This window comes from Mytilus californianus, unplaced genomic scaffold, assembly GCF_021869535.1.
Source record: "Mytilus californianus isolate M0D057914Y unplaced genomic scaffold, xbMytCali1.0.p SCAF_2, whole genome shotgun sequence".
Taxonomy (NCBI): domain Eukaryota; kingdom Metazoa; phylum Mollusca; class Bivalvia; order Mytilida; family Mytilidae; genus Mytilus; species Mytilus californianus.
Genome location: NW_026262668.1, coordinates 78,686,255 through 78,974,612, shown reverse-complemented (window position 1 = coordinate 78,974,612; position 288,358 = coordinate 78,686,255). Strand labels below are relative to the sequence as shown.

General features: G+C 32.2%; 3 protein-coding genes and 1 long non-coding RNA gene across 7 annotated transcripts; all 4 read left to right on the top strand.

Annotated features, from left to right (window-relative positions):
- Nucleotides 1–19,366: 19,366 nt before the first annotated feature.
- LOC127728261 (saxiphilin-like) lies at nucleotides 19,367–35,723 on the top strand. The gene is made up of 7 exons (XM_052235547.1): nucleotides 19,367–19,674; nucleotides 26,328–26,432; nucleotides 27,074–27,100; nucleotides 30,155–30,284; nucleotides 30,954–31,033; nucleotides 32,631–32,834; nucleotides 33,657–35,723. Exons 1-6 carry the CDS (start codon nucleotides 19,449–19,451, stop codon nucleotides 32,816–32,818), a joined length of 756 nt encoding a protein of 251 aa, XP_052091507.1. The 5' UTR covers nucleotides 19,367–19,448; the 3' UTR covers nucleotides 32,819–32,834; nucleotides 33,657–35,723.
- Nucleotides 35,724–63,287: 27,564 nt separating this feature from the next.
- LOC127728247 (uncharacterized) lies at nucleotides 63,288–188,834 on the top strand. 3 transcript variants are annotated; one of them, XM_052235517.1, is made up of 8 exons: nucleotides 63,288–63,386; nucleotides 87,169–87,332; nucleotides 90,829–90,986; nucleotides 92,286–92,416; nucleotides 105,885–105,956; nucleotides 106,459–106,512; nucleotides 107,895–108,209; nucleotides 187,797–188,834. In XM_052235517.1, exons 1-8 carry the CDS (start codon nucleotides 63,332–63,334, stop codon nucleotides 188,153–188,155), a joined length of 1,308 nt encoding a protein of 435 aa, XP_052091477.1. In that variant the 5' UTR covers nucleotides 63,288–63,331; the 3' UTR covers nucleotides 188,156–188,834. The 3 variants fall into 3 exon arrangements, with proteins under 3 accessions (XP_052091477.1, XP_052091479.1, XP_052091478.1); XM_052235519.1 differs by lacking the exon at nucleotides 187,797–188,834 and adding an exon at nucleotides 111,068–111,615; XM_052235518.1 differs by lacking the exons at nucleotides 63,288–63,386; nucleotides 87,169–87,332; nucleotides 90,829–90,986; ... (2 more) ...; nucleotides 106,459–106,512; nucleotides 107,895–108,209 and adding exons at nucleotides 136,154–136,265; nucleotides 156,420–156,574; nucleotides 161,823–161,992; ... (2 more) ...; nucleotides 179,854–179,901; nucleotides 181,482–181,796.
- Nucleotides 188,835–208,832: 19,998 nt separating this feature from the next.
- On the top strand, nucleotides 208,833–216,179 carry LOC127728265 (uncharacterized). Its single transcript, XM_052235551.1, has 4 exons — nucleotides 208,833–208,960; nucleotides 210,974–211,045; nucleotides 211,740–211,787; nucleotides 215,307–216,179. The coding sequence occupies exons 1-4, from the start codon at nucleotides 208,858–208,860 to the stop codon at nucleotides 215,615–215,617; spliced, it is 534 nt and encodes a 177-aa protein (XP_052091511.1). The 5' UTR covers nucleotides 208,833–208,857; the 3' UTR covers nucleotides 215,618–216,179.
- A 3,108-nt stretch (nucleotides 216,180–219,287) lies between these two features.
- On the top strand, nucleotides 219,288–222,688 carry LOC127728269 (uncharacterized). Of its 2 annotated transcripts, none has more exons than XR_007994063.1 (4): nucleotides 219,288–219,675; nucleotides 220,815–221,081; nucleotides 221,655–221,769; nucleotides 222,527–222,688. It is a non-coding gene; the product is annotated as an uncharacterized LOC127728269 (long non-coding RNA). The 2 variants fall into 2 exon arrangements; XR_007994064.1 differs by lacking the exon at nucleotides 219,288–219,675 and adding an exon at nucleotides 219,965–220,057.
- The last annotated feature ends 65,670 nt before the right edge of the window (nucleotides 222,689–288,358 follow it).

The following is a 288,358-nucleotide window of genomic DNA, read 5'->3' as shown; positions in this document are numbered from 1 at the left end:
AACTAAGTCATTAAGATTAGTAAAGTCTAAAGATACATGATAACAATTAGTTTCTTTAAGCAGCTTTACACAAAGAAAAAACGATGCAGATAATATAAAAAGAGATCCAACTCAGAATAAATGATTGAATTATAAATATTATATGTCTCTGATATTGGACATCGATAAGAGGAGACTCGGATCGATCGGACGTCGTTTCGATAATGCATGACGACACATTAGACGTCGATATTGGACACTGATTTGAGAACGTGACTTTGCATTGGACGTCAATTTGAGGAACGAGCGTCGATTGGAGACTGGGCGTCGATTTGAGTCTAACATATATAAAATTGAAAACAGCAGAGCATTACAAATTATATTAATGTATTAATCTATTTAAATAATGCAAATTCTGTGTTTCAATCTTCTTTTAATAAGATAAAAAAAAGTGGCAAGTTGGTACTTCCAACAGATGCTCCCCGAAATGCACATTTATTTAGCGAACAAATTCTTGAAGGATTCACAGGAATCCTGTTTCTCGCCTGCTATTGCTGCTGTCAGTGTAAAAGTGTAATGTTGACTGTAAAAAGTGAGTCGAGTCCATTATCAGTAAAATACAGCATTAAAAAAAAACTCAATCAGGATACTGTCTTTTGGTAATAAACAAGCTTATGTCCAAACATATAATTCCATGAAGGTGTTAGACAAATTCATTGCTGTAAAAAAAAACACTTTAAACCCAGACAATACAAAAACAATTAGCGCCATCTATGGTCTGTTTTGTACGTATTTAAAGGATAAAAAATGTACGTTTGGATCACCAAAGAAAACAAGTTCTTTTATCGGTATTTTTCACGTACATAAATGTGTTAAAAATCAATAAAAGGATACTTGAGTTATCATCAAAAAACAAAGTGACCAAGCCAGGACTTTATACTTCTGGGAGTATAAAGAGAAAGTTATATAGAAACCAAAGGTTGGACATGCTTTCAACAGAGCCCAACTATACGGGTTAAGGTATCCGCTTAAGAAATTAATTGGACAGGTGTTTCCCTGACTCTCGGTACTGAGGAAGTAAAAGGTAAGATGTTTTTGGTAATTAACTTGTTCATATTACTATGCATGCCCAATACTATTGCCATAACTAAAAATTTACATTTCATGAGATTTAATCCGTCCCTTAAGTCATTAGGGAAGGCCTTCTCTGACACTGTCTTATCTGCAAGGTCTGGACGTACGTGCAAATGCACATGCCAAACAATTTAACAGTAATTTCTTTTGAAAAAAATATATTTTAAAAGATTTTCATCTAGAAATGCTTATTTCAATTACTGCTGTTTGAATTATTAGAATCCAGACGGTTTATATTTGACTTGGAGTATACTTCATTAAGACAGCAACTTTTCAACAAATAACTGATAGACATACAAAGGCAAACACAAATGTATAATAAATATATATATAATATATATATATAGTAGTGCCTATAAATAGCAACACATAACATACAAATATATTTCAGTGTGGATTAATCAGTACAAAGATTGATACAATTACACAAATGAAAATAAAAATTGCCTAACAATGTAATTTAAACACACTATTTAGTATGTAAATAATATAATGTTAATAATATTTACAATGCAATAAAAAATAAACGCAATATTTCGATAGACAAACTAGCTTCATCGAGCGTGCAACTATCCAGGTGAAATCGGATGCAGATAAGGTATATATTTAATGTCTATCCTAAATCGAGGTAAATTATATGGCCTTCCAAATACCGTTTCGATTCCTAACATCACTGAAGAGACATTAATTGTCGAAATCCGGATATGGTGTACAAATTTTTGCACCTCATGTTTGCGGTATACCAACTTTTCCGCAAGTTTATTGTTTTCTGTTTGGTATTAAATTAATAATAACGATTCATTTTGTTACATCTGGTGATCCGTTTATTTGTCATGATTACTCTAAATATCAGCACAACAATGTTAAATCTGCACATTTTTGTTCTTCCCTCGCCGGGATTCGAACTCATGCTGTTGGGATATCGAGACAACACCACCTGCACTGTGTCCAACGCTCTAGACCACACGGCCAACTAGACTGAAATGATTCAGCTTTCGGTGGCCTAGTGTTACCTTTCTTCGTCAGTAGAATCTAGAGTTGTAGCACAGTACATGATATATTAGGCATGAAGATGGAATTGATTGCAGATTAGCTAAATATCAATCGTAAAGGATCGTAAGATACAGTCACAGAAATAATTATTTTGATAAGTACGTCTAAACAAGTGACAACTCTACTACAGATCCATCCATTGGATCACCAGTGAAGGTGATACACGGCTGAAAACACATATTATATTCATAATTACTCTAAATATCAGCACAATAATGTTAAATCTGCAAATTTGTGGAAGCTAATTTTTGTTCTTCCCTCGCCGGGATTCGAACTCATTCTGTTGTCCAGCGCTCTAGACCACACGGCCACATAGACTGAAATGATTCAGATTTAACATTGTTGTGCTGATATTTAGAGTAATTATGAATATAATATGTGTTTTCAGCCGTAAATCACCTTCACTGGTGATCCAATGGATAGCTCTGTCCTAGAGTTGTCACTTGTTTAGACGTACTTATATATATAGTATATATATATATATATATAAATTTAAAATTATTACTTACCTTTTTCAGTCATAACCATTTCAAAAAAGTCATTCCAGCTCATCTTTGCCATTGCCTTATTTTGTTTCGTGCGAAAATGGTACGAGGAAAGTATGATCTTTTGGGTTTCGTATGACATGAACAGTTTTGCCATCATTGCAAAGGTGTTTCTTTGGCAACCACCGAAACCGAATATGGGTATTCAGCAGACTCGGTGACTTTAATTCGTTCATCGGATTTAAATCAGGAATTAATTCTAGAAATGCAGTTTCTTTTCCTGCTGTTGTATATTCAGCTTTTCCTTTCAGTAACATATATATTACATCCCACAACCAATGTATTCCTTAATAAACAAGTAAATATTTACAACAATAAACACTCATTGATTAATAACCCTACTTTCTCACCTGCATGGATATTGTTGTATTTTTAATTGCGGAACATTGTAAGACCAATTCCCCATTTTGGCAGGTTTTTCTTACGCTCCTTCTATGTAAATTTTCTCGTTTTATTTTATCAACTGGTTAGGTTATTTATGTTATGTGACAAAATGCTGAAATCGTTCAACATTTTTATAGCGTGTTACATACTTTTATTAATGTTTTTACGTTTTTGTACAATACACCACGTCTAATCTACAATAAATGCAAATTATAAGAATTTAAAGATAAAAAAGGATAAAATTTTAAACAGAGTGCACAAGCTACTTAACGGAATATGAATTGTTTTTTTTAATAAAGGTCTTATGAAATGTACATCATTCCGATCTATGATCATCTCCGAAAATAAGAGCATGATTAGATGAAATTTGGCTGATAAATATGTACATCTTACGTTGACCATAGACATCAAAAATGGTTGAAATATAACTAACACTAAAGTTCTAAGAATCTGATGATACTTTACGTTGATTAATAAGCCCATGACACCCATATGATCACTCTGTGACCATACATAGTTGACCTATAGCTTATAGTAATTGAAAAAAACTATGCTTAAAGTTGTTTGATAAATGAACACTGTTATTAGGAGCAAGGTCAAATGAACCTATACTACATACCAAATGTATATGAAAACCTAACGTTGAATAATTTTCATAAATCAATCAGGGTCATATTCATATGAAATCTATCAGATGGACGAGTTCATTCTATATGCCAATAACTTATTACTTTTTACCAGCTCAATGTAGTATTTTGTGAAACTGAAGTATTCACGAAACATGACGACGGGTGGCTGTGTATGGTCTTGTGGCAAATTAAAATCGTAAAAAATACCAGGCTTATAGTTTTGGTTAGGAGCGCGTTTCGTATACAAAAAAAAATCTTCAGAGACGCTTGAATAAAAAACGTTAAAAGACCAATTGAAGTACGAAGTTGAAGATCAGGGAGGACCTACAATTCCGACAGGTTTTGCCAAATACACCTAAGGTAAAACCCTTCTTCATACTAGACCAACACGCTGAGCCGGATTTTTAGCGTGCTTGTTCATTAGGTAATAGTCCGTAAAAGGACATGTTACACTACCCGGAAACATGGTTTTGGCTCCGAGCCGACCAATTTTTTGTTTCTCTAACTCCTGAAAGCCGCGTGCTTTGCGGAGAAACAGTAAATACCAAATTGAATGTGTAATTCTTTGACCCGCCCGGGTTTCGAACCCACGACCTCCCGCACTCGAGGGGAGCACACTCCCACCGAGGCGGTCAATATATATATGATCTTTACTTATCCTATCATGGAAACTTGATTACTTGAAACATCAAATCAAATCAAATTATTTATTGGTGTAAAATCCAAATATTAGATTGTTACCAAGGCAAACATGACAATCTTTACAAACCTACAAAATTTAAAGTTAACAAACATTCATATAATATAATTTAGATGTTTTGGAGGAGGTGATACTTTTGCAAAGGAATAGGGACTCTAAGGACTCATATTGGCCTCAATTTCCTGAAATTTTCAAAATCTACAAATTCTGATGTGAATAACTTATTTTCTAAGTTGAACATATTTACTTTTAGGAACGAAAATATATTTGAGGTATATCACGTCATAATGCAGTGTTTTGACGTCACTTCACATGCAGAATTATGAATTTTCTCAATTTTTAATTAATTTTCACTTGGTTTATTTAGGAAAAAGTACAAGCGCAGTCTTGCCCCAATAACATATTTTAGTGTACCAATATCAACAAAATGCATCTTGTGTTTAAATATTCTCGTGGGGCAAAGCTGCGCTCATACTGAATTTTGATGAAAACCTTGCAAAAAAGACATCAAATTCTTGCTATTTTTCACTGATCATCGTCAGATTGATTAACTGGCCATCATGAGTTTATGTTTACCGTGTAATTTCCCGTGCTTTATTTATAATTGATTATTAAAAACTATCAGACTTACATTTACTGATGTTAAGAAATTTTAGATATACAAGTAATACATATTAGGTACCGGTATTGGAACTGAAATACGGATTTTTACTGGTGCTTATTGTAACAGAGTTTTATAGTGGAATGCGACTACCGAAGATTCGTTTAAGACATGTAATATATTAAAAGTTTACTTTGGAAATAACCGAAGAACATCAGATGTTACCTCAAACAAAAGTACCAAAAGAACTTGAATAAATAAAAGAAGTGACGTATCGGAAACTCGGCTTTGGAATTGTCGGATTCCATACTCCGCAAAGGGAAGTTATGGATACATAATATTGTTCTTCTCGTCATTTACTTGTCATCACAGCGACGTTAAACGTTTTATTCTGGTTTGTTTGTCGATTTGTTGCATCCAATGAATTAAATTATAAAATAAATAAGCAGAGGCGGATTAAAAAGGGGGTAAGCAGTGCCCCCCCCCCATATGGAGCTAAATATAGTCTATGATAAATGCATAGACTTTTTACAAGGATTACTTTAAGCGTTGGCTTACTATGGGCTCCCCTTTTTCAAAATCCTGGATCCGCTCCTGATATGAAAACAGGATTCCTGGTACCAGTGGGATATCCAGTGAGCGAAAACAAAAGAAAATTCACTCTTCCTATGATAGTGTCGAAAAAGCCAATAATAAAACAATGCCGGTGACGATACTGATCAAAAGTTATTTCTAAATAATAATTGTACATTTTGAAGAAATTATTTATTAAGCTGTGTTATTAGAAATATACTTGCAAATACTCGATGTTTTATGTTCAGTATTTATCGAGATAATTGCATTAAAAGCTTGTGAAACTGAAATTTAAAAAATGCCAATCTTTGCTGCATATTGATAAAAAAAAAATGAAAAAAATCATGTACATACAAGATCTTTCGGGTCACCAATTTTTGGAGTGTTCCACAAAGTCCTTAACATGTTACAATTTCCCAAAATATACTTATTTTTCACATTCTAAGTTTTCGAGTACACCGGTCTCTTCATGTCACGTGAAAATTCCATATAGAAATATTGTCTTTTAATGAATATAACAATATACAAGTCTGTCTGTGTAGGTTAAAAAAATTTTAGATAAATATTCTTATAAAGTAGGCGTCTTTTACTATTTTTTATACAATTTTAAGAAAAGGTCGTCTCGATTTTTGTGCAAGTATTTGTGGTCTTCTCGATCTGTTCACATTCGATGTTTACATTGGGATAAGGTCCGTTTGAATTTGCTTAGTAATTTAATTTCAAAAGTGCCAATCTTTGCTGCATATCAATCGATTCCTTTGAAATTTTTTCCCTGACTCTCTCTGATCTATCTGCATATATATACGGATAATTAGCAAGTTCCAGACAGGTTTGCAGCCAGTAAAAAAAAAATTGAAATTTGAACTCCAGAAATTCATTCGCATAGCAACATTTTAAACCAATTTTACACCAAGCTCCTTTAGTTTGCTGTATTCGTCGTTTTCTATCTAAAGAGGGATAACATTAAATGGAAGTTTTGTTTTTATTTCAACTTATTTCTATTTTCGTTTTTTGCCAGGAAGTTTTCCCTTGAATTTATAATTGATAGCATCCTTGTTAAAATGGGACAAACATTTAAAAGATCAAGTTTTCAGTGTTTGTCACTAGATTTTCCACTGGTTCAGGTGACGAAAACTTCATTTTCATGTTTACGTTCTCTACGATTAAGAAAAAGTGTTTTGACCATGAATCAACTTACGGAAATTCTTCTTCATTTAAGGTCGTGCGCTGCATGGAGAGAAAAAAATAGAAGAAATTTATATCAAATAACAACTCAGCTTAAGGCCTCATTTGCACATTTGAAGGTCTCTACTACAAACTTATGAAAACATAAAAAAGACGTCAAATATTATAAATTCATCTACATTCAAGGTCATGCGCTCAATGGGATACAAATAGTAGAAATTTATATAAGAAAAACATCTCAGCTTAAGGCCTCATTTGCGCATTTGAATTATGTATATACACGTCAAATGTCATTACTAGATGGGAATTTCTTGAGAATAAAATACATTCAAGGTTGTTCACTCCTCGGAAAGACAAACGGTAGAAATTTATATCATGATAACAACATCTTAGTTTAATGCCTTGTCTGCACATTTTAAGGTCTCTTCAAACTATTGGCAACCTAAGATTGACAAAATCATCAAATATCGTTTCATCGGCTTCTGGTAAGTGTTGTACAGCTAATGGCCTGTCCTTTTACACTCAATAAAGTACATTACCTTTTGATGTTGATGTAACTATGTCCTAAAACTATTACAGAGTCATTAAATAAATTACATTGTTTCAAATGCAATAGCACGCCAATCTTTGTCAAAAAGGACAGTTGATTGGATAAAAGTGATGGATTGCCGCGCCTACATAAAACTGAGGTCCTATGAACTGTGTCAATATGGGAAAAAATATTCCAAACGGATGTATTAAGGGATTTATTTGGGAACTAGTATTCGATATTTGAAAAAAAGTTTACATAGTCATTATTGATATCTGTAATTGTTTCCGTAATAAAAGTGTTTAGTAACGTTGAATATGAAATTCTAAAATAATTGTGGGACGTCGTGTACCCTCCTTGTTATTTTAGACATTCAAACCTAAAGAAATACAAAAAACTGCAAGTATTGTGTTTTTATAAGAATTGCAAATATCTAACAAATTCGAATTTTCATACAAAATGATTTTTTTTCTCAACATTGTGTGTTGAAGAGAGAAAGGGGGAGAGGTGTCATCCCAAACTTTCGGAAAAACAAAAGCTGAATAACGAAATTCCGAAAAAATTAGGCATTCTTTCCCCAATTACCGAAAAGTTATTCATTGATTCCCGAGTCCCAATAAGGATAAATCACGAATTTTCGCAAAAATAAAGGCCCAACCAGACGTCCCGAAAAGGTCTGTTCTAGAGTTCAGTTTATTTAGATTTTCAGTTATTAAAATCAAACAATATCCCATATTTTATTATTATTGATAGAACGTCTAGTGCCCTTGCTTGAAGCAACAATGTATCTTCATGTATCAGAAGTTTTGTTTGTGGACAGATGTTGCTGGTGGATAAAGTTGCACCGACATCGACTTTAAGCAATGAAGGGTCTACAGAGAAATGACGATTTAAGAGTTTTAGTTACTGCTGGAAAAGAGTCAACGTTTATAAATCGACATGTCCAACACTTGCAAGAGTAATTTCGGCAGTGTCTGTGAAACTAATTTCATTTTTTTGTGAAAAATCATAGTTCGCTGTTGTTCAACCTTACAGTGATTTACAGTTCAGTTGTTTGTCATACAACTATTGTCAGCAAAATTAATGCACAGAGAGGAAGCATATCCCGTATTTCGGAACAGAAACGGAGCTTAAAATATTTCATGAAAAGTGATAATTGTTAAAGCCCATGAAATACATGTGTACATCAAATTAATTTTATTATAAAAATAGAAAACTGTGCACCCAGAATTGTGCATAGCAAACAGTGATGTTATCAGAACTTTTCATTGTTTAAAGACAAATTTTCTAATGGTCTGAAATCGGAAAGCGGCATTGGCGATAACTTGAAATATTAATTTAGATTTTGTATTTTCTTTTTTAAGAGCAATTTTAATGTATATTTATTATGATATCAACAACAAATTTATGTAGAAAATACACAAATGAAAGAATTTCGCTAATGTAATAATTCTGATTAAAAAGTTGTTTTGTATTGCAAATTGTTTTACCGTGAAAAAAAATAGTTTTGGAAAGGCGTAAATCTTCAAAAGTCTACTGCATGATACTAAGAATACTGAACTGGAAATATTTCATCACTATGAAGGTACACACTATTTTATCATGCATAGTCAAATGAAAATATTCATCCTAATTTTGTTTGATTGTTAACTTTCCTTGTTATATTTGTCATTGTCGATATTGCATACTAGTACTTGGTCTGCACATTAATGGGATTGCATAATTAAATAGCTGTTTCTTTCATCTATTTTTTTTTGTACTCAAAGGTTTATTTTAATTCCTTCAAAATGAGACCACATCATTCTACATTTGGACGCCCACTAACATGTTTAACCCCGTCTCATTATTTATGTGCCTGTCCCAAGTCGGGAGATTGTCAGTGGTTGTCGTTTGTTGCTGTGTATCATATTTGTTATTCGTTTGTTGTTTTGTACATAATTCAGGCTTTTGTTTTTTTACATTTTGTTATGTTTGAGCCTTTCCTTGCTTGGTATGCGGTATGGGTTTTGCTTATTGGTGAAGGCCGTACGGTGACTTATATAGATGCTATTATAACATCTACGTAATTTGGTCCCTGGTGGAAAGTTGTCTCATTGGCAATCATCCAACATATCCTTATTTTATATTATACTAATATACCAAATCATAAAATGATTGATTAAAATTCCATAAGCTTTCTGAAAAGCTTTTAACTTGTAAAAAGCAAACAGTTATGCTGCGTTCACACGTAATTCGAATTCGATTCGCATTAACTAATGCTGCGTTCACACGTAATTCGAATTCGATTCGTATTAACTAATTCGAATTAGTTTAATTCGCATTCGAAACGTTTAACGTCCAAACGTAAAATCTAATTCGAATTGCAATGCGCGTCAAATTCGCTTTACTGTCCTAACGACGTTAACTTTCAATTCGTATTAACAAAAACGCATTTCTAATGCGAATTGGATAATGCGATTTAGCCAATTCGAATCAATTCGAATTAAAAAAGAAGAGTGTGTGAACGCGATAAGCGAATTCGATTCGCATTCGATTCGAATTCAATTCGAATTAAATGTACGTGTGAACGAGGCATTAAATAAAATGATTAGACCATGTGCAGCTAACTATTTGAAATCGAATCCTCTCCCTCTAGGGATTGGCCGATGCGTGTCAAATAAGTTTTTGTGCATTATAAATTGCACCAAAGACTTTCTTTATTCCAATTTACTATGATAAAGTTGATTAATTGGTTGATTGGTGTTTAACGCCACTTAAAATTTTCAACACTAGTGTGCTATTACGTGGCGGTCAGTTTTTATTGGTGGAGGAAGCCGGAGCCATGATAAAGAAGGTTTATAATGTAATATCTTTCGGATTCAAATTAATTAAATTTGGTTAGAGATGCAAAATTAAACAAAACATGTAAAATTTGCAGTTTTTTTTATCAAAATATGCCTTTATCAGCAACAGGTAACGCTGAATAACATTTTGATTTTATGGAACTTTAATAATTTAGATTGGGAAACAATATTTAAGAAAATGATAAAGACTGTGTAATAATTAGTTTCCAGTTGGATTTTGCAACTTTTAGATATTGACCGTGCAAGTTTAACAAATACAGGGGAAATTGGCCGTATCTTTTTGCACAGAAGAACATCCGGCGAAAACAATATTGTTTTTTATCTATCACATCTTTGTTCATAACAGACATCGTGAGTTTTTAGTAAAGATTGACTTTTATGACTTAAGTGTTAAATGAATTGCCCCTTTTGAAATATTATATTCACGCACGTGGCGAAAATGTATAAATTTAATTGACAAAGAGAAGCACGATTTTTAAAATACTGACTTTTATGCAAAAGAGAACTTTCTTTTTATACACCGGCAATATTTTCAAGCAAGTACAATGCTATCTTACATGCATACAGCTCCTCTGTTTTCATATTTAAATTGATCTCGTAAAATGTATGACTCCAGAGTATTTTTCATAGTTGATTAGTATTTGAAACATCGGTACTATAAACTATATTATGCTGGAATTTTCTTTCTTATGCACCGATCTTTTTTCCTTTTTTGGAAGATGGAAGAGGGAAAGCTGCTCGAAAATACCATCTCCCATCTTTCTGCACACGACATCAATTTGATAAAAATCAAATGTGTTCTCTTTATTTAATACAGCACACAGCTAATAGGGTGTCAATCAATTTAAGAAGGCGGAGCAAACGGTCATTGGTATCCAATGAATGGTCCACTGTACAAAGTTTTGAAGAGCAGTGATGCTCAAACACATCGAATGACATTGTCATAAATCAATGACAATGTTATATAAACAAAAAAAGGGGCTACTGCATAATCACGATTGTGTCTTCCTAAATCTAAAGTTGAAATTGACAATGTTCCATACTATGAAAGTAGCTTTGCAACCACGGTCATGATGATTGGTGTAACTAGCAACTAGTAGTTCTTTTACTACTACTAAAAATCTTATCTTTTTTTTAATAAAGCATATGAAAAAAATGAAATTAATTATTTTCAAAGGGTAAAATCTCTTTTGATGTTTTAGATAAATTACTAAGGTTTTTCTACCTCAGGAATTGATTACCTTAGCTGTATTTGACAAAACTTTTAGAAATTTTGGTCCTCAATGCTCTTCAACTTCGTACTTTATTTGGCCTTTTTAACTTTTTTGGATTCGAGCGTCACTGATGAGTCTTTTGTAGACGAAACGCGCGTCTGGCGTAAACACAAAATTTAATCCTGGTATCTATGATGAGTTTATTTTCGTTCTAATAATGGTCCTTTCAATTCGGTTAGCAGTTAAGACGTTTCGACTTTCTATATAAAATAAGAATGAGGATAATGATGGATGGCTGTTAAACGTCCAGCGGCAAATTAAATACATTTTAAGGATTTTAAACGCGCTAGTTCATAAGGTAACCCTACCCAGACACATTATTTTGACTCCGAGTCGACCAGTCTTTGCTTTTACTCCTTCATGCCGCGTGCTTAGCGGAGAAGCAGCCTATAACAATTCTAAATCTATATTTGATCCAGCCGGGGTTCGAACCCACGACCTTCCGCACTCGAGGCGAACACGCCACCACGAGACTACCGAGGAGATTTAAATAAGAAGATGTACACTTCATTTCCACCCTAATTAACTTATCAAACAAAAATATTCTTTATCTATAATCAAATGGTCCTTAGAAAAATCCGATTGCAATTGTTTCTTTTCTTCTTCTTCTTCCTGGATTGACAGGTAATTACATATATTTATCTATAGTGGCACATAATTAAGCAAGCGAGATAAATAAGCATAATCAAGCAAATGAAAGGAAACTAAATTAATAATACGATATAACAGAATAAAATATATGGACGAAGTATAACATTTTCATTAATATAATGATATTAATTGTAATTACAGTACAAGCACATTTATACATCAATAATTCATCATTCAAATCTATCGGTGACCTATTGCAATTGTATGTCTTTCTTTTATTTTGGAGGGATGGAATTCGCGTTTCTTTCGAGGAAACAGATTTAAAAAGTGGCGTTTTAAAAGGCACTGCGTTAAGGTATTTCTCTAACTAAAGGTTTATTTTCTTAAAAATGCAGGACAGGTGAATCAAAAGTATGTAATTACCTGATCTTGGGAACGCTGTTAATATTATATCATCTGGTCTGGTCTCCAAATCCCTGATGGCAGTTAGTCTTTCTTCAGCATTTTCCATCATGTAATGGCGGAAAGTTTGGCAGTTTCATACCATCAAATATACAGAACGCAGGTAATGCTGCATCGGAATCCCTTTTATCCTCCATGATGACAAACAACTGGATATATGTGGCTGTATAAATAAGTATAGTATGTGTGCAATACGAAAATGGAGTTTGACTAATGTTAAATAAATATAAAGTCTTGTTTTGGGGTGTTGGGTTTGAAAATCTCTACACATCTTAAACAAAAAAACAGCATGACGCATTTCAGAACGTTTGCACGTTTGTTGTGGTATCAAGTTATTGAAAAGTGGAAAGTAGTTCATCAGTTTATTATTTGTTTTCCATTAATGAATTAAGTCGGTTGATGACAATATGAGCATATTGAAAAAATGTGGTATTCTACAACATCAGTTACAGTGTATCACTAATGTATGACGATGTTAAATGTGTATACGGGTATTACGGAGAGATGAAAATATACAGTTATTATTTCTGCTTCAAAATGTGAATAACAGGAGATCTGTAAAAGGTTTTCACCGTCAACGTGTATGTGTTAACTTAGAGTAATTCATTAACCAGTATATGTTATTATATCATGCACAAGTATGTGCCTTACTGTAACATGTTATAATACATCAAATTTGAAAAGATCCATCTTCAAAATCCTAGTGTCTGTCTACAGTATCCAATAAAATGTGTTTAAACTGCATGCTTGTGTGTAACATCAAGCTATTACATAGAGTGAAAGAATCAAGAATTGGGTTGGAAAATTTAGTAAAATGTTCCACTTAAATTCGAACTTTAGGAAACAGTGATAAGAATTGCAAATGAAAATAAGATGCACCAGAAAAATGACAAATCGATCCCATCGTTTTATACTTACAAGGAAGTGTATAACCTATACATTTAATTAAAGAATATTACAAGATTTTGGAAGAATATACATTTATTATAATAGATTTTTAAAACTACCAGTGGTAGTTTTAATAATACTTGTAATCGTACATGTAATAGGCTAGACATTTTTTTAATCTGAAATTATCTTTCCACCATCAATAGTAAAAATTGTGGTTACCGTTCCGGATTTTTTAGGTCACAAAATGTATTTCCTAAAAAAAGTGCTACATAAAATATATTGTAGAAAACAGCGACTTGATTTAAGAATGTTGATATGAAACAGCCCCATAAAAGTTTATACTGTATTAACATTTTAGCCCAAAACAATATCGTCGCCAAACTTTGTGTGACATTGGCCCTTTGAATGAAGACGACCCCAAATAATTCTAAATTAACTGCAGCAATTTGTAAACGGTTGGTTTATTTTTAAACCACATGTCACCCAACTTGGCTTGAAATGCCACTTTGAAAGAGCTGAAAAAGTAATCAGACCGGCTGTCTAGTCGAACCATTTAAATACATTAATGGATCTCACAATAAACAGGACTTATATTAATATACTCCATATTTAGAATTCAGGTTCTTTTATTTTAGGAAGGAAAACAATGTTACCGAGAGAATAATGGAATTAAAAACGAATGTTTTACATAACTATTCCTATTGATATTCGTTGTAATTAAACAGATATGTCATGTTCATGAGGGACTTTTGCGAAAAATACCTATCTTGAATATTTACATATGTTGGGGTCAAGTACATCCTTGGCTTTCAAATCTTTGGGTTTAATCTTCCTGGTGAAGGTGGATCTAGACAGGTGCTTCGGACGCACGGAAGATGAGTGGGCTCCTCTTGGTCCCACACAAAACATACACAAAATTCAGGTGCTTTAATTTTCAATATGAAATGTTAGAAATGTTCAGTAGTTAAGTCGTTACAAAAAATTTAAGAAGGGTATTTCAAAGGAGACAACATATTTTCTTCTTGGTATATTTAGCAATGGAAGAAACAGTACTGTTACGAAAAGGCACAATGAACAGTACAGTATAAAAAATGTCATAAACTGATGACTTTTTTAAAGAAAATCATAATAATTACAATGAACTAGGTATGTGGGGTATATTCTGGAGGAAGATACGCTCACTAACCTGCACATATATCAGTTGTTAGTTAAAGTTATTTAATTTTTGCATTTTTGAAGCATTTTAAGCGAATTTTTGTGACCAATGTTAGTAACAAAATTGAAAATGGAAATGGGGAATGTGTCAAAGAGACAACAACCCGACCAAAGAGCAGAAAACAGCCCAAGGCCTGAAATTGGTCTTCAACACAGCGAGAAAATCCCGCGACCGCAGGCGGGCTTCAGCTGGACCCTAAACAAAAATGTGTACTACTATACTTAAATTTACCTGTGTACGTTACTTTTTTTAACGGCATTTTGTCCTAGGTTAAAGTTGTCTTTTTGACATTGAAACATCTTTTTTATTTACACATGTATATTGTGTCATAGATCAAACTTATTCGTTTAGTGTATATTTACTTGTTTTTGTGTATTATCTTTTTGATCAAGTTAAGCCATTTCAATTGATACTTTATTGTGTGTCTTTTTATGTTGTAATGTTACACCACTGTTTCAGGGTAGGGTGAAGGTTGGCGCCTGATAAAACGTTTAAACCCGCTGCATTGTTATGCACCTGTCCTAAGTCAGGAGCCTGTTGTTCAGTGGTTGTTGTTTGTTGGTGTGGTTCATAAGTGTTTCTCGTTTCTCGTTTTTTTATATAGATTAGACCGTTGGTTTTCCTGTTTGAATTGTGTTACACTAGTCTTTTTGAGGCCCTTTATAGCTTGCTGTTCGGTGTGAGCCAAGGCTTTGTGTTGAAGGCCGTTCTTTGACCTATAATTGTTTACTTTTTACACATAGTGACTTGGATGGATAGTTGTCGCATTGGCACTCATACCACGTCGTCTTATTTATAGTTAAGTGAAAATGGACGTCACACTAAACTCCGAAACATATAAATGAACTAAAATTAAAAAAAAACATACAAGACTAACAAAGGCCAGATGCTCCTGACTTGGGACAGGCGCTAAAATGCGGCGGGGTTAAACATGTTTTGTGAGATCTCAACCCTCCCCTATACATCTAGCCAATGTAGAATAAACAAACACACAGCAATACGCACAGTAAAATTCAGTTTAAAAGAAGTCCGAGTCCGATGTTAGAATAGGTAACAGAAGAAACTAAGCAAAATGACAATGATACATAAATTAACAAAGGACTACTGGCAGTTACTGACATGCCAGCTCCAGACCTCAATTAAACTGATTGTAAGATCATATCTTCATCATATGAAAATCAAGCACTATCCCTTCCATTTGGGGTTTAGTAACATACCATCATAAAATATATGAGAAGAACATAACCCGTATCATGCCAACTGGTTTTAGAATAAATGTGTTTATTTCCGATGCAAAGACCCAATGGTGGTTTAGCATGTAAGATAAGTTTGGATTTTTAAATTGTAAATATCATCAATATTTAATTAATTAAATGAATACTGTCAATTTTAGCATGTCCAATTATCACATAAAACAACAATGAAAATCCATCGCACCTTAAAAAATTCCTCATCAGAAATGATCGCACTTCCAGTGATAATGCATCGCACCAAATGTCAAAATGAATCGCCTTCAATAACTTTATTCTATATTCTGTTGCTTTAATAATATATTTTTGGACTTTACTCATATTATTGTACATTGCAAAGTCATATTCTTATGAAATTGTGTTAAAAAATTCATTCAAATCAATTATTTTGTATTTTCTAAACGTAAACAAACACAGCTTCTCCCATCGTCCTTTATTCTACAGTAGTAATATTCGCATAGAAATTCATCAACGATCTTTCTTACGAGGGCGCTGCATCGTCGCAAGTAAAGATACCTGTATCTGAGACCTGTACACAATAAATAAATTGTATAAACGCATAAAAAAGTGTACAAAACAACACTAATATCAAAAACAGGAAACATTAAAGGGGCATTAGCTGTAAAATTCATGTTCACCGACTTGTCAATGACTCAAATTCTCATATTTGATTTATAACATAGTAAAACGTATATCCAAATTACAATAAGTTTGAAATAAACAATTAACAGATTTACATTCTTTATTAACGATAACTTATATGACATTAGTGGACGCGCATTTAGGGATTAGTGTGCGATGGATTTAATTTCTGTATCGACAGAACACATAAGTCAGGGGATATTTCACGGCGATGCATTGTAAATAACTGAAAAGATATTTCACCAGATTCCCTATTTCCTCCAAGTCTTTGGGCGTCACTATCGTCAGCAGAATCCAGGCGTACCACAACCATCCCGGAATCATTCCATGCTTACAACAATGAGCAATTTTATTCAGGACATCCAAGTATTTTTGTATTTTGTGTTTTCATAAAGCAATTGGCTTCACATATTCAGCACGTTACAACATTTACATTCAGAACTTCTAATCTCTATTTTTACATTTTTATCTGTATATATTTCCAGGACTAAGTGCTTGTGCATAATAAAACGGACTGATTGTTCTACATTACAAATCATATGATAATATACAAAACAGCATTTCAAAGTTTTACATGTAGTATATAATAATACAATTGTACACATAATTTTAAGAATTGTTTCTTATTTCTAATGCATCTCTAATAAATTTGTATAAACAATTACATTCATTAATATTTTGTGGATTTAAAAGTTTAGAAACTGAAAAATAATCATTATGTGAATCTTTTAAAACTAAACCATAAGATTGGAAAAAAGATTGCCTTCTATCTTTATATTTATGACAAGATATCAAAAAATGTTCTTCTGTCTCTACGTCAGTGCAGAATTTGCAAAAACGTTCATCTCTTGGAATTTTGGGTTAATTATATCTACCCCGCTCTATATTTAAACAATGAGTACTGATACGTATTTGTGTATTTTACTTTTTTTGATTTTTGGTATGATTGGTTTCAAGATAGAAGGGAACAAAATTTGGAAAATATTACTGAAAAGCATAAATTACTGTCCACAGCTCCAGATTTTTTGTAAAGGAATTACAACAGAGACTGCGTAGTAATACAATCCAAATGAAAAGCATTGCGCGATTAGAACTACACCTTTTCATTGACCTCATTTGGTACCAAAGAGTTTAATTTTCTTATCCAAAATCTTTGCTGCGTGAGTCTGTCATCTCTAGACCAATCAGTGTTGTAGTCTATGATGGTAATAGTCAGTCGATTGAGATCTGCCTTAGTGTGGCCTGGGGATCTCAAATGTCGACTGAGAGGAAGGTTGGCTTGCATTCATAGTCACTACGATGCCCGTTCATACGTTTGTGAAAAAGCTGTTCTAACTCACCAACATACTGTTTACCACATTTACCCTGTAGAAGATACAGCATTTGTAGTCTTGCAATAAACATTGCAAAATATGGTGTATTCCGTTCGCAGCTTATGTGGTCATAGTTGACCCGAACAACGTTAAAAGTTATGGTCAACGAGTCCCGAGCTGTGCAGTATAAATAATATATTTATACTGATTAAATTGGTCAGTAAACGTCATCAATATATGAAACTTTTGGACGTTGTAAGAATTCAAAGGTTGGTAAATTTATTAACCTCTCTTATGATCAATATTTTTGATTGCTTTATGCCCTGTGGCAAATATTCCATGCATGTTCAAAACGAGAACAAATTAACGATGAATACAATAGGAAGGTCCTGCAGCGTAGGGGTTGACCGAGATAAAGACGGCAAATTTGGAATGCCACAAGAAAATGAGAATATATTGGATAGGGACAGAAATTAAGCTTTGCAACATACCACCTATCGACCCCAAAGAGTTATTGCAAATTCTTTTTGTAACGTGCAGAAATCCTAGCACTCTCTCTACACGAGGCATTTCTGTTAAATGTATTCACTCTTTTTATATCGATTCGAGACGATTTAGAGCTCGACATATTGTGCAGATAACTGCCTGTTGTTGACAACAGTATGTTGCCCTAGAGATATCCTTTTGTGATTTATTGTCGTTGGATTGTTGTCTCATTGACGTATACCCCACATCTCCATTTGTTCATACAATTTTTCGTTCCGCTTGATGAACTTTAAAATCATCGGTTCATGAAGGTTTATAGAATATACATTAATTTCTTTTCTTTCTTAAAAGAATATGAGCAGAGGAAGATTTAGATGATTAGAGGTGTGCATATAATTTATTGGACAAAGTAAAGGAAAGAAACGTGACTTTTTTGTCATAATTTACCAACCCCAATCCCAATTTTTCAACTGTATTTGGCGACTAATTTGAAGACATGCCGCATTCGAGCAAAGTCTATTGACAATCATCTTATTATTTGTCATGTTTAGGTACATACTTAAAATATAGTCTTTGTTAAATTCTGTCCGGAAATAGTCACAAATCACGACATAATATTAAAAAAGTCGTTATAAATTACATTGAGCACAATTTTTTTTTTAAATCAAACTTTAACTATTTGGATTTTCTGAAACTTATATTTATTTTAATGACTAGCTGTGTAGTGTCTTGCAATACCTATGGAAGTCAACGAAAAAAGAATCGATATAGCGATGTCACTGATGTCATTTTGCAGCAGTATTGCTTCTGTAACAAGCAGAAGGTGCATTCTTTCTTTTCGTTGGTCTGATCAGAAAACAATTGCAGGAATTCTTAATTTTGTCTTTATAAAAGCCACAATAAACCTGTTTGAAGCACATTACGGAACGTAAAATTATAAAAAAAAACGACTTCAATCTATTAATAAGTCATTTAAAACGATTCGTTGCGGAACATTTTACATATGTTTATTCAATTTGTCTTATTTCCAATTTTTCACTTGTTTAACAACAGAACTTTTAGTTATAAATAAAACACGTCCCTTTACAACATGGAATTCCAAAATGACTGCAAAATCTGTTGTATCCCACGTAACAATTGACAGACAGTATAAGATATCTATGAGTCAATGATATGCGTCATTTTATCTAAACAAATAGAACAGTCGACACGGAAAATGAAAACCTTAATAGTTATTTTATTGTTAGTGGTGTCCTCGCAGGCTTTGATACAGTGTCCACCAGATGCATGTATGACTGTAAGATGTGCCGCTGTAACAGAAACAAATTGTCTTGGAAGAATTTCAAAGAATGGAGGGTATTGCGGATGTTGTGATGCCTGTATACAGCATATAGGTACTTATTATGCTTTTATATCACACACATAGATTGAGAAACCATTCTTTTAGTCAAATATTTTAAAGGTTGTATATAAAGTATGTAATTCGACTTAAAAATGCGTCATTAGCAAGTTATCGAAATTTAATTTTTTAAAAAGGTGGAAAAAACTGATATGTTTATTAAATTCAGACACCGTGAGAATTTTTTGAATTGTTTTCGTTCAAACCACAATCATTTCATTAATTTATGCTTTGAACAAAAGTGTAATTGAACGGCTTGTGTGAGCTACAAATTATTAATTCTCTTTAAACGTTAAGCCAATACAAAAAAATTAAAATGTAGGCCGATAGTCCTCGCTGTTTGCTGGCAAGTATAAGCAATTACTATCCCAATAGCATACACAGAAAATGTAATACAATGATCCTCGTGTTAGCACATTATCTCATTTGAAACCACTTGACTAACTTCGTTCAAACTGGACCACAATAATGTTTACAGTGTCTTTCTGTGAATTTCTCATTCTGTGCCGAATGAAAACAACAGATTCCATTTTGTATTCTTATTTTTCTGAAACACGAGGAAAACCATTCTAAACCTAGTTCTTGACGAGTAGTTGACGCTTTGTAAATGTAATTAAGAGATTCCACATTTCGTGTAAGTTTGGTGCCAATGCAAACCGGACGATTAGTATGCCATAAAGCTCTACTGAAATCCACCAGCAAATTATTGTTTACATCCTCTCTGATACTGCATGGCGAGTTGGAATCTTAAAGAATAATCCGTTAGTTATTCGTTTGAATTGTTTCATATTGTGTCATGTCGAGGTCTTTAATAGCTAACTATACGGTATGGGTTTTGATCAATGTTGAAGGATATACGATGTGCAATAAATTTAAACATAAACCCACACCATTTGGACTATGATGGATAGTTGTCTTATTGACAATCATACTATATATTCTTATTTATATTCAAATTGGCAGCTGGAAAGGTATATATAGAGGGCCATTATAAAACAAAATTACGTATCTGCTAAAAACAAAGACGATGAAGAAATTTTAAATCCTGAACGGCCCAGTATTTTAAATTTCAAGACGATAAACCTAGGAAATCTAAAAACACTTAAATTAAATGGTAATTTAGTCATACAATTGCGGAGTAATCTGTTAGAGTGGTCACAGATAGCAGTTAAGCGAAATAGGCCCTTATCAATTGTTATCTTTAAATGAAAATATCCACAAGATGTCCTTGTAAACAAGGAAGAATTTTTTTTTTTTTAAAGGAAATAATAGAATTTAATGTTTTTAAAGGAAATAATGTTAAAGTGTGTTGTTTCACTGACATATATATATATATTAGGGAAATAGAAAGCTTGATTATTGAATCAGTCTGCGTTAAAAAGGCTTGTCCTTCCTCAATTAGTCACGTGATTCTGTAGGCGATTGTTATGTTATATTCATTAATTAACATTGCCAATTGCCTGCTTTATCCCTTTCTTTGTGTGGAAAAGGAGTGTTCACGTTGAAATCGGAGAGAAAGAGTTATATATCTCTATATATCAAAAGTAAAGATAAAGATGACTGCGGTTCACGCTAGTTTAGGACTTATAACCAACTGACAGATTTATTATAAAAACGAATTGTATCAATTTGACAAAGAAATTTTTTACTACAGTCTTGTTATTCCAACTGTATATATTGATGAATATTAGTAGTGTAATGTCGATAAGTATACGATCATGTTAATTACAATAAAACTTACATAATGTATCTAATCACCTTGTGAGAATACATTGTCAACATGAATTTTTTTTATCTTTAAGTCTGAACTGAGTATTTTTTGTGGTAAATGGTTAAATCATGCGCCGAATTTTCACAGCCTCCACTTTGTTTCTCAACAAACAAACCCAATTTTGATATATACGAAGTATATTATGGTGTTAGCCCTGTATAATCATACTTAGGTTATCCGATAGGGAACGTCTGTCGTAAGTAAGGTTGTCGCATATCACTTAGACGTACATAATAAAACTAATATTTATGTGACTGCATCGTAAGTAAAATTATCATACTTTACGACAAACAAAAAATAACTGATCTGCAAGGTATACCATCTACTTGCCACTATATACAATGTACTGTGTTACAACTCTAGTTAAAACAGACGAGGAAAGGCATTTCTCGACTAACGAAGGCTATATTTTATATAGACTAGTTGGTTGAGTAGTCTCAGTGCAGGTGGGGTTGCCACGAGGTTCCACGCCCATTTTAGGAAGAACAAAAGTTATCGTTTGTTAGCAGATCTGTTGTTGTGCTAAATGTCCTCTTTTATACAAAAAATAAATATTGCGAATAACAGATATTCTTCATCAGTATGGAGTCTTATCTATCTATGTTGATGAAAATCTTGCACGTTATTGTTACTTATACAAATTAAAAACATAACAACACTTGTACAAATCTAAAATGTGGAAGTTTAATTAAGTATTTACAATAGACGAGGCTGTGTATGTATACATCCTAAATGAAACAGCACATCCAGCTGCTGTGGATGGCACTGCATGGTTTAAACTACACATTTTCCTTGATCTCGTTTGGTGCCAACGTATTTGATTTTCTTATCCAAAATCTTTTCCGAGTGAATCTTTCTCCTAGACCAAACAGTGTTATGGTCAATTATGGTAATATTCAGTCGATTGGGATATGCCTTGGTGTGGTCTGAGGTTCTCAAATGTTGATTGAGGAGACGCTAGGTTCGTCGTACATTTATAGACACTACGATGACAATTTATACGTTTGTGAAATGGCTGTTCTGACTCACCAACATACTGTTTACCACATTTACACTATAGTAGATACACAGTATTTGTAGTCCTAGTAACACTGCAAATTATGGTGTATTTTGTACAAATGGAGTGGCAGTTGAAAGTCAGGGTATATATTATTTGCTTGCAAGTAAGACATCGTTGTTCCCACAACCCTTGCAAGAGCCTGCTGACAAAGAGCCTGGTTTAGATAAATCAGTTCTCCTCAGCAAATCGCTACGGCATTTTGGCCTGCAGAAAGCCAGTACGGGTGGCTCCAATTTTCGCGGAAAAGGTATGACAATCTGTCAAATTAAAGATGGTAATTCAACACAAATGGGACTCTTTTGTTAACCTTTTTCTCTTTATGCCGCAAAAGTTTATCTCGACTGATGTTGTTAGCACGAGAGAAACCTCTATCCATTATATTTTCTTCTGTAGTCCCGGTTTTCATGCGAAGTTCTTTTAATCGCTTTGTCAAAGTATCATTGGTTGAGTAAATCTGCTTAGTTCTGATTGCCTGGCTGTAAGGAATGCTTTTGGTGCAGTGTTTTGGATGACAATTCAGGGGAAGAAATTAATAAATGTTTGTCTGTGGGCTTGCAATACAGATCTTTCAATATGATTTCATCCTTCACTTGTGTAGCAGTGTCAAGAAATGTGTGATCTTAGATATTTCATAAGTGAATGTCATTGAGAATTGGCGTTGTTGGCATGCTGAATGAACACATTAAATTCTTGGTCAGTACTAATCCATTGCATGCCAATGTCGTCAATGAATCGGAACTAAGAGATATTGATAAAAACAAGTGTTGGAATTTGCTATTCTAATTTGACTGTAAAAATTTACTATAAGTGTTCACCATTGAATATGAAATTATCACATTCCGTTCCAAAGTTAGAAGCTGGTGGCGTATTGAAAGTGCTGCGCGAATTACAGTTAATATATAGTATTAGGAATATTTTCACGAGACTATAAAGTGTTTGATGCGGACGTTTTTCTTTCACATTTGCGCATCATTAGTGGACTCCTTTTTTAGCTCACCTGTCCCACAGGGCCAAGTGAGCTTTTCTCATCACTTAGGTGTCCGTCTTCGTCTGTCGTCGTCCGTCGTTAACTTTTACAAAAAATCTTCTCTGAAACTACTTAGCCAAATTTAACCAAACTTGGCCACAATCATCATTGGGGTATCTAGTTTGAAAAAAGTGTCCGATGACCCGGCCTGCCAACTAAGATGGCCGACTAGGCTAAAAATAGAACATAGGGGTAAAATGCAAGTTTTGTCTATTATTTTGAAAACTGTTACAAATAGAGCAAAAATGTTCAGAATGTTGAGCTCTACCAATTGTTAAAAGACGTCAAAACTGTCAGACGACTTCTTATGGGAGTTATTGCCCTTAAATGACAAATTTTATCATTTTGTTTTTATTTTGCCTATTATCTTGAAAACTATAACAGATAAAGAGAAACTTCAAATTGCAAAAATGATCAGCAAAACAAGTTCTACAAATAAGTATCATGGTTGAAACTGTCAGTCGACTCCTTATTAGAGTGCTTGCCCTTTGATGACGATTTTTACTAAATGTTTGCGTTTTTTGCCTTATATCTTATAAATTATAATAGATAGAAACTTAAATAAGCAAAAATGATCAGCAAGACAAGTTTTACAGTTTAGAAAATATGTAGGAAATCGTTAGACAATATGTAGGAAATCGTCCGAAGACTCCTTATTGGAGGTATTGCCCTTTAATGACGATGTTCACCATTTTTTTGCGTTTTGCCTTATATGATAAAAATTATTATAGATAAATAGACACTTGAAATCACAAAAATAATAAACAAGGCATGATCTACTAACAAGTCAAATTTTGCTGATATAGTAAGTAGACTGTCTGTCACTCTACATAGGAGTGATTGCCCTTAAATGTGGATTTTTCACCCTCATTTGTGTTTTGAGCAAAAACTAATGAAGATAGAGAGAACCTAAACGGACTTACTGATCAGCAATACAAGATCAACAAAACAGAGATTTTTCTAATGAATTATATTCTTGTATACAATGTCGAAGAGTGTCCTTCATTGACTATGCACATAGACCAAGGTGAGAGACACAGGCTCTTTAGAGCCTCTAGTTTATAATTGTAATTAGTATGTTGATACCCAAAACAATGTTATTCTGAAGCATAACTATAGGAATAATTATAATTCCAACAGGTTTTCTTTATCTTAAGATAGATTCAAAAGTACTCTTGAAGATAAAATTTCGTTTATATCTACCACATGTCGTGTTCGTATTCATTTGCAAAGTTCAAGGGATAAATTAATCTAAAGGAAAATTTGATATATCTACTATTGATTAATGTCACAGAATACGTATTACATGTACACATGAATAAAGCATCCTTGTGAGAAAGAAACCTCTTACATTGTGATCATTTTCAAGGCGTTTCATATTTATTCAGATATGTGATGGCTTTTTTATAAAATGCATTATAGTAACATGATCTTTTACATGTATGATTAGATGGTTGTCGTTTCCGTGTATTTTATAAGTATACCTTTAAAGTGAGATAGGCGGACCATTGCGAATTCAATGCGAATGAAGATCTCAAATATCGACATTTGTTTGATACAAGGTTTTTTTTAAATATTGAAAACAGTTTAGAAATATGAAGCCTTAAAATGGAATGTTCACTTGCCTATATGTTTCTTTATTTTTTCTTCTAATGTCATAAGAGTGATAAGAGCGTTAATGCAGATTGAAGTTTTTGCTGAGTTGCACGACGGAATCAACAAAAGTGATCAACAATAAAATACCTACTATAATGCCAAATAACTGAACCATAAAAAGAACTCCGCATTCGAGTAACTGCTATCAAAGAACGGTTCTTAAAATCTATTTTAGAGGTTGGGAAATTGTTGATATCAGAAATGATCATCAGGCAAGATATGCAAATAAATATCATGCATACATGTCAGATAAACTGTCACCTGACTGTTCATTGGAGTTATTGGCCTTAAATAACTGTTTTATCCATTATTGGCCGTTTTGTTCCAGATTTCTTCTCATCTATAACATATGACAGCCCCTAAAGGCAACTGAATTATAGGTTCCTGTTTAGGGACCGGCAAATATAAAATAAAGCGGAGCCTGTTTGTGAGCGTTCAACATCCCCCTAACCTGGGACAGTGGTGTAATTACACAACAAAAGAACAATAAGTTGGAAAATGCTTGCCTCATCAGATCAGTACAACGCACAAAAACAAATATCAAATAAACAAAAGACACAAATAACCGATTTAAAAGTACTCGCAGTTATAAAGCTAATACAAACCTCCGTTTCAACTAATAAATAAAACCTGCTATTCCATGCCAGATTAAAACGTGAATCAATGCACCTCAAATGAATTTAGTGTAAAGACGTCATAAGCAGTCATTGCAGCGATCTTGTGTAATGTCAAGATATAAGAATCTTCAAGATATTTTTTTAGCATTAATACAAGGATAGCAAAATATATTTTGTTATGTATTAAAATATTAGAATAAATCGATGTGAGTACCGATAAAACACTATTTGAAAATATCAAAACAATTTTTATTTTTATAGTGATAACCTTTATGAATGAATTTATTCAAAGGAACAATAATTTTACATGAGTCGTATTTTAATTAAAGAGCCGATATATAGACATCATCCATTTAAAATTTACAATGTGATGTCCATTTGTTATAAAAAAAAAATTATTTTAAAGATTTCTATTTAAGCTTGCTATTAATGAGGACAACTAGTTTGTACTTAAATAAGTGTGCTACTGTTTTGAAAAGTTCTTAATTTCAGAAGAGTGTAAATTTTGTATTTGCAGCTGAAGGAAAAAGCTGTTTTAATTTTCTCCTGCTTGGAGCACCTTCTACTGCCGAGTGTGAACCTGGGACTCATTGTGATTCCAAATCATTTACCTGCGTCCATGGTAAGTCAATACTTTAATCTGCTTAAATATTTTATTTCACGTTCTTCAATTTGTGTTACCATTACACTTGTATGTAACTGGAAATATAGTGCGAATCTATAATGTTTAATGCATCTGTCACAGATTTAGTTGACAAACATACATTTTTTAAGTCATTCTTCATATTACGTACAGAAAAAATAAGACTCGTTTGTAGTATATGTCTCGGCCGGTCAAATCATTCAGAACTCGAGCAATTAATGAATAAATACAATATGTGTTGAGTGTCCTTGTATATCAGCTGTAACTGTATTTTGCTCAAAACAGGATGTATGACACTAAAACATATCGTCTATATGCTTACAATTATAAAAACGTGATAAAATAATGTATAGCTTCATGTACATGTATAACTGTGTACGTGTAATTATGTAATTCTCCGACAGGTGACTACTTGATTAAGTCCAAAGTCATTTGCAGATGTCTGATAAGGCAATGTCGTTGTCGATACCAAAATGTCACATGTCTTGTATATCTATATACATGTATAACCTCCATTCTATATCATTAACATTCACGTTAAAGCACGACTGACGTATACGTAAACATGGTGCGAATCTTTGGAATCTCTGTTTATTTTCTTTGTTTATTTTGTTTCTTAGGTAAATCTCTTGCTGCTCCTGAACCATGTAAGTAAAACAATTAAATCATGCCGAGTTTTACGGAAGCGTTTTAGCGCCACACAACTTTTTTTTATATTTCTTCCTACGTTTGCGTTATAACGCAACCTTTGCGAAATAACAAAAAATGCTTTACTATTTAACTAATAATGAGCAGGATAATAGATATAAGAACATGTGGTTTGAGTGCCGATGAGAAAACTCTCCATCTAAGTTATAATTGGTAAAAGTAAACCATTATAGGTCAAAGTACGGTCTTCAACACGGAGCATAGGCTCACACCGAACATCAAGCTATAAAGTGCACCCCCCCCCCCCCCCCCCCCCCCCCCCCAAAATGATATACATGATAATACATGTACATATATTACAATGAAAATTGAGTAAATTAAAGTTATACCGAAGAAAAAAAACAACCCTGCTAATATAGCTATAGCCGAATATAAATATACTTCCAAAGTAAGCTCTCGTTTGAGGATTGTGTAAGGTTGGTTAACTACCCTTTTGCAATAAATGAATAAAATGAAGATGTTTTATTAATAAAATTATGTTCTCTTCATTTAAATTGCTATCAAGTTACCACACTAGATTGAAAATTTCATGACTTTTTATCAAAGAATCTTTATCATATTCTGAGATTTAAAAAAACGATTTCTTACATCAAAATTAGAAAAGAAAAAAATCTTTCTTAATAATTCATTTTACAGCAGAAAGATCATTTTGTCTATTTGACTTGACAGTTTTACAATTGAATGACATTATTTTTGCTTGTACTTATCTACTTAGTCAAAATTTTAAAAATGTTGGCCTTTCAAATAAAATATGCCTATAAAATTTCTATTTTCTTTATTAATTATATACTTTTCTGATTCCTATGCATATTTATTATAATGACTTTGTCTTGTATTTATGGTTCTTTTCCTAACTAAATCACAACAGAAATTTAATGACAGACGGACATATATACAAAACTTAATGAATAATTGAAATCGAGATGTTTGCGTTATAACGCAAAGGTTTGCGTTATTTCGCAAAGGTTTGCGTTATATCGCAAATGTTTGCGTTATTACGCAAAGGTTTGCGTTATAACGCAAAAGGTTTGCGTTATAACGCAAATGTTTGCGTTATTTCGCAAAAGTTTGCGTTATATCGCAAAGGTTTGCGTTATATCGCAAAGATAGGAAGAAAATTATAAAAAATAAAATTGTGTGGCGCTAATACGCTTCCGTAGAGTTTACTTTGTTTAAGTATGTTTTCATGTTATTTGGCGAAAAATTCTATCTCTGCTTTTTATTATTTATTGTGTAACATAACTTTCATAAGTGTTTTCAACTGCATTCTATAACACTGTTGTTGTGAACAGGGGCCTGTTTATCGAAGCGGTCTTAATACTAGGACATTGTCTGAGGTGGATTTATCAAACATGTCATAACTTAGACAATGTTATAGGAATATGACACCAATTAATTGTAAGATGGTCCCAACTTTTGAATATATTTTATAATGGTAAATTTGAAAACGCATACGTCAACTGCGTAATATATACGTTTATTTAAGGAGAAGGGCAAATATTTTTAGTAGAAATAGACTGCTTATGAACTATGATAGTCCACTGGACTATGTGGACGACATTGACATTATATGCAAGTATGGATTATCACGTCCCTAAAAAAATATAAAATATGCACGAGATTTGCATTTGAACTGTCAACTATGAAACCGCGACACTTCGAATTCAACTCTCTCAAAAATATATTATCTTTTTACCCATAATATTGAGGCGTCGCTATTTACAAACAATTTGTTCAATACTTGTATGAAAAAAAATTATATTTTTTTTTTCTAAGTTTAAGGGCATACGATACAGTTTTGATCCCATGATGAAATTTTAATGAAAATTTGCATATAGGCTATTTTTTTACCTGATTTAATCAAATATATAATAAAAATCATGTGCTACTTTTTGAGTAAATGGAGGTCGAAATTTCAGATATTTGCTCAAAATTCGGATTTGTGGACGTGTTTTTCCTTTCGACAGAAATTCATAACTTTTTTGTTTTAAAAGATAAACGCAAGCTGTTTTTTGTTAAATTATTTGTAAATTCTGTTTTATATAAATGTCCTATACATTTGTGCATTTTATTTTTACAAATAACTCATATTTATCAAATGTTTATACATGTAATTTGATTAAACTGCATGAAAGGAAAAGGGGTAACCATGATTTGATTTTGACATGCTTAAGATAAAACCCTGAACACTTGCTTTACTTCAGTGGCTGTTAAAGACCACCAAGTATCAAAACAGTTTAAGAATGAATAAGTTAGGGATTTATTGCCTTTCAGAAGATTTGCTTCCTTAAAACAAACGATGTTACCTATACGCTCTTATCGTTAATATTATTCCTCTAACATGTATCTAATTCTTGACAATATTCCTAATTTTATTCATTTGCAAATAAATAATGTTGATTATACGTCTGCGCGACACTTTCCCACCCAGGGAAAGAATTAAAAGGCATCTATAGATCAACATTAAGTCTTTAGCAGTACACAAGTGTTCATACATTGGATGGAGAGTTGTCACATTGGCACTCATACCACATCTTCTTATTTCTAATTATGTATAGCTTTAGTCTAAATGAGCAATGAATTAATTTAACTTTACGCAGCAAACTATCAAAGATCTTAACGCCTAATTCCGTAACAAACAAGTACATTAAGATATAGTACAAGACAGCCATTAACGAAGCTTCTGACTTCGGACAGGAATGTGAACAATTTTATTTTAAACATTTGATTTTAACAGAGACCAAATGACGTAGACGTTCATTATTTCAAGCATTCGGTGAACAAAAACATGTCAGAATGAAATTAACTCTTACAATTTATAGACCAAATAGTACCCTTAACGAAGATGTGTTACAATGATTCTTTTTAGATATTTTGATCTGGTTTGGCATCTAACACAACTGAACCTGTTTTAAGATGGATCATTAACCCAGGTACACATGTACATGTATGTATTTGCAATATACACTTATGTTTCGTCTATCTTATTTCAGTATCTTCATGTCAAAGCGAGCTTCAAACATACCTTGGAAACCAGCAAAATGGCGTTCCCTTGCTAGGAGCTAGAAAACCAGTATGTGATACCAACGGAAACTTTTCACCAAAACAATGTTCTGGTTCACAGTGAGTTATTTGAAGAAAAAAAAATAAACATGTTTCTGGCGAAGAATCCCGAGTGTTAATCAATTCATAAACTTGTTGTTAAGCATCTTGATGATATCAATTTAAGAGAACTTACTGTAAGAACAGTAGAGTTATTTTAATTAAGTATACTAGTAATATGTCCTTTTTTAACACAGTCAAGCTATTTGCTTCTTTGATTGCCATTCTTTTTTAATGATAGCTGCGATATAGCCTTTTTGTACTGATGCGGCGTAAAGCAATCACAAATCGACCAATCAATCTGTTTTAATGTGACACTGTCTGATTCTTTTTTTTTAATTTGTCTTCACGTTTCAATAAAGGAATTCCTGTGTAAAAGGGGAATACATTAACTGATTTTTATATTCTTGCGCAAGGAGAGGAACTGAGATTTAATGTACTCTTAACATATCTTTAAAATATTTAATCATCCATAACTGATTCACACCGTGTAACCAAGTGACTAACATTCATATTTACGAAATACATTTCTTCTGATGCTCAAAACTAATGATTAGTACAATGTAATGATATCATGAATCACAATGTTTTATTTTCGGTGAATAAACTCTCTTCTGTCCAAATTTACAGTATCATTATGCGGTTTATTATATACATTTTGAATTTTCATAAAATGTACTCAATTATCAGGTGTTATTGTGTAAAGAAAGATGGAAGCAAAATTGATAGTTACACAGCCAATGTTTGGGAGTCCAGTGGACAAACCTGTCGTAAGTATAACTAACCATTCAGTTTTGTTATTTTCACACTAAACCATTATTATGATACTTTAAGGGCTAACGGAACTCCTAAATCAATGTATAGTTCGTGTAAAATTTATATTGTTTTCAAATTCAGTCAGAGACAATTATCATTCATTGACATAAGTGTTGAGGAAATTCAAAATGAGATTTTATCTATTATTACTAACAATTTTTCCCTACCCAAAACTCTGTCTCTTCAAACTGTGTTACATACTTCAAGATATTAAAAAAAAATCATACATTTATTGTGTGGTAGTAGTTATCGCACCCGGAAGAGAGACAAAAGTAATAGCATGTTTTTAGTACATGTACCATCAGGTCCGAAACACGAGGCTTATTTGTTATAAATGCCATTTACGTATTATAAAGAAAAAAATTGTTTTTCTCTCTTGTTGTTGTTTTTTAGTGCCTATTTGGTATCCTTTCTCATTTTTTTTAACATACCCATTTGTTCTCTTCTTTTGAAAATTTGCCATCACGATTAGGAAAAAAATATACATAGGTTTTTAAACTGAAGAACTAGTCTTTCATGGTCAAAAGATTATGGAACATAGGTCAATTGAACGAACTTTACTGTTTTATTTCTTTATTTTTCAATATAAAGAGGAAAATTTTGCAGTCTTCTGTCATATAAAAATATAGAAGATGTGGTATGATTGCCAATGAGACAACTCTCCACAAGAGATCAAAATGACATAGAAATTAACAACTATAGGTCACCGTACGCCCTTCAACAATGAGCAAAACCAATATAGCTTAATCAGCTATAATAAGCCCCGAAATGACAAATCTACTAAAACAATTCAAATGAGAAAACTAACGGCCTGATTTATGAACAAAATAATGAACGAATAACAAATATGATATATAGCAACAAACAACAACCACTGAGTTACGGTCTCCTGACTTGGGACAGGCAGGGACACGCACATACAGAATGTGGCGGGGTTAAACTAGTTTGAAGGCGCCTACCCTCATCTAACCTGGGACAGTGGTGTAACAGTACAACATAAGAACAAACTATAAAATTCCGTTGAAAAGGGCTTAACTCATCAGATCGATACAAAGCAGAAATACATCTAACAAAAACACAAACCGGACATTGCAGGGTACATCCCCACAACAAAAAAGACGCTAAGTACAGATTTGAGAGTACTCGCAGTTACTGACAGCTAGTTCAAAGCCAATAACAACTGATAAAAAAATATGCATTTAAGACTAAAATATCAATCAGTACGCATCCAACATCCAATGGATTAAGTGTAAAGACGTCATTAACAGTCAAAGAAAAACATGACCTTGTGCAATGCCAAGATACAGGTATCGACAGATTGTAGAGCCATGAATGTGCATATGTATATAAAAATAATATTTAGTTTGATTTTAATTTACTTATAACCAAATCAATATTAACACCAATAAAAACAATATGTCTGTTCATGTCATATAAAACATATAACAATTCTTAGAATCATTCATTCTGATTCGTTCATATATTTAGTTTCTGCAGTGTTGACTAGAGTTCCCATTTTATTAAGAATGGTTTTAACAAATACAATTTCAGAATGTGCCCGTGATCAAGCAGAGTATATGGCTACCGGATTAATCGGAAAACTCTTCTATTGTACCGATGACGGCAGCTACCAAAAGTACAAGTGTGTTGGTTCAGTATGTTTTTGTTCCGACTCCAATGGAAATCAGCTTGGATTACAAACTGCACCAATTGGACAAGTTCAAAGTTTAAAATGTTAAACTTCGTAAAGAACAGGTAAATGTATTTGGTAGCGAAAATATATATCAATCTAGAAACCAGTGATTTAATTTTCTTATTAGTAATTTTTTTTTTTAAACAATTGCATTATCAGGGGAGTGGGGAGAGAACGAGTATTCTCAAAACTAATCTCATTTACAGTCTTAAGAGACAAAATTAAGTGATCTGTATGAACATTTTTACAATTTTGGATGTTAACATTTTGAAACAATACAAACTTGCTTCCTAAATTTACCCAAAGTTCGTGCACTGTTATGAAGCCTAAGAGATTATAAGACAGTTCGTTTTATATTTGCACGGGTTACATTGTCCAGAATTAATATAGTATTCTTAAACTAACGTCAGTCCAAAATTCAGAACGGGCAAAAACTGAAAAGACAAAACTGTCAGGTTTTCTTGAACATGGCGAACATCAACACAAGTTATTAAGTTGAGTTGACAGGGTAAACATCTCCTGCTATACAGCCCTCACCAGCCACGTAATCGCAAAAGTAATTGTCATAGTCAGTAGCACGACAAAAAGAAGAATTTCCGATGGACATTGTTGTGTCATAACAGAACTAACAATATCCATATGAAGTTGATACTCTGGCATATTGTAATAGTTAACCTTTTTGTGTACGCAGTCTATAGTTTTCTATGTTGTGTTTTGTGAATTGTTGTTTGTCTTTTGGTCGTTTTTCGTTTTTTTTCTAATGACGTTGTCATTATATCTTCGACTTATATCCATATGGTATCGGCCGCCTCTCTTTTCCTAAACTGTTTTTAGATTAATGTTTTATTGGAAAAAAAGCGTTCACCACTACATTTATTTTACAGGAAACATCAAAGAAAGAATACAGAGTACTAAAAAGAATCGATTTCTCAAATGTCGTTGATAAACAGGACTGCATTGAATTTTAATTAAGCTTCAAATATATTAATAATTTTTAAAATCAATAAGATATCTCATACATATTGTGATTATGATTATAAAGATACTTTAATTATCAAAAATATCAAGCTTATAATTGTGAACGCCATACAAGCGGTTCGTCTATAAAAGACTCATCCGTGGTGCTGGAATCAAATAGTTTTAAGAGCCAAGTAAAGTACGAAGTCAAAGAGGATTGAGGACCCAAAATTTAAAAATAAATTGCCAAATAGAGCTAGGTTATTTATTCCTTGGGTAGAAAATCCTTAGTATTTCGAACTATACATATTGTTTTATATTAAACACTTCACTATTTCAAACTTTATTTTAGGAAAACACATCCGTGACATGAAAAATAACAGTCTTGGCATTTAAATAAGTTAAACTGATATTTGATTCCAAGATTGCTCTGACGTCTGGCGAGCCCTTTGAGGAATTGCTGGGTCTATTCATTGTACGTCAAAATATATATATCAACCCATAAATGTTTGGTTACGTCCCTTTCACTTGGAAAAGTTTTCAGTGTCTCCGTCATTTCATTTTGTGCAAATATAATTTTGGAGCACATTTATGCACATGACTCTTCTGATCCGCATGTATATACAAGATATTATCTTCATCTAATCTTTTGTATACTAACGTCCATTTTGCGAGCCTATTGCATTTATTAGCTCCCATGATTTAAAGTACTTGAGATCGCTATGACGTTGCGCACGGTATTGGTACCACTGAGCGTTACACGACGTCCCAATAAAACAAGGATGCTGACGTTGTTTCAAAGAACGTTTCAAGCATACAAGCTTTTTACTTATGTGAAAATGCCACTTAAAGTAACCATAGAATTTACATTCTTTTAAGAAGTCTTTATTTTGCAGAGATTTTCGTAGTCGCTTCGATTCATTATGTATTTTCATTTTTCCATGTTGGGGTTGGCATTAATAAATGCAAACATTGATATCCAAATTTCCATAGAATTAAAAAAATATTTTAAACATTCATGAAAAATTGCCCCTAACAGCAATGTTTAGCACTGAATAACAATTTGACGTTTTGAATCATTTGTATGTGAGAAGATTTAACATCTTTTTTGTATATTATTTAGCGTCTTTCATTTTCAAAATCCAGAATGTTTTGAAACTTCAAAACTGATTTTGATACAATAAGCGAAACAAATGCAGGGAAAAACTGACACTACCGTTTTTCTCTTATGAAGAGTGTGCTTCCAAAATATTATGTGCATATATATCTGTATTATCAGTTTCTTCTTTTCTAAAAATTAAGTAATGATCTTTGTGCCGCAAAACTTCTTCAATCTTGGCTAGTAAAATTGTTAATACTTTGTTTCTTGTTTCTGTTTCTTCCCTTCTATTATTAGTTTCTTTTTGTCACGTTGTTGATGTTGGTATTTTCTCTCCCACAATTTGTCTTTTTTAAATTTAGCTAATATTCAAATGCTTCTTAATTTGATTATTTGAAAGATGTTGATAGACGATAGCCTGATATTTTTCTTTTCATAATCTCATTTTATCTCCACTTTATTCATAAGAGGTCCGTTGTATTCATTTTTTTTTCTAAAAATAAAAGTCGCTTATACTAGTGTTATAATTCATATTTCATATATTATCGGTTTAACTCGATGAATCATCATCATATGCGTATTAGTTCACGATTTTGACATCAATAACAACTTTGTGGAAATTGTTTAAAATTGGCAATATCTTTTGATAAATCCCTTAGGAAAAACTTTATGGAATATGCATCACGTATGAAATAGAAATACGTGTACTTGTGCTGCCATTGTTGATTTTCAATATTTGAAGGTAGAACGGGGTTTAGATTATTATTTTTTTATTGCAGAAAACTACAAATAATCGATTTAAAATTTTTACCATTATTGTTAGCAAGATTGAATGATGAATAAATGAAATTAATTTGTGAAATTTTCATTAAAAAAGAATAAATAATGAGCTTATCTTATGGTTACATCTTTTTCATTTAAAAAAAAAGGTTTCATTGATTGAAATTTTTAAATCATGGTTGTTTTATCAGGTAAATAATCCAGAATGTTTATAATTTATTTTATAAAGGAATTTACAAAACATTTACCTATTTTGTGATGAAATAAGAAAACAAATATGGGATTCCGTTTTTTTTTTTTTTTTTTGCTTTCGGAGAGCACATTATAAGAGCTGTCTTCTCATATATATATATTATTTAATACCCTATCTTTTAGTTTTCTTTATATTCGCACAAATTTACATTTCCCATGTATAATCCTTACAAAATCTGAACATTTTTCACAAACTTTTAAAAGCTCTAAAAAAAGGTCGGCGATCCATACTTTTTACTATGTTTTTGAAATTATAGCATTTTGGCAAAGTATGAAAAACTCTACCCCTTTTTATATAGACCCAAATAAAGCTACATCAACTGATATTTGACCAACAGCAGAGTGAAACCGATTTTAAAAAATATACTCAATTTGTTGTGACAAGATATATACTATTTAAGTAGCTGCTTTCGTAAATATACATGGATCAGTGTTTTCTGAAAGGAAGGACCAGGAGTGCATTTCATGTACGTTTTATACTATGAATTGGGTTTTTTAGCGCTTCCAATTTAAAAATATAACTTGGTATTGGTTAACACTAAATTTTCTTTGACATTTTTAGACCGTTTTCAAACGGGTTATCAAGTTACGGGTTTCGGTTTTCGGTTTTGAGTGTTTTTGATTTTTTTAACAAATATAAAAAGCAATATTCCAGCCATTTTTGTGACGTTTTGCGAAGAGAAAAAATAAATCTACTATACACAAAAATGAACTTTTCCACACAGTAGATTGGTTGATTGATTTATTTGTGTTTAACGCCAAATTCAGCACGATTGGCTATTTCGTGGCGGTCAATTTTTATTGTTGAAGGAAGCCGAAGTAATCAGAGAGAACCGCCGATACACACAGCAGACATTTTGTAGTTGATTTAGTGGTAAAAAAGGCACTATGGTGTCAATTTGTTACACATACAGCGTGTTCAATGCAGTATATTTATTGTATTTAATATTCTTTCTTTAGTATTTCTATAAATTGGTTATGCATGCAAACAATGATGTACTTCCCACAAAATATACGCTTTCAAGAAATATGGATAGGTTGTTTTTTTTTGGAAGATATGGGGTAGAGTGCATGGTGACTTTTTTCTAAAGGGAGCTTAAACTAGGTTAAAATGTACTTGGGAGTGTCTTTAAATTATTACACTGCACCTGCTACATACATAGTTGCGTGCAATCCATCATATTTATCGGACAACTATTACCCTAACACTCAAATTAATGTAAAAGACAAGTTTCAATTAACATTTTAATACTCGTCCATCGCATGCCTATGTAGCAGTAAATTCTGTTGGAGATTCGAGACAACAAACTCCATTATTCCACACATTACTTCTAGAAGTAACACTGTGACCTTCCTTTTCATACATATGTTGCTAGGTAGATGATAAGAGATTGTTCTACTCACAGTAAACATTTCTATATTTATACTACTACATGGAGCTAAGAATACAAGTACGAAAACAAAATCCCGGCTCTGCAAACTGGCTAGAAAAATTGATTCACATATATAGTTCCGATTCTTTAATTGCAACGCTAGGAATTAAGGTCAGGGTGTAAAGCTTGGGTTTGAGTCGTTTATAATCTGGCTAAGGGAAAACAATAAGGTGAGCCCATTTTTGGATGCATTTTCATTTTTACTGTATGTTCTTTTTCTAAAAGTGAGACTGTGATCGTATGTGAACTTGTCTCACATTTTTGGCCTCGGAGCCTGGTCTTTGTCAAGCATCCGAGTTAAATATTTCGTCATATTTGAATTATTTATACAATGTAGATCTACTTTGATGCATATTTAAACAAGAACTTTATTTAATATAGATCAGATCATTTCATAACATTAATTGTATGCCAAATATGCAAAAAATTAAGCGTTATCATGACGTGAACGTCAAATTACAGTTATGGGGACATGTTATTGGACATCTAAGTTCGTTTCGTATTTTATACCTGCAGCTCAAACAAAAATATATATCACATCATTTTAGAAGAAATGAAATGTATTTTCCGTTCATATCGGTTAAAGAGTGTTCAAAATTGGGGATTAAATAAAATTTCGTTTAATAAACAGCCTCTGGGTTACTCTATGCGTCATTTTATCCATCGGGACATTTTATTGGACACGGGAAAACTGACGATGTTTTTAAAGTAAGACTTTTACTCCGAGTAACTTATTATTTTCTGTGCGATGCAACATTTTATAAAGATAATAAAATATTACAAATATCTCCAAACAAACACGAATCTAGCTATTATACACTAAATCAATACAATATAATGTAAATACTATACTGTGCAAAACGTGTTGTATTTAGAAGTTACGGTGAGCACCTCGATACATACTATAGGACAAGTATCGGACTTATATATATGACTAAAGAACCCTACCCGTAATAGCGACTGGGAAGTCTCCGTGCAGTACTAACACAACGATTTATAATTATATACTATAAAACTAGTTCTACAAAGTAGTTCTACAAACTAGTTCCACAGTTTCTAAAGATAGAAATAGCTAGAAAATGGAAAATCCGAATATAGCGGAATAAAAAATAAATTGTACATTATTGTATCTGATAAAGTGGCATAAGCAGGAAAACTTAACATCATCGATGACCAATGAAAATGAGGTCAAAACGTACAATTATTTTAGGGAAAAACTATTGCATACACATTGTAGAACACGAGTTACGTAAAAGATCATATATTAATAGTCACACTAAAACCTGCAGCTGATTTTACAACCTTATTGAATCAAGAAAGCAAAAACAAATGATATAGGGCAGATGGAAATATCAGACCATCTGGCATTCACGTACACAAAATGATTATATATATAGCACCTCTGTTTCTTTCTTTAATATCAATATTATTACACATAGTTCAAACTGTTGTCCTATATAACAATCACTAATAAAAACCTATATCGAGCTCTCAGAAACATATGTTTAAGTAACTCACCATACAATAAATCATTCTATATGATTTTTAAATGATTTTACAAATTTCTCAAAAGATCAAAATCATGGATTCCGGCAGGAATTCTAAATTTCATTATCTTAGTCATTGTCAGTTTTTTTTTTCGGGGAGTGGAGGGGGAATAAATAGTAAGTCATTGACACTTTCAAGAGGAAATCTCCATTTGACCTTTAAACAAATGGCTCTTTCATAGCACTATCTCTGAATATAGAATGATCTTCGGCCACTGTAATAACATAAACGGTACCAATTTTTCTGCACCAGATGCGCATTTCGACAATCAATGTCTCTTCAGTGATGCTCGAGGCCAAATGTTAACGATTATGTATAAAAATCACATTCTAACTGTATTCAGAAAAATTACGCAGATTCTCTCGCAAATTACAAGCAGAATTTAAGCAAAAACAAATTCAAAACATGCAAGGGGACGATCATCTTTGGTTTGGTTTCTTTTTTGTAGAGGAGGAGGAGGATTTTGGAAATGAACATCCAATATAAATAAGAAGATGTGGTATGAGTGTCAATGAGACAACTCTCCATCCAAGTCACAATGTATAAAAAGTTAAGAATTATAGGTCAAAGTACGGCCTTCAACACGGAGCCATGGCTCACACAGAACAGCAAGCTATAAAGAGCCCAAAACTTACTAGTGTAAAACAATTCAAACAGGAAAACCAAAGGTCTAATCTAGATAAAAAACGAGAAACGAGAAACACCTGGAAAAAAAAAAGATCTTGCCCAAAAATGAATATTTTGCCCAACGAAATGCAATACAGTGATAGTGTGGCCTAGCAAATGCTAATTATCAACATTTTGATCCCACCCTGAGACAATTAAATGGTCATCCCTTTTCATAAAATTTCATATCATCTGAAGCCACTTTAGTCCCATAATTCAATACATATATATGTATTTATAATGTGCCTCGTTTTTTTCTAAATTATTCGGAGCTTCGGTGGACACATAGTCTAAGTACTTTATCTACGGTGACCATTAGCCTGTGAACACTGGGGCTTTGAGTTCGAACCCGGCTCGTTGCAAGGTGCGTTTGTCGCTGATCTTAATTAACTAGGATTGCCCGTTTACCTGCCGGAGGTTAGTGATTCTCTCCGGTCACTCCAGCTCCCCCCCCCCCCCCCCACAATAAAAACTAGCCGTAATTATGGTCGCAAAGATTTCTAAAAGTGGCGTTTAACACCATCACCTAATTAATGAATCTAAATTATGCTATCTAAAGGACCCCCCTTTTTGCATTTTACACAATCTAGAGCATACTTTTTTTGCTAATAATATGTACACAAGCTAAAAATTTCATCTCATCAATTAAACTATTTTGTATAATTATTGGTTATGGAAGATTCTGTCTCAATGCTGAATCAAGAAAATCAGGTCAACGACATATGATATAAGCCAGATGCAAACTAATGGCCATTTATCCATTCATATTTTACCTCTACTTTCTAACGTTTCAAGATTAGTCATAATATAGTTCAACTTATCGTTTTTTCAACCATTAAATTAGGTTCATATCTTTTACTTTCAGACTTTCAGAGACATATCTGACACACCAGAAATTGAATCAGTTTTTTTTCATATGATTTAATTATTACTAACCAAACCATTGAATTTTTTTTTCATTTGATAATTTCAAATTTTACAAATAACACCAAGGTTTACGGAAAAATTCTGCATGTCAACATCTTAACAATTATTTTAAACCTACCGATCAACACTTTCAAAAAACAACCTTCATTTTTCTTTTATTATTTCATTTATTGTATGAACCTGTTTACATACCCATGTCCTTGAAATATTCATAAATTTGCATATGTGTTAATAATATAGTACATTTATTTTACAACCTTCTACAAATATCACATAATTTGTAAACTTTAAAGATCTATTTTTGAAGTAGTCAAAAGACTCTTAAAATAGTACAAAATACTAATAAGGACATATTATATATGTTGTCGAACAACCAATAAAATGTAAAAATAACAAAAATACCGAACTCCAAGGAAAATTCAAAACGGATAGTAGCTTATCAAATGGCAAAAGCTCAAACACATCAAATCAATGTAAAACAGCTGTCATATTCCTGACTTGGTACAGGCATTTTCTTATGTAAAAATTATGGATAAAACCTGGTTTAAAACTAAAAGTTCCGAGTACTCCATTTAGCTATGATATATGGCATATTTGTATAAAATTCATAAATATGTCGAAGATAGTATAAGGATTTTGCAGTTTTAAACTGCCCTCCTTTTGAATAACTAGGACTGCGGAAACTGAATTAACAAAAAAAAATGAGCAGGGCGTCTCCACTTACAGCCGTGATTGTCTTTGTCAGGAATGTAGTTACGCAATGGAAATACGGTACACACTTAGCAACATAATTATATTCCATTTGAAACCATTTGAGACCAAAATGGAAGTTAAGACTTTTCAAAATTCTTTATTCAAAAAACTTAGACATGGTTCCCATCTGATCGGAATGGATTCTCACAGAAACAGTCCCCAAACAATCAGAAAAATCATGTTATATAAATGAAATTTGATATTTGCAACAATTTGGTAGTCAAAAATGCTAATTTTTCAACTTTATTTGAAAAAAATATTGCAGAAGAATTCTCCTGTATTAAATTATGAGTTGTCGCCCATGACCGAAATGGCGACTCTTTTAAAACAGAAAAGAATAAAATGGAAAAAGACCATCATTTAGGCTGGAAAATATCACGAGACATTGTCCCTTTGACTAAGAATGAACTAGTGTAAACAGGGAAATTTTCGCGGCAGTTTTATTTTCGCTATTTTCGCGGGAAGAGTTGAAACGCGAACATAAAACGACCGCGAATATTCCAAGGAAATCCAAACACAAACAGCAAGACCATACATGACCGTATGTCAATAGAATATGTAGATGACTATTTAAAACATCGGTTTTACAGACGAAAGATCTATACCGCAAAATATAACTGTATTTCTAAAGGAAAGTCAATGTTAGAAATCGAAACGTTATCTCATGATAGTCTTACATGTACTAACATGGAAGACATCTCCAGCAAGTGGATATGACGGGTATTGCTAAATAAACAACTATCGTTACAGCTTTGTAAATGACACCTGTCAATCAGTTTTTAAAATGATTACCCATTATTTTTCAGTGTAGTGTCTTGTGGACTTGTTTGTCTTTACTTTTCTCTCTTGACCATTTTTTCTGCCCTTCCTGTATGGTGTTTGATAGACCCATTTGTATCGTCTCGCATCATTGTATAACGATCCACCATTTTGTCTTAAAAATTGTTAGCTTTGAATAAATCGGGATAATCCACATATTTCTTAAAATATATGTGATATTCAAAACTTCGAAACTTATACAACACATTTATGCAAAAATTCCTTGTTGTTAAGGAAATAGCTAACATAGCAACACTACAACACTTCTAACAGAAAACGATTGCAAGGATATTACATTTATACAGTTGTAAATATTTATTTTGTTTTGAATTGTGACCTCATAAATTGAGACTACCGACTTTGTACTATCCATGAGCAATAAGACGTGTGTCCCATGTGGGGAAGATAATGCTTACCCCTCCGGAACACCAGATATCAACCCCGGTTTTTAGTGAGGTGCGTGTAGCTCCGTTTTTCGTATTAAGGGAGCTACCATTTGATTTTTATGGGGGGCTAGGATGAAAAATTTTGTCCTGCATTTTTTTTAGTTATAATCTCTGTCCTCCCTTTTTATTTTTCACTCTATTCGGTCCTGTCTTTTTTTATTAGTTTATCCTGACTTTTTTTACATAAATTGTCATCCTGCCTTTTATTTGCCAAGTTGTTCATCCTGCCTTTTTAGCTCACCGTTCCGAAGGAACTGTGAGCTTTTGCCATCACTTGGCGTCCGTCGTCTTCTGTCGTCCATCGTGGTCCGTCTGGTGTAAACTATTTCAAACATCTTCTCCTCTGAAACTACTGAACCAATTCCAACCAAACTTAAGCTGAATGATGCTTAGGGTATCTAAAGTTCGTGTTTTATTTACAGTTTCGTCAAATAACATGGCCGCCATGGCTAAAAATAGAACATAGGGGGTAAAATGCAGTTTTTGGCTTATATCTCAAAAACCAAAGCATTTAGAGCAAATCTGACATGGTGTTAAAGTGTTCATTAGGTATAGTTCTATCAGCCCTGAAATTTTCAGTTGAATCTGATAACCTATTGTTGAGTTGCTGCGACTAAATTGGTAATTTTAAGGAAATTTTGCAGTTTTTGGTTATTATCTTGAATATTATTTATGATAAAGATAAACTGTGAACAGCAAAAATGTTCAACAAGGTAAGATCTACAAATAAGTTCATATGATCAAAATTGTCAATTGACCCCTTAAGGAGTTATTGCCCTTTAAGGTCAATTTTACACAATTTGTTTATCATGTTTTCTAACTTTAAAAAATCTTCTTCTCTGAAACTACTGAACCAATTCCAACCAAACTTAAGCTGAATGATTCTAAGGGTATCTAGAATAAAGTTTGTGTTTTATTTTCTGTTTCGTAAAAAAACATGGCCGCCAAGGCTAAAAATAGAACGTAGGGGTAAAATGTAATTTTTGGCTTATATCTCAAAAACCAAAGCATTTAGAGCTAATCTGATGTGATGTAAAAATGTTTATTAGGCCAAGCTCTGTCAGCCCTGAAATTTTCAGATGAATCTAACAACCCATTGTTGGATTGCTGCCACTCAATTGGTAATTTTAAGGAAATTTTGCAGATTTTGGTTATTATCTTGATTATTATTATTGATAAAGATAAACTGTAAACAGCAAAAATGTTCAGCAAAGTAAGATCTACAAATAAGTTCGTATGACCAAAATAGTCAATTGTCTCCTAAGGAGTTATTGCCCTTTAAAATCAATTTCTCACAATTTGTTCATTTAGTTTGCTTACTTTAAAAAATCTTCTCCTTTGAAACTGCTAAATCAATTTTAGCCAAACTTGAGCTGAATGAGTTTCAGAGTATCTAGTATTAATTTTGAATTTTATTTTCTTGTACGTCAAGAAACATAACCACTATGGCTAAAATGAAACATAGGGGTAAAATGCATTTCTTTGATTTTGAAGAAAATATGACAGATACAAAGAACATTTCAATGAAAGTTTTAAGCCATTCAATAATATATATTGAAAAGCAAAAATAATCATAGATAAAAGATTTAAGCAAAAAATTACAGGTGAGCGATTCAGGCTCTTGAGAGCCTCTTGTTTTTTTTACTCAAAACTCCTGTCCTGCCTTTTTTTCAAATTTCATCCTAACCTATCACTTTTTTATTTTTAAAAAGGTCTACCAGTAACAAAATGCAATTCAAAACAGTAACAGTTAAGTTTAAGTTATGCCACTTTGTACGACAAACATCACACCTCTTTTTTTCATACTTTAATGATGTTGCCATTTGGGATAATTTTGTATTGATGGCGGATCTTTCAAAATATCCTCATGTAAATTTATTTCCTTGTCCGGTTTTGTCTATATTTGATTTTGTCAGATCTTCTACATTTATATAACGTTTTGGATTTACAAGTTTTTAACCTCGAAAATCACTGAAGAGACCCCAATTGTCGAAATGCTCATCTGGTGCAGAACAAAAAGCTGGTATCATTAATGTTGTAAGCCTGAATAAATATAAACATGCTATTGTATTGTTTCTACTATTACTTGAATATATTATATCGTTATTCTATGATGAAGTGCTTTTTCTGAACTGATTTTTATTGTTGGTTCTTGTACTTACATTTTGGTATCCCTCTGATCGTGTTTGGAAAAGAAGGAAACTTAGGAGCCTAATTTTTGACAGGCCATGCTTCCAGATGCATCTCCTGAATTGGGAGTCACGTTGTTGGTTGCCTTTAGTTGTACCTTTATGTGTCACTTTTGAGAGTTTGCAGTAAATAGCAGATCTTCGATGGTCTCTTTTGGGTTTTATTCTGCTTTCCTGGACCTGAGCCTTTTTTAGAAAAGGTGTGCTGTGTTGACGATTGTCCTTTGAGACCGTGCATGGACCTCTGGGTCTCTTGTTTTGTTGTGTTGCCATCTCAATAACATATATCCAACATCGTCTTATATTCGTAAATTGATTATTTCGAACCAAACAGAGACGTTAAACAAACAACAATCCTTCAAACCGAGTCGTTTTATAAAAATGAATAATGTTTGAAGTTCATATATACTTCATGCAAATTTAATTGTTTCCGTATTTTAAGCCATTTCTAGCATATAAATAGTCCATGATAATCACAATAAAGGTAAGCTGACTGTTGAAAATCACTACTGGCCTATGCAATTGTTGACAATGCTTTGAAAGCACTTTACGATGAAACGTTTTGGGTATGCGAGCGTATAAGACGAGCTGAGAATGTTTGTTCATGTCGAGACATGATATTTCATGCCACCCTCACGCATACGCTGACACACTGATCATCTTTTAATTTCATGGCCTATGTCTGATTATTTTTCAGTGTTTCTATTATCTAAATTATAGACCTTCTTCTATACTAGTCAAAACATTTACTAAATTTTATCATCGGTACAAGGACATCATTCGTAAATATAACTCAACATGCAGACATCTTATACGTTCGGGTATTTCACATCCAATCTTTTATGGTAATATTCTTTACAAAGCACAAAAATGGCAGTATTCACCTCAAAAGCTAACAAAACCTTTGAACAGACTTATTAAGAAAGGATATAGTTACGATACTGTTGTCAGGTCATTAAAGATTGCATATTTTGGCTTTAATATTGATTCACTTATAGGGTCTTTGCATCGGAATTAAACACATTTATTCCAAAAAACCAGTTGTTGGAATGATACGGGTTATGTTCTTCTCATATATTTTATGATGGTATGATACTAAACCCCTAACGGGAGGGATTGTACTTGATTTTCATATGATGAAGACATAATCTTTCAATCAGTTTAATTGAGTTCTGGAGCTGGCATGTCAGTAACTGCTAGTAGTCCTTTGTTCATTTATGTATTATTGTCATTTTGTTTATTTTCTTTTGTTTCCTATTCTGACATCGGACTCGGACTTCTCTTAAACTGAGTTTTACTGTGCGTACTGTTGTACGTTTGTTTTTCTACATTGGCTAGAGGTATAGGGGGGGGGGGGTTGAGATATCAAAAAACATGTTTAACCCCGCCGCATTTTTGCGCCTGTCCCAAGTCAGGAGCCTCTGGCCTTTGTAAGTCTTGTATCAATTTTAATTTTAGTTTTTTGTGTATAATTTGGAGTTTAGTATGACGTCCATTATCACTGAACTAGTATACATATTTGTTTAGGGGCCAGCTGAAGGACGCCTCCGGGTGCGGGAGTTTCTCGCTGCATTGAAGACCCATTGGTAGCCTTCGGCTGTTGTCTGCTCTATGGTCGGGTTGTTGTCTCTTTGACACATTCCCCATTTCCATTCTCAATTTTAGTTTAAAGTTGAAATTTTCGAATCTATGAATAATATAGTGAGTAGATATTAATCTTGAAGATAACAGTACTGCCTTTCCAAGCCGATCGTCATACCACATGACAGACCCCGACGAATTGAAACAGACGAAGAAATCACAAAAACTTTTATTTTGTAGCACGTGGTAGAACTGTCGGTATCGTTACTTCATGACGATGTTGTGATTAAAGTATAAATGAATTTAATGACCAACTATTCAAAAGATTTATAGATATAGACAGTGCAATACACTATTTGTCCCTAATGCTTACATGCAAAACTGTACCAATATATGCCATTCAAGGCAACTTAAATACTGTCAAAGACTATAATCACACCTGTCAGACTCATGCATGTATAAATCAGGTTGATGAAAACGACCAACACATCTTGGACACTGAAATGCAAACTGAAGCAGAGACCCACACTGAAAAAGAATGTCAGAACACTGGAGATGAGTCGTCAGAGGATAAACAATTAGATTGTGACACAACCAAATCTGAACATACAAATGTAAAAGATTGTGATGATGAAGACATTGATGAGACCTTGATAAAACAATTATAAAACCTATTGTATGTGCCATAAAATGTGACATAGAGGAAAATGATCAGATTTTTCAATGTAGTACATACACAAATTGGATGCATTTTAAGTGTTCAAACTTGCCTAAGTTCATGCTTTACCCTTTATAACTTTTTTCAAAAGAAAATTCACATGTCCAGCATGTGTTCAGGTACCAAAATTTTTGTCAGTGATTCACCCATGTATGAAGGGAATGAAACTTCTATCGACTCAAATGCATATTAACAAGAGAAAACTCGTCCTATAGATATGGCTAGGTGTATAATTGCAGTAGCAAATAAAATTTCAAGAAGCCATAACTATCATTTTATACCTTCTACGAAGAGAAACAGGACTGAAAGTGTAAGTGTCAAACAGTTATAACTGAAATTAACAATGTAAGTGAGTATATGTCAACACTTAGATACAAACAAGACGAATTAAAAACAAGCAACCCTACACAATTAATTCAGAGGGATTCAGAACAACGAAACGAAAATATGTCCTCATTCCGTGATGATTAACAATCTTTATCCAAGATAGTGCAGGAGACAACTATGAAAGCAAAAATGGCGAAGAAGAAATTAGAAGAATTTAACCTATCTTCAGTTGAAACAGTAACAAAATGTTTAAACCAAGTTAATCAAATTCACGACCAATTGAGCAGGACAAATGACAAAATTACATACATGAACATCTGTAGTTTCAAGCCGTTTTAATGGGCTTTCCTAAGATTCATTTGTACTGTACCAACAGGAACCAGAGTTTATCATAAACAGTACCAAAAACACCAAGAGCCCGCCAAAAAGATGAACATTCTTCTAATCTTATTAAACAAAATGTCCACCTAGTTGGTAACTCTCATTTGAACAATATTATTTATCAAGTTTTGTCACAAGGTTGTTTTGTATATAACGTATGAATTCAACACAAAATTGCATGAGTGTAACATAAGGTTATCACACAAGTATCTAAACCATGACTATGTTGCAGTTTGTAACAACAGCACACTTGGCATCAATGGTATTTGCAAGTAACTTAAAGTGAAGCATTAGAACATCCCTAAACATTTCAGATGCAAAATTTCTGAAAGATGAACATGGTAAGAATACACATAGAGAAAATTGGAGTTAGAATTATGATTATTATGGTAAGAAAACAAAATAGGTATGAGCAGGGTGGTGATGGCCAAAGAGATAATCTAGACAGTTGGAATAATGAGTAAGATTTTTGGTAGAAACAGGCCAAATAGATATGATTATGAGCATGGCCATCATGGCCACAGAAGAGACAATTGGAAGACTAACAGTTTTCGTAAAAACCAAAAACATTATGAAAATAGGTATGATTCTGGTCAAAAGTACAAATAGTAATCAGTCTGAGTATGATAGATATATGACCAATCTTGATTCAGGTACAATATGTATAATCATTTATATTTAAAATTATTATTTACATGGAATTGATATTTATTATGATTATCATCTCAGTGTAAGTCTTAACTGCATTTTATTAACAACCGAAAAATAGAACTAATTAAAGCAAATGGAATAAACCCAATGTAAAAATAAGTGGTTTATTGTTGACTATATTACATTTTTACATTCAAAATTAATAAAGAAGAGGTGTATTGGTCAAGTAAGGTTCAGACTTTTGATCGAGTGTCGAATTGAGTGTTTCCAATTATTCTTATTCACAGTCAACAAGATTTATCGTTTGTTGACACATTTGTCGGTAAATATCAACCAAAGTCGAAACATTTATTGTTCTAAATACTTATCAATAATTATCGTTCATAATGCCGTCCTTCCTACACAACAAGTTATATGTTCACCTGTCTTCCGCATTTGAACTATAGATACTGTTGTAGAGTATCAAGGAAAACAACTAATCTTTAGGCATCTACACGTATTGATGAAAATAAAGAACTTCGTAGGGTCATTAGGAAACTTTCAATAATCACTAAACATCATTATTAAAATGAGCTGTATAATACCATGACCTTTTTCCAGAAAGAGAAGTCATATTTATTGAAACAAAAACTGATCATCAAAGATACTAGGCTTACAATTTGGTACATCAGATGCGCGCGTTTGGTCTGCTCAAGCTACTTCAGTGCGCTCGAAACAAAACAGTTGGAGAGCCAAATCCAATACAAAGTTGAAGAGCATTTATAATCGAAAATTCCTAAAAGTTCTGCCAAATACGCGTATGGCTGAGGCCATACCTTAGTGTTTTGAATATTTCAACATTTTATAATCAGATGCATTTCCTTATCTGTTGGGTGATCCTTTATGCGTATGAAGCAGCTTTCAGGTAAGGGATAAGATAGAATGAGGAAAAGGTAGTCTTTTTATTTTAACTCTTCCAACAGCGTTATAAGGAAGAACGACTGAAATCAACACTACATAAGTTTTACGGTCTCCATCAGAAATTGGTTGACCGGTACGATATGCTTGTGTCTCAACGCAGTAATGACATGTTTTAAGTCATAGATCATAAGAGAGAGACATATCAAGCTCACATTACTACCTTGTTTGAAAATTAGTTAATGGTAAGTAATTCAGTCTGTAATTGCTGAAAAGTATAAAAGAAATGATATATTTTAAAATAAAATATAAAGGCAGTACATTGAATTGATTACCTTCGTAAGTGGAGAAAAACACATGCAAGAAGTTAGAAATTAATTTGTTTGTCATGTCTTCCAGTGGCAAGTATCAAAGGCATATCAAGCATATATTAGAGTGATGTTAAAATAAACACTATTTTGCCTTAAATCGACCTGCTGATCTAGCAGAATATAAACATGTTAGTTCACGTGGTAAACGTCCACCGGAAGACATGTCAGCCTACCCGGGCATTTTATTCTGACTCAAACTATGGAAACAAGACAAATATTAACATTGTAGATGTTTTCATGTTTGATCAATTAAAAAGGAAAATTAAATAATTAAATAAGTTTTGTCTTATTAATATGCTACACAAAAAAGGGATTTTATCCACAAAAAATAGAAAAGACGACAAGTAGTATGTAAAAATATATCTCGTATATGACCTGCATTTCAATTGATGGGTAACCAGCCTGGCAAAAGTAGGTCACCTTGACCATTTTTCATGCTTCATTTGCTTTGGCTATATCTAAGATACATCCATGTTATCATATAGGAATAAATAATATTCTATGTTTTCCACTCTTTGAATCAAATTTTAATACAAAGTAAATTTTCTTTAAATACTATTCAGAAGGTATAAGAAGTTCTACATTGTGGAGATGTCTTTAAATCTGTACATATGTCTTTTTTTCAAAGACACTTTGAAATAATGTAAACTAGGAAAGTCTAGTCAATAGATGTATCAAAATAATTAATGGTCTATCTATATTAAGAAAATACATTTTTGATATTAAGTTTAAACTTGTAATTAGGGATTCTACAAAATCCTTAGCAATATTTTCAGTGATTTTATAAAATCCCTAACAATATCAGGGATTTTACAAAAGCACTGAAACTATTTTTGATTTTACAAAATCACCTATATATTCGTCCCTGATTTAACAAAGTAACATGTACATAGCAGGAGACGCTTACCCGGTCTCGCTCCTTTCTCTTTTCGTGTGATACCCTTGTTTCTAACCTTAATATATCACACTATTAAATTAAGATGTGATATGATTGCAAATGAGACAACTCTCCAACAGAGACAAAATGACGTAGAAGCATCTATAGGTCACAGAACGGCCTTCAAAGCTCAAACAAATCAAACGAGAAAACTGACGGCCTGATTTATACAAAAAACAAGTATGATACACAAACAAACGACAACCACAATTACAGGCTCTCGACCCGGGCACACGCAGAATGCCGCGGGGTTAAAAATGTCTGCGGGCAACAACCCTCCCCTAATTAGGAACCATGGGGAACAGCACAACAGAAGAACAAACTAAAAAATAACAGTTGAAAAGGGTTTAACTTATCAGATCGATAAACAGCACAACATCAACTAAATGAAACACGAAAGACACTCAGTACAGATCCGAGAGTACTCGCTGTTTCTAAAAGCTAGTTTAAAGTAATTAAAAAATTAATAAAAATCATGTATCTAAGACTAAAATTTCCGTTAGTACACTTTCAACATCAAATAGATTTAAAGACGTCATTGACAGTCATCAATCTGATATGTGCAATGCCAAATTATAGGTATCGCCAAATTATATATCGACAGAATGTAGGATAGATGTTTTTTTTTATAATGAATTTGCTTTATTGTAACAAATAAACTAGCAACACATGTATGAACAAAGGTATACAGAATGGCATATTCACAGCAAGGAAGATTTAAAACAAAAACAACAATTGAATATATAATGGTGCAACATTAGGTTGAACATCAATAATTATCTAATAACAATGGAATCTAATTCGTTCTTGGAATATCTATTTGTGATATTTAAATCAAAATTGGTGAACCAAAATTCAACATGTATTAATTATTCTATAATAGGGACACAGTGTCTCCAGTATTTGTTATATTCCTCTACAGAAAGGTTTTTAAATGAAATGTATTTCTCTAAGTTCATGTGTTCCTTTAAATAATTTTTTAAAACATTTAAATTTGGCAATACTTCTTATAATTTGTGAGGTAAATATAGTATTTTGTAAGCAAAATATTCTTATTTTTAACAAAATTCAATTTAATATTTTCGTAGTTACCGAATAAAATAATTTTAAAATTCAAAGGCAGTTCAATATTTGTCATTTCAAAAATCCAGTTGTTAAGTGCATGCCAGAGACTGGAGACTATAGTACAGCTCCAAAAATAGATGTTCTATGGTCTCTGGTTCTTCTTTGCAAAATTTACATATGTCGCTACTATTTATTTTTATCTTGTAAAGTAGTGAATTAGTTCCTAGAATTCTATGAATAATTCTATATTGGAACCAACAAAGCTTAGTGCTTCTAGTATATTTTGTACACGAAGTGTGTATTTTTTTTCAGTTTATACCAGTCATATTAAGATGGTTTTCCCATTTTTCCTTTGCTGCAAAAGTAATATATTTCTCATTCAATACTTTGTACATGTCCTTTGAACCTGTTTTTGATTCAAAGAAAATACTTACATTGAAAGGTAGCATTGCTTGAATTTTTCTCTCCTTTACTTCAACATTGATCGTGTATAACCACTTTTTAAGCGAGTGTGCTATTCCGTAATAATGTAAAAAATTTGGCCTAAATTGATATAATTGTTGGAAATTTTGAAATGACATAATTTTGCCCTGATTATCTGACAAGTCATGCACTGTCCAAATTCCAGCTTTAGCCCAGTTTTTATAGTAGACACTTGAACCACCAATTTTAATGTTTTCTCCCTCCCATAAAGGATAAGATAGAATTTAATCAATACATCTTGGTTTTCTAATTTGATTAAGGGTTTTCAAAGCATCAAAAACCTCTTGCCAAAATTTATTTGATGACCTTTTCATGGGCCCAATGTAATTTTCATGGGCCCAATGTAACTTAGTTAAATAAAATGTATTTGCTCCACAATAGAGACTAATCTCACCCACTTAGAATTTGAGTTATACAGCCGTCTTATCCATGTAAGTTTCAGTCCCTGTATAAATGTTTTTAAATTTAGCATTTTTAAACCACCAATATAATAATCTTGACATAAAAGATCTCGCTTGACCTTATCTGGTTTATTATCCCAGATAAAAGCATACATTTTATTTGTTAAATTACGTAACATAGTCTCATCTGGACTAGGGATAGCTAGAAACAGATGATTTAATTTAGATATGACCAAAGTTTTTAAAATGGTAATCTTTCCAAAGGGGTGAGATACTGTTTTGACAATTTTTTCAAAGTGTTGTCTATATTATCTAACACTGGCCTATAATTTAAATTAATCATTCTATCTAGGTCAACTGAAAAAGTAATTCCAAGGAGCTTAAATGTACTGGAGCCCCATTTCAATCCCCACTTAACAGAAATTTGATCTTGGCTATGTTTTTTGCTACTTATCCAAAAAACATTTGTTTTTTCTATATTTATCTTAAGTCTAGAGATTTCAGCATAAAATTGGAGAACACGAAGAGATGCATCAAGTGATTTTGGCGAGCCATCTTATATCAATAATGTATCATCTGCATATTGAGAAAGTACAAATTCTGTATCATCTATAGTAATACCCTTTATCTCCTTACTATTTCTTACTAAAATGCCTAATATTTCTGCACATAGCAAGAAAATATAAGGGGATAAAGGATCTCCTTGTCTACAGCCTCTCTCTACAGTGGAGAATTCTGACAGAAAACAGTTTTGTGTAACTGCAGCTGTTATATTAATATAGAAAGTTTCAACCCAGGATATATCTGAATCGCCAAAATTAAAATATCGTAATGTATCATAAAAAATGGACCAAGATATTGAATCAAATGCCTTCTCAAAATCAATCAACAAGAGAATTCGTGGAATATTATTTTCTTCAGTAAAATGTAGAATATCATATATCAATCGACACATTTCCCCTATATATTTACCTGGAATAAAACCAGTTTGATCAGAACTTATTAGTTTTGACAAAACAGATTTTGTTCTCTCTGCTATACAGCTTGATACCAATATGTAGAATTTAGGAGAGTAATAGGTCTTCAATTTTTAAGAAATTGTTTTGGATAGATGTTAATCAATAATATTTAGTTGGATTTAATTCATAACAAAATCAACATTAATTTATACCGATAAAAATAATATTCAAAGAACTTATCACAGTTAAATTGGTAATCTCTTAGAATAAGTTTATTTAAAAGATTGTTAAGTTTACCAGAATTTTATCTAAATTTACGAGCTCGATAAACAACATATACGTAGAAATAAAGACCCGTTTGTAAACAGATTTTTACAGCAAAACTTCCAAACCAAATAATTATTTGTATCTATGAAAGAATTTAGTAACGGTTTTAAGTGGTTTGTGGTAACGATATCCTTGACTAAATTACCATATATAGATTTTAATTTTCACTTAAAATACGGGAATAGAAAACGAGTTGGGATTTATAAACACCATGAGATGGAGCCAAAGGAACATCAGCGTCCAAAAAAGGAAATTTAACAAAAGTGAACGAAAAATCGTCCTTTTTGTCGTAGATTTTTGTGGAAAGTAAAACTTAGATATCTAAATCTAGGAAAGGACATTTATTGGTGTTATGTGTATATTTGATTTATTTGAAGTAAGTTCCTTTGGGTTAATTTCGACAGTATACCAATACAGGAACAAGTCTGCTATTCAAGGGGCTCAATTGATGTCCAGATGAATACCTACTACCTGTAGACAGATAAAATTTATTTCTGAAACGAGAACATTTACAGCTTTTATAATCTCATATCAAATAGACATATGCGAATTGTGTACCATTTTATTGATTTCTAAATTATTTTCAAAATGTGATATTCGGATGTCCATTATATAAATCATTTTTTTTTATCAAATTTTATATAGAAGTAATATTTTGCTATCAGCAGTCAGTTTGGTTCAATTTCGTCAAAATAAGCTTAAACATTGCAGATGTATAATTGGCTATATTCTGGATATTATAGTGCTCCTCCGTTGATAAATGAAGAAATAATTAAGAAACTAAGATTACAATTTCGTCAGGTGCAGCTGACCTTTGGTGAATTTGGCTATTCTATTTAGAAATCTTTTGGTCATACAGCTTTCAAATATGACGATTTGAGCATTTCCCATAACTGGGAAATCCAGAAAAGATGAAAAACTTTTGCGAGTTACCGCATTTAATTTATTTTGGATATTAAGGTCAAACAAGGAAATTATTACAAATGCTTCATTAATTCCTCGATCTTGAAAACAAGTTAAAGTTTTTACATGAAAACACAGTGATAATAGTATTTTCGGTGCTTTGCATTTGCGCTAATTTCATCTGCACCAAAAATAAATTTATTTAGCGCCACACACCATAAATTATTTGCGCCAATAATACAAAGCCGACGTTTTAAAAGGCATCTTAGGACTAAGACATGCCTAAAAGTGGCATTTGCTATCAAATTCATGTTCACCGAATCGATTCATGTTTGATTTATAACATACTGGACGTCTATCCAAATTACGAAAATTTCCAAAGAAACAATTTACAATACATCAGCTCGTTATAATGTATCAACATTTCGTGTGTATTTTAGAATAGACGCCATCTAGTTAACTTTCGAGATGATATCCGAACAATTCAGTAGGTCTTTTGACCTGATGTAGTCATAAATATAAATACACAGAACAGCACGTGCAATCGTATAATGAGGATTTTACTAGGGCTATTTGATTTCATGTTAAAGATCTTTAAAAATATGCAAATTATCGTTTTACCTTTATTTAAATGGTTTTTTTTTTTGTGGACAGAATTCTGCAACGAAGGGGATTTTTCTGGTGGCTGCCTTGTTTCGCTTTTCAATGTTGACATTCTTTTCTTTTAATAACTTAATATGATAAGCCCATATGTAGCCAATCCCAATTAAGGGTTAGATTGAAGTTCGCATGAATACGGATTCAAATTTTGAAATATTGACTTGCAAGCCAATGATACATCATCGATGTTTTGATCTTATTTTGACAAAATTGAACCAGAATTAAATGTTAATAGTAAAATATTATTTCACAAATGTTTAAAACAAAAAAGCTTTTTGTCATTTTGTAGCTTATGCCCCTTTAAATGGTGTTTTTTAAATTTGTTTAATAAAGTGTTGTTAGTATTGATTGTCACGAAAAAAGCACATGAACAAATTCATAACGCTGCATAACCTATTGTATTTGCTAATTGAAAATTAAGCTGAATGAAATTATTTAAGACAGCAGAGAAGATAGTTCTGTATTACTCAGACTTAAATAAAGAGTGAGCTATTTATACTGTACATTAATGATGTCTCTGTACTGGTCAATGGGTCAGATTTGTCATACTTGATTAAAAAATTGAAAACAACACGTTTAATTACTTCTTGCGTCCGAAGCGCTTTTCTGCATCAGGAACGCTCAAAGCCAAACATTTGAAATCTGAGGGATTTATAAGTACCGAAACAGTTGAGCTATATGACAAAAATACCTAAAACAAATAGCCAAATGCATCTAAGGTCAACTTTGCCTGAGGGAGTTGAAACCTAAGTTTCTTTATAATTTCAAAATTTATAAACGGACAATTTTAGAAAAGTTTGTTATAAATCATGTCAGTATCGAAGTTTTGACTACTGAGCTGATGGTACCCTCGAGGACTGATAGTCCACCAGCAGATTAAACGATAAATTGTTGAAATTAGAAAACATGTTTTCACGTGTAGAGAAATTTCACTAATGACCAGTGCATGATTGGATTACATCTTCCTTATTGGTCCCCCAAGGGTGACTGGGGATTAGAAGTATGGTCACCATTGGTCTTCCTCCGACCGGCAGTAAAACCCTTGCTAAAGTGGGGCGTCCGTTTGGCTGTGCGGGATGTACAAATTTGCAGCCACGTCCGGTCAGAATGGGGACGTTAAATCCGATGCCTCATGTAAAGAGAGTGCCACGCAAATCACGAAAAGAACCCTTGCAACAACTCTTTGAGGGGTCCGTAGGTGACCTGTTGCAAGGCTAAATTTCTGTCCCTATCCAATACACCCTCATTTCCCGTGGCAGTCTAAATTTCTCCGACCTTAATCCCGGACGCCCCTATTACAGAACCTACCTATTGTATCTATTGTTAATTTGTTCTCGTCCTGAATATGCATGAAATATTTGCCACTGGACGTTAAGCAACCAACAATCAATCAATCAATCCTTATTGGTCAATGATCTTGCGGGGTCCGCACGAGTTCACGTGTAAGTGCGTTGTGGTCACTTCCTTTTATCATTAGCTTTTGACGTGTTGACTCGTAATTCTTATCAAACAATTTGTGAAAAATGTAAATTTTATGGATTATTTTGAACTGGAGTGATTTCTTTTTTGCAATTTGAGGTAAAATCGAACTATACTTTTATGTTTTATTTATTTTATGCTTACATTCTGGAAAAACGTACAGTTACCTTTTGACCATTCTTTCATTCGTATAGATTACACGACTTTGTTTTATGCAGTACACGTAGCAGTTGGTCAAATTTATTTCTTTGTGAAAGAGATATTTTGGTAAAATTAATTTTGGTGTTGGTGGTGACACTGTGCGTTTGTGATCAAAATGTACTTATTTACCATACTATGGCCAATGATAGCTGATGATAAACCCGATGTTGTATTGTTACAAGTTACTGAATCGTTACATACTTATATATGATATTATTAACTATTCCATACATTTAATAGCTCTTATATGAAAGATACAGACAGTTTAAGTAATGAGGCTATACGCTGTTGTTTATTGGGTTACAAACCAATTTGCCTTACTTGTTTTGGGTAAGGTGGACGATATTTTAATTGGTGCAGAGGTCGTGGTTGCTTGTACTTATGACCTCTGTGTATTTGCTTTTGCAAATATGTTTTTGTGTAGTGTTTATTGTTTTATGCTATGTCATGAAACTCATGCTACTTTCGTAAATCTCGTCACGGTGCTTGGTTTGGAGCAAATAAGTTAGCCTATTCGCTATAATTGTCAGTATTTTATTGTTTGCACGTGTATCTTGTTTGCTTTATGTTAACGGTTAAAAAAGGATATGTCTCTTACCTGTATCGCAACCCAATGCTTATTTATTACAAAACAATTTGCCTGTCTTTGCCTGTTTGGGTAATGTCGACGATATTTTATTTGTTGCAGAGGGCGTGGTTGCTTGTACTTATGTCCTCTCTGTATTTGTTTTTGCAGAGGTTGTGTTAGCTTGGACTTATGACCTTTGTGTATTTGCTTTTGCAAATATATTATTATGTAGTGGGTATTGTTTTATGCTTCATCATGAAACTCATGCTACTTTTTTTGCTGAGGTCGTGGTAGCTTGGACTTATGTCCTTTGTGTATTTGCTTTTGCAAATATGTTATTATGTAGTGGGTATTGTTTTATGCTTCGTCATGAAACTCATGCTACTTTCTTTGCAGAGGTCGTTGTAGCTTGGACTTATGACCTTTGTGTATTTGCTTTTGCAATTATGTTATTATGTAGTGGGTATTGTTTTATGCTTCGTTATGCATCTATGCTTCTGTTTAGGGCCAGTATTGCCTGCAAAAACGTTTAGGATCTTTATTTCATACAATTACAACTATATTGTTTTGGGTCAGCATTGCCTGCCTAAACGTTTATATGATCTTTAGTAATAAAATGCTATACTTCTGTTTTGGGCTAGTATTGCCTGCCAAAACGTTTATGATCTTTATTTCATACAATTACAACTATCCTGTATTGGGTCAGCATTGCCTGCTAAAACGTTTATGATCTTAATTTCATACGGATGGGGTCATTATTGCTTGCCCTCCTGATGTCTTTACACATTATTAAGACTGTCAATGTTAAAATTTGATAGGCTACTATTGAATTGATTTTGTTTAATTTTATGGCTCAGTTTAACTTCCTGTGTGTATACATGAATTGTTTGTAGATCATGTTATGGTTGTCAGCGTTGCCTATTTAATTTAAATTTGCAATTGCTAAATTATATACATAAAACCACTTGATGGTTTATCCCAATTTTGTACTAAATGCTATGGTCTTGAAAGGTCAATCTATCAAAAACCTAAGTAATTATATTTACCTTACCTGGTAAATATTTAAAAGAACATTTCTCTTTCGAGAAAGATATGAGAGTGTGTGTCATTAGTTACAAATATTTACTAGGTTTAAAATTTACATCTCATGGACTTTTAACGCAAGGTAAAGAAAAATTATACAAAAAATCACTAAATGCTGTATTTAGAAATCAAAAATATTTTTCATTTTTCAACTTAATTACGACCATACAATATAAACCTTTTTAAATGTATGCCAGGAAGAAAATGAATATTTATTTCAATAATTTATAGCAATGATATTTATTATTATTTTTCTTTACTTTTTTATTTGTTTTAGAAAAAACAAAATCCTGATATAAATGAAGTGTATTTTAAGTGTAAGTTAAAAGTCCTCTCGCTTAGCAGTGCTAAGTAAATTTGGTAGATTCCCGTTATATTCTATAGTGGTATTATCAATATGAAATATTACTATTAATATCGAATGCTGGTATTCACCCATTCATTAAATTTCTAAAAAGCTGAATATTCAAAATTATGATGTAAAGCTTAACTTTTTTATCAAGTCATCAGTTAGGCAAACACTTTCTAAAGTCTCATATCAATTGGGAACACAACAAAAATTAACTGAGAGTAAAAAAGTTCTAAATTAGATACTTATTTACTTATTTCAATTTAAAACCTTGTTTTCCTTAAGAAATTTATCTATCTTTATACAATTTCGATTGAAAATTGCGAATTGTAAAATGAGAATCAGTGCCCATGATCCCATGATAGAAAGAGTGAGATATAAAACTTCCTATTTAGAAAAAAAGTCCGGGCTTTGTAAAAATGTACTTTTATTTTGTTTGAAGATTAAAGATGAACAACATTGTATTATTAGTTGTCCAGTATACAATGATTATGGAGAGATATTTCAGATCTCTCAAGTGAGGCAAAAATGTTTTCGGTTAATTACTGTACTAAAACAAATTGTCTGTACTAAAATATTTAGGGGATTATGTTCTTATGTGTCTAGATGTAAGACGAAATGTGAATACATATACTTAATAACGATGATTATTGTAACTTTTTTGTTGTGGTCCTCTTCGGAATAAGATTTACACCTTTAATCATGTTTATCAGCAAGAGATAATTTAAAAGTAATATATGAAGGTTTATGATTATATGAACTTTTAATATTTCACCTCAGTGTGGAAACGTTTTTTCAAAAATATAGTGTTGATTTTTTGTGTACGTGATTGTCATGCTTCCAAATTCTAACAAGTTATATATAAATTGTATTCACGTCGCCAGAGTCCTCGGGTGGGGGATCCACTCTTTCCACCTAAGAGTAGATTTGTGGCAGATTTTTCTCCCCACCTTTGCTATTCTTTGTCATTTATTCAATTGATATGATTTTAGTTGATGTTTTATTTGCAAAATATATTTTTTGCATTTTATAATTTTGAATAAATGACCTTTTTTCGTAAATTCAGTTTTTATATCATATAGCAAAACAAGCTCAGACTCTAGCATGTGTATACATTAGTATGTTTATGGTATCTAAATTGCTGTCTTAAATAAATGTATGGAGTAATAAGTGTTTTTCCTTTATTTTTAATAAATCCCTAGATCCTCGATATCTTTACAAACATATATAACCTGTACCTTAGTATTTCATAAAAACGTAACAAAAGACTTCAAACATCATATTACCATTGTATTATAAATATCCTACTACACAACTTTTGTTTATTATATATTCATTTATCGTTATAATCATTATAAACATTTTTATAATCAATTATATTACAATATCAGTATTAATAGTAAAGTAAATTTAATGCATTATTTTATTGAAGAAGAAAAAGGACAATTTTAAATAGAGCGTAAATATAACTTTTTGTATAGTTCCGATTTTTAAGACTATCTTAGTACAGCTTTGGGTTACAGTCCACAAAGTAATAATAATAATTGGAAAAGGATTTTTAAAATAAAAAAAAGAAAAAGACAGTGAATAAAATAGATCAAACAAACAATCAATTAAATAATTAAAATAGATAGATTAAACTAAAGATTAGTAAAATTAATCAAATCAGTAGCTATAGATAAAGAAAGGCAACAGTAGTATACCTCTGTTCAATAGTCATTAATCGATTTAACTGAAACAAATCCGGTTCACAAACCGGAACCGGGGGAAACACATATAGAAATACTTCTTTTTATAGCTGTTCAAGGTAACTGTCCGAATCAGTTATGGGTTAAAACTGTCATAATCAGTTCTAGATTAGAACTGTCAAGAAATGTTTTAGGTTAACAATTGTCAAATGATATTCTAGGGTAAAACCGCCTCTGTTAGAATCTGCTATACAGACTTTTCGGTAGAACAGTTACCCTGACAGATTTTAAGAGGGTGTATAACTGATACCAGCTGTATGTTATTGTAAATATAATTTTTTCAAATAACTTGTACAGCTAAAAAGGACAATAAATATCCGTCTTCTCCAGAAACACGAATTGTTTTAAGATTTTTTGCTTGTTGATCATTTCAGCATTTATATATATATATATGAGTCAATAGTTTCTAAAACAATAATCTAAAACAATCAAATTAATATTACATGCATAAGCAGTCCCGTTTCTTTGTGATCTGTTTTGCATTTCTTATCACGACATTTTCTTTATTTATTATTTTCTCATTCAATCCTGGGATTATTTCTTGTTCCTTGAAGATACAGTAGGGGAAATACTTTTAAAATATGCTTTTTCCCTTTCGTATAATTCCTCAAACAAGCAACCGTACCTGATATGCCCAAATTTGGCATTCGTTGAACATTTTAATTTGTTAAGTATCTTTAAATTCTGATCATAAAATTTTGCATGTTTAGTAACTTAATGTGACTTAATATATCAAAGAGGTTATTACAAGAAAAAAAGTTCCGATAACGTTTGTATTTACGATTTCCTTGGTTAAGTGCAAACTTAGGTAATATAATGCAAACGACTTAAGACTAACACTTTATTGAGGAAATTGTAAAATTAAAGAACACTGAACTTAAGTACCAATGCTGTGCATGCAGATAGTTTTATTGCTTATTTTATGTTGATTTTGTAAGGCCACATTGCGTGATATGCCGATCTTCTTACTGTATTAAGTTTTGAGAGGTTTAATTTTGTGAGAGCATATATTCTTATATGCTGCTTGTATTATTGTGCTATTTCTTTATTTGTTTAATTTTCAACTTTGTTCTTTCAGAGTTTATGTTATTTTCAAATTATGCACATGAGTCCTGACGGTTTAGAATGGGAACTTTTGTGTTCAGTTTTAAACGATTTCTTTGCAAGATGTACATGTTAATATTTGCAAAAATATATTCAAACGTATTTTGAAAAATGGTCAGATCTTGACATCTTTAAAAACTCAAATTGTATAGGACAAGGTTTACTTTAAGTTGTAGCGATGGAAAAGTTTGGACTCTTGAAGCATATTTTTCGGCATCGTAGAAAAGGAATGTGAGAAAATGATAATTAAAGAAAAATAGAATGAAAAGAATCTCAATATTCTGGGTACTTGGGAAAATTTTAACTATAACATTGATTGTATCCATTTCCACGTTACAGAAATATATTTGACCTAAATAGAAAACATTTGTTTTCAACTCATTTGAACGATTGATTTTAAAAGAATCGTGAGTACATTGTCTCATTAAAATGATTGAATTTAAAAGAATCGTGAGTACATTGTCTAGTATTGCATCGGGTTGTGTAAGAAACAGGAAACTCGAAAATCATTAATACATCAGAAAAAGAGAGGCTTAAGATACGAAAGGGACATTTAACTCATAAGCAGGTTCGGTTTAATCTAATTTGGAGATAGTCCTGCTGATATTTCATAATAAAACAATTAATGCAAATAACCAATGAAATAAAGGAACATTTTTCAAATAAACAAAGCAGGCAATATTTGAAGAGAAAAATAATATTGATTTGTTTCTGCGATAAAACCATAGAACAAATGAAATAAAATAAGATTGATTTGCATAATTGATAAGATTTCAAATGATTAAATACCACCCATTCTGTTTTATGATATAAGAAACTGTTGTCGTAGAAACAAGCTAATTTGTGTTTTCCTCTTCAAAAGTTTCACTCTCTTTCATACAGATTCAATAACCCTTGAAATTATTCTTTGAGGGGACCATGGCAGTCTAGTGCTATGAAAAATTGTTGCCCTATCAAACATACACTCTCTTTCCATTGGCTGTCTATGATTCTCGCCTTTTATCACCTTCAATCCACTTTGGAGAACATACTAATAGGAATAATTGTTCATTTGTTCTCTTTTTATAAATACATTAATTATTTACCACTTGAGATTTATCTAATCAAACAACATCAGTCAATCATCAATCATGATGAAAGGTTTGAAATAAACATTCAGCCTGAACAACTGTAACAACTTTCACAAGTACGACTCTTGCTTCATTTTTTTATTGACATTACATGATATTATAAAATAAATTGTAAAAAGAAGTGGACCATATTGATAAAGAAAAAACTAAAGGTATATATTTTGCTTTACATTATTAGCTATGCGTCATTTAAAGTATTAACGTGCTATAGCATACTCTCAACTATTAATCGATGGTAAAAACGATCTTTCAATTAAAATAGTCAAATGGGATGGCAAGTTTATCAAATATTTATTGAACAAATGTTTTAAGTGTTTAAATAAACTAATAGACTTCAGACATATTGTCTTGCCTTGACAGAGCAAAAATGTATCATCTAATGAAAGTCTGCTTCATCTTTATGTCTATTTGCGGATTAAATGGTAAGAAAATCTTTATTTTCTCTTACATTAATAGTTTTTATAATATTTGTGAATATTATTCTTATGAACTAAAATTGTCGTAGTTTGTCAATGTCAAAGTTTCATTTTTCGACTAATGATAGTCAGCACGTTTATTGCTGTATAGCATATGTTTTTCGTTTATTGTTTTGTACATAAATCAGAACGTTAATTTTCTCGTTTGAATTGTTTTTCTCTTGTCTTCTCGAAGCATTTTATAGATTATTATGCGGTTTGGGTTTTGTTCATTGTTTTTAACTTCTACGTCATTTGGTATTTGGCAATCCTAACACATCTTCATATTTTTATGTTTTTAATATGTAGAAAAATATCTCATTATTTGGTTTTTGTAAAACCATACTTCTATCTCTCGGTTTTCGTCGGTTGATTAAGCACATGATAAATGCATACTCACTTTCACAAACGTGTGTCACATATATTTGAAGAGCATAACAAAAGTTCGATCTAGAAACAAATCATATTTTGTCATGTAAACTTTTACTTAAAAAATAAAATAAATATATGTCAAAATATTCATTATTAAACACTCATACACAAATGAATTTTGATATGATTTTTTTTCTTTAATTATTAAGTGCTAAGTAATCGCAAATTGCAATCTAGACAAGGTAAAGTACGAATACTACAATTATAAAATGGAATAACGGAGTAAATCGGAATTAATGAAATAGAATGGGTTATGAAAGCAAAATATTAATAAATCTTTAAAAAAAATTGTGTTTTAGAAAACAAGAAATATGTACCAATGAATTTGTTGGCAAGAGATAAATGATTAGTGGGAGAAATGTAAAGATCAACCAGTTATGAAACATTTCACCATAAATATCACCAAAGAATACGTCCACATCACGTTCAAAATAGAAATTTAAAAAATCCATCTTAAGAGCAAAACACATAAATAAATCAATGTTATCACAAAGAACAGTGGATGTTTTTCTTATTCGACATAGCTGTTCTTTCATAGTCATTGCAAATATAAACAATTGTAAAACGAAAAGGTGAAATTTTGAAAAGGAGTTGTATATCCTTTTGACTTTGATATTTAAGATATGAATTTGGTGAGAAGCTTTCGATCATCTATTGTATACGTAGAGTGCAGTTCTCCTTGCTTGGAAAATAGTTATAATACAATTTGCAATGGATAAATATCATACTAGGTATCAAAGAAAATAAATCTTATGAGAAACTTAAAGTTTAATTTATCGCGTAATCATCTGCAAGTTATTTACATCAGTTTCATCAGGCCTATTCTCGAATATGCGGATACTGTGTGGGATAATATACCAACTTATTTGAAGGACAAACTAGAAAGCATCCAAATAGAAGCAGCTCGTATTGTCACAGGAGCCACCAAATTTTATCTAAAACCAAACTTTATTATGATACCGGCTTGGTACCTCTTAGTGAAAGAAGATCAAGACATAAAATTATCAAATTTCACGAAATGTTTCATGATCAAGCTCCTGATTATCTTTGTAGTCTCGTATCTCAACAACTTTGCCAAGTTTATAACTATAATACTAGAAGGGCATTTAATGTTCAAAACATGAACTGTAAAACTTCTTTTTATCAAAATTCCTTCTTACCATCTGTTATTCGTGAATGGAATAGCCTTCCACAAGATGTAAGATGTAACCCATCAAAAATCACACTGAAAAATTATTTAAATCGTGATATTAAGAAAGTCCCTTCATATTATAATACTAGTTGAAGAAAGGCCAAATACTTCACGCCAGACTCATGTTGAACTGCAGTGGCTTAAATGAACACCTTTTCCAGAACAATATTGTTCATTCCAGCCTCTCTATATGTGGACAAGTTGAGCACAAACCATTTCCACTCTACCAAGAAATGTTAATATACAAATATTATTATCAGGTAGTGAACTCATCAGTGATGAGGAAAACGAAAATATTTTTAAAGTTGTACAAAGTTTTAGTATGGAAACAGGGAGATTTGGTTTATAAAATCTTTTGATTTTTATGTCGATTTAGATTTTCAATCTTTGTGATTCAACTTTATCTTGTGAAGCATTTACATGTATTCACAGTTACATGTAAGACCACAATAAGAAATGAGTTGATCACAACTTTCGCTCAAACTGACTTCTGAGTAACGAGCAAACCACATAATAAACATGTAATGTAAATTGAAAATTATATTATAAGGGGTTTCTTTACACTATGCTCCCAATGTTGTCATTTTGTTAAGTTCTTCTTTTTCCAAATCCCTGTATTTCTATTGTATAATTGTAATTTGTGCACTTTTGAAAAATAAAATATTGTTTAAACTAAAGAAACTATACAAACAGAATCGAAACAAGCTCTGTTCCTATTATGTGATGCCAAATAACTGTTCCGAAAAACAAGTAGCATTGTATACGTTTACTTCGTGTGCAATCCCAACTGATTCACAATTTACTTGAGTTATTTCGCGAAAAAAAATGAATTACTTTCACCATGGAATTATTACACTAAGAACATCATGCTTTCACAGGCACAAACATCTGCAATCCATTCCAGGATTTTTTTAATTTTTCTGTATTTACTTTATAATTTAAAAGCTAAGATTGATTTAATACATTTGTGATACTAAACGAATACTAATGATCATTATTCGTCAAACAATTTACAATGAAATACAATATCATAATTATATGACAAACAATTTAACTGTTAATCGTTATTTCGTTCTCATCTCTAATTGATTTTAGAAAATGCAAATGTTACAATGGAAAAAGGTATAGAAATAAAATCCCTGAACTGACATTATATGGAGGATATTATAACAGATTCTTTACGGACAGTTATGAACACTTCTTTTAAAATATTTTTACTTTTTTATACATTTCAAGATAATGGTAAGTAAATTCAAAATATAGGGTTGTTGCATAAATAATAGTGAATATTGTCCCGAATAGATGTTTTTATTGCACGAGCTTCTGAATTAGATATATATTATACGAGGGATAATTTACACCATAATCCATACAGTAACCCTTTTATTGTAAAGGAAAGATTGTTAAGATTTAAAACATATGTTTGTCACTGAAATGTCACTAATTTGAAGCTTTGTTTGATCTAGTGCAATATGATATATTATTGCACACTGACTTTTCATTGAGTTCAGTAAGAAATATCTTGATGTTATACAATGAACAATTTAATCATTTTAATGTTGTGCGTACGTCTATAATAGTCTAGCAGCTAAGTCGTATAAATTGGCATAATTGATCACTTTATGGAAAAAGAATGAAATTTGGCACAAAGTTATTTATGATGCTAATAAACATTTTTGGATATGGAGCCACGACTTTGTGATGTCTACCTTTATGCAAGAGTTCAGTACATATTCATGTAATTTATCAAATGAAAGTCAAGGGAATTAGCTTTCTAAATATTATCAGGTTTTCAACTTTCTTGTTCAAGATAATTCTCACAATTGGAATATATAAACATACTCCACGAAAATCGACAAAAATGATAAAACAAAAATATATTCGTTTTTCCCAAATTCATGAATTATAAATATTAATTGAAAATTTGATGTATTCTAATAGTTATTGTAATAAGTTAATATATTTGGCTGCATTTGACCTGTTTGGATCAATTTAGTAGTCAGAATACGAGGAAGATGAGAAGATTTTCCAATTTTATTTATAATACCCAAATAATTTAATCATTAATTTGTTGGCTTTTATTTTATATAACATTGTTTAAGATTTCAAATGAACAACAAAACTGGTACTTTTTACAGGAAAAAACCTGAAAATATTGAAATTATAAACCATACCCATACATATTTCAACTGAAAACTATGGATTTCATACAGTGAACACCTGTTATCATTAAACTAAACAATAATTTGGTATAAATGAGTAATATTGACACACAACAGATGTACATTAATCCGTCTGGCTCGACTTATGCTATGCCATTTCTGTACCTGCAGTTTTGAAAAAGTAGAAAATTTCGGATTTCTAGATTTTAAAGAACGTCTCAAGTTTATCATTTAAACTTTTGAAATAAAAAATAGTATGTTGAAACAAACAAAAATGGCCTTCTTGCATGCAAAAATGTATTGGACAACTTGTGAACCCCAGAAATCTATCATTGTATTGTTCAAAATAGTATTGCAATGGAAAATATTACTCTTATCCCTTGCAAATTTGAACAAAAACACAAATATATTACAAATGAATGGTAAAAATTACATATCTAGACTATGTTTTGGTTCAAATTACTTGCATCCATATCAAACACATGCATTATTATTGCTACAATAATCTGATTGTTCAAATCTATTATTGCTACCACAAATTTTGAAAAACAGACCATTACTGTTTTTCAAACTTTTCAGATTTTTTTCAAATTTTGTCATTTGTATACGTCTGAACTCAAAATATCGGTGGAAAATATAGCAAAAATGTAAAAACATTTGATTGTAAATGGCTTGAAATCATAAATCTTTGTATCATTTTTTATTAGATATCTTTCATTTATTTCATATATATATACATTGTACTAATATTCAAAACATGCGAGATTGTTCAAAGCCATTTCCGTAATGAACCATTTCAGATGTTTAAAATATTCAGATTATCCGAATTTTTTCTGAGAACTAAATACATTTAATAACATAGAATTTGATGGTCTCAAGGAATCAGTAATGGGTAATGAGTTCTATAAAACACAAATCTTTGATTAATTTTGCAGCGTTATTCACAACAAATTTCAAAATAATATCCCTCTCTGAACAGGTCGTTGATTTATACAAACATGATATATACCAGGATTAACATTATGTACGTTGGACACGCCTTTTGTTTCAAAAGAATCATCAGTGACTGTCGAATACAAAAAGATAAAAAACAAGAAATGAATGTAACAGGATGCTGTTACGAAGTCTCCCAAACGAAGCTCCCATAATTCGTAATTCCCAGGGTCGCCTGACATTGGGCAACTTCCAGTGAAAATTGGTTTGGTCCAGTAAAGTTATATGCATTAGTGATGCCTGGGGACTAATCTTGTATATCATTCAAATCATCTTGGCATGACAAACCAGAATATATATGGTTTAGGGGTGGGGATCTCGACCATTTACAAGATACTAGAACATTGGGGGTGGGGAGGAACCCCTGGGGACTGGCCCTATACGTCATTCAAATGTTCATTACATGACGAACAGGAATATATATGGTTTAGGGGTGGGGATCTCAACCATTTACAAGATATTAGAACATTGGGGGTGCGGGGGACCCCTGGGGACTGACCGTATATGTCATTCAAATGTTCGAGACATGACAAATAGGAATATATATGGTTTAGGGGTGGGGATCTCAACCATTTACAAGATATTAGAACATTGGGGGTGGGGGGGGGGACCCCTGGGGACTGACCGTATATGTCATTCAAATGTTCGAGACATGACAAATAGGAATATATATGGTTTAGGGGTGGGGATCTCAACCATTTACAAGATATTAGAACTTTCTCAAATGGCAGGGGGTGGGGGTGACCCCTGGGGACTAACCCTGTATTTCATTTGATGTGCTTTATCATGACAAACCAGAATATATATGGTTTAGGGGTGGGGATCTCGACCATTTACAAGATATTAGAACTTTCTCAAATGGCAGGGGGTCGGGATGACCCCTGGGGACTAACCCTGTATATCATTCAAACCATCTTAGCATGACAAACTAGAATATATATGGTTTAGGGGTGGGGATCTTGACCACTTAGAAGATATTAGAACTTTCTTAAATGGCAGGGGGTGGGGGTGAACCCTGGGGACTAACCCTGTATTTCATTTGAAGTGCTTTATCATGACAAACCAGAATATATATGGTTTAGGGGTGGGGATCTCGACCATTTACGAGATATTAGAACTTTCTCAAATGGCAGGGGGTCAAGATGACCCCTGGGGACTAACCCTGTTTATCATTCAAACCATTTTAGCATGACAAACCAGAATATATATGGTTTAGGGGTGGGGATCTTGACCATTTACAAGATATTAGAACTTTCTTAAATGGCAGGGGGTGGGGGTGACCCCTGGGGACTAACCCTGTATTTCATATGATGTGTTTTATCATGACAAACCAGAATATATATGGTTTAGGGGTTGGGATCTCGACCATTTACAAGATATTAGAACTTTCTCAAATGGCAGGGGGTCGGGATGACCCCTGGGGACTAACCCTGTATATCATTCAAACCATCTTAGCATGACAAACCAGAATATATATGGTTTAGGGGTGGGGATCTTGACCACTTACAAGATATTAGAACTTTCTTAATGGCAGGGGGTGGGGGTGACCCCTGGGGACTAACCCTGTATTTCATATGATGTGCTTTATCATGACAAACCAGAATATATATGGTTTAGGGGTAGGGATCTCGACCATTTACAAGATATTAGAACTTTCTCAAATGGCAGGGGGTCGGGATAACCCCTGGGGACTAACCCTGTATATCATTCAAACCATCTTAGCATGACAAACCAGAATATATATGGTTTAGGGGTGGGGATCTTGACCACTTAGAAGATATTAGAACTTTCTTAAATGGCAGGGGGTGGGGGTGACCCCTGGGGACTAACCCTGTATTTCATTTAATGTGCTTTGTCATGACAAACCAGAATATATATGGTTTAGGGGTGGGGATCTCGACCATTTACAAGCTATTAGCACTTTCTCAAATGGCAGGGGGTCGGGGTGACCCCTGGGGACTAACCCTGTATATCATTCAAACCATCTTAGCATAACAAACCAAAATATATATGGTTTAGGGGTGGGGATCTTGACCACTTACAAGGTATTAGAACTTTCTTAAATGGCAGGGTGTGGGGGGTGACCCCTGGGGACTAACCCTGTATTTCATTTAATGGGCTTCATCATTTAGAACATTTTCAATTAAAAAGATTGTGTCTATCACAAACGGTTTTCAATTTATAATCATTTGAAAATTTAAAAAAATAAAATCCCATAGGGTTCTATAGTAAAACCCTCTTTTCTTTTTGCCCCTCAAAGTACCCCTTTATAAACCCCACTGCACAAACAAAACCCTGATTGCACCACTAGACATGTTAGTCTAACATATTGTGAAACCCTAAGTTAATCTGACGAGCGGTTTTGGAGAACGGGTGCGGACAAGTTCAAATTTAAAAGCGGCGGAAGAAGAAGAAGAAGAAGAAGAAGAAGAAGAAGAAGAAGAAGAAGAAGAAGAAGAAGAAGAATAATAATAATAATAAGAACTGAGCAAAAACAATAAGTCTTCCCAAACTTCGTTTGGGAGACTTAAAAAGGCCAAATAAAGTACGAAATTGAAGAGGATTGAGGACCCAAAATTCTGAAAGGTTTTGCCAAATACAGCTTAAGAAATATATGTGCCTGAGTTTAAATTCTTTAGTATTTCGAAAAATTCAAAGTTTTGTAAACAGTCAATTTATAAATATGTCCATATCAACGATAATTCATGTCAACACAGAACTGTGGACTACTGGGCTGGTGATACCCTCGCGGAGAAAACCGCCACCATCAGTGGCATCGACCCAGTGGTTGTAAATAAACTCATCATAGCTACCGGGATTAAAATTGCGTTTCGTCTACTTAATTTATTATTATGACCATGTCAATGATAATTCATTATAGTCTATTAATCTACGTTTGCATCAATAGAATTGATTAAAGTTTTGTATACATTTGAAAGCAAGTGCATTACTGTCTTCATTGATGACATCAAATATTATGTTAACGTAATTATTCACTTCCAATATATATATAATAATGAGATAAAAAAAAATGGGAGATTATCGGGGAAAATGAAATGTCCATTTTCTCAAGCCTCTGACTACAAAAAGGGTTTTTGACAATCTGAGTTTATTAATTTTTGCTAACATTTTGCATGGGTAGGGGTGATATTTACCATTATAATAAGATTTTATATTGTCAGACAATAGATCGCTTGGGTTTCTTAAGTTTATTTTCTATTCCTCCACATGGGAAAGTCAATAGCTTTGGATATTACATACGTGTTTTGAGTTTTAAAGGATAAATATAAGAAAATTTTAGAAAATCTGAAGTCTGATAATCCAACATTGTCCCTTTTCCCCAAACTTGGACTAAAAAATAATATTAATGTAGCCAAATGGTTTCCAAATATATCTGTTGTACATAGTTATTGATAACTTTTGCTAGATTATACTTCGGTTGAAGTATTGAAATTTTTCATTTGTGAATATTTACAGTTTGTAGTTGAAAATTTATCAAAGATAGGGGTAATATTTTCTATTAAAACTACCAATGTCTCATGTTAATATGAAAGCTTAAACATTTTTTTTTTTCAATTGAGATTAACCAAACTGTTTTAGAAAAAGCAGATTGGTCATCGGGGGCAAAAGAAGGTGAAATTTGACAGATCTTGAAATTAAAAGATGTAGTTACAATTTCCTCATATTCTGACTACAAATCGTGCTTCTAACCTAAAAATACCCCTAAATATGTCCACGGCCTCAATTATTATTCGAATACAGCAATAATCAACTGTTTGTTATATTATTGGTGTTTGTTATCAATTGAAAGAACTTTTTAGTCATTTTGCCAATTTTTTATGGGGTAGGGGTATATATTTTAATGGTAAGAATATTTGTTAACAAAGAAACTTAACAACCTGATTATATTCAGAAAGCTTATACCGTGGGCTTTCATTTGATACCATACTTGAATATGAACTGACTCTGGCATAGTTGTAGACCTTATTTAATGTATTGTATTGTATTTACAACACCTCATGTCAGCCATCTTTAATGTGGCGGCCATATTGAATTTTTTTTCCTGACTCCATATCGAAAAATGTTCATTAGCATCAAATCGTTTTTCCGTTTAATATTTGGGAGATTCATATTGATAAACGTATTTTTAGTTTGAAATGCTACTAAAAAAATTATTTTAAATATTTTCATTATTGGAATTAATTAAAATCTCAAATTTAATTCGGTCATTACTCAAAATATTGACTGTCTTCCTGTTCTTTTCGTGATGTTGCTGTGTAAAGTCTTGGCCATTATCAGAGAATAAGATGGCGTTATTTCTCTAAACTTTGACGGAGGGTGGAGTACACGGAAATTAGTATAATATTGACACATGTAAATGTCCATGACCCAAGTCTGGAACCATATCAGTGGTTGTCATAAAATATTTTTTACGAAATTGATTTAACATTTATTGGGTAGTCTCAAGTTGTTTAGATCCATATTGATTGAGAGATTGTCGTACGATAAATACACCTATTCATTGATGAATACCGCACGTTAATCACAGTTCAATAATTCAAATTCACTATCAACTACAAACACTTTTTTGTTGGCGTCCTTGTTTGATTCATCTGTTGTTTGTTTGATTTTTTTAGTGAGTTGTGTTGTATGTCTGTGACATGTGTTTACACAGTTTTGGCTGCTGGATCCAATTTTTGTCATATTAACCTATTATGTCTGTTGGGTTTGCTTACCCTATTTTGTTAATATAACGGAACTATACACATCTGTTATACAAGTGGGAGGTTTTGCTAGCTATAAAACCAGGTTTAACCAACCATTTTCTTCGGAAAATGCCTGTACCAAGTAAGGAATATGATACTTGTACTACTGTTGTTTAATAAAGTCCGACGTTCGATTTTGTTAGTTTTTATGGACTCCCCCTTTTAAATCAACTTTGTAGTTCGATATTTTTGTCGTACTTTTTTTCTAACTTAACGTTTGAGAATATTTTTTAACCATAATCTTCTCAAGTATGTACCCTTTAGTTGCTTACATCCACGTCTTCCTTAGGTCTCTGGTGGATATTTCTCTTATTGTAAATCATACCTCATCTCCTAATTTTTATAGAATAAAAGAACAGAGTTTCAATGTCCCTCGCGTTGCACATATTTTATCTGTCCAAGGGATATAACTAAAAAACTTTTTTAAAATATCTTAGATAGTTGAAGAGTTGAGAGCAATTTCAGATATATTTCTTAATATTTCCTAGAAGCATAACTCATTAAAATATTTAATCGGCAGTTATTTTCGAAATTGTCCAAGACATTGCTATTATAAACCTTTGATATGAATTTGATAAAAAATAAAAAATCTGGCAAAAATTTTATATGTGAGAGCGCTTACAATGCACATTTCCATATAATTTATATTTCTAAGGGCATAACTCTTTTAAAAATAATTGATCGGCACTGATTTTCAAACTCGTCCGAGACATTGCTGATATAAACCTATTATATAAGTTTCATAAAAATCTAGCAAGAATTGTACACATGAGAGCGCTGACAATGCAATTTTCCATATAATTATTATTTCTAAGGAGCATAACTCTTTTAACAATGATTGATCGGCACTAATATTCAAACTTGTCCGAGACATTACTGATATAAACCTATTATATAAGTTTCATAAAAATCCGGCAAGAATTGTACACATGAGAGCGCTAACAATGCAATTTTTGCATATAATTATTATTTCTAAGGGGCATAACTCTTTTAAAATAATTGATCGGCACTGATTTTCAAACTCATCCGAGACATTGCTGGTATAAACCTACAATAAAAGTTTCATAAAAATCTGGCAAGAAGTGTACACATGGTTCTGATATATAGTGCTCCACAGGGTTCAGTGCTGGAACCAAGACTTTATTCCATGTTTTCCAAATCGGGTAGTGACATCTATGGCATATCACTGCTATGCGGATGATACACAAAATTTACCAAGTCATCACACCATTAGATAACTGGGATGACATCTCCGAGCGTTAAGAGGCTTGTTTGGAAGATATCAAAACTTGGATGTGTACGAACATGTTAAAGTTAAACCATGACACAAGACCGAACAATACTTAGTGAATCGTTCTGTGTTCGAAATCTTACGACCAAAACTTCAGTATGCAGCAACAGACCTCTGCAATTACCAAATCCTGTTTTCATCAGTTTGGTAACATAGGACGGATTCGATCTAATATAACAGAGGAAGCTTGCAAAACTCTAGTATGCTCTCTTGTTATGTCACGACTGGATTATGGTAATGCTTTAATGTATGGTGTGAATGCCTCTATTCTATCCAAACTTAAGCTAGTTCAGAGCACGCTGCCAGGCTAGTAACCCGCCAAAAACATACCAACACTTGTGACTCTTCACTGGTTACCATTTAAATTCCGATGCCAGTATAAATTATTGCTATACGCATTCAAAGCCTTGCGTGGACTTGCTCCTTCGTATCTTAGAGAACTCATACATTTTTTACAAACCGGCCCGATCTTTGCGATCTGAAAATGCTGCATTAAACGAGATGCAAAAAAACGCACGGACCAAAATGCATGGTGAGCGGAGGTTCGATGTGGCGGCCGGGACTCTTTGGAATAGCCTTCCAGCAAGTCTTCGTAATGCACAATCACTTGAACTGTTTAAAAAAGGACTTAAGACGCATTTATTCAAAGTTGCTTTTGTGACTCGCTTATAGTATAGACCTGGATCAGTGATTGATTGTGTTTGACTGGTGTTGATATGCTAGAATAATATTTGATACCTTTTTTTAATTTGATTTGTTGTGTTTCTGTATATTTGGATATAACTGTTTACTATGAGTCGTTGTGTTTCGGTAGCATATTTTATAAATACAAAGTAGAACATGTAGCATTCATCCATTTCGAAAGATAAGTCTATGACTATTCAAAGCCTATTTATATTATTTAGTTTAAATAATATTTTTTTAGATTTTTACTTATTCATTGATAATCTTTTTTAATCCCTTTTTTTATTATCTTATTTTTTTCTGTTGTATTCGTGTGTTATGGTAAAGATAATTAATCGCCCAGTTCATTAATTAGATTTTAGTTTGGGTCAACTAAATTTATACGATATATTTGGTTTACAGTTTGATTCAGAAGAAACACCGACATAGCTAGATAATACTATTAATTATCTAATTACTACCACATTTTATATTAATTAATATTGTAATTTTCATTGTAATAAATAAATGTTATATGAGTATTATAAACCAAATCTTGAATTCTATCCTAATTCTATAATATTTTGGGAAAATTTCAGAAATTCAAATCTGACGTCACCCTTTTTTTGCGTTGATCTCTTTGGCTAACTCGGCTGTGAATTTTTATGTGCTGGTTTATGTTGTTTTATGTATCCGTTTTTATTCTGTAGTTAGTCACCACTTCGGTGTTATCATGTATATCTATTATATAGTCATTTTTATAAATTGACTGTTTGCAAAAGTATGAATTATTCTAAATACTAAGGATTTTCTTATCCAAGACATATAACCTTAGTCGTATTTGGCACAACTTTTTGGAACTTTTGGTCCTCAATGCTCTTTAACTTTGTACTTGTTTTGGCTTTCGAACTTTTTTTATCTAAGCGTCACTGGTTAGTCTTGTGTGGACGAAACGCGCGTCTTGCGTATTAAATTTTAAACCTGGTACCTTTTGTTAGCTATTATTCGTATGTTTCTCTGTCCTATATGTTCTCCCATTTATTTGTATTGTAGTCCTGTCATTTAATGTTGTCATTTTAATGTTATATTTAACATTGCCATAAGAGCGGGAGGTTTGGCTAGCCACAAAACCAGGTTCAACCCACCATATTTTTTCTTAAAATGTCCTATACCAAGTCAGGAACATAGCCATTTTTATATTATAGTTCTTTTCTATGTGTGTTACACTTTAATGTTGCGTTTCTGTTGTGTCGTAGTTCTCCTCTTATATTTGATGTGTTTCCCTCAGTTTTAGTTTGTAACCCGGATTTGTTTTTTTCTCAATCGATTTATGAATTTCGAACAGCGGTATACTACTGTTGTTTTTTTTTTTATCCGATTTGGTGAAGTTTTTTTATTTTATGCTTTTCAGTGTATTTTTTGCTTTGCAGTTTCCTGTATGTACGGATTTGTGTATATATTTTTTAACATGTAAAGCGCTTAGAGTAATTGTATTGTTACATGTATATAATGCGCTTTAAAAATGCCTTGTAATGAGAATAACAATGATACACATGAGAGCGCTAACAATGCAATTTTCAATATAATTAATGTATCCAAGGAGAATAACTCTTTTTAAAATAGTTGATCGGCACTGTTTTAAGAACTCGTCCGAGACATTGCTGATATAAATCTATGATATACTTTTACATAAATATCTGGCAAGAATTTTACATGTAAGAGCGCTAACAAGACCAGACGCACGCATTGACAAACGGACGAACGGACAGACAGATGGATGGACGCCCGGTATTTCCATGTCCTCTGCAACGCGTCGCGCCGGGACAATAATTACGTCTGGTTTTACACAGATTTAGCATTTGATATTGATACTCTCATGGACATATCATTTCAAAGAAACATTTTATAAGCATTCATTTGTGTAACAGGCAAGAATGAAATCCAATAAATATTGTCCCGATCAAATACGGAATTTTAATAGACATAAGAAGATGTGGTATGAGTGCCAATGAGAAGAATATTAATGTACACTAAATAAGTTATTTATCTATTAGAAACAAACAAAAATATCATTCTAAAATATGATTTAAGGTGTATACACAGTGTTTTATTATAAATGCAATATAAAATGGTTGAAATTATTTTTTTCTAAAATAGAATTTAGTCAATGTTGATAATGTTCCATACAGAGTCTTAAATATACTTTGTTGTTTTGGATTTATCCTTTGTTGTATCATGAAACGTTGTGGTGCGATGTTAAGATTTCTTTTGATTGGGGTCAGGGTACTTCGTCGTTAAATCGGTAGCTGTTAAGAATATTTTGTACGGTTCCAGGTTCCTAGTAATGATGCTGCAAAAAAAGACATATCTATCCAATATGTAAGAGGCTAAATCAACAAGGAATTAAAAAAAAGGGATAGTCAAAATTCACATAACACAAATGTGGCATAGCCGATTAAACAACATTAACTGAAAGTAATGTTTAAATTCTCAGTATTCGCACTTTTTTATTTTGTGAAATTAGATAAAAGCATGTTCAGCGTTTTTTAAAACACTCCTTACAGTTAGTCGATTTTGTTTTGAATTATAAACAAATAGAGTGTTAGCAAGACCATACAATTAGTATTATAATCAATGGTGAAAATATAATATTTAACGCATTGTATTGTTCTTTAAATTACAGTTCCTGTTTTTTAACAAATTGAGTTGAGCATATTAACCTTTTTAGTTTGCTTATTCAGTTGAAGCATAACTTTGAATTTTTAATAAAGATTCACTTGGTATGAATACACATTTTGAAACTTATTTAACAGTTCTATTTTTTGGATTGATTTTCATCGAACTTTATCTTTTGACATTGCAGTTAAAATCGATTATCGATGTTGGTCGTATGTTATGTCTACATTGTTCATTCTTAATCAAAAATATGATTTGATAAAAACAAAATTATAGTGAAGATACGTCATTTATGTATAAATAAGGGCCAGTTAGATTAAAAACAAAACGTAAACGCCAAAACAACCATTCCCAACCTTTTGAACGTCAACAATCGGAATCATAAAAGATTAAATTGAACTTTTTTTCCTTAAGATATTGTGTTCCGAACGGTCATTCAAGCTTACCTACTTACATTCGTCCGTTAGATTCTATAATGCCAAACAATGATGTATATTTTTCTTAATATCTGAAGTTTTTTTCTGAGCATGGTTTAATAAATTGAGTTTCAGGCAAACATTAACTGTGAATATTTATCACAGAGAACTGCGACATTATCATTGAGACGGGATACATGATTTGTGTATAACTGTATCTTAACCTCTCAGTCGCAAGTTTTTAAAGGAGAAAGGGGGAAAAGGTCACCAGTGTCTTAGCAAAATGTTGATGAACCAGGGTTATGTCAAAAAACGTCTCGTCCTTTTTCTAAAAACGTTCATCGGAAGATACCAAGACCTTGTTGATAAATATTCTGTATCAACTTCACAAATAATACATGATGGTCTTGATGTATATGTTTAAGGTACTGACGTTGTTTATCATCTTTATAACGTGTTATAGTGTTCTTTTATTTGTCTTTGTACATTATCAACGTTTACTTTTTGGTCCATTTTTGGTGATATCCTTTAAACGTGGCTCGGTACTTGTACATCCGCTATTGTGTTGATGTGCTGTTGTCATTTTTTTGTATTCTTGTGTTTCAATGTTGCGTTTGTGCTTTGTCTATATGACATTTTGTTTTTCTTTGTTGACATATTTGTTTGTTTTATAGTGATTGAGATCATAACACAATGTTGACTGCTGTGCCCCTATTTTTGACATTTTACCTATTATGTCTGTCTGTTTTGTTCACACATTGTTGTCAGTATAAAGGAATTTAATGCCACTGTCATAAAAGTGAGAGGTTTAGCTAGCTTTAAAACCAAGTTTAATCCACCATTTTCTACATAAGAAAGTGCCTGTACCAAGTCAGGAATATGACAGTTGTTTTCCATTCGTTTGATGTGTTTGGGCTTTTAATTTTGCCAATTGTTAAGGGACTTTCCGTTTTGAATTTTCCTTGGAGTTCGGTATTTTTCTTGTTTTACTTTTTATTATCAATTTCAAAATTATTTGTAACAAAAAGGAAGAAACTGCAAAGATGTTACATAAACTAAAGGAACAGGTTTTCGCTCTTAAGGTACCTTAAAACCGCACTTCCTAAATGTATCCACTCTCATATAATTATAATGTACTTTATACTGCAAGCGGTTTTAATTCATCGGTTAGTTTAGCGGCTGAAAGACCGTCATTATGCCTATATGTAATCGAAACGACAAGACGTGTGTTCTATTTTATGTAAATAAATGTATTTTGCCGTTTCCTACGCAACATTATAGCAATTTTCTCAATGTTGGGCTTCCATACCACCCACTAGCTTTCTAGATTTTTAAATGGCTAAAAACTTTGTTGGTTCAGGGCTTGATGTTTTGCAAATACAGGTAAATATTGTGACATGCAAAACACATTTTTCCTAAGGGGTTATTGTTTTGGCCACCCTTCCCTGTCCCTCCCCCCCCCCCCCCCCCAAAAAAATAACCAACAAAATTTAGTATTTGAGAATGTCCTATAAGTTTCCAACGAAGAAAAATTAAAATAACTAGTATGGTTCGAAAACTATAATTAAGAAAAGTAATAAGCCATCAATTACAATATACCATAACGTATTAAATAGGTCCCGTTGTAAGATTGTAAAACTCAAACTGTATTGGGTAACAACTGTATACAATTATTTATATTGCTGAAATTCAGTAGATCACAAAGAAAACTAGAAAAAAGTAAAATAATATAATACCGAACTCCAAGGAAATTTCATAACGGAAAGTCCCTTATTAAATGGCAAAAAGCTCAAACACATCAAACGAATAGAAAACAACTGTCATATTCCTGACTTGGTACAGGAATATCCTTATGTAGAAAAAGGTGGATTAAACCGTGTTTTATATATTTTAAAATTCACCTTTTAAGAAAATAAATTGTTCAAGTTGTTTGTAGATATATATCCTAAACCCTTTCTATTAAGCTAGGTCAAAAGAAAAGATATTGTTTTAATTTTCTATACAAGTATGTGCAAGAATTTTAAAGTTAATTACGGGTTTTTTTAAACAACAGTTCATTAAAAATTATAATTATAAACTATACTTTTTTTACTTCACAATGAAATGGGGAAAAATTGAGAAATTATTTAATGTATTCCCCGATTTCTATTTCTTTTGAATTGTATGGTTTAATTTAATAAATGTAACATACACATATCTAGAATTTCTTAAATGAATAGTCTTCTTTCAAATGTCAATAATACTGAATTAATGAGAACTGGTTTTAAAAAGCCAGCTAATCATCAAAATGATGCCATCATTATTAATTCATCCTTTCCTCGTTTAATTATTTATCCTCAATTTCGACTGATCCCCTGATTTAATTCTCATGAGCAACACATCAGCTGCCACTATTAGATTAGAAGCTGACTCGTTTGGGCATCTGATGTCACCCTGAGTTTTGACGTGGTTAATGATTGTCAATCTTAGTTTTTTAGTGGAGTGTTGAATTGGTTGATGTATCGTTTCTTAGCTTTATTTTTATCTTCTATGACTTATGAGATTTTTCTTAGCCTCTGGAATATCTTAAACAAAATGAATATCGGCAAAAAACTTATACCAAACATTTTCAGGTTGTTGGGTATTTTTTTATATAGTTGGATCCATTGCAAATTTGCAACAATAACAATAATTCAATGGTATCAAAATTGACCTGAAATGTACATTTTTATGTTAAATATGAAACATTATAAGTACAAGTACAAGGCAACAGTAAAAAAAATAAAACTCATTTACATTTCCCTCAATTGCATTATGAACAATACAATTCTTAAATACATTCCAAATAGATGTGGTTGTCTCATTGTAAGTAGCTTTTCAAGCCAATCCATTCACGTGTAGAATAACAGTTAGCTCCATATTGTCTATGTTTATATATTTCACATTAACACATCTGTATAGTTTGACATGCATAGTCTTACTTTTACTTGTCAACAATGTGGAAAATATAGCAAAATCTTATAGCCATTAGTTAAACAACGAAATTAATCAAAGCAACTAATAAAGCAAAAACATAACACAAACTATGCTTATCTCATATGAGGTAAAAAGATCCTCAATGCTAGTAAATAAATGGTGACATCAGATTCAGAAAATCTCGGTTAAACCTGAATGATAACAAACATCGAGTATTTTGAAATATATTTTATTCTGTTATTTACTCTGACATGCTTATGAAAAATATCTAACAATCACCTGTGCATTCGTTCAAATTAATTATATAAAAACTTTAGAAACATGACTGTTATCACAATAAGTAGCGAAAATATATAGAATAGACCTTTTACAGAGTTTACAAATGCCCAGAATCAAGTGATTACTTGAAAGTTTGGAAATTACATTGGTTTTCCTCATGAAAATTTCCGGTTGTCTTCAAGAACAAACGAAAATCCCTCCAAAAAATACATATGATTGTTTTGACAAATACGATATGAAAATGAATTTATAATTCAAAACCTTTAGTTGGTCACATCAACCATTAACAGTTCATTTTAATACACCCAGCAAACATAAAACTAATTCAGATTAGGTTTAAGAAACACAATTTTTTAAAAAGTGTATACGATTCACGAGGAATTCATACTTCTAGTGAGCGAAACTGTTTTATTTCAATATGTATCATAACTTTTCGAATAAAAAAAGGTATAAAGTTAACCAAACAAATAAATAAATAAATGACAAATTGATTAATAAAAGTAGAATTTCAAAGAATTGTATTGTGCAAATTAAAAACTATGCATTGAAGCCTGAAAAGGCACATCTTCGCTAGCCAAGGGTTACGATCCACTTCCCTCCTCTCCACCCTTGGCAGATTAAGCCAACATTTGTGATATCGGTAGATTAAAGTCACGCCCATTCCGAATACATTATTCTTGACCAATGGTAGCACTTGAACTCTTTAATTTGGAGGTAAAAACACGGTAGCGTCTAGATTCTACACACTTGGTAAAGCAGGAAACGATAATATACGTTGACATTCATGCATTTGTGCAAGAAACATACACAGGAACTTCTATAAGTTGATTAAAAACATTCAAATTGTCACTAAATATAGTCGTATGTTAAGGGATGTAAAGACTTGTTGCACAATAAGCACGTGGCAATTGTTTACATACACTTTCTACATTTACACGTGATCATGTTATATGCGCTTTTTGATTGGATGCAGCGAGTTTCGACTGCAACCAATGAAAATCATTACCTTTTGTCTCCGAAATTCTATCCCAAACTGCCAAGTGTGGAGAGGAGGGAAGTGGATCGTAACCCTTGGCTAGCGAAGATGGAAAAGGCAGTGAAAACTATTATACACTAGACACTGTAATGTTTATGTGTCTGTCTAATGTATGACACCATATAAAAATAAGTAATTCATTGACATGTTGCAGTTGCATTAACATTCACTTTTAATTATTTCATAATTTTATTCTTTAAACTTTAAGCAATTCGCAATAATTCTAGTTATAAAAAGAAATCCCAAATAGTTAAAATATTAGCATTTAAGGAAAACAATTACAGAGTACATAGGTCGTTGTCAAAAAGCAATGGTTCAAGGTACGAATGAATACGAAATACCCTTTAGTTATACAATTGTACACAAAATTTATTTTTGTGTACAATTGTATAACTAAAGGGTATTTACAAAAGTTTATATATGTAATTGAAAAAAGAACTATCTCCTCTGTAAACAGTGTAAATTTAATATGTACAAAAATTACAAAAATCCAATATGCTGGAATGTAAGTCAATAAAATGGATAATTATGAAAATTAAGACATATTGGGGCCCCTTATAGCTTGCTGTTCGGTGTGAGCCAAGGCTCCGTGTTGAAGGCCGTACCTTCACCTATAATTGTTTGCTTTTTATACATTGTGACTTGGATGGAGAGTTGTCTCTTTGGCACTCATACCACATCTTCTTATTTCTATATATTAATAACTATAAAAAAAAATAATAACCTTGAGTCGTAAAGTATATTAAGAAAGAGTTTTAAAGCATGTGTAAATCATTCTGAAATGAAAGACATATATTATAGAGCAATAATAGAATCTACAAAGTCATGTTTAGTGAAAACAAAAGCAAACATAAACAATCAGATAAAAAAGAAGCGGAGGATTCCAAAGGAAGAATCAAAGATCATAAGGCGAAGAAAACCATGGCAAAAAACGAAAAGCTACGGAAACACAAACAACAGTCTACAAAGCACAGATAAAAAACACAAAAAATATAAAGTGTCAGAAATTAATGAACTATATTATAAGGGAAAGTATTTAAAAAGTTAAATCACAAAAATACTGAATTCCAAGGAAAATTCAAAACGGAAAGTCCCTAATCAAATGGCAAAATCAAAAGCACAAACACACCAAACGAATGGACAACAACTGTCATATTCCTGACTTGGTACAGGCATTTTCTTATGTAGAAAATGGTGGATTGAACCTGGTTTTATAGCGCTAAACCTCTCACTTGTATGACAGTCCCATCAAATTCCATTATATTGACAACGATTCGTGAATAAAACAAACAAACATAATAGGTAAAAATGTGAAAACTAATCTTTTATGTAGTGCCCCGTTCACATGCACATATTTTGTACATCTTATTTTTTGGTTGCTGTCTGTCATCGATGTTTTTTTTTTTTCGTTTGAATTTTTTCACATTTTATCATGTCGGGGCCTTTTATAGCGAACTGTGCGGTATGGGTTTTGCGCATAGTTGAAGGTCGTACGGAGACCAATAGTTGCTTAAATCTGCTTCATTTGGATTCTGTAGGATTGTTGTCTCATAAGAAATCATTCCACATCTCATTATTTTATATTATATACTTATATATGCAGAAATACATGAAGATGTTAACGCTGCATGTGAACCCAAATGCACACGTATGCAAATTCCCAACGAGTACAAATTTGCATGACCGTATCCCTTGATGCAAACGTTTGATGCATATGAATGCAAAAAATAACAATACTGCATCCTTTTTATTCCCCTAACTATAAGTAGCGGGATATTTAGTGTTTGACCCGTCCATCTGTCATTTTGTAAGTCAGCATGGTTTCAGGTAAATAAATTTATAAAAAATAAAATTGTACCTATTCCTATTATTACTATATATGAGGTCGTCCATAGTCACATATATTCTCTTTTTTTTTCGACTGATTTTTGTAATTGTTTATATTGTTGTACTGTTACATCACTGAGAGGTGAAATGTTTAGCACTCCAAACACATATTAAACCTCGCTACATTCTTCATGTGCCTGTCTCATGCCAGGAACCTGTAATTCTGTAGTTGTAATATGCTGCTCTCTGTCATAATTGTTTTCGTTTATTGTTTTAGTATCAATCGGGTCATAAGTTTTCTCTTTGAATTGTTCCACATTTTGTCATATTGACTCCTTTGGGTCTAACTTAACGAAATCATTGAAACATTTCCCAATGGCAGTTCACCAAACGGAAGGACTCAACGACAAAGGGAGTAAAGCTCCTTCCAGCGATAGAACCATATATGCTAAAATGCTCAACCTTAAATATATACGTACTGCACGCAATCTCTTTTAAAACTATATCGTCGTCAGACCTATTGCTGGTTCCGAGTCTTAAACTTCATTATATTCTTGTAAATGATTACATGCGCAGATCCAGGATTTGTGGGGACACAATCCTTACACTATGTAAAAGTTTTGGCATGTTTTATAATAATATATCTCCTCAATCGTATTTTATTTACATATTTCAGTTAAAAGGTTAAGAAAGTGCAAATTCACACTACTCGGACTTCATAATCAAGGGTGTGTTACTTACACAAAAACTTTTCCAACAGAGTTATGAGGACGAACGACTGAAATCGACACAAAATAAGTTTTACGATCACTATCATAAATTAGTTGATCGATACGATGTGTCGGTGTCTCAACACACAAGCGAAGTGCTAGCGCGGTCATAGATCTTTAGATACCAGTATATGCTCTGCAGGAGACGCTAACCTTGTCGATGCACGCAGTCTACCTCCTTTTGGGGTTCATGCGATTTCCACGTTTTTTGTGCTTTTTTTACCTTAAGTTTTTTGTCTCTTCTTAATCGATTTACGAGATTTGAATATCGGTAAACTACTGTCGCCTTAATTCTAACACACAAAAAAAGACCGTTTTATCGCTTAAACCAGAATCTGTCCCTGGAATATTTGCATTTACTGAAAAAGTCAAAAACATGTTTATATCAATTATGATTAAATGAAAAAGCATTTCACCTGTTTTCCATAACTATGCGCTATTGCAAGATTGAAGAGCGCTCCCTTGTCCTAAACTTACTTCTGCGAGAAAAAACCCATAATAGCTATGCTTGAGGATATATAAAAGGATCTTTAATGCATTTTATATTGAACATATCTCTCCATTTTGATAATTAGATATCACTTGAATCGATTATCAAGTTCAATCTTAAAAAAATATTAATTCTATGTATGTCCAAAGTGTATATTACGCAAATACACATGGTATAAACATCATATGAACGTATTGGTAAATCGCATTTACTTGCATAGGTAAATTTACGCCTATTCATATGTACATGCATGTGTAAATGTTCATCATGTAAAGGCGTCTGAAGATAAAGGGTATTAATTATTGCAACTACAACGGGAGATAAACATAAAACAACTTCCACCAAATTACACTTAAAAACTCAAACTCTAAGTTAATTGGTTTTTTTTAAGTTGATTGAAATAGACATTGCTGTTCTTGTCAGCCCTGTTTGTGGGTATAGCTCCTCACTTATCTAAGTAATATATTTTTGGCTTTCAAAAGTTGAGCGTTCCTGTTGGAAGTAAGTCCAGAAAAGTGGTTTTCTAGCAGTGGATCGATACTGCTGTTGGTGAACCTCTAGTCATCAAGGGTATCATCAGCTCAGTAGTCAGTGCTTCGGTACAGACAATCTTTAACATATTTTTCTTCGACTCTCCGTTGTTTAGTTTCGAAATAGATATGACACTAAGGTTCAAACTCCCAGAGACAAAGTTGACCTTAGATCAATTTGACTATTCTCTTTAAGTTCCTTTTTGTGTTCTCACATATTCGAGTACTAATAAATTCTTATATTTCAACATTTTGAGTATGAGCGTTAATCCTGAAAGCGGTGCGGACGCACCAAAAATATTAGTGTTATTTTCATTTTAAGGGTTTTGCATGTTAACTAGGTTAAAATGAATGCTCACATCCATGTCATTTGAACTCTATCAGAAAGTTGTCTTATTAGTAATCATACCACATCTTTTTTATTTTTTATCAAAATACAAGTAAAATATAAACAATACAACGTAAATGCGAACACAAACTCAAACACTTCAAATACAGTGATAATCATTTTAACATTTAACAGAAGAGTCCAAAACGATTCAAAACACAATGTGCATGTATTCTTTGGTGTACTAATATTACATTTGCTATTGGTTTTCATCCCTTAGTAAAACTGATGACTATCACAAAGATCAGAATCAACAATTTTTCTTCACTTACTCATCTCAATTTAACCAAAGTATTGGAATTATTGCTATATGAACAGTTAGTAAAGTGAATATATATATATTTTATATAAAACGGACATTTTAGAGAATATATGCATGTCCAAAATCAATTAGATAAATAAAATGATCAATAAGATGGAAGGTTTTAAACCTTTGGTACCCTCCGAAATAAATGTAGCATGTAAAATGTAGGTAAAAGAAAAAGACTTTAGGCAATATGTTAAGCAAGCGTACTAAAATAAAATAACTATATATAACAATATCATTGCTGACATACAGGCATATGTAAGAAAATAAATCTAAAATGAATTAAAAGTTTCTTATATAACAAAGATGTATACTAATTTCCACTTTGTCCCATATCTACTTTATTATTATCATTTTTCATTATCATTTTTCTCCATGGAAAACCTTGTACTTTCGCCAATTTGTTTTTTTTTTTGTTTTTTTTTGACAATGCAGAAAAATACATTTTATTGATCAAATTGCATATATTCTACTTTTTTACAATATTGCCATTGGAATATTGTATTTGACTTTTTAAATTACCTTATACTAGTAGTTATGGCTTTTATTTTCACTATTCACTCTTTTTCCTTGTAGTATCATCGCTTTTCTGGAAAGAAATTTTCAGAGCTAAAAATCAGACTGGTATGAAAGTTTTTGATTTTTGGAGAATGACAGATGTACATTGTGGATACAATGACACCAATAACTTCTACAGACATGATTATATTGACAGAATAAACAAGACTTGTATTAATGAAGTAGGTATATATATATATCAAAGCATCATCTTGTTTTAAATGCAAGGACACAGTAATGGAATGATGAAGTTTCGTTAATTAACAAATAAAGAATGCTTCATAAATGAACATAATAGATATGTTCAATAATGTTATCTACAAATTTCAAATGTATGGAATATATTGATACATTTTGCAAGTCTGATTGATTTTAGCTGTAAATTTCATTGTATCTAGGCGTTCTCATTTGCGTACAAAAATCAAAACCTTTACGACACACACAATTCAAATACAACAGCCTTCCATGACAGCGCATTCGATACAACATTACACGGATAATGTAATAATAATACAAATAATAACTTTATACATATCAGACCCTATAGAGAAAAAACAACCAGCACAGTCAATACATATTGGATCGTCTGAAGACGATACTGCTCAAACAGAAAAATTATAAAAGCCTTATTTGTTTAGCAACGATACGAACAAAACATAAAACTATACAAACAAGATGAAATGAAATCGTATTGACAGATATTTCGACATAACAAATGGGTTTATCTTTGTCTTTCGTCGTCTACAAATATAGTCCCCAGTATGGACTGTACATAACTTGTTTATTTTCCCCAAAACACCTTCCCAATATATCTCATCATGCTCCTATACAAAACAGAAGCAAAAAGAACGAGGGAGATCACACTGTAAAAACTGCGTTTAGAATCGCATGGCGGGTGATGCATGCATAGCAAAAGACGTTTAACTTGTTGCTACACCCGGGGGTGTTGCTCCTTTTGGATATAAAGCATATAAAGAACGAGGCGTATGTTAAACATTGTTATTAGCGCTCAGTCGTCTACCTAGCATAGGAAGCGTTTTAAAAGCAAAATATAAGGCTAAAATGAAGATCAATTGGAAAAAGTTGTATTTATTATAGAGGCACAAAGCAAAAATAAACAACCAAAATAGACAAAAGACACAAATTACCGATATGAGAGTACTCGAAGTTATTGAAAACTACCCCAAAGTCAATTTCAACTAATATATATAAAATCATGGGCTTACATTCTTTTCCGAGTGAACTACATTTGTATTTGTAGTTCCTATTACACCACGTGGCAGATTTATAATTTGAGGTTTGATTTCATTTCTGTCTATTTTGTCTGTTATAAGAATGAAATGTGTAATCATTGTCGATTAATGAGTGCATTCGTATACGTATGAAAGAGTGATGACATTAACTGAATAACCACATTCTCTATATCAAACTTCAGAAAACGATAATTTTTTTAGGGAAAGTCTCTGATTTTACTTCAAAGCAGATGCGATATCAAGTTTTCAAGCTCCATTAAACTATTTAAACATGGTATAATGAGGCCTAGGATTCCAAATACACTTCACTGATCTTATTTGTCATTATAGCATTGTCTGATTTGTCGTTCGTCTGTCGGGAAGTAACCCTGATAAAGATAATAGCATATTTTAATTGTAATATTTAGTACGCATGTCATATAACTTAGCGAAAAATCGTGACATAAAGTTACTACAGAATGCGTGATTAATAACATTTTAAATCATCTTGTGAACAACAATATTTAAGGCTTCAAGTGTGATCACGAAAGCTTCTTAAAAGACGACTGTATTTGTGAAATCTAACACTTTGCTGATGACTTCAATAACAAAGGCAATAACTATCATTGGGTAAAGCACTTCGCACAACCATTGTCATGTGATGCAGTTGTAATGTAGAGAAAATTAAGATTACTTTCCGTGTAGTGTGTATTTTGGTCGCCATTATTGTGTGTACGAAACCTTAAAACTGCCAAAGCCTTCATTCTTGCCGTGGAACCGTAGCTCTTATGGTCGCTTTTTGACCATTTGCAGCTCATAGAGCTACGGATTATTCATATGTTAAACGTTCGGAATTGCAACCTAGGTTCCGGTCGAACTGATTTCCAAGTTTCATTGTTTATCGCCCGTGCGTAGCTTTTCTATTTATATAAAATTGAGAATGGAAATGGGGAATGTGTCAAAGAGACAACAACCCGACCAAAGAGCAGAAAACAACCCAAGGCCACCAATGGGTCTTCAATACAGCGAGAAAAACCCGGAGGCGTGCTTCAGCTGGCCCCTAAACAAAAATATGTACTAGTTCAGTAATAATGGACGTCATACTAAACTCCGAAATATATAAAAGAAACTAAAATTAAAAATTATACATGACTAACAAAGGCCATAGGCTCCTGACTTGGGACAGGCGCAAAAATGCGGCGAGGTTAAACATGTTTTTGAGATCTCAACCCTCCCCTATACCTCTAGTCAATGTAGAAAAAACAAACACACAGCAATACGCACAGTAAAACTCAGTTTAAAAGAAGCCCGAGTCCGATGTCAGAATAGTTAACAAAAGAAACTAAACAAAATGACAATGATACATAAATTAATAAAGGACTACTAGCAGTTACTGACATGCCAACTCCAGAACTCAATTATATAGTTCGTTTCGTTAGATATTTTTCAATGATGTTAAGTACCTAATTATGATTGAATATTCATTCCCTTGACACTTTCATCTAATTATATCCTTTTGTATGTTTCTCCGCCTAACCGTTATCTATTTTTGGTAACATTACCCGTAATTTAAAAAAAAAAATAATAGTCAGATTGACGATACACGTAGAAGATAAGTGAAATCTATTATTAACATGCCAGAATAATGCTGAAATATTTTAAAAAATCAAACAATTCGTGATTGCAAGCAATCGACATTATGATAACATGGTAAGGCATGACGAATTTTACTTGATAATGCTATGTCTTGTGGAGGGATGAAATATTTATAAAATTCGGCTCTTTTATAATGACTAATCAGCAAAAATATCAAGCGATCTCACTAAGGCGAGCTGATATTAGAGTTGAAGCCTAAAATGTAATTATTATTTGTAATGGAAATTTGTGATTACAATATGTTTCTTTAAATTACATTAAGTAGTAAGAAGAATCCTTTACGCGTACAAAACCTTGAGATAGTTGTTTGAATGTATGAATCATGTCGCGTCCATTTCATTGAGCATAAATTGACACGGGTCAACATAAAATTATGACGTTGCTGCATTGTTACATTATGTCATTGTCTAACATTTTTAAGCATCACGTCCTGTCCGTGATTAAAAAAGTTATATTAGGCATTATAGGATCAAAGGGAAAATAAACAAATTGCGATCAATACCGATAAGGACGATGACAAACAAATAATATGAATTGTACAATATAATAATAGTACAGTGATGCAGATATTCCTAATTGAAGCCCAAGTCGTACTGAAAAAAGAAAATAATGTTTTATGTTTGAACAGCGATATACTACTATTGCCTTTATTAATATACCAGGCATGTTATTTAAAGTTAGATTATTGCCAATTTTTTTCAATAAATAAAACTCAGATACTGCTTTCAAATATTGACAACAATCAATCCTTTCGGTAGAATGTAAGGTATTTCTTTTTTTTTCTTTTTAGTGGTATAATTCATTTAATCCAGGATATTACATAAAATACACACAAAGTAGTCAAGATGAAATGTCAGGTAATCTTGAACTGCTTCTACAGAAAACTCCAGATTATGTGAATCCCTCTATGTCGATAAGGACGGAAGAATTTGAACAATTTCTAACAAAGTGGGTATATTCAAGTGTTTTAATTGCATTCTGGTAGATATTTTAAATTAAATATGTATTTTGTGTGTAAATATATGTCCGCTTATATTACCATATTCATATAGTGATATTGCAATATTCAACAACAGCGTTGTACGAGAAGTAAAATACATTGACCAAACTTAGTTTTTTTCGTAAAACTTTAACAATTTGTATATAAATATTATAGATAAAAGAATATAAGAATAATACATACATACATACACCATATAACTGTCCAGAGGTATGAATTCAAAACAAAACCTTTGAAGCCAAAAGCATAATGTACGTTAGTGCAGACCTTTAAATAGAACATTTCTACGTTCTAAAACAAGAACTTGTACATGAGCTATGCCGAAGTTATTACTTTGACATTTATTTAATACTTTTTGCATTGGAAAGTTATATATGTGTTTAGTTATTTTTCAAAGTTTTTCAGCTTCTTCAGAGAATAAAAAAAAATTTTCATGATTTTATTGGTTGCTAGATTTAAATCTTTTTGTAATGTTGTCATGAGGTATTGAAAATAAATTACAGAATCTTTCTTACCAAAATATGCAATAATGTACCAAAGCCTTTGTCAGCAGGTTTATTTTGCGGAATGATGCAATAATTTACCTAATCAACTTGTACATTATTTACTAATTTTAGAATAATGAATAGTTTTAGTGAATATATCCGTTTTTCATGTTTTCACCGATAGCCGTATTTGAACTATTATAATAGGTATATCTTAAAAGCTTTTACCAATCTATAATATGAGTAATTCAAATTCCATGTATCAGCTATTTTGTCCTGCAAAAATGACCATATCTTATTACTGCTATTTTATAAGTTGACTTCATCAATAAATTTTAACATCAGTGATCAAATATTACAGCCTACAAAAACGTTTCTGAGCTCTGAGTTCTTAATTCTAAAGCTCATTTATGCGATATAGCCAAAGTGTTCTGACGCGTCGTTAAATAACAATGAATCAATAATGGTAGAGTTGAAGTTTTCACATCGAACGGTATAAGTGTAATTATGTCACAGATATATAGCGATATGTTCTATATAGAGTAGCCATAATTCAATACCAATTCCTTTCTTATATTTGACTTACAACAAGTATCTTCGAATATGTCTTATCACATAATTGTTACTCGCCTTTTTTCTTTCAGTTATGCTGTTGTCTGACCTCCTTTGTCTTATGATTTTGATTGCTCCCTTGTATCAAATTGCATATTTTATTTGATATTCAAATATACCATCATAAATTACTGTCCTTTCTATTTCCAGTCAAGGTAACTATGAATACCTTAACCTGAAACAAGACAGTAGCAAAATATATGCTGGGATATATTTTGACCCAGATGATCCAGCAAATAGTCCAAAATTTGTATATAGCCCATCTGGTTCACCATACACAGGTAATCATTATTACACTATGTTATTCTGCAAAATAACGAACCCTGATATTGAACCTTTTCTGTTATCCACATTACTTTAACTCCTCAACTATCAAGAAATTCCCTGTGTCCTTTTTCCTTTTCAATATTGGAAAAATTTCTTGGCGAATTTATTTCTATTCTTGTTATTTTAGCATGCCATCATTACCTATTCTATTATTTTGTTATGGCCTGATTATCTCTAGTGTTTTTTATCCATTATTACCTATTCTCTTAAGCCCACCAAGGGAACACTTACTGATTATTTGTCTGTAAGAAGTTTATTTAAAATTGACTAACTATAATACAGGTTCATTAATATTCACCATTTGTTTACTCTAAAGAGCATATGCTTATATATACTGTTCATTAGTTAATCGTGAAATATAGTATCCTATAGATTTTCAATGCACAAAATGTAAGCAAAAATAGCTCTCGAGTGAAACAACAGTTTAATACAATATTTGTAAGTCTGTTCAATATTCAACATTTTCTATCAACGCATTTACCTTTAAGCTAAATTAAACTTGATAAAATAAACAATGGAAATCTTAAGAAATTAACATTATTTAACTACATGTTATCCCCATCTCACTTTTGATATAAATAAGGCATAACACAGTTGCAAATTTGCTAATACTACTGAATAGTCTTCTTCCTTGATACATGTCTTTTCTTCAATCATAATTTTGCAATCATCTCAAATCAAATTAAGAGTAAGATAAAATTAATAATACATATATGATCTTTATAATGGCTTTGATGTTTGGACAAGTGCTAATACAAACTCTAAAATTGAAGTTGAGTACGTGCATATATATTGTAGTGAATACAATCAGTTCGATGAAATAATACTAGTGTATAAGTCTTGCATTAAAATCTGTCCGATTTGGTTTATACGAACTGGTGGTTCAAAACTAGGAACATGAAAATTGCAATTTCATCTCTTGAAATAAATCTTGATTCAGCAATACCAATAACGTCAGCATCTAAGAATTTAGGTTTGATTTAAAGTCATTTAAATGAAAATGCAATGACCATTAGTCAGACCTGGGGTCAATTACATGCCAAAATAATTAATTACATTTCAATTACATTAATTTTTATATGTAATTAATTACATCACAATTACATTGATTTTCAAATGTAATTAATTACATTATAATTACATTGTCAATGTAATTAATTACATTTCAGTTATTTTTGTCCCAAGACATGTAATAGCTATATTAGAGGATAAAATCATAAAAATGACAACATGGTAGAATGAAACCTTTATGCATAAACTATTTAACAGTGAAAACATTTGTACAAGCTTTGTTTAATTTTCAAATTTCAAACGTCATTTTTACGTTTAAAAGTCATTAGATTTTCAATCCTGATTATATGATTGCATTTCTAATTTTTTATAGGGATTTTTTTTTTTGTAAAGATATATATATAGATACAAATGAATATATTTTTTATTCTTAAAAATCTTTTTCTTAAAATTTAAAGTTTCTACTCAAAATTTTTAAATGTAATTAATTACATCAAAATTACATTGATTTTCAAATGTAATTAATTACATTACAATTATATTGCCAATGTAATTAATTACATTTCAATTACTTTTGTCCCAAGACATGTAATAGCTATATTATAGGATAAAATCATAAAAATGACAACATGGTAGAATGAAACCTTTATGCATACACTATTTAACAGTGAAAACATTTGTACAAGCTTTGTTTAATTTTCAAATTTCAAACGTCATTGTTACGTTTAAAAATCATTAGATTTTCAATCCTGATTATATGATTGCATTTCTAATTTTTTATGGGGATTTTTTTTTTTTGTAAAGATATATATATATAGATACAAATAAATATATTTTTTATTCTTAAAAATCTTTTTCTTAAAATTTAAAGTTTCTACTAAAATTTTTAATTTAGATTATTCAAAAAGGTTTTCTTATTTACCTCATGTGATACCAAAATTTTAAGTAACTTTCAAACTTCCATTTTTTTTAACAGAAGAGCAATGATAGAATTTTGCTTTTATTAAGTATATTAGACTCCATTCTTGTATGTTTTGACTGCTATATTTGAATTTTGGTGAAAGTGTTTAAATAATATCCATCTGAACAGATTTTAACATATAAATATGATGGTTCAAAATAAAAATTGCATTTGGCTTTTTAATCCGGAACATTTTTGTACTTCAAAATTAGTTAAGTGAAAGGAAATATGCGACAAGAAGGAGATACCCTATGTAAATTAAGGAAGGACAATCCTAAGAAATTTTATTCTGTATTCAAAAGAAGGAGAAAGGTCAACAGTGATCTAACAGTAACTGATTTTTTTAAATATTTCAAAACTCTAGTATCTAATACTGAAGAGCACAACAGAATACCAGAAATGCCAGATAATGAATGTGTTTTTGAAGAACTAGATATGGATGTAACCATTGATGAACTTATTAAAGCTATTCACGACTTAAAACGCGGGAAAAGTCATGGTCCAGATGGTTTGTTACACGAATTTTTCATTCAGTTTAAGGACCTTGTACTGCACTATATATGTACTATTTTCAATGCTGTTCTGAGCTCTGGATATTTTCCGTCCACTTGGTCTGATGCTATTTTAGTGCCAGTATTTAAGTCCGGGGAAGTGAACGACCCAGCAAATTACCGTGGTATAAGTCTTGTCAGCAATCTAGATAAACTATTCACTACTATATTGAATAGTAGATTATTGAAGTGGGCATCAATGAACGATATTTTATCTGATGCACAATTTGGTTTCCGTAATGGTTACAGTACAGTAGATGCTGTGTTTTGTATTTATTCTGTCATACAAAATTCTTTTTGTAAAGGTAATAGATTAAATTGTTGCTTTGTTGACTATTTAAAAGCGTTTGATACAGTTGATCGTCTATGTGGTACAAGATTTCTAAATTAGGAATCAAGAGGAAAATTGCTTAATATTTTAAAATCAATGTATAGCAATGTAAGATCTTGTATTAGATTTGATGGATTTAATTCTAAATATTTTTCAAATAATCTTGGCTTAATGCAAGGAGAAGTTCTTTCGCCTATATTATTTTCATTTTATGTTAATGACTTTGAGAATGAATTCATCATTAATGAAAACTGTGGACTTGAATTTCAGGACATAACACTTTTTTTACTAATGTATGCTGATGATATGATATTGATGTCAGAATCAATCCAAGGCTTGCAAAATATGTTAGATACTTTATCTGGTTATACTCAGAAATGGGGTCTTTCAGTTAACACTAACAAAACCAAGATAGTAGTTTTTCGTAAAGGTGGGAAAATTAGACCTACTGAGACATGGATTTATAATGGTAAACCATTAGATATTGTAGATCATTTTTGTTATCTGGGTGTGTTATTTCAATATAATTGTAAATTTTATATTACTCAAAAACACTGTGCTGAACAAGGCAGGAAAGCTATGTTTAGTATGAGGAAAAAGGCTTCATCCTTATTCCTGAACAATGTTACTTCTATTAGTTTATTTGACACTTATGTATATAGTATTTAAATGTATGGTTGTGAAGTATGGGGTGTTCATAGAGCACCAAATGTAGAAATAGTTCATTTGGACTATTGTAAAACATTACTAGGTGTCAAGAGGTCGACTTCTAATGTAATGGTATATTATGAATTAGGAAAATTTCCATTGTTACATGAGCAAAATTTTAGGATGCTCAAATTATGGTCTAAAATTCACGGTAGTGAAAATTATATAATAAAGTCATGCTACAAAGAATTAGTAGCAAATAGTAATAAATGCAAAAACTGGGCAACTTGTATTAAAACACTGTTATATGATCTTGGTATGAGTAATTATTGGGACAACCAATCGTTACTTTGTTTGAATAGTTCATTTTTACAATTAACCAGACAACGGCTATATGATCAAGCAAAACAAGAGTTACATTTTACGCTTGAAACATCACCCAAGTGTAGAATATATAAGTATATTGTGTCAAATGTAGAATTACAATTTTATTTACGAAAATGTATTCCTATAATGTCTCGAAAATGGATAACGAAAATTCGTCTGTCCTCACACAATCTATGTATTGAAACCGGTCGTTTTTATGGAATAAGTAAAAATAGTAGAATGTGTATTATGTGTGATATAAACGTCGTAGAGGATGAATTTCATTTTATTTTACAATGTACAAATTATAGTTTTATACGTAAGAAGTTTATCAAGAAATATTATTGGACTAGACCTTCAACTTATAAATTAGTACAATTACTCTCTGTTGAAAACACTAAGGAACTTTGTAATTTTGGAAAGTACTTACTCTACGCATTTAAGTGCAGAAACAATATTTAACACATATTTATATTATATGTAGTCTGAAACTCACTAACAGTATAATATGTGACTGATATTTCTGACGTTTATTATTTATGTGTTTGTTAACGCTATACAACTTGTAAATTGTATATTTATGCATACTATACTGATGAACTGCATTGTTCAAAGTAATAAAGAATTTAATTGAAATTACATGTAATTGAAATTATGCTTAATTACACATTACATTGAATTACTTTCAAATTTGTAATTAATTACAGCTAATTAAAATTAAATTTTTAATTACCCCAGGTCTGCATTTAGTTGTTGCAAACTATTTTGTAAAAAGTTACTTCAGATGTTGTACGGTGGCTTAAAGCACGACTGTAGACAAGCATTTGTCCTTAACCTGTTTAATTCCCCTCTAACGCAATTTTCTACAGCTATTGCTTTTGAATTGAGTTCTAATATCTGTTTAAGTTGTAACGCTGCTAAAAGTAACATAGTGGAGATTTTGGACATAGTGGAGTTTTGTCTTTATGTTTAGATTGCATAATACCAACAGCTTCATGTAATGTATCCTCTTACGATTTAGGAAAATTGTCTTTGCAGCTGCAGGACGAAGTGGAAACAGGATTTTTTAAACAGTTTTATATTAAATGACCTTTAAATGTCAAAACCAGGAGTCAAAGTGTTACCAACATCTTTTCCATACACGTGTCAATATTTTTTCTATTGTTTATACCAACTCTATAGTCCCCAAATTTAACTCAAACGAAACCTTGTCAGTCGATTTAATGCACATGTTAAGCCATTTGTAAGACCATCAGTGACTTTAAGTAAGTTGCTAATACGAGATTGGCTGTATAAAGAGATATGTGGTATGAGTGCCAATGAGACATCTCTCTATCCAAGTCAAAATTTATAAAAGTAAACCATTATAGGTCACAGTACGGTCTTCAACACGGAGCCTTGGTTCAAACCGAACAGTAAGCTATAACGGGCCCCAAAAATTACTAGTATAAAACCATTCAAACGGGAAAACCAACGATCTAATCTATATAAAAAACGAGAAACGAGAAACACTTATGAACCACATCAACAAACGACAACTACTGAACATCAGATTTCTGACTTAGGACAGGTGCAAACAAATGCAGCGGGTTTAAACGTTTTACTGTGACTTAACTGTTACTCTCCACCTATTGCAACGTATTCAAAATTCTGACCAAATTGCAATTTGTTTTATAAAACCAAACTGTTCAACTGGTCAGAAATTTGAACAAACTGCTGTAGAAAACCACAGTCAAGTCGTGAAAGTGCAAGGTGGTAAAATAAAGCATACTTACAATCCTATAAGACTTTAATTCCACTTCAATGTTATTATGAAAAATCAGTCTAACAGTTTGTATAGAAATTTTATTGTTATTGTCATGCTGAAGGTGATAGCTAGTAATTTGAATTGCTATAAAAATGTTCAAACTAAGTTTTCATACAATTTTTTTTCAAAAAGTCTTCTATATTCAAAAGAATCAGACATCATTTGAATTAAAACATTTTATATTCAGTGAAATATGTGTGAAATTACAATACGTTGTTAGGAAGTTTCCATGGGAGATGATCAATTTTTCTTTCGAAAAGTCTTCTACATTCAAAAGAATAATGTTTTAGGTTATCTCCCATGGAAACTTATTAACAATGTATTGTAATTTCGATGTAATAAGGCAATTATTTTGAGATTTCTAATATGCAGTTTTCTCAGAAAATCAGTTCAACGTTGACAATTTATATATTACTAGAAGATGCCCGCGAAATCGCAGTACAATTGGGCAAGTATTGAAACAAAGAGTGTGGACACAGTAATAAGGTGGACATAGTAATAAGGTGGACACGTCGGGTACCTGTGTTTACACATAAAAAGGGGGAGGATCATTTCGACACGTTCAACGCCCATTTCATTTTTGGACAGTTCTGCACCTGAGTAAAAAGGGTGGATGTCGTTTAATTAAGCAAAATGATGCACTTACAATACAATACAGGATCCGTATAGATCTAACTGTCCTATTTTCTACCCTTTCTTTGTACTTTCACTTAGATTTCGCGGGCAGTACGTCGACAGAGCATGCGCGAAAGCGTATAAGACACGGATCGATAACGGTCTCCGAATTTGGATATTTTCTCAAAAATAGGCGTTTTCTGTGGAAAAAAGATTGTTTCAAAGACAAATTTAGGAAGTACTAAACACTACATTTATACGTCATATCACAAATATTTCCGACTTTCTATGGTTTCACAGGAGTTGCGGCTCAAAGAAATCGGTCTCGTCCTTTAGTAGTATAGATTTATCAAACAAGTTTATGTCATTCTCATTTATGTTTTGTGTATTTCCATTTATTTCGTTCTGTTTGCTAAATATTATATATGTATTGTGTAATTCAATGCTCATGTTGCATTGTTAGGATGCATAAAGTTATGAATATCCTTAGAAAATATGTTATAGAGAAAGTCCGTAGGGCCGACGCCCATTATTTCCCAGGAATGGACAGTTATTTGGACTTTCCCTAACTTAAAATACGCCTTAAAAATATTAAGAACGAATCTTCAGATTATAACATTTTAAAGAATTTTATTTCATTTTGTAAAGGTTTTCTTTTCATTTTCCCCGTGTTGTTCCCAATAATCCACAGGCAAAATTAAGATCAAGCTGACCATCTATTCACTTAACAAAGTATTTATGAACAGTAGAATAATTATAATAAACAGATCTTGAATAAAGTTCGTTCAGATTTATGATTTAAGTCATTGGATACGCACGTCTTCCTTGTAGTGGGATTGAAAGGATATTTATTTGTGTCTTTGAGTGGTATTTTGGGAGAGAGAAAACTAGTATTTATGCATTTATGTTAATGGATAATGTGTGTTTTTCGTTTGATAAATCTTGGATGTAGAATCGTCTGAGAAAAATGAAATGGTACAACTAGAATAAATGTTCAGGTATGTAACACTCTAGTCTATGTCATTTAACTATTAAGGGTGTGCTTGATTATAAGTCATATCTGAAACACAATATGATTCTATATTTCAAACCATTCTATTAGATCAAATAAAATTAAACAAGAAAACAGTGTTTCGTGCATAACTCAACATTTTTTCTTTCCCTTTGCTCATAACAACGAAAAAAATGTTATGCATATTTTAGATGAGTCTTAAATAGCAATACAAGCAAACTGAAAATATTTTTCATTCTTCCCTAAATTCCCCAATTCAAAAAAAAAACACGCGTGATTAAAAACATTTCTAAATTCCGTTTCGTATGTCTTTAACGTGGAAAACTACTTTCTCATTTCATTTAAACAATTCAAGATTAACACCGTCATTTGCACTGCCGCTATAACTTGCCACTGGACAAATAACAACAGTAAATGAATTCGATTATATCACTCGTTCTGTTGAAAAGTGAATAAATACCCCACCCAATATCAACACAAGCCTTATTCAAATGTTATTCATAACCCTTCAAAATTTATTCATTAGTTTCCATATTATAACAACGAACAATCAAATAATATACAGGATACGCCGTTTTGGCCATTTCAGTTTCTCGATTTATCTACTCTACTAAACCACAAAATAATTGTTGAAACTATCCAAGTAATTTTAAAATGGAACAAACGAAATTTTGCTGTACAAAATCAAACTACACTTTAAATTTCAAGGAAATAATATCTTAAACGGTAATCTTAAAAGCAAATCTTTAAGTGAAATATATTTTTCTCTAATTTTCCTTATTGAATAATGTAAATGTGTTCAATATTACAAAAGAATTCAATTGAGTTAACACATTTGATTTTTTGTAGATGCACAGAAGAGGAATGGCACTCACTGGAAAATATTCGTTTTTACCAGCTTGGATACTATTCGTGACAGAAATTCAGCCAAGATTTCCATCGGATTGTGGATAATGATGTGGAAGTTTAGTGAATACGATAATATATATTATACGATGGAGTTGAATCGCAAATAAAATCTGTTTATTAATAATGAGATATTTGGTGTTCATTATATTACTACGATCCCAATTTTTTTTAAATTAAGTATCAGTCGTTGGGTAAGTTTTCATCTTTATTCAATTTCGCTTTCGTCCTTTAGAATTATTTCCATGGGTGAACACTTTTTCAGAAAGTGCTCATGGAAATATCCAAAGGGCAAAACGTCCGGATGAATGAAGATGAACAAATGAAAATAACTTTTTATTCCTGAAAAATAATGGAGAGTTTGAAAAAAAGATTTACGTCACTGGTGTATTTTAACACAGATTAAAGCACCTTTATACATTTTATAAATTTTTTAACTCGGTACATTGTCACATAAAAAGGATGGAATATTTGCAACTGTGCATATTCAAAAGTTTTGTCCTTTAATAATATCAATTGCTGAACTATTAAGTGAAAGGTCGTTAGTATGAAGCAAGTGCAGTATAATACAAAGTATTCTTAACAACCAATTCTAGTGCCGTTTAATTGAAAAGAAAATCACACTTTTTTTTTAATATATGGAACACTGGTATGAAAAAGTTTTCCTTGGATATGAAAACTTAATTCTATCAAAATGAGATTATATAAGTAATTAGTTCTAAACTTTCTGATTTTAAAGGGAAATAATTTACATCAGTCATTGACCTGCATATATGTTTTAGTGAAATTTTTATTCAATATACGTTTACTATAATATCAGGTTATCAAAATTGTTTTACAATCTTCACTCATTTCAGATAAATTTAAAAAGGTTTATCATAAACACATTATGATAGTTTAACAACCATGAAAACAATGTTTCGGACAAATTACGCATGATTTAAAAAAACAATTGTTCAGAGAACAATCGAAAGTCTTTCCATCTTACATGCGGATAATTAGGGTTATAATAAACTTTTGTAAAGAAATGCCCCCCAAAAATTACAAAAAAGTATTCTTCGTTTAAAAGAACGGAGTCATCAGATAACTTATCCTGCACAGATTCCAAAAAATATGTAGTTTCAAGTTCTTTATTTGAAATGAAGGAGATGATATTAAGCTCATTCTGGTGTCAAAAAGTTCCTTTCATTATCAACTGATAGCTTACTTTCTCTTATTGCAAATAAATATTGTTTCTATTAAATTCCGTTTGAAATAAGGGACAAAATTTACTACTTTCAGTCTACAAAATGCCACTTCCGGTGACATATGATAGCTTATATTTCACTGTTTCGATAAAAAGTGTTTCTATATACTTTTGCTTACTACAAAAAAAGAGATAGTTTGACTTCTTTGGTTTATAAAATGTCACTTCCGGTTCATAAGATAGCTAAATTCCACTGATTCAACAAGATATAGTTTCTATGAAACAAGGGAGATTATTGGCTACTTCCGGTCTGCAAAAAGCCACTCCCGATGTCATATGATAGCTAATATTACACTGATCGAAAATATATGGTTTCTATATAATTTTTCTTGAAGTGAGGGTTATAATTTGCTACTTCCGGCTTACAAAATATCGCTTCCGGATAATATGATCTAAAAAATATTTATGGTTTCTATGTACTTCAATATATAATAAGTGAAAAAAGGCTAATTCTAGTTTACACAAAGTCACTCCCGGTTAATTGCTTTATCATATACAAGTATGACGTTATAGCAAAGGCAAATTATCTAAATCGCAAGGTCAAAGATTAATGACATCAAGTCACTAGTATAAAAATAAGGAGATATTGTATGATTGCCAAAGAGACAAATATCCACCAGAGCTCAAATGAAGTGGATGTGAGCAATTATCGGCAATACGGCTTTCAACAATGAGAAAATCCCATACCGTATAGTCGGCTGTAAAAGGTCCCGACATGAAAAATGAGAAACAGTTCAAACGACAAGACGAACTGTCTTATTTATAACAAAACAATTTACAAAAACAAATATAACAGAAATGAACCAACGACAACCACCGAACTACAGGCTCCTGACTTGGGACAGGCACATAAAAAAAGTGGCGGGGTTAAACAATTTTGTGAGCGCTTAGTATATTTGATTTTTAAGTTATCCCATCAAACAACTTTTTTGAATATTTAAGGGGAGAAAACTCCTTAAAAAAGCCACAGAAATGTTACCCTCATGTATTTGCGTTGCAACAAGTCGTAACTTACAATTTGTCAAAAAAAGCGTATGTCGATAACAAAGTTCCAAATTTTGGATCATGACTTTGACCATTGAAAATAAACTCAATTTCCTGCCGATGGCACAAGGACCTCATATCAAAAGACTCTATATCAAAGCAAAGCAAAGTACTTTAGCATTCGGTGTTTCGAATATGAACAATAAAAGACTTTATTTGTGGAAAACGGGGTGATTCATTTTAACTTTTCCAGGACTAAACATCATTCTTCATTGTATCTATTTTGCATATCAAAACATAAAGATAATATGGTGGAACAACGGAACATATCTAAAACGCCCTATATTGATATCATGAATATTTTTGATAAAAGAGTAAGACAACGTAATAATAGGTTTCTAGGCAAACGTATTAATCGAAATCAAAGAATTAAACATTTGCATAATTGTATAAATTACACATTTGATGATATCTTATCTATATTTAACAAACAATAGACATCAATTATAATGCAAACTACTTAGCGTTACACGACGTTCCTCATAATGAAGCAATTTCGACGATTTCAAAGAACGTTTCACTAAAGCGTTCAAACTTATAATTGATGAGGTCAATTTACTGTTGTGAATTTGGTAACCGATTTTGGTTTGTATGAAACTGCATAGTTTTAAACTCAAAGTGGTCGTACACATATTTTTTTTTAATGAATATTCATTTATAGGAGTTGTCAGTCTTTCCAGGCCATAATTGATCATTTTACTTTTGGCAGCAGTTCGCATTAATGAATCATACATTAATTTCCAAATTTATACAGATTTCTTTTTAATATAAATTAGATTTTGAACTTATTTTCCCTTTTTATTGCATGTTTATACATACTCCTTTTGTTGCATTTATTTCCGTTTCCGTTTCCTTTCTATATTTTATCATTTCCCGATGCTTTCTTTGTCGCAACATTTCTAGGTAGTTAAACACTTTTGATTCATGTTTTTCTCATTTCCGTATTTTTGTGGCATTATGCATATCCTTTGTTTTGTTATAATTGCCAGCAATGGTTTTTCTCTATTTTATTTTATTAACAAAAAAATTATGCACGTTGCTTTTGATGATATAAAACTTGCAGATAGACAACGTTCCTTGAAAAAAACAAATGCCATGTATGTGCTGAAAAAAAAACTAAGATCCCGATATTTTTTATATCAATCTCATTTGGTCAACATTTGAATTTAAACTTAAACTTTTCCTTTATCATACACCGGTTATATTATAACTTATATTTTTATTTTCATTCGAATTAAACTGGATACAAATAATCATGATATAAAATTGAAAACCCGAGCATGACATCAATTACGTTTTGCGAACGTTGAGACAAAACGGCTATACTTTTTGAAACGATCTAAAAAATCGTGTTCCTATCGAGAAAAATGTTAAACACTATATTGTTTAAAAAGAAAAAGAAAAAAACTTTTACCGTCTAGTTTTATTTTCTATGATCTAACTATGCTTATTTAATATACAGCCGGTAAAAACCCCAATTTGAAAGAAAATACAGCGTTTTTTTTCGTTGGGACAAGATGGCTATACTTTTTGAAGTCATTACAATAGAAACTATACGCATGGTTTCGGCAAAAAAATATCATGAACCAGGAGAAAAATAAAAAAATTTCAAAATATCATAAATATTTTTCCTCTCAGCTTTTCCAATTACACGGTATAAATGCGCAAACCCGATATATGCTTCCCTTGCATATGCCTGGACATTTTTCAGACCGTTTTCAAAAATAACATTTTCCGGTTTACGAATTACGGTTTCAGTGATATTGATTTTGCTTTAACAAGCAATTAACAATAACAATAGCAATACTCTTGTGAAGTTTTACGATGATCAGAAAAAAAATACCGTAGGAAAGAAACGGAACTCCGATCTTTTGCACACAAAATGTAACGTTGGACATTACGTTTTTGCGTAAAAATGGGATAATTAAGTGTTATAATTCTTGATATTTTAAATTTCGGTTCCTTTTTTTCTTAATTTTCAAGTCTAATGTAATAAATTCAACCAGAAATCACTATATTTTTATCGAACTGACCAGTCTACGTATTTATGTTCATGCTAATCTATAGCAAAATGGAATTCGTACCAACATCGTGCTCAACGTCATTACAATTTCGTTTTTCGGCCAACTACATGTACGCGTATATTTACAGCTTTTTGTCTGCATTTTCTTACAATAATATATACAGAGGTAGTAATTTAATCAACTTGTCTTTTTATGGCCCCGCCACAAAGTGGTAAGGGCCATGTAGTTTTACCCTTATCCGTCATTCCGCAACGAACAGTTATACGGACTGTTTTCTAAACTCCTTCACATATTGAGCACATTTTTAGTACGTGAGTCTACTATGATGATGTACAGATTGAGTTTAAGTTAAGTTCCGCTCCGCTCCGCTGATTTTTGCAGAAATTACGGGGTTTTGACTTTGAATATTACGTGAAAATAACAGTTATAAGGACTTTTTTTTAAATTTACTTCAATGCTGAGCTGATTTTTTAGTACGTCAGTCTACTATGATGAGTTATTGATCGAGTTTACGTTTGGTTCCGCTCTGCTGATTTTTGCCGAAATAATGGGCTTTAGACTTCGACAATTTCGTGAAAATTACAGTTATATGGACTTTTTCTCTAAACGCCTTCACATAGTGAGCTCGTATCTGGGTCTTCTATGATGAGTTACAGATCGAGTTTACGTTTGGTTCCGTTCCGCTGATTTTTGCCGAAATTACGGGCTTTTGACTTTGAAAATTTCGTACAGCTATACGGACTTGTATTCTCAAATTTCCACTCATAAAAATGGCTTCAAGCTTTTTTTTTTGCAAGTGGGGTCTTTCGTGTCGTTCTGACACATCTAGTTATATATATAGTTAACGTTATCTGAAACTATGTAATTGGTTCATGATCAATGATATTTTTGTGTTTACAGCAAATACAGATCCAATGACATTCAGTAACATTGAAATAGCTGATCAGTTCTTTATCACTTTACAAATGTTCGGTAGGTATCATTCTCGATGAGAGGTTATAATATAAAAGGCAATATTTATGATGGTCTATATTGTTGAAAGTTGGGAACGTGTCGATATTAGTTATAAACATTACAATTGATATTATAGGTCAAACATTGAATTAGATAAATTGTTCAATATCTTTTTTCAGTTTAACTTTATGGTTTTTTATGTTTATAATAACGTTTATCCCCATGATCATTTCTTATCAAACGGACGCTTATTACATGTATATGACCTGCAGATCATGTTGTGTAATACTCGATTGTTATCACAAACAAACCTATCTGACCCTAAAATTATAATTTTTTTTAAGATAAATTAAGTAAATGTAAATATATATGTTACGTTCAAATCAACACCAAGAAAGAAAAAATGTACTGCCATGATATAATATGTACATTACCTTTGTATTAACGAACGTATTTTTTTTCAATAATGTGCAGGTCGCGTACATGTCTAACCTTTTTATTTTTTCCTTTATATTTGTAGACGACTGCGAATTCGAAGCAAGAAGCCAAATACAAAATTCAGGACCATGCCCAGGTAAGATTTACAAATTTACAAGCTATTTTGGTGATGCCTTCATTATCATGAATCTCACAAATAGCGCTTCTTTAATTTATGTTACTAAGGAAGGTAAACAAGTATACCTGTAAGTCTTTCAGACGTGGCCTATTAGAGGTAATCCCGGTACAGTGTGGGCAACCATAAATAATACTGAATCATTTAACTTCCACTTTTTGTTTGTCATCGGCTATCGATAACAATTATTTTACGCTCACTCAGTCTGTCAGAGGCCTCAAGTGGGGATTTTAATAATCACTTGTTGCATATTTCGATACATAGAATGAAACTTTTTTCACAAAACTTTAAAGGATATTCAAGTACTGCACAACTCAATTGCCTCTATTTATGTATATATTTATATGAATATCTAATGAATTAAAAGACATTTCTGTTTGTATAATGCTTTTATGTAAAAAGGAAAACGTTACACGTGTGTGTGTGTGTGATCCTGTTTGTCTCTTTGTCTCTTTGACCCAAAGATAGTTATAGTCAGAAACTAAATTGCAGGACTCGTCGATATATCATTCTTGTATCTCACGAACTTGGGTCTTTTACCTACAAAACTTATTTTCTAGTAACATATCTTATTCATGAAGAATGAATGTTGCCCGTTTTTTGTTTTTTTTTTTTTGTTTTTTTTTTTTTGTCGTTTGTGTCTCATTGATGTACAAGTCACAGCATGATCCCCTTTTCTTCATATTTAAAAACATACGAGATGACATCAATACCAATTCATGACACAAAATAACTGAGTTAAACTAACAACAGAAGAAAGGAAATGAAAAGCGCTTTCATGGTTGTACTTAATCTCGAAATCACAATGCAGACTTTGAAAAAAGTGTTGTGAATCAAAATAAAATGTTTGGATGTTTATATTGGAAAACGTAACGTTAGGTCTGAAATAACGTAACGTAAGGTCAGAAATTCGGCACGCTTAAAACCAAAAGATAGGAAGGTAGGCATACAAGATTAAAAAAAACAATAACCAATTTTTCTTTAAAAAATCCGGTTAAAAAACATTTAGAACGTGACATACAAAAAATCACGAAATAGAATCCTCAAAATCGTCAACGGTCAAATTTGCATTATGGAGGTGCAACCTGTGGTTTAGTTGATTTAAAAGTCTAAGAATTTTACATGTGAAATGTAAATGTAATTGCATCAATTTTAAACCATTAAATACGGACTTCAATGAAAATAAAAATTCATCAAAAATTTGTTATACCAGACACGTCTACATAAGACTCACCAGTGACGCTCTTATAAAGTGTACTATATGAAACACTTATGATTTGTTTACTCTAATACTCATAATGTATATAGAATAAACACTATGTTATCATCATATTTCTTTTTAGTTCCAACCATTCCAATTGTTAACACTTCTATGACATATGTGACCACACACCCAGGAGCAACTCTTAATCTCGATTGTTCGTATGACTCAATAGTCGATGTTAGTGGAGTAAAATGGGCATTTACGGACACAAATAATGTTTACAGGGAAGTAAATGAAACTACAAACTCGTCTAAATACGGAGGCTCTACTAATAGCATACCATCTCTAACAGTGAACAGTTTTTCACAGTCTGACGAAGGCTTATACAGATGTATTGTTGAGAATTTTATGGGACCTGGAATAAGCAGTGTAATTAATGCCAGCTTAGCACCTTGTAAGATTTTCATTTATTATTACAGTCTTTTCCATAACGTGATAAGTTATTACTTTTGAATGTTGTTTGTTATACATCTTATCCGTTAACTCTAATAACATGATAACAGTTTTCTGTACAATTTGATTTTTTTCTAAGGTTACTGTAAAATAAACAGTTTTATCCTGAAAATTTTCCAGCTCTCTATAAAATCCAAAACAGTATTTTTTATACACTTTTAATAAAACATTTGAAATTTATTTCATAAATGATATGAGGCAGATGGTATCTGGAAAAGAGGACAAAGTCAGTATACTGTTATATAAGTTTTTACATACTGATTTTTGCCAAGTAAAAGCTACAGTAAAAGGGTTTTGAATCTTATTAATAATGACATCAATAACTTTTTACATTTTTCAAATAAGTTACTAAAAATTAATTACTGTTTAATTTTTGACATTTTTACCTATTTTGTCAGTTTTTATTGCTCACACATTGTAGTCAATATAGTGGACTTTATGCGATTGTCATACAAGTGAATGGTTAAGCTAGCTATAAAACCAGGTTTAATCCACCATTTTCTACGTAAGGAAATGCCTGTACCAAGTCAGGAATATGACATTTGTTTTCCGTTTGTTTGATGTGTGTGAGTTTTTGATTTTGCCATTTGTTAAGGGACTTTCCGTTTTGAATTTTCCTTCGAGTTCGGTATTTTTGTTATTTTTTTACTCTTAACAAATTGCAAAATAAAATAACTTCAATATTTTCCAGCATAATTTATGTTATCGTAAATATGGAAAAGTATCCGATGTAAGTCCAGTTGTTAGAAATTTAATGTAAGGCATCATTTTCAATGTAGACAAAAAAAGCCATATTGAGAGAACGATTTTGTCGTATTTAAGAATTATTTAATTAAAGCATTATACGTTACACCTTATACTACGAAGATACCCAGTTGTCTTTTAGTAATCTTTATGAATCCTTCATAGAAAAAAAAACTGCTTGATAGGTCGGGTAAGCTTCCCCAAGATAATTCATTTTGTTTGCTATAAAATCGTATGTGGAATAAGAATTAGGCTCATTTTATAACGTACACAAACAAAATGAATTATAAATATTGGTCTTCATATTATTGTCAGTTGAATATTTTGGTAATCAGATATAAATTTACGGGCAATCATATGATTAACAACATGGCAGTCGCTAACACCAGAACAGGAACGGGGTAATGCGCAATTGCAACTGTTGCCAAAAGAAGTTGACGATTTTGGATTCATTATTATATTGATTTTAATATTGATTATTTTTTTTATTGATTTTCGTCCACACATTATTCATGAATTTCCCTTTGAAGTATTTGAACAGCCCATGAAAACATTTGGAGAGACCAGTATGTTAATTTTTTATACCGATATTTGGCATACATTTGCAAAAAATAGCACGCTTGCTTCTCCTGATTAATTTTATATAGACAAAAACTCTTTTTTTTCTATGAAAGCTATTAAATTTTGACCTTTACCCTCAAATTTTTAATATCAAACATACTTTACTTAGAAAATTAAATTAATTGAAGGAGAAATAATGGAAAGGTTATTACAATAATACACTTTTTTCCAGTTAACAATAAAAAAAAAAATGATTTGTATCCTTAGATATAACCCAGAGTAGGTGGTATATTGAATATTACTTGGCGGACATAAACATGTAAGGCTCATGAGGACCACTGTCTGGTCAAACGTAAGCCCAACACTGGATATAAATGTCTGCCGGACAGGACCACCATTTGGTAAAAACGTAAGACAGGCACTAGTTTTAAGTGTCACTAGGACAGGACGACCGAATTGTCGTTATCAAACTTTTCTCTTAGTTTGTCTTTTTTTTAATATATTATTATAAGTTTGTCATCTCAAATGACGTTGCTTCAACACTTTAGAGGTTCAAGAATGTTCTATTAAGGTTATTTTAAGAAAGAGCCTACGCCAATTTCTACTGACTAATGAAAATAAATGACATTAATGATTTCCGAGGGCACAATACGTGCTTCTGGAATGTTACACATGTAATTTAGTACCAAACCAAACATTCTTCATAGGACTTAGCTGTGAATTGTTGTTTACTTTTTAAAAAGGGGGAAAGGTGATTTGTCTGTGTACTTTTTCTTAAGGGTGAAAGATGCCAAGTGGGGGATAAAATCATAAGTCAAGAAGAATAGAATTCCACAACCTAAAACAAGGATAGATAGACAAAAGGAATAAACAACATTTCAGAAAACATTATCGAGAAGGCTCAAATTGGATTTTGGTTAAACTTTGACCTAAAAATAATTCAGCCGAAATGTTCGTGAAGTTAGCCTATTTTTACTTAAATTGGGTTACAAGCCATTATGTCTTCATTTCAATAACGTCGCAATGCAAATGCGACATTAACAATAGCATTTATTTTACATTCATGTGTGGGCCAATATCTAGCAGGTTGAAAATGTAACCAATAATTGTATCACCCGTATTTTCCATGTTTCATTAATCCGCAATTAAAGTGTTGGATGTAGGGCGAAATTAAGGTTGTACAATTCTCATAACTTTAGCATCATATGCCTATAACATCTAAATTAATTTAAATAAAATGAATGTTTATATATTAAGAAATTTCCTGTAAGCCAAGTGACCACTAATTTAAATGATACTTTCATATAGTTTTTATACCATATTTTTAAATATTGTAGTTATGGTATATTGGGTTAGGGTGCTATGAAACTAGTCTTCTATTTATTCGATTCTTTTTCGATCAATTTTTATATAAGCAAGGTCTAAGAAAATACATTATTATTGATTTTATCGAAAATTATAATGCAAAATTATTTTTTTTTCAATCATTTGCAGATGTTGAACCGATGTGTCCATGTAATTGTGAGTATAAAGATAAACTCGATTTTTGGGCAGCTCAGAATCAAACCAACCACACTATGGAGGAATTGCGAGAGATTTTAGCACCAGTTCTTCAGAAACTCGAAAAGGAACTCAAAGTCGATACAAGAAACTTATCATCTACAGTCAATAAAAGGATAAGCGCAAAAGATTCTAGACCATCCGCGCAGAAATTGGGAATGCTAGGAATTGTTTTTTTAAGTTTGATCGTTGGTGGCATTATTCTTGCTGATATAACATCGCTCCCAAGACATTGTGAAACAGCTAAGAACATTTGCACAGGTGGTAGTTAAGATTTGACTCTAACCGACATATTTTAAAGCGAATAAGAAGAGATTTTGAGGGAAAAGATCAAAATGAGACCATATATCAACACAATAAAACAAAACAATGTCCATGACATCTCCTGGTCAACATACTGTTTTCGCTGATATCTAACTTTCATGTTATTTTTAATTATCATCATTATGTTATCCAAATTGAATAAAAATTCAGTGGGGTAACGAGTATTTAATATGAGATTTGAACCAATGAAAACCGCCATCAAGTCGCAGATTCTCTTTGCCTTGACATGTATCAGGAATATTTTTATTCATAATTTTTCCATAAAAATTGCATATGGGGTATGAAGAGAGCAAAGTTCAATATTGAATTTCAGATTGTCAAATCAAAGGTCAAGGTCAAAGGTCAAGGTTGTAAAATACTAACAAATTTTACAAAACTAGTATATTTCCACTTGAAATCTATAATGCTTTTGATTGTAAATATATGTTTAAGATACTGCTGAAAAGTGAAAATAAATCCAAATTAGAATTGAGTCAATTACCATATTTTCTCTGTTTCGTCAAAAAACATGGCCGCCATGGTTAAAAATAGAACTCAGGGGTAAAATGCAGTTTTGGGCTTTTATCTCAAAAACTAAAGCATTTAGAGCAATCTGACATGGGGTAAAAGTGTTCATAAGGTGAAGTTATATTAGCCCTGAAAATTTCAGATGAATCTAATAACCCATTGTTGGGTTGCTGCCACTAAATTGGTAATTTTAATGAAATTTTGCAGTTTTGGTTATTATCTTGAATATTATTATAGATAAAGATAAACTGTAAATATCAAAAATGTTCAGCAAAGTAAGATCTACAAATAAGTTTAATGACCAAAAATTGTCAATTGACCCCTTAGGGAGTTATTTGCCCTTTAAGGACAATTTTACACAATTTGTGTATCATGTTTTGTAACTTTATAAAATCTTCTCCTCTGAAACTACTGAACAAATTCCAACAAAACTTAAGCTGAATGTTCCTTAGGGTATCTAGAATAAAGTTTGTGTTTTATTTTCTGTTTCGTCAAAAAACATGGCCGCCATGGCTAAAAATAGATCATAGGGGTAAAATGCAGTTTTTGGCTTATATCTCAAAAACTAAAGCATTTAGAGCAACTCTGAAGTATTCATTAGGTCAAGGTATACCTGCTCTGAAATTATCAGCCAAATCGGGTATCTGATTTTTAGGTTATTGCCTCTGAATTGATGATTTTTAGGAAATTTTGCAGTTTTCGGTTATTATCTTGAATATTATTATAGATAAAGATAAACTGTAAACAGCAAAAATGTTCAACAAAGTAAGATCTACAAATATGGTTTATACGACCAAAATTGTCAATTGACCCCTGAAGGAGTTATTGCCCTTTTTTGCCAATTTTTCACAATTTGTTCATCTTGATTGCTTACTTAAAAAATCTTCTCCTTTGAAACTGCTGAATCAATTTCAGTCAAACTTGGGCTGAATGAGTTTCAGAGTATCTAGTATAAATTTTGAATTTTATTTCCTTGTACGTCAAAAACATAGCCACTATGGCTAAAATGGAACATTGTGGTAAAATGCATTTTTATGCTTTTGAAGAAAATATGACAGATACAAAGAACATTTAAATGGCATTTTTAAGCCACTAAAAATAATAAAAATAACGTAAATATATATTAAAAAGCAAAAATAATCATTGATGAAAGATTTAAGCAAAAAAATACAGGTAAGCGATTCAGGCTCTTGAGAGCCTCTTGTTGATTTTTCTTTTTTCCACGGCATGGTCAGTTAGTTTAAGACTTCTGAGTTTGAATATCACTTTGGTCTTTTACCTCACTGGAGCCCATGTAAAAAATCCAAGGTCAAAGACAAGATCAAATGAATTGATCAAAAGTTTTAAAAAAATTGAGAGTATTTGATTTATATAACTGGTCCTCCTGAGGTTTTCAGGTTTTTTTTATCTGGTTAGTCAATCATATATGGTCTCATTAGTTTAGTTCCAACTGACATATTAGGTAAATACTTCAAAGGTCAAGGTCAATGTTATGAAGAAGTTTTAATCTTGACAAAATAAGATTAAGGGTCAAATATTACTGCTAAAAATAGGCAAAAATTTGACTTAGGGGTATAAAACCTGATTATGTATATATTTTTTTAGTTTATAGCAACTAAGTGATACAATATGTAATTTTTTTTTAAATCAAAGTTAGGGCCAACATGTTTTAAGGTCTTGATGGATCATAAGCTAGCGTGATACACTGCCCAGGATTTCCTGTTTGAGGCATCTTTTATCGTTTTCCTCTTCAGCAGATCTGTAATCTTCAGGGCTAGTCTGTTAATCTTTCAATGCCAACCTTAAAATATGCTGCCTCAGAGTACTGACTACCACATGTATCTATGCACCTGCTTTTTGTTTGAATATTGTTGGACTGCCTCTCAACCTCTGTCACTGTATCTTAGGAGATAAAATGCATATGACATATAGCATAAGATGTAACAAAATTGTCTAAATGTCCATTTGATGATGTTTTATGTAGCCATATTTGCTTCAACTGTTTGCGCTAAATAGCAAAACAATGTCATTCCCATGTTGTTGTTAGTAGGTCTTATAATAAAACAATCAGCAATATTTGATAACTTTAAAGTAATGTCCAGTCAATATGCAAAATATCACATTTTAGTATATATCAGATATTTTGTAATAATATTATTTTCAACTTTTTCACATGTGGCCATTGAGAGCTTGACAATGAAGGTACACAGTATTAAGGAAGACAGAATGTTGTGCTACCTCTTTCTCTCCTTTTTGAATTGGTTTAAGATTTGATGTCTCACACAATGACATTTACCCCATATTATTATAATTAAACTAACCTGCAATAAAAAGAGGTAATTGAAAGTTAGTGTTTTTTATTCTAATTTAATTGAATATGAAAACTGCATGTAGAAATTTTTAAACTTTCAGAACCTCAATTTCTCAGACAAGTTTAAAAATCAGTGCCAATCAAATATTTTTTAAGGAGTTATGCCCCTTGGAAATATTAATTATATTGGAAATTGCATTGTATTTGCTCACAAGCCTTCGTTGCTCTAAGATATTTGTAAAAAAAATGTAATGAACAAACAAAAAAGTTTGTTTTAGTTATTGCCCTTGGATAAATAAAAAATGTGCAGCACGGGGGACATTGGAACTCTGTTCTTTTATTTATTTTCATTAATTCTACACGAGATTTTATTTCCATTGTAGAAAAAACTAATATTGTTCATTACAAATAATAAAAAAAATGTTCAAACATTGACACAGTATTACTAATTTGTTGATACATCTCTCTACTTTAATACTTTAAATAAATGGGCAGGATGACAATTTATGTAAAAAAAAGTCAGGATAAACTAATAAACAAAAAGGCAGGACCGAATAGAGTGAAAATATACCATCTTTTCCGCAAGTTTATTGTTTTCTGTTAAGTATCAAATTTATAATTAAGATCCATTTATTACATCGGTGATCCGTTTATTTGGCAATCGCCAATGACAGTCAGCAGGGTTTTAGAACATTTGTTGTTCGACCTGTTTGTCAAATGCGTTTTGTTAAAATATACTTTTTCACTTTTTTGGTCTTTTTGGAAAATGTTGTTTGTGCTGTATTTAGACCCCTCTAACAAGAAATTTGTTTTGCATGCACACGTATAAAAATTGCGGTTTTTATCCAACGCAATCATAGGTTTGAACGTTGTTTTCAATTTAGATTTGTTTATATTTTTTCGTTTGGGCTTGTATTATTTTTGCCTTCGGGTTTATATGATCCGTTCATCCTATTTTGACTCCTCAACATTCAAGAGTTTATCCAAAATTGAGATTAATTGTATGGCTTTCCAAATACCGTTTCCATTTCTATCATCACTGAAGAGACATTAATTGTCGAAATCCGGATATGGTGTACAAAAACCTTTGCACCTTTTGTTTGCGGTATCATTTTTCCCCAAGTTTATTGTTTTCTGTTAAGTATTAAATTTATAATTAAGATCCATTTATTACATCGGTGATCCGTTTATTTGGAAATCGCCAATGGCAGTCAGCAGGGTTTAAGAGCATTTGTTGTTCGACCTGTTAGTCAAATGCGTTTTGTTAAAATATACTTTTTCACTTTTTTGGTCTTTTGGAAAATGTTGTTTGTGTTGTATTTCGACCCCTCTAACAAGAAATTTGTTTTGCATGCACACGTATAAAAATTGCGGTTTTTATCCAACGCAATCATAGGTTTGAACGTTGTTTTCAATTTAGACTTGTTTATATTTTTCGTTTGGGCTTGTATTATATTTGCCTTCGGGTTTATATGATCCGTTTATCCTATTTTGACTCCTCAAAATTCAAGAGTCTATCTAAATTGAGGTTAATTGTATGGCTTTCCAAATACTGTTTCCATTCCTAACATCACTGAAAAGACATTAATTGTCGAAATCTGGATATGGTGTACAAAAACCTTTGCACCTTTTGTTTGCGGTATATCATTTTTTCCGCAAGTTTATTGTTTTCTGTTAAGTATCTGTTGTAATAAATGGATCTTAATTAAAGATTTGATACTAAACAGAAATTTCGACAATTAATGTCTCTTCAGTGATGTTAGGAATCGAAACGGTATTTGGAAAGCCATACAATTTACCTTAATATATATATACCATACGATGAAGAATGTAGAAGTAGCGAATTCGACGAGATGCTTTTTATTTTATGTATTTGAGAAGGTTCTGAATAAATTCAGTGTCACACGAGTACAGAAAGCAGTCGGCTAGTAGTGGAGCATAATAAGTATCCATTAGTTGTTGTCGATCTTTCAAACAAGAAAGGGATGTAGTAGTGAAAATAGTAGATAAATCAAAGGGATGGCACATATTGGTTTTACGATGTACGATTATCTTTCTCAGACTCAGAAACAAACCAAACAAAATACTGGATTTGGTGTTTTGAGCACATTTTTTGTACGCCGAGCACTGAGTATATTTTATGACGGAAACACCGGATCTGGAAAACAAACAAAAGTTACAAAACATACCCTTCTACTACAATATCATATAACTTTTTCATTTTTAAGCTTTAATTTATACCGCAATTACCCAAATATTTTACATATTTTCAATATTTTGAAATTTACTACTTTGCGTATGAAATAATTTGTGTGTGTCATCCTAACAAGGTCCAAATTTGTGGTTCTATACCTTGTACATTGTATCTGAGAAAATGACATAATCACGAAAATTTAAGCTCATCGATGACCAATGAAAATAAAGTCAATGTCACTTTGTAAGTTAGTAAAACTTTATTTTTATTATGCTTATTAATAAACATTTGAATATAAGCTCTAATTAGCTTTTCTTCTTGTTCAACGGACAATAATTCTAGAGTGAAATTATTACATGAACTATGTGACATAATGGCGGGTAGTAGTGTTTTTGAACAGAGAGAGAAAATTTTATAAAAATGTGTGATAATGCCTGGAAAAGGCGTTAAACGGACTAATACTAGAGTAAAAAGAAGAGTAAAAGTAAATCTACTAAAGACAACTCAGGTGTCAACACAGGTGACTGTACAGGTGACATTGCAAATGTAAACAAACCATCCAATACACCTTTCACTCCTAATGTTTTAGATACAACGAACAACAGTGTTAACATGAGCCAACAAAATTTTTCACAAGATCCAAACTTTATATATCCTTACAACCCTGGCCCGAACGCTGGGTTCATGACACAAAACCAGCACTTGTGCTCCAGTCCGACTCCCGGAATGTACCCACCACCTATACATCATATGCAACATATATCACCTCCTGTCCAGTCAGCATCTACGCAACAGCGTCCTACATGGGTTGACGAGTTATTCCGACGAATGGACAAGTTTGAAAACAAACTGAATAAACTACATCAAATTGACTTGTTTGTTACTCCTTTGAATGCAAAGGTTATACGATTGGAACAGGGTACCAAATCCTTAGATGACCGTTTAGACCAAGTCGAAAAGAGCACACAGTTGATAAGTGATGAATATGACACCCACAAAAAAAATTTCACCGATATTAAAGCGGAATTAAATAAAATTTCAAGCCAATTAAAAAACAATAACTCTAGCGTGAATACCGTTGATAAAAAACTAAGTCATCGCTTGATGATATGAAAAGGGAGATTGATTGCAAAATGAATTACTTGAAGTCCAAATGAAAGCAATGAGTAACAATATACCGGTAGTTAATGATGAAAATACCATTGGCAAATTCTGTGAGGAAAAGCTGAAAATTGAAAATCTATCTAATATTGTAGTTACTGATGCTTATCGGTAAGGTAAAAAGGGAACCAATAATCGGCCAATCCTTGTTAAATTTTCATCTTTTGAGAATAGGGACAACGTGCAAAAACGTGCATTAAAACTCAAAGGGTCAAATTTCGGAATATCGGAACAACTTCCTCTAGAGATCCAAAAACGCAGGAAAGAGAAACTACCTATCGTGAAACAGTTGCGTGACCAAGATGTTAAAGCCTACTTTGTGAAGAATAAGATTTTCGTTGGTGAGAAAGAATATACTCCATAGGATTTACACAGAGAACAGTTTGAAAATTTAAAATGTTTATGTTAGAATGTGCATGGACTCATATCAATTTATGATGATAACGATTTTCTGAATTTAGTTAATAAATACGATATTTTATGTGTTTGTGAAACTTGGTTAAATGAAAATAACTTAATTAATATTAATGGTTTTGTTAACATTACTTGTATTAATCGTAGTATGAATCTAGGTACTAGAAATGAAGAGGGTATAGCTGTTTATTGCAAACATTACTAGTGTGATGGTATTTCTATTGATAAAGAGTTAAACTATTGAATTGTAATTAAACTAAAAAGAGATTTTTTTGCTATTAACAATGATATTTATATATGTTTTTCGTATATTCCTCATGAAAAGTCTAATTTTTATCAAATATGTGAACATGATTTTCATGAAGTTATTGAAAGTATTGTTGTAGATCTAAAAGAAAAGGGGACTGTATTTGTCGTATTGGGGAAACAAACGATTTTTTGTATAATGATGATTTAGACAAATATATTGAGAGTGTTGAGCAGGTGCTAAACCCCATTATTTCAAATAGGTGTTCTATGGACAAATTCGTCAATTCTTTTGGTCGTAAACTTTTACAAATGTGTGATGACACTGGTCTTACGGCAGCCAATGGAAGACTCGGAAACGACAAATACGGTAATTTCACTTTCTGTACAGCTAACGGATGAAGTGTTAATGAATATTTACTTGTTTCTCCTTGTGATTACGAGTTAATTAGTAATTTCGAAGTGTTACAGTTTTAGAGTTTTCAGACCACTCGCCACTTTATTTTGAACTAGATTTTACAAACAATCATCCGTCACACAATATATCAAAATTTCACACGTATATTAAATGAGATAACAATAAAAACATTGATTATATCCAATTACTACATAATCAACAAGACAGATTGCTTTCACTAGTGAATGATATTTCTACCTAGGACGATGTCAATGATTCGGTAAGGGAGATATCTCAAATACTTTATGACAATGCTTTTGAAGTTTTCGGAAGATCTGTTTTGATAAATGAAAATGAGATTAAGATTCGTAAAAATAATGAATGGTTTGATGAAAAGTGCGCTAAAGAACAAGAGCACTTTCATAAGTTTCGGAACACTTTTCTGCGTCATCCGACAGATATTAACAGACAATTCTATATTTCTGCCAGAAATTCATTTAACAAAGCAAAACGACAAGCCAGAGCAAGGTTTAAGCGTCGAAAAGGAATTGAACTATGTACTATTGCTAAAACAGACCCTAGAAAATTTTGGTCAACTATAAAACCTAAGAATAAATCGCACTGTAGTGTAGACAATGATGTACTATTTAATCATTTTGAAACCATTCTTGGGGACAACCCGCCAGATATATGTAACGATGTATTAGATTTACTAAATAATATACAAATGAATGAATTCCATGTTGACTTTTTAGATTCTGAAATTACTGATGACGAAGTAATCAAAGCAATACACAAATTGAAATCCGAAAAAAGCGCGGGTAATGACAAAATTATTGGTGAAATGCTCTCAGCAGGTCCATTATGTTTTGCACCGATCTTAAAAACACTGTTTAATAATGTATTTGAAAATGGGATTTTTCCTGAACTCTGCACAGAAGGACTAGTTATTGCTGTTCCGAAAAGTGGTAATTTAACGGACCCAAACAACTATAGATAGATATAAGAAGATGTGGTATGAGTGCCAATGAGACAACTCTCCATCCAAGTCAAAATTTATAAAAGTAAACCATTATAGGTCAAAGTACGGTCTTCAACATGGAGCCTTGGCTCACACCGAACAGTAAGCTATAAAAGGCCCCAAAAAATTACTAGTGTAAAACCATTCAAACGGGAAAACCAACGGTCTAATCTATATAAAAAACGAGAAACGAGAAACACTTATGAACCACATCAACAAACGACAACTACTGAACATCAGATTCCTGACTTAGGACAGGTGCAAACAAATGCAGCGGGTTTAAACGTTTTAATGGTACCAAACCTTCACCCTTTTTCTGAAATAATAGTGTAACATCACAGCATAGAAAGACACACTATAAAATATCAACTGAAATAGCTTAACTCAATCAAAGGACATATTAACACCATTGAACATACACTGAACAAATAAATTTGACCTATGACACAATGTAAATACAAAATAAATAAACTAAGGGAAGAATAATAAAAGTAACATGTTATATCGGTAAGAAATGTTAAACAATTAAAGAAAAGCAATATGCTCGAACAAAAATATCAGCCATTTGCAATAACTTTAAACACAGGTAAATGAAAATAATTTTGTTGTTAGGTATACGTGTACAGTACCAATAGAGAAAGGAAATATTTTTACAAAATAAATAATTTTTATGTTCATAGTACGAAATGAAAATTTATAGTTATACCAAACACTTATCAAAGCTGGTATATAGACCAGATATAACCCTGAATAACATTAAATAACAAAAAAGCAATACAATTAGTATCAACAGGTCAAATAAAAAAGAAAGTACGATTTGAGAGTACTCGCAGTTACTGACAGCTAGTAAAAAGCCAAAACAATTAATAATAAAAAATCATGCATCAGAGACTAAAATCAACTAAAACACATCCCAGGGATTTAGTATTTTAACGTCATGGACAGTCAAAGAAGACATGACTAGTGCAATGCCAAAAATAAATGTATCGACAGACAGTAGGATAGTTAGGAGTTTAACCTCTTTATAGATCTAAACGAACGTGGGTGTGTCTTTATACATCCCACTTGAAAAAATACAAATTTAGTTATGTTTTAATTTGCTGATGACAAAATCGATATTAGTGCCAATGTAAACTATATTCAAAGATCTAATTACAACATTGGTAAGATAACCTTTACTAATAAGTTTGTTTAAAGGTTCGATGAGTTTACACGGATCACATAGTGATTTCCGCGCTTTAAGTACAATATTACCGTAAAATTTAGGATGTCAAATACCGTTTTTAATCAGTTTTCTACAAGTACAGCCAAATTTACTAATCAAATCTTTGTATCTATGAAAGAACTTAGCAAAAGTTTTACGTAATTTATGGTAACGAAATCCTTGATTTAATAATTTACTTGTGATGCATTGATTACGTTCGTTAAAATCTATGACATCACTACACGAACGGGCATAACGAACGAGTTGGGATATATATACACCGTATGATGGAGCCAAAGGAACATCGCCGTCTAAAAAAGGAAAATTAACATATAGACCTATTATATTAGTAAGTGTTTTATCTAAACTATTTACGTCTATATTAACAAGCCGTTTACTGGCGTGGTCTGAGGATGAGGAAAAAATTAACGGATAACCAATTTGGATTCCGACCAGGTCGTTCAACTATAGATGCAGTTTTTGTTATTCGTGGGATTATTACACATATTCTACAACATAAAATGAAACTGTTTTGTACCTTTGTAGATTTCCATAAAGCATTTGATAAACTCAGCAGAAGGATCTTAATATACAAACTTCTACAAAATGGTGTCAGTAGCAAAGGAGTAGGTTCGGTAAGGCCCTAAAATGGCCCCCTTTTTTAGCTTAAATTTCAAATAAGGATTTATTGACCAATATGACAATAAATCATAGCTAATACAGTGACTAGATAGGAAATAAGCCTTTTTGTTGAAAATTACGTTCCTGAGTTTTATTTATGACGTCACAAATAGTACTCATTTTGATTTTCCAAGAAAAAGTCAATGAAAATGGGTAAATTTCCATCGATTATTGTTCAAGAAACATAGAGCGCATACGTCGACAACAAAGATCTGTTAAAGTTATGTTTGTAAAGACATTTTACATGTCTTACTTGAATATTTAGTTTGTCGACGCCTGCGCTCTATGTTTCCTGGTCCTAAATTTGGGTAAAATCCGGCCGATTTTGTCAAATTTTGCCAAAATCTCTTGTCTTGACCAATTTGGGATGTAAAAATCAACGCTTTAGAATAAAACTTTGACACAAATAGTTCTATTCAACTTTCTTAAATGTCTTTAAGTCAACTTAAAACATTTTTTATCTTGTAACATTGAACTTTATAATTGGGGCCAAATATGGCCCATACCAAACTTACTCCTTTGTTAATATGATAAAATCTATTTATTCGTCTGTCCGTCTACGAGTAAGATCTGGTGGTTTACTTTCGGACGCAATTAACAACTTACTTGGTGTGAAACAAGGGGACCGTTGTACAACTAAATGGTTTTCTAATATACCTAATTCTTTTTGCGGATGACATTGTTTTGTTTAGTAAGTCTCCCGAAATGTTACAAAAGTTATTAGATAATCTATCAATCTATTGTAAAAAATGGAACATCGAGGTAAATACAGACAAAACCAAAATTGTTGTTTTTAGAAATGGATGGCAGCCAGTTAACTACAGTTTCATTTATGACGGTAAAGAACTGCAAATAGTGGACTCTTACGTGTATTTGGGTATACTACTTCATTATAATGGAAAATTCTTACATACCCAAAAACGATTACCTCAACAGGGATCGAGAGCGCTTTCATCACTTCTGAACTCTTTAAAACATGTGTTCTTATCCGCAAATCAACAATGTCTACTTTTTGATAGTATGGTTGGTTCCGTATTAAACTATGCATCTGAGATATGGGGTTTTCACCGTGCAAATGACGTAGAGCAAATACACAACCGTTTCTGTAGATTTGTTTTAAAACTAGGTAAAAATGTTCATTTAAGTTTTTTATGTGGTGAACTAGGTCATTTGCCTATAGATATAAGAAGATGTGGTATGAGTGCCAATGAGACAACTCTCCATCCAAGTCAAAATTTATAAAAGTAAACCATTAAAGGTCAAAGTACGGTCTTCAACATGGAGCCTTGGCTCACACCGAACAGTAAGCTATAAAGGACCCCAAAAAATTCTAGTGTAAAACCATTCAAACGGGAAAACCAACGGTCTAATCTATATAAAAAACGAGAAACGAGAAACACTTATGAACCACATCAACAAACGACAACTACTGAACATCAGATTCCTGACTTAGGACAGGTGCAAACAAATGCAGCGGGTTTAAACGTTTTAATGGTACCAAACCTTCACCCTTTTTCTGAAACAATAGTATAACATCACAACATAGAAAGACACACTATAAAATATCAACTGAAATAGCTTAACTCAATCAAAGGACATATAAACACCAGTGAACATACACTGAACAAATAAATTTGACCTATGATACAATGTAAATACAAAATAAATAAACTAAGGGAGGAATAATAAAAGGAACATGTTATATCAGTATGAAATTTTAAACAATTTAAGAAAAACAATATGCTCGAACAAATATATCAGCCATTTGCAATAACTTTAAACACAGGTAAATGAAAATAATTTTGTTGTTAGGTATACGTGTACAGTACCAATAGAGAAAGGAAATATTTTTACAAAATAAATAATTTTCATGTTCATAGTACGAAGTGAAAATTTATAGTAATACCAAACACTTATCAAAGCTGGTATATAGACCAGATATAACCCTGAATAACATTAAATAACAAAAAAGCATTACAATTAGTATCAACAGGTCAAATAAACAAGAAAGTACGATTTGAGAGTACTCGCAGTTATTGACAGCTAGTTAAAAGCCAAAACAATTAATAATAAAATATCTCAAGAAAACAAATTATTTTGAAATATTGGCTTCATATTATTGTAAATAAGCCACCTATTGTTTATGATGTTATCAACTTTTATTAGAAGATGCAAACAATGGTAAAACAACTGGGCGTTTAATGTTCGTGATTTATTGTTTAATCTTGGTATAAACTATGTTTGGACTGCACAGAATTGTATAAATATACAGCTAGATGTTATAAATACTCGTATAAAGAACCAGTATTTACAAACATGGTATGCATCATTAAATGATTGTGAAAAACTGTATATTTATAAACACCTCAAAACAGACTTTGTAATTGAGAATTATTTGGATTTTTTTATTAATAGTAATTTACTTACAAAATTGCGAAGTGGTACTTTGAAATTGAACTTCGAACTAGGTAGATATAAAAATATCCATAGACATATGCGTCTATGTGAATGCTGCAATATGGGTTGTGTTGAAAATGAGTACCACTTCGTACTTGTATGTCCAGCCTACAGACCTGTGAGACTAGACTATTTGCCAAAATATTATTGTTCTTGGCCAAATACTTTTAAACTTTTTCATTTGCTTCAAGCAAAATCGAAATTAATTACATTTAAACTGTGTAACTATCTGAAACATGCATGGAAAATTAGATCATGTATTGTGAATTAATTGTACCTTTATTACATTATGTAGTGTTTTCTGCTATATGTCATTTTGTCACATTGTATATACTTGTCTATTTATTGCTATAGCATGTTATTTATGCTTTTGCAAATAAAATATTCATTCATTCATTCATTCAAATGTTACGTAAAAGATCATTTAATTACAATAAATTCTGAAGCTGAAATCCTAACCTAATTGAACGAAGATTGTTATGATAAGATGGAAATTTCAGGTCATCGAGCATTTACGTTAATTTACATAAAAATGATTGTATAGCACCTCTGTTTTACTTTGATATAAATGTTATTACATATAGTTCAAACTGTTGTCCTAACAGTTCCAAACAGAAATATATATTTATGTAACTCAACATTCAATAAAACATTTGTAAGATGATTTTACAAATTTCTCAAAAGTTCAACAGCATGGATTCCTGCAGAAATTCAAAATTCCAATATCTTAGCTATTGTGAGTTATTTGCAAGGACATGTCATTGACCATCGACCAAATGCCTTTTCATAGCATTATCCCTGAATATAGATTGAGTTACAGTTCACAAGTTATTTTCGGGCAACTTTTAAAACTGTCCATAATTATGTAAAAAAAAATTCAAACCGAATTAAAAAAATTAAACAGATGCTCACACGAATTACAGGCATGATTTAAACAAAATAAATGTCAAAAATGTATGCGGACAACAATTTGGTTTATTTTTCAAGGGGAAGGAGAATTTTGGAAATGAATATCCTAGTCTGGTAAAAATTGAAAAAAAAATCTTGCCCAAGACAGGATAAAAATAAATATTCTGCCCGACGAAATGCCGGGAGTGATGGTTTGGCCTAGCAAAAGCTGAAAGTTCATATTCGAACCATCACACCAGACTATTTAATGGTCATCCATTTTCATGAAATTTCATATCATTTGAGCCACTTTAGTCCCATAATTGAATACATATCATCCATTATTCCATTCAGAATGAAAGTGAATTGCTCATGTTCGTGCATATGGTTTTTCTCTAAACCTTCGGAGCATCGGTAGACGACTGGTCTCTAAGTAGTTCATCTACGGTGACCACTTACCTGTGAACACTGAGGTTATTAGATCGAACCCTGCTCGTGTCGTCCTAAGGTGCGTTTTTCGCTCTTCTTAAGTAACTAGGATTGCTAATTTTCTGTCAAAGGTAAGTGGTTCTCTCCTGGCAATCCAGCTTCCCCTACCACTAAAAACTTGGCTCCATTATAATTGATAGGATTTCTGAGAGTGGCGTTAAAACATCAACCAATTTATTAATCTAAATGATGCTTCGAAAAATGATTACCGTTTTGAAATTACAATCTACAGAGGATACTTTTTTTCTAATAATGTATATACGCACTGGAAATTTCATTTCATCAATCAAACTTTTTTAATTCTCATTAGTTAGGGGACATTTTGTTTAATTACTTAGTGAAGCAAATTAGGTCAACGACATATGATATAAGCCAAATGCATACTTATGACCATCAAGACATTCATATACTATTATGGCTTTATTAATACCCTCTACTTTCTAACACATCAATATTAGTCAAAATAGTTCAGCTTATCGTTTTTTGAACCATTAGATTAGGTTCATATCTTTTATTTTCAGACCTCCAATGACATATCCTAAACACCAGAAATTAAATCAGTTTTTTGTATATGATTTAATTGTTACTTACCAAGTCATTGACATTTTTTTATTTCAGAATTTCAAATTTACAAATAACATCAAAGTTTTCGAAAAAAAATCTGTATGTCAACATCTAAACAATTATCATTTTTTTTCAAATACCTACTTTCAAATTTTCTTTCATTTATGTTATGAACTTGTTTGCATTTCCATGTCCTTGAAATCTAAATATAGTTGTTTATTTGACTTATGTAAAGCCAGAAGGTAATTATAACTTTAAAAATTCAGGTACTTTTCAAAAATTAAAACCATGTACTGTTAATATTTTCGACTGTTTAAAGACACCTGCTACAAGCGAAACAACTCCTATCATTTCTACTTGTAAACATATAAAAGGAAAGAGGAGTACGTGTACGACATGTAACATGTTAATCACGACTCCAGATTTCACTAGTAACTTAACAGGAAAAACCTTTTTTACAAAATCTTTTGAGCCTCTGGACTGTTCCACGGACAATGTCGTTTACAGAATTGAATATACTTTGTGTGGACTACTTTATGTTGCTAAAACTCGACAAACTTTGCGTAAAAGGATGAATCAACGCCGGTCTGATAATAAAGATCCGCAATTTAGGGTTCTTTATAACCATTTTAATCAACCGGACCATGATCCTTCTTTATCTATGAAAGTACGCATCATCGAGAAAATTTATCAACACTCCAATAGCCCTATACTAAGTACTCCTTTCCGAAAAGATAGAGTAAATTTCTGGATACGGGAACTAGGTACTGCAATGCCATATGCTTGCAATGATAACATCAAAGGAATAGGAAATTTGTCAAGTCCAGCCTGCAGTGATGTTAATGTAGCGAGCTTATTTAATACTACTTTAAGACACCAGCGTAGTCATTGGCAAAAACATTACCATCGGCCCAATGTAAAAGAAGTCTTTCACATCTAGATCGCCCTCTGGGAGCTTTGATGACTTTCTTTCACATCTTCATCGTCCGCTAGGGTTACATTACATTAGAACTATTCTGCTTTCGTCGCCTGTTAATTTTCTAAAATGTTTGAGAGATTATGCACTTGACAAGGGATGCATAAATACATTTTCTCCAATATACAGACTGGTCAGTATAATTTGTGATGTAGCTCTTTTCCGTCTTTTCAAACCAGTAAGATCGGAACCTTTACATGATGAAAAGAGGAAATTCCTTCCTGTTTAGTTTTCTAATAAAGGAATTGATGCAATCAACATCAGCAACGTTTTTCATCATAAGGAGGTAACATCTAAAATTCCACTTTTTTTCAAAATCAGTCTGTTCCTAATGTATCCTACAGTTACACCAAAACCATTGCACCTAAAGTATTTAACTATTAGCAAGCATTGCAGGACCTTGATTTAGAAGAATACTTAAAAAAACATGTGACTGTTTCCACTCGCCTTATATTTACAGTCCCTCTGGCCATGTTATTACTGGGGAATTAAACATAATTCCACATGAACATCTCCGAATGGAGTTCAGAGAACCCAAACACATCAATTGGAACCATAACTTTAAAATAACTATGGATTCCATTGAGGACTTCTTCGCCAGAGCATGGGCTAAACGAGAAAAAGTTGAACTGGACACTTTGTCAGAATGGGTCAAAACAATTAGGTCTCTGATAAAACGTCGAATTTATAAGTTGAAAAACTGTGTGAATGATCGACCAAAGTCCGTTTTCAGAAACAAAGAAGCTGTGTGTTGTCTATCATCTCCTCACGATAAATGTGTTGTTGCTCCTGTGGACAAAGCTTCAAATAATATTATTTTGTATGTAAATCGTACTACTACGAGTGTCTTGTAAAAGAATTAGGAATGAATGAGAACCCAGGTAATCCCACATATAAAAACATACCATTTGACAAGGATGATATTTTGCCTAATCATAAGTCTTTCGTGGCTTCAATGAACATAACATAGGACAGCAAATCTGAGGACTTACCTTATTTGTATTGGATACCTAAGCTTCACAAAATTCCATACAAACAACAGTACATTGTCGGCTCATCTGCATGTTCTACAAAGGAATTGTCCAATAGATTGATAACAATTCTGTCCGCAGTGAAACAGGATCTTCAGAAATACTGTGACACTGTTTACTCGCGTAGTGGTATTAACCATCTGTGGATTCTAAAAAAAACCTAAAGAATTTCTGGATAATTTTAAATCTCGATCTTTCTCTGAAATTAATTTTATCAAAACTTTTGATTTTTTAACCCTGTATACCACCATTCCCAATGTGATATTCAAAAATCGTCTAAATTAAATAATCCACAACGCTTTTCAAATGGTTGCATACGCTATAAATTTATTACTTTGGGATACCATACGGCATATTTTGTTAATAGTGAATAAAAAGGTAAAACAGGATACACAAAGGAAATAGTGATTAGTATACTGGAGTTTCTTATTGACATAAAATTGAGAATGGAAATGGGGAATGTGTCAAAGAGACAACAACCCGACCAAAGAGCATAAAACAACACCAATGGATCTTCAACACAGCGAGAGAATCCCACATCCGGAGGCGGGCTTCAGCTGGCCCCTAAACAAAAATGTGTACTAGTTCAGTGAAAATGGACGTCACACTAAATTCCAAAACATATAAATGAACTAAAATTAAAAAAGCATACACGACTAACAAAGGCCAGAGGCTCCTGACTTGGGACAGGCGCAAAAATGCGGCGGGGTTAAGCATCTTTTGTGAGATCTCAACCCTCCCCCTATACCTCTAGCCAATGTAGAATAAACAAACACACAGCAATACGCACAGTAAAACTCAATTTAAAAGAAGTTCGAGTCCGATGTCAGAATAGGTAACAGAAGAAACTAAGCAAAATGACAATGATACATAAATTAACAAAGGACTACTAGCAGTTACTGACATGCCAGCTCCAGACATCAATTAAACTGATTGAAAGATAATGTCTTCATCATATGAAAATCAAGCACAATCCATCCCGTTAGGGGTTTAGTATCATACCATCATAAAATATATGAGGAGAACATAACCCGCATCATGCCAACAACTGGTTTTAGAATAAATGTGTTTATTTCCGATGCAAAGATCATATGAGTGAATCAATATTAATTGGTTAGCTTTTAAGGTGACGACATTTTTGTGCTATCTATAGAATATTACTATAAAAGATTGGATGTGAAATACCGGAACATACCTGAACGTATAAGATGTTTGCATGTTCATTTATATTTACGAATGATGACCTTGTACCGATGATAAAATTTAGTAAATGTTTTGACTTGTTTGTGATATCGAAAAACCCTGGTAGAATAATCTTTCAGTAATAGAGAGATTTCTTTCGTTATAATACGTCGTTACATACACGAGCGAATCGAACAAGTTGAGATATATAAACACCATACCCTTGTCACCATCTAGAATTGGATAAATAACATTAGGAAATATAAAATCATCTCTTTTATCGTAAGTTTTGGTATTAAGCTTCCCGTTTAAGATATAGATATCAAGATCAAGGAAAGGGCAGTGTTCTTTGTTAGTATTATCTTTATTTAAAGTCAGTTCAGCAGGATAAACCTCTTTAGTGAACATACTGAAGTCGTCATTATTGAGAGCCAATATATCATCATAACATATTTGTTGCATTTGGAGGTAGACTTTTTCAACAAATTGTCGGCATTCCTATGGGAACGAACTGTGTGCCTCTCATTGCCGACCTCTTCTTATTTTCATATGAGTCAGAGTGCCTTCAGACACTAGTCAAAAACAAGAAGAAGCCGGAGCATTTAATTTCACATTCAGATATATTGATGATGTTCTTTCCATTAACAATCCAAACTTTTCTGATTGGGTTCCATTAATATATCCTCCAGAACTAGAGATAAAAGAAACAAAAGACACGGCTTCCTCCGCCTCATTTTTAGACTTATACTTCGAATTTGACGTAAGCGGTCATCTCAGTACCAGAATCTATGACAAGCGAGACGATTTTGATTTTAAAATTATCAATTTCCCCCACCTTAGAAGCAATATACCAACTTCACCTGCATATGGGATGTACATTTCCCAACTCATTCGGTATTCAAGAGATTGCAGCTGCTAATCAGAATTTATAAAAACGTCCCCAGTGTGCGAGCAGAGGGTTGATGAACCAGGGTTATGTCTCTTCCTTTTTCTAAAAAAGTTCATCGGAAGATACCAAGACCTTGTTGATAAATATTCCGAATCAACTTCAAACATAATACATGGTCTTGAAGTATAGATTCTAGGTACTGACGTTGTTTATCATCTTAATCACGTTTTATAGTGTTCTTTTATTTGTCTTTGTAAATTACTTTACTGTTTAGTCCATTTTGGTAATATCCTTTTGGCGTGGCTCGGTACTTATGCATCCCGCCATTGTGTTGTTGTGCTGTGGTCATTTTTTTTTATTCTTGTCTTTCATTTTTGCTTATGTGCTTTCTTTATATGCCATTTTGTTTTTCTTTGTTGACATATTTGTTTGTTTTTTATAGTGATTAAGATTATAACACAATGTTGACTGCTGTACCCTTAATTTTGACATGTTAACCTATTTTGTCTGTTTGTTTTGTTCACACATTATTGTCAATAAAATGGAATTTTATGCAAATTTCATACAAGTGAGAGGTCTAGCTAGCTATAAAACCAGGTTTTAAATCCACCATTTTCTACATAAGGAAATGCCTGTACCAAGCCAGGAATATGACAGTTGTTTTCCATTCGTTTGATGTGTTTAAGCTTTTGATTTTGCCGTTTGATAAGGGATTTTCCGATTTGAATTTTCCTTGGAGTTCGATATTTTTGTTATTTTACTTTTTATGTGCTAATCATTAAGCATCTTTATTTTTCACCAATCTACAGTAATCACATGATTTTTTGAAACCTTAGAATATCTATTTCTGGAGTAATCAAAAGACTTTTAAAATGTTACAAAATACGAATACGGACATATTGTATATGTTGTCGAACAGCTAATCAATTTAAGGTTCCAAGGAGTATGTATATCAATGATATATCTGGCATATTTGCATAAAATAATTGATAAATATTTTGAATATAGTATAAGGATTTTTCAGTTTCAATCTACTCTCCTTGCGATGATAAAGGATGGTAGAAACTGTACTTGAAGTGTGTTTCTTATTCTAGAAATAGGCGTATTGTTTACCCCTTTTTTATTTCTAAATTATTTTCAATACTGTGGATTCATTAATTGTCGTGGGTACCAATTTTCATGGAATGAAGAAACTTTGTGTTTTCGTGGATATTTGATTTCATGGTTTTACTGTTGTCTGTATTTAAACCTATACAATATTTGTACTTCGTTGTAAATTTGAATTCGTGGTTCACCTGTAACCACGAAATCAACGAAAATTGGTATCTAACGAATAATAATGAATCCACAGTATGCGATATTCGAATATCAACAATATTCATACATTTATTTACACAAAAATCAAGGGATTTTTTTATCTAATTTTTTTCTGTTTTCACGAACTTAAACAAAAAAATGAAAAAGCGTATCGATTTATGAGATGTGAACATTGGTTAACTACTGTTGACTCTACTAATTATTTGAATGTACGTTCTACCTAAAGAGTATGTCCTATCATTGTATAATTTGAAATCAAATTTACTATAATGATCGCAAGTATCCCTTTAAACTCAGTCAGATAAGAAAAAGCATTTGCTGATGGCCATAAAGTGCATCTGTATTTATACATAATTAGCTTCCAAATATGTGCGTTTGGGTGTTCTTGGAGTAAGTGTATCAAAAATGCGCTTCAGATGCACGAACTTTATAAAGTTGTTTTTCTTTACTAGCACTAGGTCGATACAACTGCCGGTGGACTGTTAGCTCCCTGGGTGGTATAATCAGCCAAGTGATGTTGTACTACTTTCTAAAATTCTCCGTTGATAAAAAAAGAAATAACTAAGAATCAAAGATTCCTACTCACACATGCACAGTTGACCTTGCCTGAATTTGGTTATTTTTTTGTGCGAGTTAACGGAGTAATTCATGATGGGATATGAAGGTAAAACAAGGAAACTAGAACAATTGTTTTTTGAATTGCTCGATCTTCAAACTAAGTTTAAGTTTTCACATAAAAACACGGTGATAATATTATTTTCGGTCGTTTCCATTTGTGCCAATTGCCATTTAGTTGCACCAAAACAATTCATTTGCACAACATGCCATATGTTATTTGAGCCAATAATAAAGGATCGTGGTTGCCGAATGTATCTTAAGACTTATACAGGCTATTATATGGTCTAAATGCATATCTTACCTTTTCATCAAATTGTTTTCTGAATAAAAATATTGTTTATACTGATCTTCAAGGATGGAAGTTTTGATTGTTTTAATTTTTTTGTTTGTAGATAATTTCGATTTTTTATTTTTGTTAATCAATGTTTTCTAAAACAATGGTCTAGAACAGTCAAATCAATATTAAAACAATAATAGAAAACCAAAAGATATTGGGTATCTATCCATGACACAAAATCAGCACATGTACAGCTAAAAACATACAAAAAGCAAAGGAAAAGCGCTTTTATTGCTGTTCTTCATCTCAAAGTCACAGTGAGGCCTTCAATACGGAGCAAAAAAACTCTCACCTCACTGCAAGTTTAAGGCGACCCTTAGCACCGGCATGAGCGGAATTATCTCAAGAATAAATACACAATAACTTTTAAAACACAGAGAGTTTACCAGCTTCTTAAGGGTCTGTTCAATATCTCTTATCACGGCCTTTTCTTTATATACTATTTTCTTATTTGCTCCTGGTACCTTGTTTTATTCTCTAAAGTTACAGTAGGACAAAGTTTGCCTTTAAAACATGCTTTTTCTTTTTATATAATTTTCACAGAAACAACCGTGCAAATCCTGTGCATGCAGATTCTTTTATTTCTCATGTTAAGATTTTATTTTCTAAAGCCACGTTGATTAATATGCTGATCTTCGTACTGCATTTAGTTAAAAGTGATTTTTATGCTTTTATTTTGAGATAGCATATATATACATCACTGCCTGGGATGTGTTTTAATTGATTTTAGTCTCTGATGCATGATTGTTTATTTTTAATTGTTTTTGGCTTTTAACTATCTTTCAGTAACTGCGAGTACTCGCAAATCGTACATTCGTGTTAATTTTACCTGTTGACACAAATTGTAATACATTTCTTATTCAATGTTTACTAATTTTGTATTATATCTCGTCTTACTATTTTTGTTTTTGTACCACCTTTGATAATTATTTAGTATGACGAGAAATTCTCACCTCTGTACTCGTACTATGAAAAACAAATTTATTTTGTAAAAAATGTTTCTGTACTCCTAACAACAAAATTATTATATTTAAATTTACCTGTGTACATTACTTTATTTAACGCTATTTTGTCCTAGGTTAAAGTTGTCTTTTTGACATTGATACATATCTTTTATTTATATTGTGTCATATATCAAACTTATTCGTTCAGTGTATATTTACTTGTTTTTGTGTATGTCTTTTTGATCGAGTTAAGCCATTTTAATTGATATTTTGATATATGTCTTTTTATGTTGTACTGATACACCACTGTTTCAGGTTAAGGTGAAGGTTGGCGCCTGTTAAAACGTTTAAACCCGCTGCATTTTTATGCACCTTTCCTAAGTCAGGAGCCTGTTGTTCAGTGGTTGTCGTTTGTTGATGTGGTTCATAAGTGTTTCTCGTTTTTTATATAGATAAGATCGTTGGTTTCCTGTTTGAATTGTTTTACACTAGTCATTTTGGGGTCCTTTATAGCTTGCTGTTCGGTGTGAGCCAAGGCTCCGTGAAGAAGGCCGAACTTTTACCTATAATTGTTTACTTTTTACACATTGTGACTTGGATGGATAGTTGTCTCATTGGCACTCATACCACATCTTCTTATTTATGTGTACTATTCTGCTTCCTGTGTTATTGTATTATTTGTAAATTTTGCATATTGACTTTAAAAAAACTTTTGAAAAACTTGGAGATCTATTATACATATGGGCCCTGACTCTTTAGAATGGAACTTTTTCAGTTTTGAATGTTTCTTTTATAAGAAAAGTGAAAATTTGTGTTAGATCTTGACAACTTTAAAATCTCAAACTGTATATGCCAAGGTTGAGCGTCACTGATGAGTCTTATGTAGACGAAACGCGCGTCTGGCGTATTAAATTATAATCCTTGTACCTTTGATAATTATTTACACCACTGGTTCGATGCCGCTGCTGGTGGACGTTTCGTCCCCGAGGGTATCACCAGCCCAGTAGTCAGCACTTCGGTGTTGACATGAATATCAATTATATGGTCATTTTTATAAATTTCCTGTTACAAAACTTTGAATTTTTTGGAAAACTAAGGATTTTCTTATCCCAGGAATAGATTACCTTAGCCGTATTTGGCACAACTTTTTGGTTTTTGGGTCCTCAAGGCTCTTCAACTTTGAACTTGTTTGGCTTTATAACTATTTTGATCTGAGCGTCACTGATGAGTCTTATGTAGACGAAACGCGCGTCTGGCGTATTAAATTATAATCCTGGTACCTTTGATAACTATTGACATTTATCGTTTGTGATTTTTGCTATATCCATAAAATCATGGCGTCACGGTAATAAAAAGTAAAATAACAAAAATACCGAACTCCAAGGAAAATTCAAATCAGAAAGTCCTTATCAAATGGCAAAATCAAAAGCTCAAACACATCAAACGAATGGAAAACAACTGTCATATTCCTGATTTGGTACCAAAAAAATGATATTGAAGCGATCAATATCGAATTTCATGGCAAAGAATACATTACAAAGCATGACACTTCGCAACTGACAAAGTGTAAATACTTTATTTTGTAGCTCGATATAATTTAGTGTAATTATTCCTTAACGAAATAATGATCTTTGGATTCGCTCATTTTCTCGTAGATTGAATGGAAATACGAAAAGAGAATACGGATAGTAAAGCCGAAATCTTGTAAAGACAAAATTGTAAGAATCAGCTGTAGCGATAGTAAAGTTCAAAGTCTCTGGGTATAGTTTGGTATTGTAAAAAGAAATGCAAGAAAAATGAAAAGAAAAAAATAAATGAAATCAACATTTTACAAATTCCATGCGTCCGAAGCGCTTTTTTGGATTCAACTTCACCAGGAATGCTCCAAGCCGAAAATGTTAAATACAAGAATTATAAGAACAAAAACAGTTGAAGAGCTTTATGACCAAAGAAGATCAAAACTAATCAATAATGTTTTAGGTCCTGGTAAAAAAAAATCAATATTCTGGAGAAAATAATAACTTCAACATTTATTACATACATCTTCACGTTCAGAGGCTCAATCTAGTTTTTATTACAGATGAACAATTGAGATAGTTCTGTTGATATTTTATAATAAAACAATGTAAAGAACAAAAGAAATAAAGGTAGATTTTGAATATTTCAAATTAAATGCGGATGCAATATTTGAAGAGAAAAATAAAATTGATTTGTTTTTGCTACAAAAACATGCAAGAAATAAAAATAATAAGATTGATGTTGCATAATTGATTAGATTTCAAATTATCAAATATCGTTAATTCTGTTTCGTGATCAAAGAAACTGTGGTCGTAGGAGCAAATCAATTTGTATTTTCATTTCAAACATTTCCACTCTATGCATGTTAAATAACCCTTGTAATTACTTTTTGAGGGGTCCATGGCAGCCTGGTGCTAGGAAACATTTCTGCCCTTTTCAAGTAGCTGTCTATAATTCTCGCCTAATTTGTTCTCATCCGATAGATACGTTAAAGATTTGCCATTTGCCATTTATTTTTCCACACAACAATCAGTCATACATCAGTTATGATCAAAGGTTTGACCCTGAAAGATTAAACCTGAAAACTGTAACAACTTCTGCTTCTTTTTATTGACATTACATGATACAAACATTATCAAAAGAAGGGAAATAAACTCATCATTGATAACATATCAATAAAGCAATACAGAAAGTATATACTTTGCTTTAGGTTGCTAACTATAAGTCATTTAAAGTATTAACGTGTTTAATCATACACTCAACGATTAATCTACAGTCGAGCGATCTTTCAATTATTATAGTCAAATGCGATGGTTAGTTTATTAACTATTCATTGACAAACTTATTGAAGTGTGCACATTAACTAATAGACTTCAGATATTTTTTCTTGCCTTTGACAGAGCAAAAATGTACCATCTGATGAAAGTCTTCTTCATCTTTATATCTATTTGCAGATTAAATGGTAAGAAACACTTTAAATTATCATACATAACATTTTATTTTTAACAAATACTAATGAATTTTTTAAATGTTATTTACATTTACTAAAATTGTCGTAATTTGTCTATCTCATACTTTTTGTTAAATAATCATAGTTATGGCATGCATAAAGTATCTTATTTCGTTGATTTTATTAATAACATTCCGCCATAACTCGGTTTCCTTCGTTTAATTAAACACAGGTCAGTTCACACTCACTTTGACAAACGTCGTGTATATTTGATGAGAGTAGAAAAAAGTACAAACCGGCAAAAAAGAATTTGTGGAAACTTTTACTCATAGAATAAAATGAATGTCAAAATTATCATTATAAAACACCAAATCAAATTAATTAGGATCTGAATTTTTTTTAATTAATTCTTAGGAGCCTAAAGCGATAGCAACTTGCAACTCTATTATTCTGAAATGCGATTACGGATATATATCCGAGTAAATCATTGAAAGTAATAAAATAGAATCGGTTCTGAAAACAAATACTAATAAATATTTGAATAAGTTGTGTTTGAGAAAACAAGAATTATGCGTTTGGTGAATTTGTAGGCAAGAGACTAATGATTAGTGGGAGAAATGTAAATTTCAAACTGTTACGAAACATTTAACCATAAATACCATCAAAGAATTCGTATCAGTATCAAGTTTATACAAGAAATTAAGAAAAAAAACCTGTTTTAGTTCAAAAACAAAACAAAGACCAATGTTATCAAAACAAATAGTTGATTTTTTTTTCTCATTCGACATGACAGTTTTTCATGTTTATTGAATATATGAATAATTGTAAAACAAAAAGGGTGAATTTCGAAAAGGAACGAAATATCAAAATGACTTGTTAAATATGAATTTGTGGAGGAGCTTTTAATCATCTATTATAGACATAGAGAGCAGTTTTCTGTTCTTGAAAAGAACTAATAACAAAATATCAATACTAAAAGAAAATATTCAAACAGAATCGAAACATACTCTGTCCATATTAGGTAATGTCTGTCAACTGCTCCAAAAAACCAGGCATTGTGTATATTTACTTCTTGTGTAATCTAAAATGATTCACATTTTATTTGTGTGATACCTGATTACTTGATATAAATTAACGTATATTATCAAAGAGACGCGACGGTGTCATACATGGAGTAGGGTCTGTTAACCCTTCCAATTTTGTGTTATTATAAGTTCGTCTTGCACAGTCTCTAGTATTTTATGTTGTGTTTTGTATACTGTTGATTGTCTTTTTTGTTCGTTTTTCATTTTTTGCAATGGCGTTGTCAGTTTTTCATCGACTTATGGGACATAATTACCTTTACCATGGAATTATTACAATAAGTCATTCATGCTTTTACAAAGAGTAAACATCTGCAATCCATTCCAGGATTTTTTTGTATTTACTTTATAAATCAAAAGCTAAAATTGATTAGATACATCAGTAATACTAAACCAATACTAATGAAAATTATTCTTTAACAATTTACAGCGAAATACAATATCATTACTATATGACGAACAATCTGTTAATCGTTAATTCCGTTTCAACTCTAATTAATTTTAGAAAACGCAAAATTTAATGTTAAAATGGAAAAGTTATAGAAATAAAATTCCCGAACTGACAATATGGAAAGGATATAACAGAATCCTTTGCCAACATTAATGCATACTTCTTTTAAAATGTTAATACGTTTTTACAGATAATAGTAAGTAAATTGAAACAAAAGGGTTATTGCGTGATATTGGTGAATATTGTCCCGAATTGATTTTTTTATATTGAATGGTTACGTTCTGTATAAAATATGTAATTGCTACACAAAACTCATTTTAAATGCAATAAATGTGGTGCGAACGTCTATAATAGACGAAAACTGATGTAAAACATATATATCATGATATATCATTGGACTCTTACTTTGGTTACATTCTGTATGAAATATTATGTTGCTATACAAAAACATTTTAATTGCAATTAATGTGGTGCGAATGTCTATATTAGACGAATGCTGTGTAAAACATAGTACGGTAGAGTCCACCATCAATTCCTTTAGATGTTTTTTGTTATCTGTCAACCATGTTATAAGTCAAATGTTATTATTATACTTAAACTCTTAGCAGTGCATCAATTTCAAAATGGAAAGATATGAGAAACGAATATAAAGTAATTGATGATTGACTCCTTAGTTTTATAGCAAATTCACGTGTAAAAAGCAAAATAACAAAAATACCGAACTACAAGGAAAATTTAAAACGGGAAGTCCCTTATCAACTTATTTGCCGCACATATATTGTGTGATTAAGAGGAAAAAAACCAAGGAAAATTTAAAACGGAAAGTCCCTTATCAACTTACTTGCCGCACATATATTGTGTGATTAAGAGAAAAAAAACTTTATATTTAAATATTATGAAACAACCTCTCAATCTCTTTCTCACCCAAGAGCCCTTTCACATCATGAGATGTCTTGCTCGGTTTTTTTTTTTGTGTCATGTAGATTGAATATACATTTCCACCAGAGACAACACGCTTTCAAAAATGAAAAAAAGAACATACCACATAGCATGCTATACGTCCGACGTGACCAAAGTTAAACAATCGAAACAAGAAAACTAACGGCCTGATTTATGAACAAAAAAATAAACGATAGTATACACATATATTTAGGTATAACTGTGATGGCAGACAGTTGGCACTATGCAATAATCAACACCTGTTATCCTTCAAATTGAACATCTGAGTTCAACTCCTTATTTTTCAAAGTGTGTTTTGCCTTTGCTTTCGTTTTCTGTGATGTGTTTATGGTATTTCGTTTGTCAATTTCTGTTTTGTTCTTATCGGTAGCAGTCTTGTCTGTCCTTTGTTCAGAAAGATTAGGTTCAAAATCAAACCTCCATTTTGGGGATTTAAGTTGCTTAGTCTACGGTTTTTAGTGGGGTTTTTTTAACTGTTGTTAGTATGTTAGTTTTTCTTTTTTATTTGAATACGGTATTGTCTGTGTTTTTTTGGCAAATGGTTTTTGACTCCCTCATTGGTGTATTCGTCCCTTTTGTTAGGGAAAAAATTAGATCATTGAAATGATTCATAGGAAAGATTTGGGCACAATTCTTTTAGATGCTTTCCTTATATTTATAATACATTTATTATAAATAATTATTTTCATTTTCTTAGTGGCAACATTCCATTGGCTTTATCAGTGATTTTACATTTCTTAGTTGGATCGGTTTGCTTGTATTTGTGATATGTCGCTTAGTTGTTGTTTGTCGTTTTGTTCTTGAATGAAGTCCAAATCGCCTACATCGATTAAAGCAACTTTAGGTCACCGTAACAACAAAAAATGATACTTCAAATTAAATTTCAAAGAAGGAAATATGGTAAGAAACATCGCTTAGCCCCTCAAATTGTGGAAATAATAATGTTTTTTTTCAAGTCTTTCAAATTATGTTATTATATTGATACATCAACAGTTTATTATAATTTGAAAATTTTAAATCAGAAAGATCCCTTGTGATGTCTCTTTGACGTCTTAGATATGTACGAAATTTATAGATTTGATCTTAAATGGCCATTTCACGCATATTTTTGGCTCAAATTATATATATATATGAAACAGCTTTATTTTACACACATTAGCATCCTTGCAAAATACATTTTATTTACAGTTTTTTTCTGTTTTGCAATGAATGTAAGAAGTTTGAGGCCCAAATGTCAAAATGTAATACAAAATTCAAAAATATATGATACTGTTGTTTTATCAAAATCTGATGGATGTTATTTGCATTTGGTAGATTTAATATTACTTAATGATTTTCGAATCCAAAGGGACAAAAAGTGGCCTTATCATACCTTCTCCTTTAATTCGAGCATTATACAAAATAGTGAAAGTCTTTCTGTTCTTTTCATGACATTACTATGTAAATTCTACCCGAAAGTACAACGAGCAATATCATAGTGTAAGATGGCGTTATTTCTATATAAGAAGATTAAGACTTTCGAGTTTAACTGATATTCTTTGATATCCCGAATATTCTTTAGATTTTGCTTGGTATTAGATTGTTTTACTGGAAACAGTGTTTTTGTTGTCTTAGCTTTCGATATGATAATGTTAAAAAGTAAAATAACAAAAATACCGAACTCCAAGGAAAATTCAAAACGGAAAGTCCCTAATCAAATGGCAAAATCAAAAGCTCAAACACATCAAACGAATTGAAAACAAATGTCATATTCCTGACTTGGCACAGGCATTTCCTTATGTAGAAAATGGTGGATTTAACCTGGTTTAATAGCTAGCTTAACCTCTCACTTGTATGACAGTCGCATAGAATTCCATTATATTGACAACAATGTACGTGTGAACAAAACAAACAGACATAGCAGGTAAAAAAAGTCTAAAATAGGGGTACAGCAGTCAACATTGTGTTATAATCTTAATCACTATAAAACAAACAAATATTTTAACAAAGTGCTTTTTCTCAGTTGGTTTTAATCCAATTTTCTTAAATGCACCTTTCCTGTTCTATTAAAAAGTCCATATAAATTAGTATAATCTTCCCACATGTAAATGTACATGATCCAAGTCAGGAACCTTATCAGTGGAATTCTGAAAATACTTTTTAAAAAGTTTGGTGAACTAGATTTTTTAAAGTAGGATCTACTTACCCTTCCGAAGCAACAGAGATCACCTCTGGTTTTTTTGGTAGGGTTCGTGTTGCTCAGGTTTTAATTTTCAATGTTGTGTTTTGAATACTGTTGTTTGTCTTTTGGTTGTTTTTCGTTTTTTGCCATATCATTATTAATTTATTTTTGATTTTTTGAGTTTGTATATCCATTTGGTATCTTTCGCCTCTCTTGTATAAATCCAGAGTGATTTAGGTTTTGTAGTGCAGTATGGACACTTATCCAGAATACCGTACGTTCATCACATTTCAATAGTGTGGTTTTCCTAATAATACTTCAGAAATTAAAAAAAGAAATTATTTCGTCTTTAAACCATGATCACGTACGATACCATTTAGTTGTTTACATCCACGTGCTTTGATCTCTGGTGGAAACTTGTTTCATTGGCAATCATACCACTTCTCCTTATTTTAGTATCTTTATGTTAAAATTACATCAACATTTTTTCAACATTCATTTGTGCAACAGGCTCGGATGAAATAGAATAATACTCTTCAGATCAAATACGAAAGTCTAAGAAAATGAATTTACAGTTCACATTTCCTTAGAATAGCTGTTCAATTACAATAAAAAGTATCTATGTTGTTCTAAAAAGTTATTTAATGTGAAAACATAGTGTACTATTATAAATGCGATATAAAACGGTTGAAAAAGAGACGCGAAGGATACCAAAGGGACAATCAAACTCATAAGTTGAAAATAAACTGTACCATAATACCACTGTCCCAGGTTAGGGGGAGGGTTGGGATCTCGCTAACATGTTTATCCCCGCCACATTCTGTTTGTATGTGCCTGTCCCAAGTCAGGAGCCTGTAACGCAGTGATTGGTGATTGTCGTTTGTTGATTTGTTACATATTTGTTTTGCGTTTATTTTTTTTTTTTTTGTACATAAATTAGGCCGTTAGTTTTCTCGTTTGGATTGTCTTACATTTGTCATTTCGGGCCTTTTATAGCTGACTATGCGGTATTGGCTTTGCTCATTGTTGAAGGCCGTACGGTGACCAATAGTTATTAATTTCTGTGTCATTTGGTCTCTTGTGAAGAGTTGTCTCATTGGCAATCATACCACATCTTCTTTTTTATATTGACAACGCCATGGCTAAAAAGAAAAAGGCAAACAAACAACAGTACATAAAACACAACATTGAAAATATTTTTTTCTAAAATAGAATTTTGTAAAGATTTGTCAAGGTTAATAATGTTCATAAATAGTTTAATCACATTTACCTCTGGTTGGTTTTTTTATTATTATTTATTTATTTATTCTTTGTTGTGTAAAGAAACGTTGTGGTGTGATGTTTAGAATTTCTGTTGATTTGGGTCAAGGTGTTCGTATTTTAATCAATAGCTGTTCAGAAGATTTTATGTGGTGGTCGAGGTACCGAGTAACGATGCTGATGTAGGTGGCTTAAACAATAGAGAATTTAAAAGAAGGAAAAGATGTGGCATAACAGATTCAGCAACATTAACTGAAAGTAATTTATTAAATTTCTCAGTATTTATATTTTTTAAAGCACTGCTTCGAGTTAGTCGATTTTGTTTTGAATTACTGAACAGCTAGAGTGTAAGCAATATAGCACGACTAGTATTTCAATCAATGATGAAAATATATTATTTAAAGCGTCGTATTGCTTTTCAAATTACAGTCATAAATTGAGTATGGCATTTTAACTAACCTTTTTAGTTTCTTTATTCAGTTGAAAAATAACATTTGAATTTTTTATATAGATTCACATTGTATGAACACACATTTTTTAAAACTTGTTTAATAATTTAGTTTTTTGATATGTCGATTTTCATTGAAAGTTATTTGATTTTTTAAGTTCAAAACAATCTCTGATCTTAGCCGTATACAGTGGGATATCCAGTGAACGAAAACAAAAGAAAATTCACTCTTCTTATGATAGAGTCGAGAAGTCAATAATTAAACAATACCGATGACGATACTGATCAAAAGTTATTTCTAAATAATAATTGTACATTTTAAAGAAATTATTTGTTAAACTGTGTTATTAGAAATATACATGCAAATACACGATGTTTTATGTACAGTATTTATCGAGATAATTGCTATAGAAGCTTGTAAAACTGAAATTTAAAAACTGCCAATCTTTGCTGCATATTGATAAAAAAAAAGTGGAAAAAATCATGTACATACAAAATCGAAAGATCTTTCGGGTCACCAATTGTCTGAGCATTCCAAAAAGTCCTTAGCATGTTACAATTTCCCAAAGTATGCTTATTTTTTCACACCTAAGTTTTCGAGCACACCGGTCTGCTCTTGTCACATGTACATTCAATAGAGAACTGTTGTCCTTTCGTGAATATAAAAATTTGAAAGTATGTCTGTGCAGGTTAAAAACAAGTTTTATAAAGTATGTATCTTTCTACTATTCTGTATACAATTTTAAGAAAAGGTCGTCTCGAGTTTTATACAAGTATTTGCAGTCTCCTCGATTTATTCACATTCAATGTTTACATCGAGATAAGGTCTGTTTGATTTTGCTTAGTGCTTTCAAACATTTTGTAGCCCATCAAACTACATCAATCAATTTGTGCTCTAGCGTCTTTAGGATTTTATTCCTTTCATAATTAGAATACCAGATGATATATAAAAAAATACATTAATTATTAAAAAGTTCAAAATATATGTTGAAAGAGTAATGTTTTTGCGATCTTTGATTACTAAAATAATTGCTACAATTTCACAAAGAAATAACATGGAAAATTATTTACAAGCAAGATCAATTTTTAAGAACGGTTATCCTATATAGTTGTTTAAAAAAAAAATTAAAAGTAAAAGATTGTTATAAGAAAACTGTTACAAAAGAATAGGAGTCAAAAATTAGAATACTATAATGGGAGAAAATGTTTTACAATTTGATAAGTAGTATTATGAGGAATTTTGATATAGATGAAAAAGAAGTGTACATGCATAATGTAAGAGCAAATATGAATGTTTTATAAATATGATTGTAGAACACTGCATGCTAACTGGTAGAGTGAGAGACCCATATTCGCCGCATAATTCGTTCATTTCCACTTACATCCGACCTACATTCGAATATTTGGAACTTTTTATGAAGGTTTCAGAAATTTAACTATATGAAAAAAATGTTTGATTAAGAAATTATCTTCAAAACATTGGTTAATTGTTCTAAAAACGAACGCAAACTAAAGAGGAAATCAAGTTGTTCGTGTACTATGGGGGACACATTTTCGCCGCAATGTATGATATGACAATCCTCATTATCCTGGTATATTATAAAAACGAATGTTTGCAATTACATGAATAAGCTTCAGAGATCATTCCTATACGATTTTTCTCACAAATATTTACTTTAAGACTGCGCATGATTGCCATATAAATCTTACATAATTGCCAAAATCATTTAAAAACACCTGCGTATTTCTCAATATGTGCGAATAACCTTGGAAATGGGGTAAAGAGGAATATCAACAGATGTAACATAACAAACAGCCTTTACCATCTATTTAGGCAAGTATTTGGTAAAGGCACACAAATTTTACAGAAAAAATAGCAAAACGGCGAAAATGTGTCCAAGGCGAATACGCGCCACCCACTCTAACTTAATTTCAAAAGAGCCAATCTTTACTGCATATCAATCGATCCCTTTGGAATTTTTTTCCCTGACTTTTTCTGATCTAGCTGTATATATATACGAAAAATTAGCATGTTCCAGAATGATACTCCTGGAATTTATTCGCATAGCATCATTTTAAACCAATTTAAAACCAAGCTTCTATAGCCTGCTGTACTCGTCGTTTGCTACTTAAGGAGGAAAATGATAACATTGAGTTGAAGTTTTGTTTTTATTTCAATTTATTTCTAATTTTACTATTTACCAGAACGTTTTTCCGTGGATCCATAATTGATTGCTAAAATGGGACAAACATTGAGAAGATCTAGTTTTCAGTGTTTACAGGGGAGGTAATATTTTGTCACTAGATTTCACACTGTATATATGTTACAGTACATGTATATAATTAGTGAATATGTATAATCCCTGAAATTTTCAGGGATTATGTATAATCACTGGTAACTTTAGTGATTGTATTTAATTACTAAAATTTTCAGGAATTATGCATAATCACTAGAAAAAATGTCAGAAATTATACTTAATAACTGGAATGAAGAGACAGTGAATAAAACTTAAATAATGTATTCTATAAAATCATATCTAACATCTTTAAAAACATAAATATTAAAATTTTAAGCACACTATTCTTATACAAATTATTCAATTTTACAAACTACCGATAACAGATTCGGCAACATTAACTGAAAGTAATTTATTTAATTTCTCTATATTTGTATTTTTTAAAGCACTACTTCGAGTTAGTCGATTTTGTTTTGAATTACTTAACAGCTAGAGTGTAAGCAATATAGCACTATTAGTATTTCAATCAATGATGAAAATATATTATTTAAAGCGTCATATTTTACATCGCGATGACCGTAAGGGCATTCCGATGTATTTCTATCGCCTAGATTTCTATTACGTAACTTTCGTTTTGGGTTTGTGACCGATCTATAAACATAATAAATACGCGGATATTAACGAGTGCAAACTAACATTCCTTATCGTTTGTTAGAAATACATCTCTTCAATGAATACTGATAAAAATATTTTTGTTTAGAACATAAATTAATAATATGAAAATGTTTTGTCGTTAGAAATCTATATATATATATATATATATATATATATAAGTCTAGAGATTTGCACAACGATACTAATATAAGATGGTATTATACGAAGATGTTGTTAATAAATCGTGTTGACAAATATTTCGGCTTAACAAATAGCCTTCTTCGGTGTCAATTATTTTAACAATACTGATAATATGTATAAAAATAGCTCAATAATACAAGTAAGTTTTGGTCTATTGATTTAATCCGAAATCCTGAACATCATAATATAAAACAAAACTCAATACTCAAATATACGTGACTGTGTATATTCACAACCCAAAATGAGTGAAAAATAAAACTTAGTATTTTTTATTGATGCCGTTTGGATGATGTACATTTAGTTCCTTTATCCAAAAGCTTTCCCGAACCTGTCGCTGGGCATCACTCCAGTGAATGTTCTGTTCAATCACTAGGATCTTCATGCGGTTAAAGTCATCAAGTGTGTGACCAGACTGTCTGAAATGCTGAGAAACTGGGAGAAGTGGCTTCTTAGAGATATCACTCCTATGGCCATTGAGGCGTTTGTGGAAAGGCTGCTTTGACTCACCAACATATTGGAGGCCACAAACCGAACATTCTAGAATGTAAATAACATTCATACTTTTGCAGTTAACATTGCAAAATATCTTATAGTTATTTTCGGTTGCCTTACTGTGAAAAGTTGATGAGTGATGCATCTGTAGGCAGCATTTGCAGCGTTTTTCATCACACGAACGACATTCTCCAGAAGTACTTCTATTATCAGACACTTCAGCCCGCACCAGCAGGTTACGCAGACTATTGGGTTGCCTAAAAGCTATCATGGGAGGCTCTGGAAAAATCTTGGATAGTTTGGAATTCTTTTCAACTGTTTTCCAATGCTCACGAATGACACCGAAGCTGTTTTTGAGAGATGGGTGGTAAGTAAGAACACATGGAGTCCTTTTATTTTTATTTTTATTTTTGTATTCTAACAGTTTACTCCTTGGAATAGTTTCCGCTTTCTGAAAGCCTTTTTGGATAGTTTTGTGTTTGTAGCCCCTTCTCTTGAAGCGGGTTTCGAGTTGACGTAGTTGTTTTTTAGTTGTTTCTGAGTTGGAACATATTCGCTTGACTCTGAGTGCCTGACTGTACGGGATGCTCTTAGTACAATGAGCAGGATGGCAACTTTTAGGGGACAGATATTGGTGAGTGTCAGTAGGCTTAGAATATAGATCAGTGGATATGATGCCATCTGTGAGCGAGCTGGAGGTATCGAGGAAGGTGATTTTGGATTTAGATTTCTCATGAGTAAATTTGATACTTGGATGTATGTTGTTAGCATGAGTGATGAATGTATCTAAATCCTCGTCACTTTTATTCCATTTCATATCCACATCATCTATAAATCTAAACCAGGAAAGCGGTTTTTCGATGGAAGATTCAAGGAGTTGTTTTTCTAATTTGCCCATAAATATGTTGGCATATGATGGAGCCATTTTGGTGCCCATAGCAGTTCCATTAACTTGCAGATAATGGTCTCCATCAAAAGTGAAGTTGTTGTTTTTGAGTACCAGCGTGAGCATTTTGACCAGGCATTCAGTAGGTGGATATTTCACTGGTCGGGAATTCCAAACTTCTTTACATGCATCAATGCCATCTGCATGTGGAATATTCGTGTAGAGGGAGGTGACGTCCATAGAGACAAGTGTCGTGGAGTGGATTTAAGGCCTGCAATTTTCTAAGATAATCGGTAGTATCTTTGATGTGAGATGGTAAGTCCTCAACATGTTGACGAAGATGGAAGTCAACGAATTCCGATATTTTTTCCGTCGGATGACCGTTCGCTGAAACTATAGGTCTTCCTGGGTTGTTGGCCTTATGAATTTTAGGTAAAAGATAAAATCTGCCCGGTTTTGGATTTTCTGGTTTCAAATATTCTAGAATCTTTTCATCGATGAAACCATCGTTGTGCATTTCTACCAAACTATCAGTTATTTCTCTGCTAAAAGATGTTGTAGGATCAGAGTCTAGTTTTTGGTAGAACCTTGCATCGCCAAGTTGTCGTTCAGCCTCTTGAATATAGGCAGATTTATCCATGACAACCACTGCACTGCCTTTGTCTGCAGGTTTAATGACGATATTGTCGTTAGATCGTAAGTTTTTCAGTGCAGTTCGTTCTTCATTGGTAAGATTGTCAAAAGGTTTATTGTTATTTCTAGTATTTCTAATAATGTCCGACTTAAAATTGTCAATAAATGATTCCAAGGTGGCATTTTTGCTCGGTTTAGGGATCCAAGTACTCTTTTTTATAAATTTGTAGTTGTTTTCAGTTGCTTTCAGAAAGCGGAAACTATTCCAAGGAGTAAACTGTTAGAATACAAAAATAAAAATAAAAATAAAAGGACTCCATGTGTTCTTACTTACCACCCATCTCTCAAAAACAGCTTCGGTGTCATTCGTGAGCATTGGAAAACAGTTGAAAAGAATTCCAAACTATCCAAGATTTTTCCAGAGCCTCCCATGATAGCTTTTAGGCAACCCAATAGTCTGCGTAACCTGCTGGTGCGGGCTGAAGTGTCTGATAATAGAAGTACTTCTGGAGAATGTCGTTCGTGTGATGAAAAACGCTGCAAATGCTGCCTACAGATGCATCACTCATCAACTTTTCACAGTAAGGCAACCGAAAATAACTATAAGATATTTTGCAATGTTAACTGCAAAAGTATGAATGTTATTTACATTCTAGAATGTTCGGTTTGTGGCCTCCAATATGTTGGTGAGTCAAAGCAGCCTTTCCACAAACGCCTCAATGGCCATAGGAGTGATATCTCTAAGAAGCCACTTCTCCCAGTTTCTCAGCATTTCAGACAGTCTGGTCACACACTTGATGACTTTAACCGCATGAAGATCCTAGTGATTGAACAGAACATTCACTGGAGTGATGCCCAGCGACAGGTTCGGGAAAGCTTTTGGATAAAGGAACTAAATGTACATCATCCAAACGGCATCAATAAAAAATACTAAGTTTTATTTTTCACTCATTTTGGGTTGTGAATATACACAGTCACGTAGATTTGAGTATTGAGTTTTGTTTTATATTATGATGTTCAGGATTTTGGATTAAATCAATAGACCAAAACTTACTTGTATTATTGAGCTATTTTTATACATATTATCAGTATTGTTAAAATAATTGACACCGAAGAAGGCTATTTGTTAAGCCGAAATATTTGTCAACACGATTTATTAACAACATCTTCGTATAATACCATCTTATATTAGTATCGTTGTGCAAATCTCTAGACTTATATAATTTTTTCCTTATCTGCACAGTATCGTCTATTCTAGACGATCCGGTACATAGTAAATTTGCTGGTTGGTCCTTTTTATAGACTTCTATATATATATATATATATATATATATATATAAGTGCCTAAGAATGTAACTTTAACACACTATTGAGTGTTATAAAATTAGTTGTTATATTTTATATCATTCACATATAGATCTGTACATTAACCTCAGTTTCAGGTATAGAGATGTGATTTTTTTTCTGTGACAAGTGCTTTTGACCATCCACAAGAACTTGCGGTCATCCGATGTTCAGTACTTCAGTACTTTGATTCAAATTACAGTCATAAATTGAGTATGGCATTTTAACTAACCTTTTTAGTTTGCTTATTCAGTTGAAACATAACATTTGAAATTTTGATATATATTCACATTGTTTGAAAACACATTTTTTTAAACCTGTTTAACAATTTAGTTTTTTGAGATGGTGATTTTCATCGAAGATTATTTTATTCTTTAAGTTCAAATCAATCTCTGATCTTAGCCGTATATATGTTACAGTACATGTATATTATTAGGGAATATGTATAATCACTGGTAACTTTAGTGGTTGTATATAATTACAAAATTTTCAGGAATTATGCATAATCACTAGAAAAATGTCAGGAATTATCCATAATAACTGAAATGAAGAGACAATGAATAAAACTTAAATAATTTATTCTATAAAATCGTATTTAACATCTTTAAAAATATAAATATTAAAATTTTAAGCACACTATTCTTATACAAATTATTTAATTTTACAAACTACATTGATCTACTATGGGTTTACAAACTACATTGATCTACTATGAGGTTCTTTTCTTTATTCTTTAAATTTTTATATCATTTTTCTCTATTCTTTATTTATTTTGCCCATTATCCTCTTTTCTTATATTCTAACATCCCATTATTCTGTATTCTTCATCTTTTTTGTATATTTTTCTTTTTTCTTTATTTTTTTTGTCCATTTTACTTTTAACCCCATCCAGACCCTCTACTATTGAACATTTGCACGACTGTTTGTTTTTGTTTTTTAATCAACAACAAAAAACAAAAACAAAAAACTTAGCCTTCACATTCTAGTTTTGAATCTGATTTTACTGCACGTTGAAGAGCACTTAAGTATTCCTCAGAAACATCTGAAGGTGTTAAGAAGGTTAAGCAGACACCTCAAATTGATTCCTTTTGTATTATCTGAGAAAGATTTCATTCATGGTTCGTAGCCAGGCATTATCATTTTCAGTCCTTTTATGAACAATGGCCATTATATTTTTTTGGTCTCCTTTTCCACGATCAACATGCGGAATCGGTATCATAACATTACAGCCAATTATGGCCTCCTCAAAAATTTTGTTCAATCTGTCAAGCATGTGTTCTGTTTAAGTTTCTGTACCTTTAGTTGCATTTCTTAATTTGTTTTAATTCCTTGTTCTATGGAACAAAGAAAACATAAAATAGATGTTCAATAACGTTCATCCCCTTTCTTTTACACCAAATTACATGATATGTGCATTTATGTTGGAATTATTAATTTCAATTGTAAATTGTTTTTTTTTATGAGTTAATGTGGTTCAACGTATAGAATATCCCCGGAAATTTTTTGACTTTAATGAGATTCGATAAATGGACAGGCAATGAAAACTGTCCACGTATAACATAAAGGGGTAATACGTATGATTTATTTGTCTATATTTGATTTATTTTTATCAAATATAAGATCTTTGTATTATTTATATTCCCTGAAATTATTTCAGGGAATTTGTAAAATGATTCTTAAAATTTGCATATGTAAAATCACTGGTCATTTTCAGGGATTATATATAATCACTAATGATTTTAGTGATTATGGAAAATCCCAGAAAAATCAGGGTTTCTACATAATCCCTGATTATACAAATTCACTTTAACATAAATTCATCTTAGCTATTCACACATGCGAATTAAGCAAATTGTATATTTGATTAAATAGATTCCCACTTAAGAAATTCTACCACACTCTTCTAGTTTGATACCTGCATACCTTTTGGTGACATCACCCATAAATGGATGTTTTCATGCCGTCGACGTTGTATTGATTTCAACACTGCATGGATTTTTGACATTTTCATGTGACTTTTGTGTGTAAAGTGAACTGAAGCATTATCAAACGTCATATTTTATCTCTTAAAAAGAAAATTTGAATATGTTTCCAAAAAGTTCTCTAAGAACGAAGAACACTAATACCAGTTACCGACATTTTTGACAAGAGCACTTTAGGGAAATATTCTTTAAACATAAAATGGGTTACCAAAAGTTAAGATTAGCACCATAGACTCAAACTTTAATTCCTCTTATAAACAACGAAAAGAGGGTTACAAGTGTGCAGATTTTTGCGCGAAATGTTAAAGGTACGATGACCAGTTACTGTGAATACTGAATCTTGTATTTAAATGATACAATTTACATTTAGGCGGGACATTGATGATGTATTTGTACTTTTGTGAAGCAAGGTTAGAAGAAGTTGCGTCACATGATCCAATTACATGGCCTTTCTGACAATTAGTTTGGAAGGTCTTCTTTCTGTTCTGTCACTTGAAATCAACCTCTTACGTTATATTGAAAAGACGTATAGACTCATAAATCTTTATACAATAAATTTGAAAGAAATTGAAAATGCTTTCAACTGTCTTAAAACGGTAAGTGTTCCTAAAATTGAGGACGTCATGACATGTTTCTTGTTCCTGTAGGACGCGTTAAATTAATTTTACAGAACATTTGCCATGTCCCTATCTTGATCGGATCAAACAAAAAGGAGTTTTTACAAAGGAAGTAAAACTATTTGTCTGAAGTTATCAGCAGTTTGTCGTTTTTAGTAACGCTATTGTGTAATTGATTGAAATGGCAGGTGAAGGTAACTGGTTCTCAACCAGTATGGTCTGAAAAATATAGATAAAAAGTAATAAATCATCAATGAATATACAGTGCAACCTGTCTAATCCGACTCTCTAAGGGGACAAAGAATTGTGTCGGATCGTACAGGGTGTCGGAATACTTAGGTTTCGCATAATTTGTTATATTGCATAGATTGTAACTTTCAAACCTAAACTTGATCCAAAGTTCTCTTATTCATTATATCTATTTTGGAATTGAGTATTATTTTCACTTTAAATGAATGCAAAAAGTTAAGATATTTTTCTTAACAGTTACGTGCATTAAATGACACCATATAAATTGAGTAAATTGCGTAAAATGAGAACACATGGAATAGAAAGTTTATTACAATGATTATTTCAGTCGAGTGTTCAGACTAGCATCTATTATTAAACCTTTAATACAAAGAAAAACATTATTATGTCTCAAATTGAAAGATCCTACATCCAGTATAAGTATACATGTTATAGGCGTGTCTATTCAGTTTTGTCTTTCTAAACTCTACCTTGTATTTTTTAATAAACTTAAAACTTCAAAGTAGTATTCAGAGCAGAAAAAATATCTTTGCAAAGAACAAGGAGACAACTCTCCATCAGAGACCAAATGACATAGAAGTTAACAATAATAGGTCAGCGTACGGCGTTCAACAATGAGCATATATTCTGGTTTTATCCGTGCATATAAACACTATGGAGAGACCTTTACTCTTGGATTTTGAAAGATATAAAGTAGAATTTCTGTTTAATGTTGATTTTGAAACAAATCATCACATAAAAGACATAAATATGACAGTCCACAACCATTATTGATAGAAAACATGATAATAGAAAAATATATATTTTATGTATATATATATTTTTCTATTAGCATGTTATATTTTATGTATATATATATATTAAAGGTTCATTACCATAGACAACTGCTGGAACCTATGGAACGCCATGACTGCCTTATGTTGATGATCATCATTATATGCAGTGATCACAGCATTATATGAAGTGATCACAGCATTATATGCAGTGGTCACAGCATTATATGCAGTCGTGACAACAGTATATGCAGTTGTCGGAACATTATATGCAGTGGTTAAAACATTATATGCAGTAGTCACAACATTAAATGCAGTCGTGATAGCATTATATGACAATGTAAGTTGTTCCCACGAACAGTAAAGTGCAAATACTTTGAAGTTACTGTTATATTTTGTGAGAAAGAAAAACATCAAAAATGCTGAAAACTTGCCAAATAGAGATGGACGTTCGCTTTATGCTGTTAATCAAAGATACAGTGTGCGAAAAATATTAAATATTTTTTAAAAACTGTATACAATAGAAAAACAAAGGATATGGGGTATTCATCCACATGCACAGCAAAAAAACACAAAAAAAGTAAAGGAACGGCGCTTTTATTGCTGTTCTTCATCTCTAAGTCACAGTGAGGCCTTCAACACGGACCAAAAATAAAAAAAAAACAAAAGCAAAACGGCTGTTCTGTCCATGTTCTTGGTTTAAGGTACAGGGATTTTCTGTGCATAGACAACGTCAAATTAAGGCGACAGTTGTTTACCGATGTCAAATCTCGTTAATCGGTAAGGAAGAGACAAATCATGGTAACCAATAGAAACTAAGGGAATCGCTTTAACTTCAAGAAAGAGCTTTTTACACAGATTAGTTGTTCGTAATTTCGCGTGAAAAGTTGCTTTAATGTTAGAAATATTGCCAGGTTACCATCAAAGCATTGACAATTTCTAAAGAATAAGACGATATTGAAATAAAACTCTCGGAATGAACAACAAATTTTATTGTAAACCGATGTTTATTTGATTAACCAAACGAAAGCGAAATTAAAAAAATCTTTAAGACATTCTTTTCTGTGTGTCTCATAGAAGTTTTTGTATGAATCCTGATTTATATGAGTAAATACAAAAGTTGGTCAGCGAGGATGCAGATTTAGTACCTATTTTGAATACCGACTGTCTGTTGAAATTTCAGTTCACCAACTAAAGAAGTTTGTTGTCAATAAAAAAAACACAGCATTTTGATTATATCATCTTCGATGTATTTTTTTTTAATCTGTGTGGTTCTTCACAACGTAAGATTTTTCATGACCAAAAACAAGAAATTTGTTTTCTACGATTTCCACATTTTGTAGAAAAAAAAATCTATTTAATGGGACGATGTATTCGATCTTTCAATTGCGCACGTAGAATATTAGTGTAAGATTAAAAAAGAATGCGATTACAGGTTGGGCAATAGATTTTAAAGAATCTACATCTTGTAGAATCTACCTCATTACAATATTTTACTGTAGACAAAAATGTTGTAAGAACTTTAAAACGATATTCAGTTGAACTTCGCTACGACCTGGCTATATCTTAAAAGAATTTTTTATGTATGAAGTATTAAGACAAGAGATTTTGGTCGTCCTTTTGATATCACTAATAATACAAAAAAAGAAAGACATATTTGTATTTTCTAGAATCATCTCTTTCGTGAAAATGTAGGGGTGTATGTGTGATTTCCAGTTCTGCTGTCAATATCGAGTTTTTAAGTCAGACATTCCTAATAATGACGTTTGAATATACAAGCAATATTTTTAGAGGCTTTGTCTGCTTGAACAACAACATATTTGTAGTGAAGAGAGGAAAAAGCAGATTCAACATCTGGCTTCATTGAGAGATTAAAAGCCCATGTGATCGTTGTATATCGTGAATGCCCTTCTGAATGCATGACCGAATGGCTTTGATCCATTCAGTTTTGATTCATCTGGCCCGCGTTTTACACATTTTCTGGCTTGGGATACCAGAATAGTCGTCGAATAATCAATTTTACCGATTGTTTACTATTTCCGATTTTGTGTATTGATTCGCATAGCGGGTGAAACATGCATAGCAGAAGATAATTACCCTTTTTGCACACACAGTCTCGATCCTTTTGGAGTCCAATCGATTCCCTCAGTCTTTGTTTGTTACCGCAATTTGTCTTGTGAATCTATTTATCAGATTTGAACATCGTTAAACTACTATTGTGTATTTCCCTCAAGAATAACTATCTCCCCAAACGCTGTTTTCCTTGTGGTTGCATCTCCTCCGTAACCTTAAAAGAAATTTACAAATTTATTTTACCAAATTGCTCGTTATATCCTCAGAATGTTTTGTCCAATTTTGACTGAAGCGATACAAAGACTCCATATGAGAGTTATTTCCCATTCTGTATTTGACACAAGTGAAATAATAATGTATCACATGAATGAAAAGTGATAGAGACCTAAGGTATTTTGATTTGAGGTCCTTGGTTCACAAAAATGAATTCGAGGTCAAGTTCATGTTCTTAATTTTGTTTTTTTCTTCTTTTATGATCTTCTCCGACACTATTGAAGATATATATAAAAGAATTAGTGCAAAATGTTTGGTTTATTGTGATGAATATATAATACATTTAGTCTGAAACAATCCAATGACGTCTTATTGGAGTTATTGCCCCTGAAATGTTTTAATTTAAGGTTAATTTATTATTACTTCAACTTGGTACATTAGAAAGCCATAGGGTATTTTGCAAAACGTTTGGTAACGTATGACCTTGAAAAATGTCAACCGGAAGTGACCTGGAGTAAACCGAAAGTAACCTTTTGCACTTATTTCATTGAAAAGTACCTAGAAACTATATATATGCCAAAAGTAGCTTCGAGTAAACCGGAAGTAGCTTCTAATCAATAATTTATAAAATTGATGTGGAAATACCTTCAATTGTTCTCTGAACAATTGGTTTTTAGTTTGTCCTAGTTTGGCTTCACATTCAGTCCATTTTGGTTTTATCAGCTCTTCAACGTTTGTATAAGGATACGATTTTCAAATATTTTGGCCTCGGGCATCACGAAAGAGACATTAGTTGTCTGTTGCAGAAAGTTTGATACCCTAAATGTTATCACTACTATTGTTACAAAATACAGATTATTATTTTAGAATAAAGAATGTATCTCCCTCATCCATGGGATTGACTTCACTTAAACGCTTGTATTATAATTGGATTTTCAAATACTAGTAGTGTGGCCTCGAGCTTCATTGAAGAGATACTAATTTTTGAAATGCACATCTAGTGCAGGAAAATAATAACCGTAAATCTGTTTTTTACCTCTGGGCCCATACCCCGACTATGGGACTGAGTGTATCACCAGCCCAGTAGCCAGCACTTCCTTACCGGTTGGAAAATTCAGATATTTTTTTATTAAAATTTGCTGTTATGAAATACATGAAATAATGTTGAAATAAGAAATGTTTCTCCCTCATGCATAGCTCTGATTCCTTGTCCGGATTTTGCTTCACGTTCGATCCTTTTTAGTTTTATCAGTTCTTCAACGTATTTATAAGATTGAATTTTCAAATAGTTTGGCCTCAATCATCATTGAAGTGACACTTAATTGTCGAAATGTGCATCTGGTGCAGAAAATATAATATTTAACATGTATTGCCATAAATCACTGGATTCGCTTTTATACTTCTCTAAGACTTTAATGTATTCGTTTTATTTTCTTTCTTTACATTACAGCGTTAACTTTAGAAATATTAAGAGTTAAAAAGCAGAGTAGTATGAAAGTTTTTGATTTGTGGAATTTGACAAATTTACACTGTGGAGCTAATACGGGAGGAGACCTCTACAGGCATGATTATATTGACAGAATAGACATATCTTGTATTGATTATGTAAGTAAAGATAAACCGATGCATGACCATAGAATATTAAATAACGAGCATAAAGGAGGACGTTGAATAATGTAATATGTATCCATTGTACATGTTGTAATAATATGATATAGTTTACCAATCTGTAATCATTCATCTATGTACATGTATGTTTTTCTCGAAAATTTTATTGGCGTATGATCATGTAACTTAAACGTAACATTCTTTATAACCCATATAAACAAAAAATCCAAACCAGCTTTTATTTAACGGCAATATGATAGATGCGTATTCTGTGTATTTCACACTTCTGTATATTGATGGGTACGTCACAGATTCCTTTCGGCTGCTGTGTGACGGGGTATTAATAAAAAAAAAAATTACATTGTGTAGGATAAAAAAAACAATCGAAAATGATCTCCTGGTTTCACAGGGAAATTAAACATTTTTTTTTTAACCGACACAAGTTTTACAAATAATTACCGTCAGTTCCAACTCTTTTACTTAATCCCCGATTCCATTCTCTTTTCTATGAATATACACATATCATATCTTTGAATATTAGTATTAAATCCAATGGGTTGACAGGAAATGTTAATAACATAATTTTTATTTTTGATCTTATCTTGAATCAATTTTGACATATTTGAAGAACGTGTCTTTGCAAAAACGATTTACCTTTTAGAAAGTCAGGTCCTCATCAGACATACAGCCTATACAAATCAAAATATTACAGACATACAGCCTAAACAAATCAAAATATCGTAATAGTACAATTGTATATGGGAAGAGGTTCACAAAATTGAGCTGTATATTAATCAAAGAAATAAAGTGACGTACTAAAAAAAAACATGTGAGAAAAATTGAAACCTTTTTAACTATAATCATCCGAACAATATTTCTTTTGGTATTGTCCCCCTTTCAATAGAATATAAATTCAAGAATAACTTCTTGCATTTATTTTGCATTATGTCAACAGGAAGATAATAAAGAACTTTATCCTGCAATCTTTCTACTATACAAATACAGTTTGACAGATAACAACAAGCTATACACGTTTAGTAGATGTTAATAGTCGTGTTGATTTCATTCTAAATCAAATTCAGCTGTTTGAACTATACTTTTAAGGGTACATATTAAACTGCAGGATAACAGTAATATTCGTACATCGCAGGAAAATATAAAATGTATTTTTACTCGCTACGAAAGGAGAAAAACTCGTACAAATAAATTGTATATTTTCCTACAATGTGCGGATATTGTCTGTGTCAGAGCCATTTAGCAAAAGCGGACGTTATTTTTTGTTACATAGTCTTGCCAATAATTTATTATTATTAATATATCTTTGTATAGTGCAAATTGACATTTCCATTATTTGAAAACATTTAAGTGAATTTTTTATTTGATTTGCATATCTATAAATATTTGAATGTGATTGCCCATTAAAATTTGTTCTTTGGTTTAAACTTCAAAAGACCTGGCCATCGTTGTCAAGGCTTTTTTTCCTAATCTATCTTAATACTTTGCCGATTTCACTGTGATATATTCACGCTAGATACACATGAATGATATTATGGAATTCCAAGAAAGTGAAAATTAAAAGAAAAAAAAATGTCAGGGTTGAGAAATATTAGGATAAACCAGTTTTTAGATAACTAGATATTATTGATATGTTAACTGGGCCTCTGACTCGCAGACTTTAGAAAAAAAGTCTTTCGGACTTATATTCAGTTAATGAGTATATTGACTTAATTTGCACATCAATAACCTCTACATAAAATATGGTTAATCCTATAAAAGTATTTACATTTCTACTAGCCTTCAAATCCTAACCATGCATTCAGTTGTCATTGTTGTTGTATATCATATTTGTTTTTCGTTTTTTGCTTACTGCATAAATTAGTCCTTTTGGTTTTCTCGTTTGAATTGTTTTAAATTTTGTCATTGCATTGTTGAAGGCCGCATGGTGGCCTAAAGTTGCTACCATCTACCTCATTTGGTGTCTGTAGGATAGTTGTTTCATTGACGATCATACTTCATCTCCTGGTATGGAGTAATGGAACTCTCAATACTTTGCACTGCACGTTATACAGAGAAGGACTCTACTGATTATATTTAGTTTACATGAAAACGTTCTGATAAAGTATATCAACAATGATGAAAATAATGAAACGAAACAGAATTAGCATATAAAAATATTCATTTGCATGTTTATTTCATACCCTAAGAATAACGTTTTCTGTTTTAGTTTAGGATTGTGGCTATATTTTACCATACTGATTAAAAGTTACACCCACTTCTATTGTTATACTTCATAGTTTCTATTTCTGAAACAAGTGTAAATTGAATAGATCTATTGTTACGAATAACAATGGATTTTGACCACAGGGTGTGACGAGCGGGGTTTCTAGAAACCCCTGCTTCTACATCCCGAAAATAAAGTCCATTGTTATTCATTACAATAGAAATTGATTATTTTTTAAATAGCATGAACATAAGAAATTACTAATAGTGTTCACTACAAGTTGTTTCAAGATATTAAAAAAACATATTTTAGGAAATTCCAATAGCGAAAAAAAATATTAAGCATCTATTTTGAATAAAAAAATCCTTTAAGGGAAAAATAATTTGATTGATAGCGTTGAAAAACTAAATAAAATTGTTCGCAATTTGCGAGAATTTATTCTTCAAAAAACCATAACCCCCCTCCCCGTCCCCTTTTGAAGTTAAAATGGTTGCTCCCTAAATACTCCTTTGCTTGAAGGTAAAATTTTTGATCCCAGTCATATGTCTCTATTTTGAAGCCTCTTCTACCAAATCCAACGCTTGACTCAAAATGTCGTCCGTCTTATACCGGACACGCTCAACATACATATTAAAGATATATATAAGTGTTGTGAATCTTCAGTTAAAATAGATAATAAACAATCTGAAGTTTTTGAAATAAATAAAGGGGTCAAACAAGGGGACAGTTTGAGCCCCACATTGTTTAATTGTTTTATTAATGATCTCCATTCAATTTTTGATGGAACATGTGATCCTGTGTCCTTAGATAAAGCATCAATAAGTAGTCTTAGTTTTACTGATGATCTTTTAATATTATCAGAATCACAAAACGGTTTACAATCTGCTTTGAATAAACTGGAAAAATATTGCTACAAATGGCAACTGACTGTAAATACAAATAAAACAAAAATTATGATTTTTCATTCTAGAAATTCTTTTGAGTCAAAATTTTTTTATAAACAAAATCAGTTAACTGAAGTTAAAGAGTATAATTTTCTTGGGAACAGTATTGATAATAAAGGAAAATTTAAGAAATCTACACATGAACTATCCAAGAAAACGCTTAAAGCGTTATTTTCATTAAAAAAATATATGTCTAATTTTCATCATGTCCCTGTTGATTTATCATGTAAATTATTTGATTCACTAATTAAACCCATTATTTTATATAATAGCGAGATCTGGTTTATGGAAGATTATGTCTCAATTTTTAGAGCCATAAATAGAGCCACTTTGCATGGAACTAACTGTGATATTTTATCATTGACAGATAGATTCAGCTTTGAGAAAGTGCATCATAAATTTTGTAAAACTGTTCTTGGAATTAAAAAACTTCATGTAATATAGCTGCAAAGTCTGAGTTAGGACGATTTCCGCTTGACTCCTTTATTAAAACTCAAGTTTTGTTATATTTTTGTAGAATAAACTGCCATGAAATAAACCCTCTTGTTAAAGAAGCTTTTGCAGTAAATAAGTCTATGTCTGAAGATGGAATATATACTTGGTATACTTTTGCCAAGCATATTTTTAAAGAATTTAATATTGATGAAGAAGAATATGTTGATTTTGATAAACCTTTTAAACTTATAAAAAATTCACTCAAAAAAACTTTTAAACATATTGTGAAGGAAAAGTATAATAACATCACTCTTGAAAAACTTTCAAATATTGATAACAGTTCAAAACTTTATCTTTATAGTAAACTTAAAAATGAAATTAAATTGGAGGACTACTTGCACAATCTAAACAATTTTAATAGTCGTCAACTTTTAACAAAATTACGTGTAAGTGATCATAATTTGGAAATTGAATTAGGACGTTATAAAAAAATTCAAAGAGAACACAGACTGTGCAAAGTTTGTAAAATTTTAGATGATGAGGAACACTTTTTCCTTCATTGCCAAATTAACAGTAATGTAAGACATTCCCTTATAAATGCAATTAAAACCCATTATCCTATTTTTAACCAGCTTGACTCAAAGTCTAAACTTAAAACTATTCTAGATCCCAATAAAGATATTTTGTCTAGTGTTGTAGACTATATAAAGCAATCTATGGAATTGCGAAAATAATGTCCACATTGGTCAATTATTATATATATATATATATATATATATATATATATTATTAATATCAACTTGACTTGTTTAAAACATTTATCATGTATTATGTTTCTTGTCACTTGTGTATACAATGTACTATGTTTGCATTTTAACCCGCCAGGGTTTCATGTTTTGCAATAAAGTTATTATATTATACCCGTCCATATTGAAAACTGCATTCAAGGAGCATGATGTATTTTTTTTTTTTTTTTTGTAATGAGAATGCACGAAACGGTCAATCTTGAACTGCTTATCCATATTAGCACCAGGATTTAACGGGAATATGCAAAACAGCAACTTTGACATTTGTAAAATCTACTCACTTGTCAAAGTTTGAACGAACATAGCCAAAGTAAGGTTACTAGTGGGGTTTCATGTGAAAAAAAATGTTTTTCTTATAAATCATGGTTTGATTTTGTCAATAAATATGCTATCCGTTCTTTTTCATTTAATAATCAATGTTAACAAATATAGGGTTTAGCATTGGGTGTAAGTTAGTTATACACCTCGGGATACGGCGTGTCTGGATAAGAAACCCATCCGACCTCCGGCCGTCGGGGTTTCTAATCCAGACACACCTATCCCTCGGTGTATAACTATTACTTATTTAATCAGTATGATAACCGACGTAAATAATTTACTGATTTTGTCATCTTTATCATATGATGTTCTTTAGACTGATCCGGTAGTAAGTTTTGAAATGAAATATAGAACGTCAACCGACAAATAGATACATGCGTCATATATTCCTGTGTGTTGCCTTACAAAAATAAAATAGACATGTTCATGTTATTGATAGATTTTAATAAATACTAATGAGTCACAACAAATCAATCATTTCGGTCAAATGTATGGTATTATTTGTTTTTCTCTCTTTTCAGTGGTATAACTTCTTCTTTGAAGCCGGTCAATTTAAATATGAAATAAAATACACTAAATCTAATCGGCATAAAATGTCTGGTAATCTTGAGCAGGTTCTCCAGGAAATTCCAGATTATACTACTGAGAGCGATTTTTATACTAATGGCCAATTCGACCAGTATCTTACAAAGTGAGTATATTAATATTTTATAACTTATTTTATCTACTGACGTTTAACATGTACTTTTTATATAAATATATGTCATGTTATATGAAAATCCAAAATGCAACAACATTAATACTTGTATCATTATGGCAAATCAAACTAGTCAACAAACGAAAGATACAAGACAATGCATTTTCCATTGGTTATGGAATTGGAAACACGATACCACGCTACAGAATTGTTTACTTGGTCCAATGTTTACTTGTGGCCGAGTGGTCTTAGTTAGTATAAATATAAGGAGATGTAGTTTGATTGCCAATAAGATAACTATCCACCAAAGTTGATTTGACGTGGATGTAAGCAGCACTGAAGGTCACTGAACGGCCTTCAACAATGAGAAAATTAATACTGTTAAGTCAGGTGTAGCTACAGTGATCACTAGCCTGTCAACTGAGGTTGTGAGTTCGAACCCCTGTCGAACCGAGGTGTGTTTAACCCGATCTTACTTGACAAGGATTACCAGATTTCTTTCCTAAGTCAGGCGGGTCTCTGCGGGTACTCCTGGCTTCTTCCAATAATTACAAAAACTGCCCCATGATATAACTAAGGTTGCTGAAAACGGCTTTCAACACGGAAGAAAAAAAAGCAAAAAAAGGTATTAGATGTTTTCTACATTCTAATTCATACGATGATGAAGTTACCACAGCGAGTAAATTAAGATACAATCCATATACACTTATTGTGTTTTGAATAAACTCGTTTAATGCATATATTTATTTGATTCTCTGCTGCTTAATTCGAAAACCTTTAAGAAACCTTGGTTCCAACTACGTCGTTAGAAACCTGTTATCTATGTTGTTAATTGCTATCTGCTATATTTGTATTTCGTTCATTGTAGTTGTATAAATAAATGTTTTGATGTTCTTTTTTGAATTGTTTCACATTTTGTCATACCGGATTTATGTATAGCTTACTATACGGTACGTTTTTGCTCATTGTTGAAGGCCGTATGGTGACCTTTTTGTGTTCACATCTTTGTTCTTTTGGTCTGTGTATCATTAGCAATAATTCCAAATTTCCTCATTTTTATATTGATTGCATTGTTTGTCACTCGTGCTGTGTGGATGTAGAAGATTTATTCTCTGTACTTGAGATATTTATGCCATTATAATAGTTATGGATTGTTGCTCGGTTTAAAGCTGTCCCCTTTAAGTTTTCACTATCATATTTGATCTTTTTCATTCATGTGTCATTTTGATTTATTTTTTTACCAACTTTATTGGTATTTCTGAAAGCGAGCTTCCATAATTTTTGTGCATTTAATCTGTTTTGTTCTGTTTTATTCAAGTCAACGTCCAGCACTTTATGATTAGTAAACTAGAAGCAGAAAAAAAACTACTAAATAATTATCAACTTCACGAAAATCTGCGTGCTTTGGAAACTGCATTTCAAACTTAATTTTAACTGCCGTTCATCGAAATTCATCGCCGAAATTAAGAACATTGAACAACTGTTGCAGGTAGCCACGCCTCTGTAGCAAGATTATTCATTCAAAATGCACATGGTTATTCAACAACTTTCCGTAAAATGCCAGAAAATTACAGGCCTGCTTCAGACAATAATCAAATTTTCAAAGTTTTCCTATGATATTTTATAAAAAAAACCCCAAACCTTGAATATTGAGTTAGATGAACAAACCCTGAATTTGGTATTCAACCTGTAGGAAAAACAGGGCTTGCTTTATACAATCGAACACATGAAAACCTGTACCCTTTCCAGAGACCAAAAAAATTCAATTTAACCACTTTATCAAATTCCAGCCTCACAAACATGACAATCACAAAAACAATTTGCTTAAGTCATTGTATACTAATAATGGTGTCAGTTATATTTTAGAATCTATCCTGCGTTACCAAACTTACTGATTTATGAATCAGCGTTAATTGTCGAAATGCGCATATTCTGCAAAAATATTGAAATGTTATTATGACATGTATAATTCCAGCATATGATTTTCAATATAAAGTACAAAATATATGAATATGGACAATGTTGATTGATACAGAAAAACATTTTGTTATATAAACCATCCTAAAATATCAATACTACTGATTTTTTGTTTTGGTCAGGAATTTTGAATTTAGTGTTATCAATCTAAAAGAGTGGTGAAAGATACCAATGGGACATTCAAACTCATAAGTCGAAAATAAACTGACAACACCATGGCAAAAAAAGAAAAAGACAAAAACACAACATACAAAACTAAAGACTGAGCAACACGAATCCCACCAAAAACTGGGGTCATATCAGGTGCTCCGGAAGGGTAAGCAGATCCTGCTCCACCTGTCTACCGTCGTGTTGCTTATGTAAATGTAAGTACATACCCGGTGATAAGTCTAATTCGGTAGGTCACATTCGGGGAAAAGAGTTACGACAATTGGAATATATCCGTCCTCATCTGTGGAACAGATATTCCATAACGATCAACCAGCTTGTTATGGCGTCCGTAAAATTTAAAAGGGATGGTTTCAACTTCACCACTTGGATCTCCTGGTTTAATAGTTTCCTTGTGAGCATCAATCCTCTATCAAGGAAATAATGATAGGAAATACAAGCCCGGGAATATCGTATCAACTGGGGAATTTATACTCCATATGCAGGCGCAGGTGGAATTGAATATTGCTACATAGAAATGGAAAGTTCACTCCTGTATGAATGCAGCCTCATGTGAATATAGGAACAAGTCGGCAAGAAGAGGAGCACAGTTGGTTTCCATTGGAATGCTGATTGTTTGTTGAAAAACACGTCCTCCAGACATAACAAATATGTTGTCAATCAAGAAATCAAACGTCTTGATAATGTCAATTTCAGAGATATTTTGTTAGAATCAGAGTAATTTTATACAAAGTGCGATCTATCTCTCCCTAAGACAAGATACTTTTATGAACGTTGGCCCATCTGTTTTTAGGAAACAAAGAAGGACCAACTCTTTTAGTTTGGAATGGGGAATACTTGTGTAAAGTGTAGAAAAGTCAAATGTTTTAATACTATTGCAAAACGAAAGAGTCCGAGTTTGTAAGTACTCTTAAAGATCTCTGGAATTGTTTAGTATCAGATCTGTTTCACGCCACCTCTGGAATAGGTAGTTTCAAAATAACTTTGAAGTCCACCTTTGATTGCTGATCAAATTGATGTTAATAATTTAGAAAGAGGTTTCATTTTTAAGACCCAGCAATATAAAGTTTTTTGTAAAGACAGTTATGTAATTGAGGTATCCAATACAGTGAAGGGACATCAAGTTCTTCATCTTTGGCTGAAATTCCAAAGGAACATAGAACATACCTATGATTATTCAGGATATTCTCCTTGGTAACTGTCGTGGGGGTATCTGTTGAGTTTCCAAGTGAATTGTTAATACCCAATTAATTTTTCAAGCAGTTTATTTAACGTGATTTACACACAAAAACGATGTTGTTTGGGGCTTTATCTGCGGGGACAATAACATATTTGCTATGGAGGAAGGTTTTGCAACATTTGGGTCTTTAAAGATTGATGTAGCATGTGTATTCATAGACCCATTCAGTTTTTTTAATTCTGATTTTCAACGACATCAAAGCCTTGATCCATTCGGAAAGAGTATCTACGTCTTCTGTCTTGCGTATAACCCATTGCCTGGCATAATCCTGGACTGAATCCATCAGTATTTTGAAGTTGTGTTTCCAATTGATGAATTAGGGCTCACGATAAATTGGACCTTTGGGAAACACATATCGCAGAGAAGTGTTATTGACAGTTATAAGGTCACCAGTAATAACGTGGCCAGTCGGATTATATATGAATGGGGAATTAGCACATGTGCAATCAGGAGGTTTAGACTTGAAGTTGTCAATTTTGAGATCCTGCAAAACGTGTTTGTAATTGAAAATTTTAGTAGCAATTGGTTTGGTATAGGTATAAGAAATGATAGGTAAAGACTGCTCTTTAAAATAAGGAGGTATTTCGGGTGAACTGATTTATGATGAAGGATATTGCCAAAGCTGATGGCATCGAGACCTTTCTTTGAAAAGGAAAGTTTAAGAAAGAACTTTTCTTCTTTTCATCTTTTCCAATGCAAACTGGTTTGAAAAGATGTGCCTGGCAATATCCGAGATGATAGCTGTAAGTTTGTATTGGTTTGAATGGGGGTTTGTTACAGTGGTTTCCAAACATAAGTGGTACAGAGAATGGAGATTGAAAGGGGTAGTGAATAAAGCTTCGTGCGAATGTGATGAATACACAACGGCTTTTTTAAATGGCAGCAGGTCATTAATACAGACATCATGGAGAGTAGGTGATGTATAATGAGGATGACCATGACTGCGTCTACGTCGAGGAGTAGAGTTTAAAATGTTCATCACATTCACCGATCTACAGGAAGTACTAGATAGAATATTTATACCATCAATTTTGTTATTGCAACCATATGGTGTTTCAGTTTCCAATTATTTAATCCAGTAGTATTCCTTTCGTCTACGGAGAAGTGTTGCAAGATGAGGATTGTTAGTCCTGTGGTATATTTTTTCGATGATGCGAACTTGCATAGAAATGATTGAATGATCAGGCTGACTAAAACTGTTAATTAAAGTTAACAGGAGTTTATAGAAATTTTTATACCAATAAATGGTGTCATTTATATTTTACAATCTATTTGAAGTTATCAAAGTAACGCATTTATGATGCAAGCATACAGTTTTCATTATAAAGCACAAATATGACCAGTGATTATCCTGACGGGTATAAATGTCAGTTATACAAACCATCTTGATATATTAAGATTATTGATATAAATGCCGGTTCAGAGTTTTTTTTATTAATAAAAATAAGAAATAAAGGCACACTAAACTACTGCCGAAAAAGTTGTATATTCATTGTATACCAATATTGCTGTTATATATATAAGATAATCCATTCGGAGTAAAGTAATTTTCTGATTAATGATACCGGGAATATAACTTTCCAATAAAGTTCAAATATTGCTGTGTGTTGATTGATGTGGACAATACATTTTGATATGCATACCATCCTGAGATATTAAAATTTTGAGTGTCGGTTTAGTATTTTGAATAACAAGTGGAAATGTAAGCACTCTTAATTATGTCGAAATTTTGTAGTCATTATGTGCCATTATGTCTGTCATTTAAACAATACAATCCATCCTGAGTTACCAAATTTACCGGCATATAATTTTCATTAATAAGTATAAATACCAGTGTTGATTTTTGTAGGTTTTTTTTTATTCCAGTTCAGTATTTTTTTTATAAATTAGGAAATAAAGTCACACTTAATTAAAGTCGACAAAATTTTGTAGTGATTGTGTTCCAATATTGCTGCCATTTATATGATACAATCCATCCTGAGTTAACTTATTTACTGATTTATGTTATCGATCTATTATTTTCATAATAGAGTACAAATATGACCAGCGTTAAAGGATACGGGCAAACATTTATGTAGGTTTTTTAATAAAAGGTGGAAATGTTGTCACTCTAAATTCTTGCTGTCAATATTTTGAAGTTGTTGTGTAACAACAGTGGTGTCATTTAATATATACAATCCATACTGTTTTACTAAATTTACTGATTTGTTTTTGATTTTTATAGAAAGTACAGGTATGGCTGTTTGGATTAACGTGGGGAGTCATTTTTTATATCGGCATATAATTTTACTGTCACCTATATTAAACAACCCATCCTAATTAATGATTTTTTTATTTTTTCCGGTGCTTATTATGTAGTTTGAAAATTATTTTACGGGATTGAAAATGATTTAATGGGATTGATAAACTGATATTTAGTGGTCATCTTGATAATAAAAAAAATGTCCATAAGCTTGTGAAAGATTATATAACAAAATGTCAACAAGCTTGTGAAATATTATATAACAAAATGTCCACAAACTTGTGAAATATTATATAACAAAATGTCCACAAGCTTGTGAAAGATTATATAACAAAATGTCCACAAGCTTGTGAAAGATTATATAACAAAATGTCCACAAGCTTGTGAAAGATTATATAACAAAATGTCCACAAGCTTGTGAAAGATTATATAACAAAATGTCCACAAGCTTGTGAAAGATTATATAACAAAATGTCCACAAGCTTGTGAAATATTATATAACAAAATGTCCACAAGCTTGTGAAATATTATATAACAAAATGTCCACAAGCTTGTGAAAGAGTATGGACTTTGATTACTCCTTGGTGTTTTTTTTTTCTTATTTAGTTTGGTATTCCAATGATTCATTCATGAAAATGTATTATTCTTTCTTTTTTCCAGTCAAGGTAACTATGAATACCTTTACAAAAGACCAAGTAGTAGCACAATATTTGCTGGAATATATTTTGACCCTGCTAATCCAGGTAGTAGTCCACAGTTCGTGTATAGCACACAAGGTTCACCATACACAGGTAATTTGCACGAATTAAATTATTTTGAAAAGTCATGAATACGTAATAACTGTTACCTTATTTACTTCAACTCTTAAACCCTTTAGAATATTGCCTGTTTTACAAATAATCTACAAATAAGTCAACATGATCGAAATTTGCAGTCTACTCCTAATTGCAGTTATTGCACTTTAATGACGATTTTCCCATTATTTTGCTTTTTTGCCTGTTATCTTGAATCCTGTAATATATATATATATATATATATAAACAAGTCTAAATTGAAAACAACGTTCAAACCTATGATTGCGTTGGATAAAAACCGCAATTTTTATACGTGTGCATGCAAAACAAATTTCTTGGTAGAGGGGTCTAAATACAGCACAACAACATTTTCCAAAAGACCAAAAAGTGAAAAAGTATATTTTAACAAAACGCATTTGACTAGCAGGTCGAACAACGGATGTTCTTAAACCCTGCTGACTGCCATGGCGATTGCCAAATAAACGGATCACAGATGTAACAAAATAGATCTTAATTTTAATCTAATACCAAATACAAAACAAAAAACTTGCGGAAAAGATGGTATACCGCAAACATGAGGTGCAAAAATTTGTACACCATATCCGGATTTCGACAATTAATGTCTCTTCAGTGATGTTAGGAATCGAAACGGTATTTGGAAGGCCATATAATTAATTTACCTCAATTTGGGATTGACTCTTGAATTTTAAAGAGTCGAAATAGGATGAACGGATCATATAAACCCGAAGGCAAATATAATACAAGCCCAAACGAAAAAATATAAACAAGTCTAAATTGAAAACAACGTTCAAACCTATGATTGCGTTGGATAAAAACCGCAATTTTTATACGTGTGCATGCAAAACAAATTTCTTGGTAGAGGGGTCTAAATACAGCACAAACGACATTTTCCAAAAGACCAAAAAGTGAAAAAGTATATTTTAACAAAACGCATTTGACTAGCAGGTCGAACAACGGATGTTCTTAAACCCTGCTGACTGCCATGGAGATTGCCAAATAAACGGATCACAGATGTAACAAAATAGATCTTAATTTTAATCTAATACCAAATACAAAACAAAAAACTTGCGGAAAAGATGGTATACCGCAAACATGAGGTGCAAAAATTTGTACACCATATCCGGATTTCGACAATTAATGTCTCTTCAGTGATGTTAGGAATCGAAACGGTATTTGGAAGGCCATATAATTAATTTACCTCAATTTGGGATTGACTCTTGAATTTTGAAGAGTCGAAATAGGATGAACGGATCATATAAACCCGAAGGCAAATATAATACAAGCCCAAACGAAAAAATATAAACAAGTCTTAATTGAAAACAACGTTCAAACCTATGATTGCGTTGGATAAAAACCGCAATTTTTATAAGTGTGCATGCAAAACAAATTTCTTGGTAGAGGGGTCTAAATACAGCACAACAACATTTTCCAAAAGACCAAAAAGTGAAAAAGTATATTTTAACAAAACGCATTTGACTAGCAGGTCGAACAACGGATGTTCTTAAACCCTGCTGACTGCCATGGCGATTGCCAAATAAACGGATCACAGATGTAACAAAATAGATCTTAATTTTAATCTAATACCAAATACAAAACAAAAAACTTGCGGAAAAGATGGTATACCGCAAACATGAGGTGCAAAAATTTGTACACCATATCCGGATTTCGACAATTAATGTCTCTTCAGTGATGTTAGGAATCGAAACGGTATTTGGAAGGCCATATAATTAATTTACCTCAATTTGGGATTGACTCTTGAATTTTGAAGAGTCGAAATAGGATGAACGGATCATATAAACCCGAAGGCAAATATAATACAAGCCCAAACGAAAAAATATAAACAAGTCTAAATTGAAAACAACGTTCAAACCTATGATTGCGTTGGATAAAAACCGCAATTTTTATACGTGTGCATGCAAAACAAATTTCTTGGTAGAGGGGTCTAAATACAGCACAACAACATTTTCCAAAAGACCAAAAAGTGAAAAAGTATATTTTAACAAAACGCATTTGACTAGCAGGTCGAACAACGGATGTTCTTAAACCCTGCTGACTGCCATGGCTATTGCCAAATAAACGGATCACAGATGTAACAAAATAGATCTTAATTTTAATCTAATACCAAATACAAAACAAAAAACTTGCGGAAAAGATGGTATACCGCAAACATGAGGTGCAAAAATTTGTACACCATATCCGGATTTCGACAATTAATGTCTCTTCAGTGATGTTAGGAATCGAAACGGTATTTGGAAGGCCAAATAATTAATTTACCTCAATTTGGGATTGACTCTTGAATTTTGAAGAGTCGAAATAGGATGAACGGATCATATAAACCCGAAGGCAAATATAATACAAGCCCAAACGAAAAAATATAAACAAGTCTTAATTGAAAACAACGTTCAAACCTATGATTGCGTTGGATAAAAACCGCAATTTTTATACGTGTGCATGCAAAACAAATTTCTTGGTAGAGGGGTCTAAATACAGCACAACAACATTTTCCAAAAGACCAAAAAGTGAAAAAGTATATTTTAACAAAACGCATTTGACTAGCAGGTCGAACAACGGATGTTCTTAAACCCTGCTGACTGCCATGGAGATTGCCAAATAAACGGATCACAGATGTAACAAAATAGATCTTAATTTTAATCTAATACCAAATACAAAACAAAAAACTTGCGGAAAAGATGGTATACCGCAAACATGAGGTGCAAAAATTTGTACACCATATCCGGATTTCGACAATTAATGTCTCTTCAGTGATCTTAGGAATCGAAACGGTATTTGGAAGGCCATATAATTAATTTACCTCAATTTGGGATTGACTCTTGAATTTTGAAGAGTCGAAATAGGATGAACGGATCATATAAACCCGAAGGCAAATATAATACAAGCCCAAACGAAAAAATATAAACAAGTCTAAATTGAAAACAACGTTCAAACCTATGATTGCGTTGGATAAAAACCGCAATTTTTATACGTGTGCATGCAAAACAAATTTCTTGGTAGAGGGGTCTAAATACAGCACAACAACATTCTCCAAAAGACCAAAAAGTGAAAAAGTATATTTTAACAAAACGCATTTGACTAGCAGGTCGAACAACGGATGTTCTTAAACCCTGCTGACTGCCATGGCGATTGCCAAATAAACGGATCACAGATGTAACAAAATAGATCTTAATTTTAATCTAATACCAAATACAAAACAAAAAACTTGCGGAAAAGATGGTATACCGCAAACATGAGGTGCAAAAATTTGTTCCCATATCCGGATTTCGACAATTAATGTCTCTTCAGTGATGTTAGGAATCGAAACGGTATTTGGAAGGCCATATAATTAATTTACCTCAATTTGGGATTGACTCTTGAATTTTGAAGAGTCAAAATAGGATGAACGGATCATATAAACCCGAAGGCAAATATAATACAAGCCCAAACGAAAAAATATAAACAAATCTTAATTGAGAACAACGTTCAAACCTATGATTGCGTTGGATAAAAACCGCAATTTTTATACGTGTGCATGCAAAACAAATTTCTTGGTAGAGGGGTCTAAATACAGCACAACAACATTTTCCAAAAGACCAAAAAGTGAAAAAGTATATTTTAACAAAACGCATTTGACTAGCAGGTCGAACAACGGATGTTCTTAAACCCTGCTGACTGCCATGGCTATTGCCAAATAAACGGATCACAGATGTAACAAAATAGATCTTAATTTTAATCTAATACCAAATACAAAACAAAAAACTTGCGGAAAAGATGGTAAGTCTAAATTGTAACAACGTTCAAACCTATGATTGCGTTGGATAAAAACCGCAATTTTTATACGTGTGCATGCAAAACAAATTTCTTGGTAGAGGGATCTTAATACAGCACAAACGACATTTTCCAAAAGACCAAAAAAGTGAAAAAGTATATTTTAACAAAACGCATTTGACTAGCAGGTCGAACAACTGATGTTCTTAAACCCTGCTGACTACCATTGGCGATTGCCAAATAAACGGATCACCAGATGTAAAAATGGATCTTATTATTAATTTATTACCAAACAGAAAACAATAAACTTGCGGAAAAGATGGTATACCGCAAACATGAGGTGCAAAAGTTTGTACACCATATCCGGATTTCGACAATCAATGTCTCTTCAGTGATGTTAGGAATCGAAACGGTATTTGGAAGGCCATATAATTTACCTCAATTTAGGATAGACTCTTGAATTTTGAAAAGAGTCGAAATAGGATGAACGGATCATATAAACCCGAAGGCAAATATAATACAAGCCCAAACGAAAAAATATAAACAAGTCTAAATTGAAAACAACGTTCAAACCTGTGATTGCGTTGGATAAAAACCGCAATTTTTATACGTGTGGATGCAAAACAAATTTCTTCGTAGAGGGGTCTAAATACAGCACAAACAACATTTTCCAAAAGACCAAAAAAGAGAAAAAGTATATTTTAACAAAACGCATTTGACTAGCAGGTCGAACAACTGATGTTCTTAAACCCTGCTGACTATATATATAAACCATATATATATATATATATATATCTATATCAACTTTAAATTCCCTAAACTTTATCAGTTAATATAAATCGACACAAAAACACCTAGCTACCGTCAAAATAAAAGATTTATTTCAGTTTTAAATGCATTAGTCTTAGACGTCTTTTTTTAGGATGAAATAATTGATTGCAATCTGCTAATCGTCTAAGGGAAAATATGGCATGCATACTCAGGACGAGGGCAAAGTATCAATTGATACAATTGGTACTTAATTTCAAACTTTTTCTTCACAAGGCAACACAAATAATGGCCCCCGACCGGACGTTTTAATATAAACCGCACAGTCAAAAGGACACCACTGTTTAGCCTGGGCTCCACGGCGTATGGGAGAAGACTTTTTTTCTCTACCCCAGTCTACTATTTAGTTGACCGTGACCTAATGTCTTTGTCAAGGATGACATGTTTCATAAGTCGTATTTACATTCTCACCATCTGTTCCTCGATTGTAACATCCCGAATATTGAGTTATTACTTTTCATAAACATGACAATGGGTGCCGATAGTAGAGACGGAATCGTTTTCCACTTAGTTCACCCAGGTTTTTGTTTGGGTTTTGTTTGCTCAGTCTTCAGTTTTCTGTGTAATGTTTTCTACAATGTTCTTCGTCTTTTAGTTGTTTTTTATAATTATTATTATTCAAGGCCATCGTCTGGTATGTTTAATCTTTGTCTCAATTGTTTTGATTCACACTAATCCTACTGGGAGTTGTCTTGTTGAATATTTAAATCAAACAGAAGCTTTTGAACCCGCTATCCAAATAGGTAGGGGAATATCGGGGTCATAAAAGAATTAATATAGTTAAAGTTAAGGTAATAAACATTTATAAAGGGTATTGATATGTAACTATAGGACTTTTTATGAAAAGTTTGTGAGTCAGTGGGCCAGTTTACACACCAATAGATGACATTGTGTTTACATAGTCTTTGAACGTAGTTTCGACAACATAGTTTCCCAAGTTTAAACCACGGAAAACGTGTAAAATTTCAAGCGGGTGTTCTTTTCACTTATTTTGCGATCACATGCAATTCCCGAAAATAGTTTGTAGATAGCAATCATATTGATGTGAAAGGCGAAGTTATTGTTTGAAACACGAATTTAACACCGAAAGGTTTGTGCATTCCAATCGCGAAAATGATAACCCGCAAAAAAATCTACGTTTACGTTTACAAAACGATGATCAATAATTTTCATATTTGAGTCCTTTTGTTTGCGCTATATGTAAAAATTTACCAGTCGAACATTTCAACATATTCCTAGCAAGTTATGAATTATAAGAATAACTTTAACGCCTCAGAAGGGTATTCGATTACTCTAGAACTCCATCTTTTCTTAAAAGAGAGGTGAAAAACGTAAAACGACGAAAAGACAAAAGTCTACAAAACACAACACAGAAAACTAAATACTGAGCAATACAAACCCCACCAAAAACCGAGGGTAATCCATTAAGGTCACGTAACAGTAAATAGGCTATGTCACAGATTTTAGTAAAATTTGGCATATAACTTTGACTCGTTAAACTATATAACTATCAATCATAAAATAATGCATTTATCTCTTTTATTATTTGAAATATCACTGATTAAATTTTCTCAAAATAGGTGAGCATTTGTATAGAAAGCACATAAAATTGGCACAAAAAGTTCTAATATTTGCCTTAAAATCTTCAAATCTCCAATTTTAAATACATAGATTTTTCTTAAAAAACTATATGTTGTTGAAACAGAAATTTCCGTTTTAATGACGTAAAATAATAATGGGGTCACCGACTTCTTGTATCAACAACATATATTTTTGTAAGAAAAATCTATGTATTTAAAATTGGAAAAGAATAATATGAACATCAAATATTTTTACTGACAAAAATTGTAATTGAGTTGGCGAGTTTTAAAGCATGATTTTAATTGTTTCACATTTTTCATTTCGGGGTCTTTTATAGCTTGCTTTGCGGTATATTTTATTTTAGGTAAAAACGTTTTTGTTTCTTTATTGAATAAATCACATACGAAAACATTCCGGAAACTAAATAGCGGCTTACCTTAGATACAGACTAGTAGATTGTGGGATTTATCCCCTTAAAAAATATGTGTTGATGACTACTCAAAATCGTCTTTACAAACCAGTTGCATAATAATGGGTTTTTACACAGCCGAGAAGAGTGAGTACACGATGATTTCATAAGCCTAATTGGCTATGAAAATAGTGATAAACAAATTGTTTACTGCAACTGTACTATTTACACAGTCAAAATGCATTAAATGTATAAACATGTAATATATAATCATTGGACGTATACCGCCTTGTTTGTGACGTAATAATGCACTTTCGTAGAATTTAAGCTGGGACGTCATAAAAAGAATGCAGGTTTGGGACATTTTTACGTCATTTTCCAAATTTAAAATTGTTGATCGTGTCCAAAATATACTATTTAGAACAGTTTTAAGATTCATTTTAAGAACCAACTGTTTTGATTCGAGTGCCATTGATTAGTAATGTAGACGAAATTATAAACCTGGTATCTTTAAAGAGTTTTAACAACTTTTGGGACGATGCCACTGCTGATGAACGTTTCGTTCCGGGGGTATCACCATCCTCTTTTCAGAACTTATATGTTGGCATGAAATATCATTGCTATTATTTTTTATTTTGTGAATTTACTGTTTCATCACCAATTCGATGAATGTTTTAATGCCATTCGATAAGATTGTTCTAGAGAAACTCCCTCTTATTTTCAAAATCATAGATAATATTAAATAATGTTGTTTTTATCGGTTTCCGACGAAATTGGGTAGTAAAACATTACTTGTTTTGGCATATAACATAAGGAGATGTGGTATGATTGCCAATGAGACAACTATCCACCAAAGTTCAAATGAAGTGGATGTAAGCAATTATAGTTTACTTGAAAGAAAACTCTGGAAATTGTTCATAACCCATGTTCTTTTTGTATTTATAGCGAATGTGGACCCATCGACGTTTAGCAGCATTGAAACGGCTGATTACTTCCGTGTATATCTACTGTTAAATGGTATGGTTTATATTCGATGACAAGATAAATATAAAAGATAGATTTATTCTGGTCTATATTTTTGAAAGTTGGACGTGTGTCGATAATAATCAAAAATATTGCAACTTTTATTATAAGTCAATCATTGATTTTGAGTAAATATTTTAGATTTCTTTTAATCAGTTTTATCTTCTTTAATATTTTTTTAGTATCCTTTATTCCCTTAAACATTTCTTCTCAAACAAATTAACTTACATGACTTGCATGGTGTATGATACTACAATCGTTCCTTAAATATATCATCTACCGAAATCGGCCAGCATTTGCACTCACGCATTGACTTCATTTAGAACTGCTAATTTCTGAGTGCGGAAACAGAATGCTAACTTTCAATATGCTTGACGATAATAAGAAACGAAATTCTAGCAGACCAGACTAAATTCTTGTAAATGATGTGTAAAATGGCGTTTTTTTTAGTGAGAACCTATTTAACTAACTTCTGATAGCCAAATATTTCATCAAAACACTGCAGATAACTTTTCGTAGTTCGCTTGTTTTAACATTTCTTAACACAACATCAGTTGGTTTTCGAAAAATATGGTTTATTGTATATCAAGCTATTTCAAAAATATAATAAAAATACCGGTGACGGAGCTTTTTTACAAGCTGCAGTTTGTACATAAGTATCAGATTATGTGTAAAGATTAAACATAAAAAAATACTTTTGTGTGATAAAAAATATAACTTAACGATATGATTTTAAAATGAGATATTAAAAAATAGCTCTTATACTTCGCCCTCATAAAATTTAGATATACAAATTGAAGTCACCGTACTCATTTTCTTGCTGCAAAACAAAATAGTTAGATTAACTGTACATTCCTTAATAGCCGAGCTATCTCCCTTGATATGTCTATTAATAATTATTCAGCAGAAAAATATTCTGTATTCGTAATAAAAGTCCTAATAATACGACATATCGTATTTAAATAAAAAGTCTGTAAAAATTAATTGCATTTCTGACGTTAATCTGGACCTATTGCTGTCTGTTTTTTTACAATCCAAGACGGCGGGAGACCCCTGACCTTAAACTAGATTGAAAAAGAAACATGAGCTTGGTCTGCTAGTGCGTTCCACGATTCTATTTTTGCCATTTTCTGGCTGACCGATTTTAAGCTATGTGGATCTGTCACAGAAGTGAAAAGAAATGATCTACGTGTAGATAGTTCATTGGGAAAATTGTTGGCTTTTCTTTATGAATGACTCGTTTTAAGCACAATAATTGGAAAAAGGCCTCATGTGGACGATTTATGGAAACAGGCGGATAAATGAATTCATATGCATTATCTGAGCAGCAAATGTGCAGGATTGTTAAGGAGGCAGTTTCTACGATTTTCACATAAAAATAAGTTGTTAATTTTTTTCAAGAATAAAATGCCGAACTGGGATCAAAAAAGAAATCGTATAGAAGTTTTATTGAGATATGTCAAGATCCAACACATACATATAGGGATCTAAACAGTGTTTCAGGTAGATTGACAGTTTTGATGCCTATTGAACTTAAATTGGTAACAATTTTGCAAAGGCCTATCAAGTAAGTGGAAAACGGTAGATTTTACCTAAAAACAAATGTGGTCAGCCGAGAGGCCCAATAAAAAGTACGCAACTGAATAAAACGTACAAATGACAACAACAAAAAACAGAAGAAACTGCCACAGCAGACATAAAAAAAATATATAGCTTACATTTAACCAATTTTTTTTAGATTATTGAACTTTTATTTCTTCATCTATCAATGGGTATTTAGTCGACAACATTAAAAATTTGCGAAAAATTTCAAATAATTCTATAATAACAATTACCTCATGCCTCATGTGTGTCTCGTCATCTCTAAATAGAAATCCTTGCCGATTTACATACGACACTTTTAAAAGTGTAACATTTCTACTAATTGATTATGCTTCCCTTTTTGACTATGGTTAGTGTTGTATTTGAACAAGTGAATTCATCTTCAAAACTGCAAAATACACTTGGTCTCTGGTGGAGAGTTGACTTATTGGCAACTATACCACATCTTCTTATTTTAATATTAAAAGCTTTTACAATATATATTATTAAAGTGTAGGAAAAATATACTAAAATGAATTGTAGAATATCAGCTGTAACTCATTTATGAAGCGTTTTAAGGAGATAATTGAATGAGCACACAAAGAAGAAATGCATGATAATCAATTAAGAACATTGATAATCATTTCCCTTTGCATATAAGATTTTTGTTATTCAGAAGATTTACCGTTATCATGTTACAGATATATCATCCAATTTTATTAAAAATTGGGATTGCTGCTTAATCTTAATAACATTTGTGTAGAAGATCAACTTTCGATAACCTAAATAGGTCCATTTTCATTGGTATTTCAAAAAATGGTTTTATGTCATCGCTTGTGACGTGGTACACTTCTATACTTAATCCTTGGGCTAACCGATGAAGAAAATAGGGGTTTTGCTCATAATAGTGATGATAAGAGCCATTAAACGACACGAAATATATGTTCCATTTATATCTATAATATACAGCATTTATGCGGTTTTTCAGTTTTCACCCCAAAACATGACTTTCGTTGCTACAGCCTCAATATTAAACAAATCTTACTTTCTTAACATGGCATTGACATATCCATTACAATCGGGGGGAGGGGTGGGGGGAATCGTATTTTTAATATAAATTTCAAAATAAATATCAATAATAAACATTCAACACAAAGAAAGAATTACAAGACCTTTTGTATAAACCAGTCTGTATTTATGTAGGATTAAATATTGTCCGCCATGAAATTATGTCCAACGGACACATTTTCTCAGTGAATTGTGTCTACGGACATAATGTTTTTATGAAATATCGCCCGGACGATATTTACCTATGAAATCGTGTCCACAGATGTGAAAAAGTGTCCTTCAAAGAAAGGACAGTATTTCAATTAAAAAATGTCCTTCATAGAATTGACAGTATTTCGCGTGAAAAAAATGTCCACTCTCAATACCTACAAAATGTATACATAGCTTCAGTTCTTTGTCTAAATTGAAGTTTTAATTAGCTTAAGGATTTTGTCTCTATTAAAACATGGCATGTAACTGGAGTATAGAATTCATACAAAATGTGATCATCACCATGTGTAATTAAACATAGATTATACAATAAAACATGTACTTATACACACAAAAAAAGTAATACATTTAATAGAACTTAATATGAACTATGTGAATAACAATACATGTAATTCATTTCAATTTACAAAATCATGTAATATTCAAGAATAGTACTCAAAAATACTGTTCTTCATACATTTGGCCTCTCTTGTTCTTTTAACAAAAGGTTGTGACAGGAATATCTGCCTGTAGAACCTGAATTTCAGAATCGGAGTTTGATTCACTAGATGGAAGAAACATTTCTTTCAATAAAGTGTCAAACAAATCAGTGGAGTAAGATCAGTTAAATTAGATTGGTTTTTGTTTATATAAAATTATAACTGGTTCTTCATTGGTTTGTTTTAGTGATATAAAAGTGTCCTCTTATTGAAAATCAACCTTTACAGGACAGAATTTAATAGTGTTTTATCATGAAATTATATCCGATTGAATGGACACTTTTTCACAGCATCGGACACATTTATATATACCTTTTTTCACAGGACACTTTTATGGCTCACATTTACTAATGTACTACATGTATTATGCCATGTATAGTTCTAATAAAAGAGTGTGTTTAACGACCTTGACTTCTATATCCTACATTGGATTTCGTATTATCTTCTCATTTTTCTCTTCTTTTTTTTTCAGATAGCTGCGATTCAGCAAGCAAAGTGCAAAATTCAGGACCATGTCCAGGTAATTTTAACAATTAAGAATCGGCTTTTATAACGCAATGACAATACTGACGATTGTTCTTTAAAACTGTATTCATGATTTCCCCAGTGGTCAACTTAGTGGATGGAAGTTTTCTTGATTATGCTCAAATTTAAAAAATTATATTTCGAGGTATCGATATTCTGCAGGAAAGATTTTTCGTGTAAATCACGTTTGTTGTAGGACATTTTTATGAATGTACTATATATGTCATGTATGATTTTACTACTACGTGGATGTTTTACGAACTTGGCTACTCATGTTTAGTTTTTTATTCTATATCGGATTTTCTATTATTAATGAAAACTTTACGGTAACGTAAACAAATAAAATATGAAAATGAGTTTAAGGTCAAATGTAGGTCTTACAAGCATTCTATACATCGGTTAACATTTCACTATTTGGGAAACGAACCAAGAATTCTTAATGTTGGCCAATGAATCATCAAATTTTGGCCAAAGGCATACAATCTCTGTCATATGGACATGTTCATCAAATAATATTTTTTGAATAGTTTTATACACAGCAAACAGTTTATTCAATACTTATTATTATAGTGTATCTCACAAAGGGGCATAATCACCAATGAGCAACGTTGACCTAGCCATAAAAATAGAACCAAGGACTGTCTTTGTCAAAGTGATCACGGGTATAGTCCATTTATTTTGACAATAATCCCGTACTTGTCTGTCGTTATAATGACTCCTCACAAATAAAAACTTACAACCGGATTTTGCTAGTGAACAACATGAAAGGTAATACTTATTTGATTATCTATTTATTTTAGGGGGAGAGGTGGGGTCGTTTTGCTCAATCTTTAGTTTTGTGTGTTGTGTTTAGAGTACTTAATGTCTTTTCGTCCTTTTTTTCTATGATATTGAATGTATAATTGCTCACTGCCCCCTTTGTATCTTCTCTGTTTTGCATTAAAGTGTCAGTGACTATTGTGTGTCTTATTCTTAACTGGTGACAATATATATGATATTAATAGTTTTTTCTAGGTGCATAATCAGATATAAATAAAAAGACACTGTTCCAGTTTAATGCATAAAACGCATCACGAAATTCAATCATATTTTCATTATTTTGATTCATATATACTTAACGGTACCTGCAAGCTAGTGTGTGTTGAATAGATTTATGTAAACTATTCCTATCAATAGTAATTTTACTAATTTTAGTTTTAATTTTACTTCCACCTGACAACGGTATCAAGGGATAAACCAATATTTTGGTTGAAATGTTTCATCTGGTTATATATATTTTGATTATAATTAGTTAGTGTATGGTAGAGGTTGGTGGTTAAACCCTGATTTATCTCAGAAACAACTCCATTACATATAAAAATTTACTTGGAATGTTAGGTTTCTGTTTTAAAGGTTCTCATCCTCTGTACTTACTATCCCTATTATAAGAAAAGTATTAATCTGATGTTATCATTATCATTTTGTTTTGTATTAATCTGATGTTATCATTATCATTTTGTTTTGTATTAATCTGATGTTATCATTATCATTGATGTTATCATTATCATTGATGTTATCATTATCATTTTGTTTTAGTCCCAACCGTTCCAACTGTAAACACTTCTATGACATATGTGACACCACAGCCAGGAGCAACTCTTAATCTTGATTGTTGGTATGACTCGCCAGTCGTTGTGAGTGGAGTAAAATGGGCATTTACGGACAAAAATAATATAAACAGAGAAATCAATGAAACAACAAAACCGTCTAAATACAGTGGCTCTACTTATAGCACACCAACTCTTACAGTAAACAGCTTTTCCCAGTCTGATGAAGGCCTGTACATATGTATTGTGGAGAATTTCATGGGACCTGGAATGAGCAATGTCATTAATGCCAGCTTAGCACCTTGTAAGATATCATTTGGTATTACATTCTCGCCATAATTATTACTTTAAATGTTGTATGTTAGGGAGTTACCATTTGATTTTGATGAGGGGGGAGAGGGGGGGGGCTAGGATGAAAAATGTTGTCCTGCATTTTTTTTTAGTTGTAATCTCTGTCTTGCCTTTTAATTTTTCACTTTATTCGGTCCTGCCTTTTTTATTAGCTCACTGTTCGTGAACTTTTGCCATCACTTGCCGTCCGTCGTCGTCGTCCGTCCGGTGTAAACTATTTCAAACATCTTCTCCTCTAAAACAACTGAACCAATTCCAACCAAACTTAAGCTGAATGGTCCTTAGGGTATCTGGAATAAAGTTTGTGTTTTATTTTCTGTTTCGTCAAAAAACATGGCTGCCATGGCTAAAAATAGAACATAGGGGTAAAATGCAGTTATTGGTTTATATCTCAAAAACCAAAGTATTTAGAGCAAATCTGACATAGGTAAAAATGTTCATTAGGTCAAGTTCTATCAGCCCTGAAATTTTCAGATGAATCTAACAACCCATTGATAGGTTGCTGCCACTAAATTGGTAAGCATAAGGAAATTTTGCCATTTTTGGTTATTATCTTGAATATTATTATAGATAAAGATAAACTGTAAACAGCAAAAATGTTCAGCAAAGTAAGATCTACAAATAAGTTTAATGACCAAAATTGTCAATTGACCCCTCAAGGAGTTATTGCCCTTTAAGGACAATTTTACACAATTTGTTTATCAAGTTTTCTAACTTTAAAAAATCTTCTCCTCTGAAACTACTGAACCAAATTAAACCAAACTTAAGCTGAAAGATTCTTAGGTTATCTAGAATAAAGTTTGTGTTTTATTTTCTGTTTTCCTCATAAAACATGGCCGACATGGCTAAAAATAGAACATAGGGTAAAAGCAGTTTTTGACTTATATCTCAAAAACTAAACTAAGCATTTAGAGCAAATCAGACAGACGTTAAAGTATTCATTAGGTCAAGGTCTACCTGCCCTGAAATTATCAGTCAAATCGTGTATCTGATTTTTAGGTTATTGCCCCTGAATTGATGATTTTAAGGAAATGTTGCAGTTTTCGGTTATTATCTTGAATATTATTATAGATAAAGATAAACTGTAAACAGCAAAAATGTTCAGCAAAGTAAGATCTACAAATAAGATTTTATATTAGCAAAATTGTCAATTGACCCCTTAAGGAGTTATTGTCCTTTAAAGACAATTTTTCACAATTTGTTCATCTAATCTAGTTTGCTTACTTTAAAAAATCTTCTCCTTTGCAACTGCTGAATCAATTTCAGCCAAACTTGGGCTGAATGACTTTCAGAGTATCTTATATAAATTTTGTGTTTTATTTCCTTGTACATGTACTTCAAGAAACATAGCCACTATGGCTAACATGTAACATAGGGGTAAAATTCATTTTTTTTTGCTTTTGAAGAAAATATGACAGATACAAACAACATTTAAATGGCATTTTTAAGCCACACATTAATATATATTGAAAAGCAAAAATAATCATTGATGAAAGATTTAAGCAAAAAATTACAGGTTTTTTTGCCAAGTTGCTCATCCTTCCTTTTTTTTACTCAGAACTCCTGTTTTGCCTTTTTTTCAAATTTCATCCTAACCCCCCCCCCCCCCTAAAAATCAAATGGTAGCTCCCTAACACATATTATCCTCTACCATTGTCTGTAGAATCCTATTTGAATGTTCAAAGATTACTGTGAAATAGAGAAAAAACTCCTGTAAATTTTTTAGCTCTATATAAAAACAAACTCAAACATCTTTGATGAATTATCTTTCAAATAAAACGTATGAAGTTTGTTTCATTGATAATATAAAGTAGGTGTTAACTGAGCAAGAGGACAAAGTTCCTGCTGATTTTCACCAAATTAAAACTATTGTAACAGTTAAATGGTTTTGAATCTTATTACTACATTTACGGCCATCAATAATATTTACAATTTACAAATAATGACGTCTGATAAACAAATAACGATATTCATGACTGAGTGCTGAACAGGAAATAACTCTTTATCAAATTGAAAAAAAATAATTCCATAATTTCCCAGCAGAATTTTATCATATAGTGTGTGAAGTACGGAAACGTATCCGGGGTTGTACTATTGTAGGAATTTTATTGAGGGCTTTATTTTCGAAGTAAACAATAAACGCCATCTATAGAGAAAGTTTCTATCGTATTAAAGTATTATCAAATTGAAAATATTTTAAAAAAAATATATACCCTAAAACTACGAAGATACTTAGTCGGCTTATATTATCCGTGTATCCTTGATACAAAAATCTACCTGATTGATCAGGTGAGTTTCCCCATAGTACTCATTTTGTTTCCTATACAATCGTAAGTTAAATAATTTATAAACAGAATAAATTCATAACATCAGTCCTTATTTATTGTCCTTATTCTATTTGGTAATGAGATAATCAAATTTGCGGTAATCGAATGACTTACATCATGACAGCCGCCTTCACCAGAACAGGAAGTGGGTAATGCGAAAGTGCAACTTTTTCGAGAAAAAAAATTACGATTTTGGATTCATTATTGCTTCTTTTACTGTTATTGAGGATTTAGTAATTTTTACCGAACTTTTGCCTACATTTAAAAAAGCACTCTTACTTATTCTGATCATTTTTAATTTTCTGTATCTCGGAACATCATTTTTTCTATGAAAACTATTATTTTTGGTTTTGTATGTCAAACATTTTAAATGAGTTAAATGAGAAAACCGAATTTTAAGTATACTATAGTGAACGAGATAATTTCCATTTAATTCTAGTGTGAAAATATAGAAACTTTTAGATTCATTTATTTCATTTAATTAATCTTTCAGACAATTCTTCTGTTTTCTTTCATGTCAGTCATTTTAATCTTAAAAAATAGTAACTACATATATGTGCTAATTACGCCTTTTTCTTGACATTACGTACTGTATAGTCCGTTTGTCATTGCCCATTGTCTAAATACTTTAACGATTAGTTTATTATCTGAATACTAAGGGTGCTTTTGTATTTTGTTGGTTTATAGCTAATGATGTAATGTTACATGTAGTAGCTAATTCAAATAAGATCTAGTGTGAGTTTTATTTAGAAACACGACTGGCTCAGGCACGGACGTCGAATTTATATGTATACGGAAACCCGTAGTGAACAAAACATTTATACTGGACTTTGCCGTGTATTTACCATCTTCGCTAGCCAAGGGTTACGATCCAGTCCCCTCCTCTCCACCCTTGGCGGATTAAGATAGAATTTTGGATCCACGAAGTAATGATTTCCATTGGTTGCAGTTGTAACTGGCTGAATCCAATCAAAAAGCGCCGTCAAGATGCTCACGTGTAAATGTAGAAAATGTAATTAAACAATTGCCACGTGCTGAATGTGCAACAAGTCTTTATCCCCAAACACAGAAATATATGAAGTGACAATTTCAAAGTTTTTAATGAACTAATTGAAGTTTCTGGGTATGTTTCTTGCGCAAATGTTGGAATGTCACTGTATATTTTCGGTTCCTGCTTTACGAAATTTGTAAACACTGGACACATCCATTTTACACATCCAAAATGAAGAGAGTGCAAGCGCTGCCGTTGGTCAAGATTGATGTAGTCGGAATGGGCGTGACTTTTACCTACCGGTATATGGCGCAGCATTGTGATCACAAATGTTGGCTTAATCTGCCAAGGGTGGAGAGGAGGGGACTGGATCGTATCCCTTGGCTAGCGAAGATGTGTATTTACATGTATGATGTAAACTGTGATTAACCTTAATTGTGGTTGTATTTGAAATTAAATTAATATAACATTTCGTATCCAAATTGATGTTTTACTTACTTATATTGTGAGCTACCCCCCCCCCCCCCCCCCCCCCCCCAAAACATTTGTTATAGCAGGGTCGTCCAAAACCTATGTTATACTATAATGAAAATATTATGATACATTTTTTCCAGTTAATTTTAAAAAGTGAATCATGATTTATATCCTTAGATATGACCCAGCATAGGTAAATATTATAAAGTTTACATAAAAATGTTAGGCTTCAGCCTTACTGTATTACATTTGTTTAGTTGTTTGAAAGTTAAAAGTACTATAGGCACTAATGATATGTAAATAAGTCCTGACACATTTTTATTCGATTTTCCTAAGTCATGTGTTAATTGTAAAATTAGGCAAATGTTTGAAAAAATAATTGCCCTCGATTTCGACTGCTCAAAGCGGACATTGGTACTAATGTCAATACTAGTTATAAATAGCAATATCACAAAACCACCTACTTGTGTGCACATTTTTAGGAACTGTCTTTTAAAGATAGTGCTTAATGAAATCTGGTCGAACATAATCCAGACACTGATTATAATATCAGCAGCTGGTCGAATATAATCCAGACACTGGTTATAATGTCAGCAGCTGGTCTAACATAATCCAGACACTGGTTATAATGTCAGCAGCTGTTCGTACATAATCCAGACACTGGTTATAATGACAGCAGCTGGTAAAAGATATTCCAGACACTGGTTATAATGTCAGCAGCTGGTAAAACATAATCCAGACACTGATTATAATGTCAGCAGCTGGTCGAACATAATCCAGACACTGGTTATAATGTCAGCAGCTGGTAAAACATATTCCAGACACTGGTTAAACTTATAATGTCAGCAGCTGGTCAAACATAATCCAGAAACTGGTTATAATGTCAGCAGCTGGTCAAACATAATCCAGACACTGGTTATAAATGTCACCAAGATAGGACAACCATATGGTCGTACGTAAGACAGACACTGGTTATTAATGTTATTAGGTCAGGACTACGGACTTTGCCGTGTAAAGGACATTTTTTTATCCAACTATTTCTTTTATTTGTCTGTTTTTGATCTACGTGTGTCACCTCATATGGCGTTGCTAAACACTTTAGAGATTCAAAAATGTTCTATTCGGTTATTTTTAAAAAGTGTGAACGCTAATTTCTAATAAAAAATTATTTTTTTAAATGACATAAATGCGTGTGCTCTACATTAATTCAACCGAAACATTCCTGGAGATATCTTGTTTATGCTAAAATTGAGTTGCAAGCCAGTGTGACTTCAATGCAAGTAATAACGTCATAGTCCAATTGCGGCATGTCTAACACTATTGTTATTTTCTCGTAAAGGCCTATATTTACTTAGTTGAACATGTAATCAGCAATGGTATTATCAATGTTTTTCATCTTTCATTGATCCGCAGTCAAAGTGTTGGATGCATGAACGAAATCAAATCAAGGTTGGGCAATTCTGATAACGTTAGAATTATGCGCTTATAATGTCTAAACTAATTCAAATAAAATGAATGTCTTCATATAAACAAATCAGCAAGAATTGGTTTTGACGAAATAACAATGAAAGTTCTGTAAAGTGCTGTGATGCTAATGTAAAACTCATAATTTAACTGTTTTATTATGTAATGCTTGCATGAATTTTGAATTAAAAATAGATAAGATATTGTTAGGAATGTGAAACTTAATTCAAAATAAAGGTAATGTTGGTTTTTAACTATGAAGCACACCTAAAGGCATTGGGTGCAGAAATGCACAAATGTACAAAGTAAAATATCAAAAAGTACAATAAATGGTCACCTGGTCACCTGGACTTCTCCTGTTATATATATAAATGTCAAGCCACGTCCGGTCATAATGGAGATGTTACGTCATGTTCAATCCATGAAATTCCGTATTATGGGCTTTAAAAAATAGTGGTAGATTCACATTCGTGTACTCAACCCTATGGAAATTACGTTGCTGCAACATTTACTGGTGAAGTATTGTAATGATTGTATATGTGTTTAGAGTGGTGCTATAATACTAGTCTACCTATAATTCGAATTTTATTTATTTTTATATAGACAAAGTCTTCAAAATAATTATGCATTATTCAGGCCTTTATTGTTAGAGTTAATTATAATTATAATCGAAAATATTTTTTTCCTTAATTTGCAGATGTTGAACCGATGTGCCCATGTAATTGTGAGTATAAGGATAAACTAAATTTTTGGGCAGCTCAGAACCAAACCAACCATACAATGGAGGAATTGCGAGAGATTTTAGCACCAGTTCTTCAGAAACTCGAAAAGGAACTTAAAGTTGATACAAGTAACTTATCATCTACAGTCAATAAAAGGATAAGCGCAAAAGATTCCAGACCATCCTCGCAGAAATTGGGAATGTTAGGGATTGTTTTTTTAAGTTTGATCGTTGGTGGCATTATTCTTGTTGATATCACATCGCTCCAAAGACACCGTGATACAGTTAAGAAAATTGGCACACGTGGTAGTCAAGATTTGACCCTAACGGAATAGTTTAAAGCGAATTAGAGGAATTTTTTTTTTTTTTTTGTGTTGTTTTTTCATTAAAGTAAACTCCCTTATCTTTTATTCAAATAGAATTCTAATGCAACATTATCACAGATTTTGAATGTAATAATTGACGTTGTTTTCTGTCAGTTTCATTACAATATTGTATTTTAAGCTTCGATGGCATCAATTGGTGATTTGATGCCGTCGGAGCTTACAATACAATACAGTTATCTCCTAATTCTACATTATATTTGAGAGTAATTGAAATTGTTTATTAATAAGTACTAGTCATGAAATTAATGTCTGTTACAAAAAATATAGGCAAATTTTTATGTGTAAACACATGTATATATATTATGATTAAATCATACCGACATCTTTTATATTCTTTTTTTTTCTGTTATTAGAATCGTTTGAAATATGAATGTTCTTGTTATCAAGTTTATAAATAAAAAAAATTTCGATGTGTTTAAACCGATTCAAGGTATAATTTAACTGCACAAATTGTAATGCTAATTCCTATTAAAACCACATGAAAATCCACAAAATCAAGAATTCCTTCAACAGCATTTTACTCGAATTTTGGGGTAGAGGATGTTAATTTGTGTGTATGTTTTTAAAGTTAGTGTTTTGAAGTTTCTTCACTGATTATCCACTTTGAATAAAATTTTGAGTTTGAAAATGTCGTTGTTCATTTTTGCTCTACACAGTTAGCAATGAACATATTTTTCTATATACAATTCAGTAAGAATTCAAACATTGTTATTGATATATAGAAATCACGTTACATACAGAATCAGTGTAATTTCTGACAAAATCGTAGTCCTCGATATAATAATAGCGACAAATCTAAATAAAACTATGTTTAAAAAACAACGTTTTCCATCGTATAGCAGTAAGAACCTTGAATGAAAAAGTATTCCACTTTAAAACTCTGCTGACGTCAACATATACTCTTCATTTGGTTCTTGTATGAAGACAATTTTACTGCAACGGGTATTTCAAATATAGTGTATGATTGTTTGAAAGATTGAATTTTTACAAATAACGTTTTATGTAAAACAAAGATTAGTAAACATGAAATTTACTACAAATATTAAAGTTAGGAAATTAATTTGTCATACCTACACGTAAGTACGTCTGTCCGGTTTTGTTTGTTTTTATCAACTATGTAGATACATCGACCTTCTCTAAAGATCACAGCTTTTATCAAAATGACAAATTGCCATAAACACAATAGGTTAATGAAAAATAAAATTTCTGAAACAATAAAAAAACTTTCAAATAGATGGGGTATTAGTATGAGAACCGTTTCAAGTTTGATAATCAGTCTATCATGTCAAACAATTTTATTTCCTATTTTAAAACAAAATACGGGAAAAGTTTGTTTAATTTTCACAAATATTTAAAGGACATTACATCAATCAAAGTGTGATGTTAACTTTTTCTTAAACTTTAATTCAATGAACTTCTCAGTTTATCATATTTTTCCAGTTGAAATGAAACATTAAATTTTGGTACAGATTTCAATGTGCATAATACATGTTTCTGGAATAAATTTAAGTCTTAGAATATTAAAAACATTCCTATAATACTTTTACTCTGTGTTTTGGAAGGAACATTTATAGTCAAACTTAAAATTTTACACATGCCAACACGGAAACATGTGTTCAAAGTTGATTGCATTTTTCAGAACTGATATAATAGTATAACAAACTCATCAAAGATACCAGGATTAAATTTTGTACGCCAGACGTGCGTTTCGTCTACAAAAGACTCATCAGTGATGCACGATTCAAGTAAATTAAAAAGTCCAAAAAAAGTTGAAGAGCATTAAGGTCCCAAAATTCCAAAAGGTTTTACCAAATACAGCTAAGGCAATCTATTCCTGGGGTAGAATATATATATAATACCGTTTCGATTCTTAACATCACTGAAGAGACATTAATTGTCGAAATCCGGATATGGTGTACAAATTTTTGCACCTCATGTTTGCGGTATACCATCTTTTCCGCAAGTTTATTGTTTTCTGTTATATATTAAATTAATTATTAAGATCCATTTTGTTAAATCTGGTGATCCGTTTATTTGTCAATCAGTCAGCAGGGTTTAGGAACATCCGTTGTTCGACCTGCTAGTCAAATGCGTTTTGTTAAAATATACTTTTTCACTTTTTTGGTCTTTTGGAAAGTGTTGTTTGTGCTGTATATAGACCCCTCTACCAAGAAATTTGTTTTGCATTCACACGTATAAAAATTGCGGTTTTTATCAAACACAATCATAGGTTTGAACGTTGTTTTCAATTTAGACTTGTATATATATATATACCAATATATAAACGATACTGACATACTGGTCGTTGTTTCTGGAAAAAAAAATTTCATGTATTTCAGACCAAAAGTTTGAGTTTCATAAATTGCATAATCATTGTAAGCACCTGAACCGTCCTAGGTCAACTGACGAATATCTGCATGTGCATGTAAAGAGGATAACTGTATGCCTAAATCAGTTTTTGCCATTTTATCATTATGCCAATACGAAATCACTGTCTATTGGTCTTTTAAAAGTCTTTTGAAAAAGCTGTCCGCCAACAGTAGCATTGATCTTGTAGAATTATTACAAAATAAAAACTCGTTAAGCAACCAACAATCAATCAATCAAAATAAAAACTTTAACTTGATGTATAATATGCAAAAGTTTAATGCTTATGAACACAATGAGATGTGGGGTATTCATCAATGAGATCGCAACCCAAAGACAAAAGTAACCATAACATACAGAGGGCAACATGCAGTCTTCAACAATAAACATGTTTCTAAACAATATGTCAAACTCGTAATCGTCAAGAAACTATGCAAGTTGTGTATAGATTTAAGGAAAGCAATCGAAGATCTGCAATTAAACCCTTTTATTCTCCACATAATCAAAACTATTAAGATTCTGCATATATCTGTAATTTTTTGGTTTTCTTCATGCAATGCAACTACTTTAAAGTCGTTATTTTGCCCGACCTTCTCCAAAGTTTTAATCTTTAATTTAGGAAGACAACATGCACATAAACACCATTTTCACATTAAGTTGAAGAAAAACAACAAAAATTGTAACATATTTCCAATCAGAAAAAAATGTGCTACTGAAAAAATAAGGTGCAGCAAAATTTATTTTAAGTATTTTGACTTGCTTCCTTAATAAATATAAAAAAAAGTACACAAAATTGATAAATGATTTTCAATTGACCTAGAGTTACCTCTTAACATATAGAGCTAGAGATCAGCATACCATCAGTAAAAATAAACAAATTTCTACACAATATGTCAACTCTAAATCGATCACAGTCTAGAGAAAACTGAGACTATCAAATGTCTACACAATATGTTAACTCTAAATCCATCACAGTCTAGAGAAAACTGAGACTATCAAATGTCTACACAATATGTCAACTCTAAATCGATCACAGTCTAGAGAAAACTGAGACTATCAAAGAGATGCCACTCACAAAATATTCCCTTTATAACAAAAGATATCAGAATTTAACTAAGCACAACAGTTGCATGAACATGTGGTTGGCTAAACTGGTGTTTTAGGTCTCAAGTCTTCATCTTTTAATCTCGAACAATTTGTTAACAATAGTTACAAAAGAACACTACAATAAAACACCAGTACTTAACTCTATAAGACCCTTTTTATGCAATGTTAGAGAAAAGTTATAGAATAAACTCATTTGTTTATTTATATCTATTTACGATTTACATGTTCAATAGTGAATTATGATTCTTAAGCATTCGTCTGTATCAAAATAGTTAATGTCTTCATAAGGTTGAATAACAAAAAAAAAGCGAAAACAAACAACATTAAAATACACAGAAATTTGATTTTTGGCAACAGTTTATACATGTCTTAAATACAGCATTTAATACACTTGGAAAGGCTGGATTTCTTTTGTAAAAATGCATACAAGGTTAAAAAAAATATCTAAACATACATAAGGATATACATTTGTAAGCATAAACAAGAACAAAATAATACACAAAAAACATATAACAATATAATATGCAATGTATATAACATAAAAAATAACTTTTCAATATTGCTAACGCCATAAACCATTTAGTATCGATGTCGTTTTGAATTATAATTTGTCTAATTTTATATATTTCGTTCTTGAGCTGTGTCCGTGGATAATGTCAAAAATATCTCTACTGATGGATTCTTGCATCGTAGCTTAAAAAAATGGGTGCTGCGCATATTTTATGCATTCTTGCCAAAGCCCAGGTTAAAGATTTTTTTTTTTTTTTTAAACACAGACAAAATCAAGTCCTATTTTTTTGGAAATAACTGATACTACTCATGCTAACATGGCTGGGCATCTGCATCCCATGGACATATTCTGTACTTATATTATTAAATAAAGAATATACAAATTTCACTGCATGATTAACGAACTTGATATAAAATTCACAATAGTTTACCTGTAATTAAAAGTGCAATGTAGCAAACAGTCGTTAGTTCAGTATCAAGTATATTAATCAAATGCAAAATGTAAAATTTAGAAACATAGAATAATAATTATTTGCGCTGGACTACTAATCACTTTCTCTCGTGATTTCGATACAAGAACTAACTTCATTTTTAACATCGTTTTGATTTTTGGATAATTATTTTTCTATGTAAAGAGATAATTTCTTGGCTGTATTCAGACTAGAAGGATGTACATAGACGTGTTTACATACATACTCTCAACTTTTTCGTTGACGTTTGGTAAGTATTACAAAAATCGGTATTAATATAATTTTAATAAATCGTATAGTAAATGTTGTCTTTATCTTAAGGTATTGCCAGAGCTTGACTTTTTACATGTTATATATTGAATATAAATCTTTGAAGGAGTTAACATTGCAAGGAGGTTCTTTGTGCATTGTAAGGGAGATGATTGAATTTTGTTAAAAAAAAAAGTAAAATTTGTTATAAAACTTTTTTCGTTAACGGCTATTACATGAGAATAAATGCACAAAATGGAGAAATAATACAAATTCTTGTTAACGAGTCACAAATAAGATGAGAAATAATATATAGCATAAAATTTTTCAAAAACACAAAAAGTGTTCACTAATTTTGTTATCATTAACTACATTACTTGTTAGCAAAGTCAATTCGGGACACGGTTGTTTCACATTGTAAATGGAAAAAAATGAGGATATGTAATCTGATTGATAATGAGACAACTAGCCACAAGAATCAAAATGACGTTGATGTAAGCAACTATATGTCAACATACGGCCTTCAACATTAAGCATACCCATACTGTATAGTCAACTATAAATGCCCCGACATGACAAAACGTGAAATGATTCAAACAGAATAGAGAATTGAAACGGGGAATGTGTCAAAGAGACAACAACCCGAACAAAGAGCTGAAACAGCATCCGGCTACCAATGGGTCTTCAACGCAGCGAGAAAATCTCGCGCCGCATAGTTCAACGAAATGGAAAGGTAGAAAAACCGACGGTCTGATTTTTGACAAAACAATCGACGAACAACAAATATCCCAGTCAACAACCAACGATTTGTGAGCGCTGAAACTTGCGCACACCTGTGACAGTGGTGTAACAGTCAACATAAAATTAACTAAAAATCAGCTGGAATTGCATCAGATTGGCACGAAACACAAAAAAAAACTAAAATTAAAATAAAGACGAAAGACACAAACAACCTATATTAGAGAAATCGCAGTTACCAAAAGCTAGTTCAAAGGAAATTACAACAAATGAACCAATCATATTCTTCCCTGCAGACTGAAGTATACTTACTTTAGTAAACGTACAATTATGAAAATACCCATTATATTGATCTGTTTTCTCTTTCCTTGTGTTTTTAAAAACAAAAATATTGTCGACCATGCATAATTATTAGCGTATGTATTGCAAAGTGAGTGTTTTATTTCATTTGTTTATGGTCTTTTCGTCATATGCACTAAGATATGTGACATGTTTTTAGATTTTGTAGATTGTTTGTAGACGATATCAAACGTGTTTTAGGCAAAATCGATTAAGATAAAATTCCGAAGACAAAACACGCACATGACCAATAAAAAAGCCGGTGTAACTTACTAATAGAAGTTGGTATGTTAAAACTTCAGTAAAAGGATGGCATGGACTAATTTACTGAAACATGTCTTCTGTGATTTGTAAATCAATCACAAATTTATCGCAATAAATGAAAATATCCTAAAAATCTAGCCTTCATTTAAAAATTCTAGACTCGGAACTATTTAATCCATAGTTTCACATTCTGCAGAGACACTCGTATTTTGCAAAAATTGTATGCGAACCTCCTTGTGTAGTTTGGCGCTTTAAAGTATACATTGATAAATAAGCAGTTGTGTGTGAATTGTTTTAAAATTGATTAAAAACACGACTCAATTCAAAAACTTACTGTTGCCAATGAAAGTTACATTTTGACACATTGAACGATTGCATGCTTTTCTTACGTGATACAATGGCATATTTTCAACAAAAGTAATATTGAATCATATAAATATTTCCTTTTGTCTATTGTTTTAAATCCTATTTTTTTTCATTTCAAAATCCCATTGATGTGTGTGTTTTCATGAATTACACCAATTCATGAAAAAAGTCACTTTTCTTTTTCGGGAAAGTTCGGTGTTGGAGGTTGGTGTGGGTTGTTGTCTCGTTTAATTTCATAGTAATGTTATGTCTGATTACAATTAAATTAGTGGTGGCTGCCTTAGCAAATTTCCTAGTTCACGTTATTAGTCCTCCTGTTGGTGGCTGTTCTGTACAGGGTTTATATTTTTTGTGTGCTTTACTTTTATGATCTATATATGCAAAGGGAAGGTTTTCGCTTGTAAAACTGATTTAACTTAACCCCAGTTTGTACTATTACCAAATTCTGCTATCTTTAAGAGGAATTACCTACGAGATATAAAAAAATAAAATGATTTTTTTTTGTTCCATCATTAATGAAAGTGAAATAGTGAAATGATAATTCGCTTTTAGCAGCCAGTTTAGTTCAATTTTGTCAAAATAAGTTAAAAAAAAACATCGCTGATGAATAATAGTGAAATGATAATTCGACCTCATTGAATCAGTATTCATGACACCTTTAATTTCACCCATTAGTTAGTCTAAGAGATTGGTTGCGCATGTATTATTCGTATTCAGCCATTAAAAGGAAAAGAATGTCAACATGGAAAGTGAAACTTAGGTACACCATTTCGTTGACTGATTCGATCCACAAAAAATCATTCTTATCAGGTAAAACGATGATTAACTTATTTTCTAACCTATATCATGAAATCATACAGACCTAGAAAAGTCCAATTGCACGAGGTCCTATCTATTTATATTTATGTTTATGTTTGTATCGGGTTATGTGACCGTCGGCAGTCTTTGGAGGTCATCTCGATGGTTAATTAGATGGCGTCTAGACTAAAATACACACGAAATGCGGATATATATTATCGAGTCCATGCATTATTAGATACATAGTGTGCTTGTGACCTAATGCGATATATATGGGGTCAGTAAATTCCATATGGGATGAGAGCGAAGTTCGAATACCCATATGGAATTTATTGACCCTATAGCCCTCACCCCATATGGATTTACTGACCCTATATATATCGAATTAGGTCACTAGCACACTATGTAACGAATTTATCTTACCGACTATCTTAACATGTGGTTTTTATACTAGTGGCATATCAAAGTGATCGTCTTCAATACCTTTAGTATTAAGAACCTACTTCCATTGGTCTATACAAAAACAGATGCCAACAATTACAACTTGTTAGCTTTAAATGTGTTTTATGAATTTATTTTAATCGTTCATCATCAATTTCTTCGTCTGTTGAAACATTTAAGATTTTTCCTTAATACCGTGTTGTTTTTATAAAGGGACATAACACCAATACTAACCGTGAATTGAAATAAGCCCCGCCTACTAACCTAATATGAAACCCTACTAACCTAATATGGAATATACACGGTCTCCACGCGGTTGCTTTTAGCCAATCATATTCCTAGAAATGTAAAGGAGGTAAGATTATGTTAATTGCAAACTTATTGAAATTTGGATATACGTATTAGTATGTTATAAATCAAATATGAGAATTTGAGTCAAATCGGTGAACATGAATTTGACAGGTAATGCCCTTTTAATCATCATGCGTTGTTGTTTGTCTCCGCTTGTGTTTTTCCCGGTCGGGGTTGTGTGGTCTGTTATACTGGCAATCATTTTTGTAATTCATGTTATTCTCGTAATGTATTATATGCATTAACTGTTAAGTCAGATAGTAAATTAATTCTTTATTCAAACTTTTTTTTAATTGCTCTTATGAAAAAAGTAAAATTACAAAAAAAAAACCAACTCCGAGGAAAATTCTAAACAGAAAGTCCCTAAGTAAATGGAAAATTCAAAAGCTCAAACACATCAAACGAATGGATAACAACTTTCATATTCCTGACTTGGTACAGGCATTTTCTTGGGTGGATTAAACCTGGTTTTATAGCTAGCTAATCCTCTCACTTGTATGACAGTCGCATAGAATTCCATTATATTGACAACGATGTATGAACAAAACAAACCGACATAATAGGTAAAAATGTCAAAAATACGGGTACAGCAGTCAAAACTGCGTTATAAACTTAATCACTACAATAAACAAGCAAATATGTCAACAAAGACAAACAAAAAGGCTTATTATAGACAAAAAAAAATTAGCAAAAACGAAAGACAAGAATACAAAAAATTACCATAGCACAACACAATGACGGGATTTACAAGTACCGAGCCACGTCAAATAAATCACTACAAAATCAAGCAAATATGCCAACAAAGAAAAACAAAATGGCATATTGACAAAGCACATTAGCAAAAACGAAAGAGAAGAATACAAAAATTTACCATAGCGCAATAACACAATGACGGGATGTACAAGTACCGAGCCACGTCAAATGGATATTACCAAAAATAGACTAAATAGTAAAAGTAATAATTTACAAAGACAAATAGAAGAATAATATAACACGTTATTAAGGTGATAAACAACGTCAGTACCTATAATCTATACTTCAAGACCATCGTGTATTATTTGTGAAGTTGATACGGAATATTTATCAACAAGATCTTGGTATCTTCCGATGAACTTTTTTTAGAAAAAGGACGAGACGTTCTTTGTCATACCCCTGGTTCATCAACTTTCTGCTTAGAAACTGGTGACGTTGAACAAAGTCTGAGTAGCAGCTGCAAGCTCTTGAATATCGAATGAGTTGGGAAATGTATACAGGTGCAATATGCAGGTGAAGTTGGTATATTGCTACTAAGGTGGGGGAAATTGATAATTTCAAAATTAAAATCGTTCGTTTGTCATAGATTCTTGTACTGAGATGACCGCTTATGTCAAATTCGAGGTATAAGTCAAAAAATGAGACAGAGGAAGCCGTGTCTGTTGTTTCTTAAATTTCTAGTTCTGGAGGATATATTAATGGAACCCAATCAGAAAAGTTTTGATTGTTAATGGAAAGAACATCATCAATATATCTGAATGTGAAATTAAATGATCTGGCTTCTTTGATCTTCTTGTTTTTGACAGGTGTCTGAAGAAACTCTGACTCATATGAAAATAAGAAGAGGTCGGCAAAGAGAGGCGCGCAGTTCGTTCCTATAGGAATGCCGACAATTTGTTGAAAAAGTCTACCTCCAAATTCAACAAATATGTTGTCAATAAGAAACTCCAACATACTAATCACTTGTTCTTCTGTGTATCATATTTTTTTTTTTTCACTATTAACAAAATATGCCGTATGGTATCCCAAAGTAATAAATTTATAGCGTAAGGTACCATTTTTATGTTGAAAAGTATTGTGGATTATTTCTTTTAGACGATTTTTCAATTTCACATGGGGAATAGTGGTAAACAGGGTTGAAAAATCATAAGTTTTGATAGAACTAATTTCAAAGAAAGATCGAGATTAAAATTTTCCAGGAGTTCTTTAGAGTTTTTTAGAATCCACATGTGGCTAATACCACTACGCGAGTAAACAGTTCCACAGTATTTCTGAAGACCCTCTTTTACTGCGGACAGAACCTTTGTCCTTAAATCAAATATTGGTCAACCTACATGTAAAGTGTGTAAAAAAATATTTCTTGCAATTGGTGCAAAACAAAAGTAGAAAATTATATAATTTCGTTCCTGTTAAAAGAATTTAAATAAAAAGTCATATCGACTTAATGAATGTTTTTCCTCTGGCTCCATCGTTTTTTTTTTATCAACGTTCTAAACTGCTGCAGCAGAACAATTGTTTCCAATATCTAAACTGAATTTGTCTGACGTCTACCTATTCTATATATTAATAAGGTAAAGTATTTTGTACAGTTTTATTCTCTTAAGAAATCAACACGATATTCACGTAACGGATCTGTTGAATGCATTAAGATTAAGACTTAAATATTTTTCACAACATTACGCAATAAGAACTGAATGAAATATATTTTAATACAAATTGAATTCAATCTATATATTCAAGGAATGTCGGATAAGATCATGAAATTGTTATACACTATTGATTATTTTAGAAACACTACAACGGGCTGTTGTTCGGTTTGATTAATATAGGATTGTAAAATCGATTTTGGAGTCGTTAATTTCTAAAATTCCATTTTCAGTAATGGATTCATATTTGATTATTATGTAATGAGAATCTTAACGTAGCAACAAACATGATTGGAATGACGACGAAACACACATTAAAGGACTATCTATGCAGAGAACAAGTAGAAAGTATTTAACGTTTTTAGAATAAACATTGGAAAAGCGTTTACCATTACGGTAGTGACCTTTAAATTTTTTGGTTATTAGGTACTTTGATAGCTCACACACTGATAATTCAAAACATGTAATAATAAGGAGATGTGGTATGATTGTCAATGAGACAACTATCCACCAGAGTTAAAATGGCAATACAAGCAATTATAGGCAACCGTGCGGCCTTCAACATTACGAAAACCCCTTACCGTACAGTCGGCTATAAAAGAACCCGACAGGACAATGTGAAATAATTCAAACGAGAAGACTATCAAAACAATTTACAAAAAACAAATATGAAAGACATGAACCAACGACAACATCTGAACTACAGGCTCCTAGCTTGGGACGGGCACATAACGAATGTGGCGGAGTTAAACATGTTTGTGAACAATCAAAGCTCCCCTTATCTCATAAATTTGTGTAACAGCATAAGAACAAACTGTAAAATATAGTCGTAATTGGCTTAACTCAAAAGATCGGTACGAGGCACAAAAACAATAAACATAAAAAAATAGACACAAAGCACCGATATAAGAGTACTCGCTGCTACTGAAAGCTAGTTCAAAGCTAATTTTAAAGTAACAAATAAAAAATGTACTCTCAGACTAAAGTATCAATCAGTACACTTCCAACGGCTTTAGTGTAAAGACGTCATAAACAGTCTGAGAAACGCATTACCGTGTGCAATGCCAAAATCTAAGTAAACATTATCGACAGGATGCAAGATCATGAGTTCTCATAACTGTACAAATACAGCAATAGCAATATATATTTAGTTATGCTTTAACTTTTCAAAAATCAAAATCAATGTTAGTACCAAATACAGGAATGACTTCATACAGGAACTTCTTCGGAAGAAAAAAAAGAAGTTAGCAGTATCCTTTAACTTCACTTTCCGTTATATAGATGATGTTCTCTCACTAAATAATTCAACATTTGGTGACTTTGCTGAACGCATTTATCTCATCGAACTTGAGATAAAGGATACAACAGATACAGTTGAGTCTTCCTCATATCTTGACTTACATCTAGAACCTGACAATGATGATTGGTTGAAAACAAAACTTTACGACAAAAGAGATGATTTCAGCTTCTCAATTGTGAACTTTCCATTTCTATGTAGCAACATTCCAGCAGCTCCTGCATACGGAGTATATATCTCCTAGTCGATACGATATTCCAGGGCTTGTATTTCATTTCATGATTTCCTTGATATAGGGTTGCTGCTCACAAGGAAGCTATTAAACCAAGAGTTCCAAGTGGTGAAGTTGAAATCAACCCTTCGTAAATTTTACGGACGCCATCACGAGTTGGTTGACCGTTATGGAATATCTGTTTCACAGATGACAACGGATATGTTCCAATTATCGTAACTACAATCATGTCCCCTTTATCCCGAATGTGACCTACGCAATTAGGCTTATCACCGAGTTTGTACTAAACATGATCAACATGACGGGTGCCACATGTGGAACAGGATCTGCTTACCCATCTGGAGGACCTAAGATCACCCCCAGTTTATGGCGGGTTCTTGTTGATCAGTCTTTAATTTTTTATGTTGTGTTTTGTGTACTGTTGTTTGTCTGTTTGTATTTTTCTTTTTTAACCATGGCGTTGTCAGTTTATTTCCGACTTATGCATTTTAATGTCCCTTTGGTATCTTTTGCCTCTATTCTAAAGACATCACAACTGTGTAAATCTGATAACCTTTAAGAATAAGTTTATTCCAAGGATCAATTGGTTTACATAGATCGTACCTTAATGTACGGGCCCTATAAACACCATTACCGTAAAAATAAGTTTGTACAGCCATACTTCCTTACGAAATCTTTGTATTAATGAAAGAATTTTAATTAGTTTATTGTAACGAATTCCATGACTTGATAATTCACCAGTTATACATAAATTACGTTCATTAAAACCTAAAACGCGACTATAGACAAAGACATATCGAGCAAGTTGATGGTTGATACGCGGTTGATAGGTCCTTTAGTAAACTGGAATGGCTGGAATGGGATTTTTCTACACAAGAAGTGTCCTATTTGGTTGAAATTGTATCATGAGACTACTCGATAGGTATATGTTTGTTATGTATTTTTGTCACCCGATAAAAACCTTTTTTTGGTTGAAAACTGTACTTAATTACATTATACGTCTCCATGTACTAGTAAATGGTAGCTGGGAACTTTCCAAAACATAAAAGTACATCAAGTTTTACAGAGGTGACCTTTACCTTTGATCTTTTTACCTGTATTTAGGTCACATGACAAGGACTCATATTGTGAAGTCACTTGATCCTTTAGAATTATAGTTTCCGAGTTTCGATCACTTACGAAAGCGATGGGGATTATCACTGTCGTAATATTCTGTCAAACTTTCATGAAGTTACCGATTGATGTCTCTATCAATTTTCCATTTATCTTTTCTTTATCACTAATTACGGATACGGTTTGCGACATATTTACCTAAAAAAGTCAAATCTGGAATGTCACTGTGACCCTAACTTCTGAACTTGGCCTTACCAGGGTCACCTATTAAGGGGTCTAATGACGAAAACTTTAGTTCGCGAGGACTAGCAGTTGTCGAGTTATGGCCATTCACGATATCTCTGGAATTTTTGATTGGGGTTATATCCCTGGCAGAGGGGTCGTACCTCCTCGGTTCCAACATAATAAACTTGCAATTTTTTCGCCATTCATTAATTTCTAACTATTATGGTTTCCGAGGTCCTCGCATAACATGATCTAATGTGAAAAGTCACTATATGTCGAATAGTAAAGATCATAGATACCGTTAAAATAGAATTTCCGAATAACTGATACTTACGACATTAGTGGAACCATCGACGGGGATAATCACCCTAACGGAGTGGTAGTAGCTTTTCAAACAACGAAACTGTTGCTTGATGTCCCAAAAACTTTCCACAATTAGCTTTTTCTCTTACTAAAGCGGTTTCATAGTTCATCTCATAACAAGGTCTATAGTAGAACGATTACGGGGACTTTGACCATTGACTATTGACCTTTGTCATTGACTGGTATCAATAAAACCAATGGTGAAGATCTTAGATCGTCAGGTATTACAATTTTGGAGTTTTGGTGTTTGACTGAGCTTGTTAAGATTTCTAGTAGAGTTAACTTCTATTAGGATTCATTAAATTGTTTCGGTAAAATGAAATGCAGTAAAATAGATCGGTCTGCTAGGGTCGATGTTAACGTGACTGTGCTCGATACTTGATACAGAATATCATTTTGAAATGTCACGATTTTTCGAAAAGAGGGCGGAAAATAATACAAGAGACTCTTATAAGCCTGAATCGCACACCGGTCAAAAAAATTTCTTGTATTGCTGTTCATTTTTTATGTTTACAATTTCTCCATATCTATCGAAATTTTCGAGATAATGGCAAAAAACTTGAAAGTAAGTCAAAAATCGTCAATTAAGAACAATTACTCCCTTAAGAAGTCGAATAGTTTTGGTTATTGTGTATCTTCGTATATCTTGTATGGCTGATCCTTTTTTGCTTGTACAGTTTCTATCTATCTACAATAGTTTTCTAGATGATTTGCAAACACTCGAAAATAAGCAAAACAAGAATGTGTTCATAGTACACGGATGTCCTACTCGCACTAAAATTTTCTATGTTCAGTGGACCTTGAAATTGGAGTCAAAACTCTAATTTGGCATTAAAATTATAAAAAATCATATCATAGGGAACATGTTTACTAAGTTTCAAGTTGATTGGACTTCAACTTCATCAAAAACTACCTTGACCAAAAACTTTAACCAGAAGCGGGACAGACAGACGTACGGACGAACGAACGGACGCACAGACCAGAAAACATAATGCCCCTACTACTATCGTAGGTGGGGCATAAAAAACGGTAGATCTTGACATTCTGATCATTTTTGTAGCTGTATGTTTTTAAGATATCAGACAATATATGAATTTTACCCGTATGTCCCATTTTCAGCCATGGTGGCTATGTTATTTGTTGGCGGAAATAAAAACTTTATGCTCAATCAAGGAAAACAACTAGGCTTCCTGTTAGTAAATAGATTGACCTCAATAGAAAATATTCAAGTTCAGGAAGTATTCTATATCTATGTTTAACAAATGATATTTTCTGTATCTGCAGGTAATTTGTTCCCTGTCCTTAAAATGGACAATGGAAGTGGTATACGTGTAATGGACTTTTGGAATATGGAACAAGTTCATTGTGGTACTTACAGTACAAGTGGACTTTACCGGCATGATTATATAGATTACGCAGACCTTAGCTGTATCTCGGCTGTAAGACCAAACTAGCATACCTTGTGATTTTTTCAATCCTTTTTTTATTTAGTATGCTTTTGTGCGCAAAATCCTTAACTGAGGACAATATCAAGTTTTCTCAAATTGTCAATTTAGAATTGATACTGTATTGAGTTAGTTAATATCCAGACTGCCTTTTAAGTTTATTTTCTTGCAAATGGTTTGGAAATATTTGCTTATTTTCCAGCAGTTTTAATACTTAATGATTATATTTAAAATTTTTATCATTCTATTTCTGCTTTTACTTTTTCAGATATATGTACTTTTTGACGATATAAAGTTCAATCTAAAGTATGCCAATCCTACCACATTGAAAATTGGGGAATGGTTGTCGAGGAATGCGGACTATACCTGGCGGTATATACCCCCATCAACTGATAATTTCATCATCAAGTATACTTAACAAATTATACATATTACTATGTTACCATCATACTATGATAAACTTAAATCACACAGTTCATACAAAGACCAAAATATATGTAAGCCTCAAATCTATGTCCAGTCTCAAATCTATGTCCTTTTTTATATTGCGTCATAGACGTTCCAAATTTATGTCCTTTAAATATGCCAATAATATAAATAACATCAAAAATGTGGTGCACACTGAATAACCCGAGTACACAATGGATTTAAAAAAAAACATAGATTCGAAACAGGAATAGTTTCACCAGAAAAAAAATCTTTTTTAATAAGATAGTTGCACAAAATGTCGTTGCTAAACACAATAAATTATACCCTAAACATTTTTAATTGGTACCTATACATTTAAACATTGAACAAAACGTTTGTAAATAGGTGTATGTGTTTATAGCGTACGATACAGAATATGTTTAATTCATTGCTGAAGGCCGTACATGTATCTTTAGTTGCTTGTATACAGATGTCATTTTGTCTCAGTTTGTTTATTAACTTATATTTCGTATTTGTTATCAAGACGTAATGAGTAAAGGGAAGTAACGTTAATTACTGCAGAACAATTAAACACGGGATCAAGAAAGGAAACAATTTAAAAATGTTGTAGTTTTACAATAAAATGTAAATCATACAATAATTACAAACGCATGTAAAATTTTTAAGCACATACATGGAGAACACATCCCAACTTAATTAACATTGAATTATGGGAAATTACTTAATAAAACAAAAATCCTATAAGGCCATACTTATTAGACGGCCATATATTTGCGCATGGCGAAACAAACTGGAAAAAGATTTAAGAAAAGGACACAGATTTGAGGCCGTATCTTTTTTCAACGGACATAGATTAGCGATTGACGTAACGATGGGGCACAGATTTGAGAAACGGACACAGTTTTGAAGCCATACACAGATCTGAGGCTTACATATATACATAGAATTCCATTGAAAATGACTGCATGTGACAATTAAAAAACATTGTCATACGAAAGTTAGATATATTTTATACAGTTATTATAAGTGATTATGAATGCCATTGAAGTACAATGAAGCACATTTTGCCTAAAAGACGATTGTGCTTCTTGCATAAATATGGGCATCTTCGTGTGCTTTCATGTCGCCTTTAAAACTTATAACATATGCAAATAAAAATGTATGAAATTGAGTGAATTATACAATCTATGGATTCATTTTGACAGATGTTACTGTTGTTCAAAGGAGTAGACATCTTTTATTCATAAATTCGTTGATAAGTTGCTATAATTTCACTCGAGTTTGGTTCTTTGTTCTGTATGAACGGATATGCTAACTTTGATGTATGTAATAAAACACTCATTAAAGATAGCAAATGAATAAATCCTGTAAAATCAATGTAATCTCATATATTAGTACTAGCATGTTAACTTAAAAAATATAAATGACTTATAGTTGTTTACATCCTTGACATTTGGTCTATTGTCGAAAATTGTCTCCAGTGGAATACCACATCTCATTTGGTCTATTGTGGAAAGTTGTCTCCAGTGGAATACCACATCTCATTTGGTCTATTGTGGAAAATTGTCTCCAGTGGAATACCACATCTCATTTGGTCTATTGTGGAAAATTGTCTCCAGTGGAATACCACATCTCATTTGGTCTATTGTGGAAAATTGTCTCCATTGGAATACCACATCTCATTTGGTCTATTGTGGAAAGTTGTCTCCAGTGGAATACCACATCTCATTTGGTCTATTGTGGAAAGTTGTCTCCAGTGGAATACCACATCTCATTTGGTCTATTGTGGAAAGTTGTCTCCAGTGGAATACCACATCTCATTTGGTCTATTGTGGAAAGTTGTCTCCAGGGGACTACCACATCTCATTTGGTCTATTGTGGAAAGTTGTCTCCAGTGGACTACCACATCTCATTTGGTCTATTGTGGAAAGTTGTCTCCAGTGGAATACCACATCTCATTTGGTCTATTGTGGAAAGTTGTCTCCAGTGGAATACCACATCTCATTATTTGTATATATAAAGCAATAACCAGATTGTCTATATGATGACTGTATCGAAATTTTTATTAAATTCAAAGTTTGTATAAGCTAGTTCTATATGGTAAGGAAATTCAGGATGTGACAAAAAATGAGACAACTCTATCATTATTATTGGGGTTTTAATTCAACTACCAATTTTTAAATAATTTTCTACATTACCGAAATTTATCAACTGATAAGTTTATTTAAATTTCCTATATCTCCTTAAAGTTTCTGCCAACTTAATTAAGTAAAATTGTATTTTATCATTTCTTTTAGTTCAATAACTCCTAGTATCTATTATGGCACTAAATAAAAGCATTATCTCCCATTTCTTGAAACTATTCAATAACTTCCAAGTTTGTAAACAAGTACATGTTTTTAGTTTAATCCACTGTTTCATTATAGGAATTCGTGAATATTCATACCTCACACCTCCTTCTATTTATAATCAAAGAGTAATGGCAATCTTCTAAGCGTTTAGTTGATAACCGATAAAATTATTGCTACCAACATAAGGCAAAACCGTGCAATATTTTAAAATAAAGCAGATTCATCTTTTATAAAGTAATGGCTATCGCCGTTTAGCAAAGTTGGTTGTAGAAGTAATTTTGATCAATATTATCTTATTTATATGAACTTACGTACGAATGGATTATCCTGAAAAATTAATCGCCTCAATGTACAATATTTGTTTCCAGTCTTATAAATTTGTATAGTAAAACGGGTTCATACATGTGACCGATTTGTAAGTGACCGATGAAAAACTTTGATAAATCGTAAATGGAGATATGCAATGTAATTTCGAGGACACTTATTTTAACTGTGAACATTAAAAGTCGAGTTTGACTCGCTTCTTCTGATCACTTTCGATTTACCTACCTTGCACAAGTGCACAAATTCGATTTTTTCAGCTGTCGCTTTCCATACGAAACAAGACAAATTAAGATTATGCTTAAATTACTAAACGAAATGACTTATGTAGTTTGTTTTGCGAATCGTGTCTAGGCACAGTCTCACGGGTGTTCATAGTACTACGGATACTGTGTCATATATGTAACGGATTTGTACGAGTGTATGCTTTTTTATTTTATTATTGGATATATTTAAACAACAGAGGTTTACTGATGTTTAAATCTCATAAATCAAGACGTCAAAATGTTATATACAAAAAGTTGCGGGAATTGCATGAACTCCAAAAGGGGTGAAACCGTGTGCGTTGATATTGTAAGCATATCGTGCTATGAATGCACCATCCGCAATGCGAATCCACACTCAGTCAAAATGTTATAATCCGGAATAGAACAAAATCGTTAAAATTACGTTACGTACGTTAATTGGGACATAAATTGACAATTGAACTTTTTGAGTTAACTTTTAGTGCTGTATTTTTATGGATATAATATTTTTTCTTATCATATACTTGTATAAAATATTACTAAAATTTTACAGTTCAATAACATTTAAAAATATTAAAAGGCTATGAAAGGATTACCAGGTTTATTGATCAGATTCCTAAGAATTTCCTCAGCGGGCTGATAAAGGAACCTTTATTGACTGCTTCCGGAATGTTATCACATACCTTTCCGTTAATTTCCGTGACGTTTATCACATGCAACTTCGTGCATTTCCGGAAATTTGTTCGAAAACGGCAACACAGTGCGGAAAACCGCAAGTGATTTAAGACTTTTCACAAAATGGTTGAGGAGCAAATTTCAACCTAAGAACATGATAATTGTTGTGACAAGATGAATAAAATGCTTGTAATATCAATAAAAACAAATAAAGTTAAGAAATTTGTATTTGGTTGTCTGTAAATTATTACCTAAAAATTCATGGAAAGACAAAATTTTAATTAATAGTTCTTGTCTGTATTTCTTCTGTTGAAGTATATGATAAAAAGATAATTACATGTCATTTATCATATCAGACCCTTTATCGGCCCTCGTTCATGATATCAGCCCTCGAGCCTGCGGCTCTTGGGCTGATATCATGACCTAGGGCCGATAAAGGGTCTGATATGAAAAATGCCATGTAATAATCTATACATATTGTGCTGTCTTGAAACTATTAGAATTTTTTTTCTACAATAAATAAATTTCCGTCGCTACAATTGGCTTTGATAATTTCACTTTTCGCTAAAATGGTTAAAAAATATGTCACTAAAAAGGGCTTTACTTTGGCGCTATAATGTCCTATCAATGCGCTAAAATGTCCTCCCCCGGATAGTCAGCAATTTAACATTAAAAGAAGGATTTAACGTTACAGAAAGACACATTGACGTTAGAAAAACACAAATTGACGTTAGAAAAAGACAAATTGACGTTAGAAAAAGACAAATTGACGTTAGAAAAAGACGGATTGATGTTAGAAAAAAATCGCGTGCTATTGTTGCAATTAATTAGTTCTTTTATCTAATCGCATTTACTTTCTTTTGACCTCTAAATCCTTTATATAAGTTTAACTATTTTCCTGCTATTTTGAAAACCGCCCTTACGATAACAAACCATAAAAAGTATAAAGTAATTAAGAATAGAGATATTTCCTTTCTTGTAGCCAAACAAAGTTGGCAGAAGCCTGTATTTTTCTCTTTTTCGTATTTTTTGTATAAACAAACCATATCATGATTGCCTTAAAGAATAAGCACCAGAAAACTTTTCTGTTTGGTCAAGTAGCGGAGACTGATATTAAAATATTTTGTTTGATACGAGAAAAGTGTATTGTTTTGGGATTAAAATAAAAATGAGCATGCACACTAAACAGAGACTGCTTTGGCTCTGCATTATACCAAACGGGAATCGGGTTAGTTCGATAGATTTCAGCTTCACTGAATTTGGATTATCATATGAAAGCATTTGTACTTTAGCGCATGGAAGGGAGTAATCTGTAAATGTTGCTACAGGTATCCAGTTTACCAATATCAATATACAGCTCTTCATGAATTTGATTGATCTATATAAAAAAAAATGAAAACAACACTTTATAAATTATATGCGTACGAACCCCTTTTCGGATGTACCTTCACCAGGAACTCACAAAGCCGAATATTTGAAAGCCAAGGATGTATAAGAATATAATGTATACACAATAATTTATTTCCAGGACTTTTTATAACTACGAGTTTATTTGGATGAATGAAAGAAATGACACAATTTATGCTGGCATATACTATACAGAAGGCAACGGAAATTCTCCACAGTTTGTGTACTCATTTGAAGGCGTTAGTTTTACAGGTAACTTTTTTACATTGAAGTAATCAATTTAACTACAATGTTTCATTTCATTGCTTTAATAATCCCTTTTGGGCTTTGTTCGATTTTTCTTTTCTTTTTTTTTTTCTTTTTTTTATCTGGAGGAGGATTTTTTAGGATTTTTCTCCCTCTTTAACATGTTTTGGGGGTTTTTTTTGGCGCTTGATCTTGTGTTACTAAATTTTATCATTTTAAAGCATGTTTTCTTTCCATGATTTTAAAACACTACTAAAAAAACTAGAAAGTTCCATGTATCAAAATGGGTGAGACGATACCAAGGGGGTAATAAAAAAATCAGTTAATTAGAAAAAGGGCAGACAAACAATATTTCAACTTGACACTAGCAAGTGAATTTTAGTCAATTCAGTACTGTTCAGGAGCTTTTCAGACAATTCAGTATGATGTTGATGTGTACAGGAAAATAACATCTACTGAACAGTCTGAACTTAGACTGAACAGATCTTAATTGACTGCAAGCGAATTGTCTGAACAGTACTGAATTTACTGCAGTGAATCTGTACGAAAATTTACTGAAAGACTCAATGACATAATAATTAAATGTTTAGTCTTTTCAGGGTTGTTCGAATCAAAATGACCGTTTCAGATCAAAATTTGTTTACTAGTGTGATGAACTCGTGTGAACGAAAAGAAGCAGTTCCTGCACCATAAGTAGCATCCGGATGCTGCTCATGGCCAGTAAATCAATCGTATATAGACGCGTTCGGATAGATTTTAGATCATGCAATAACCCTATATCAAGAAGGAAATAATGATAGTAACTTCAAACCCTAAAATATAGTATCGTCTATGTATCCTTTATTTCAAATTCAACGAGAAAGATGCGATAAACATAGCCACCAATCTTTGAATTTTCACTGAGAGGACATCCTCTTTATAAAGGAACGTGAAGTTTGGGGAAAACTAGCTCCTTTTAATTTTTAAAAGACTGCATCATACAAATAAATAAAGAAAGAAAGAAATTCGGCATGAAGAGGGGTTGATTCCAATAGTAAAACTGTCTGTTGATAAACCACGTTAGTCTAATGTAACAAATATGTTGTCAATAAAATAAAATTAAGCATTATGATGATGCCAGTTTCAGAGAATTTTCATGATTTTTTTTTACAAAGTATGATTTGTCCAAGGCATATCAATTACCAAACAGTGTCATACATCAAGAATTACAAAAAAGTCTAAGATACCAAAGAAACAAAATAAATCATAAGTCGAAAAATAACGACAATACCGGGGCAAAAAAAAAACAACAATCCATAAAATACTACATTGAAAACTAGAGACTGAGCACGAGAACTCCATCATTTCATTGATTTTATATGCTCCGGAAGGGTAGGCAGATCTTGCTCTACATGTGACACCCGTCAGATTACAAAAATGTAACATTCGGTGATGTCCCTATCGATGAAATGAGGTCTGGTTTGTGGCTACGACAATTCGACAACTTCATATATTTCTAAATGGAAAAACATATATTTAGGTACAATCATTATTTTGGTTAATTAATTGTTACTTCCAATTTGGAAATAATGTGTTGTCTTAAAGTGAGTCTGAATATAAACTAAATTCGTTACGAAAGTCATGATTTCAAGCATTTTTATTGATCAACGTATCTTAACAGGAGTAATAAGACTGATGTCATTGGGAGCAAAATCAGTTGAATCTCCCAGTGTACCTGAGTTCATGTCCGGTAATTGATTTGGTTATCAAAGAGCTCAATCTTTAGTTTTTTTGTGCAGTTACATGTATTTACAGAGTTTTGCTTGTCTTTTCATCTTTTCATTTAATTTTGGTCATGATATGTTGTCCGCTTTTCTTCGGCATGGTTTTTGGTCGCGAATGAAGTGTCACTCAGCATGAATGATAGAATTTTAATGTAAACGATTTGTTAGCTAGTTAATGTATGATATACAAATACATAGACTTAAAAAAAGGTTTGAACTGAAAAAAAAATGAATATTGTAAAATTGTCTGTTTCAGGAAGCCAAAGTCCAACAAACGTTTCAAATCTAACTTTTTCGAAATATTTTGAAGTTGACTTTCTTATGGCAGGTGTGTATTCACAGATAAACAAATATTAAAAATATAGCATTGGTTAATACTGACTCGACTCTGTGTTACTAATTTCATCTACTGTACCGATGTAGGGTGTGATTAAACGGTATCAACTTTAATCCATCAGATGTGCCTATCGATAAAAGGAGATCTCAAGTGAATATGGAGGCCAATTTATTTGCAAATTCCAGACCAAAAACAAAAAATTTATATATAAGATAAAAATATGATAACAGTGGCCTTTATTTCTTCAGTTTTCTACTACAAATTTTTATTTCTTTTAAACAATAAATATTTTGACATGCCGACACCAAAATACTGTATAATTGGACTATGAATATCCTTTGAATAAACTGTATAAAAGAATATTTTCTTTGAATATTAAAATAATTACAAACAGAGTATGGCTGGGTCGAAAGAGGGAAAGCGTCTGGTGCTGTACATGTATAGCCCGCCATGTGAATGTAGTCTAATTCAAACTATAACGATACGGAATAGGACACCACCAGTACAACTAACAGATCAGACGAATGCTTCAGCATCTCGTGTTCCGACTGATAGTCGGTAAACTTGTGTAAATATAAATGTCGAGTTTAGTTGTTGTTCTTCATAACTATACAGGGTTTTTTTTATTTGTAAGCACACACTGACACTCAATTTATTTCAACAAATATTGTTCCATCTATTATAGGTAACTGTAATACTTCAAGTGTAAACCAACATTTACATGAATGTCCAGGTAAGATCTACAGAAGAGTTTGTATAGAAAATGCAGTGGGTTTTTCTTCTTCATACAATTGCATTGCAATCCCAACTTATGTCTTTATAGAAAACATATCCTTTATTCAATCATGTCTTTCGTGTACCTTCAAAACATGCTATTTTTATTATAAATGATACTCGCGATTCTGATTGAATTATTTAACTTTTGTATCCACATCTGCTCATCTCAACATATAGAAGTCGACGTAGCAAGATAAATCACATTGTTTAAACGGAAATTTTAAATCAAGTAGCATCCCTATTCATCGAAGTTATTTCAACTATCTATACATTCAACAAATTATAACCTAAGAGGAAGAACTGGGTCTATATTTACGTCCTCGTACACAAGTACCCACATTGCATAAGTATTCATACATAAAACGTTATATCGCTAGACATAAAAATATCAAAGATACCTATTTCGAAATTAATACAACCTACTCTACTTGAAAATTAGACCAAGATTTTATAAAATTACCTACTCCAGAAGTAGAGTGGCTAGCAATGCTAAGTCCAAAAGAAATCTAAGGTACTTTAGACGTTTTGGCAATCAATGAATCTCTCCCTTCCGGAGCATCTGAGATCACCTCCAGTTTTTGGTGGGGTTCGTGTTGCTCAGTCTTTAGTTTTCTATGTTGTGTGTTGTGTACTATTGTTTGTTGTTTTTTTTTTCTTTTTAAGCCATGGCGTTGTCAGTTTATTTTCGACTTATGAGTTTGAATGTCCCTTTGGTATCTTTCGCCTCTCTTTTTAATACATAGTATTAGAACAATCAACTTCTCCGCCCGTTACAAGTTCGTATTCTACACTTACATACGAATAAAACGAACGAGTTCATTTTTGTTTCTTGAAAAAAGAAAGACCCAGGTAAATTGTTACACATTTTTTGTGGGAAATGACAAATGTTAATTTGGTAAAACACCACTTTTGATTCAAACAGAAAGTTTATCATTAACTTATTTATTGACAATAAGTCAAAATATCATATTCTACTATTTGCACTTCGATCTCTTATTCGATTTTATGGGAAAATGCAAAGTTTACAATCAATTCGAAGATAGAGCTACCACTTAGCTGTATACCAGCTACCAGACAGGTTTGTGAGTTTGGCATATATGTAGTGTAAGTGTATGCGTTGATGAGTTTGAACAATTTAAACCGAAAATAAACACAAAGAAAAACATTGTTCAATCCTATTTTACGATATTTTTACTCATTGACTTAAATCGCTCTTAATGTTGGAATACTTGTTTGTTATTGAAAATATTTTACTAAAAAAAAACTTTCATATGAAATTGATATATTTTTCATATGAAAGTTTTTTTTTAGTAAAATAATCTCATTCACTTGTACCCTCCATATTTGGATGGGCAGAGGGAAGTGTAATTCAGATCAAAATGTTAACAGGTATGAAATCAGTTTGAAAAAAAAATGTAGGGTACAAGTGAATGAGATAGCAACCCATCATTGCAAAAGACCCTTAGTTAACATTCCCTCTCAATTAAAGACAAGTATTTACGCAACATGTTAACACACTTTAAAACAAGGAGTAACAAAAATATGCAATAAATACCAAAAACTTCAAATAACAAAAGCATGTATATATAACTAACAACAACCTTGTGTTCATCAATTCGTAATCTTACCTCAACGCCATCTCTTACCCGGTATATCATATGTTGATTTATCAGTTAAGTACATGTATGTTCTGTTCATAAATCATATTTATCATTTCAATATTTCTTATGCAAAAATTAAACTCGTATTAAATTGAGATTAATCGATGTCTCTTTTTTATTATTTCTTTTCACGTTCCGTTTTCCGGCCCCCTCTATAGCATTCACAGCTTAGCTTAAGATATTGTACAGAAATTAGATAATGTCACAGCATCAGCAACTACGAAATCCTTCTTGCATCAGAATTTTATTATTAACCATCTTCTTTCATTTATATACCAATAAAAGACACAAAAATTACCAGAAAGTGAAGGAACAAAATGAAAAATATACTCAAATAAGTAGAACCATATTCGTTGACAACGAAGGTTGAATAGCATCAACACACGACTTTAAACCTTTTATGATTGAATTATTCCAGCGAAAGTATGTTCTGGATACGTTACACTCATGCAGTTATTCACTTTACGGACTTCATTTACATGAGTATGCCTCTGACACACAAACTTTTACAACAGAGTTATGAAGAAAAACGAATACAATTGACTCTTGATAAGTTTAACGGTCATCATCACGAATTGTTTGACCGATACGACGTATCTGTGTCTTAACTCACTTCCGACACGTTTTCGCTTTCTTATATCATAGATAACAGGACAGTCGTATTTGTCCTATTTCTGATTTTGACTGAGTGTGGTTTCGCATGGCCAGCAGATCTCGATCCTTTTGGAGTGTATGCGAATCCTTTTTTTGTTTTTAATCTTGATTGTTTTTTTATTCAAGGATTTATGAGATTTGTACTTTGTAAACTGCTGTCGTCTCTTAGACTGGTTCAATTATGCCATTTATCTCCCTTAAACTACAGAACGATGTTTGTGGTCGCGGTTCATGTAAAACAGTGCTAAATGGCAGAAGATTTAGGAAATAATTTAATATAAACATGATTTCGATTAAACAATTGGGCAAATTTTTAGAGTAATAAAAATCAGTGAATATGACATTAAACAGCTACTTACGAGTTGACTCGGGACCGGAAGATGCATTTCATAACTCCGCAATGTCATATCAGAAATTTATGAAAAACAAAAAACAAAGGGGAGCGTATTTCAATAGATATAAACAAGTTACCAAAGTTTTATAATAACTGCTCAAACTGTTTATGAGTTATTGTCCGAAAATTGGAAAAAAAAACCTTTTTTATGAATTAAGTCCGGATATTCTAAAACGTAAAATCAGAAAAATTTTGTAAGTCGAAAGGGAACTTATGTCAATATATGTAAACAATTATCAAAAGTTCCATTAAAATTCCTCAAAGCATTTTTTAGTAATAGTCAGAAAACTGGAAAATCTCCCATGTTTTATGAATAAAATCCCATAACTCGGAAACGTAAAATCTAAAACTTATAAAAATCGAAAGAGAGCTTAGTAAACGTCAATACATATAAACAATTCACCAAAGTTTCATGAAAACTGGTGAAAGCGTTTTTGAGTTATTGTCCGAAGTGTTGACGACGGACGGCCGGACGACCGGACGGACAATGGTATACCATAATACGTCCCGTCAAAATGATCTTTAAAGACGGGCGTATAAAATCCTGCATACGTAATCAGCTATGTGTCAGACAGAGTTGAAAAGCTATATGAATAAAAGGGACCTAAAATAATAGACAAATCCATCTAAGGTTAACTTTGCCTGAGGGAGAGGAAACCTTAGTTTTTCAGTAATTTCTAATTCATAATGCATTTAATAACTGATTTCCTAATATATCACAATTGTAGTGTATTTTAATTAATTATTGAAAGACATACTTTTTTAGAAACCAGGCTTTGTCAGTGTCCATGTTCTCCAGTTAAGAATGGATCAAATTACACAGTAGACGAATTGCATGATCTTCTTTTATCATCTCTTAAGAAATTAGAAAAGGAACTAAAAGTCGACAAAAAACTGTTATCCTCCTATGTCAGGAAACATGTGTCTGCATCGGATGAAAGACTATCGTCGCGGTCACTGGGAATCGGAGGTATCGTCTGCCTTTGTTTGATGGCTGCAGCTATTCTTGGAATGGATTTGATGTCAATAAAACGTCATACTGCTACTGCCAAAGGAATATGCATAGGCAGACCTTGAAAACCGGTTATCGAATGACAAACATTTACCATAATGCTACAAAGATGGGAAAGAAGAATCATACTATTGTAACACAACATAATGTAACACAATGCGGGTTAGAACATTATTTAATAACATAACGACAAATGTGTAATGCATTAACAGACTATACAAGTGGTGTTACAATTATTTTGACAATCGTATTAAAATAAGATTTGGACAATTTGTAACAGTATTTCATTACATACAGACAAATGTGTGTTTCATTAATAGACTCTACACATTATTATACAATCCGTTTTGACTTCAATTACGCTGATACAAGTATCCTGCAGCAAATTAATACCACTACACAGACTGACCAGTAAGACTGACCGTATATAAATACTAGGAAAGAAAAATAAACAAAAGATTCCATCAGGTCTCCCCCTCGTGGGTAGGCTGGAATTAATTCACTTACCATCCGAATTCATTCTAGTCAGGATCGAAATTATAACTCTATACGATCACGTGTCCGTGTGACCATTTGTAAACTTTCGAACATTTGAACTTGAGAGACGATTTATGAACATTCTAACATTTGAACTTTAGAAACATTCTTAACTTTGTAATTACATAATAAATTTTATTTATTAACTTACTTTGTTATACTATTCCATGAAAATCTGTTAAATGAAATAGAATGTTTATTGATAGAAAGAAGCGACACTCTTATATATTTTGTAATTTAATACTATTTTGCCTCCTAATTGTAAAAAAAATCAAGTTATCATGCACAGTCAATTATGTTATAGAGTGGTAATGTATATACATGTTCATCAAAACGAAATATGATTGCTTGCTGCTTACGTAACACCCAGTGGATAATATTTCATTCAAATTTAGAGTAAACCAAATGAACAATATTTCTAGTACGTATTTTCTACAAACTGTATATGATCGGGTTTCACGTCCCTATTTCGAATTCAATCAAAGTACTGAAGTACTGAACATCGGATGACTGCAAGTTCTTGTGGATGGTCACAAGCACTTGTCTCAGAAAAAAAATCACATCTCTATACTTGAAAGTGAGGTTAATGTACAGATATAATTGTTTTTCTTAGACAAGTTCGTGCGTGGAGGATAAATAAATGACAGGGAATTCAACCTCACCGTAATAAATATGATATTGAAGTGATACAAATCAGTATACTCTGGTTTGTTGTTATATATTATATTAATATTTGTATATTACAGTTACATGTATATATAATTTTCATCCATTTGTATATCATTCTATTCTACTATATTAATAATAGTGCAGTGCAAGTGCATGGTGGACACTCTTCTGTAATAATTCGATTTTTCTAATAGATTGGATTTGAGTAGGCATTAATATTTTCCCGCCAAACTTTCAATCTCCCATGCAGAGTTATCGGTCCTTGAGAGAGAGCGAGGACTGATAACTCTGCATGGGAGATTGCAAACGTCCTTGAGATATTCTTCCGCATGCGTTAACACACATTTTCTGTACGTTTGCATAGATATTAAATATTTTTTACTTATATATATATTTCTAACGACAAAACATTTTCATATTATTAATTTATGTTCTAAAAAAATATTTTTAGGAGTATCCATTGAAAAAATGAATTTACAACAAGCGATAAGGAATGTTATTTTGCACTCGATAATGTCCGCGTATTTATCATGTTTATAGATCGGTTAAAATCCCAACACGAAAGTTACGTAATGGAAATCTAGGCGACAGCAATACACCGGAATGCCCTCACGGTCAACCGATGTAAAAATGCTACATCAAAGACGAAGATGTTCCAACTTATTCTAATCCTTGCTGATTTTTGGTGATTGGATACCATTTATATGTTTTTGGATGTCTAATATTGGTACTTGTGTTGCGGCCTTGTTTAATTATATCGCATCACATTTTATTCAAAGAACAACTAATATATTTTTAAACCAAACATTCCATATTTTATGCAAATTTACAAGAAGAAGGGCAGTGTTTGGATTATTCTGCAAGATATTTGATGATGACAATCGTTTACATATGGTACCATGTGTATCAGATAACTTAATGAATTAAATGTTGAGTTTTGTTGTGCTTCAGATAAAATCTACATTAACGTACCTGAAACATTTGGCATAGATTATTGTATAAGGGTAACATGTATGTGAGTGGCCGATCCCACATTTTTTTCCATAAACTAGGCCATAAGTAACTATATGTGAATACTCGAAAAAATGGACTTCTTTCAGAGAATTTGTAAATACATTTAACTGGAAAATAGAAGTTTAAAAGTATAGAATACACGAAACTATCTCGAAAACTTTCAGCAATTTTATCTTTTAATAAGCATTTACGAAACCCTTGTCCTATGATTTTTTTTTAAATATGTTATTGCCACTACAATAACTTATTGATACAATATTTGTAAGTGGTCATCGAATTCGTTTTGTGAGTATACGCAGTTGAATCTTTTGAACAGCTAGGGGAAAAACACTGCGCGCGACGTCGTGATTGCATTGAAATCTTACATTTAGCTGGGGCGTGTTTTATTGGTCTCTTCTGTACATCTCCAGAATGTCTTCTGGTGAAGAGTCCAAAGAAATGAATCTGGACCTCTTCTGGAGATATTCCGTAGAAGAAGCAATAGAGCAAAAATTCAATTTGCAGTCGAATATTGCAGATTTTATGTTTTTTTTTTATGTTGGGTGACATAAATAAAGTTTACGATGATTTATTAGAAAATTAACATACGTCAATTCAGTCGGTAGACATGGCTGTAATAATGTGCTCTGTTTTGGTATTGATGTAATTATACAATAAGTGTAAAAACAAAGAAAATTAGTTGGAAGAAATCGATGTGTTCATCACATTTTTTCTTTATGCTTTCCTGACTCAATTTTGGTAAACAAATCTGGCTTAAAGCTCCGACCATTTGATTTTCAGGAATAATTTTAAACTGCACAAAAATTTGACCTGACCCATTCTAGCGAACAATTGTAGCGAACAATTAGCTAGCGAACAATTAGGAGGTATAACTAAAAACCACAATATCACATAAGGTTATCACGTTTTTTCGAGCTAGCGAACAATTATGAGAATACATACAATCTTAAACAAAAACGAAAAAACTAACTTAAAACAAAAGGGAAACCATACTTCATATATAAAGAATACAAAGCTTTTCTTTCCTAACTAAATAAATCCACATAAGGCATTCAATAGACAGCTGGATTACAATGACCATAAGTTAACACATTGACACAATGCATTTTTAGGGAATGGGGGTGCACTTTACATTGTTTGGTCCGATTAATAGAGATTGTGACAGGTTACGACTATATAGGTGTTTAAGAGGAGATAGTGCCGCATCGTTTAGGAAAATCTCCAGAGTGGTTTATGTTCGAAAATCTTAAATTGTGGTAGAAAAAAACTGAAATTAACAAAAAGAAATTAGGGTATAGGACATTTTAAGTTATTTTTTGACCAATTTGAATAGATTGTTACAGGCAACGACTATATAGGTGTTTTAGAGGAGACATTTCCGCATCGTTTAGGAAAATCTCCAGAGTGGTTTATGTTCAAAAATCTGAAGTTACGGTAAAAAAACTGAAATTGACTAAATGAGATTAGGGAGGTAGGGCACTAAAAGTTAATGTTGAACCAATTTATAGAGATTGTGACCGGCAACGACTATATAGTTGTTGTAGAGGAGACATTGGCGCATCGTGTAGAAAAAAAATCCAGATCACTTTATGTTCGAAAATCTGAAGTTGGGGTTAAAAAACTGAAATTTACAAAATGAGATTTGGGGGTTGGGCACTCAAAGTTAATTTTGGACCAATTTATAGAGATTGTAAGGGGCAACGACTATATAGGTGTTGTAGAGGAGACATTGGCGCATCGTTTAAGAAAATCTCCAGAGTGGTTTATGTTCGAAAATCTGAAGTTACGGTTAAAAAACTGAAAATTTTATTGTGAAATTGACAAAATGAGATTAGGGGGGTAGGGCACTAAAAGAAAAATTTGGACCATTTTAAAGAGATTGTGAAGGGCAACGACTACATAGGTGTTGTAGAGGAGACATTGGTGCATCGGTTAACAAAATCTCCAGAGTGGTTTATGTTCGAAAATCTGAAGTTACGGTGAAAAAACTGAAAATTTTATTATGAAATTGACAAAATGAGATTAGGGGGGTAGGGCACTAAAAGAAATATTTGGACCATTTTAAAGAAATTGTGAATGGCAACGACTATATAGGTGTTGTAGAGGAGACATTGGTGCATCGGTTAACAAAATCTCCAGAGTGGTTTATGTTCGAAAATCTGAAGTTACGGTTAAAAAACTGAAAATTTTATTGTGAAATTGACAAAATGAGATTAGGAGGGTAGGGCACTAAAAGAAAAATTTGGACCATTTTAAAGAGATTGTGACGGGCAACGACTATATAGGTGTTGTAGAGGAGACATTGGCGCATCGGTTAAGAAAATCTACAGAGTGGTTTATGTTCGAAAATCTGAAGTTACGATTAAAAAACTGAAAATTTTATTGTGAAATTGACAAAATGAGATTAGGGGGGTAGGGCACTAAAAGAAAAATTTGATCCATTTTAAAGAGATTGTGACGGGCAACGACTATATAGGTGTTGTAGAGGAGACATTGGCGCATCGTTTAAGAAAATGTCCAGAGTGGTTTATGTTCGAAAATCTGAAGTTACGGTTAAAAAACTGAGAATTTTATTGTGAAATTGACAAAATGAGATTAGGAGGGTAGGGCAATAAAAGAAAAATTTGGACCTTTTTAAAGAGATTTTGACGGGCAACGACTATATAGGTGTTGTAGAGGAGACATTGGCACATCGTTTAAGAAAATCTCCAGAGTGGTTTATGTTCGAAAATCTGAAGTTACAGTTAAAAAACTGAAAACATTATTGTGAAATTGACAAAATGAGATTATGGGGGTAGGGCACTAAAAGAAAAATTCGGATCATTTTAAAGAGATTTTGACGGGCAACGACTATATAGGTGTTGTAGAGGAGACATTGGCGCATCGTTTAAGAAAATCTCCAGAGTGGTTTATGTTCGAAAATCTGAAGTTACGGTTAAAAAACTGAAATTGTGAAATTGACAAAATGAGATTAGGGGGGTAGGCCAATTTAAGTTAATTTTGGTAAATTTCAAGAGATTGTGACGGGCAACGACTATATAGGTGTTGTAGAGGAGACATTGGCGCATCGTTTAAGAAAATCTCCAGAGTGGTTTATGTTCGAAAATCTGAAGTTACGGTTAAAAAACTGAAAATTTTATTGTGAAATTGACAAAATGAGATTATGGGGGTAGGGCACTAAAAGAAAAATTTGGACCATTTTAAAGAGATTGTGACGGGCAACGACTATATAGGTGTTGTAGAGGAGACATTGGCTCATCGTTTAAGAAAATCTCCAGAGTGGTTTATGTTCGAAAATCTGAAGTTACGGTTAAAAAACTGAGAATTTTATTGTGAAATTGACAAAATGAGATTAGGAGGGTAGGGCAATAAAAGAAAAATTTGGACCATTTTAAAGAGATTTTGACGGGCAACGACTATATAGGTGTTGTAGAGGAGACATTGGCGCATCGTTTAAGAAAATCTCCAGAGTGGTTTATGTTCGAAAATCTGAAGTTACGGTTAAAAAACTGAAAATTTTATTGTGAAATTGACAAAATGAGATTAGGGGGGTAGGGCACTAAAAGAAAAATTTGGACCATTTTAAAGAGATTGTGAATGGCAACGACTACATAGGTGTTGTAGAGGAGACATTGGTGCATCGGTTAACAAAATCTCCAGAGTGGTTTATGTTCGAAAATCTGAAGTTACGGTGAAAAAACTGAAAATTTTATTATGAAATTGACAAAATGAGATTAGGGGGGTAGGGCACTAAAAGAAAAATTTGGACCATTTTAAAGAAATTGTGAATGGCAACGACTATATAGGTGTTGTAGAGGAGACATTGGTGCATCGGTTAACAAAATCTCCAGAGTGGTTTATGTTCGAAAATCTGAAGTTAAGGTTAAAAAACTGAAAATTTTATTGTGAAATTGACAAAATGAGATTAGGAGGGTAGGGCACTAAAAGAAAAATTTGGACCATTTTAAAGAGATTGTGACGGGCAACGACTATATAGGTGTTGTAGAGGAGACATTGGCGCATCGGTTAAGAAAATCTACAGAGTGGTTTATGTTCGAAAATCTGAAGTTACGATTAAAAAACTGAAAATTTTATTGTGAAATTGACAAAATGAGATTAGGGGGGTAGGGCACTAAATGAAAAATTTGATCCATTTTAAAGAGATTGTGACGGGCAACGACTATATAGGTGTTGTAGAGGAGACATTGGCGCATCGTTTAAGAAAATGTCCAGAGTGGTTTATGTTCGAAAATCTGAAGTTACGGTTAAAAAACTGAGAATTTTATTGTGAAATTGACAAAATGAGATTAGGAGGGTAGGGCAATAAAAGAAAAATTTGGACCTTTTTAAAGAGATTTTGACGGGCAACGACTATATAGGTGTTGTAGAGGAGACATTGGCACATCGTTTAAGAAAATCTCCAGAGTGGTTTATGTTCGAAAATCTGAAGTTACAGTTAAAAAACTGAAAACATTATTGTGAAATTGACAAAATGAGATTATGGGGGTAGGGCACTAAAAGAAAAATTCGGATCATTTTAAAGAGATTTTGACGGGCAACGACTATATAGGTGTTGTAGAGGAGACATTGGCGCATCGTTTAAGAAAATCTCCAGAGTGGTTTATGTTCGAAAATCTGAAGTTACGGTTAAAAAACTGAAATTGTGAAATTGACAAAATGAGATTAGGGGGGTAGGCCAATTTAAGTTAATTTTGGTAAATTTCAAGAGATTGTGACGGGCAACTACTATATAGGTGTTGTAGAGGAGACATTGGCGCATCGTTTAAGAAAATCTCCAGAGTGGTTTATGTTCGAAAATCTGAAGTTACGGTTAAAAAACTGAAAATTTTATTGTGAAATTGACAAAATGAGATTAGGGGGGTAGGGCACTAAAAGAAAAATTTGGACCATTTTAAAGAGATTGTGACGGGCAACGACTATATAGGTGTTGTAGAGGAGACATTGGCGCATCGTTTAAGAAAATCTCCAGAGTGGTTTATGTTCGAAAATCTGAAGTTACGGTTAAAAAACTGAAAATTTTATTGTGAAATTGACAAAATGAGATTAGGAGGGTAGGGCAATAAAAGAAAAATTTGGACCATTTTAAAGAGATTTTGACGGGCAACGACTATATAGGTGTTGTAGAGGAGACATTGGCACATCGTTTAAGAAAATCTCCAGAGTGGTTTATGTTCGAAAATCTGAAGTTACAGTTAAAAAACTGAAAACATTATTGTGAAATTGACAAAATGAGATTATGGGGGTAGGGCCCTAAAAGAAAAATTTGGATCATTTTAAAGAGATTTTGACGGGCAACGACTATATAGGTGTTGTAGAGGAGACATTGGCGCATCGTTTAAGAAAATCTCCAGAGTGGTTTATGTTCGAAAATCTGAAGTTACGGTTAAAAAACTGAAATTGTGAAATTGACAAAATGAGATTAGGGGGGTAGGCCAATTTAAGTTAATTTTGGTAAATTTCAAGAGATTGTGACGGGCAACGACTATATAGGTGTTGTAGAGGAGACATTGGCGCATCGTTTAAGAAAATCTCCAGAGTGGTTTATGTTCGAAAATCTGAAGTTACGGTTAAAAAACTGAAAATTTTATTGTGAAATTGACAAAATGAGATTATGGGGGTAGGGCACTAAAAGAAAAATTTGGACCATTTTAAAGAGATTGTGACGGGCAACGACTATATAGGTGTTGTAGAGGAGACATTGGCTCATCGTTTAAGAAAATCTCCAGAGTGGTTTATGTTCGAAAATCTGAAGTTACGGTTAAAAAACTGAAAATTTTATTATGAAATTGACAAAATGAGATTAGGGGGGTAGGGCACTAAAAGAAAAATTTGGACCATTTTAAAGAGATTGTGACGGGCAACGACTATATAGGTGTTGTAGAGGAGACATTGGCGCATCGTTTAAGAAAATGTCCAGAGTGGTTTATGTTCGAAAATCTGAAGTTACGGTTAAAAAACTGAAAATTTTATTGTGAAATTGACAAAATGAGATTAGGAGGGTAGGGCAATAAAAGAAAATTTTTGACCATTTTAAAGAAATTGTGAATGGCAACGACTATATAGGTGTTGTAGAGGAGACATTGGTGCATCGGTTCACAAAATCTCCAGAGTGGTTTATGTTCGAAAATCTGAAGTTACGGTTAAAAAACTGAAAATTTTATTATGAAATTGACAAAATGAGATTAGGGGGGTAGGGCACTAAAAGAAAAATTTGGACCATTTTAAAGAGATTGTGACGGGCAACGACTATATAGGTGTTGTAGAGGAGACATTGGCGCATCGGTTAAGAAAATCTCCAGAGTGGTTTATGTTCGAAAATCTGAAGTTACGGTTAAAAAACTGAAAATTTTATTGTGAAATTGACAAAATGAGATTAGGAGGGTAGGGCAATAAAAGAAAATTTTGGACCATTTTAACGAAATTGTGAAGGGCAACGACTATATAGGTGTTGTAGAGGAGACATTGGTGCATCGGTTCACAAAATCTCCAGAGTGGTTTATGTTCGAAAATCTGAAGTTACGGTTAAAAAACTGAAATTTAAAAAACGAGGGATGGCGTACCTTAAGATGATTGAAACCCAATTTATAGAGATTGTGACGGGCAACGACTGTATGTGTAACGTAGAGGAGACATTAGAGAAGACATTGGCGTATCGATTTTGAAAAACTCCAGAAACGTTCATGTTTGGAAATCGAAAGTTAGGTTAAAAAAATAGGGGGGGGGGTTTATATTGTATAATGGAATGATGTTACTTTTTATACTTGTATAAAAAAATACATCAATATTTTTCCCGCGAAATTTATCCGACAGTATGTATACACCGTTTACAACACACTTTGTTGAAATCAACATTCTCTTGAGTCGGTAGTCCACAAACACGACAATGAAGTAAGTAATTTTTTATATTGAAATAACAGGGTCCTAAAACTTTGACAATGTCATTTTATATTCTTTTTGCATATATCTTTCTGTCAACTCCGCCATCCACATAAAACATGGATGATTGTAAACGTGCACATTATTACATATTTGTATACTGCACACAACATAATTGATAATAATGGTCCCCAAAAATGGAAAGAAGTATAATACAGTCCTATTAATTTTATTTTATTAATACAAAAGAAGTGATTGCTGAAATAAAGAAGTAATTTGTCTGAAAGCTTTGGAATTATCTTGTTGAATGACCAAACCACACCCGTTCCCTTTTTTCGACGAGTCAACGGTCGTTAAACGTTCTAACGGGTGAACGTACATTTATCTCCGAGCTTCGTTGAGTATAATAGGGTAATAGCTAAACTTCTGATAAACTTTGTCAAATTATTTGACTGAGACAATTTCAATTTTTTTTTTTTTACAAAACAATGGAAAATATGAGAGAACAGTAATACAAAAACGAAATTTAAAACACAACTTTGATTTGAATTTAAAATTTTAATAGATGTTTATATCAATGTTTATTGTTTTCTCTGTCCGAACTCAGCATCTGTCAAATTCATAAATGTTATGGGGACGATACGCAAGTTTATGGCAAGAGTTGATAGATGTTCGTATGTGGTAGCTAATAACGGTTTATTATCTTTCTCGTGAACTAGGTTGCACGTGTTCCAATTTTAGTGTTTGTCAACTTTTATGTTAATCAGTTGTTTCTAGATTTTAAAAGAATTAGCTGTGCGATATCGAACTTATATTTTTTTAGAAAATAAATATATTTACATTTACTCGCGTGTGAAATAATTCTAGTAAAAAAATATCACAAAAAGGAATTCTATAACCTATCAAATTTTTAGCTTATTATGCCCCCGCCGTAGCGGAGGGGCATTAAGATTTACCCTTATCCGTCTGTACGTCCGTGCGTCTGTACGTCCCAAATAATGCCAATGCTAAATATAAGGTAAAAGTCCAAGTCATCCTTTTTCCCCCATTAAAAAAAAAACATATATCACAAAAAGGAATTTTATAAACTATTAATATTTTTAGCTTATTATGCCCCGCCGTAGCGGAGGGGCATTAAGCTTTACCCTTGTCCGTCTGTACGTCCGTGCATCCGTACGTCCCAAATAATGCCAATGCTAAATTTAATGTAAAAGTCCGAGTCATCCTTTTCGCCCCATTTAAAAAAAAATCATATATCACAAAAAGGAACTCGATAACCTATCAATATTTTTTAGCTTATTATGCCCCCGCCGTAGCGGAGGAGCATTAAACTTTACCCTTGTCCGTCTGTACGTCCGTGCATCCGTATGTCCCAAATAATGCCAATGCTAAATTTAATGTAAAAGTCCGAGTCATCCTTTTCGCCCCATTTAAAAAAAAATCATATATCACAAAAAGGAACTCGATAACCTATCAATATTTTTTAGCTTATTATGCCCCCGCCGTAGCGGAGGGGCATTAAACTTTACCCTTGTCCGCCTGAACGTCCCTGTGTCCGTACGTCCCAAAATTGGTTTCCGTTCTCTAACTTTAGTTTGCCTCAACCAATTGTCATAAAATTTATACACAATATATAGATATAAGAAGATGTGGTATGAGTGCCAATGAGACAACTCTCCATCCAAGTCAAAATTTATAAAAGTAAACAATTATAGGTCAAAGTACAGTCTTCAACATGGAGCCTTAGCTCACACCGAACAGCAAGCTATAAAGGGCCCCAAAATTTACTAGTGTAAAACCATTCAAACGGGAAAACCAACGGTCTAATCTATATAAAAAACGAGAAACGAGAAACACTTATGAACCACATCAACAAACGATGCTTATTACCACAAAACACAGATCAAATTTTAATTTTGGTGGCGTCACTTTTACCGTTCTAGAATTATACTCCTTTACAAATAGAAAAATTGCTGAAATTTTCATTTCCGTGCTCTTTAACTACAATTCGTCTCAACCAAATGTTATTTTGTTCCATAACTTATGCTCTTCTGACTTAAAGTGTCAATTTTAGATCGGTTTTTATGTTAGAATTTCACCTACCTACACCCTACAGATGGCTTTGTTACACATTTTTGAATATTCAAAAAGAGCATTCTAAGAATAATTTTATATTCAACGTGTATAACTTCAATTGATGTTTTTACCTTTGACGTTTTTTTTAAACTTTTATTTCCCGTCTTACGAAAAGAGAAGAAGTCTGTTTGTTAACATTTTACAGCATATTCACACGAAAAAAAAACATGATAACACTCGAAAAAGACCGATCAATTCACGATCCAGGGCACAAAATCGTCTATTTTGTCGTCGTGAAGTTTTCTTTTGATTTTTGTCGAGCCTGCGACTTTTGTCGCAAAAGCGAGACATAGCGATCCTACATTCCGTCGTCGGCGTTGTCGTCGTCGTCGTCCGTCGTCGTCGGCGGCGTCCACAAATATTCACTCTGTGGTTAAAGTTTTTGAAATTTTAATAACTTTCTTAAACTATCCTGGATTTCTAATAAACTTGGACAGAAGCTTGTTTATGATCATAAGATAGTATCCAGAAGTAAATTTTGTAAAAAAAAATCCTGTTTATCCGTATTTTACTCATAAATGGACTTAGTTTTTCTGCCAGTTAACATTACATTCACTCTGTGGTTAAAGTTTTTCAAATTTTAATAACTTTCTTAAACTATCCTGGATTTGTACCAACCTTGGACAGAAGCTTGTTTATAATCATAAGATAGTATCCAGAAGAAAATTTTGTAAAAAAAAAATCCTGTTTATCCGTATTTTACTCATAACTGGACTTAGTTTTTCTGCCAGTTAACATAACATTCACTCTGTGGTAAAGTTTTTCAAATTTTAATAACTTTCTTAAACTATCCTGGATTTGTACCATACTTGGACAGAAGCTTGTTTATGATCATAAGATAGTATTCAAAAGTTAATTTTGTTAAAAAAATAATCCTGTTTATCCGTATTTTACTTATATATGTAGTTTTTCTGCCAGTTAACATTACATTCACTCTGTGGTTAAAGTAACAAATGATTTACCAGCGGTAAAATTTTAGCTGGAGAAGTTAACTTGCTACGGATAAATAGCAGAAAATGTAGAAATTTCGAGAAATCACACATAGCGATGTGTACGAAACAGAACCTTTTCAGGAAGAAATACACGACTTTATCAAAATTGCACTGTAAGAATTGTTATGAAAAATAATGACCATAACGCCGGAGTATTTTTTGTTGATTTACAAAGTCATTTAAAAGTGTGCAAAGTTTGCTACAATTCCATTACGACCTTTCTTAAACTATTTATGTTAAATGTTTTGTTATTTTGTTATGTTATATTAAACATGTAATATCACTTTTCATTCAATGTGTGTGTCCGCCCCCCCCCCCCCCCCCCTTGTTTTTTTTTAATAAAACATGAATTGAAATCTAGAGACACATGATAGATTATCATGATAATGATTATAGAAAGCCATTTAAAACAATTTACCAAATCTCTAAGGTTAGAATTTTATTGTGTGAACCATCAAATTTTAAGGTGGATTAATTGGTTCCAGTGACAGATTTCCTCTTACAATATTTTATAACAAGACAGTTTAATTGTTTCAAATGAAGGATTTATGCCCATCTGTCCAAACTCATTAAAACAAAAGTAAATAAGATGTAATAGTTATGTGCAATTCAGTATCCCTTTGCATTTTCATCCTTAAATTAAATGAAGTAATTAAGAACTTGTATCTGTCAAGACCTATTGTTATTGTTATTGTAAAATGAATGAGTATTCATTTGGTATAAATAAAACCAAATGAAGTGCAAATGTCAATCATTAAGCAACCCAACAAAAAGTAACTAAATAATAAGAACATACATTTCAAATATTAACAGAAATATACATAATTAAATGTTTAGAAAAACCTCATTTAATTCCATTCCCATTGTTAATTCTAAACGTAGAATGAGAGGAAAATATTTATTTGTTTGCATGTATGTGTTCACGAATACGTAGTAATCTAAAGAAAAGGGAAAACGTAAGCATTTCATAATTGAGACTTTCAAATTATGTCTGTTTTTGTTATTGTAATAAATAAACAATTTTCGGCCACTTGCCCACTTCTGTTTCCGTATGTGTTTTCTTTATTATTTTGTGATATTTATTTGTTAAAGATATGTTTATTTAGACAAATTGCGAATTTTGAATGACTACTACAAAAAGTGAGATATCGAAAAAAAAAAGCACTATCAAGCCCATTCAAATGCTTAATCAAATGATCACTTTAAAATTACTGCCAATACTACTTCAAGTGATCTGAAATATATTGTACATGTCAATAAATGTCTGAAGGTATATAAATTGTCACTTTGATTAATTGGGAAATAGTTAATTTTAAACATTAAGGATGAGTGTTCGTCTATTTTTCAAGATTTTAAATATGCATCAGTCAACTTCCACATACAGTTGAGACCGTTTTGTGGAAATAAGCATTGTGTCTAAGTTTCATAACATTTGGTTGAGGCAAACTGAAGTTAGAGAACGGAAACGAAAATTTCATCAATTTTTCCGTTTTTGTCAATTTCACAATTTCAGTTTTTTAACCGTAACTTCAGATTTTCGAACATAAACCACTCTGGAGATTTTCTTAAACGATGCGCCATTGTCTCCTCTACAACACCTATATAGTCGTTGCCCGTCACAATCTCTTGAAATTGGTCAAAAATTAACTTAAATTGGCCTACCCCCCTAATCTCATTTTGTCAATTTCACAATTTCAGTTTTCTAACCGTAACTTCAGATTTTCGAACATAAACCACTCTGGAGATTTTCTTAAACGATGCGCCATTGTCTCCTCTACAACACCTATATAGTCGTTGCCCGTCACAATCTCATGAAATTGGTTCAAAATTAACTTAAATTGGCCTACCCTACAATCTCATTTTGTCAATTTTACGATTTCAGATTTTTAACCGTAACTTCAGATTTTCGAACATAAACCACACTCTGGAGATTTTCTTAAACGATGCGCCATTGTCTCATCTACAACACCTATATAGTCGTTGCCCGTCACAATCTCTTGAAATTGGTCCAAAATTAATTTTAATTGGCCTACCCCCCTAATCTCATTCTGTCAATTTCACAATTTCAGTTTTTTAACCGTAACTTCAGATTTTCGAACATAAACCACTCTGAAGATTTTCTTAAACGATGCGCCAATGTCTCCTCTACAACACCTATATAGTCGTTGCCCGTCACAATCTCTTGAAATTGATCCAATATTTTCTTTTAGTGCCCTACCCACCTAATCTCATTTTGTCAATTTCACAATAAAATTTTCATTTTTTTAACCGTAACTTCAGATTTTCGAACATAAACCACTCTGGAGATTTTCCTAAACGATGCGCCAATGTCTCCTCTACAACACCTATATAGTTGATGCCCGTCACAATCTCTTGAAATTGGTCCAAAATTAACTTGAATTGGCCTACTCCCCTTTCTCAATTTGTCAATTTCACAATTTCAGTTTTTTAACCGTAACTTCAGATTTTCGAACATAAACCACTCTGGAGATTTTCTTAAACGATGCGCCAATGTCTCCTCTACAACACCTATATAGTCGTTGCCTGTCACAATCTCTTAAAATTGGTCCAATATTTTCTTTTAGTGCCCTACCCCCCTAATCTCAGTTTGTCGATTTCACAATAAAATGTTCAGTTTTTTAACCGTAACTTCAGATTTTCGAACATAAACCAGTCTGGAGATTTTCTTAAACGATGCGCCATTGTCTCCTCTACAACACCTATATAGTCGTTGCCCGTCACAATCTCATGAAATTGGTTCAAAATTAACTTAAATTGGCCTACCCCACAATCTCATTTTGTCAATTTTACAATTTCAGTTTTTTAACCGTAACTTCAGATTTTCGAACATAAACCACTTTGGAGATTTTCTTAAACGATGCGCCATTGTCTCATCTACAACACCTATATAGTCGTTGCCCGTCACAATCTCTTGAAATTGGTCTAAAATTAACTTAAATTGGCCTACCCCCCAATCTCATTTTGTCAATTTTACAATTTCAGTTTTTTAACCGTAACTTCAGATTTTCGAACATAAACCACTCTGGAGATTTTCTTAAACGATGTGCCAATGTCTTCTCTACAACACCTTTATAGTCTTTGCCCGTCACAATCTCTTGAAATTGCTCCAAAATTAATTTTAATTTGCCTACCTCCCTAATCTCATTTTGTCAATTTCACAATAAAATTTTCAGTTTTTAACCGTAACTTCAGATTTTCGAACATAAACCACTCTGGAGATTTTCTTAAACGATGCGCCAATGTCTCCTCTACAACACCTATATAGTCGTTGCCCGTCAGAATCTCTTGAATTTGGTCAAAATTAACTTAAGTTGGCCTACCCCAAAATCTCATTTTATCAATTTCACAATTTCAGTTTTTTAACCGTAACTTCAGATTTTCGAACATAAACCACTCTCGAGATTTTTCTAAGCGATGCGCCAATGTCTCCTCTACAACACCTATATAGTCGTTGCCCGTCACAATCTCTTGAAATTGGTCCAAAATTAACTTAAATTGGCCTACCCCCCTAATCTCATTTTGTCAATTTCACAATTTCAGTTTTTTAACCGTAACTTCAGATTTTCGAACATAAACCACTCTCGAGATTTTTCTAAGCGATGCGCCATTGTCTCCTCTACAACACCTTTATAGTCGTTGCCCGTCACAATCTCTTAAAATTGGTTCAAAATTAACCTAAATTGGCCTACCCCCCAATCTCATTTTGTCAATTTTACAATTTCAGTTTTTTAACCGTAACTTCAGATTTTCGAACATAAACCACTCTGGAGATTTTCTTAGACGATGTGCCAATGTCTCATCTACAACACCTATATAGTCGTTGCCCGTCACAATCTCTTGAAATTGGTCCAAAATTAATTTTAATTGGCCTACCCCCCCTAATCTCATTTTGTCAATTTCACAATAAAATTTTCAGTTTTTTAACCGTAACTTCAGATTTTCGAACATAAACCACCCTGGAGATTTTCTTAAACGATGCGCCATTGTCTCCTCTACAACACCTATATAGTTGTTGCCCGTCAGAATCTCTTGAAATTGGTCCAAAATTAACTTAAGTTGGCCTACCCCCAAATCTCATTTTGTCAATTTCACAATTTCAGTTTTTTAACCGTAACTTCAGATTTTCGAACATAAACCACTCTGGAGATTTTCCTAAACGATGCGCCAATGTCTCCTCTACAACACCTATATAGTCGTTGCCCGTCACAATCTCTTGAAATTGGTCCAAAATTAACTTAAATTGGCCTACCCCCCTAATCTCATTCTGTCAATTTCACAATTTCAGTTTTTTAACCGTAACTTCAGATTTTCGAACATAAACCACTCTGAAGATTTTCTTAAACGATGCGCCTTATGTCTCCTCTACAACACCTATATAGTCGTTGCCCGTCACAATCTCTTGAAATTGATCCAATATTTTCTTTTAGTGCCCTACCCACCTAATCTCATTTTGTCAATTTCACAATAAAATTTTCAGTTTTTTAACCGTAACTTCAGATTTTCGAACATAAACCACTCTGGGGATTTTCTTAAACGATGCGCCATTGTCTCCTCTACAATATCTATATAGTCGTTGCCCGTCACAATCTCTTAAAATTGGTTCAAAATTAACTTAAATTGGCCTACCCGCCTAATCTCATTTTGTCAATTTCACAATTTCAGTTTTTTAACCGTAACTTCAGATTTTCGAACATAAACCACTCTGGAGATTTTCCTAAACGATGCGCCAATGTCTCCTCTACAACACCTATATAGTCGATGCCCGTCACAATCTCTTGAAATTGGTCCAAAATTAACTTGAATTGGCCTACTCCCCTTTCTCATTTTGTCAATTTCACAATTTCAGTTTTTTAACCGTAACTTCAGATTTTCGAACATAAACCACTCTGGAGATTTTCTTAAACGATGCGCCAATGTCTCCTCTACAACACCTATATAGTCGTTGCCTGTCTTAATCTCTTAAAATTGGTCCAATATTTTCTTTTAGTGCCCTACCCCCCTAATCTCAGTTTGTCGATTTCACAATAAAATTTTCAGTTTTTTAACCGTAACTTCAGATTTTCGAACATAAACCACTCTGGAGATTTTCTTAAACGATGCGCCATTGTCTCCTCTACAACACCTATATAGTCGTTGCCCGTCACATTCTCATGAAATTGGTTCAAAATTAACTTAAATTGGCCTACCCCACAATCTTATTTTGTCAATTTTACATTTTCAGTTTTTTAACCGTAACTTCAGATTTTCGAACATAAACCACACTCTGGAGATTTTCTTAAACGATGCGCCATTGTCTCATCTACAATACCTATATAGTCGTTGCCCGTCACAATCTCTTGAAATTGGTCCAAAATTAATTTTAATTGGCCTACCCCCCTAATCTCATTTTGTCAATTTCACAATTGTAGTTTTTTAACCGTAACTTCAGATTTTCGAACATAAACCACTCTGGAGATTTTCTTAAACAATGCGCCAATGTCTCCTCTACAACACCTATATAGTCGTTGCCCGTCACAATCTCTTGAAATTGGTCCAAAATTAACTTAAATTGGACTACCCCCCAATCTCATTTTGTCAATTTACAATTTCAGTTTTTTAACCGTAACTTCAGATTTTCGAACATAAACCACTCTGGAGATTTTCTTAAACGATGCGCCAATGTCTTCTCTACAACACCTATATAGTCGTTGCCCGTCACAATCTCTTGAAATTGGTCCAAAATTAATTTTAATTGGCCTACCACCCCTAATCTCATTTTGTCAATTTCACAATAAAATTTTCAGTTTTTTAACCGTAACTTCAGATTTTCGAACATAAACCACTCTGGGGATTTTCTTAAACGATGCGCCATTGTCTCCTCTACAATATCTATATAGTCGTTGCCCGTCACAATCTCTTAAAATTGGTTCAAAATTAACTTAAATTGGCCTACCCGCCTAATCTCATTTTGTCAATTTCACAATTTCAGTTTTTTAACCGTAACTTCAGATTTTCGAACATAAACCACTCTGGAGATTTTCCTAAACGATGCGCCAATGTCTCCTCTACAACACCTATATAGTCGATGCCCGTCACAATCTCTTGAAATTGGTCCAAAATTAACTTGAATTGGCCTACTCCCCTTTCTCATTTTGTCAATTTCACAATTTCAGTTTTTTAACCGTAACTTCAGATTTTCGAACATAAACCACTCTGGAGATTTTCTTAAACGATGCGCCAATGTCTCCTCTACAACACCTATATAGTCGTTGCCTGTCTTAATCTCTTAAGATTGGTCCAATATTTTCTTTTAGTGCCCTACCCCCCTAATCTCAGTTTGTCGATTTCACAATAAAATATTCAGTTTTTTAACCGTAACTTCAGATTTTCGAACATAAACCACTCTGGAGATTTTCTTAAACGATGCGCCATTGTCTCCTCTACAACACCTATATAGTCGTTGCCCGTCACATTCTCATGAAATTGGTTCAAAATTAACTTAAATTGGCCTACCCCACAATCTTATTTTGTCAATTTTACATTTTCAGTTTTTTAACCGTAACTTCAGATTTTCGAACATAAACCACACTCTGGAGATTTTCTTAAACGATGCGCCATTGTCTCATCTACAATACCTATATAGTCGTTGCCCGTCACAATCTCTTGAAATTGGTCCAAAATTAATTTTAATTGGCCTACCCCCCTAATCTCATTTTGTCAATTTCACAATTGTAGTTTTTTAACCGTAACTTCAGATTTTCGAACATAAACCACTCTGGAGATTTTCTTAAACAATGCGCCAATGTCTCCTCTACAACACCTATATAGTCGTTGCCCGTCACAATCTCTTGAAATTGGTCCAAAATTAACTTAAATTGGACTACCCCCCAATCTCATTTTGTCAATTTACAATTTCAGTTTTTTAACCGTAACTTCAGATTTTCGAACATAAACCACTCTGGAGATTTTCTTAAACGATGCGCCAATGTCTTCTCTACAACACCTATATAGTCGTTGCCCGTCACAATCTCTTGAAATTGGTCCAAAATTAATTTTAATTGGCCTACCACCCCTAATCTCATTTTGTCAATTTCACAATAAAATTTCAGTTTTTTAACCGTAACTTCAGATTTTCGAACATAAACCACCCTGGAGATTTTCTTAAACGATGCGCCAATGTCTCCTCTACAACACCTATATAGTCGTTGCCCGTCACAATCTCTTGAAATTGGTCCAAAATTAATTTAAATTGGCCTACCCCCCTAATCTCATTTTGTCAATTTCACAATTTCAGTTTTTTAACCGTAACTTCAGATTTTCGAACATAAACCACTCTGGAGATTTTCCTAAACGATGCGCCAATGTCTCCTCTACAACACCTATATAGTCGTTGCCCGTCAGAATCTCTTGAATTTGGTCAAAATTAACTTAAGTTGGCCTACCCCCCTAATCTCATTTTGTCAATTTCACAATTTAAGTTTTTTAACCGTAACTTCAGATTTTCGAACATAAACCACTCTGAAGATTTTCTTAAACGATGCGCCTTATGTCTCCTCTACAACACCTATATAGTCGTTGCCCGTCACAATCTCTTGAAATTGGTCCAATATTTTCTTTTAGTGCCCTACCCACCTAATCTCATTTTGTCAATTTCACAATAAAATTTTCAGTTTTTTAACCGTCACTTCAGATTTTCGAACATAAACCACTCTGGGGATTTTCTTAAACGATGCGCCATTGTCTCCTCTACATTGCCTATATAGTCGTTGCCCGTCACAATCTCTTAAAATTGGTTCAAAATTAACTTAAATTGGCCTACCCCCCTAATCTCATTTTGTCAATTTCACAATTTCAGTTTTTTAACCGTAACTTCAGATTTTCGAACATAAACCACTCTGGAGTTTGTCTTAGTAGATACGATAATGTCTCCTCTATGTTACCTTTACAGTCGTTGCCTGTCACAATCTCTATAAATTGGTCAAAATCTTTATGGTATCCCTTTTGTTTTAATTTTTTTTATTCGTTTTTGTTTTATATTTTGAATATTCTCATAATTGTCCGCTAGGTCTCTGTAATTGTTCGCTAGCTCGAAAAAAACGTGATTGTCTTATGTGAAATTGTGGTTTTTAGTTATACCTCCTAATTGTTCGCTGGCTAATTGTTCGCTACAATTGTTCGCTAGCTTGAGTCAAGTAAAAATTTGTCAATGTTTTTCTGCTATATGCTCGAAAAGGCCATTTGGTCTATCAAACAATTTTGAAGTAACTAAACTAGATTATTTTTGTATATAAAAGATATCGCAGAGTTCTACAATATCTTTTTGCCTAACTATTGATTTATTTCAATTGCAAAATTTCAATGGTCAAAACCTTCGGACCACCACAAGGTATACAAGGTCATGGTTACTATGGTCATGGCGTTTCTCAGACTGTTTATGACTAAATCCATTGGTTGTGTACTGATTGATACTTTAGTCTGGGAGAACAAGATTTATTTCAGTGTTACTTGTAATTAGCTTTGAACAAACTTTCATTAACTGCAAATACTCTTATTTCGGTGCTTTGTGTCTATTGTCTTTTAAAATGTTAGTTGTTTTTTTGTGTCTTGTGCCGATCTTTCGGGTTAACTTAATTACAAATGATTTTAACAGTTTGTTCTTATTTTGTACTGTTTCACCTCTGTCCCAGTTTAGGGGAGGGGGTGAGCGCTCACAAACATGTTTAACCCTGACATATTCTTTATGTTCCTGTCCTAAGTCAGGAGCCTGTAGTTCTGTGGTTGTCTGTCGACTCATATTTGATTTTTTGTAAACTGTTTGATTATATATAATTAGGCCGTTAGTTTTTTGATTAAATTGTTTCACATTTTTTATGTCGGGCCCTTTTATAGCCAACTAAACGGTATGGGTTTTTGTCGTTGTTGAAGGCCGTGCGGATGCCTAGTATAATTGCTTACATTTACTTCATTTGAACTTGGGTGGATAGTTTCCTTATTGGCAATAATACTACATCTCCTTATTTTCATATTATATACCTGACTTTGAAACTCGTGTTTTCCTGAACATGCATGAAATATATGTCACTGGACGTTTAAAATAAGCAATCAACAATCAATCAATTTAAACTTGTGTTAAATAAGGGGCCATTTGATATTTTGTTTTTGGGTGGGGTGGGAGACAAGAGGATTTTAAATATGAATATGATGGCCAGGTAAGAGCTGACAAAATAGGCGTATTTGCGACAGATTAAAATGAATGATAAATCCGCAAAAAATCCTCCTGCCCCCTCCCCCTCCCCAGAATATCAAATACTAGTAGTCGTCCTTTTACTGTTATTGTCCGTGTAGTTCTTATATTCATCCAGCCTATTGTCCCTACAGGGATGTCCTACTAAGGCTGCCATACCATAAAAAAGTTCATCACACAGCTCACATTGTACATTTACATCGTTTAACATCTCCTTCTTCCGATAGTCAATCTGGGCATTACTATGCATCCGTTACCAGTTTGAAAGAAATAGCATTACTGAATTACATTTACTGAGTATTCTTGAACAGCAATACGGTATTTCAGGTCTAGATATTTCAATTACCAAGTGTATAATCTCGTCTCTGTATATTTTGTTTTTTGTTAATAAAATGATTTATTTATTTCGACTTTCATTTCCGTTCATATATTAGCTCTACACTCACCTTCTACAATTAAATAAACTGTCGTTTAAGTATATCATAGGTCGTGCCATTGATGATCTGCTTCAAATCGGAAATAACTCTATCACTGAATCAACAAAATACGCTCTATTTTCAAAAGTTGGTCAAACATGGACTAGAAACATATTATATAACACGTTATCGTGTTACATGAACTTTTCAACCACGATGTCATAGAAACACATATATTTTCTATGCAAAGTGAAACCAGTGATGGTTTGAGAATAGGATGGTGCGTTATGACACCACGGTATACTTCAGCATGACTCTAAGTCTCATTACAGGTATGTATTATTATTTACTCTTATTACAATATTACATAATATATATATTGTGATAATTACCTCAAATTCAAAATATAAGCAGAAAATACTTAGTATTTTTTTTATATATTGTCCTTGTTTCTATTTTGATAATCAAAATATTTGTGGCCGATATTTTGTTAAAAAAAAGAGACGGCAGATACCAAGGGGACATTCAATAAGAAACGGACATTGCAATGGCCAAAAATTCAAAGACGACGAAAAAACAAATAAGCCTTCAAAACACTTCATAGAAAACTGAAGACTGAGCAACATGACCACACCCCTCCCCCCCCCCCCCCCCCCCAAAAAAAATGGGTCTGATCTCAGGTGCTCCGGAATAGTCCGAAGATCTTACTTGTAATTAAGTTTAGTAAATTAACAGTGTATGCTCATTGCTGTAGGCTTTGAGGTTTTGTTAATTGATTAAATGTATAAATTTCATATATGGTCTCCTAAATACCAGAATCGTATATATGCACATATTCACAACTCTTCTTCCGATCAAATTTGTTTTATCTATATTTGATATGTAAAAATTCTTTCCGTGTACTCAGTACCTATGCATTTATGACTGCAAATGTAAGATTGCAATCGATACGCTATTTAGAAATATAGTTTAGTTTCTAAGTATCGGTTACATGAAAGGCAATAAGTATGCGTTTTTTTGTTTGTTTATATATATATATATAAACATACGCAGCTTTTTCTATATTGTAATTACCAAATTTCCTTAAACTACATGATTTTAGAATTATACAAGCGTTGTTTGGTATTTGATTTGTATTTCGTTCAAGATTCTTTATAAAAATCGCCAGTTATTAATAAGACTCCATTTTACATCATGCTGATGAAGGATATCTGTTATCCGAATTATTTATTGATATTTTTATTTATATAAATTTTCTTTTTCCTTTATTTACTTTGTTGTACATTTTTAGACGTATAGATCTATTTAATTTATATATTGTGTGCAGTGTGTTTTTCATAATGATCTGATACCCTCGTAAGAAAGATCGTTGACCATAATAGCTAGATTTTTTCTCATGTGTGTGTGTGTGTGTGTGTCTTTTGATTAGTTTTCAAAATTTTTAGACTTTTATGTAATAGCGTATCACTATGACGACATTAATAACTCTTTGGATATGCCACAGGCTCTTACCTTAATGAGATTTGCAAAGACGTGTGGCCCAACTGTCACCAAACGCTGTTAGTCGAAAAGAACATGTGCAATAACAACACTGTCTTTAGCCAAAATTGCAAGAAATCTTGCCATGTATGCAGTGGTATGTAGAAAGTAATATAAATGGCTTTACCACAAGTTGCTGTGGAATCAACACAATATTATCTTTAAAGAATGAACTGAAACTGGGTTCATATCAGTAAAAAATGGAAAGATACCAAAGATATTAAGGTGTTTTTTTTCTTCGAAAAAGACTAAAATGCATTTTAAAATTTTCTTATTTCACAACATCTATTAAGCCTGGTTTTCACTAGGAATATTGAAAACATGTGACACTCTTGTTTTCTTGTTTGGTTTGTAATGACTAAAGATGTATACATATATTGTTATCGGCGAAAATGAATGATTTGTATATCGGTATTTCAGTTGTATGTCAAAGACAAGAGGCCCAAGAACGAAGTCTTGTATTTTTGGTATATTCCATGTGTTGTTTAGTGTCATGATTGATCTAGCAAGATTAACCCAATTTTTCAATCTCTGTCTGATGCAAAAAGTTTGCATTAGTATTGTAAAAGATGAAAATAACATTTGATAAATTTCATGCGTCCGAAATTTAAACTCTTTTCTGAATTTACCTTAATCAGAAACGCTCAAATCCAAATATTTGAAACCCAAGGATATATATGAACCGAAATATGTGAAGAGCTGCATGACCATAAGGGAACGAAATTAATATCTAAATCCATTTAAGGTCAACTTTGCCTGAGTTGGAACCTTTTAAGGTTTCGGTTATTTTTGTAGATGATTAAAAGTTATGGTAAATATTCTGAAACCTTTTCTATAAGCTCGAGGAGATGAAGAGCCAGTCACCTACCAAATATAAATCTTTTCTGTTCTCCTCTAAATAAGGAGATGTGGTATAATTTCCAGCGCAACTAAGTGTTATCAAAGTATTCTATTAAATGGGATTAAGACGGATCTTGGTTGGCTTTGATTATACACTGCGATTCATTTTATATAAAAATAAGAAGATGTGGTATGATTGCCAATGAAACAACAAATGACGTAGAAGTTAGCAACTATAGGTCACCGTATGGCCTTCAATAATGAGTTTTTATACCGCATAGAAAGCTATAAAAGGCCCCAAAATGAAAAATGCAAATCATAAAACAATTCAAACTAGAAAAATAACGGTCTTACTTATGTACAAAACAATAAACGAAAAATAAATATGATATACGGCAACAAACAACCACTGAATTAAAGGCTCCTGACTTGGGACAGACACATACAGAATGGTTAATAAGGTTTGCCGCCCCTAACCTAGGACAGTGATGTAACAGTACAACATACGAAAAAAGAATCTGTTGAGAAGTGCTTAACTCATCAGATCGATACAAAGCGCAGAAACACAAAAGGCACAAAGTACATACCTGAGAGTACTCGCAGTTACTGAAAGCTAGTTTTTGTTTTCAAACGAAAGACATATTTGTACGACAAACATAAAAACATTGATGTCAACTAAATTCTTGTTGCGATTACTTCTTTGTCTTTTTAAGACACTTCCTGGATTTCTCCAATCCTGCTTGTCCAAGTAAACTACATATTACGGCTAAAAATCATAAGCGAAATGCAAAAGCTATCCCAAAACCACGAGAGACTTAGCTGCAGGGTAAGAAGTTCCTGTTAAACATATCTGTCGAGATAAAATCTGATAATAAATAAAATCCGATCATAAGTCAGAGGCTACAAGGAGCCTGTATCGCTCACCTGACATGATACAACGGAATCAAAATTATATGAGTGGATTTAGAAACTGTGTTGGCCAAATTCTTGCCTTGCTGGTCATAATTTTTGTCTATCCATTATGGTCTACATAGTCATAGCAAACATTGAAGAAATAAATCGTTAAAAATGAGATCTAGGGACAAAAATTCCAGTATGGAGTCATTATTGACGATTTCTAATATTGAATTACTTAAAGATCTTGACAAGTTTAATTGACTTAATTATAGATCGTACCTTGGTGATCCTTTTTTTGCTGTTAAAAGTTTCTCTCTCTTCCTTTTATAGTTTTCAAGATAATAACCCAAAACACGACATTTAGATTTAAGGCCAGTATCACATATAAAGAGTTTTCTGACGATTTCGAACATTTTACTTATTTAATAAACTAAACATTGACTTTCGCATAATTTCCTTGAACGACAAAACTTCATTAACGACAAACATATTACTAGCAATACATCTACATTGTATATTGATATCCCATTATTATTTGAAAGCATTATTATGCATGATCATAATTACTCGCATCTTATTAAAAGAGGCAGACTTATACTTAGACACAAAAGTTGAATCTTAACACCCGTAAAACATTTGTTAAATTTTTGCTTCATCATATTAACATTCCTGCATATACTACTTTTTCTTCATTTAAATCATTACAAACCATATGTCCAAGATATCTATCTAAATGCAACAACAAATTCTAATAAATTGATAAATAAAATTTAGGCACATTGTTAATCTTCGTATTATTTTTCTTTATCGCCAATTGCAAAAGGTTTATTACATTTTGTGTTACTGTCGCTTCCTCCCCCTCCCCCCCCCCCCCCCCCCCCCACCACCACCACCACTACCACCGTAATCAGAGACAAGAAAAGTTGTTTCATAGAGCCTACCGAAGGTCTTCCATGTACACCACCGAGAGTTGAGATAATTCCTTAGTAAAGGAGCTAAATATCGCCCCCGTCATTTATCAATTGGAATGAGTGCCGCAACATCACTCAACGACTCACTCCGCACTTACTGTATGAAATGGATAAAACGAGAAAAAACTGACAAAAAATGTCCTTAGATACTTTTTTTAATTCACTAATGAACATACTAGTAGTTGATATTCGTATCAAACATTTTAAAGAACATTTTATTCCTAACAACAACCATAATAGCCCTGTTTCTCGTATCAAACATAAGCTAAAAGAACTCTCCAGGGATTTTGTTTTTGTCCCGGCTGATAAGGCTGCCAATAATATCATTATTGTTTGACGTAAATTTTATATTGAGGTTCTGCAAAAGGAAATCACGAATTCACCAACATTCCAACTGACTCAATTTTCGGAAAATGACATCTGTAACAGTAACAATCCGACTATGTACTGGCCTCCGTAGATGCACAAAACACCTTACAAATATAGATTTATTTCGTCTTCAAGCCAATGTTCCACCACTAAATTGCCTATTCTACTTACAAGCACACTTAGTACAATCAAAAAACCTGCCAATAAAAATGAGAATGGAAACGGGGAATGTGTCAAAGAGATAACAACCCGACCAAAGAGCAGAAAACAGCCCAAGGCCACCAATGGGTCTTCAACACAGCAAGAAAATCCCGCACCCGGAGTCGGGCTTCAGATGGCCCCTTAACAAATATGTGTACTAGTTCATAGAAAATGGACGTCACACTAAACATCGAAACATATTAATAAATTGTTCAAATAAGGCCTTTAAAAATAGTGGAATTAATTGCCTTTGGAGTGTCAAAAATTCGTTGAAAGTACTTGATACATTGCATGCTCATATTGGTGATTTCAAATCTGTTCAAAGTTTTTCTACCCTATATACCACTTTGCCTCATAATCTCTTCAGACAAAATTCACATACCTAAATGAATGGGCATTTAAAAAGTCAAAATATATATGTTCAAACTCTTTCATGTCATTCTTTAGTAACAACAAACAAAAGAATTGTGTCAATTGGACCTGCTTTGATACTTTAACTGCACTTGAATTTTTAGTAGATAACATTTTTGTTCGCTATGGAGATTCTGTATATCGTCAAGTTATCGGAATTCCAATAGGGACTAACTGTGCACACTTATTGCGGACCTGTTTCTGTATTGTTACGAGTTACACTTTATGACAAAAATCAGCAAAGACCCATTGAAACAACATCTGATATATAAATTTAATAATACTTTTAGATATCTGGATGATATATTGGCTCTCAATAATGACGACTTCAGTGTGTACACTAAAGAAATTTATCCTGCTGAACTAACTTTAAATAAAGCTAATACTAACAATGAACACTGCCCTTTCCTGCATCTTGATATCTATATCGTTAACTGAAAGCTTAATACTAAAATTTACGATAAAAGAGATGATTTTTCCTTTCGTATTGTTATTTATCTATTTTTTTATGGTGACATTCCCTTGGCACCATATTATGGTGTTTATATATCTCAACTTGTTCGATTCGCTCGTGTATGTAACAACGTATTTGATTTTAACGAAAGAAATTTCTGTATTACTGAAAAAATATAACACCAGTGTTTTCGATATCACAAACTTGTCAAAACATTTACTAAATTGTATCACCGTTATAAGGACATCATTCGTAAATATAAATCAACGTGCAAACATCTTATACGTTCAGGTATTTCACATCCCATCTTTTATGGTAATATTCTTTACAAAGCACAAAAATGTCGCCATTCACCTCAAAAGCTAACCAAACCTTTAAACAGACTTATTCAGAAGGAATACAAAAACGATACTGTTGTCAGGTCATTACAGATGGCATTTTTTGGAATTAATATTGATTCACTCATAGGGTCTTTGCATCGGAAATAAACAAATTTATTTTATAACCAGTTGTTGGCATGATACGGTTATGTTCTTATATCGTATATTTTATGATGGTTTGATAATAAACCCCTAACGGGAGGGATTGTGCTTGATTTTCATATGATGAAGACATAATCTTTCAGTTAGTTTATTTGAGGCCAGGAGCTGGCATGTCAGTAACTGCTAGTTTTTTTTTGTTTTTTGTTTTTTTGTTCATTTATATGTTTCAGAGTTAAGTATGACGTCCATTTTTGCTGAACTAGGCTGTTTTCTGCTCTGTGGTCGGGTTGTTGTTGTCCCCGTTTCCATTCTCAATTTTACAACTATTGACGTATTTCATAACTAGCTTTGGACATATCTTTTGAGTACTCAAATCCTTATTTTTTTATATCTCACGCAGTGAGTAATGAACGCAAATAGTAAAACGCATATAAATCTTACTCGTTGATTTCTTGACATTAAATAAAATATCATTTTCATTATCATATTCTTCACAAATAAATAAAAGTATTCTCAACCCAACAACTTTTGGGCTTATTATACACATATCCTCAGCATAACTAAAGGTATTCATGGGAGTTCAATTCAAATAGCAACCAAAATTAGCATTTGCTAATCTGTTATTCAAGTCATTATATAAAAAATAAAAAGAGTCAGGTGATAAAATGCCCCCTTGATGCACATCATTGCTGACATTAAACTCTCTAGAAATAAGTTTCCATCATCTATAATATATACAATATGCTTCAATATCAAACCAATTCATTAGAAAACGAATAATATAGTGAGAATGTAACATTTCATAAAGTAGTGTCCAGTGATTAAGTCTGTCAATGGCTTTCCTTATATCTAACAAAAACAAAAAACACTTGGCTTCCATGATTTACATTAAAAGTTACAATTTCTTTAAATGCAAATAGATACATTACAGATAAGGTTCATAACCATCCGTTCTTTTCATTGGCTGACAACATTTAAGAGGCATTCTAATCTTATTTCCCAATACATTGCAACATTCATGACAGCATGTGCTTCCCATGACAAAACAACAACAATGCATATGAAAACAAACGAAATAACTCTCAATTTCATGATTGTACCATAAGAAAATTTAGATATAAAAATGTAATGCTTCTTTTTGTAATTTTATAGGGTTGTTAAAGCGTTGACCGAAGTACATTGTGTATGAAGGGCGGGATGTTACACCCAAAGAAAAGTACAAAAAAGGCATTCAATTCTAAATAAAATTATGTCAGTGGAATTTTTTTTAGCCACGATGGCCACATTTTGGTGCGAGAGTCTTAATTGACATACTTGTCAAGGTACACAGACGAAGGATAATTGTACGAAAAACCGGAACCGCACAATCTAATTAAAATTAAATACTTTAATTGCTGCCGTTCTGATATGTCGCGCATATCAGAACGGGAGCAATTAAAGGATTTAATTTTAATTAGATTGGGAACCGCTTTCACTCTTAATGAAATTATACAAGATGCGTTCACATAGGGAGAATCTCCTACTAAACATGCATCAAAACTCATTCGATTCAAAAGTACATACATCGCAGCTCATACGATTCAAAAGTTATATCTAGAAGCAAGTTTAATTTTCGAAAAAAAAGTAAATCGGAGATAAAGTTAATCAGACAAAAGATGACTTGTTAGGTGAAACCTCTATATTTGTTTTTTTGTATATTTTCAGATAAGTGTTCATGTCCATGTATTGAACATCAACAGCCACTTAACCTTACAAAAAATATGATAATTGAAAACATTAAGCATACGAAGCAAGTTATGACAGTCGACAAAATGAAACTATCTTCGTATCGTAGGACGAAAATGTCAACATCGGACGACAGAAAATCTGCTAAGTCAATAGGACAACTTGGAGCTGTTATACTGATCGTTATTGTTGTAGGAATCGTTTTTTTGGACTTCTGCCCAAGATATGCAGACAGCAATAAAGTCGATGTATTAAAACCAAAGAATAAAGAATTGTGCGTCTAATAATGTCTTCATTGATATCATAATGTCATCCGAATAATCTTTTGGGTGATAAAATGGTTAAATTGCTCATTGTAATGCGTCAAAAACACGGTACTTTTCATATAATTCTGTTTGGGAATTTAAAAAAATGTGGTATACTTGTCAATGGAAAAAATATCCGTTACCAGAAACCAATGGACGAAAATGTAAACTACTATAGTGCACTGTACGGTCTTCAACAATGAGAAAAACCCACACAGCCTAATCAGCTTTGTTTGTGTATTGTGGAAGTCAAAAACATAAACTATCATGATCACACTTACACATTATTATTGGGCCAGGGGTATTTATATGCAGATTTTTCTCTTTACTTTGAATCAGCATTATGATTGATCATACTTTAAAAAGTCATAAAAAAAAGTATAATATTCATGTTATGCAACATGACAGTAATGACAAAATTTTCGCAAGTAACTGTTCTAAGGGAGATAACCAAAGTTTGTTTTCCGTCATGTTGACCTTTCTTTCTTCATCAACATTAAAATGTTTGTTTTCTCTCTCTCCTTATTATATACTGTATGTACTGTTATGTTTACTAATGTATGTACTGTCATGTTTGTATTCATATTCTCAGTAGGCTCTTTATATGTTAAAGTAAAAAGAAGTACTGTAATATTGTATAGAACTAGAACCTATCAAAATGAAAATGTTGATCTTTGATTTTAATCTCCCATTATACTTACATGATCTTACATGGTTTCTAATGCTCTTTTTGTTTTTTTAGATTATTGCACTTTAATTACTTTAAAAAAAAGTATGACGATACCAAATGGCAATAATACATCTTATGTTGATGAAATACATTTAAGATCATGGCCAGATGATAAAAAACAAAGAGACAGACACAAGTCCACAAATCGATACGTACACAGTAAAATTAGGATTGAACCCACTAAAACCAAAAGGTGAAGTCCTGACCTTTGCTAATGCCCTCCTTCGTGTAGCTCATGACGAGCGAATATCCAGTGATTCATCATGGTACATGTAAGTCATAGAGAAGGTAAAGAGGACGAAATTGTGGTATATACGACGAATGAAACATAATAAAATTATTCGTTGTCTTCTATGACATAAATCATCCGTAATGATATATCAAGTCGTAATAGTGTCTGCAAAACTTTCAAAGAGATGCAATTAACAAAAAAAAATCTGTACTTCATCAATTTTTCCTGTACTAGAAATGTCAATCCCGTTATCCCATGATAAATGATAACTGATAACTCAAAAGGTTGAATGGGGTAAAGAACTATATGTCGGCACAAGACGTAAAGCAAACAACAATTAAAAACCAATTGTTCAGAGAACAATTGAAGGTCTTTCCACCCGAAACGATATATTTTGATGTGAAAAAATATTTAAACTCGGTTAGAAATGTAATTTTCAGCGCCAAATGATAGCTTATTATACCCTGAATTTAAAAATATATGGTTTCTATACATTTTTGTTTGAAATAAGGGAGATAATTTGTTTCTTCCGGTTTGAAAAAGGTCACTTCCGGTATCATTTGATAGTTTACTTGACACTGATTCCAAAAATATATGGTTCTATGTACTTTTACATTAAATATGGACAAGAAATAGCTACTTCCGGTTTACAAAAGGTCATTTCCAGTTGATTTTTTCAAGGTCATATGGCTTGCAACTTAATGCACAAAGTACCATAGCTTTATCAGGCATACATGAAAAGTTAAAGCAAAGGTCAAAATCTAGAACGTCAAATCAAACTTTGACCTTGACCCTAATTTCAAGGTCATGAAACAAGGTCCTCAAATCAAAACACTCAAGGTCTCTACTATATATTGTTAATGAGTTATATTACCATACAGCTAATATTAGATATAAAAGGGGCGAAAACTCCCATTAAATGTCTCCGTTCCCTTTCAACTCAAATTTACGTGTTACAACATGTCGCAACTAGCAATTCTGTAAAACAATTTGTCGATATCTTATAAGATTTCTAAAAATTAGTGATAACAAGCCAAAATCAAAATTTTTAACATGACCTTGACCTTTGACCTTGACCTCATTTTCATTTTCATGGACCAAGGACCTCAAATCAAAAGACCCTAGGCCTCTATCACTTATGGTTTCCAGTTACAAATACATTTCACATATATCAAATACAAAAGGGGAAATAACTCTCATATGGATTCTTCGTAAAGCTTCGGTCTAAATAAAACCTAACATCCTGAGGATATAACGAGCAATTTGGAAAAATAAATTTGTCGCTTTTTTTTACGGTTGCGGAGGAGATCTCATAACAAGAAAAACAGTGTTTGGGGAGATAACTCTTACAAAGAAAAGTGTTCGGTTAAACAGGGTCAGTTTCAAAAGCGTATAGACTGTATGATATCATATACCAAAAAACTAAGCGACATCTTTTGAAACAAAAATACACCGCAAGAAAAAAATTAGGCGGAAGAAAAAAAAAATAATCAGAAGAAAACCAATAGGTCTTTCCACGGAAAGGTGGAAAGACCTAATAATGTTGGCAAGCAACAACTGAAAGCATTAATAAATATTTTAACACCACTCTAGGAGCTGGGGCTATATTGGAATCACCTTGTCGGTCAGTCCGTCCATTCGTTTTAATTCCTGTTTGCCGATACTTTGAATTTTTCAATATGTTGAACAAACAAACTTTTTTTGTAACACGTTTTTCCTGAACTGTAGAACAAAATATTTCATATTTGGTCAGCAGTTTGACAGCGATGAGATATAACGTACGAATGTTTGGGTTTTTTTATACTCAAGACACCTACTTTCTGTTTACTTTTAAATTTCCAATATATTAAATAACAAAAAAATATTTCAGTCAAAACTTTCTTATAAACTTCTCAAATGTGTTCAGAGCTAGAGAGTTATATGTTATAAAAGAGAGGCGAACGATACCAAAAGGACAATTAAACTTATAAGTCGAAAATAAACCGACAACGCCATGGCAAACAAATAACACAAAGAGTGCTTTTTATATTTGTTGGACACCTACTTCACCTTTCAGATTCTTTGGATTACGAGTGTGGGTATGCTTAGCATTATAACGCGTGCAACGTCTTTTGATGTTCATGATACAGTTATCACGGTTGTCATTACATATAAAACCAATATGAACAACATTTTTATACGCCCGTCAAATTTTTGACGGGACGTATTATGGTATACAAATGTCCGGCATCCGTCCGTCTGTCAGTCTGTCTGTCCGTCTGTCTGTCCGGCGTAAACATGTCGCACCGTAACTTGAGAATGACTTATCCAAATTTCATGAAACTTAATATAGTTGTTTCTTATTATGGTCAAACGATCTGTATACTTTTTGGTGAAAATAAGATTAAAACTTTTTGAGTTACGGGACTTAGTAACTAAAACAGGTGTGTGTGGTTTTTTTTTTCACATGTCGCGCCGTATCTCAAAAACAATTTATGATTATTGCTTAAAACTTTACACACTTCTTAGTTATATTAATCTTAAGATCTGTATACTTTTTGGTGATGATTCAAAATTTTATTTTAGAGATATTGAGTATTTTGTTAAAAAAGGGGAGGGGTTTTTTCACATGTCGCGCCGTATCTCAAAAACAGTTTATGATTATTGCTTAAAACTTTACACACTTCTTAGTTATATTAATCTAAAGATCTGTATACTTTTTGGTTTTGATTCAAAATTTTAATTTTGAGATATTGATTTTTTTTTTTAAAGGGGGGTTTTCACATGTCGCGCCGTATCTCAAAAACGTGTATGATTATTGCTTAAAATTTTACACACTTCTTAGTTATATTAATCTAAAGATCTGTATACTTTTTGGTTTTGATTCAAAATTTTTTTTTTAGAGATATTGATTTTTTTCTTTAAAAGGGGGGTTTTCATATGTCGCGCCGTATCTCAAAAACGATTTAAGATTATTGCTTAAAATTTTACACACTTCTTAGTTATATTAATCTAAAGATCTGCATACTTTTTGGTTTTGAGTTTTTTGTAAAAAAAAAAGGAGGTTTTCGCATGTCACGCCGTATGTCAGAAACTATTTATGCTTATTGCATAAAAATTCACACACAAGACGACGGGCGTATCATGCGCTCATGGCGCAGCTGTTTATTTTAAATTTTTTATCACCTTGAATATATAAACCCTTAGTAGCCCAGGGCAGCTGACACAGGAGTTCCAGTTTTGTTACATATTCAATGTCCCAGGAAAAGTACAAACGGTTGAACAAAATACTCCCTGCATAATACATCATACCTAAAAACCTGCATCTTTTTCCAATGCATATGCTATACACCTTGAACCGTATGTTACTTATGATTTTATCCTTTACATAAGAATATATTTATTCGTCTTATTTTCATTTTAAACTATTTCCTCTATTTAAAGTTTAAATCTTATCTCGTGTAAGCAATAACAACAGAGTATGAATCCTTTTTTTATTCAACATGATGAGCGTCAGTATCAGATTTTGGTAAGAGTTGTTTATTGCCTAAAGCTTTTGATATAAGTTATCATCAGCGTGTTTGTAATGTGGAGCATCCACACAGTCTCTACATCTCTACAAAATTCATACAAAATTGGCCCTCTTCCTTTTTTGACAGGTCTGCTTCTGGTTATACATGACTATGCCGATGGAACTTCTTTCTTATTGTATATGCATTTTTCTTTGTCCGTTCTGTACCTCATTTTTATCGCAGTTTGTTTATTATCTCAAACCAATTGGTGTCAAATGGTAATATTTTTAGGGGGATGGCCGAAAAAGAAAACGAAGACAACAACCCAAAATCACAAGTAACTGAAAGTAGATTACAAAAGAGAACAACTTTCTATTAAGATAAAATTGAGAATGGAAATGGGGAATATGTCAAAGAGACAACAAACCGACCACAGAGCAGATAACAGCCGAAGGCCACCAATGGGTCTTCAACGCAGCGATAAAATCACGCACCCGGAGGTGGTCCTCAGCTGGCCCCTAAATAAAATTGTGTACTGGTTCAGTGAAAATGGACGTCACACTAAACTCCAAAACATATAAAGGAACTAAAATTAAAAAACAATACAAGACTAACAAAGGCCAGAGGCTCCTAACTTGGGACAGGCGCAAAAATGCGGCGGGGTTAAACATGATTTGTGAGATCTCAATCCTCCCCCTATACCTCTAGCCAATGTAGAATAAAGAAACACATAGCAATACGCACAGTAAAATTCAGTTTAAAAGAGGCTACTATAGGGCCCTCAACAAAAGATCTGCACCAAGACCATATGGCAAACTATATATCAACTCCTGTCCAATCATATATTGTTCTCGGTTATCTTATCCCTTGAAAGAGTCTGACATTTTTAATTACTGTAGCAGTATGGTGTAATCTTTGTGCGTGTAGAAATCATCTCCCTTATATCAGTTCAAAAACAATACTGTTGTATTTAGCTTTTCGTAGGTCAAAAACAGCATATTGCACAGGGCATACAGCATATTACTAAAATACATTCTAGAAATCCCCAATTTTACATTGTTCATGCAATACCGGTAGTTGTTGATTAATAATATAACAATTGTAGCCTTTGGCTGAGGTCAGTACGATGTTATATCGACTTTGGAAAGCATAACGACTTCGGACTTCGTCCTCAGTCAATATGCTTCTCTTAGGTCGGTATCAACCTCGTACAAAGGCTATAACTTTGTATAATATATACATATGAAAGGAGGAAACGAAAAACATGTGCTGACTGAAAAAGAAGAAATTCTGATAACGTTGTCCAAACCAACAGAAAGAGATTGGAAGAAAACAGAATCTATATAACGTTACGAGCAAAATTAAACCGTCGAAAACCTGTCGTAAAATAAACACTGTGTCAGATTGTTATCGACAAAGTTGATACTTACCATATGGCATAATAGACATTCACAGACCAGAGACTTGGAAAATATATATGTCTCTATTCATCTTAGAGACATGTTGTGTCTACTATACAAACTCATGACGGTGATCATAAAACTTCTTCGGTGGTGACAAGAAAACATTATCTGTATAAAAACATGCGTTTGTCTCCAGATCGTGATTAGTAAATTCAATGTAATGCAGGAGACTTGTGTGTAAGGGAAGGTTCCACTAAAGTCAAAATATAGGACACTTCATAAACATCTAAACTTTGCCTGTATTTTTCAACCTATAATGAGTAAAGTCCTAAACTATGAGAACATATGTTCATTTAAACATACTTAACATATACACACTGTGTAAATTTTGAATAAACTTGAAATTGTTATGCTGTGGCCAAACCGGTTCTTGGGATGAACACTAAATTTTCAAAAAAATCTGAAGGCTTGCGAGACGACTTAATTTGCTTAAAATTGGTATGGACGAATACTGTTACATGTATTGCAGGGCAAGCTCATGTTGATTTGTCACATACATATGTTTTAATGTCATATTTGTCCAATTTCTGTATTGTACCTTCGATATTTGTTCACCTAGATACATGAAATTCACTGAAACTCGAAAATCAATACATTTTCTGAAAAATCAACATGAGCTTGCCCTGCATTAGATATAACAGTATTCGTCCATTCCAATTTTAAACAAATTAAGTCGTCTCGCAGGCCTCCAGATTTTTATGAAAATTTAGTGTTCACCCCAAGAACCGGTTTGGCCACAACATAACAATTTCAAGTTTATTTACAATTTACACAGTGTGTATATGTTAAGTATGTTTAAATGAACATATCTTCATGTAAAAGGACAGATCAACATGTGATTCACACCACCATTTGAGACACTATAACTGTTTGTAAGGACCGGGATTTTTCATTGAGCTTCATGCCACAAAGGACAAATCATGCACCATACAAGTCTTTGGAAAACGACTTGTGTGTAATTTTGGCGAACCAATTTTAAGCAATACCATAAAATATTAAGCAAAAAAGTTTTATATGAATAAAAGAAGATGTGGGTATACGTCGTTGAGATAGCAACCCAACAACACAAAAAAAAAGACATCTCAAGGTCAACATACGATCTTTAACAATAGTTAAATGTCTATAGATTTTGTCAAGATATCAATCGCCCAGAGTGTAGAAATGTTGTTAATTAATCAAAGATCTGATGTGTAACTAATTGATGCGGGTATATATTAGTCGTTGTGTTTCTTCAAACCGTTCGTTCGATCGTTCGTTCTTCCGCTTACATTTTATATCTTACACCAATATCAAGGACTTCATGAAACTTTGTAAGCCAGACAGATTATGGTATGATTTTATATTCTTGATGTGCAAGACTTCTTGTAGAACCCCCTGCCCCTTCGTGTATGACTATGCTTATTCCGTCAAATGAGGAGATTCAAAGGAAGTCTTTCCGGTTGTTACTGGAGACTTCGTATGATTTGGAAAGGGATGGAGGCTTGTAGTACTAATGATCACATTTTTGTATACTCTTTCTTATCTTAAGTAAAGAATACGAACTATAGATCAATATTTGTATTAAACATGTCTAAGGAACTATAATATGCATGGAGTAGAAAGGTAATAACTGTTGTTGTTTTTTTTCTTTTCCAAAAGCAATACAGCTTATATAGGCATATAACAAAATATACATCACATTTCAATACACACATACATATATAAACAGTAACAGCGAATAATACCGATATACAATTGATTGATAACAGTAGCGGAGCATGACACACAACATTTATGAATTGTTTCGGCACCAAACAAATTTCCCTAAATAATTCAGTTCTTTTACATTTTGTACTGATAATAACTGAACAAGTTTTAAAGCTGAAGGATTTCCCCAATAGTATTGTTTTATATATCTTTTACGTATAGCTTCATATTTGTTATATATTACAATACAATGACACCCGTCTTCAATTAATCTATCGTTACACATTGCAAAATATCTTTTCACAAAAAAGTGAACAGGTAAATAAATGAAAAACTTGATATTAGCAAAAAAATGTAATTATAAGTATTGAATGCTTCTTTTAGTAATTTTATAGGGTTGTAAAAGCGTTGACCGTGCGCACATTTTTAGAATGAAGCGCTTCATACAAAATGTACTTCGGTCAACGCTTTTAAACCCCAATAAATTTACAAAATGAAGCGTTCAATTCTTAAATTAAATAGCATTGTAAAATGTATAGATATGAAATCCAAAGCTAAGTTATTTGAAATAAAAGTACTACATGTGAACCTAAAACCTTTATTCGGAAAGCATGACACAATACAGTTATACTTTTCAATCATATGTCCTTTAATTCTTTTAATGTTTTGAAATTACAGGCTAGAAGTCAAAATGTGTTTTCGTTTCTTTATTTAATGAAGTCTTTAGAACAGTAGAATGAGAGTCGGAATCATCATCGACGAAATGAGATCTAGCAGACAACAGTTATCACTTGTATTATCACGTAGTAACGACTGTCATCAAACCTGATTGTGATCTTGGTTCATCTATAATTACAGGGGAGAGTATATTCTACCTGACTTGGGGCTATGTGATTCTGTAATTTAGTCATTAATTGTGTCAGTTCAAATGCATTTTTGTACTTTATTGGTATTAATACAACTATGGACGACACTAGACTAGATTATATGTTAGTATTCAAAGAATCTCACAGCTAATTAACAATTTTGTAAACATAATTTGGGTAATATCAATTCATCATGTCATTATTTATGACAAGAAATATTCACCATATAATTTCGAATCATCTGTCCTTAAAAATAAAGAAATTTTCACTCGTTTTTTTTTTTTAAATTTTGCCAAAGGGAATGCCAGTGTTAAATGATCTTGCGAACAACATTTACGAAGGATTTAAGACACAATACAACATCATGGTGTAAAATCAGACAACTTACATTTTAAAAGTTTTTATTCCGACCCATTAACTTCTTAAGTTTAGCCAGACATTGTCATTAGTCCTTGTTTAAAATTGAATCTGAATTTGGATTTATTCTGATATAAATCAGAGGAACAAAATCCCCGACAGTTTTTAGTTTCTAGATGCTATTTTTTGCTTTCTTGCCTACTACAGTTCTTAGAACCTCAGCCATCTTCGCGATGCTCAGAGTATGCATTTAATGTTCACAGTATGCTCAACATATTTAAAATTAAGAAAAAAGAAATAATGTAAATTCACTGCACTATATATTTTTCCTTTACCTTTCCAAATTACAACAGAATCAAAGCTACTTAATTTTTAAAATAAATGCCATCAGAACGTGTCGCTATCCAAACGTGACCAGGATTTAATGATTTTATAACTAACGTGGCAATGGTTTCTCATCCATTCGCCAAAACATCGATATAAAATTGAGAATGGAAATTGGGAATATGTCAAAGAGACAACAACCCGGCCAAAGAGCAGACAACAGCCGAAGGCCACCAACGGTCTTCAACGCAGCGAGAAAATCCCGCACCCGAAGGTGGTCCTCAGTTGGCCCCTTAATAAAAATGTGTACTAGTTCAGTGAAAATGGACGTCACACTAAACTCTGAAACATATAAATGAACTAAAATCAAAAAACAATACAAGACTAACAAAGGCCAGAGGCTCCTGACTTGGGACAGGCGCAAAAATGCGGCGGGGTAAAACATGTTTTGTGAGATCTCAACCCTCCCCCTATAACTCTAGCCAATGTAGAATAAAGAAACACACAGCGATACGCACAGTAAAACTCAGTTTAAAAGAAGTCCGAGTCCGATGTCAGAATAGGTAACAAAAGAAACTAAGCAAAATGACAATGATACATAAATTAACAAAGGACTACTAGCAGTTACTGACATGCCAGCTCCAGACCTCAATTAAACACTGATTGAAAGATTATGTCTTCATCATATGAAAATCAAGTACAATCCCTCCCGTTAGGGGTTTAGTATCATACCATCATAAAATATATGAGAAGAACATAACCCGTATCATGCCAACAACTGGTTTTAAAATAAATGTGTTTATTTCCGATGCAAAGACCCTATGAGTGAATCAATATTAATACCAAAATATGCAATCCTTAATGACTTGACAACAGTATCGTACCTATATCCCTTCCGAATAAGTCTGTTTAAAGGTTTGGTTAGCTTTAGAGGTGAATGCCGACATTTTTGTGTTTTGTAAAGAATATTACCATAAAAGATTGGATGTGAAATACCTGAACGTATAAGATGTCTGCATGTTAATTTATATTTACGAATGATGCCCTTGTACCGATGATAAAATTAAGTAAATGTTTTGACTAGTTTGTGATATCGAAAAACCTGGTGTAATAATTTTTCAGTAATACAGAGATTTCTTTCGTTAAAATCAAATACGTTGTTACATACACGAGCGAATCGAACAAGTTGAGATATATAAGCACCATAAGATGGTGACAAGGGAACGTCACCATCTAAAAATGGATAATTAACAATAGGAAATGAAAAATCAACTCTTTTGTCATACATTTTGGTATTAAGCTTCCCGTTGAAGATATATATAGATATCAAGATCCAGGAAAGGGCAGTGTTCATTGTGAGTATTAGCTTTATTTAAGGTCAGTTCGGCTGGATAAATCTCTTTAGTGTACATACTGAAGTCGTCATTGTTGAGAGCCAATATATCATCTAAATATCTAAAAGTAAACTTTTTGAATCAGATGTTGTTTAGTTGGATCTTTGGTGATTTTAGTCATAAATTGTAACTCATAACAATACAGAAACAGGTCCGCAATAAGTCGTGCACAGTTAGTTCCCATGGAAATTCCAATAACTTGACGATATACGGAATCTCCATAGCGAACACAAATGTTATCTAGTAAAAATTCAAGGGCTGTTATAGTATCAAAGCAGATCCAATTGACATAGTTCTTTTGTTTGTTGTTAATAAAAAAAAAGACCTAAAAGAGTTTGAACATATATATTCGCATTCTGATATACATACTAAATATCCAAGGGTTTAAAACAAGATGCACCGAAATATTTATTTCAACGTATGCGCATTTTTGGCAAAATAACATATTTATTTGTGAGAGATTTTCTCTTCTTTCGTAAGGAGAAATATATATATATGAATTTTATTTTTTTTCCTGCAATTTGTTTGTCAAGTCGCAACTCAAAGTCTAGTGTTTGCTCCCAGTTTCATTACTGTATTTAGAAATGTCCTTGATTGTCACTTGTTCCATCTGATCGGAAACAATCTGTAGACCACACAATGCCTGGAATTGTTATGTTCATGTATGTCTTCAAATTTAAATGTGTCCTCGTTTTTTTGATGTCGTAAAACACTTGCATATTTCACCCATGAGTGTGTCACTCAAAACTCACCACAGCAATAATAATACTGTGCCAACAACCATTTAACAACTGACTTTGTTGACGGAAAAGAAAGGATATGGTGGACCAAAGTTCAATTGTGCAGAGAAATGCCTGATAACGATTTTCACGTTTGTCATTTCAGAGTTATTGGACTTTAACCGTAAGCAAATATTAAACTTTTTCTCGTCGTGCACTAACCAACGTAAGTCTCGAAAAAAATAATTCAAACTATTCAATCACATAGGCGGATCCAGGGGGGCCTGGGGGCCCGGGGGGCCGGGCCCCCCTTTTGTGGGAAAAATTTGGTTGATCATATAGGGAATCACTGAAGCATGACTGGAGCGGGGCCCCCCCTTATGTCAGTCAGTTTGCCCCCCGTACAAAAAGTTCTGGATCCGCCACTGAATCATTACAAATGATGGTTGCTTGACGATCTATAAACATGTTGGCGATTTTACATCTGTAGTTCCAGATTAATAAGGCTTTAATTGTAAAAACAAACAAAAACAAGAAAACAAAAACAAGAAATTCAAAACATTACCAGATTTAGTTAGAATGCGATAGTCTGATATTTTCACTTTTTGTTTTTGAAGGCTATTGGACTTGAATTATTAAAAATATGGAACTTTTCGCACGATTCGCATTACATCATGATCCGGTTGATCGATGTTGTTGTTTGCTTAACGTCCAGTGGGAGGTATTTCAATGATATCCAGTATAAGAAACGAATTTACAATAAATACATGTTTAATAGTTAGGTCCCGTAAAGTCTGTTGACCGGGATGAAGGGCGGTAAACTTAAATTGCCACTGGAAAGTGAGGATATATTGGTAAGGGTAAAGATTTTGCCTTGCAGCAAGACACCAAAAAGGACAGAACTCTTACTGGTACCCTTGTACGAAAATTATTAAGATTAATATAGCTATAGCACGAAAGCTTCGTTGTTAAGAATACATTTTGTCCACTGAGCTTACACATTGTAATTCTTATTTTTTTCACAGTTGTTTATAATTGGAAGTTGTGATATTTTTATTCAATCACATTGGTCCATGAGAGGTCAATATTTATACTTATTGTTGTTAAATAATGCATGGTTTTGGGGAATCGGAACAGCATCATACAAGATAAAGGTTAGATTGATGTTGAAAAAATCAAATAACATATGTCGCTTCTATTCTCCGCCTACAAATACCTTCAAACAGCTTTGATTTGTTTGTCTGTCTAGTCCTTTGCTCATTGAGAAGCGCCATTGCAACTAAGCATTCAGAAGAAATATGTATTTAAGCATGTTATTTATTTTGACATGAACTGCACAAAGGCTATAACACGATTATGTAATTTTCACACATATCTATTATTAAACACATTCTTTTCATTTGACTAAATTTTGTAATATTTTGACTTATATTCTAATGTATATGTTTAAAATTTTAACATGATCACAAAGAACCGACATTTTAATATTAAAATCTTATTTGTTGGAACATTCAACTTCGACGAGGGTTCCCTGGTGCAACTTTTACAAAATGTTAATAAAATTAATTGGATTATAAAAGTTTCATAAAAATTGTACATCATAATAAAACCAGTCTATTTGTGACCTTTTTATAATTCAATAACTGTGTAAGGCACATTTATTTTATAATGTATTACAAGCTATGCTAAATTTATTGGGTAGAAATGTGTCTGCTCCAAGATGTAAAGGCACTTTCAATCGATAGAATTTCCATATCTCCAACCAGAAATGTTAATTTTAATTTTATTTTGCGAAAAACTTATATGCTCAATTTAAAAAGAAGGAGTTTCTTGTAATATTTACTTTTTACAATTGTTAAATCCAAATGAAAGACAGTTCTTGATACTGATTTTCAATTTGTTCCCTCCTGACCAAAGTTTGTGCCAGTATTTCATGCTAGAGTTGGTGTTTGGTGAGACATAATTTTGTATTATTTATTTAGGCAATATTATTCTATTCTAATGAATTTGTTAATTAGTCCTATCTCTATAAAATTTAATTTCTACAATATTGTGCGTTCTATTTATATCTGTAATATCTGTTGTCATAGTTTTAAACATTAACTCATAGCAGATCACATTTGGGCCAAGTTTCAAAATTATTTGTAGTGAAATTTTTGAGTGCAACTAGGGTCCTATTGGTAAATGTAAACCAAAGCATCCTATGACTATTTTTGCTTTTAAAAACTGACAGATATCCGTAGCATCAAATATAACCACATTGTAATCATCAAACAGTATCTATAGTATCAGTGACAATCTTGATTAAGGTATGTGGTCTCCTTATGAAATTCAGATATTTTACCACTACAGGACCGTTTCAGTCATATTTGGTAGAAAATAAGTAATGTAGTTTTAACAGCTGTCTTGTATAAATAGTATGGCATCTCATAGTGGTTGAGGTACGCCGATAACGTAATTATATGGAATAAATCATCCAAAGATCAGTCAAGTTGAGATTTTTTAAAATCAACCAAGTTGTTTCATTTTCTTTCTTTTAATAAGTCATAGTCTTGCTTTTATTTGTTGAGGATTAGAAAAGAAACGACTTTCATAAGACGAAACCTGTACAAAATTCCGAATTGAATATAATCATTGGTTTTTAATTGTATCTGGGTATTTTTCTATGTGACTCTTCTTTGGTGCAGGTATAAGGAATTTGAAAGTAGTCTCGTTTTGCAAGTAGTTTTGGAGTTTCAAGCATCAATATTGTTTTGCTCATTTTACATTAGACTACAAGTAAAAGCGGTGACATAATCTTTCGTTTTCTATTTTCACGAAATCTTAAAAATTTCACAATGCAAGGCATTAGAGGTGCAATTTCGAGATAGATTGTCAAAAACCAACTTGGTAAGTATAACAAGGTTTGGTCATTTAGGCGTTATAAACATGTGTTGTCCTTGTTTCGACTGCACACAACTCTGATTAAGTAACAATCCCAGCGGAAGTTGTGTTCAAATGAACGTCACTGCTGAGAATACCACCTCCAATATAAGATGTTAATCATGCAAGGAAGCAATACAGGATGTACTAGGTATAAGAATCAATTAGTCAAATTGCTAACAAAAATCATTGTTATGATGTGGTACAGGAAATCAGTACTCTTGGTTCTACTTTAAATTTAATAGTAGAACGACTAGCCATAAACACTAAAATGGAGAAAAATAGATATTGACAAGTTTTTTTGTCATCTTCTTCTAACATGTTTTTATTTTTTTGTTTATTTTACAATAACAAGATGTCAAGGACATATATTGAGTAGCTAGTAAGTATAATTACTGTCGCCATATTAGGATATGAAATATAAATAACTTTGTTGAAGTTTGTTGGCTTGCCAAAGGATTATTTTCTTAAGAAGATATATTGCAAATCGAACCGACCGGGTGGATAGCGCTTTTTGGACCGTCTCTGAAAGAAGAGTGAGAAAAATTTTGCCTCGCAAATTCCAAAGATTTATTAGTGTCAACACCGGATTTAACCCTGATTTTAACCTGCACAACTGCAGACGCCCTATGCGAGCTTTTATTCTGAGATAACAAGTCCAATGTTCATACCCCTGGGTTACCTCGGGGGAATATGATCTACTTAGAACAAAATTAATCCATAAGTAACAATATTTTGAGCCAAAAACAGAGAATAGAGTTAAAAACAACTAGAATTAAAAAAGCACTACTGAAACGTGTGCAGACTTTTGGCATCGAGTTTATTTGCTAACGGAAAGATAATAAAGGTTATTTTTAACAATTCATGTTATGATATAATCCGGCAAGCGCAAAAATAGGCTTTAAATATAGAACATAAAAGTCTCGACAACAAGATTATGACGAACAGACGAACCGAGTGGTTACCTTAGGAAATCTGGTAAACGAGTCTGAGAAAATGTATTTAATGATATAAAGATAAAGTACCGAAATATTGCACAATCCTATCCTTTCTTTAAAACAACTTTGAGAAAAGGTCCATTTTAGTTAGATAATGCCATGCTACCTTACAGACGTTTAAACGATGTGCATAATGGGTGATATTCTCGTATACAAGATAAACAGGAAATTGATATTAAAATGCATTTCAAGAGGTGAAGCGAATTAATGTGTCATTTCATCATAAATATTTAATCGCTGTAAAGCGTCTGTCATTTTAATGATTCATTATCTTGACTACAGAAATGAAATGTTCAGTAGGACAGTTGGTACTATCTTATAGTATTCCATTCATATCAAACAGGAATGTATATATAAATAATCAAATTATCGTAACAGAAATAGGAAGTACTAAAGCACTTGAATTTCAAACATATATAATCTTTTTTACTTGTTTTCAACGTGACTGTCTAAACTTCATCTGAAAGAAACACAAATGGAATAAAATAAACTCAGAAATGGTGTCCCTTATATCAGTAATCGTGGATTCTAATATATATCTAAGTATTTTGTTTTCCTTTCTGATTAAACAAATAATCTCAGGCATAAAGTAATCCAAATACTCTGAACCACGATGGTACTCCGAACCTCCAAGGTCACACTGAATTCGACTCCGAACTTCGAAGGTCACACTGAATTCGAAATGCGATGGTTTGATGCTGAAGTGCGTTTTTTTTTCAAATTATCTTGGGTTTTTTTAAAGATCCATTTTTTTTTCTTCTGGTGGACGATATTTCGATCCCAAAACTTCTCGGTCATGCAACAACACTTCCACAAGATTCAAATCTAAATCTAGAATTTTCATAGTTTCAATCACCAACAGTGCTGTTTTCTAAAACAACGCGTGTAACTTAAAATCATATTTATAATTATAATTATAGTAAGATTTTTGTAAGCGTAATGTAGAATAGGCAAAGTAGTAATTAATGATCATTTATTTCATTAGGTAGATTGGTGATAATATCAAGCTCTCGATTAAAATAATTTAGTTTCAAAATCTGCTCTCCTGGTTTGTCTACATGAGAAAAAAATCTATTACATGAAAAATTTCTGATAATTTTCTTCGTAAGGGGGACTGATAAAAAGATATGTTATGACAACCTGAAAAGATGGAATTAAACTGTGTAATGAATGATTTTACAAAGTAAATTATGCCTTCCGTTGTTCTTCAGGTTATTTAAAAGGTCTCCGTTTATAATGATTGATACATTTACGGTTTAACATATTCAAATTAACAAATCTCCCTTCTAGGAAAAATATTAATCATGACATATATTACAAGTGATTATAAAATCGATTTTTTTTTTCAAAAAAATATCAAATTAGTTTTTTTTTTGTAGATTGTTGCAAAGAAAAACATTTTTTCGCTGATTAATAGGAATAATCGAACTTATGGTAGCTCTTTGGGGAGGGGGAATTCCCAACGGAAATTTGGTTTAAGAACTATTTTTTTAATTCGAAAATACTGGACGATTACTGGAATGGGAGCAGGTTAAGAAGAAAAATAATATTCAAACTTTCAGTTATGAGTATACGATAAATGCATTTAGCGTTGAAATTTGATGTTTGAAAAGTGCCATATATTTTTCAAGGAATAGAAGAACAAGACTGCTGCATACTACAATTTTGTGAAATACCAATAAACTTTTAGGGTAGTAATTGCTTTAGGAATTAGGATGGATTTGCCACACGTTTTTGTCCCAGGCGAGGATTTTTTTTTCTTTAAATTGAAATGCTAGACTGATTTTTTTAACAACAAAATTTTATACGGTATAAGAAAATATAGAATCTGCGATTACGTGTATTATGAAATATATGTTGAGCTGCATGGCTTTGGTGTGTAGTCCTACCAGGAAGACTTACAAAATTGAGCTTCACTTAAATAGAAGTCAGTTTTGTATAAGGAAGATTGCTAATAACCAGTTGCTACGTGTGGTTGTGGGTCTTCTCAAGTTGTAGTTTCGTTTTCGGGTGACTGATTCATAAAGTTGGATTTATGAATAACACAACGTTTCTTTTTTCACATCCAAACTTTCATGCAGAGATATGTTGTGAATATGATAGATTTATATCAAGAGAAAACATTGTTTTACTGAGTTGTTCAATTTCAAATACTTTTTTATACTTTTGAAACGATCAGAAAACTAATATTTCTGCGTGACTAGTCAAAGGCACACTTGTAACTTTAACAGGCCCACCAGTCTGGTATTATTAAGCCATTTCCAAGGACTGACCAGGAGTCGATATGTCTGTAGTTAACTTTTGTATTGGTTTTACCTGATATAATTTGTATTTTATTGGTAAAAGTATAATAATGTAATATTCTTGATGTTCTAAATTGAATGAATATATGTTTTTCATAAAGTGTATTTGCACCAGAACAGTTGAATAATTGTAACCATATATTAAAGTTTTTTGTCAAGCACAAAAGACATTAGTTTTGTGTGTATTTTTTCATATCATTAAATTTGAAAGAATTTTAATTTGCTTTGGGGTGGCGTGAAGTCAATTAGCATAGGTTGATTAGTTTAAATTTGATCTCTTTACTCGATATAATGATAAATAGCTTCATTACAATTCAATAAACTGGCAGTTAAGTTTCCTCTTAAATAATCTAAGTTGACTAGAAAATTTGTGTTAAATATTTTTTTCTTTTTCAAAGTAATAGTCCCACAGGACTGTCCCCTGTCTAGGTAAAAGGGTTTAAAATTAGTTTCAATATCTTATTTTGATTATATAATATTTTAAAACTGTCTTAAACTTTATAATTTTTGCTGAATTGACAATTTCTGTACCGACAAATCGCTCTCAATGGATTTACTGTCTCGTATTTAGATTCCAATAAACAGATATGTCAGTGAAAAGAACAAGTTCAAAATAGTTACTCCAATTAAATGAACAATCTAAGTGAAAATGATTCACGTTAAGTGGTTAATTAAGGTATCATACAAACTGTCTGTAACTGTCAGATTATCTTATATGCTCAGCATTTTATTTCGGAAGTGTTTCAGATATGGTAAATACGACTAAGCAGAAAAGCAGACAAATATAAAACCCCTTGTTCTAAAGGTGAATACTCTGTAAATTTGCAGAAGGTTATAAAAAGTCTTGTAGCAATTATTGTCGTTATAAAACCGCCCTTGACAGAAATATAATATTTATTTTTCTTCATCTGATTACAGGGTAGTATTTAAATTCGGATTTGAAAGTGTTTGAATTTCATCTACGTGTTTATTTAATAAGCAGTCTTTATAATATAAGAAGGTAGGTCAATGGTCCTCGCTGTCATTTGGGTAGTTGGACATATTTTAGAACAGTAGATTGACAGAAGACTATAATCTCATAATAAATGTGTAGGTATTAAATTTGAAATGAAATAACACTTTAAAACTTTTCATGCGCTCGAACACTTTTCTTGATTTACCTTCATCGGGAACGTTCAAACCAAAACATTTTAAAGTCAAGGATGTACACGAACGTTCGAATAATAGGAGTTAGGGACCAAAACGAATCATTAGCTATATTCATATAAGGTCAACTTTGACTGAAGGAGTTGGAACCTTAGTGTCTTCGTAATTTCTTAATTTATCAACGGGCAAGTGTGCAATACATTTTTGATTCGAGAAAACTAATAACCTTTAAGGATAAATGAAATTAAATAAATATATTTGTGTTTTTGAAGTGAGTGGTATTTGTAAGCACAGCCAAAGATAACAACGTCGCACGCATCGCTTGAACAGCCAATAGTCGTGAGTCACAAACGGTGAGCCGCTTCGGTGAAACACAACAAGATCATCACTAACTCCTGACTGACACAGCATATCGTCAGTCATATAGACACACCATGAGTAAACTCTGAAATATAGTAAACACAGGAGTTGATGACTGTGTTGCTTACAATAAAGAAAACCGTACATTGAAAGAGATGGTCAAAAACGTGTTCAACTTAGTAAACTCTATGCAAATGCACAAACATTGTTTCTGTTCCAACCGTAAACGCCTCCGAGTTTGGGTATGCTTTTGTGGTGCATTCGTAAAATCCTGCCTTCTCTTATAGTATAGGCTAATGCTAGTCCACACCAACCATAGCCGCTACGAACCCGTGGAAGATGATTTCTTCGGATACTTTATTATTAGTACAATACTGGCTAATTGGTTAGCGGTGGATATTTATCAAGTTATAATAAGTAAAATGTCCTTGTTTATATCTATATTAATGAATGTTAATTTTTTTGGTGAATTTTTATAGGGAGTGCAAAGAAGGAACACGAGCATACAGCAAAGAGTACATTAGAATAATAGATTTTCAGATAATAAAAACGTTTAGAATATGACAAATGCCATCAGACCCATAAAAACATAATGTCATTTTTTATTTATGTGTGGTTACATTGTTAAATTTCACATGCCGTAAAATAAGCGTGTAACAGAATCTGGCATTAAACCCCTGGCCAGTGTCATTAAATATTGTACAAGAATGCCGACATCGTTTTAAATTTGTTTGAGGTCATTTGCGGTGAATTATGAGTTTTTTTACATAGAAAACACACAACTCAGCGCATTGTTACGTTCAATTCAGGTCTTAAATGCAATGGGGTGCTAATTATATTTTTACACAGAACATTTTACGGCCCGATAATTGCAGTCTTTTTTTATTTTGAGAGAGCACAATAACCCAAATGGTATGTTAAATCCTATTGTGTAAGCGATCTATTTTTGTTGACCAACTGTTTAATGTATAAATTAACTGAAATAAAATGTTGTAAACTAATACACTCGTAATCGGATAGATAGGATCTCTTTGTGGACTTCGAAAATCCTTTTGTTATATCTCAATACTAAAGACATTTAGTTAGAGAATGTGTAAAATGGTCGATGACCCGTTTGAATCACTAGATGAAAGTAACTATATAAAAATATACAAATTTAGTTTTGACTTACAGAAACTGTTTACCATATTAAATGATATAATGGGGTAAATGTCATTGACACTTGCAATCAGACAACACACCGTAATAAAAAGAATGACATCTGGAGATTAATACTACTTTTTAATCAAAGAGTGCTAAAATCTTTAAAATATTTATTCAAAACGTGCTCGTGACTTTCTGTATGTTTGAATAAAGTTCTTAAAACAAGATTTAAATTTAACGGTTTTAAATTTTCCCTTTGTAATGGTAGACAGCATGCGATGTTTTGTTTTTAGCATAAATAAGAAGGAACGAAAGACATGTGATAAGTAGTAATTTAAAATTTCCCTCAGACTGTTGCTTAATCATTTGTTTTCTGTTGTTGACTGCTGATCTATTTGTCTTTTGTTTTGGACTGCTGATCTTTTTTTTTCCTTTTTCTTTTGGCCATGGTGTTGTCTGTTTTTCATCGACTTGTGTTGTTTTATTCACCCCTCGGTAGTTTCTCTCTTTATATGATTTTTCCAAACAAAATTAATTTCACTGACGGATAAATTTTGCAGGGTATGCGTCAATTAGGCAGTTACAGAACAGTAAATAAAAGGGGGAAAAGATCTAGAAGTCAACATATTATAACAATAAACCAATATTTAACGTAGTTGTCAAGCTCAAATTCGCTCGCATAATCTAAACAATTTGCAATTAATACCAAAGATGACATCAACAATAAATCTTTGAAAAAACATAAACATTCAGATTTAAACAAAACAACTTTTCAACTAGTTACATGTACCAAACAGGCACAAAAAATGAAGTCACGGTGTTAAAATTGGATTGTTTTTTTTTGATATCTCGAATAGAGAATTGTACAGAAGGAAACGTGCAGTGAAGGTTATTTCTAAATAATTTAATTTTGGATGTAACACGTCTTCTGATTGGCTGAATGTTTTTTGTCTATCAGCTCATATATATCATTTTGTCATGTGACCGTGACGTCATCATCGCCGGTTTTTTTTTCATGATTTACTCCTTGAAAATGGAATTTATAATAAAATCATAAGGATGACTGTTATATTTTTTCTGTATATTCGAAATAACATAAAAAATGTGGTGCTCACTTTTAAATAACACGCTAAGCGTGTTATTCAGTGTGCACAACATTTTTTATGTTATTTCTTCATTGACAGAAAAAATAGTACGGTCATTCCTTAAACATTAAACTCTAGAACGTGGTTATTACGGAAAACAAAAAAAAACACAACTAAAGGCGAAACAATGCTATGACAAAGAATGGAAGAAATCTGTTTAAATGATGGTTTTCATATTTATTGGTTGGCGGAATTGAATCAAAAACAATTGACACCGTGTACTTTTTCAACAGGAAAACCTTGTTTGATTTATTTGTAAATTGAATAATGGTTTACCATGAATTCACGACCAGTAGGGAGTAATCTTTTTCGACCTGTTTTATGTATATACTTTTTGTGGAGGAATGTAGGGATTGGTATATAGCGTCAAGTGACCGATATTACATTGTCATGTACCTAATCATATGAAAGTAATTATATATACTGATATTTATGTTTCGAAAGGAAGTATTACATTACAAATGATGTCCATACTTGATGCTTAGTTAAAAAATGCAATCAAGGAAGCATGTACGGACAATCGCGCACTCCGTATTTTATCATTTAGAAAATATCTTGTATTTGACCGAATGAATGTGAATTAGATATGGCATGGTATTGGTTGCAAAAATTTGATATTTTTCATTTAAATGCAATATTTCTTATTTAATTGGTATATTTCTTCATTTAAATGCAATATTTTTTTATTTGAATGGTATATTTTTTTATTTAAATGCAATATTTTTTATTCAGATGGTATAATTTTTCATTCAAATGGTATAATTTTCCATTTAAATGGTATAATTTTCATTCAAATGCAATAGTTTTTATTCAATTGGTATAAAATGTCATTTGAATGCAATATTTTTTATTCAATTGGTATAGTAGTTTTTTTATTTATATGCAATAACTGCATTATGGGAAATTCTTTGACGTCATAAGGTCAAATTTGCAACAACGTTTGTGATTGGTCGGAAATTGTTTGGATTTCTCCCCTTTCACATGGGTGACCAAGAATTAAAAAGACGCGTCAGAATGGTGTCTTCCTCGAATGCCAACATTTTATATGTTACCTATTCCTTGAACGCCAACAAAAATATTTCAATAGATGTTTATATAATAGCAATAGGTGTTTTTATAACTATTTAAATGTTTTTATAAGTATTAAACTGTTAAAAATAATTAGTGAACTTGATAAAATTTAAATATTTTATCACTTTTTGATAAGAAAAAATAGTATATTTTGGGGTTAAAATTATTATGAATTTTAAAGAAATAAAGAAAATTTAAACATTTTTATTACTTTTTATTAAAAAAAAAAGATATTTCGGGAATGGCAAATTTTAATAACGTACGACATATAAGAAATTTTAGTTAAATACAATTATTACAAACTAAAAAATGTGTATGTATGAGCTGATATGAAGCACTTTTTCAAGTTATTACATATATGTATAGTCTTGTTATGTGCTGAGAGTGATTTTATTCAGAAAGACGGACGGACCTATAACCTAGAAAGTTGTACATACATTATGACACACCCTCTAGTGTTGGTTAATATACAAGTATAAACTTTGAAATCATAACCGTTCTCAAGATATAGAGTGGACACGATCTTTACCATAGGACATGGGGTTGTCAACTGAAACCAAAGTTTTTGACCTTGACCTTTAACCTGGGAAGTTGTACATACATTATGACACACCCTCTAGTGTTGGTTAATATACAAGTATAAACTTTGAAATCATAACCGTTCTCTAGATATAGAGTGGACACGATCTTTACCATAGGACATGGGGTTGTCAACTGAAACCAAAGTTTTTGACCTTGACCTTTGACCTGGGAGTTGTACATACATTATGACGCACCCTCTAGTGTTGGTTGATATACATGTCAAGTATAAACTTTGAAATCATAACGGTTCTCTATATATAGAGCGGATACAATTTGTCGGACGGACGGACAGACTGATTACAATAGGGCGAACCGCCACTAGGCGGGGCCCTAATTACACATAGTAATCTTACACGAGATACAAAGTTTCAAGAAATGCCATCAAGTAATATGGGCGGATATTACAGCACACACAACTATAGAAATATTGAAAAGGAACATCAAAGTTTAAAGAGTCTAATGTAGAATTTGTGCAAACGGGAATTTCTGAAAATATGCACAAGTTAACTTTGTGATGCAACACTTTTCAAAGTTTCATTTTAAGAGAATCCATATTTGTGCAGTAGCAGCAAAAAATGATTTTTAACAACTTGACAAACATAAACTAGATTTAGCTACCTGTAATTTACCTATCTGTTTAATTAGTATGATTGTTTTGCTAAGCATGCACTTTTGTTGTGATAACTACTTACACCTATTCCTTGAACGCCAACATAATTTTACAGGTAAATTGTCGGTAGACCAAAGGATGTTGGCATTCAAGGAATAAACCGTCAGAATATCGCCCCTCTAACTAAATCTAACGTTCGTGCGAGTCCTGCACTGGCTGTTAAAATCTTGTGGTCATAACTAGTATTTCTATTGCAAACTGATTTCGATGGTCAAAACGTTCGGTCCACTTTTCAAAAACCGTTTCATTGTATATGGATTTATATGCAAGTATATCGGTTTTTTTAAATAGATTAGACACCGTTGGTTTTCCCGTTTGAATGGTTTTACACTACTAATTATTTGGGGGCCCTTTATAGCTTGCTGTTCGGTTTGAGCCAAGGCTCCGTGTTGAAGACCGTACGTTGACCTTTAATGGTTTACATTTACAAATTATGACTTGGATGGAGAGTTGTCTCATCGGCACTCATACCACATCTTCTTATATCTATATACAACGTAAACCAGACGTTTCTCAGGCTGTTTTCTTTTTTTAATAAATCCTTTGCCGCGCGTTGTGCACTGATTGATAAGTCAGTCTGGGAGAACAAGATTTATGTCAGTACCAGTTGTAATTAGGTTTGAGTAAACTTCCAGTAATTGCAAATACTCTTATGTCGGTGCTTTGTGTCTATTGTCGTAATGTTAGTTTTTTTGTGTGTCTCGTACCGATCTTTTGAGTTAATTTGCTGATTTGTGCAGGTTGTTATTTTATTGTACTGTTGCACCACTGTCCCAGCTTCGGGATGGGTTGCTCACAAACATGTTGTTGTACTGTTACACCGCTGTCCCAGATTAGGGGGAGGATTGGGATCCCGCTAACATGTTTAATCCCGCCACATTCTGTATGTATGTGCTTGTCCCAAGTCAGGAGCCTGTAATTCAGTGGTTGCCGTTTGTTGCTTTGTTAAACATATTTGTGTTCGTTCATTTTTTGTACATTAATTCGGCCGTTAGTTTTCTCGATTGATTTGTTTTACATTTTTGATTTCGGGGTCTTTTATTGTCGAGGGCCGTGCGGTGACTTATAGCTGTTGATTTCTGTGTCATTTGATCTCTTGTGGAGAGTTGTCTCATTTGCAATCATACCACATCTTCGTTTTTATATCCACCCTGCCATATTCTTTATTTGCCTGTCCCAGGGATGGAGCCTGTAGTTTAGTGGTTGTCGTTGGTTACTGTCTCGACTCATATTTGATATTTTGTAAATTGTTTTGTTATGTATAATTAGGCTGTTAGTTTTTTCGTTTGAATTGTTCACACTTTTCATGTCGGGCTTTTTATAGACGACTTTACAGTATCAGGTTTTTGTCATTGTTGAAGGCCTTACGATTGTCTACAAAAAGCATTTGTCTACATGACGGCAAAAAGCTCTACAGAGCTTATGTTTGTAGTATTTCATGTAACCCGACTTAAAATAAATTTTTCTAATTTTATCTTATCTTATCTTATCTATAATTGCTTACATCCACTTCATATCTGAACTCCGGTGGATAGTTGCCTTATTAGCAATCATATTCCATCTCTTCGTTTTTATATTACATACGTGACTTCTAAACTCGTGTTTTCCTGAACAAGCATGAAATAATTTTCACTGGGCGTTAAAATTAGCAACAAACAATCAATCAATTTAAACTTGTGTTAAATAGGAGGAAAACCATTTGATATTTATTTATTTGTTGGGGTGGGGGACAGAAGGATTTCATTTATGAATATGGTTGCCTGGTAAGAGCTGAAAAATAGGCATGATTAGCGACAGATTGAAATGAATAATAATGCCCTCTTCCCTTCCCCATCCTTCATCTATAAATTTAAACTGACCACCACGGAATAGCCCAATAGTGTTGAAAGTAGCGTTAAACACCAATCAATCAAAATCCCTTCCCTAGAATATCAAATAATCGTCCCTTAACTGTTATTGTTCGTGTAGTTCTTATATATTTATCCAGCTTATCGTCCTACAGGGATGTCCTACTAAGGCTGTCATACCATAAAACCGTTTATAAAACAGCTCACATTTTAATATATCTGCATTCATAAATTTATTAATTTCATTTAGACTAAACGACGCCATGTTTGTTATGTGCCTTTGCCGTCAACCTTTCAAAAAAGAAGAGGTGGAAGAGAGCCAGAAGATCTTCCCAATGCAAAAAAAAAAACAGAAATGGACTTCTTCTGGCTCACTTCCGAAGAAAAAAAAAACGCGCCCCATTGATATGTTTTAAAAACGCCTTGCCCCTACCCTTTTTTCCAAAAAAAATGGCATTATTAAATATATAAACATATATATAAACATCAAAATTAAATTGCTATTGTATTTTTATAAGACCTACTTTATTACATGACCTGGGACTAATGACATCTATCTATAAGTCCTAGCATACATTAATTATTATAATATGAATATGTTTCTTGTTTTGATAACCACATATGATGCTATGCATGAGTCACCATTTATCAGGACATGAATTGGGTTTACATAGAGAGGATAAGGGACGACATCAGAAAATCAATGAAGGATAAAAAACTTAATTCAAATAGTTTTTTTGGGGGGGGTCAAAATTGCTGCAAGTTTTGTTTAATTAACATCGATTTTATATATATCCTTATTGGTCAATAAATTTTCCAAATTAAGTTAAGAGGGGGGGGGGGAGGGGGTCAGTGAAAAAAACTAAATGAATTAAGTTTTTTTTTATCCTACATTGAACTTTTGATGTCGTCCCTAATGTGCAAAAAAATAGATAAGGGGCGGGACCAAACCTATAGTTAACATAATAAAGAAATGATGAAAAATACAGAATACGTTGATTGACTTTTGGTTGCCTTATGTCCAGTGGCAAATATGTCACGCATGTTTAGGACAAATATAATAGAGATCAAAGGATAAAGAATAGAGTGAAATGGTAAAAACTAAAAGATATAGAATTATAGAAACGATCTTTGATCTGAAACCCCTACCCTCACACACACACCATAACCATTACTGCCAATACTCGCATATATACATCTCTATACAAATATCTAAATTTGAACCTACCCCCCCCCCCCCCCCCCCCCCACCCCCCCCCACCCCCCCCCCCCTCTAGACACCGAGGTTTTGGATCCGCCCCTGTTAAATGTGTCTGATTATATACATTTTGTGCGGGTCTAGATAATAGCTAAACGTACAATTTAAAATTTGTTGGATACATAATTATATTATATAATGTGTCACAAAATAAACTTGTATACCCCCTTCCCAATGCAGTATTAAAAAGTAAATCATTTAAAAGTCCTGAAGATAAAATATGTTTTGAAATATGCCCTGCATACTTATTTATGCTAAGACATATAGTAATGATTGAACTACTGTGGGGCTTGAAAAAAAATCTATTTAAGGGATTCGGAGACGAGAACAGTAAAAAAAAGCTCAGCAACGAATCCTAAATGTAAGATGATTTGCAGCATAAGACATGAGAGAACATATTATAGATAGTATTAAATATGAAGTTCACGCCTCAAATAGTGAAGTCCTATGTCATAGGACTATTGTTGTAACATGGGTTAGTAACTGGTTCCAATTTATCCTGAATTGTCTTTATTGAAGAATTAGTTCCGGAGTATAACAGCTTATGTCTCTACTTGTGGGTTTCTGGTTCTGCTGTCGAAATTAGGTGATTTTTTTTCTACATGTAGTAAAAAAGAGTGGGCTTAGTCCAAATAATTGTAACGTCCTGGATGCTTTTTATTCTTTTTTCATGTGTGCCTACCTGCAACGTCTCTGAGGATCAAGAAAAGTAAAAAATGATATAGCACTAAAGAACGTCATGATAACATGTATCTGGACTTAGAACGGGGAGGGGGGCTAGCTATGTATTTTTTTTTATTTCAATGTGTAGACTGTAGGAGAGTTTCTTCAGAAAAGGTTTTCATTGGAGGTGTTTTTGCCATGCACGCAGGCATCTGTTTCTATCCATGAACAAGTTGTGTGTCAAATTAATTATTATTACTTGTCACTCGCATTTTTTGCTCGTCCTGGCCATTATTGGCATTAACAGCCAGTGCACGAACTCGCACGAACGCCAAATTTAGTTAGAGGGGCGATATTCTGACGCGTATTTTAATTCTTGGTTACTCAAGTTTAGAAAGAAAGGGGAGAAATCCAAACAATTACCGACCAATCACAAACGTTATTGCAAATTTGACCTTATGACGCCAAAGAATTTCCCATAATGCAATTATTGCATATAAATTAAAAACTACTATACCCATTGAATAAAAAATATTGCATTCAAATGACATTTTATACCAATTGAATAAAAAATATTACATTTGAACGAAAATTATACCATTTGAATGAAAAATTATACCATTTGAATGAAAAATTATACCATCTGAATAAAAAATATTGCATTTAAATGAAAAAATATACCATTCAAATAAAAAAATATTGCATTTAAATGAAGAAATATACCAATTAAATAAGAAATATTGCATTTAAATGAAAAATATCAAATTTTTGCAACCAATACCATGCCATAATTAGACCATATTTTGTTTATATTCGTACTTCAAACTCCACTTCAAAAAAGTATGATAAATTATTTAACGATCAAGGATAGAGGACTGGCCTACGGCATTCTATCTTCTTCACAAAAATGTATAAAGTTTCATAACTGTGAAGTTCGAGTGTTATGATCTGTCATTAAGACCAAGCTGAACCGATTCTTATTCATGTAATCTTATTTAAAACAGATTTAAACACACTTTTAAGTAACTTCATTCATAAATTTGCTGTAAAGTATTCATGATAAAAATTAGATATGGCAACCTTATGTCTGTGAATAGTAATAAAATGTCAATTATTACGAAATTATAATGTAAATATATGACAATTTAATGTTCGAAAATAACACTTATTACGACACAACAAATATGAGATACAGATGGTGATATCTATAATTTTATGTAATGGTCATATTTAAAAAAAAATAATTATTAACTCAAAACTGGTAACAAAAAAACTTGAAATCGAATCTGTATTCTTCGTAAACAAATAACTTGACAAACTCGTTCCTTTTATTTTTATGAATCGCAATTTATGACTTAACCATTGTACTAAAAACTTCAGAATGTCTATAAAAAAATACAACACCTGATAATCATTTTAACAATACCCGTAGACATTAAGACGACATGTTTTACTTATCCCGATTATCAGTCTAGATATACTAATGGAATTTCCGCATCCAAACTTATCTCACTAAATATAATGTTTAAATAAAATCGTATAATTTTAGATAGTCTCATATATATATATATTTCCTATCTTGATGGTAATTTCCCATTTCTTAATGGTTATTTTCCGTACGTTTATCCCCGAATTTATTACATAGGTTCGTATTGGCTTTCTGTGAGACGGTTAAATTTTAATAATAAATTGCAACCCGTCTAATCAAAGGTATAAAATTAAAAAAAAAGACACAGTTAATGGATGGTTGTTTGAAGGTCAAGTGGCAAATCCAATTCAAATTCATGATGTTATATGAAAATGAACCCTGTTTTGTACAAGTTCTAGACTGATATACCGAGTCGTATATATAACGTGCTACTTCACAAAGTTATAGTCTTCTCATTATTCTGACTCCGGGCCGAGAATATATTATTCAACTCCCTTGCGTATCGATTTTTTTTTCAGTCAGTAGAAAAGAGCAAAAGTTTCTCCTGCATTCAAAAGAAATAAACCTAACGACAATAAAATCTAGACCAATCTTTAAGTAGCTGAATTATATTTCAACTAGTACCACTTAAAACCAAATAAGTTTCTTAGTGCTCCACGAGGGGGGGATTCATCGGTAAATCAACTGGTAAATATTTCAATTATATTTTGTTAATTCTCTCGATATCATGGTAGGGAAATAAGTGTTGTCTTCTGTGATATAAGCAAAGCATTTAATTGAATTTGACCGTGATTAAAGTCTCCTTTACAAATTACAACAAGCAGGAAAATCTGGTACTTTATTGAAGTGGTTCGAATATAAAGAAAAAATCTCATTTAATTACAAGAGTCAACATAATTTCTTAGTACAGATAGTAATGTACACGACTAGTTCATTCTAGAAAAAAATAAATATGTTTTAAAAGGTCTATTCTAGAATATGCCGATGTTAATTTCAGACATGCATAATATCGATTTAACACAAAGAAACAAAGGCTTGATGCCGGACGTATAGTTACTGGGGGAGGCACTAACATCTCGAATATTGACAAATTATGTCTTTCAACGGTACTGGCCAACAATGAGTGTTAAGAATAATTCATTAATTGATTTTATGCGAATCCATTCAAAAATTCTCGAATCTTTTGCTGACGAAACTAAATATACAATTTAAAATCTTGTCTTAGAATTAAGAGATATACATAAATATAAAAACAAACGCGAAATCATGTTGGGTAAGTATTTATTAGTCCCGTATATGTCTGGTACGCACAATTTAGTCTAGAATGACTTGAAGTCTACGTTGACCGAGTTATCTCGGTCTGTATAAAGCCATATGTATCTGTAAATATCATTTACATGTAAATGTAAGATTAAACCAACAATATGTATAAAGAAAACATACATGCTCGTTATCAGGAATTTGTAATGTTCTAATTTTTAAAAAATAAATAAAAAAGTAATCGTAACAAACAGGTGTTGTATACTTTAAACAAACTTTCAATATAAACAACAATATATCATGTTAATGGTAAATTGACACAAGGTTAATATAGCAATTAGTATGAAAAATATCACTGTCTGCCCCAGTAAGACGTTAGGTCATAAATACTTCTTCTTTTTGTTCAATTTAAATTCATATTATTGTTTGTATTGAACTCCAATGTAGACATACTAAAAATGGAAATTTTCTGTAATAAACATTTGAATTGTTCAAATAGTTTCTAGCTACCAACAACTCTTCTATAATCTTGGTATTTCAGACGGACATAATAGCTAGCGTTGTTTGCAACACTGAATGAAATGAAATGAGAAGTTAGGTGAATTTCAATCGGACAGCGACCCACATATATACATAAGCATACCGCACAAATTATGTTATTCATAAAAAAATCTTTTTTTTTAAATACAACATTGATTAAATTGAAGCTTTTTTAAATGCTAAAATCAGAACGATAAAACATCCCTTGAAATTTCATTTTTTTATTTGAGTATTTATACATCAGTAAAGACTAAAAGAGATCAATGAATTGTTTCCACAGCTTTATAAATACATGTACCATACGACACAAATTATCCTAAATTAAAGATCTGCCACTAAGACCAAATCAAGTTCTCCAAATAACAAAAAAACATGCATGTACTTTTCATTGCCAAGACATATTCTCTGTAAGCATCAAAATTTCTGATATAGGGTTGCAAAATTAAAATTTGAAACAGAAATATCTGTTTGATTGTCAACAGTTATTAAGTTGCAATTTGTGCTTGTTATTATTATAAAATTGCTCTTTTTGGTGAGTACTTAGTATTTAGATATGGAGGAATGGGTAACCAAAATACTCATATATATCAATTATACAATAGTTTATAAAAGACAATGGAGAAATGGGTACCTGTATTAGACAATCAATTTTGTTTTTACATCACAAACAGAACTATTACTTTTGATGTGAATAGTTTGCTTACATGTAACCGTCTGTTAAGAACTGGGTGCATTGTACCCAGTCACTTGATGTGTGAGGCCATAAGTTGATGAAACCTTAAAATATCTCAGTGCATATATTTTTAGTGCTGTTAAGGAATATAATTAGAAACAAAATACCTTCATTTTGTGTTCTACATGACATGAAAACTTAACAACTGAAAATATAAGTATTAATTTCATAATCGAAAAGAAAACAAAGAGTTTTTTTAGCCATTCATACGAACGTTTTCCTTATAATAAAATAATAAATAGTAAACCCCATTCGTACCTTCCTCAACTTTAATTTGGTAATTTTATATTAAATTTTATTGCTTCGAGTACTATCATTAAATGCTAGTTTATAATGTTTTTAATTTAAACAGTATAATTGAAAAGTTGCTTTAAACAGTTACATAAAAGCAGTCGATTGTAATACGTTGTAGGTAATATTTCCTAATCAAATTTTAATTACTTTTACTCATTGCATATTTGTTAACTGGGCACATGCATTAGTATTTTCATAGATATATGATATTGACACTGATATTCAGACCTTTTCTCCGATTAAAGGGTAGATCTTAGTGTTAAAAGGTACGAATTTAAACAAACTCCATACAGCCTGATCGTTCGGGTCATACTTCCAAAGCGCACCAAGCTTTATGTAACCACAGACGACAATTAGAAATGTCAAATGTCCCTGACATATCGTCAAGCAACACATTCTACAAAAGCCATAAAATGTACACGGTTGCCATGCACATCTTTTGGTGGGTTTTTAAAAGTACTGTATATATAAGAAACTTTTCCAACATAAAGATATAAGATAAGCTAATAATTTCGAACAATCAGTTATGGGTTGACATCAAAATACTTTTAATCGTTATAATTCATGAAATATTTTTTTGTAATTAAATTCTCTAAACTTGGACAGATTTAGAGCTTAAAGTGTGATAAAGACATTTGAAACCTGAACTCGAAATATCTATTTCTGGTTTTATAGGGTTACCCTCGAAAAACTCCCTACGCCTCTTTTTGTTCACATTGTTAAAAAATGGTAGTAAAGCCCTTTGTCGATTGCCACAGTTTTATATGGACTGGACATTCGTATCATGGTTCGACAAACCATGCAGATTTCGTGATCGAGCATTAGATTTGTGTAACGATTATCAGCTCCATATCAAATAAATTGAAAGATAATTTGTTATCGTGTACATCATCTTTATATAAAAAGAAAAGTACCAATGGCTAGTCAGACATGATGCACCTTTCCTACACTTTGATTAAGGGTCTATCAAAAATATCCGTGTGAATTCTCTTGAATTCATGATAACTATTTACAAATCTTATATATTGGATTTTAGAATTTGCGATAAATAATTTGAAAATTCAAAATTCAAAATATTGGATTTCATTTTCCGATCATAAACACAATTCTTTTCATCGATTTTTTTAAAATTTGATGTATAATTGTTTGATTTGTATCACGAATTCCTTGGTCATATAGTTCCTAACTTTTCTAAGTATTTACACATATCTGGCTTTTAGGTTTGAACGTTCCTGTTGAAGGTAAATCCAGAAAAGCGCTTCAGACGCACGAACTTTATAAAGTTTTATTTTTATTATCTATAAAATCCATTCCTGTAAACATTTAAAAGTTCAACCAAATCTGAAACCTCGCATTTTATGAAATAAGTCCGTGCTAATAAGCAGAGACATATATATATATATAAATATGTCTCTGTAATAACGAAGTAAAAATAATATATTTTGATAGATTTCTTTCTTTAAAAAAAGAAATAACCATTTATGGAGAAAACAGATTTTATGTATGTGATAATGTATGCTGTAAGGGGGTAGATTATATTATAATTTAACGCTTCGACCTACAACGATGGAAATATTTGGTAAAGACAAATTTGATTTTTGATTGATAACAAAACGCATCACATGGTATAGCTTGCTCACGTGCAACTTGGCGTTAAATTTAAGAAAGCTCTAATCAATTCGTATTTCCTGAGAAAATGCGACGAAAATTTCATATATGGCCATTACGTGTAAGAATATATGAAGGTAGCTGTCGTGATTCCGAGCATCTTTTACACGTTTTGGATTTATGTCGTACAGCATATGTTACACCTTTTGGATAAACAGAAGAAGAAAACTATTACTTGACGATAAATTGACCTCAGTCACAGTAGTGACCATTGGTTTGTGTAATTTTGGTAGACATTCTAGACCGTTAAAATCACCACGTATGTTTAACTTAACCATAAATAGCTGGCATAATTAAAGGCTGACACTTTAATGTGATAATCTTTTGAAATCTGACCGTATAAATGAACACTAACTTGACCCTTAGTGACCACTAAATAAGATGGACTCTTAAGGAAATTATTTGTCTATTTTGTTGACTTATCTACATGACAGATTTGATATGAAAGAATTTATACATTTTCCTTACAACTAGATAATGATTTACATGTTTCTAAGTACTATGATTAAAATTTTATGAGGGAATGCGATAGCAACTGAAGATACTTACACATTAACGGATAAATAACACACGCTTTTAGTTGCCTGGTCAATTTTTGGCTGACTTTTCAGATTACCTTGAAGCAAATCGTATATACCAGTAATACTGTACCATAAAATCGTATTCTCAACTAGAAATTATCGTTTGAAGAAACCATGTACCATGTTTGAATTGTGTACTGGATCGTCTTACATACACGCAATGCATATTGTAAATTATTCTTTCAATTTACTTATTTAGTCTACTTTACCTTGTAATTTATTTGATTCATCTCTTACTTAATTCAAAGACTGCACAGAATGTGTGCACTGATGTGAAATGTTTAATTTTCTAGATAAGTTATTTCCACTAATTTCGTGATTGAGTAAAAATCGCGGAAAATATTCCTTTCGCGTACAGGACAAGGTATGATAAGGCAACCTGATTGGCCCCAGATTTCGGAAATACAAAATCATTTCAAACCTGAAAAATAACATACTTCATATGTTCTTAAGACATCAGACTATCATTCATTAGGTTTATATATTTTTGAATATAGACTTAGAATAGAATAGAATAGAATAGAATATTTATTATTCCAATCAAGGGCCCTTGATGGGCAGCATAACATGTACACATAAAACAATACATCATGATTTGTAACAGAAAAACATTTTTATATATTAAAATGAAATATTAAAAAGTTCAGACAGATGTTATTATCTTCATTCTATAAAAATCACATACATTTAATTCCAGGCAGGATCAGAACTATAAAATCATTACAATTATCATTGTTATTACATACATTAATTAACATTTCGTCTAACATCTAGACATGTAATAATATAGCTCCCTAAATGTTTAAGTATAGACAAATTTTCATTAGTAAATAACCAAACAAATTTTGCCTAGTTTGAAAGATATATAAAATTGGGACAGATACAGTTTATCTCCTTGAAAAATATCTCCCTATCATTATTGTATGCTGGACAACTAGTAATAAATGTTGTTCATCTTCAACCAGATTTAGAGTACATTTCTTACAAAGCCTTTGGTCTCTTTTTATATATAAAGTTTTATACCTGTCTCTTTCTATTTTGAGATCATGGGCACTGATTCTGATTTTACATATGGCACTTCTCAATTGAAAATTGTTTAAAGATAGATACATTTCTTTCGAAAAACAAGTTTTAAGTTTGAAATAAGTATCTTATTTACTACTCTTTGTATCTCTTCTTTTTGTGTTCCAAAATTTTACAAAACCATTACAAAGTTTTTGCTTAACTGACTTGATAAAAAAGTTGAGCTTTACCTCCAAATTATGAATATTCAGCTTTTTAAAAATGTAATATTTGAAAAAGGGTTTCAAAGTTTTTTTTACATTTGGTGAAAACTGCAAAAATGCCATATTATCTTCGTTATCATGTCATCTTTATCTGAATATAAGAAACAGTTGTACCCAAAAAGATATTTTGTTACAAAATAAAAAAAGATACAAACGAGAGTAAACAATCTTTTTGGGAACGGTTGTTTTTCAATTTTATTTTGACAAAAAAGAATATATACAATGGCAATTTTAGGTTAAATATGTCAATTACGACATGTTTAGGGTCATAGCAATATCACAAGTGACCTTTTTGCACTGAAATGTCAAAACTATATCAGCGTGTTCATTTATCAATAAAATAAAGCTCACTGATGATATGAGGGAATTGATGATTGATTGATAATAAAACGCCTTACATTGGAAGCTTGTCAACAAGAATATATCAAAAATACATTGTACTCTTGTGAGCCATGGATGTTAAAGACACGACAACACGGTATAACATGATCACATGATATAAAAAAAAAGATGTGATATGGTTGCCAATGAGAAAACTCTCCACTAGATACCAAATGACGTAGAGGTTAACAACTATAGGTCACCGTACGGCCTTCAACAATGAGCAAAACCCATACCGCATATCAAGCTATAAAAGGCCCCGAAGTGACAAATGTAAAACAATTCATACGAGAAAACTAACAGCCTTATTTATGTTCAAAACAGTAAACGAAAAACAATTATGATATACAGCAACAAACGACAACCATTGTATTACAGGCTCCTGACTTGGGACAGGCACATACAGAATGTGGCGGGGTTAAACATGTTTGCTGGCGCAAAACACTCCCCCTAACTTGAGACAGTGGTGTAACATCAGACCAAACTATTACAAGAGGCTGTCAGATTGACAGCAAACCGAATGTTCCTGCATGAAAACAGGATTAAGTAAAAATAATAAATGAATTTTGTAGGATTCAGAAATGGAAAAGCCAAAATCAATCTTGACCTATTTATCATAGGATTTAAGAGAGTATATAAGTACACATACATTTGTTCAGCAGGGATTGGTAGGCAGAAATCATGAAATCAATAATGAAAGAAATATGTTTATGAGATTGTAACCTTATTTAATATGAAACCATAGAATCTTGTGGTTCTATTTATCAAAGTGATATAATATTGGAATTTAAGAGAGTATATAAGTACACATACATTTGTTCAGCAGGGGTGGGTAGGCAGAAATCATGAAGTCAGTAATGAAAGAAATATGTTCTTATTTAATATGAAACCATAGGATCTTGTGGTCACTCCAATAATTTTCCAGAAACCCACTTTCAAACGGTTGTTGTCTTGTAATATATGCATGGTCGATGGAAAAATAATCGAAATTCGAACTTGAACTTCTTGTAGTCACATGAAACAGCGTATGTATCTAAATTATAAAAGATTTCAAGTTATTGCACGGACAACGCTCTTAGTATCGTTTTTCGCTACTTAAAGGTCTACAACTCGACAACGATAAAAGCTTAAATCGTGAAAATCGAACAAAAAAACTTACAAAAACATAAAAGACACAAAGCACAGATCTGAGAGTACTCGCAGTTACTGATAATAAACTAATCATAGATACCAGGATTAACATTGTGTTCGCCAGACGCGCGTTTCGTCTACAAAAGACTCATCAGTGATGCTAGTGTAAAAAAAGTTCAAAAACAACTAATAAAAAAATCTTGTATCTAAAACTAAAATACCAATCAGTACACATCCAACATCCAATGAATTTAGTGTAAAGACGTCATTAACAGTCTATAGAGAAAAACATGACTTTGTGCAATGCCAAAATATAGGTATCGACAGATTGTAGGACCATGAATGTACATATGTGTATAACAATAATATTTAATTAGTTTGGTTTTAATTTGCTGATAACAAAATCAATATTTATACCGATAATAACAATATTCAAAGATCTAATTCCTGTGTTGAGATGGTAACCTTTTAGAATAAGTTTGATTAGAGGATCGATAAGTTTACTCGGATCGTATCTAAATTTACGGGTTCGGTAAACAACATCACCGTAAAAATGAGGATGTGCTATCCCGTTTGCAATATAAGTAAGGTACGGCCAAACTTCCAAACCAAATCTTTGTATCTATGGAAGATATTAGTAAAGGTTTTAAGCAATTTGTGGCAACGAAATCCTTGACTTAATAATTTATAAGTTATACATGAATTGCGTTCATTAAAATCCAAATAAAAAATTATAGCGAACGAGTTCGGATATATAAACACCGTAAAATGATGACAAAGGAACATCACCAAAAAGGAAAATGAATCGTTATACCAAATTTCAGGATGCTCTGGTTTGCAGTTCCTGTGAAACAATTGTATGTTAATGAAAGGTATATTTGTACAACGCTTGATGTATACAGGTCATGCGCATATGTACATGTTTCGATCCACCGATATTTTTTATGTATGTATTATTTCTGCTAACAGACAATTCTAGTTGAAATTTTTTTTAGTTGGATATATGGCCAAACTTAAACTTATCCCTGTTAACCATCCTTATCATAAAAGAGTCATTCGTGAGGAAACTTAAATATGTGAATATAGATACGTCAGATGTTTGAATTCACTTTTTAGAAGAAAAAAACATTAAAACTAATCATATAGCTCGACTTTAAAACAGAGACAGACAGAAGGAACCAAAGGGAGAACCAAAACTCAGAAAGTCAAAGAGAGACAAACCATGGCAAAACTATAGGCTCTAAAGAGCATGTGTCGCTCACCTTGGTCTATGTGCATATTCAACAAAGGACACTCTCCAACATTGTAGACGAGAATAGAATTCATGAAAAAAATCTCTTTTTTTGTTGATCTTGTATTGCTGATCATTTAGCCTGTTTAGTTTCTCTCTATCTTCATTAGTTTTTGCTTAAAACACAAAAGAGGGTAAAAAAAATCCTCATTGAAGGGCAATCACTTCTACAAAGAGTGACATTCTACTAGCTATATCGGCAAAATTTGAGTTGTTAGTAGATCTTGCCTTGCTGATCATTTCTGTGATTTAAAGTGTCTATTTATCTATTATATGTTTTATCATATAAGGCAAAACGCAAAAAAAAATGGAAAAATCGTCATTAAAGGGCATTAACTCCAATAAGGAGTCGTCGGACGATTTCCTCCATATTGTCTTAATTGTAGATCTAGTCTTGCTGATAATTTTTGCTTATTTAAGTTTCTATCTATTTGTTTTATTTTTTTAGATATAACGGGCAAAAACGCAAAACTTGAATTAGTAAAATCGTCATCAAAGGGCAATAACTCTAATAAGTAGTCGACTGATGATTTCGACCATGCAGAACTTGTCTTGCTGATCATTTTTGCAGTTTAAAGTTTCTCTCTATCTATATTATTTTCAAGACAAAAGGCAAAAAATGAAAAAAAAAGGAAAAATTGTCATTTAAGGGCAATAACTCCTATAAGAAGTCGTCTGATAGTTTTGACGTATATGAACAATTTGTAGAGCTCAATATTCTGACCACTTTTGCTCCTGTCGGATTTTCTCTATTTATAACGGTTTTCAAAATAATAGACAAAACTTGCATTTTACCCCTATGTTCTATTTTTAGCAATGTCGGCCGTATTGGTTGGCAGGTGGGGGTCATCGTCACATTTTTTAAACTAGATACCCAAATGATGATTGTGGCCAAGATTGGTTAAATTTGGCCCAGTAGTTTCAGAGGAGAAGATTTTTGTAAAAGTTAACGGACGACGGACGCCAAGTGATGAGAAAAGCTCACTGGGCCCTTTGAGCCAGGTGAACTGAAAAACGATAATCGACGAAAAGACAAACAACATTCTATAAAACATACGTATAAAAACACTAAACACTGAGCAACACGAACAGAGTCAAAAACCGGGGTTGATCTCATGTGCTCCAGAAGCGTAAGCATATGCTGCTCCACGTGTGGCACCCGAGGTGTAGCTCATGGTAAGTAAAGTCTTAAATCTCATTCGGCTGTTTTACAATCGAGGAAAAGAGGACAGGAGTGTGTCTACGACGATTAGAGCATATCCGTGGTCATCTGTGACAGATATTCAATAAAGGTCAACAAATTTAACCACTAGCTCTACATGGAACGCCTATGCAACATCATCATCTTATTAAAATGTGAAATTAGAGAATGCCACGCTTGATAAAAAGAAAACGTAAGTGAACAAAGATGAGTTACGATTAGTTTAGAAAATTGTCTAAAGCTTAAATGAGTAAATGTTTTAATTGATTTTTTTTGGCATTTCGCTTGTAACTTTTAATGATTGAAATGCCGTAGTTCCACCTTAATCAACAATTCTCTTTGCGTTACGACTATAGTTGACCTCTATTATTAAAGGACAGGTGGCTTTTCAAAGGCCTGATTGGAGGCCAAAGTTAAAAATAATGACAAAATGAAATGGGATGCTTTCGGACTGATCTTTTGACGTACAATACTTCCTTTCAAACACACCATCGTCTTAAAAGAAATGTTGTATACACTCTGTAATTAGAACATACATAGTCACAAAAATGTTTCTTAAATACTTCGTTTGGCAAAGAAATGATGTTTAATGCGATTCAATGGGCTTGTTATCTTCAAAGAAAAGAAAAATTTCCAATTTAGTACTCAGTTTTAAACAAATACAAAAATGGTCCCGGACTATTTATCTATTAGCAAAATTCGCTTTAATTAAAGGTTGTCATAATTAATTATGAATTGTCAAAATTCTTACAACAGGTAGATCACCATACAGAGATATCGTAGTTTCTTAGGACCTCACGTTTTTTGTACAATTTGAAATAAATTGCTTCGTTTTATGTTTTTGATCAAGGGAGAAAGTTGTAATTTAATATGAAAGTTTGTTGAAATAATTAAATTGTACGTCTCTGTTTACAAGACTCAATGGATAACAACTTAATTGCAATACCTTTAATACCTGTTGTCTGTCTGTCAGAATCGACACGTCAAAGAAAAAAATATAAAAAAGCAATTATCTTTTTTATGTCTTGCTTCAAAAGAAGATGTAGACATGGTTTAGGGATGGTGGACTTATGTAGCCTCTTTCAAAACTTAGAGATCTTTATAATAGGCGTTGTGTTAATATATGGCTTCTTAAACTTATATTCAGTACTATAGACATAAGTAATGACTTGATAGAACTAAGTTCTCTTCGTGTTAAAGAACCTGAGCAAAAGAAAAAGACAAACAAAAAAGAAAAGCAACTCGAAACCCCTTATACACAATATCCGCCAAACTGGCACATAGAAATTTTGTTAATGCCCATCTAACCCAATTAAGGTACCCAAATAAAGAAAAGGGAATACTGATTTTATCAATTCACTTCACATCTTTTACGCTAGTGGTTTAGAGGGGATTTCCTACGTATGTCTTTCTGCAAAACGAAATACATTATTGATTGGCTCTATAATTTTCATCTGCATAATGCAATTGTGAGTAAAAATATAAACTATTGACACACAATTACATTAAATATTCACATACCGTGCTTTATACCAAAATAGCAAAACCAGGATGACAAAATCATACACGTTTTCACTTATTGCACAATAAACAAATTACTAAATAAAGTAATCTAAAAAAATCACATGGTACACAAATGTAGCTTAAACAGGGAAACCAAGGAAACCCATATTTTTAATGGGGTTATTGGTCTTAACTGTGATGTAGAAATATGGTCACCATCTGTAGTCAATTGATGAGGCCATTCGGTTGGCTTTTCGGGGTGTATCAATCCGCTGTCATATCATGTCGGAAATGGGACGTGAAATCTGATGCCCAATAAAGTGAGATAGTTATGTTAAGGAATTTTGGCAACACTTCGTTGGGGGTAATATAGGTGACCTGATGGAAGGCAAAATTGATATTTCCACCAACACCACTCCTAGAACCCCTATCCGAAATCCGCATCCCGATAAGCAATTATTTATTTGATATTTGACGATTTGTTTTACTTTAAACAAAATATATTCTTTTTGACGATAATTGTTTCAGTCGTTGATTACATTATAGACAAAATTATATCTACTTCAATTTCTACCATTAGAAACCAAAAAGTTCTTGTTTACAATGTTAAAAATTACATGTTTACAGATAATTGTCAATATAAATGCGTAGATGATGTGTACATGATCACAACATTTTACTTGACAAAGCTAAATTTTGTTCGTAATATTCATACCAGGGGCACTGTCTTAAAGGAAAACAGCGTATTTGCAAGTCTTGCAACAAAGAAGAAATTGTGGAGGACTACAATTTTTTCTCAGTCTGCCCAAGCTATGCCGTATTTTGAGATACCTATATACACTTATTTTAATCTTATTAAATTTCATGCAGTATTATCACTGTTGACAAGAGATTTGCCAGTCACTTTAAAAATGACTGCAAAATATATAGCCGATTACGGTCTGTTAGTAGAAAATCAATATAGATTTTAAGTATGTTAACATTTTTGTACATGAACATTAATTTTGTTTAATGATTATACAAGAAAAAACAAATATTTGCGGTCATTTAGGAAAAAAATCATTTGAAAGCCAATGTCACTCCCATATAACTATACAATTGCCAGTTTTATTGTTTGTATGTCATGTAAATGTGTTTGTGTAAATAAATATTGTCTATGTCATCATCAATGTCTTCTCCCACTGAATTTTCAAAAAAAAAAAAAAAAAATCGATGGTCGGCAGTATCGTAGCGTCACTGATTTCTCTGTACAATAGACTGTCATTAGCAAAGAGGTGAACATCAGTTGAGTAAGGCTGGGCATGTATGTCAGGAACAATAAAGGCCCTAGCATTGTGCCCTGTGGCGCGCATGAAAGTATACCATCTTGTTGCGATATATAGCCCAAAGAAATTTTTCTCTTTTCTAAAATGCAAGAGGAAAGAAACAGCTGGAGCTCCACCTTTGAAACATCAAGGATTAACATCAAATGACACAGTTGACAAAGCAAACACATTAAACCATCAGTTCCAATCAGTGTTTACTGAAGACAATAAAACTGAAATGCCAGATATAGGAAACAAAAACTTCAACACCATAAATGACATCAATATCAATATAAATGGAATAGAAAAGCTGCTTAAAGAACTCAACCCTAACAATGCAAATGGGCCAGACCAACTCACCCCAAGAATATTAAGAGCTTCATCACGATTTAGCTCCAACAGTCACTTTCCTGTTTAGTAAATCTATGTTTCTAGGACAAACACCAACAGACTGGAAACACGCATTTGTCTGTCCAATCTACAAGAAAGGACCACGTCATGAACCAGCAAACTACAGGCCTGTATCACTTACCTGCATCCTTTGCAAGCTAATGGAGCACATCGTAGTATCTAACATCATGAAACATCTAGAAATTTATAAAATACTATCCGAATTCCAACATGGCTTTAGAAGTAAGAGATCGTGCGAGACACAACTTATAGGCCTGACACATGATCTAACATGTATAATGGACAGTAAAACTCAAACAGATATGATGGTTTTAGACTTTGAAA

Bases quoted from the DNA above. Each gene is read 5' to 3' on its own strand.
- LOC127728261 (XM_052235547.1), top strand. From the start codon at position 19,449: ATGATATGCGTCATTTTATCTAAACAAATAGAACAGTCGACACGGAAA. The intron at 30,285-30,953 runs GTGAGTTATTTG...CTCAATTATCAG, and splicing joins AAACAATGTTCTGGTTCACA to GTGTTATTGTGTAAAGAAAG. The intron at 31,034-32,630 runs GTAAGTATAACT...ATACAATTTCAG, and splicing joins GTCCAGTGGACAAACCTGTC to AATGTGCCCGTGATCAAGCA.
- LOC127728247 (XM_052235517.1), top strand. From the start codon at position 63,332: ATGTATCATCTAATGAAAGTCTGCTTCATCTTTATGTCTATTTGCGGA. The intron at 92,417-105,884 runs GTAATCATTATT...TTGTGTTTACAG, and splicing joins ATCTGGTTCACCATACACAG to CAAATACAGATCCAATGACA. The intron at 105,957-106,458 runs GTAGGTATCATT...TTATATTTGTAG, and splicing joins TATCACTTTACAAATGTTCG to ACGACTGCGAATTCGAAGCA.
- LOC127728265 (XM_052235551.1), top strand. From the start codon at position 208,858: ATGAATGAAAGAAATGACACAATTTATGCTGGCATATACTATACAGAA. The intron at 211,046-211,739 runs GTGTGTATTCAC...CATCTATTATAG, and splicing joins AGTTGACTTTCTTATGGCAG to GTAACTGTAATACTTCAAGT. The intron at 211,788-215,306 runs GTAAGATCTACA...ATACTTTTTTAG, and splicing joins ACATTTACATGAATGTCCAG to AAACCAGGCTTTGTCAGTGT.